Source organism: Syngnathoides biaculeatus, chromosome 10 (assembly GCF_019802595.1).
Source record: "Syngnathoides biaculeatus isolate LvHL_M chromosome 10, ASM1980259v1, whole genome shotgun sequence".
Taxonomy (NCBI): domain Eukaryota; kingdom Metazoa; phylum Chordata; class Actinopteri; order Syngnathiformes; family Syngnathidae; genus Syngnathoides; species Syngnathoides biaculeatus.
The window spans coordinates 29,125,308-29,389,050 of record NC_084649.1 but is presented as its reverse complement, the minus strand read 5'-3'; the positions used below and the strand labels follow the sequence as shown (position 1 = coordinate 29,389,050).

Sequence of the window (263,743 nt, the reverse complement as noted above, 5' to 3'; positions counted from 1 at the left end):
GCCAACAGAGCCAGGGGCAAAGCTTGTAGCCACGTCATCTTTGTCTGGGCCATGATTTTAGCCAATTTTTCCTTTAGATTCCTGTTAACCCTCTCTACTTTACCCTGGCTCTGAGGGTGGTACACACATCTAAAACGATGCTTGAGGCCCAAGAGAGTCTCCACCTTCGCCAGCGCCCTGTTGTTAAAATGTGTACCATTGTGTCAGACCTGATCAAAGCAGGGAAACCATGAGTCGGAATGTAATGGGTTACCAAGGCTTTAATTACTGACGTGGTATCTTCTTTTGCACACGGATATGCCTCTGGCCAACGTGAATAAGAATCCACGATGACCAAGAGGAACCACTTCTCATTGACCCTGTCAATCATGTCCGTAAAGTCAAGTACAATTTCCGCTCCAGGCCATGCCACTGGAGAGAATGCCCCCGGCTTGGGCTTTAAAGTTGGCTTCGCATTAAATGTTTGACATAGGTTACAGGCCGCCACAAACTGCCAGACCACGTCCTGCAACCTTGGGTGCCACCACTGACGAAGTTTTGGAAGCATTGCCTGAGGCCTCACGTGTGCCACCGTATGGGCCTCTGACAACACCGAGGTCATGAGTTGTCCCTCAGGTAACACAGGTTGGCACTTGGGACCCACCCAAAGACCGTCCAATCGCCTGACCGCCCCTGAGGCGACCCACATTGATTTCTGTTCCGGCGATGACTCACCCTGCACCTTCATGATGTCATCCAGCGCAATTTCTGGTGCCAACGGCAGGCATGGGGGTTCCCCATCCCCAACATTAGCCGAGGTCGCCAGCATCATTTCGCCCTGGGGCGTGTAGCCCGCCACTTCTGTTGCAAGGGCATCCGCTCTCTCATTACCTTTCGCCACCATGGTGTTGGCCTTCGAATGTCCCGGGACTTTTACAATGGCCAATTCGTGAGGACCCTTAATTGCTTCATACAATCGCTCCATGAGAGCCTTATGGGCAATTTCTTTACCCTTCGCTGTCATTACCAGCCATTATGCAGCCACCCTTTAAGATCAATCAGGGCCGCTGAGGCTGCATATGCCGAATCTGTATACACAGTCAATTGTTGTCCTGGGCATTGCTCCAAAGGCAACACCAGAGCCAACACCTCCGCCGCCTGGGCGGAGGGTTTTATTGTCAACTTCTGAGCTGTTACCGGGAGGAAAAATGATCCTTTCCACTCCACCACTGCTGCTGCCGCATGCAGTGCGCCATCCTTTGCACGCCAACAGCACCCATCCGTGAACATAACCCGTCCACCATCCAATGGTTCCACATACAGGTCCTCACGGACCTTTTGATCCCTCTGTACCTTCCGAGCACACTTATGTGCTCCCTCCAGGAGGTGGTTGCCCATGTTCACACCGTCATGCACGTATGTCACGCTCGGTGCCGTCAAAGTCTTCATCATCCGTGTTTGGCATACGGGTGTCAACGTAAAAGCTGCCGATGCCACAAATGCCGATACCGCGTGGTCCGTCAATACCTGGACTGGATATCCCATAACCACGTGTGCTGTTTTCTGCAAGACTTTGGCCAGGCCCACAGCGTACCTGGCACAGTCTGCCTGCTTCTGTTCAATCCCGTCTAGTGGCACACTACAATACATCAACACTGCCCTATGTGTCGTTGATACAGTGCTGCGTTCACTGTTTTATCGCTGATGGCTACATCTAGATGGAAGACCTTGCTGTAATCTGGTGTGGCCAGGGCTGCTGCAAATGCCAATTCCTGAATTAATTGTACAAACAATGCATCATCCTGCGGGGTCCACTGAGGGTGGCTTTCAAATTCCGGATGCCCTGTTGTTTAACCAGAGCCCGCAGGCCTGCTGTTTTGTCCACATAACATGGGATATAGGCTCTGCTATAGCCACACAGCCCCAAAAATGACACCATGTCCTGCACTGTTTCCGGACGTGGGTGCCGCAATATGGAACTGCGGTGATCTGGGGACATGGCCAAACCGGCTGGTGTGATTACGCGTCCCAAGAAAACCACAGACCTGCGACAACACTGTAACTTTTTCCTCGACACCTTAAAGCCCAGGTCAGCGAGCTTGACCAGCACTGTTCGTGTGGCTTCAATGCACTGTTGAGATGTCTCAGCTGCAATGAGGAGATCATCCACATACTGCAGGAGCACTGAGGCTTGGGGCAACTCACATAAGGACAGCAAGTCCTTCAGGACCTGATTGAAAATTCCTGGTGTGTTTTTGAACCCTTGTGGAAGTCTTTTGTACTGCAATTTCACTCCCTTATAGGTAAATGTGAACACGTGTCGTATTGATTCTGCCAGTGGTAAGCAGAAATACGCATTTGCCAAGTCAATCACTGTGTACCACTGTTTTTGTGGGTCCAAGGATGATAGGATGCGGTGGGGATCGGGAACTGGCAGAACAGGAGTTGCGGTGATGTCATTGACAGGCCTCAAATCATGGGCCATCCTCCACGTCACCCCATCCGCCTTTTGAACTGGCCGTAGGGGTGTGTTCCATGAGGAGGCTGACGTTTCCAACACCCCCGCATCCCACAATCCGGCCACTGTGTTTTCCATACCTTTATCTGCTTCCTGAGGCCATCAATATTGAGGACGGTGGACCGGAATGGAACAATCAACCTCCAAGTGGATCGGCTGAACTGTAATGACACAATCCAACATCAAATGGACGCTGCGACCACAGGGCCTGCAGCATTTGATCCAACATAGCCTGTGCGGACTCATGATCAGTCTGCTCCCGCCCATGATGGCGGTCCAGAAAAACCAACTCGAGGTCTGCCTCGTCCACCATTTTTGCCATAATCCTAAAACTGTTAGCTGAGGCAGAGTACCACACATCTGGAATTTCCGTTATCATCCAATCATGCTGTTGTGTTAATCTTTTCACCATCATCGGGGTCATGGCCTGGCGACACTGCCAGTGTTACATGGGGCAGACCTTCCTCACCCATTTTGAACCATTGTTCTTGCTCTGGCGACAACTGCACATTCGCTGCCACTCCCTCTGGGCCTACAAAGATGCATGGTGACTGTAGTGTCCAATCATCTCCCTCGATTTCTTCAAACGCATCTCTACATACTTCATCCGAATCCCTATCGTAATATAGAGTGCAATGCAATGGGTCCACTGGGGGGTGGTACGGTGCCAAAGCCTGGATCCATGGTTTCCACAGTAGATACGTAGAGTAGACACCTCCTCCTAATGGGGTCTCTGGACTCAGCCGAGCCCAGTATATTCGTGCAGTCTCTGGTACTGTGGAGAGTGGGGCCATCAACCACTGGCCTCTTGTCGTCACTGGTTGGGTACATTCCAAGACCTGTCCGTCAGGAAATGTCACTGTGAGTCCCTGTTTGCCACAAAGATTTTGGGCTCTCAGTGCTGTTAACATGTCTCGACCCATCAAATTAATGGGAGTATCCATTGCATGGACATAGGAATGATACAATTTCTGTCCAGTATTTGTGATTTCCGTTTTCAAAGGCCGGGTGAAAGGAAGAGTCTGAGGACGTCCCGAGAAGCCAACCAACGTTGTAACTCGTTTCGACAACGCTGTGCTTGGCAGTGGCATGTTGATCGAAGAGTGTGTTGCTCCCGTGTCCACCAACATCTGGACTGGAGTACCCGCCACCGTCAACTGAAGCATTGGCTCTGCCTGGCCAGTGCTTCCCGAGCTTCTCACGCCCCCCTATTCATCCGGGCTGTACCATGGGTCAGCCTGGTAATACTGACCCTGTGGGTTTGGCTGCGGCCAAGGGCGGGGCTGTTGTGGCCCTCCCTGGTTCTGTGTCCCCGCTTGCTGATTTCTTTGCTCTGGCCCCGGCGGTGGTGGGTTGTCATGACAGTCCCGAGCCCAATGATCTGGGGATCCACAATTGAAACAGGTCCCCGGGGCAAATCCATTCCGTCCTCGACCTGGGAAGGTACCACGACCACGCCCTCTGTATCTACCACGGAATCCTTGTCCTCGGCCCCGTCCAGCCCCCACTGGAGTCTGATACATTTGCTTTTGTTTTACCTTCTCCTGCTTTGCTTCACCATGCAACTTTGCAAGCTGTAATTTAACCAAACTCGTCGCCAGAGAATCAGTCTCCTTCTGGTCTTTGTTTGCTTTTTCCGCATAAATCCAGCAGTGATGTATCAAATTCCTCTTAAACCGCGGCTACGGGCAGACCAGAATATCTGGATCTGTCCTCTAAATCGTCTGCACCTCGTTTGGGAGCCCATTCAACATCGCCGTCCTAAACATCATCTCGGCCTCCGGATAGCTGCCTGTATGTTTGCCTGTGGTTTCAATCCACAGCTCCATCGCTTGAGCATAATGTTGCTCCGGAGTCACATCCTTTCCGTAATTAAATATTGTAGGAGTCACATCCACTGGAGATGGAAAGGCTGCCCTCAATTCTCTAAACAGGACATCTGACACCTCTGCCAGTGGCATTTCACTTCCCAAATGGCGGGTGGCGGATGCCACCTCAATATTCTGTAATTGAATTAGGGAACATGATCCCAAGATAGCATGTCTAAAATCCCCCAATGCTACTCCCTGTCCTGACATCGCCGCCAAAAATTTAGTAATCCAGGCTCGTGCCCCTTTATGCAGGGGTGGCATTTTATCCACCAACGCAGCCACATCCCGAAGCACCAGGGGCTCATAACGGCGACCCGCGTGTGTTGCCACTAGGGGTGCCATAATTTAGCCCTGTTCCTGCTGTGCCATCATCTTGCCCTTACTGCGAGTATTATAACCTCGCCCCGCCCCCGGCGACTCATCATCCATTTCCTTTTGTCGTTCCCCTTCACTCCTGAGCATGTGCTGCTGTTCTCGCATTACCGCACCTTCTTCCTCCTCAAGCTCAGGTGCACCCTCCCTGCGTTTTAAATCGCCCAGCGTTGCCTGCTCATAATTTGTCATCCCCGTCATCACCTCATCCAACATTCCTCTTTCTTCCCGTTGCACTCTATGTCCTTCAAACAACTTCCAGGATGTCTCTTTCTTCGTCTACTCTGGCGCGCCTTTGCTCCCCTCAGCTGGGGTGCCCCTCCTTTCTACTAGTGCCGCCTCTGGTGTCCTTGTGGGCGATACCACTTGACTATGCTGCTCTCCCCGCATTCTGTGTCTCTCCTTATTCACAGCCTGCTCAATCAAATGAACTGTCCCCGGGGTCATTCTTGACACGTCATCCTCTACGTCCAGTACCATGCGGCCACCCAATGTGACCACTGGGGCCATCACTGGTGCCGTCGGGTACGACGGTGGCTCAAACACATATTTCTGAGCCTGTCTGCTCTCTGGCAACTGGGGATAGATTCCTCTCACCCCCTCTATCGTCTTTCTTCTCTCATCCACTTTCTCAACCGACGCAGGCACTTTCTTCACAACTTCCTCACTCTCCTCCATACTTATCGCCGCCAACGCAGTTGCAATCGTTGCCAACTGGTGTATGCCACGTCTATCTTTCTCCAACTCTTTCACTTCCTTCTCCAACTTAACACACTGTCTCCAACTTGCTTGATCTTTATCTTCCTTCAAGCCTCAAAAATTCGCCAACATTCTACTTTCCTTTTTCTGCAACTGCCTCACCAACTTTGACATATCCCACGTTCTGGGCTCTCCTTGAAACAGCTCGTCTTTCTTTAACTTCAAAAACACCTTCTGGGTACGCTCCCTTTCCTTCTTAATTTTCTTTCCTTCAATTCCACTCATCAACTGAGTCTCCAATTTCGCGTAATGGCCGTTTATCTCCAACCACACATCGTTCCCTTCATATGGCTTCTCACACCCGAGACCACTGTCACAATCCACCCGCGCGCGTCCAGGACACTTTTCACACAGAAAACTTCGATATTCCACTCACACTGCTTCCACACTGATACGTAAATCCCAGATTTTAGACCGTATCTTAACCACGAATAGTTCAAAACTATTCTAGTAGGTAAATCCCCAATTTTATACCCTACTAACCTCCACACTTTTACAATATTGCCCCCTCCGACACTGCTTCCTCTTACAATTTACACACTCCAATATGCAGAATTTAGACATTTTCGTAACAGGTATTCTGCTTACCTTTTCTATGTGGCCACTCGAGGAAGGAAGGTCGGATTCGGGGCTTTCTTATCAGGTCGTCACCTGGTGTGGACGTGTGTCCCAGATCCCGAGTCCCAGACTCTGTGGTTTTCGCTAAGTCCCAGACTTCTTTACCCTTCTTGGATCACGTTGGGGTCACCAAGAATTGTTGGATATTATTTTAGATCAATACAAAAGTCAGTTAATCATCTGACTCCAAATTGTGACCTTACCCGACCACCACTCATCCAACAATTTGCGCGCTCGTTCTGCAAGAGAAAGGACCAGGAAGCCGGCGTTTTCACACGCGAGTGGATTTATTCCTTCAAAACTAGTACAAACAACTGGGTCTCGGGTCCCTCTCAATACAACCCTGTACGTCTCCGTTCCCTCCAGCCGACGTACTCCACATCAGAGTTGCCCAGGACAATTTAAAAGTACAGTCTACGAATTCACTATTGGTTATGTGTCCCCTGCAGTTATCGTTAGTGCTCTCTCATTGGTCTTTCTTTGTCCGCAGGATGGTGGACCGACTCCTCCCGCCTGCGGTTGTTGATGTTTGTTGCTCCCGGCTCCCTCTGGGTCATGCGTCGTCCCACACCTGATTGTGGTCACCATCAACCGTTAAGAACATTCCGTTCGAGCAAGCTATCTGCTGTAATCACTTTCTTGCCACATTCTCACACTGCAACTTTTCATCCACAGACTTTCACACATTGGGCAGTATTGCAAATACATAGCCTTGTTGATTAACTTTTATACATTTCCTTTAGTACTAAGAATGCTCAGATGGTGGTTTTAAGTCCACCGAAGTCGTCGCCAGGAGCGTCCCATGTCGAGTATTCACAACATTTGTTATAACACTGTTGACATGGTTTAATTAAAGCACCAAGTGTCATTTTTGTGAAAAATATTTGTGAAAAAAACATGCAACATTAATTGGACACTCTAAATTACCCCTAGGTGTGATTGTGAGTGCGGCTGTTTGTCTCGATGTGCCATGCGATTTTCCTGGCAAACAGTTCAGGGTGTACAGGGTGTATAATCTAAATTCTCTTACTTGCAAATTTGATTGTATACTTTCTTGGGAAACGTGGTTGTCAAGTTAGCAAACACTGTAACAGTTACCAGCATCATATGGATTTATGTGGGAGAAAACAGTATTTGTAATACTTTGAAATAAATCAGTGAATTAAACTCCTTTGTTACCACAATGTCAAATGGAGATTTTATCGACATATGCTGCTTTAAAAACCTCATCTAAAGTACAAAGCAAGGGCTGATTGAAATGAATTTGTGGTCTCCATGAGATCTGTTTTCAACTTATCAAAAATAATTTGTGCACCATGAAATTGATTGAAATAAACCTGTGCTTTATCAAAATATTTTTTTATTTTATAAAGTTTGAACCTTACTTTTACATATTAATTACAGATGTTGCAGGAAGCATCTTCTGCACAAGAGGCTGATATCAAATCAACAGATGCTGAATCTCCATCTTTGGTACATTCCAAAAATTGGCAGACTGATAATGTGCCTTTCATGAGAAAGGAACACATATCTCTTTCCGAAAGCAGATAGGATACTGCAACATGTATTTCAACCTCAGGTGGTCTCAAAATGATCAAATTGAAAGACCAAATAAGCATTCTGTGCAAATGCTATGAGAGAAACATTTCTACACAATGTACGCATACAGTTAAATAAAAATGCTATTATTTTAGTTCTGTGATGTATATTTATTTCATATACAAACATATACATCAACATTTACACAAAGAACACAAAAATATTCAGGATGTAGACCATTTAAATCCTGTGTACTCTTGGCCATCTGAATTAGGAAAGGTGTCACGAATCTTTGACATAAAGCAGGATGGAAGTGGCACACTGTTATTTCTGCCTGCAATTCCCAAACACAATCTCAAAAGCTGTTTATAGGCAGTATACCTCAAAAACTGAAAATATACTCATAAGACCATTTTCCTGAATGGGACTTTGTTTGAACAAGGATCGATTGGACAAATGCTGCTTTTAGCAGGAACCACAAGTATATATAATATATATAAATAATTATTTATTTTGAATAATCTGATTGTAAATGGAAAAAAGCTTGTCTGATTAGGAGAAAGCATAAATTTTAAAATAGCTCTTACTTGTGTTGTGGAAAATCCAGTCACTGCTGACACTGTTGCCTGAATTGGAGATAGGCAACCTCGAGTACCCATGCGTTCAGACAGCCGGCAATAAGTCTTGGGTGTTCTGTCATGCACAGCAGCGGATGGTCTAGATAATCTGCCATTTTCTGGTGAATATGTTGATCTCATGGCAACAAAAACATTCTTCTGTTTCCATGGGTATGGAGCTTGTACATGCACATCTGTGTATATAATACTTTTTTTTTTTATCTGTTCAATTCACAAACTTCTACATCTCAAAGACCCATATCAGTTCTGTAGACAGAACCATACATCACATTTATATTACTATTTTGAGCACTTAGTGCCCAAACAAAACCACAAACTACCAGTTTTCAGCTTTCCGTATAAAGTTTAGCGGTTTTGCTCATGACATCTTGGGAAAATTGTGACTAAAATGGGGATGGATGGTTCTGGGTACGGTCTGGTTACAGGTGTCAGAAGAAGTCCCCAAGATTTGGCATCAATTTACCACATGAAAATATATTTATGGTGGAGCAAGGTATGACCAGCTATTCCTCTCAAATTCACATGACAACTTTTTAAACATATTTCGTTCCTTAAACTCCTTATTTGTGAATGTATACCAGCTCAAACTCCAGCAACTTGGCCTTAAAATGTTCAGAAAAAATGCACGACCTTTGCAAAATTTTAAAACAAGACCGAAAACTTCAAATATTCATTCATGATAGCTAAGCCATTTCTATTTATCATTTTATGGCCCAAAAAAAAAAAAAAAACTTCACAAATGCTCAGCAGTCAATTTTTCCAACACCAAATATGTTTTCCTCCCTGTGTCTGACTGCTGCCAGTGTTGGATCGGCACCAGCCGCTTTAACCTATAACGCTTTTATATACTTCATATCCTATACCATCTTCATGGGACCCTTCAGCATCACGTTCACTGCTCGAATTATCGGAAAATTCGTCGTCATTCTCAAATTGATTTTGCACTCCTCCATGCTTGTTTTCCTAGGTGTGGCGTCACAAATCTTCTCAGGAATTTCCGGTGTGTGCTTTGGATGTCCCAGGGAATTCATCAATGTGTGATCAATTCTTGCCAATAATCAATACCTACAAATGTTTCCTTCATATTTGTTTTCAGATTTGAATTCAGCACACAAAAAAAACCTGTATAATATAAGCAAAAGGCAATTGGACCACTTTCCATCCTTTTTAAAACTTTGACTGCCCTCCATATGGTGCAGTGTTTGGAACACTGCTATAGTCCATTCCATCGAATGAAGATACAGTCGGAGTCTGCCCAGGGCCTGCTGTCCATAATCACAGTCCATGCACCAGTCCGAAAGACCAACTCCATACACATGGGACTCCAAACAACTCCAGAATGAGTTCTCCTAGAAAAACAAAATATCTACCATTATTTTTCAACGAATCAAACATATCTTGAAAATTTTCCAATGGATATTGAGAAAAAAAACATGGAGGTCCGACATGTCTACAGGTTTGGAACACATTGATGGGGTAGTTGTTCAATAGTATTGGAGTTGCTTGCAGAAATGTTAATTGGCTACACCCCCCTTGCAGAGCTCCCCCTTCTCTGGGACCCAAATGGCTGTAGACATGACACATTTGGGTCTCCCCCAAGGAAGTTAACATCTGTGCATTGAGAAGGACTTTCACCTACAAACAATACACACAATTCCCAGTGGATATGGATCAAGTACAATAGTCTTCTTCTTTTCCTTTCAGCTTGTCCCATTAGGGGTCGCCACAGCATGTCATCTTTTTCCATCTAAGCCTACCTCGTGCATCTTCGTCTCCAACACCCACTGTCCTCATGTCTTCCCTCACAAGATCCATCAACCTTTTCTTTGGTCTTCCTCTCGCTCTTTTGCATGGCAGCTCCATCCTCAGCACCCTTCTACTAATATACTCACTTTCTCGCCTCAGGGCATGTCCAAACCATTGAAGTCTGCTCTCTCGAACTTTGTCTCGAAAAAATTCAACTTTGGCTGTGCCTCTAACTCCGAGTAAGAACCTCAGCATCTTCATTTCTGCTACCTCCAGTTCTGCTTTCTATTGTTTCTTCAGTGCCACCGTCTCTAATCCGTACAACATGGGTGTCCTCACCATCGTTTTATAAACTTTGCCCTTCATCCGAGCAGAGACTCTTCTGTCACATTACAAACCAGACACCTTCCGCCCGCCGTTCCAAACGGCTTGGGCTCATTTTTTTACTTCTTTACCACACCTACAATTGCTCTGGACTGTTGACCTCAAGTATTTGAAGTCATCCACCCTTGTATCTCTTCTCCCTGGAGCCTCACTCTTCCCTCTCCACCCAACTCATTCACACACATAAACAGTGAAGAAATTAAGCATTTAAACACCCTGCTATATTGCAAGTTCTCCCACTTAGAAATCATGGAGCGGTCTGAAATTTTCATCGTAGGTGCTTTTCCACTGTGAGAAAGATAATCTAAAAAGAAAAATCTAGAAATCACAATGTATGATTTTTTTACAATTTATTTGTGTGATACATCTGCAAATAAGTATTTGAAAACCTGAGAAAACCAACGTATTTGGTACAGTAGCCATTGTTTGCAATTACAGAATTCAAACGTTTCCTGTAGTTGTTCACCAGGTTTGCACACATTGCAGGAGGAATTTTGACCAACTCCGCCACACAGATCTTCACTAGATCAGACAGGTTTCTGGGCTGTCGCCAAGAAACACGGAGTTTCAGTTCCCTCCAAAGATTTTCTAGTGGGTTTAGGTCTGGAGACTGGCTAGGCCATGCCAGAACCTTGATATGCTCCTTGGTTTGCCCGGCTGTGTGCTTTAGGTCATTGTTATGTTGAAAGACCCAGCCACGACACATCTTCAATGCTCTGATTGAGGGAAAGAGGTTGTTCCCCCAAATCTCACAATTCATGGCCGCAGTCATCCTCTCCTTAATACAGTGCAGCCCTCCTGTACCATGTGCAGAAAAACACCCCCAAAGCATGATGTTACCACCCCCATGTTTCACAGTAGGGATGCTGTTCTTGGGATGGAACTCATCATTTATCTTCCTCCAAACACTGTTAGTGGAATTATGACCAAAAAGTTCCATTTTGGTCTCATCTGACCACAAAACATTCTACCATAACTCCTCTGTATCATCCAAGTTGCCATTGGGAAACTTCAGACGGGCCTTAACATGTGGTGGTTTAAGCAGGGGAACCTTCCATGCCATGCATGATTTCAAACATGACATAATAGTGTATTACCAAGTTACCTTTGAAACGGTGGTCCCATCTCTTTTCAGGCCATTGACAAAGTCATGTTGTGTTGTCCTGGGCTTATTCCTCACCTTTCTAAGGATCATTGAGACCCCACGAGGTGATCTCTTGCATGGGGCTCCACGCTGATTCAGATTTACTGTCATGTTTAGCTTCTTCCATTTTCTAACGATTGTTCCAACAGTGGACCAGGCTGTTTGGCAATTTCTTCGCAGCCCTTTCCAGCCATGTGGAGTTCTGCAATTTTGTCTCTGGTGTCTTTGAACAGCTCTTTAGTCTTGGCCATGTTACAAGTTTGAGTCTTAATCATTGTATGGGGTGGATAGGTGTCTTTACGCAGCTAACAACCTCACACAGGTGCATCTAATTCAGGATAATACATGGGGTGGAAGTGGACTTTTAAAGGCGGACTAACAGGTCTTTGAGGGTCAGAATTCTAGCTGAGAGACAGGTGCTCAAATACTTATTTGCAGCTGTATCAAACAAATAAATCGTTAAAAAAAAATCATACATTGTGTTTTCTGGATTTTTCGTTTTAGATTATTGCTCTCACAGTGGACATGCACCTACGATGAAAATTTCAGCCCCCTCCATGATTTCTAAGTGGGAGAACTTGCGATATATATATATATATATATATATTATATATATATATATATATATATATATATATATAGTGTTCAAATACTCATTTTCTTCACTCCATTCTGTTTTACTTCAGCTAATCTTCATTCCTCTTCTTTCCAGTGCATCCCTCCATGTTTCTAATTGTTCAGCCACCTCCTCCCTGCTTTCACTGCAAATCACAATGTCATCTGTGAACATCATGGTCTAGGGGGATTCCAGTTTAACGTCATCTGTCAGCCTATGGTTTTGGTGCCAATTAACCGTGAAAAATGAGGGATTACTGTATTATACAGTCTTTTATTTTTTTTTTTATTTGTAGTTTTCTAGTATTGCCAAAAATTGATCGCACGTTGCTGAATTCACTAGAAATACCAGAGCAAAAGTGGAAAATCCCGAGAAGGGACGTGATGTCACGACGTGACATAAACATGGCTGCTCTTCGACTCCAATGTGAGAACGAGGAAGAATTTCCCGGTAATTCAAGCGATGAACATGATTCTGAAAGGTCCCATGAAGACGGTGAAGGATACATGCTTTTTAAGGGCGTTAAATGTTATCAATTTCACCCACTTAGGAAAAAGATGACACACTGTGGCGACCCCTAACGGGACAAGCCGAAAGAAGAAGAATTTCAGCCAGTTAGAATACAATTTTCAAATGCAGACAAAATAGCTAGCGATGAAGGTGTAAGCCAGCAGTCAGACCCAGGGAGGGTTCGTATTTAGTTAGGGTTTACTGTTCGTATACACTATTATCGTGTTTTTCTAGTTGAAATGGTCAAAGGACTTGCTGTAATCAAACATTTTTCGCCAAGAACGACAATCTTCTTTCATTCAACCATGTCAACAGTGTATGAAGTTTTCAGGAAATTAAAGATGATCAACATACTTCCGCACCTTGTCTTTTAAAAAAAAGCTCTTCACAGGTTCCTTTGGGGGGGACTTCCAAGCTTGTCGGACTGTGTCTGGGTTCAGCAGCTGATCCAAGTTCGCGTTTGGGCCCTTTAGAAACATCTATCTGTTCACGTGTCAGAACTGGCTTTGATCGAGGTTTAAACATTTAAAACCCATCACAGACATGAGTCCACCAACAAAAGAGTCTGGGGGGAAATGTTCACTGCATATTAAAGACTGCTGACTGGGTTTGGAAAATTTAGCTCTTGTTTGCACAAGCTTGACAGTCTTCTGAGACTGGAGTCTTTGGAGAAGTAATGTAAACTGTGACCAGAATAATTCAAATTGCGACAAAACTGAACCATACACTTCTTCACCATTGTTACGGATTGATAGCTTATAATCACTGAGAAATTCTCGAAACCAATGTGTTTTTCTTCGGCGTGATTGTGGACTTCAGGAGGAATCCTTCACCACAACCGCTCCTCACGCCGTCCACCTGTACTGTGTCAAACGTCGAGACATTGAAGAATCATAATAAGCTTTAATGCCCAAGTATGTAACAACACACAAGGAATTTGTCTCTGGTAGTCAATGCCACCCTGGTACATTATTCATGTTGATTCAACGGGACAAGTATGATGGTGCAGTGTTTGAACCAGGTTGGCCCTTCACATAAATCTAGGGACCTGTTGAAGATCTTTGTGAAGACAGGAACAAGTTAGTTTTCACAAACTTTGAGGCAGAATGGAGACACAAGCTCTGGGCCCAGCGCTTTGTTGATGTTTCGTTCTTTGAAGAGCTGCCTCATGTCAAACTTTCATGGATGGTAAACGGTGAAGTTGGAGATGTTGAAGTGCGCAGTGGTGCGACCTGGTGGGTGTGTTTAGGGATAGTGTTCTTTTCAAATCTGGAGTAATAGCTGTTCAGGTCATCGAAAAGCCCACTATTGTTGTCTACTGGAGTGGATCGGCACTTAAGTGAACGACTGTAATCCGTGCCAGACTGATATGGAGTCGTGAGCGCTGAGATGTTTTTCCAGTTTTGCTAAATAATTTCTTTTATCAAATGGTTTCTAATGCGATTGTAGAGGCCCCTATTCCCACTAAAATATGTGACCTCTTTAACCTGGCAGAGTTGCATAAGTCTGGCTTTAAACCACGACTTGTTATTGAATGTGCGCAACATTTTTGTTGGTACACACACCTCCCTACAGAAACTGATATAGAGATACAAAGTAACAATATCCATTAATTAAGATAGGCTACTCACAAAATTTTCAAAGACACTCCAGTCTGTGCACTTAAAGCAGTTTTGAAGTTCTAATTATGCCTTGTTGGTCCACTTTTTTACTGATTTTACCAAATGTTTCGCGCAGTACTTGACCGTATGTAGGTATTAAGAAGATTAAGCAGTGACCGGAGGAGGCTAGCGGAGCGTGGGGAATTGCGCAATATGCGTGTTTAAATGTGGTATAGCAGTGGTGTAAAATGTTATTTTCCCTCATTGGACATTTTACGTGCTGCTAATTTTTAGGTAGTTTTCTGGTTACCGGTAAGTTTAGCTGTATTTAAATCTCGAAAAATGAGGAGTGATTCTGGATGTTTTTTCTCGGTGAGCTTTCGCAGTGCAGCATTCATTCTATCAAGTGGTGGATTGTAAACACCTACAAGAATGAAAGAGCCGAACTCATGTGGCGAGTAAAATGGTTTAGAGTTCAAGAACAATCACGGAATTAAGGTAGATGTAGGACTGCATTACAGATCATCTCTGAGTCCCTCCCTGTTTGCAGTGGTGGTGGATAGGGTGACAGACAAGAATCCCTTTGGACTGTGTGATCTGCAGTGACCAGCAGGTGGAGGAACAATTACAAAGGCGGAGGCAGGCACCGGAACGGAGAGGTATAAAGATTAGCCGAAGCAAAACAGAATATATATGAATGAGAGTGGTGGAGGGAGAAGAGATTGCGAGGGTGGATGACTTCTTCATGGGTCAACAATCTAGAGCAATGGTAAGTGTGGTAAGAAAGTAAAGAAACTGATCCAATCAGGTTGGAAAAGCTGGCGGAAGGTGTCAGGTGTGTTTTGTGACAGAAGAGTCACTGCTAGGATGCAGTGCAACATTTATAAACAGTGGGGAGCCCAACCATGATGTACAGATTATAGAAACTGGCACTGAAGAGAGAACAGGAAGAAGACTTGGAGGTAGCAAAAGAGCGTCATTGGCAAGAACGCCATCCCAACCCCCGAGCGTGGGTTTTCTCCGGACAATCCGGTTTCCTCCCACATCTCAAAAACAATTATTAATTGGAAACTCTAAAGTTTACCTAAGTGTGATTGGGAGTCTTAAGGATACTGATGGAAATATGTTGACTGATGCCAGTAGTGAGCTAAGTAGATGGAAAGAGTACTTTGAGAAGTTAATGAATGAAAAAAAAATGGGAGAGAATTTAGAGTAGAAGAGGCAAGCGTGAATGAATGAGAAGTGGCATTGATTAGTCAGGGAGAGGTTAGAAAGGCACTGAACAAGATGAAAAATGGAAAGACAGTTGGTCCTGATGATACCCCAGTGGAGGTATGGAAGCAATTTGGTGAGGTGGCTGTGGAGTTTTTGACCAACTAGAATACTCGCGGGAGAGAAGATGCCAGAGGAATGGAGAAGGAGTGTGCTGGTCCCCATTTTTAAGAACACCACTGATGTTCAGAGCTGTTGAAACTATAGAGGAATAAAGATGATAAGCCACACAATGAAGTTATGGGAAAGAATAGTGGAGGCTAGACTCAGGACAGAAGTAAGTACCTGCGAGCTACAGTATGATTTCATGTCTAGAAAGATTACCACAGATGCATTATTTGCCTTGAGGATGCTTGTGGAATAGTACAGAGAACGTCAGAAGGAGCTACATTGTGTCTTTGTAGACCTAGAGAAAGTCTATGACAGAGTACCAAGAGAGGAACTGTGGTACTGCATGCGCAAGTCTGGTGTGGTGGAGAAATATGTTAGAATAGTACAGGACATGTACAAGGGCAGCAGAACAGCGGTGAGATGTGCAGTAGGTGTGTAAGAAGAATTTGAGGTGGAGGTGGGACTACATCAGGGATCCGATCTGAGCCTCTTCCTGTTTGCGGTAGCAATGGATATGCTGACAGATTATGTTAGACTGGAATCCCCTTGGACTGTGATGTTCGCAGATGATATTGTGGTCTGCAGTGAAAGCATGGAGCAGGCGGAGGAACAATTAGAAAGATGGAGGCACGCAATGCAAAGGAGAGGAATGAAGATTAGCCGAAGTTAAACATAATATATGTGCATGAATGAGAGGGGCGGAAGGGGAAGAGTGAAGCTACAGGGAGAAGAGAGCGGGGTTGGACGACTTCAAATACTTTGGGTCAACAATACAGAACAATGGTGAGTGTGGTAAGGAAATGAAGAAACGGGTCCAAGCAGTGTGGAACTGTTGGCGGAAGGTATCTGGTGTTCGATGAAGGGCAAAGTTTATAAAACAGTGGTGAGGCCAGCCATTGTGTACGGATTAGAGACGGTGGCACCGAAGAAACATCAGGAAGCGGAACTGAAGGTAGTAGAAATGAAGATGCTAAAGTTCTCCCTCGGAGTGAGGAGGTTGAAAGGATTAGAAATGAACTCATTAGAGGGACAGCCAAAGTTGGATGTTTTGGAGACAAGGTTAGAGAGAACAGACTTCGATGGTTTGGACATGTTCAGAGGCGAGAGAGTGAGTATAGTCGTATAAAGGTGCTGAGGATGGATCTCCCAGGCAAAAGACTGAGAGGAAGACCAAAGAAAAGGTTGATGGATGTTGTGAGGGAGTAGGACAGTGGGTGTTAGAGAGGAAGATGCACGAGATAGGCTTAGATGGAAAAAGATGACACCCTGTGGCGACCCCTAGCGGGACAAGACAAAAGAAAAACAAGAAGTGCAGTCGACACACTCCCCTAAGGTTTTAGATCAAGATCAGTCTGTCCCATTTGATCTCTGACTCTGTGGTGTCATTCGTCGGTAGAGGAGCGTGTATTTGTCTCGCTCTGTCATCTATATTCAACCTTCCTTTGTTGTCATGAAGTTTGTCCTGTCTCGTCATCCTCTTTTCATTGATTTTCTTTCCCTCAATTTACTCAGCCCATTTGTTCACCTACTTTTTCTATTTTTTTCATTTTAATCATTTTAATTCTAAGTCTTGCAAGGTTGTTATTTTCTAGCCATTTAACTGACCAGTAAAATTGTGTTTGGATATCGATTTATTGAAAAAAAAGTTTGTGTCAGACCTAATTTTTTTATTTCTTTTCAATCTTTACAATGCAGTGCACCCCTAATTTTTTCCGTACTATTATTTTCCCCAATGTAGTCAATTTGACCCAGTCAAGAACTCCTAGGGAGTTCTAAAGCTGCTTTTGTTCTGTACGACCACACTTTATTTAACCTCCCATTGTGGTCACTTCAACCCTTGCAGGTGGAGAATACTTATCTTTGCTTCCACTGTGATAGGTTGTTTACAATCCTACAGTTTTATATGAGATAGACACCTTCTGGTTTTATCTCCACTCATTCACACAAGCATGATATAACTGATTTTCATGGAACATAAGTACATATAGGACTCCGCCGTCCTTTCACGGAACTTAAGTGTACACAAAACTCCGCCATCCTCTTCTTTTATGAAATTTCTTGGACTCCGCCGTCCTTTCACGGAACTCAAGTATACATACATGCCATTGACTATTTTTCACAAGGTTTTACGTGTCTCATAGATGTTTACCTAGTGGTATTCTTCTCCTTTCAAACAATTCTCTCACCCACAAGGGTTAAGGTGCTTCTGAATTTTTGCTAAGTTATTTACGCGTGGAATTCAAATGCACAGAGAACTCAGCTGTCATTTCTCATGGAATTTATCGGACTCCACTGTCCAGTGTCTCCTACACGTTAAACGTTTGACCTCACTGACCACCACTACCAAGCATCTTTTTGACCAATGCAAGATCCATTAACCACAAAATGGATGAATTGTAATTTCAACAGCCAGAGCAGTTTTGTCCAGAACTGCAGTGTTGCAACATTAACATCATAAATGCTTTAAACGCAGCAAATCTGACCGTGAGCAACCGTGTAAACAAACATGGGCCTTGGCACGCCTTGTACTGAAGAGTGTAAAAACAGATTTTTCCTGTCGCACCTTGGTGACGTCTTCACCGTCTCACCTTTGTGATGTCTTCTTCGTCTCACCGTTGTGATGTCTTCTCCATCTCATGCTGGAACGCACGCAACGTGCCTTTCTTTGTTCCATAATATTGCTCAAGTGTATTAAGCATAGTAACAGAGCATTGAAAGCGAAAAGAGAGGGCAAATATGAGCTAATTTATTTACGATTAATCCACTTAATCCAACAATTGTCCAAACGTTCATCAATTGTTTCAGAATTCACAGTTTGTGTCAAAGCTATTTCCATAAACTTAGTGGCGGTACTCTCATTTATGTACCTTTTCTTAATAGATTTTTTTTTTTTTACTTTTGGAAGAATATAAAATTGAAAAAAAACATAAAAATGGTCAGAAGTAGCCATATCCTTTATGTCAATTGATAGAATTTCAACCTTCTCAGAGATGATCAGGTTTAAGATGTGAATTTGAGTGAGTTGGACTCCTAATGTTGAGAGAGTTTAAATGTGTGTAGTATGGCAAAGAGTTTTGCGGATTTTGCCAAATTCCTGATGTCCATAAGGGTCTCAGTTATTCTGAAAAAGACCCTGCATATATATTAGTCAGATTCACAGAGGAGCTTTTTCATGGGTTTAGGAGGGGCCTTTTGCATCTTAATAGACGTTTGGGGTTCCAATTATTTTCTGTATGATTTAATTTCATACCTTTCAGCGGTGGTGGGGGATGAGCATTCTTGGCCAGGGTTTTTCAATAGTGGCTCAAATCTATTTGTAAGACTAATGTCAGTGTATTGTATTAACTCACATTCTTTTATTCTTGCTCTTTGCTGTAGTGACCATCCATGGCCACTCACTGGGGTTTGAGGGAGCCCTCAACGCAGACCAGGGTGATTCCTCAGCAATGTGCTAGTGTTGTGTCCTCCCTTTTAAATGTTCCACATCTTTGGGCTCTGTTCAAGTGAATTCCAGGGAGGACTGCTACATGATCCGCAATTGTTTCCACAGTCTATGTCTGTCCTTGATGAGGTAAGTGGCTGTCTGGTGGTTTGAGTGAAGACGCTAATTTGCCAGTAGGTGTGAATGTGAGTTCGAATGGTTGTTTTTTTTTTTTTTATATGTACCCTGGGATGGGCTGTCAGGGCGTATCCCGCCTCTCACTTTCACTCCAGCACGCCCACAACCCTAGTGAGGAGAGGCGGTACAAAAAAAAAAAAAAATGTTTTGTCATACTGTACATGCTAAGGGCGGCCCCTCACATCGATGATACATTCTTGCGCACCCTCCAGTAGGTAGATTGAGGGAGGTTAGCTGCTTTGAAAGGTAGATCTTGGGGGATCTTGTGAACCCTGCTCTAGTGTAACGCACGCAGTTTTGAAAATGTGCCGCAGTTCTTCCAAGTCAAGGTGTCGCTACAGCTGGTATCGGCAAGGATGCCACATGGTGGTTTCCTCAGAACATATTCATTTCTGGAAGCAGTTCTCATTTTCCTTTCCAAAATAAGGAACAAAGCATCAATGATGGGGACCGTATAACAGTGTCTGCTCAAAAAAAAAAATGGACCTAAAGGACCAGAACATTTAATTGTGCTCAAAAATCAATCAAGGCGGCAGCAACACAGGTGATATGTGGAGCAGAGAGGTACGGTGAGTATGTCATCAGAGCTTGTGACTAAAACCGACCAATCACAAGACATGTTCTCTGCGGCTTTTGCAACTTCTCCTCATGCCACCTTGGGTTTTCTACAGATACTCCGATTTACTCTTAAAACCCCAAAACATGCATGGTAGGCTGATTGAAGAGTTTAAATTCCATGTAGGTCTGGATCTAAGTGTGAAGGCTCTTTCTTTCTATGTGCCCTCCAATTGGCTGGGAAACAATTCAAGGTGTACACCCCCTCCCGCCCAGAGATAGGTGGGAGGGGGCTCCAGCATGCCCACATCCCTAGCGCACATCACCTGGAAGAAAATGTATGGATACCATGGAAATTTACCATAAATGGTTATTGTTAGCCAGTGCCCCAAATGCCTATCAGTAGACCTCGTGGAGCAAATTGAAAGCTGCTGCAATATCTTTTCTCTTGCGTGGAGTGAAATTACAGAAGACATTAGTTGTTTCCTAGTGTTTATTACAGTAATATTGAAAATATTATCCAGAACATCAATATTGTAAGATTAAACAAAACAAGTGGATCAACAGAAGCAGTGAATGGCCTTTCCTGTGAATTTGAAGTCACCAAGATAATACATACATGTGTATACATGCAACCTATATGTTGTTGTGGGCGATAGATGAGATCTGATATCGCCCTTTTAAGACACTCTTCATAGCGTTCATTTCATTAGTGGACAGTGGTAAAAGGTTGTAGCTGCTCAGCTCAGGCTTTCCTGCAAAAACAAAGAAAACCACCTCAGTCATGGATGCAAGTAAGCGCCTTGTTGCTTTCTCATGAATATAAAACTGCCACTTTGTTGTAGGTGCAGGTGGGTTTTCATGGTGTCAAAAATGCGGCCTGTGGAACACTACTGGTTCTTACGGAGTTCAATCTGGCTCATGGGCATTGTTCTGTCCATCAGGAAAGTTTTACTTCATTTATACATGAAGACTCTTATTATGAAACTCCTGCTCTTATTTTGATGAGAGGGAGAGCGAGAGCCAGAGAGAGAGCTAGAGACAGAGAGAGACATGAAGGCACATGCCTCCAGTCCATTAAATCGTGAGATTTAGTGTGAAGTGATCCCTATATTTGCGTGTTTATATATATACATTGTTTGTTCAATAATTTCATGTGCAAATGTGGACATGTGCAGTTAAAAACAAGTTTATGAAGTTCACTCCAACATGGGTTAAGCATGGATACAAATGGTTGGGTTACGTTGGACAAAAACATCATGCCAGTGACTCAATGCGGCAACGACCACCTGACAGGGGAAAGCTGAAAGTCATTTCTTTTGTGAGATGTCGACAACAAAAATAATTTGAACAGTTTGACCGGGGTTGCTAATTGTTTGTGCTGATTAATGTTAACCTCATATAGAGTCATTGTTTGTGTTTTCAGCTTTTTCTTGCAACCTCGTGGGTTACTATGAAATAAGCAGCTAATTTAACTTTCTATATTGCCCTTACTGTGGATATGTATGTCCATAATAGACATAGAGCTAATAATACATGAACTGCCTAACTGCATACAATTATCCATCCATTTTCTACCGCTTTTCCGGGTCGGGTCACAGGGAAAGTAGCTTCAGTCGGGATACCCAGACTTCCCTTTCCCCAGCCATTTCTTCCAGCTATTCCGGAGGGATCCCGAGTCGTTCCCAAGCCAGCCGAGAGACAGTCTATCCAGCGTGTCCTGCGTCGTCCCCGGGGTCTCTTTCCAGTGGGACATGCACGGAACACCTCACCAAGGAGGCATCCGAATCAGATGCCCCAGCCACCTTGTTTGGCTCCTCTCAATGCGGAGGAGCAGCGGCTCGACAGTGACACTGAGTGTGTATGGCCTCACCGAACTCCTCCAACACCTGGGTTATTACCTCAGTGACCACCGAAGCTGCATTTTGCTTGGCCAGCCGGTATCTATCAGCCGCCTCGGGAGTCCCACAGGCCCCAAATAGCTATGATAGCACTCCTTCTTCAGCTTGACAGCATCCCTCACTGTTGGTGTCCACCAACGTGTTCGTGGGTTGCCGGCACGACAAGGACTGACCACGTTACGACATATGGATGACCCTACCAGGGGCATGGAGCCCCAGACAACTTAGCTCCTCAGATCATCGGGACACAAAACCCCTCCACAACGATAGGGCGACGGCTCGAAGAGGGGTGCATTCAATAATTTTATATTAAAATATATTATATTTACAAGACAAGAGATAACTGCACTTACAAGGTGAAGTTTATAGATTTGATGTGATCTCTACTTTGGATATACAAATGAAAACACTGATTTATAATATTGATGAAATTCTAGAAATTTTTGTTTTGATATCTGAGATTGTCCATATTATTTGAAGCAAGATTTGCAATGAGAGGCCTTTATGCTAATTTTGTATGAGTAACACTGGTGCGACGAACAGCACATGATGTGGTCACACCCTTTTTTGAGGAGGTATAGCATGACCATAGTTTCATACAAGGTAAAATTGAAAGTTGACACCAGCTCGATATATTTGCAAAATACAGTATTTCACTGTGAACCAAAGATTGTAACATGCAATTGCAGACAAAACAGATCATTAAAAAAAAAAAAAAAAAAAGTCTTGACTTTTATTACACCATTTGTTTCACTCACTGGGGCTAGCAGCCAGTTCTTACAGTAAGAGCTCTTAACAAATATTTCCTCAAATGTGTCTGCACAAACACACTAAGCCCCTGAGCGATCCCTTTGACCACTGTGAGCAACATCAGGTGTACGCACTGTGTGGTAAGGTCAGTGTCATCCATTGAAGTCACATGGCTCAAAAGATTCAGATTATACCATTCCCATCAGAACACTTAAGAACAATTTGTTCATGCAAAGTTACAATAAAAATGTTAAACTTGTGTTCTTTTAACTACATAAAAAATACATTGCTAACTAAACCAAGCCAACTGTAAAGTATGAATTATCTATAAATAAATTTGAAACTCCGTTTCCATCTTTATTTAATTTGTTTTTTTTAAACTCACAATATCCCTGTCTTTTTTTCTTAGTGTAAAACTGAATTATTGATTGCATTATCTTGGACAGTGCATGCTGACAGCGGAATAATGGTCCCAAACAGTTTTATGGTGAAGGTAATTTTTCTCCCTGTATTTAAAATACAGAACAAATTTTTTGTGCAAAGTATTGTCTGTGCTTTCATCCTTCAGTGGTGGAATTTTACCATTACACACTGTATCCTCCAGCACTATTTGATTGAATTAAAAAAAAATTCAAAGGCATAACTTTTCCTACGTCAGCTTTCTGGTATACTAAGGTACTTTCCCATGTGATTGTAAATTTGTTGCACTGACAGCAGAGATGCTGTCTGTTGATGGCTATGAGAATATTGTCAATGAGAATTTCACTTGCTCTGGGTTTAACTTGTTCACTACTGTCATGTCGTTTCTTTTCTCTCAGTCTTTGGTGCTCTTCTTCTTTTCTTTTCCTTTCGGCTTGTCATGTTAGGGGTCGCCACAGTGTGTCATCTTTTTCCATCTAAGCCTATCTCCTCTCTAACACCCACTGTCCTCATGTCCTCCCTCACTACATCCATCAACCTTTTCTTTGGTCTTCCTCTCCCTCTTTTGCCTGGCAGCTCCATCCTCAGCACCCTTCTACTAATACACTAACTCTCTCGTCTCTGAACATGTCCAAACCATCTTAGTCTGCTCTCTCTAACCTTGTCTCCAAAACATCCAACTTTGGCTGTTCCTCTAATGAGCTCATTTCTAATCCTATCCAACCTGCTCACTCCAAGCGAGAACCTCAGCATCTTCATTTCTGCTACCTCCAGTTCTGCTTCCTGTTGTTTCTTCAGTGCCACCGTCTCTAATCCGTACATCATGGCCGGCCTCACCACTGTTTTATAAAGTTTTCCCTTCATTCTAGCCGAGACTCTTCTGTCACAAAGAACACCAGACACCTTCCACCAACTGTTCTACACCACTTTTGGACCTGTTTCTTCACTTCTTTGCCATGTTGACCCCAAGTATTGCTTTCCCCCAATAAAATACCGATCCCATTTCCCATCTTAAATCTGCACACAATTCTAACTGCTTTCAAATAACTTATGCTGAATATGATGCTTGTGGTAGTACAGCTTCCATTCTGTCTAAGTTTCCTTCCGAAAACTCGCTTTCTACTTTGGCTTCGCAACATTTTTCAGACCAGACCTTTCTCATTAAAAAAAAAAAAAAAAAGAAAATAGGATGCAGTTTCATGCTTTTTCTTGTATTTGTACATACTCTATTGCATCTTAAATTAACAGCATTTCTTCGCTCTACGTTCTTCCAACCGCTTTCCTAAATAAACACCAGTGGCGAATTAGGACATTGTCATTGTCAAGTACATATGTGAATTGTGCCATTGGACGTAGCAGCCAGTCACCCGTCACTCATTGAATCACAAGTGGGACACGATCGTGAAGTAGAATGAAATTTATTGGAGATTTTAAACTTTTTTTAACAAATAAAAACCTGAAAAGTGGGGCGTGCAATATTATTCGGGCCCTTTACTTTCAGTGCAGCAAATTCACTCCAGAAGTTCGGTGAGGATATCTGAATGATCCAATGTTGACTGATGATAAATAGAATCGACCTGTGTGGAATCAAGTCTCCATATAAATGCACCTGTTCTGTGACAGTGTCAGGGTTCTGTTTGAAGTGCAGAGCGCATCATGAAGACCAAGGAACACACCAGGCATGTCTGAGATATTGTTGTGGAGATGTTTAAAGCCGGATTTGGATACAAAAAGATTTTCCAAGCTATAAATATCTCAAGGAGCACCGTGCAAGTAATCATATTGAATTGGAATCAGAATCAGAATCACATTTAATGGCCAAGTGTGTAGAACACAAGGAATATTTCTCCAGCAGTCGGTACTGCCCTGATACGACATACAGAACAGAAAACAGAGAACAAGGAACAACATAGCAACAACAACAAAGAACAAGAGCCATTTCTGTTTGTGGGAATTATTCCTTTATAAGAAGTGATGAATCGTGCGGTCTGGAAAATAAAGTCAAATAAATATTTATGTATATAGTTCCCCTACCCAATTATCTATCTATTTATTTATTTACTTTCTTTTTGTTTTTTTACTCGTACTGATTGGACCAGAAGGGTGTGAGTGAGTGTCCTAACATGGCACAAAGCAGAAAAATAATGGGTTCACTGATCAAGAATTTATTGACTTAATTGCCAGAGGGAAAAAACTGTTCAAATGCCTGGTATTTTTGACTTTGATTGATCTGTATCGCTTTCCCGACGGAAGGAGCTGGAAGAGCAGGTGGCCAGGATGTGGAGGGTCCGAGGATCCTGTCTGCTTTGGACCTGGTTTGCATTGTCCAACTGCCTTGTGTCAACCGTCGAGACCTTTAATTTCTTGGGAATTACAGTCTCAGAGGACTTGAAGTGGGTGACAAACATCACCTCCATCCTCAAAAAAGGCCAGCAAAGGATGTACCGCTTGCTTCTGAGGAAGCACGGCCTGTCACAAGAGCTGATGAGACAGTTCTTCACAGCGATTATCCAATCAGTACTGTGTAGTTCCATCACAGTCTGGTTTGCCCGTCACAAAAAAGGACAAACTCAGTCTACAACCGACATCAGACCAATGCAAATCTACCAAGACCCGGCCGTCCCTCTAAATTTTCACCTCAAACAAAGAGAAAACTGATGAGAGATGCAGTCAAGAGGGCCATGATCACTGAACTGCAGAGATCTACAGCTGAGGTGGGAGAGTCTGTCCATAGGACAACAATCAACAAAGAAGAAAGACATTTCTCAAAGATATCCATAAAAAGTCTGTTTAAAATTTGCCACAAGCCACCTAGGAGACACACCAAACGTGGAAGAAGGTGCTTCGGTCAAATCAAACCAAAATAAAACTTTTTGGCCACAATGAAAAACGATATGTTTGTCGTAAAAGCAACACAGTTCATGACCCTGAACACACCATCCCCACTGTCAAACATGGTGGTGGCAGCCTCATGGCTTACTTCTTCCACAGGGAGAGGCTAAGATGGTTAAAACTGATGGGAAGATGAATGGCCCCAAATACAGGACCATTCTGGAAGAAAACCTGTTGGAGTCTGCAAAACACCTGAGACTGGGGGCGGATATTTATCTTCCAACAGGACAATGATCCAAAACATAAAGCCAAATCTACAATGGAATGGTTCACGAATAAACATATCCAGGTGTTAGAATGGCCAAGTCAAAGTCCACACCTGAATCCAATCGAGAATCTGTGGGCAGAGCTGAGGACTGCTGTTCACAACCGCTCTCCATCCAACCTCAATGAGCTCGAGCTGTTTTGCAAGAAAGAATGGGCAAGAATTTCAGTCTCTCAATGTGCAAAACTGATACATACCCCAAGCAATTTGCAGCCGTAATTGCAGCAAAAGGTGGCGCTACAAAGTATTAATGCTTATCAGGTTTTTAATTGTTAAAAAAAAGTTTAAAATATCCAATAAATTCCACTTCATGATTGTGTCCCACTTGTTGATTCCTGACAAAAAATTATCAATTTATATCTTTATGTTTGAAGCCTGAAATGTGGAGAAAGGTTGAAAAGTTCAAGGGGGCCGAATACTTTCACAAGGCACTGTATGCTGGAGCAGACAGCCAATCATATTGCAGCAGATCCTTATTAACTCCAATTGTATTATTAACAATCGTAACTGTGCGCTGAAAGGTCACTTTCAACCATTAAAATGTGAACTCGTGCAAGTGTAACAAATTTGATCAGTCTCTTGTCCTGATAAAGATTATAATCAATAAATGTACATTTATTTTCCATATGAAGTTGCAATTATGTGCACCCAAAAAAATGCTAAAACATTGAATTATTGTTCTTCATAGCATATAAGGCCATGGATTTTCTGGTCCGGCCTACTTGAGATCACTTCGGGTGAATGTGACCTGCAGACAATAAATGAGTTGATGATACCCATGCTGTATTTCATCAGGAAAGTATAGTTGGGCATATGAGTGTTCGATGAAAAATCGGATGAGCTTTTCTTACCTTGTGTCTCGTTTAGATGATTGACATTTGATTTTAGTCGCTTGTGAAGTTCATTCAGTTTGCTGTCCAGCTGTTGCTGGTCTAGACATCAGCAATTACATCTCAGTGACAAATGTAAACCAAATCAATTCATATTAGGGACAATTAGTTTAATGCAGTATGGCAATGATGAATAGTTTAAAACATCTTACCTCTCTGAATCATTTTTCTTGCCTTGGACTTGGGGAGTTTGACGAATATATGACCAAAACAAACCTTCACCTTTTCTAGAATCGATGGTAACAAATGAGTCAGTAAATCAGATTACATATGTAAGGCAATCAAATCATCATGAAATCATGATGTCACTAACCTGAACACATACCATTCTTCAGTGCACACAGTGCTTCTCTGTTCCTGTTTCTTTTTATGTCCAGGTCAACGATCTTTGATGCAAACACACATTATGCAGCAGAAAAAAATAAACTATTTAGATTAACAAACAAAGATGACCTGGATGAGGGGGTAATAAAGGGCAAATGAAGGAACTATTAAGGCTGTTTTTTTTTTAAGCCATCCTGTTCAGCTATATTCCTTTGCAGAATGGTGGATCGGTATGCTTTTTGCTCTGCAAAAGGGGAGTTTGATATAATCCCTCGGTGTATTTTTTAATTATTCTGTTCATTGTAAATCCCCAAGGAACATTTACATGGAACAAGCACTGAATCCAAAATTACTGATACAAGAGAGCTTTCTGAAAGTAACAAGTCACTATGTCTGCGATTGGAAGCCAATCAGTTCACTGTATCCTGCGTTGGACCAGAGTCAGCTGGGATAAGATCCATCTTGCCCTTTTTTTTTTTTTTTTTTTTTTTTAAAGAGACCCCCCCCCCCCCCCACACACACACACACATTTAACGTCAAGTGTGAGAGTGCTAATTCCATAAAATCTTTTCCAGGTTTATTATTTGGACTTTTCGGTGGGTTGTGTTGATCCCTTGATATTATTAAAGGGCCACTGACACGTAAACATCATTTTTAGTATGTTGTTCATAAAAAAAAAATTAAAAATAATAATCAGCTGGGATGGACCCATCCGTTTGTTCACAGCACGTAAGAATGTTGCCGTATATCGATTTTTGCATCTCCCGCCATGAAAAACCTCTCAAGGCATTTGTGTTGGAGAAGACACAGGAAGTGATGATTTTTGCAGACGCACAAACTGGCGGGTTCATGCGTTTATACCCGGTTTACCAGTGAGAAAGCAGTTTTTTCCAAGTGTTAGCCACAATGCCGGATCGTTGTATTGCTGAAGGCTGGATTCACTCTTCACACATTTCCAAAAGACCTGGTTCGTCGTGAAAAATGGATTGCACAGGTGCATAGGACAAGAGCTTTGTGTGTTCCAAAGGACAGGTAGGTGTATACAGAGCTATTAAAAAAATAATAGTTGGGGGGCACTAATTTGTCTCACAGTTTATAGCATATGTTACGTGATACTTTAGAATAAATCCCCTTGGTCAAAAAGGCAAAATATAACAAAGCAATTGCATTGCGTTTAAGACAAATTAATCACACACGATACAAGACAATAAAATAGAAGTACAAAGACAGTTTAGTAGCGTGTAACACGAGCTAACTAGTAAAACTACGTATAGTCACCAAACTCGAAGAAATGTTATTTCTAGCGAATGTTCCAGGAAGGCAGTGTGGCCGTTAGCCGGCGGCCCGCCTTTAGCCGCCGCCGCGGCTTGCCATTTGCCACCACAGCAGCCCGCCGTCCGTTCGCCTCCGCGGCAGCCCGTGGGTCGGCGAGGAGGTGGGCGACCGCGTGCGGGGAGGAGAAAGGAAATCTCCCCACCATCGGCCACCGGTGTCTGGGCACCGCTGACATACTTACTTCGCCCGGCATGGGTTGTCTTGAGTATACTATATATTCTAGACTTGTAAAAGAGTTAGGAAATCGAACAGAACAGACTTGTCATTTTGAATATTTCATCAGGTTCTTCGTCCGTCTGTCAGGGAGTCTGTTGTTAGTGAGAATTGATCCGCATATCATCCAAATATGGCTCGAAAAGATCGGGTAATATGGCCCAGGTCACTTCACTCGATTCCGAGATTTTCTCTTCTTCGAAAAGAGCTTCAGTCTCAGAAGTAGCGTCAGAAAAATCTGAAAATCTGTCTTGTTCATCTCCCTTTGCAGGTGGAAAAGCGTGTTTTCAATGGCGACTGTCCCAGTGTGACATCTGCAAATGATGTCGAAGGCAATATGGCCGCCACTGGGATGTCGAGTGTGACTTCCGCAACTTTGTGCATGAATGACTATCTCTCTCGGCTCATTTTTTTTTTCGTATTGTCATTGAAGTGAATAATATTATATGTAGTTTTCACAACAATATCTATGTTAAAATGTACATTTGGGTATCAGTGGCCTCATGAGATCAGACAAGGTCACGCTCGGTCATCCCTGGACAATGTGGTGTGTGGTATATTAACGGATCTTGTAAAAAAATAAAAATATCATGCTTGATAAAATCTGGCATGTTAAAAGGTCATGCAGGGTCACCGTTGAATAGGAAACGGTGTGTGCAATAAAATTGTCTTTAGTAAAACTGAAAATATCATTAAGGAGCTCTTGTGAGGCCAGACGGGGTCACACAGGGTCATCCCTGAACATTCAGGGCATGCCAGAAAACATGACACGTTCATTTATGGCGGCAGTGTCCTCCAAAATGGCGGCGCATGCATACGCAGCGGTTGCTCTCTGCCCAAAACAAATGGTGTTCTACACAGCAGTCATCCAATCAGTTCTGTATACCGCCATCCCAGTCTGGTTTGGGGCCGCCACAAAAAAGGACAAACTCCGACTGCAATGGACAATCAAACGTCTTCTAACTATTCTAACATATTTCTCCACCACACCAGAATTATGCATGCAGTACCACAGTTCCTCCCTAGGTACTCTGTAATAGGCTCTCTCTAGATCCATAAAGAGACAATGTAACTCCTTCTGACCTTTTCTGTTACTTTACCACGAGCATCCTCAAGGCAAATAATGCATATACGGTACTCTTTCTTGGCATGAAACCATACTGTTGCTTGCAGATACTTACTTCTGTCCTGAGTCTAGCCTCCACCACTCTTTCCCATCACTTCATTGTGTGGCTCATCAACTTTATTCCTCTATAGTTCCCACAGCTCTGCACGTTGCCTTTGTTTTTAAAAATGGGAACTAGTACACATTTCCTCCATTCTTCAAGCATCTTCTCCCTCGCTAGTATTCTGTTGAATAAGTTGGTCGAAAACTCCACAGGCAACTCTCCAAATTGCTTCCATACCTCCACAGGTATGTCATTGGGACCAACTACCTTTCCATTTTTATCCTCTTTAGTGCCCTTATAACTTCCCCTTTACTAATCAATCTATTCCTCCGTCTGGCCAATTTGTAGTGATACATTTTTTCCTTCTTTTGTGTTATACATCTGGTATACACGTCATCATTCGCCTTTTGTTTAGCCTTCGCCGCCTCTAACTTTTCCCTATGTCGCACGTCAATGTATTCCTTTCACCTCTCCTCAGTCGTCTCAGTGTCCCACTTCTTCTTTGCTCATCTCTTTCCTTGTATGACTTACTGTATTTTGGGGTTCCACCACCAAGTCTCCTTCTCCTGCTTCCTGACAGAAGACACACCAAGTACTCTACTGCCGGTCTCTCTGATCACCTTGGCTGTCGTAGTCCAGGTTTCTGGTAGATCCGCCTGTCCATTGAGAGCCTGTCTCACCTCTTTCTCAAAGGCCACTCAACAACACATTAAAATAATGCCTACTCCATTTACGAAACACCCTCAATTTCAAATTTTAGTCTCATCACTCGATCTGATACTCTTTCCACCTCCAAGACATTCTTAGCCAGCTCTTCCTTTAAAATAACCCCTACTCCATTTGTCTTCCCATCTACTCCATGGTAAAATAATCTAAGACCTTGCTCCTAAACTTCTAGTTTTACTACTTTTCCACCTGCTCTCCAGTTATGCACAATATATCAACCTTTCTCCTAATCATTGTGTCAACCAACTCCTGAGCTTTTCCTGTCATAGTCTCAACATTCAAAGTCCCTACCCTCAGTTGTAGGCTCTGAGCATTTGTCTTTTTCTTCTTCCGATGAATCCACTTTCCTCCTCTTCTTTGTCTTCGACCCACAGACACCCTGCAGGTTAACGGTGCGGGGGTGTTGTTAACCTGGGCCACGACCGATCCGGTATGGTATTCTTTAGATGAACACTCATTTTTGTTTGGCAGTTTTACACCAGATGCCCTTCCTGACACAACCCTCTGCATTTATTCGGGCTTGGGTCCGGCCTACAGATTGCACTGGCTTGTGCCCCCATAGGGCTGCATTTTACCAATCCGTTGAATCACTAAACTAATATTTAGTTGTGTGACCACATTATTATTATTATTATTTTTTTTTTTAATGCTTCACATCTGTGTACAATGGAGTCAACCAACTTGTGGCACAATTCCACTTATTCCACTTCAAGACTCTTGAACGACATTCCACAATTCATTTCCATTTCCTGGTTTTGGATCAGAAACCTCATTTTTTCATGTCACCCCACGTCATGGGGATTGGGCTGGCCATTCCATGACATTAACTTTGTTGTAGTGATTGAGGTCATTGTCTTGTTGAAACACCCATTTCAAGGGCATGTCCTCTTCAGCATAACGCAGCATGACCTCTTAAAGTATTTTTAAATATGCGAACCGATCCATGATGCCTGGTATGCAATAGATAGGCCTAACACCATAGTAGGAGATGATGCCTGCGCCACCATGTTTCACTGTCTTCACTGTGTACGGTGCCTTGAATTCAGGTTTTGGGGTCGTCTCCCAACTGTCTGCAGCCCCTGGATCTAAAAAGAACAATTTTACTCATCACTCCAAAAAATATTCCTTTAGGCCAGTTGGTGTTCTTTGGCAAACTGTAGCTTCTTCTGCATATGCCCCCACCCCCACCCCCCCAGAGGGATTTTGCGCAGGATTCATGTCAATATATTAGGTTCACACAGATCTCTTCTCACTGTCACAGTACTTACAGGTAACTCCAGACTGTCTTTAATCATCCTGGAGCTCATCATTGGCTGAGCCTTTGGCATTCTGGTTATTCTGCCATTTTGATGGGTGTCTCCTTTTTAAGGCATGAGAGACCATTTTAACTGAACAGCCTATTAATCTTTTCCACCTCTTTATAAGTTTTCCCCTCTCCAATCAAACTTTTTATCAATGTATATATGTGTTTCATCGACAATTATGAATTTTCAGGGGCGCTGCCATTTTGGCGAGTCACATGACCTGCGTGTGCGGATGTGACGTGTACTTTGCCACAATAAAGGCTCGATTACATGGGACACCATTTATGCCCAGCGCTGATTTCTCTAATTCATCCTCGTCTGATGAAGAAATAGCAGTATTGGTTGATCGGGAAGATGGAGGACTACTTCCATACACAGACGTGAGCGGCTCTGCCGCTCGGCTGCTTGGTTGATCAGGAAGACGGAGGAATACTTCCATACACAGCCGTGAGCGGCACAGCTCTGAGCGGCTGGCCGCTCGATTGATGGGGAAGACGGAGGAATACTTCCATACACAGCCCTGAGCAACATTGAAAGATCAAAAAGTGACGTCCCTATGAACACTTGGCCGCCACAACCAGTTATTCCTGTGGTAACCTTTCTGACACCCCCCGCTTAAAACCCACACCCGCACTTCCTCCGTCCCAGGTGTGAAGGCTCGGGCTCGCGGTGCCAGTGGAGAGTTCAATCCCGCAGCGCGCCGTCCTGCAGCTGCTGCCGCGCTGGGTCGTGGTTAGTTTCGATAACGAACGAGACTCCGGCAGGCGAACTAGTTACGCGGCACGAGGCGGCGTGAGCAGCACCGCACACGGGTGTGTATGGAAGTATTACTCCGTCTTCCCTATCAACCGATACTGCTATTTCTTCGTCAGATGAGGATAAATCCGAAAAATCAGCACTGGGCATAAATGGTGTCCCATGTAATCGAGCCTTTGTTGCAGCATACAACACGTCACATCCGCGCACGTCGGTCATGTGACTCGTGAAAATGGCAGCGCCCCTGAAAATTCGTAATTGTCGATAAAAATCTTCTCAAAACACTATTATATGAGAGAGGATTTAACATCACATTGTCAGTACATATTACATGACCCATTGGATAGATTGTTAATGCAAAACCAGTGGATTTCCCCTTTAAATAGGGGCCACCTGATTCACCTGTTTTTTACAAAAGTCATCTCACTGATTGAATGCGACACTGCTATTTTTTTTAACACATCCCTTTCAACAAATTGCCCAATCAAACAGCCTTAAGAGTGTTTACAGTGAAGAAAATATGTATTTGAACACACTGCTTTATTGCAAGTACTCCTACTTATAAATCATGGAGGGGTCTGACATTTTCACCGTAGGTGCATGTCCACTGTGAGAGAGATGATCTAAAAAGAAAAATCCAGAAATCACGATGTATGATTTTTTAAGGATATATTTGTGTGATACAGCTGCAAATAAGTATTTGAACACCTGAGAAAGCCAAGTTAATATGTCATACATTAGCCTTTGTTTGCAATTACAGAGGTCAAACGACTCCTGTAGTTGTTCACCAGGTTTGAACACACTGCAGGAGGGATTTTGTCCCACTCCTCCAGACAGATCTTCTCAAGGTCAGACTTTCAAGCTCTCTCCAAAGATTTTCGATTAAGTTTAGCTCTGGAAACTGGGTAGGCCATGCCAGAACCTTAATATGATTCTTATGGAGCCACTCCTTGGTTCTCCTGGCTGTGTGCTTCAGGTCATTGTCATGTTGAAAGACCCAGCCACGGCCCATCTTCAATGCTCTGACTGAGGGAAAGAGGTTGTTCCCCAAAATCCCACAATACATGGCCGCAGTCATCCTCTTCTGAATACAGTCCAGTCATCCTGTCACATGTGCAGAAAAACACCCCCAAAGCATGATGGTACCACTCCCATGCTTCACAGTAGGGATGGTTTTCTTGAGATGGAACTCATCATTCGTCTTCCTCCAAACACGGTAAGGGGAATTATGACCAAAAAAAGTCTTCCTCATAACAAGTTCCATTTTTATCTCATCTGACCATAAAACCTTCTCTCATGACTCCTCTGTATGATCCAAATGGTCATTGGCAAACTCAAGATGGGCCTTGACATGTGCTGGTTTAAGAAGGGGAACTTTCCGTGCCATGCATGATTCCAAACCATGATGTCTTAGTCTATTACCAACAGTCACTTTGGAAATGGTGGTCCAGGTCTTTTCAGGTCATTGACCAAGTCCCGTTGTGTAGTCCTGGGCTGATTCCTCACCTTTCTAAGGATCACTGAGACTCCATGAGGTGATATCTTGCATGGGGCTCCACTCTGATTGAGATTGACCGTCATGTTTAGCTTCTTTCATTTTCTAATGATTGCTCCAACAGTGGACCTTTTTTCACCAAGCTGCTTGGCAATTTCTCCCTAGCCCTTTGCAGCCATGAGGAGTTGTACAATTTTGTCTCTGGTGTCTTTGGACACCTCTTTGGTTTTGGCCATGTTACAAATTTGAGTCTTACTGATTGTATGGGGTGGACAGGTGTCTTTATGCAGCTAACGACCTCACACAGTGCATCTGATTCAGTATAATACCTTGAGTGAAGGTGGACTTTTAAAAAGCGGACTAACAGGTCTTTGAGGGTCGGAATTCGAGCTCATAGGTGTTCAAATACTTATTTGCAGCTGTATCACACATTGTGATTTCTGGATTTTTTTTTTTTTTTTTTAGATTATCTCTCTCACGCTTTTACTTCCAGTCCCCAATCTGGTCGCCCTTTAAACAGGAGGCTCTGGTCAGCCCGAGCGTAATTCAATAAATCCTACTGAATTTGGACCGAATATTGTTAATATTGGACATGGGACGCTCAGGGTGATGACTTCAGTGGACTAAAATCATGTAAAACCTGTGCAATCTTCGTACCCAAATTGGAGACATATCATTCGTGTTGAAGCTGCTCAGCCTAAATTAGCCTGGCCAAGATCGCAACAAACAACAACAACAACAACAACAAACGCGTCTGTATTCTAATATTTAACTGAGCTGAAATAATATTTAACATCAAAGGTTAGTATTTACACGACCGGCAAAACCTACCTTTCTTTTACAACGAGGACCGTGAGTACTTAGTAGGAAGTTGGGTAAGTAGAAACGTCAACTTAAACTTTCTTATAGGCCCAGACCACCTTAAGATAAGCTGGCTAAGAGACTTCATAACTTTTATGACGAGGACCGTGAAGACTTATAGGAAACTTAACAAGTCTTAATTTAGTACATCTTAGTACCCAAATTGGTGCCGTATCGTTCGCGTTAAAGCTGCTCGGCCTAAGTTAACCTAGGGCGCTAACAACATGACCTACGTAGAGAATACAACGTTGACCAAACATCGAACTTGGACTCAACCTTTAACTAACTAACTAGAGTGAGGGTCATTGTGGTTTGAATGCCTTCCATCCACATATCCTTTAAATCGCCTTATCCTTTATATTTTCACACAAGTAGTATGTGAATTGTCTATCTCATGTGCGGACTTTATTTGATTGCTTGTTTTGACTATCTGCAGCCCGAAGAGGGGCACAATTCCTGTGCATTTCCTGTAGGCTGGTCCCAAGCCCGGAAAAATGCAGAGGGTTGCATCAGGAAGGGCATCAGCGTAAAACTGTGCCAGACATATATAAGCGATCATCAAACAAATGATCAGAATGGATAGGTCGTGGCCCGGGCTAACTACGCCCGCCCCCGCCCCTGTTAATCTGCAAGGCATAGGTAGAAATTCAGATAATGTAGGTCGAAGACAAAAAAAGAAGAGGAAAGCGGCTTAGTCGGCAGAAGAAAAAGAGGCATGCACAGACCCTACAACTGTGTGTAGGGATTTTGAATGTTGGGACTATGACAGGAAAAGCTCAGGAGTTAGTTGACATGATGATTCGGAGGGAGGTTGATCTATTGTGCATCCAATAGAGCAACTGGAAAGGAAGTAAGGCTAGAAGATTAGATGCAGGGTTTAAATTTATTTTATCATGGAGTAGATGGGAAGCGAAATGGAGTAGGGCTTATTTTAAAGGAAGAGCTGGTGAAGAATGTCTTGGAACTGAAAAGAGTATCAGTTCAAGTGATGAGGCTGAAATTTGAAATTGAGGGTATTGTGTATAATGTGATTCGCGGCTCTGCCCAACAGGTAGGATGTGACCTTGAATAGAAAGAAAAATTCTGGAAGGAACTAGATGAAGTAGTCTTGAGCATCTCAGAGAGAGAGTGGTGATTGGTGGAGATTTCAATGAATGTTCATTGGCAAAGGAAACAGGGGTGATGAAGAAGTGATGGGTAAGTTCGGCATTCAGCAAAGGAACTTTGAGGGTCAGATGGTGGGGGACTTTGCAAAAAGAATGGAATTGGCAGTGGTGAACACATATTTCCACAAGAGTCAGGAACATGGAGTGACCCACAAGAGCGGAGCCAGAAGCACGCAGGTGGATTATATTTTGTGCAGACGATGTAATCTGACGTAAGTTACTGATTGTAAGGTAGTGGTGGGGGAGGGCGTAGCTCGACAGCATAGGATGGTGGTGTGTAGGATGACTCTGGTAGTGAGTAGGAGGATTAAGAAGAGCAGAGAATCAGGTGGTGGAAGTTGAGAAAGGAAGAATTTTGTGTGGCCTTTCGGAAAGAGATGAGACAGGGAGAGCTCCCGGAAGACTGGAATACTACTGCCAAGGTACTCAGAGAGGCAGGCAGGAGAGTACTTGGGGTGCCTTCTGGCAGGAAAGGGGAAAAGGAGACTTGGTGGTGGAACCCCAAAATACAGGAAGTCATCCAAGGAAAGAGATTAGCAAAGAAGAAGTGGGACATGGAGAGGACTGAGGAGAGGCGCAAGGAATACATTGAGATGCGACAAAGGGTAAAGGTAAAGGTGACGAAGGCTAAACAAGAGGCATATGACGACATGTACACCAGGTTGGACACGAAAGAGAGAGAAAAGGATCTCTACAGGTTGGCCAGACAGAGGAATAGAGATGGAAAGCATGTGCAGCAAGTAAAGGTGATTAAGGATAGTGATGGAAATATGTTGACTGGAACCAATAGTGTGCTAAGTAGATGGAAAAAGTATTTTGAGAAGTTAATGAATGAAGAAAATGGGAGAGAAGGTAGAGTACAAGAGGCAAGCATGAATGACCACAAAGTGGCAATGATTAGTAAGGGCGAAATTAGAAAGGCACTGAACAGAATGAAAAATAGAAAGACAGTTGGTCCTGATGACATACCAGTGGAGGTATGGAAGCAATTTGGAGGGGTAGCTGTGGAGTTTTTGACCAACTTATTCAATAGAATACCAGCAGGGCAACATATTCAATAGAATACTAGCAGGGGAGAAGATGCCAGAAGAATGGAGTAAAAGTGTGCTTGTCCCCATTTTTAAGATCAAAGACAATGTTCAGAACGGTGGAAACTACGAAGAATAAATATGATGAGCCACACAATGAAGTTACGGGAAAGAGCCGCGGAGGCTAGACTCAGGACAAAGGTCAGTATCTGTGAGCAACAGTATGGTTACATGCCTAGAAAGAGTACCACAGAAGCATTATTTGCCTTGAGGATGCTCGTGAAAAAGAAAAAGGTCATTAGGAGCTACATTGTGTCTTTGTAGACCTAGAGGAAGCCTATGACAGAGTACCAAGAGAGGAACTGTGGTACTGTATACGGAAGTCTGGTGTGGTGGAGAAATATGTTAGAATAGTACAGGACATATATGAGGGGAGCAGAACAGTGGTGAGATGTGCCATAGGTGTGCCAGAAGAATTTAAGGGGAAGGTGGGACTGCATCAAGGATCAGCGCTGAGCCCCTTCTGTTTGTGGTTTTAATGGATAGGTTGAAGGATGAGGTTAGACTGGAATCCCTTTGGACTATGATGTTAGCAGATGATATTGTGATCTGCAGTAAAAGCAGGGAGTAGGCAGAGGAACAATCACAAACATGCACGCACTGGAAACGAGAGGAATGAATTAGCTGAAGTAAAACAGAATATATGTGCATGAATGTGAGGGGCAGAAGAGGAAGAGTGAAGCTCCAAGGAGAAGAGATGGCGAGGGTGGACAACTTCAAATACTTGGGGTCAACAAAACAGAGCAATGGAGACTGGTAAGGAAGTGAAGACACGAGTCCAAGCGGGGTGAACAGTTGGCAGAAGGTGTCTGGTGTTCTGTGAGACAGAAAAGTCTCTGGTAAAATGAAGGGCAGTTTATAAAACAGTAGTGAGGCCAGCCATGATGTACGGATTAGAGACGGTGGCACTGAAGACACAACAGGAAGCAAACCTGGAGGTAGCAGAAATGAAGATGCTGAGGTTCTTGCTTAGAGTGAACAGGTTGGATAGGATTAGAAATGAGCTCATTAGAGGGACAGCCAAAGTTGGATGTTTTGAAGACAAGGTTAGAGAGAGCAGATTTAAATGGTTTGGACATGTTCAGAGGCAAGAGAGTTGGCATATTGGTAGAAGGGTGCTGAGGATGGAGCTGGCACGCAAAAGAGCAAGAGGAAGACCAAAGAAAAGGTTGATGGATGTTGTGAGGGAGGACATGAGGAGAGTGGGTGTTAGAGAGGAAGATGCACGAGATAGGCTTAGATGGAAAAAGATGACATGCTGTGGCGATGCCTAACGGACAAGTCAAAAGGAAAAGAAGAAAATTATCTCTCTCACAGTGGACATGCAACTGCGATGAAAATTTCAGACCCTTCCATGATTTCTAAGTGGGAGAACTTGCAATATAGCAGGGTGTTCAAATACTTATTTTCTTCACTATAAGTGTTCAATGCAGCCATTTCTTTCCTTTTTGCAAAGCTGACCACCATCTGTCCCTCCACATTCTTTTTCTGGATGCCATACTTACCAACTACTTCTTCACCACCTCTGTTTCCTTCATCAACATGTCCATTAGAATCTCCATCAATCATGACTCTCTCTTTCTAGGATGCTCAGAACTACTTCATCTCGTCCCTTCCAGAATTTCTCTTTTAACACTAGGTCACATCCTACCTGTGGGGCATAGCTGCTAATCACGTTATACATAACACCCTCAATTTCAGGTTTCAGCCTCATCACTCAATCTTATACTCTTTTCACCTCCAAAACATTCCTAGTCAACTTTAATTTCTCCTTCTATCCACACCATGATAAAGTAATTTAAATCCTTCCCCTAAACATCTACCGTTAGTGCCTTTCCACCTGGACATACAATATATCAACCTTTCTCCTAATCATCATGTCAACCAACTCCCGAGATATACCTGTCAAGGTCCCAACATTAAAAGTCCCCAAATTCAATTCTAAGATCTGTGCTTTCCTCTTCTCCATCTGCCCAAGAACTTGCTTTCCACTTCACTTTTGTCTTCAACTGACAGAAGCTGGATTTCCACCAACATTTTGCAGGTTAATAATGCCGGTGTTGGATGTTGTTAACTCGGGCTCGGACGAATCCCAAATGGAATTCTTTAGATAAATGCACATATTAGTTTGGGAGAGTTTTAAACCAGATTATATAATATTTGGGAAATTCACGTCAAACTTACCTTTGTGTTTCCTGGTTTGGATATGCTCCTGGATATATTTTGCCCCTATCGGAACACAGAATGCACAGAACTTTGCCGGGAGCGTCCACTTTTTGTATGTTGTTTGGTTCGACATGTTGATACAATTTTCGTCCCTATCTGCATGGTTACACTTTTTTCAAGCAATGCCCATCTGAAACTGTTTTTTTTACTCTGTAGTTTTTATCAATTTCCCTGGCACGATCATCTTTTTTGCTCCAAGACTTTCACCATACTGGAAAACGTGCAGACTGCTTGATAAAATATGCGTACGTATGTTAATGTCTACTACGGCGTATAACTATGCCGTAGTAAACAGAATGCTTCTCTATTTAATGTTAACATCAGAGTGAAAATCCCAGTGAAATACTGCCAAAATGCTGCCGGAAATCGGAATGTTGTCGTTTTCTAAACACCAAATTTGAAATTGAATTTAATTTAATGCAAACAGATAGCAATGCCGTGAACAGATAGCAATCCCGTAAACAGACAACAATGCCGTTTTCTGCTATAACAGCTGTGACTAACTTCACGACGAGCATTGCCGACAGATGGTGGCCGGTCTTGATCACAGCCTCGCTCCGCATCAAGCCGTACTCCACCAAAAAAAAAAAAAAAAAAAAAAAAAAAATTCAACGGATTTACACATTTCACAAAAATGACAATTTCGGATGAAAAGACTCAGAATTCCGTGAATCCGCGGAAAATTCTCATCCCTGAGTAGTAGTAATCCGTATGGTGCTTCTGGTCACTTGCAGGATTATGATTTCTCCTTATCTTTGTTGTGTGATTTAAAAGTTATAGCTCTTCCAAATAAACAATCAATAATTGTAATACTCGATATCCTCCTGCCTTGGTAAGGCCCTGCTTCTGTGCCCAGTTCTGGTCATTGGGCTTTGGTCAGTTTGGGGGGTAGGGGTGGAATGGACCTTTCCGATGGTGGTCTTAAGCTCTACCCCCTTAGCTATGTCCCACAAGCTTAAAAAATGGCGGATGAGCAGAACATATTTGAAGTCAATTCTCTATCAAGTATTCCAGATAATATTAGGGTACGTTTTTTCCCCAAATGCGTCAGACTTGTCTAAGAGAGTTCTACAGAGAGGTCTCATCTATTTCATGCAAAGATATGTACACAGAATTAAGATTTTGGATGGAGCAGGACCCAATGGCACAGTTACAGCGAAACGTTGATCGATGCAAGAACGTTTTACGCCTCACAAACTTCATATTGAAATCCAACAGGATAAAATAGTGTAATTGTACTGCACATGTAAAGCAGGGTGAGTACTTTTTACTTGGAAAGATCACGAGTAATATCATTGTCGTCTTTATAAGTGAGTGAGTGTACTTATTTGACTTGGCTCACAATCGAAACCAGTGCTCTGCCTCAAGTCTGATGCGATACAAATAGACATTTCTCTTGCATGACATTGCGCATTTACATATCCCTAACCTGGCAGGAAAAACGCAGCGTTGCCAGTCACGCCGCCGGTCTACCTCCCAGCGCACTCAGCCTGCTGACCAAGCATCCCCTATCCGAGTGGGCTCTGTCTTTTTGTCCTGTCCTAACTTGTCACCTGCACCACCCATGTGTTATGATCACCACCATATGTCTTATTAGACTCTGATTTTTCTGACGTTGAAGAGGACCTGGACTTATATGACCACCTGCCCAATTCTGACTGATATAGATTTTGGTCCCAGTCATTTTTGTGTCACCTCCCGCCGTTTCCAGCCCCCATGTGCCTCAGTCCAAGTCCTCTCCCTCCGACCTTTTCTGAGACACCTGTTTGGCTATTCATCTGGGAACACTCCAGGGTGGCACACAGAGGCATCCAAGCAGAGCACAACTTTATGCCTCCCGCTTAACTCTGCCCAAGCCACACAAAGCAAAATCCGCCAATAAGTCAACTCGTTCTATAATCACTCATGTTTCCCAGTTCACATTCCTGAGTCGGTGTCCACTCTTCCACTCCCGTATCCACTCCTACCAAGCCTTGATGGCAGCAGGCTGAGGAGGCACCTGCTGACCCCAAGCCACCTCGGGTTCATGTCTTGGTGGCGCCTGACCCCAAGCCGCGTCTTGCTCATGTCTCGGCAGCGCCTGACCCAAGCCACCTCTTGCTCTTGTTGCGGCTGTGCCTGACCCCTAGCAACCTCTTGCTCATGTCGCAGCTGTGCCAGACCCCAGCCCCCTCTGGCTCATGTTGTGGCGCCGCCGGACCCCCAGTCAACTCCTGCACAAGTCTCAGCAGCGCTAGACCCCCAGCAGGTTATTGCTCATGTCACGGCGCCGTCAGGTCCTCAGCCACCTCTCAATCCTGTGTCAGTGGGGCCCGAAACCCAGCCCCCTCCCATTCATGACTCAGCGATGCCTGAGCCCCAGCAGCCTCTTGCTCGTGCCTCGGCAGTCCCCGAGCCCTAGCCGCTTCTTGTTCGTGCCTTGACAGAGCCTGAGCTTAACCCGTCTCTTGCCCGCACCTCGGCAGAACCCGAGTCCATGCCTCACCAGACCCCAAGCCGCTGGTCGAGAGCCGCCAAGGCGTGGTCGAGAGGCAGCGGCAGCTGGTCGAGCGCCACCGAGGCATGATAGAGAGGCAGCGGCCGCTGGTCGAGTGCTGCCGGGGCATGGTCGAGAGGCAGCACCTGCTTGTCGAGTGCCGCCGGTGCATGGTCGAGAGGCAGCGGCTGCTGGTTGAACGCCACCAAACCGTGGGCAAGAGACAGCAGCTCCGCACCTGCGCCTCATTGACGCTAATCAGGTCATGCATATAAGCCTTGTGTGTTCTATTGTCAGTTGCCAGTTCGTCGTGTTTGAGACTGCATCATTTTTTCCCCCCCAGAGATTCTTGGTGATAGTATTAGTAGATGTCCAATTTGGGAGAGCTTCTGTCCTGTTGAAGACTATCCATTTGTAATTTATTAGTCTGACAGTGTATGATTGGAGGTGGAATCATTCAGAATAGTCTGACAACCCTCCCCAGATGAACAGACTTTCAATAAAATCTTTTTCACGACTTCGGCTATCTGGTTACCACTTTGTTCTTGGCTTTGTTTATTTGTATGAGACGTCAGATGGTTTGGTTACTTTCATCGGTATATTAATTAGTGAAGGCCAAACCCCTTCCGAAAGATGTCTTAATTCATTGGTCTGCTTGAATATGCACCCAAATGTTTAGTCTGTTTTTGACTTGCTGGATTTAACCAATGCAGCTGGGGTTTAAATACAATACCTATGCACACATACAATTTTGTGGAGATCAAAACACATTTGTTGGATTAAATCATTGAAATTCACATATTTTTGTGTGTGTCATTTAAAAGATATACTTTATAAATTGGGATTTGGATGTATGTTTAACAAGGTTAGTTTACAAAACAAGTGATCATATTAAGAGGGTTCACATAATTTCAAGCAGCACTGTATAAAGAATAAACATTTCTAATATTCAGACAAAAAAATGTGATAACTTGTTTTAATGTCTGTTTCCAAAATACACATGGGTGTGTGTCTGTGCGCACATGCATTCCGAATTGGGAAACAGGTAAACACCAAAACAACCATGTACTTTTAATGTAATGATTATAAATAAACAGTAATTATTACTAATAAACACAAAATTGGGAGCCTCCGCCATACAAACAACATTTGATTGGTGAAAGAACAAAACTTAACTGATAAGAGACAAAATTGTACCATGGGATATATAGACTGCTGGGGAAAAAAAACTGAGAAATAGAAATAGTAGTATAAGAAGTCAAAGAAAAGAATAAATAGTGACAGCCATTGCCGCTAAGGGAGCTGGCAGTCTGGCCTCGGTAGAAGCGCTACATTTTTGGTTCACAAAATACTTGTTCTTTTACGGCATCTGATATGAAATCGCACTTTGAATGATCGGAGACCTGGCACAACGCATTGTGGAGAACCTAAACGCCATGTGTATTCCAGTTTGGAGAGAATGTGACAAAAATAATGCATTTTTAATGCGAAGTGAAAGTTTGAAGATTGTTTTTTTCATGATTTTCAGTGTGAAACAGGCATATACGGTTAGTATTTGATGAATTATGATGTTATCTTTCATAATAACTATCTTAGTAATCTGTTACGTTTTTGGACCGTGTGAGGAGAATAAATAATACCCTGCATGCAGCGCCACCAGTCCCGAAAAAGAACAGGGCTGCTCGAGGTGGTCCTGAACGAAGATGAGCGATAAAGAGGAAATGTTATAAATTGCACCCAGGCTTTTTACTGGTTCATTCTACTTAAGATTTCTGCACATGGCCCTAAAAAAAGCATGTAAATTATATTGACTTCTGGATCAATTGTGATACAGTGATCTTTCTTAACTTGTCACTGTCTGGACTTGATAAAATGTAACACCGTTGGGCAACAATTGGGGATGTTTATGTATGCTTCTTGTTGCCAGGTTGATTTCAGATATGTTGAATGGTGCTGTGTTGTCAGTATGTTGAGTGTTTAAGGTGCAAGTACTGCTAAAGATCCATTGCCAGTGATCAAGAAGGTGTCACTATACCAGCTAAAGTTCCATGCTTAGTTTTGTTTTTAATCTGAGCATTTTTTCTCAACATCATACACTTGCCCAATGATTGGCAATTGAGTTTTATGCGTTTGATTATGCATATTTTGAATACATTACACCACTGGGGCCTCAACTCCCTGAGAAGGGTTGCGTCAGGAAGGGCATCCGGGGTAAAAATTGTGCCAAACATATATGTGCTTTCATCTGAGATGACACGTTGTGGCGACCCCAAAAGGGACAAGCCGAAAGAAACTTACTTTTACAGACTCCTTTGTTGTTCATTAAGGCTTTTTTCAGAAACTTGTTTGGTAAAATCTAGGTTCATGTAAATCCAATTAATTATTCAATGAACTAAAATTTGCCATGTCATTTGTAAGCGTTTTGTAACATTAATGCAATGTATTTACATGATAAATGTACACACTAATATGAACAAAAGAAATTAAACGACTTGGTATGACTCAATTGACTTTTTTTTTTTTTTTTTTTTTTTAAAAGGATACAGCTCCAGATCGAGTTACCAGTGACAAATTAAGTCAGAGGATGGCCCGGGACCGGGATGTTTTATTATTGGCGGGGGTTTATTCCATCCGACACAATGTGTAAAAGCCATTTTGAAATGACTGAGCAGTGACAGTAGTGACATTTGGACAAACAGTTGGTGACTTTCATCGAGTGGCCAACAGTCAGCTGAGGACTTCCGTTGAAATTAAGGACTAAAGCAAGTTGTGAAGTTCCCAATAAGGTTGTAGACTTTCCCTCAGTTTAAGACACCTTTGATGTTAGTCTTCGTAGTCACAGGAACTTTCAAAGCTTAAGGAACTCCATCCTTCCATTTTCTTCACCGCTTATCCTCACAAGGGTGGCGGGGAGTGCTGGAGCTTATCCCAGCTGTCAACGGGCAGGAGGCAGGGTACACACTGAACTGGTTGCCAGCCAATTGCAGGGCACATTGAGACAAACAACTGCACTCACAATCACACTTAGGGGTAATTTTGGTGTCCAATTAACGTTGCATGTTTTTGGAATGTGGGAGGAAACCAGAGTGCACGGAGGAAACCCACGCAGGCACGGGGAGAACATGCAAACTCAACACAGGCAAGTCCGGGATTGAACCCGGGACCTCAGAACTGTGAGGCCAACTTCACCACCTGAGTTACCGTGCCACCTTGAGGAACTCCACTTTTTGCTTAATTTTCATAGGCAAATTTAAAGGAAAATTACATGTAACCCATTTCTTGAGGGATTTTTATTAATATTTCATCAAAATATGGGACAATTGATCATATAATGTATTAATGTATGACCTGAATGAAAAGTTAAAACACAAAAACTGACATAATACTCATTTTATAGCATACTCACTTTATAGCATTAAACAAGCTTGGACCATTTTTTTGCTTTTAAAAAAGCATTCACTTTTTACATGGTTTTCTTGTTTTTTGTATGTAGGCCAAGAATATTAATAGGTAATCAAAACAAAATGCTATTTTCTCATTGCCCACAGTCCAAGGGATGATTTGGTACCTAAAATACATTATTTGAAACATCTTTTAGAAATCCTTGGCGGAACCACAAATAAATTGTGTTGGCCAGACACATAAGGACTCACAATTGCAAATATGGAGCCTATTGAACACTTACGATTGTTGCCTAAACTTAACGTGAGCAACAGCCTCTTCTATTATCTACAGATCTTCTTCTTTTCCTTTCGGCTTGTCCCGTGAGGCGTTGCCACAGCGTGTCATCTTTTGCCATCTTAGCCTATCTCCTGCATCTTCCTCTCTAACACCAACTGCCCTCATGTCTTCCCTCACCACATCCATAAACCTTCTCTTTGGTCTTCCTCTCGCCTTTTGCCTGGAAGCTCCATTCTCAGCACCCTTCCACCAATATACTCACTCTCTCGCCTCTGAACACGTCCAAACCACCGAAGTCTGTTCTCTCGAACCTAGTCAGCAAAACATCCAACTTTGGCTGTCCCTCTAATGAGCTCATTTCTAATTTTATCCATCCTGCTCACTCCGAGCGAGAACCTCAACATCTTCATTTCTGCTACCTCCAGTTCTGCTTCCTGTTGTTTCTTCAGTGCCACCGTCTCTAATCCGTACATCATGGCCGGCCTCACCACTGTTTTATAAATTTTGCCCTTTATCCTGGCGGATACTCTTCTGTCACATAGAACATCAGACACCTTCTGCCAACTTTCCCACCCCGCTTGGACTCGTTTCTTCACTTCCTTACCACACTCACCATTGCTCTGGATTGTTGACCCTAAACATTTGAAGTCCTCCACCCTCGCTATCTCTTCTCCCTGTAGCCTCACTCTTCCCCCTCAACCTCTCTCATTCACGCACATATCTGTTTTACTTCGGCTAATCTTCATTCCTCTCCTTTCCAGTGCATGTCTCCATCTTTCTAATTGTTCCTCTGCATGCTCCCTGCTTTCAATGCATAACACAATATCATCTGCAAACATCACGGTCCAAGGGTAATCTAGTCTAACCTTGTCTGTCAGCCTATCCATTACCACTGCAAACAGGAAAGGGCTCAGAGCTGATCCCTGGTGCAGTCCCACCTCCACCTTAAATTCTTCTGTCACACCTTTCTCCAGATCCACAAAGACACAATGTAGCTCCTTCTGACTTTCTCTGTACTTTTCCACTAGCATCCTCAAGGCAAATAATGCATCTGTGGTACTCTTTCTAGGCATGAAACCATACTGTTGCTCGCAGATACTTACTTCTGTCCTGAGTCTAGCCTCCACTTCTCTTTCCCATAACTTCATTGTTTGGCTCATCAACTTTTTCCTCTATAATTCCCACAGCTCTGAACATCGCCTTTGTTCTTAAAAATGGGAACTAGAACACTTTTCCTCCATTCTTCAGGCATCTTTTCGCCCGCTAGTATTCTGTTGAATAAGTTGGTCAAAAACTCCACAGCCATCTCTCCAAATTGCTTCCATACCTCTACCGGTATGTCATCAGGACCAACTGCCTTTCCATTTTTCATCCTTTGTAGTGGCTTTCTGACTTCCCCCTTAGTAATCATTTCCACTTCCTGGTCCTTGCCTCTTCAACTCTTCCTTCTCTCTCATATTCTTCATTCATCAACTTCTCAAATTATTCTTTCCATCTATTTAGTACATTACTGGGACCAGTCAACACATTTCCATCTCTATTCTTAATCACCCTTACCTGCTGCACATCCTTCCCATCTCTATCCCTCTGTCTGGCCAACCTGTAGAGATCCTTTTCTCCTTCTTTCGTGTCCAACCTGGTGTACATGTCTTCATATGCCTCTTGTTTAGCCTTTGCCACCTCTACCTTTGCCCTACGTCGCATCTCAATGTACTTGCATCTGTGGTACTCCTTCGAGGCATGAAGCCATACTGTTGAACGCAGATACTTCTGTCCTGAGTCTAGCCTCCACTAATCTTTCCCATAACTTCATTGTGTGGCTCATCTTTATTCCTCTGTAGTTTCCACAGTTCTGAACATCACCTTTGTTCTTAAAAATGGGGCCTAGCACACTTTTCCTCCATTCTTCTGGCATCTTCTCTCCCGCTCTTATTCTATTGAATAAGTTGGTCAAAAACATCACAGCCACCTCAGCAATCTGCTTCCATACCTCCACTGGTATGTCATCGGGACCAACTGTTTTTCCATTCTGTTGAGTGGCTTTCTAACTTCTCCCTTTCTAATCAAAGCCACTTGCCGGTCATTCAAGCTTGCCTCTTCTACTCTACCTTCTCTCCCATTTTCTTCATTCATTAACTTCTCAAAGTACTCTATCTACTTAGTACACTGCTGGCACCAGTCAACATATTTCCATCGCTATCCTTAATCACCTTTATTTGCTGCACATCCTTCTCATCTCTAGCCCTCTGTCTGGCCAACCTGTAGAGCTCCTTTTCTCCTTCTTTCGTATCCAACCTGGAATACATGTCGTCATATCCCTCTTGTTTAGCCTTCGCCACGCGATGCATCTCAATGTATTCTTTACGCCTCTCCTCAGTCCTCTCCGTGTCCCACTTCTTCTTCGGTAATCTCTTTCCTTGTGGGACTCCCTGTATTTTGGGGTTCCACCACCAAGTCTCCTTCACCCCTTTCCTACCAAAAGACACACCAAGTACTCTCCTGCCTGTCTCTCTGATTACCTTGGCTGTCGTAGTCCAGTCTTACGGGAGCTTCTGCTGTCCATCGAGAGCCTGTCTCACCTCTTTCCGAAAGGCCGCACAACATTCTCCCTTTCTCAGCTTCCACCACCTGGTTCTCTGCTCTACCTTTGTCTTCTTAATCTTCCTACCCACCACCAGAGTCATCCTACACACTACCATCCAATGCTGTCGAGCTACACTCTCCCCTACCACTACTTTACAGTCAGTAACCTCCTTCAGATTACATCGTCTGCACAAAATATAATCCACCTGCGTGCTTCTACCTCCGCTCTAGTAGGTCACTATATGTTCCTCCGTCTTCTGGAAATAAGTGTTCACTACAGCCATCTCCATCCTTTTTGCAAAGTCCACCACCATCTGTCCCTCAAAGTTCCTTTCCTGGATGCCGTACTTACCCATCACTTCTTCATCGCCCCTGTTTCCTTTATCAATATGTCCATTACAATCTGCACCAATCACAACTCTCTCGCTGTCTGGGATGCTCAGAACTACCTCATCTAGTTCCTTCCAGAATTTCTCTTTCAACTCGAGGTCACATCCTACCTGTGGGGCATAGCCGCTTACCACATTATACATAAGACCCTCAATTTCAAATTTTAGTCTTATCACTCGATCTGATACTCTTTCCACCTCCAAGACATTCTTAGCCAGCTCTTCCTTTCAAATAACCCCTACTCCATTTCTCTTCCCATCTACTCCGTGGTAGAATAATTTAAACCCTGCTCCTAAACTTCTAGCCTTACTACCTTTCCACCTCCTCTCTTGGATGCACAGTACATCAACCTTTCTTCTAATCATCATGTCAACCAACTCCTGGGCTTTTCCTGTCATAGTCCCAACATTCAAAGTCCCTACACTCAGTTGAAGGCTCTGTGCATTCCTCTTTTTCTTCTGACGATGGATCCGGTTTCCTCCTCTTCTTTGTCTTCGACCCACAGTAGCTGAATTTCCACCGACGCTCTGCAGGTTAGCAATGCCGGGGCCGGGCATTGTTAACCCGGGCCACGACCGATCCAGTATGGGATTCTTTAGATGAACGCTCATATTTGTTTGGCACAGTTTTTACGCCGGATGCCCTTCCTCACGCAACCCTCTGCATTTATCCGGGCTTGGGACCGGCCTCCAGATTGCACTGGTTTGTGCCCCCATAGGGCTGCATTAACGTGAGCAACAGCCATTGAAACGAATTTACCTGGCGTGCGCCCACAGATGAGTTCTAACAAGTTTACCTGTTGTTTGGTTGTTAAGACATCTTCAGCTGCTTCTTCAACCTCTCTCATAAACTCCACAACACCGTGACTTTTGGAATCCATGGCTATTATCCCAATGTGACATCAATATCCGGGAGTAGCACTTTCCGCGACACAAATGCAATGGGGCATGCGCATTACGTCACCATTTTGGATCACTACGGCATCCCAGTCGGTCAAATTGTACGATTTGGGTACATTTGTAGGGACGTAAAATGTTTCTGTTGTACCGTGACTTAAAGACCTCAATCAACAAAATTTACTGATGTATTGCTAATTTTAGTGAACGTGAACTCAACTTTGTTTATTTCTGACTGATCAACGTAATTGAACGCACTATTTTTTTTTGTGTCGATGAACGTTTCTGAATGACTGTTGGTTATTTTTAAGGGTTCCAGGTTATGTGCGTTTTCCAATATAGAACAAGCCTTAACACAGTAAATACGATCCGTTATACGTCAAAGAAAAACCTCAACGCCATTCATGATTATATTCAACAGACACGTACACAGCAGGTTGTGGTTTAGTGTGCACGATGTGAGTTCATGGACACTCGTAAATTTACTTCCGTAGAGGGACAAAGCATGCTGGGAGCGATACAATACAATGGGCGCTCCCAGCATGCTTTGTGGAACTAAGACTGAAAATAGCATTGAAGTGTACGTTTTGTGGGTAGCACCGTGAATCACCGGAAAGTGTTGGCCTCAGAGTTCTGAGAACCCGGGTTCAATCCCAGCCCTCCCTGTGTGGAGTTTGCATGTTCTCTCCATGCCTGCATGGGTTTCCTCCGGGCACTCTGGTTTCCTCCCACGTTCCAAAAACATGCAACATTAATTGGACACCAAATTACCCCTAAGTGTGATTGTGAGTGCGGTTGTTTGTCTCAATGTGCCCTGCGATTGGCTGGCAACGAGTTCAGTGTGTACCCTGCCTCCTGCCCGTTGACATCTGGGATAAGCTCCGGTACTCCCCCCGACCCTTATGATGATAAGCGCGTTCGTGGGTCCCTTCCCGACTCGTGGTCGACCCCTCACTCATTGGGGACTTCCATGTATTGCATCCTGAGGGTACGTTGGGGGGGGGGGGGGTTGTTACTGTCATGGGTATTTCTGTTCCCGATGCAGTGCGCACCTGCTCCGATGAGCAGATGCGCTCACCTGCGTCTCGTTTTGGTGATTACAGTCCATGTATATATTACCACGCGTGCGGTCTGGTCCTTTCCAGATTGTTGTACTACTATGTCACGTTCCCGCAACCCTTTGCCTATGTTCCTGGTACTCTGTGTACCGAACCCTGCCTCGTTAATGACCCTGCCTTCATGCCTGCTAATTTTGGGACTGCTTCTTCTTTGGATTGGCTGGCTGTGTTTCGACCTTAGAATGAATAAAGATGCTTCCCGAACCGTACCTGGTCTCGTAAGTCGTGCATTATGGGTTCAGCCTCCTGTTCTGGTCATGACACTATAGAGTGGTTGTGTTTTGTCCAATGGACCTCCTAGGACCCCACCGGGGTTGTAGAGCTGGTCCATTTTTCCATGGCCAGGATGAAACCCAAACTGCTCCTCCTGAATCTGAAATTAAATTTTCCGACGGACCTTCCTTTCATGCATCAGTGAATAGACATTACAAGGGAGGCTGAAAAGTGTGATCCCTCTGTACTTGGGACATTTTCAATTTTTAAAAAGGAATTTTGCAATGTAGAGGCACTGTCCCTGAAGTCAATGCGATGTTGCAGAACCAACCAGAACATCTCCACAACAATAAGAGCATTTAGGAACTCCGAGCGAATCTTATCCACCCCTGGGCCTTGCCTCTGAGGAGCTTTTTAACCACCTCGGTGACACCGACTCCAGAGATAGGAGAGCCTGCTTCAGAGACCCCAGACTCTGATTCTTCATGGGAAGCCATGTCGGTGTAATTGAGTTCTTTGTAGTATTCTACCGACTTACTCACAATGTCCCAAGTGAAGGTCAAGAGCAACCCACCCCCAATATACAGTGTTGATGTTGCACTGCTTGATGGTGGACCAGATTTTTCTGAAATTCATCTGGAGGTTAACTTCAATAAAGTCATCAAACTCCCATGTCTGAGATTTGCATCAGCAACCAGCAAAGCTGCATTATGCTTGGCCAGCTGATACCCATCAGCTGTCTCAGGAATCCCACAGGCAAAAAAGCCCGATAGGACTCCTTTTTCAGCTTGAAAGCCTTTATCACCGCTGGTGTCCACCAACCGGTTCAGGCATTGCCGCCACAACCATCGACCACCTTCTGGCCATGTAAATTCTATTGGTAGTTTTTTTAAACAGTGTAGCTATCTACAGTACCCTGACTCCTTGGCTCTCCTCTTTTGAACCACAGCCATCTCTCTGCTGAATCGATGGCACTGTGAATGGGTGTTCCTTTTTGCTCTCCCTTGATGCCTAAAACTGATGAAGGGTATCGCTCAGGAATTGATTGCAAATCCTCTGGAACTACCCTCTACTGAGAAACACCTCATTTTCCAAGCAGCTTGATGCAGTCACTGAACAGTCTTGGAGAGCATCCTCTCATGAACACTAACTTTTGAAATGTGTCAATTCTCGTATTCTCGGATCTCAATGCAGCTTTTGATACAGAATATCATAATATACTGCTGAAAAAGTTGGTAACGTGTAACGTGGAAACATTATTTTGTAACCACTGGAAGTGTTTGATCTCGTCATATGGCAATGACCTTTTGGCTCTCTCAAGGATCAGTTCTTCCACCTCTCTTCTGTATATGCTACCATTGGGTCAAATTCTTCAGAACTCCAATTTTGAGTTGTGTTTTTTAGTTTAAGTTGCACAGACATGATGTTAATCTAAGTCACTGTTTTGATAATATTGTATTTTGTATGCTTTTGGAAAGTACAAGTCATACAATTGTTGATTTAAAGATTACAAGTTGGAATGTCAGGGGGCTTAAAAATCTTAATCATTTGAAACAGGTTATTAATAGAATTAAATTATTGAATTCTAAAATAGTACTCCTTCAGGAGAGTCATTTGACTGATTCAGAAATCAAAAAGGTTAGAAATAGGTGGCCTGGAAATGGACGATATGCATCATACAATAATTATGCACGGGGTGTTTTAATTATTGTTCACAAAACTATACCATTACAAATAACTAATACAATTCATGATCCAGCAGGGCGATATGTGATAATTCAGGGTACTATTTTCTCTCTCGTATGAAATTTGGTATGTTTATATGGTCCAAATGAGGACAATCCTAAGTTTTTTGAAGACCTTTTTTTAACAATTTCTGCTTTACATGGGTCAGTTCTAGTTGGCGATGACTTTAATTGCACATTAAATCCCGTATTGAATCGTACTACAGGGTTAGATCCAAGTAAAGCGAAAACAAGGAACATTTTAAAACAATATAGTTTTGATTTAAATTTAGTTGAAATTTGAAGATATTTTAATCCTTCTAAAATGGAATTTCCATGTTATTCAGGCTCCCAGAAATCTCGATCGCGCATTGATTACTTTTTTGTCTCTCAAAACCTTCTGTCAAAGGTTAAAAACTGCTGGTATGACAGTATTGTGATTAGTGACCATGCACCAATATCTATGAATATTCAAATAGACAAACTTTGTCACTGCCCCTGCAATTGGCGATTTAAATCTATATAGCTACAGAATGAGAACTTTGTTTCCTTCATAAAAAGTAATTTTTTTTTTAAATTAATACAGATCAAACGGGAGCTTGTACAAGATGGGAAGCATTCAAAGCTTACATTCGAGGAGAAATTATTAGTTATACAAATTCTAAATCTAAACACCAAAAGCAGACGTGTGATTTAGAGAAGCAAATAAAGCAGTTAGAAAATAATTTAGATCAGGTAAATGATCCACTTAAACATAAAGAATTGCTATTTTTAAGAAGTAAATATAATAAATTATCTACAGATCTTCTTCTTCTTCTTCTTTTCCTTTCGGCTTGTCCCATTAGGGGTCGCCACAGCGTGTCATCTTTTTCCATCTTAGCCTATCTTCTGCATCTTCCTCTCTAACCCCAACTCCCCTCATGTCTTCCCTCACCACATCCATAAACCTTCTTTTTGGTCATCCTCTGGCTCTTTTGCCTGGCAGCTCCATCCTCAGCACCCTTCCACCAATATACTCACTCTCTCGCCTCTGAACATGTCCAAACCATCGAAGTCTGCTCTTTCGAATCTTATCTCCAAAACATCAACCTCTGAACATGACCATCTAAGTCTGCTCTCTCTAACCTTGTCTCCAAAACATTTAACTTTGGCTGTCCCTCTAATGAGCTCATTTCTAATTTTATCCAACCTGCTCACTCCAAGCGAGAACCTCAACATCTTCATTTCTGCTACCTCCAGTTCTGCCTCCTGTTGTTTCTTCAGTGCCACCGTCTCTAATCCGTACATCATGGCCGGCTTCACCACTGTTTTGTAAACTTTTCCCTTCGTCCTAGCAGAGACTCTTCTGTTCCAACCTGCTTGGACCCGTTTCTTCACATCCTTACCACACTCACCATTGCTCTGGATTGTTGACCCTAAACCTTTGAAGTCCTCCTTCCTCGGTATTCCTTCTCCCTGTAGCCTCACTCTTCCCCCTCAACCTCTCTCATTCACGCACATATCTGTTTTACTTCGGCTAATCTTCATTCCTCTACTTTCCAGTGCATGTCTCCATCTTTCTAATTGTTCCTCTGCATGCTCCCTGCTTTCAATGCATAACACAATATCATCTGCAAACATCACGGTCCAAGGGTAATCTAGTCTAACCTTGTCTGTCAGCCTATCCATTACCACTGCAAACAGGAAAGGGCTCAGAGCTGATCCCTGATGCAGTCCCACCTCCACCTTAAATTCTTCTGTCACACCTAAGGCACACCTCACCGCTGTTCTCCTGCTCTCATACATGTCCCATATTATTCTAACATATTTCTCTGCCACACCAGACTTGCGCCTGCAGTACCACATTTCCTCTCTTGGTACTCTGTCAAAGGCTTTCTTTAGGTCTACAAAGACACAATGTAGCTCCTTCTGACCTTCTCTGTACTTTTCCACGAGCATTCTCAAGGCAAATAATGCATCTATGGTACTCTTTCTAGGCATGAAACCATATTGTTGGTCGCAGATACTTACTTCTGTCCTGAGTCTAGCCTCCACTACTCTTTCCCATAAATTCATTGTGTGGCTCATCAACTTTATTCCTCTATAATTCCCACAGCTCTGAACATCGCCTTTGTTCTTAAAAATAGGAACTAGAACACTTTTCCTCGATTCTTCAGGCACCTTTTCGCCCGCTAGTATTCTGTTGAAGAAGTTGGTCAAAAACTCCACAGCCATCTCTCCAAATTGCTCCCATACCTCCACTGGTATGTCATCAGGACCAACTGCCTTTCCATTTTTCATCCTTTGCAGTGCCTTTCTGACTTCCCCTTTACTAATCATTGCTACTTCCTGGTCCTTCACACTTGCCTCTTCAACTCTTCCTTCTCTCTCATTTTCTTCATTCATCAACTTCTCAAAGTATTCTTTCCATCTATTTAGTACACTACTGGCACCAGTCATTTCCGTCTCTATCCTTAATCACCCTTACCTGCTGCACATCCTTCCCATCTCTATCCCTCTGTCTGGCCAATCTGTAGAGATCCCTTTCTCCTTCATTCGTGTCCAACCTGGTGTACATGTCTTCACATGCCTCTTGTTTAGCCTTTGCCACCTCTACCTTTGCCCTACGTCGCATCTCGATGTACTCCTTTCGCCTCTCCTCAGTCCTCTCAGTGTCCCACTTCTTCTTCGCTAATGTCTTTCCTTGTATGACTCCCTGTATTTTGGGGTTCCACCACTAAGTCTCCTTCTCCCCTTTCCTACCAGAAGACACACCAAATACTCTCCTGCCTGTCTCTCTGATTACCTTGGCTGTCGTAGTCCAGTCTTCCGGGAGCTTCGGCTGTCCATCGAGAGCCTGTCTCACCTCTTTCCGAAAGGCCGCACAACATTCTTCCTTTCTCAACTTCCACCACATGGTTCTCTGCTCTACCTTTCTCTTATTAATCTTCCTACCTACCACCAGAGTCATCCTACACACCACCATCCTATGCTGTTGAGTTACACTCTCCCCAACCACTACTTTTCAGTCAGTAATCTCCTTCAGATTACATCGTCTGCACAAAATATAATCCACCTGCGTGCTTCTACCTCGGCTCTTGTTGGTCACTATATGTTTCTCCGTCTTCTGGAAATAAGTGTTCACTACAGCCATCTCCATCCTTTTTGCAAAGCCCACCACCATCTCTCCCTCAAAGTTTCCTGGATGCCGTACTTACCCATCACTTCTTCATCGCCCCTGTTTCTTTTACCAATATGTCCATTACAATCCGCACCAATCACAACTCTCTCGCTGTCTGGGATGCTCAGAACTACTTCATCTAGTTCCTTCCAGAATTTCTCTTTCAACTCGAGGTCACATCCTACCTGTGGGGCATAGCCGCTAACCACATTATACGAAACACCCTCAATTTCAAATTTTAGTCTCATCACTCGATCTGATACTCTTTCCACCTCCAAGACATTCTTAGCCAGCTCTTCCTTTAAAATAACCCCTACTCCATTTCTCTTCCCATCTACTCCGTGGTAGAATAATTTAAACCCTGCTCCTAAACTTCTAGCCTTACTACCTTTCCACCTGCTCTCTTGGATACACAGTACATCAACCTTTCTCCTAATCATCATGTCAACCAACTCCTGGGCTTTTCCTGTCATAGTCCCAAAATTTAAAGTCCCTACACTCAGTCGTTGGATCTGTGCATTCCTCTTTTTCTTCTGACGACGGATCCGGTTTCCTCCTCTTCTTTGTTTTCGATAATAAATTATCTACAGAAGAAGCGGCAAAAAGTTTATTATGGCTTAAGCAGCGATATTACGATCAAGGTGAAAATGCGGGTAAACTCTTGTCTTGGAGGATTAGGAAATTACAAACAGAACGGACAATTAAGAGCATAAGGACATCCAATGGAGAATTGACTTTTGACCCTCAAGAAATTAATAGTACTTTCAGGGATTTCTATGAACAATTGTATAAATCCGAGATACAACAGACTTCGTTTGAGAGGGATGCATTTCTTGATTCACTTGTATTTCCAGTGCTATCAGAGGAGGCAAAACAAAACTTAGATAACCATCTCACAGAAGAAAAAAATTCTGCTGCAATTCAAAATATTAACACTAATTATGCTCCTGGGCCCGATGGACTGACTAGAGAATTTTATAAAGCATTTCAAAAACAATTATTGACTCCATTGATGGACAGTATATATACTCATATAATAAGGAGACTCTTCCTCCCACATTGTGACTTGCGTTAATTACCCTGATCCTCAAACCTAATAAGCCTTCCACAGAATGTTCCTCGATAGACCAATAAGCTTGATGGAATGCGATACAAGAATACTTTGTAAAGCCCTGGCAATATGATTGGATCAGTATATACCTAGTTTAATACATAATGATCAAAACGGTTTTGTTAAAAAACGTCAAGGATTTCACAATATTCGAAGAGTTTTGAATATATTACATGAAAAGGCAGAGTGTAAAGACAGCACTGCTGTCGTTGGATGCACGTCAGGCCTTTGACAACAGTGAATGGTCATTTTTATTTAATGTTCAACCTCGGTTTGGATTTGGCAATAATTTTCTTAAATGGTTAAAAATTTTATATACAAACCCTACTGCTAGTATTATCACTAACAGTATTTCTTCCAAACCAATTGTTTTGGAAAGATCCACACGCCAGGGCTGTCCTCTTTCCCCAATGTTGTTCATTTTAGCCTTAGAACACCTAGTCATGTCGATTCGTATGGATAGAGGCTTGACGGGCATCCAAATTGGTGATCAAGATCACAGAATCTCTCTTTATGCTGATGACGTCATTCTCTTTTTGACCAAGTTATCCACGAGCCTTCCAAATTTATTGGAGCAAATTAAAAAGTTTGGTAGTTTCTCAGGTTATCTGATTAATGATACAAAGTCATCCATTTTATTTTTAAGTTCTAAAGAAAGACTTAATACTGTGGTTAACACTCCTTTTTTAACACGAGAGATGGATTTACTTATTTGGGGGTCAAAATTTCCCCTGAGGTTAACAACATCGCTCTGGTTAATTATGACCCTTTAATCTTGGAGGTACAACAGTTACTAGACAGGCGGATGATTATACCCATTTCAATGTTGGGACGTATAAACTTAGTTAAAATGAGCTTTTTGCCGAAATTTGTATATATTTTTTCAAACCATACCTCTTTCATTACCTGACATCTTTTTCACTAGACTCAACAGAATGGTCCTGAATTTTATTTGGAATAATAAGAAAGCCAGATTAAGACAACGGTTACTTTATATGCCTTATGAAACTGGAACAACAATTTCCAAACTTTAAATGGTATTACTGGTCTGCTCAACAATGCTCAGCTATGCTTACATTCATTCAAATATGTCAAAAATTCTCTATTCCCAATAAGCATTTTTTCAAATATCTGCAGTTAAAACACTTTATATCAGCACTAATCAAAAACATAATGTATGAACCCCCTTTGTCCAGTTAAGAAGATTTAGTCCAGTCAGGTTTGCATGGATGTAAGCAGATAAATCTCTAGTCTCACATGATACAGAATCAAGTAAAAATAGATTGGAGGCAAGGAAACTAGATATTAAAGAAAATATTGATGTAATTGATTGGGAACATGCATGCCTAAAAGCACAAAAACAAACAAAAAATACTAGAATGAGGCTATTACAATATAAATGGCTGATGAGGACTTATGTGACTCCTGTTAAACTTCATCAGTGGACCCCTGACATTCCAGACACATGTAGTAAGTGCTCCAATGACAATGGTAATTTATATCATTGTTTATGGGATTGTTGGAAAGTCAAAGATTATTGGAAATCTATTGTTCAGACAATTTCTATAATAGTTGGAATTCAGGTTCCTCATTGCGCAACACTGTGTATCTTAAGTATATATCCCAAGGATTTTTCTGTTAATAAAAAGAAGGCAATGCTTATAGATTTTGGTCTCCTGCAGGCCACTGGAAAGACTCACGTATATCATGAGAGGAAGAGCTCAGGAATTTGAGGACATATGCAGATCCTTAGAAGAGTTTTTGAAAAAAATGTCAGTTATTTGTGATTTTTGTGCTTTCTTTTTTTTTAATTAACACTATTATGTCTGTGCATACTGTTTTTTTTTTGTTTTACTGTTATTGTGTTGTTTTTGTAAAATTATATATGAAAAATCAAATAAATACATTGTTTAAAAAAAACTCTAATTTTGACAGCGATGCAGATGACACACCATTATATCTAGCAGTGTCTCCAGATGACCACAGGTCAATTGAAGTGTTATATGACTCTCTAAAACCGAATTAACTGGATGAGTCAAAATGTTCTTTAATTAAACCATAAGAAAAGTGAAGAAAAGTTGTGATTGATGCAGATTTCAATGGACACGTGGGCGAAGGAAACGGGAAACGATGATGAAGTGATGGGTAAGTATGGCATTCAGCAAAGGAACTTTGAGGGGAAGATGGTGGTGGACTTCGCAAAAAGGATGGAGATGGCTGTAGTAAACACTTATTTCCAGAAGACGGAGGAACATATAGTGAACTTCTAGAGCGGAGGTAGAAGCACGCAGGTGGATTATATTTTGTGCAGACGATGTAATCTGAAGGAGGTTACTGACTGTAAAGTTGAAATTGAGGGTATTGTGTATAATGTGATTCGCGGCTCTGCCCAACAGGTAGGATGTGACCTCGAATAGAAAGACAAATTCTGGAAGGAACTAGATGAAGTAGTCTTGAGCATCTCAGAGAGAGAGAGTGGTGATTGGTGCAGATTTCAATGAACATGTTGGCAAAGGAAACGGGTGATGAAGAAGTGATCGGTAAGTTCGGCATTCAGCAAAGGAACTTTGAAGGTCAGATGGTGGAGGACTTTGCAAAAAGAATGGAATTGGCAGTGGTGAACACATATTTCCAGAAGAGTCAGGAACATGGAGTGACCCACAAGAGCGGAGGCAGAAGCACGCAGGTGGATTATATTTTGTGCAGACGATGTAATCTGACGGAAGTTACTGATTGTAAGGTAGTGGTGGGGGAGGGTGTAGCTCGACAGCATAGGATGGTGGTGTGTAGGATGACTCTGGTCGTGGGTAGGAAAACTAAGACGACAAAGGTAGAGCAGAGAATCAGGTGCCGGAAATTGAGAAAGGAAGAATGTTGTGTGGCCTTCTGGAAAGAGGTGAGACAGGCTGTAGATGGACAGGAAGAGCTCCCAGAAAACTGCAATACTACTGTCAACGTATTCAGAGAGGCAGGCAGGAGAGTACTTGGTGTGTCTTCTGGTAGGAAAGGGGAGAAGGAGACTTGGTGGTGGAACCCCAAAATACAAGAAGTTATCCAAGGTAAGAGATTAGCGAAGAAGAAGTGGGACACGGAGAGGACTGAGGAGAGGCGTAAAGAATACATTGAGATGCATCGCGTGGCGAAGGCTAAACAAGAGAGATATGACGACATGTATTCCAGGTTGTACGAAAGAAGGAGAAAAGGAGCTCTACAGGTTGGCCAGACAGAGGGCTAGAGATGAGAAGGATGTGCAGCAAATAAAGGTGATTAAGGATAGCGATGGAAATATGTTGACTGGTGCCAGCAGTGTACTAAGTAGATAGAGTACTTTGAGAAGTTAATGAATGAAGAAAATGGGAGGGAAGGTAGAGTAGAAGAGGCAAGCGTGAATGACCGGCAAGTGGCTTTGATTAGAAAGGGAGAAGTTAGAAAGGCACTCAACAGAATGGAAAAACAGTTGGTCCCGATGACATACCAGTGGAGGTATGGAAGCAAATTGCTGAGGTGGCTGTGATGTTTTTGACCAACTTATTCAATAGAATAAGAGCGGGAGAGAAGATGCCAGAAGAATGGAGGAAAAGTGTGCTAGGCCCCATTTTTAAGAACAAAGGTGATGTTCAGAACTGTGGAAACTACAGAGGAATAAAGATGAGCCACACAATGAAGTTAAGGAAAGATTAGTGGAGGCTAGACTCAGGACAGAAGTATCTGCGTTCAACAGTATGGCTTCATGCCTCGAAGGAGTACCACAGATGCATTATTTGCCAAGAGGATGCTTGTAAAAAAGTGCAGAGAAGGTCAGAAGGAGCTACATTGTATCTTTGTAGACCTAGAGAAAGCCTATGACAAAGTACCAAGAGAGGAACTAAGGTACTGCATACGCAAGTCTGCTGTGGTGGAGAAAAATGTTAGAATAGTATAGGACATGTATGAATGTAGCAGAACAACGGTAAGATGCGCCATTGGTTTGTCAGAAGAATTTAAGGTAGAGGTGGGACTGCATCAGGGTTCCGCGCTGAGTCCCTTCCTGTTTACGATAGTAATGGATAGGCTGACAGACGAGGTTAGACTGGATTCCCCGTGGACCATGATGTTCGCAGATGATATTGTGATCTGCAGTGAAAGCAGAGAACAGGCGGAGGAACAGTTAGAAAGACGGAGGTACACACTGGAAAGGAGAGTAATTTAGATTGCCATAGTAAAACAGAATATATGTGGATGAATGAGAGGGGCGGAGGAGGAAGAGTGAAGCTCCAGGGAGAAGAGATAGCGAGGGTGGACAACTTCAAATACTTGGGGTCAACAATACAGAGCAATGGAGAGTGTGGTAAGGAAGTGAAGAAACGAGTCCAAGCGGGGTGGGAAAGTTGGCAGAAGGTGTCTGATGTTCTATGTGACAGAAGAGTATCCGCCAGGATAAAGGGCAAAATTTATAAAACAGTGGTGAGGCCGGCCATGATGTACGGATTAGAGACGGTGGCCCTGAAGAAACAACAGGAAGCAGAACTGGAGGTAGCAGAAATGAAGATGTTGAGGTTCTCGCTTGGTGTGAACAGGTTGGATAGGATTAGAAATGAGCTCATTAGAGGGATAGCCAAAGTTGGATGTTTTGGAGACAAGGTGAGAGCGAGCAGACTTCGATGGTTTGGACATGTTCAGAGACGAGAGAGTGAGTATGTTGGTAGAAGGGTGCTGAGGATAAATCTGCCAGGCAAAAGAGCAAGGAAGACCAAAGAAAAGGTTGATGGATGTTGTGAAGGAGGACATGAGGACATTGAGTGTTAGAGAACAAGATGCAGGAGATAGGGTTAGATGAAAAAAGCTGACACGCTGTGGTGACCCCTAACGGAACAAGCCGAAAGAAAAAGAAGAAAACTGAGATAATTTTGGGCGAATAAAAAAAAGAATTGTTGTTATAAATACCTGGAGTCACTCTTTAAAAACCAAAGACCAAGTCCAAAACCTTGGTATTCTGATAAATCAGTCAGTAAATCTGCCTTCTACCATCTGAAGAACATATTGAGAATGAGGCCTTGCATGTGTCAAGCAGAACAGGAGAATCTCATCCATGCTTTTAATCTCAAGAGGACCTGACTATCGTAATGGTCTTCTGACTGGACTCCCCAAAATGAGAAACAGAAACGGCTGCAGCTCATTCAGATTGCAGCTTGAGTTCCAACTCGAACAAAAAGAGCTCAGACCATATAGCTCCAATTTTAAAGTCTTGTCACTGTCTTCCAGACAGCTGTAGAATAGATTTTAAAGTTCTGGTGCTGGTTTTTTAATCACAAAACACTTTATCTCCTAAAGACATGAAAGAAACACGAATGGAATATAAACCCAGTCGGGCTCTGAGATCGACAAATACAGGTCAAATAGTGGCGCAGAGTCCAAAGCAAACGTGACGAAGCAGCATTTACCCATTATTCTGGACACAAATGGAATAGGTTGACACCAGAACTGACATCACTCCCAAGTGTGAATGTTTTTAAGTCCTGGTGAAAAACTTTTCTTTTTTTCCCCCATACTTTTCACAGGACTTCCACTTACTATACACTGGGCAGCACGGTGGAACAACTGTAGAGCGTCAGCTTCACAGTTCTGAGGACCGGGGTTCAAAACCCTTTTTGTGAGTTTTTTTTGTTTTTGTTTACGCAAGTTTATTCATCTTTCATCTTCACCATGGGCGCAAAGAGACCTGGAATGCATACATTCATACGTACATTTGCTCTCCACTGTCAAATGTTTGGATCCTCTGTCCCCTATGACGCCTTTAGCTTGTCATTCACCCTTCTCTTCGCATAGTCAACCAACGCCATAGGTAAATGAACATCCATCCATCCATTTTCTTTGCCGCTTCTCCTCACCAGGGTCGCGGGGAGTGTTGGAGCCTATCCCAGCTGTCAAGGGGCAGGAGGCGGGGTACACCCTGAACTCGTTGCCAGCCACTCGCAGGGCACATCGAGACAAACAGCTGCACTCACAATCACACTTAGGGGCAATTTAGAGTGTCCAACTAATGTTGCATGTTTTTGGGTTGTGGGAGGAAACCGGAGTCCCCGGAGGAAACCCACGCAGGCACGGGGAGAACATGCAAACTCCACCCAGGTGGGTCCTGGATTGAACCCGGGATGTCAGAACTGTGAGGCCAATGCTTTACCAGCTGATTCACTGCGCTGCCGTAAATGAACGTCTTTTTAAATTATTCTCAACATGATGTACTTTGAATATACTTACCATTTAGATGTAAGAAGCACGTCAAAAATCACATTACTAAATGACTTCCAGAGCAAATTATATGGCTCCCTCGTTACTTCACGATTCATTTTTTGTGGCTTCAGTGCTTCTGTATTTTTTTTTACCCCTCCACCAAAAAACCTGGCTGGCAACAGGTTCAGAGTGTACTCTGCCTCCTGCCCGATGACAGCTGGGATTGGCTACAGCACTCCCATGACCACTTGTGAGGATACGTGGCTCTGAAAATGGATGGATGGATTGAAGGATGGATTGATGGATGGACTGTTTTAATTGTACTTTTATTTTTTTTCAGTTTCAAATGTTTATAACCATTTTTTTTAATGCTTTTAATCATGTAACACACAGAGTTGCCTCGTGGATTAAATGTGCTATACAAATAAATTTGCTTTGCTTTGCAAAGTTTTCTTACAAGTGGTTTTACCACACCACTCTCATGAGGACAATGTTTGGTTGCAGGGTGGTGACTGAAATTATATATTTTTTTCCATATCATATACCCATCCATCCATCCATCCATCCATCCATCCATCCATCCATCCATCCATCCATCCATCCATCCATTTTGTTAGCCGCTTATCCTTACAAGGGTCGTACGAGTGTTGGTTCCAATCCCAGCCATCATCGGGCAGGAGGCGGGGTACACCCTGAACTGGTTGCCAGCCAATCGCAGGGCACACGGAGACAGACAACAGTCGCACTCACAATCACACTTGGAGGCAATTTAGAGTTCCCAATGAATGCATATTTTTGGGATGTGGAAGGAAAACTGGAGTGCCCAGATAAAACCCACACAGATATGTGTCAACTCCACACAAGGAGATACCGAGATTTGAACAAATGCGAGGCCAACACTTCACAGCTGCTTCACCGTGCCGCCCATCATGAAACTATACACATGTGATTTTTCACATAAAACTTTGTGTTCTTGTAAAAATGGTTATAATCTTTTTTCTTATGATATTACAACTTTAAGAATACAAGCTTGTTTTTTTTTTAATTATTCAATTTTCAGGACTGCTATGCGTCTGTATTTTAATGTTGGCTATTATAGTGTTACTCAGAGTGTCTGTTTCTCTTGGGTGGTACTTGGTGTAAAAAGTTTGAGAACCACTACTGTCATCATTCTTTAAGTGAATCGTGTTTGCATTAATATATTCATGTTGAAAGGTAAGCAAGGTGTTGGACCACTCCGCTTGTGCTGTTCAGGTCGTTCCATTAATTTTTTCCCCCAATTTTCTTTCTTATTTTATTTTTTATCTTCATTTTTGCAGATACTGTGAAAGGAAGTTACATTGAATATTTGGATTGAACATCTGTGCCTCCTTTTGTTTTCTATACAGTGCCACTACAACGTACCCCGTTGAGAGAGGCGGGGAGTATTAGTGTTACAAATTAATCAGCAGGCAGCGTAGTTGTCCAATGAAAACGAAATTGTTCGTTCAAATGAGCCAATAACAGCAGTGAGTTGCCGCGCTTAACCTTTCAATACCCAGTGTTGGTGGGCGGTTATTTTGTACGACCCACCCATCCTGAATGTATGGTTTGGTTGCACACCGTATACAATTTCAGTTTGTTTTAATCAACGTTTTGAAGGCCCGAAGGTTAAAAATAAAATTTTGTTTTGGAGGGCTAGTAGCACTATACTTCTGATTTTGGACGTGGGTTTGTAAGGCTTTTTCCCTCGCTTGGTATTTCACCAGTGCGGAATCTACAGTCGATTTTTGTTTCTCCTGTTTTTTTCTTCTCCCACTGGAAATCAACATTTAAACCTTTAAGGTGTTCTCCCATAATGTCAAGACCAGTAAGGTAGGTCTGTCCTCAAAACGACTTTCGGCAGACGAGGTCGGTAGCTATCGCACTGTAGTTGCACACCTCCGCCATATTGTCTTTAAGGAAGCTGTTGTGTATGCTTTACGTGGAAAAAAAAAATGTAGACATGTATGTGGGCATGCTAGGCGGAGAAGGACCCCAGTGGGTTTGGGATGCACAATTTTTTTTGTTTTTGTTTTAAATGTTATGTCCTCCCACCCCACCACCAGTGATTCTTTTTGCATTGTTGATTTCTATAACGTCCTGGCGGAATATATGCGCCAACATTTGTCTAAACGTTTATTGTAGGCCTGATCATTCCGACATTGCCAATGCTTCCAAGTTCCCATGCAAGGTCTCAGGTGCCCAATTTTTCAAATGCACCTTGAACAGCATGGTTAGCCAGCATTTCATTTTCCAGGCAAATATAACCTAGTCGGGTGTGTGGATGCATGAAAGAATTTACATGACTTCTTAGACTTGTATAAATACGGTGTAGACCATAGATTCGATTACGTGAAATGAACAACATTTTCAGTGAAAGGACAAATAAGATTTTGCTTGATTGGGGCCTTGCTTGAAAGTTCCCCCACCTCCCCCACCATGTCGCTTTGTGTATTTAATACAGTATTAATACTGCATCTTTTAAATGCCCTAGACAATCGAACCTTTTTTTTTTAACTAATAGCTGCAGAAATTTCCAAGATAATCTCAATGCTTTTATTTAAAAGCGCATCGAAATTTACTCAAAAAAGACTCGTTCCACCACTATAAATACAGAGAACTTGTGATCAATGCATTCAAAATGTACTTTTGATAGGGCTTATAGTTACTTAGAAATTCACATGAAATTTTTGCGGGGTTTGAATGGACGGGATTTAAAGCGTGTTCATAAGTAAACTTTTTAGTTATTAAATTCATGTAATGCATTTCTGTTTCCGGTTTAATTTAAACAGTCTTTACAAATGTGCATCATTAGTCATTTTTGTCATGGATTTATTTTTGTATAATGTAGGACCCATGTATGCTGCCTAATCCAGTCAATATTATTTTAATTGAAACCCAGGAAAAAGTCGATTGTTTTAAGGTCTACTATTGTTGTTTTCAACTTAAGCTTTATGATTTTTTTTTAAAGAAAGTACAGCATTGACCGAATAACATGGAATTAATTTCTTTTACTGAGATAACCATCAGCGCACCAGCAACCCAAGTGAGGATAAATGGGAAGGATAACGGATGTCTCAACATATCATGACAACTCAAATTCCCCTGAGACTGAGGGCTTTCTTTGTTTGCATTTGACAACCAGTTTATAATGCCACCTACTGGACAGTATTCTTTATATGGATGTATAGATTTTAAAGCTGTACAAAACTGGCCCCCCCAAGTAGCATGCGAATGGGACAGACTACAGAAAAGAATAATGTTAACAAGCCGAACAAATTTTAATCATCAAAAACTGACAAATACATAAAATCAGGTTTAATGACCTGAGGGTCACCCCTCGGACATTGGGTTTTGGACAAATGTGCCTTAAAAAGAAAAAAATCAAACATACTGCAGTCACTCTTATTTGAAAAATGGATGGGTGTGGTCAGTCATGCTCGCAGATAAAGTTGCTGGTGTGATTAGGGATGAAAGTGTTAGGGTTAGACCAAAAATAACTTACAGGATTAATATAGCATAACTGTAAATTAAAAATAAAACAAACAAATACATAACTAAAATAGAATACAAACATTTCAAACTCAGAAATGATAATTTCCAATTTCAACTGACAGTAGAACATGATTTAAAACAGTATTTAACATTTTTCATCAATAAAAATTCTTGATCTGACAAACTTTATCTGAAGAAAAGTTAAATCCACTGGCTTGTCAAGGAATAAACACGGTCAGTCTATACCCGCAATGTTTTGAAAATACTGAAAGTTTAGTTCAACATAATCGCCGTTAGTGGCAATAACCTTGCAATACATTATAACAAACATCCCTGTCGGCAGTTGTGATGTATTGTAATAATGTATCATAATTTACGGCGGTATCTATGGTCAATCCATTGATGAAGACCGGCAGTAGATGATGTATGTCTTCCTAAAGCATGTAGAGGGGAAAAGCTTTCAACTTCAAGATAATGCGTGCCAGGGGGAAAATGACCGTTAGAATTTAGATCAAGTTAAAGTAAATCACAATCTCATACGTATTACAGTAAGCGGGGTGGGTAGGGGCGAGGGGGGTGCACAGGCGCCGTAAATAGGAGGCCGGCTTGCTAGAATGTGCCTTTATGTGCGTGCGCTTGACGTATAGGTCACACCTGAATCAAGTGACAAGGAAAATGATAGTCTTTTTTTTTTTTTTTTTTGGGCACGCCGTCACACGATCAACCAACCTTTTTCATTCTGCACACGGCCAAACCACCTCTCTGCCCGATCCACCTCTGCATCGTGGCTGCTAACGGCGTTCCCGGCGACGATGAACAACGCCGGCCCGCGCACATCAACACATTTAGCACCCCTGACCCATGTACTTTAAGTTATTATGACTGATCTTTTGTTATGTTCTGAGAGAAGGATTACGTCCCCCCCAACTATTTTTTTTTGTAGCTCTATACACACTTACCTGTCATTTAGAATCCACAAAGCTCTCGTCCTTTGCACCTATGCAATCAATTTTTCACGACCAACCGGGTCTTTTGGAAAAGTGTGACAAGTGAATCCATTTTCCAAAGTGTTCAAGCAAAATTCAGCAATACAACAAGCCGACATTTTGGCTAACACGATGAAAAAAAACAGGCAATTTTTTGCCGATACAATAGGTATAAACCAATATAAACATTTGACCCCGCTACTGCAAAAAAAAGTTACTTCCTGGTTCTTGTCCAACACAAATTCCTCGAGAGGATTTTCATGGCGGGAGATGCAAAAATCCATACACGACAACATCCTGACGAGTGGTGAAAAAATAGATGGCTCCATTCCGGCAGACTTTATTTTATTAAAAAGACTAAAAATTATGCTTCACGTGTCAGTTGACCTTTAAAAAACCTCTTTCTTGGAAATTACGCACCGCAGGGTCAGCTGGTGTTGGGTTGGCTGCCAGAGTTAAATGAGGCAGATTATTATCCATCCATCCATCTTTTACCGCTTATCTGGGGTCAGGTCCTGGGGGCAGTAGCTTTAGTGAAGATGCCCAGACCTCCCTTCCCACTCGTTCATTTTCCGATCCGACTTTTGTAAGCGAGGCGGAAAATTTGATACAAGTCTGTTCTACATTCGATCAATGAAAACACTTGTTGTATATGAGGCACTTTATGGGACCATTTGCAGTCACTGTGATTTGACGGGTGCTATCGCGCGCCATCGCACTTGCAAATCTGCACAGTCGAGCACGAAAAATCACGTGCGTAAAATTTCTTATGAGTAGAAATACATAGATATTGTAAGAGTCGTGGTCTTGTCCAATGCAATTGCGCACTTGTCGTACATTCTCAGTGAACATGAAAACCGATCCAACACAATGAACCACAGCCTGATTTTTTTTTTTTTTTTTTTTTTTTTTTTTTTTAAAAGCACGGAAGTACACGAATGAGCTGGTGCTCAGCCTACTTATACTTCCTAGTTCACCTGACATCACCCCCCTCCGGCTCTTAAAGGGGTGCACTCATAATTACAAACACTATAAATGCTGTAATCTGAATCTTTGAATGAACCACATAGCTTCAATAGATGACACTGATCTGACCACAGTGCATATGTCTGATGTTGCTCATGAGCTTAGCGTGTTTGCTCAGACACAAGGTAGGAGTTCAGAAGCAATTACCTGTGCAGGATGTCGTTATGAGGGCTCTGTGAGCCATATGCAGCCATCATGAATGGTGATCACTTAAATTGCACAAGGTTTCAAGAAAGAAATTAAAAACTTTGACTTAATAATAAGACAAGATACACATTTTTGAGACATATAACATGCACTACAAGTGGACATTTATTTATTTTCCCAAGCCACGGAGAACTGCAACATAAGGATGAAAGAGCCGCATAAGGTCCAGAGCTAAAGGCAACCCCCCCATCGGCTACATATTTTCCATTGTGCAAAACATCAATTTGCAACCAATGAAGAGAGATGCTTAGGAAGCACAGTTTAAACTGCAAGCTATGATATAAGCACAGGAATTGAACTCAGAGCTTTCCATTTATTCTGGGAAGCTTGATGAAAGAACGCCAACCACTGGGCATTGGTGTAAACAGGGCGTTCAAAGTGAAGTTGCCAGTGATGTAGAAGCGATAGGTGACAGATCAGGGTTCGCACGCGGCCCTAAAAGTCCCTAAAAACCCAGAAATTTCTGAGGGTGCATTTAGGGGCCCCTAAAAGTCCTTTAAAATTCACAGAAAACCGGTCGAGCCCTTAAAAAGGCCTTAAATTAAAAAAAAATCAAAGGGAGGACCTCAACCGCCAAAATTCTCCCCAAAAAATTAATCTTATTTAAAAAAAAAAAATAGAGATCCATCTGGCGTTCAAAACAGCCGGAAATTGTCAACGGAAGTCACTCTGTGTTCACAACTAGTCGCCATCTTGTCGTCGATATTCCATTGTTTGTTTCCGTGAGTAGGCATTTCACTTCGTCTTCGTAACGTAGTTCTTTTGATCGATCCAACTTGTATCATGGGGAAGGGCATTTTTCAAGATGCTTGGGTTGAAAGTAAAGAGTTTGGGAGCTGGGTTCGTCGAGGTCCAAAAGATCGGCACATGTTCTACTATCATCTGTGGAAACAGAGTTACCAGCTTGGAAAGATGGTCGTCAACGCACTGGAGTTGCACCGGAAAAACAACTCCCAAAAACCTTGAACATCATGGTGGATCACAGAAGGGTGGAGGAAAGCAATTGCGATAGGATTCTGTTCCACTATTCCAGAGTGAGTGAAAAGATTCAAGAAGATGAGGAGATTAGGGTCGCTTTATCTGATTTCAACATCTCTCAGGACAGGCTGGACAAGCTCTTCCACTCCACTCTGCATCAGCAGGTAAGCCAGCAGTTCCAGGAGCTATGGGGCATCATAAAGCCGCTGCTGCTCCTGTGGAAAAAGGCTTCTCCACAAACAAGGAGGTCACCGAGGACAACCTAAGCAAGGAGTCACTGATTGCTTGGAGGCAAATAGTGGAGGTGGTCCAGCAATATGGAGGGCCTGACATGGTGCCTATCACAAAGGAGCTGTTGGTTGCTGCGTCTTCTGCCAGAAGTATTTACGTCCAGCATCTGGAGGAGGAAAAGAAGGATGCATCAAAACAGGCAGAGAAGAGGAAGGCAGCTAAGGCAGAGATAGACAGCCTCAAAGCCAAAAAAGCCAGAATACAGACTGACATATCTACGCTTATTGAGAAGGCTGACAGGCTTTGTGAGGAGGCAGAAGAAAAGAGGAATCTGAGGTTTATCACCGAGGCCAATGCAATCAGAGGCAGCGTAAAGGACAAGAGAGCCACTTTGGCACCTCTGCAGCAACAAGTAGAGGAGAAACTGGGTAGGCTCAAGGAGCTAGAGTAGGGGTGCTGAGACAGACAGTAGAAGACATTTGTAAATGTGTATATAGCTGCATTTGTGGTTAGAATCTGTTTTTCTGTAGACTGTTATGTGAAGATGTTGACAATGGTCATATCAATGAGAACATGAAGATGACATGATGGATTTATGGATGATGAAATACTATGGTACTGTGCTACCTTATGTTTTAAGATAGTGTTTAACATAATTTGCCATATGGTTGTGAAAATACAGTTGTAAATTCCCATTTTAATCCCTATTCATGTTAAAACATGTACATTCTGTATTTAAATAAAAAAAGCATAAAATTCAAGCAATTTTAAAGTGAATAATTAACCTTTTGGTCGCGGTATGTTTGCATCAGAGAAAAGGGAGGAAATGTGACGCTGAAGTCACCGTGATTTCAGTGGGTAATGCTCCAGCAGCTTCTCCCTTTTTTTTTTTTTTTTAATATAATGCCAGTCACTCCTTTGGCAACACTAGCTGCCTTTTATTACGTTTTTATTCTTTAGGACAGTCGAAATGTTCGACTCGGCAAAATTATGTTACCAAGAGGCGTAACAAACATGCATAACATTTTTGAACTTAGCTATTATGTATCTCCTTTAAATCCACTATGGTACGCTCAACTTTTTTCCCTTTGCTGCTAGTAGCACCACTGTCTTTCGTTGGGCCAGTGGCAAAGAAAATGCTGGAAACCTAAAAAAAAAAAATATATATAAATAAATAAATAAAAAAAAAATCTGAAAGCATACGCGAATGTGTGCACACTGAGCACGTACAGTCGTCGTATGAGAGTAGTTGACTCGAAGTAGGCAGTGGCTCGTCGAAAACGTCTAATAAGTTGTCGTCAATGTCTTGTGAAAATTCTTTCTTCACATAACGACAAGCAGCATTGTTGTCGGCGGAGGAACCCTCGCCATACAGAAGCACGCTTCTAAGGCCATAACTCTTTTGAAATTTTTCAAACCAACCTTTGCTTGCTGAAAAGCCTTGCCCTTGAGGGAGTGAATCTCCTTGCAGCATGAGTGCTGGCCTGAGGTTTTTCTTCAGCCTCTTCATCATCGTCACCGGACCTTTTTTCTGCAATCTGCTATCCACAAAGCTAACTTCGCTTCCTTATTAAAAGGTATTGAAGCGGTTTTACAGATATCGTGTTTGGCTGTTTGCGAGCTAAGAAACTGCTTAGTTCCTCTGCTAGCAAGGCGTGTGTTTCTGGCACATATCTGGTTATTTTTGTTGTAGTTTTTGATGTGTTGTAATCCCTCACACATCTTTTTTTTTTTTTTAAATTATTTTTTATTTTTGGTGAAGCACTCGTTTATGTTCGTTTTGTAGGCTGGCTTGGCCACTTTGATGCCTCTTTAAGTCAGCTCTGGACCGCTGTATTGTACCTTGTCCGCTTGCGGTGTCACAGGAGTACCTTAGTCTCCTGGGTCATCCAGGGTTTTTGTTGGGGAAAAACCTGCATCAGTCTATTGACAGTCACAGTGTCTATGTAGTATTTGATATAAGACAGAACAGTATCTGTGTGTTCTCAGAGGATCTGGTGTTCAAATAATTTCCAGTGTGTCAAAAACAACCCTGCAGCTGAAAGAGTGCATTCACAGGCAATGTTATTGTCTTTGTGGCATTTTGTTTTTTTAGGGAGATGTGCATGGTGTTAAGGATCCAGATAGGGGAGTTGTATGCATGTTTAACGTTGGAGTAAACATGGTCCAGGATTTTGTCTCCTCTGGTGGGACACTTCTCATTTTCTTTTCCTTTCGGTTTATCCGTTTAGGGGTCACGACAGCATGTCATCTTTTTTCATCTAAGCCTATCTCGTGCAGGTTCCTCTCTGACACTCAATGTCCTCATGTCCTCCCGAACAATATCCATCAACCTTTTCTTTGGTCTTCCTCTCGTTTTTTTGCCTGGAAGCTCCATCCTCAGCACCCTTCTACCAGTATACTCACTCTCAACCTCTGAACATGACCATCTAAGTCTGCTCTCTCTAACCTTGTCTCCAAAACATTTAACTTTGGCTGTCCCTCTAATGAGCTCATTTCTAATTTTATCCATCCTACTCACTCCGAGCGAGAACCTCAACATCTTCATTTCTGCTACCTCCAGTTCTGCTTCCTGTTGTTTCTTCAGTGCCACCGTCTCTAATCCGTACATCATGGCCGGCCTCACCACTGTTTTGTAAACTTTGCCCTTCGTCCTAGCAGAGACTCTTCTGTCACATAACACGCCAGCTGTTCCAACCTGCTTGGACCCGTTTCTTCACTTCCTTACCACACTCACCATTGCTCTGGATTGTTGACCCTAAACATTTGAAGTCCTCCACCCTCGCTATCTCTTCTCCCTGTAGCCTCACTCTTCCCCCTCAACCTCTCTCATTCACGCACATATCTGTTTTACTTCGGCTAATCTTCATTCCTCTCCTTTCCAGTGCATGTCTTATCCAACCTGTTCACTCTAAGCGAGAATCTCAGCATCTTCATTTCTGATACCTGCAGTTCTGCTTCGTGTTGTTTCTTCAGTGCCACCGTCTCTAATCCGGACATCATGGCCGGCCTCACCACGGTTTTATAAACTCTGCCCTTCATTCTAGCGGAGACTCTTCTGTCGCATCGACCACCAGAGACCTCCCACCAACTGTTGCTTGGACCCGTTTCTTCACTTCCTTACCACAGTCTCCATTGCTCTGTATTGTTGACCCCAAGTATTGGGAGTCGTCCACCCTCGCTATCTCTTCTCCCTGGAGCTTCCTTCTTGCTTTTCTGCCCCTCACATTCGTGCACATATATTCTGTTTTACTTTGGCTAATCTTCATTCCTCTCTTTTCCAGTGCTTGCCTCCATCTTTGTAATTCTTCCTCTGCCTGCCCCCTGCTTTCACTGCAGATCACAATATCATCTGCGAACATCAATATTCCAAGGGGATTGCAGGCTAACTTCATCTGTCAGCATATTCATTACTACCACAAACAGGAAGGGGCTCAGCGCGGATCCCTGATGCAGTCCCACCTCCATCTTAAATTCTTCTGAGACACCTCGGCACATCTCACCGCTGTTCTCCTGCCCTCATACATGTCCCATATTATTCTAACGGAGGTTAACCCCGTTCTCGCGTTGCATCTCCGAAGCTCAATGGCGGGAGTAGTAATTAAACGGAGCATCGAGTCGCTGTTATAGTCGCTTCATTGGCTCTTAGCACACAACACACATACGCAGTCCGTCTCACCTACACAATACAAACACCCACCTGCACCAAGGCCGTCGTCACAACACCCGCAACAACACTTATTCAGTTGATATAATTTAATAGAGATTATTCTCTATGAATTTGAAATGTAGCCTTTAGTGTACACTTCTACTCATTTATACACACATTGAGATACGTTTGTAACATCATTTATATTCAACAGTGTACAACGTGCGATACATAATAATTGAGATAAACTCTTCTTCTGAAATCTATATCAATGATTATGATGTACAAGAATTGTGATCCAGGGTTCGTACGATTCAGGGAATTTCTGGATTATCATTGGACAAAACATTGCCTTTTCCAAGTCTTGGAATGTCCAGTAAATATAAAATATTTGGCTTGGGTCAGGGAATGTCATGGGATTTTGTTGTTGCAGCTCAAAATATTGTTTATCATCTTTTTTAATTAAAACAATAAACCTGTCAAGCAAAGGGTGCGCATTTCCGGTTTCTCGTAATTTCTCAAAGTGACATCATTTTGTTCCGTTCATCCAAGCGTGGAGGTAGTGCGCACCTGAGCTCGATGAAACAAACGTTCCAGTTATGAATATGCCGGGACAATGGCGATTTAACGACATGTGGTTGGACAATGAGTTATACTGGGGGTGGCTGGCAGTTAGTGACATTCATACAGCGAAATTTTCTGCATGCGGTAAACTCATTAACCTATCTAACATGGGAGAAGGTGCGTTGTGAAGTCATATGAAGTCGGCCAAACACATCACAACAATGTCAACGAAACTGAATGATAAGACGGAGAATTTAACAACTTTCAACCTCTTCCGTGGGAGAGCTGACTCAGGTGAAAATGAATTTCACACGGCGCTACTGCAACAGTTCCCAGTCGGCTGAAAAATTCAAATGAAAAATTCACTGGTAGGTTAGTTTATTTAAATTTTAAGATGCTACATGCTACCATAGACAGAAAAGAGCCATTTTTGAAAATACTAAATTATAGAAATGATGCGTGTGACTTTGCCTTTTCTTTACGATGCCATTTTTGCTAGTCAAACAAAGCTGCTCTGTTGTCTGGGAGTGAGTCGCTGGACCGTAACAGGTTTTCACAATGTTGTGAAACCTGTTGTGCTGTTGGTTGTCACAATAGACAAGACAGTTCTTCAAAGATACAATTCCAGCTAAAAAGATCGATGTATTTCGGCAACTAAACGGAATGGATGGTGCCCAACGGAATAGACGCCAATGTAGTGATCATTTCATTTCAGGTAGGAATTATTCTTCTCAAATTCAAATTATAAAGAAGTATTTATAATGCCAGGTTGACTCAATTTAGAAGACTTCATATTTAAATAATAATAATGATGATAAACCGTCCGTCACAGAGGTTTACGGTCCCTGTCCTAAATTTCATTATTTTTTTCTACAAACGGGATATGGATGATTTTCAAAAACAGTAACATGAGTCTATGAATACTTTTTGCTTCATTACAGGCATCATAAAATCTGAGATTCAAACACTCCAGTTAGATTTGATGTCAGTTTTAAAAAATTATAACTTCTATATCACCAATAACTTAGTCCAAAATCATACCTAGATCTAATGCCCTGATTTATGCAAGTGGGATTACACGATGGTAAACTAAAAATTGATTACAAGATCTAGTATTGTAAGTTGCAACCTACCTTTGCCATCACAAGATGACTTATTTCGTTCAATTCTACAGGACACGACATCGATGACCCATCCAGCAACGAAGTATTTGTATGCGTCCCGACCTTTATATGATTTCAAAGTCTTCTGTGTTAATCTCAACGACTAATTCACCAGATACATCTGTATATTCAGCTGTCCAAGATAGGGAAGCGAATTAAGTCAATTGGAGAAAACATCGACTTCGGCATTAAAAATGTATCCTCTATGCCAAGTGTCACTAATATTTCACAATGCTTTGTTTGACCGGCAGTATGGCGGCGTCAATCAAAATCACATTTTATGACGTAGGTGCATTCCTCCTATTAACGTAATATTTCACAAACATAAACTACGATGTATAAAAGTTACCACCATGGGACAGACTTTATCATTTTAAAAAGGAAAGTGCAGGCTTTTAAGTAAAATATTTTCATCTGATTTTCACTGGAACTTTAAGATGCATACCACCCCAACAGGAACCTCGGAGAACATGATTCTTCAAGTACTTAATTCCCAAATGGAAAGAAAGTTTTAAATATCATGGCACTGAGAAAATATTGACCATGAAAAATTTGACAATTTTCAAATATTGCTATATTTTTTAAAATTTCATATATATACGGAAGTTAGGCTGAAAGTGAATGTTCAGAGCTGCTTCACGTACTGTGAGAGCATTTACGTCGAAAGTCATCAACATAATGAGCAATGTCAAAGGAAATTCAGTTATGCAAGGGCTGCTCCTTGCGTCGATTGCGAGGCAGTGTGACGGCGTAGCCCCCAAAAAAACGTTAGACTATCATCCACCTTGTCGCTTGATTCAGGTATGGGCAATACATCGAGCGCATGCACATAAAGGCGCGTTCTAGCAAGCCGGCCTCCTATTTACAGCACCCCTGCCCCCCTCCTTCAACAATACGTCACAATTGACCCCTCCGTGGATATTGCGCAATCCGCGTCACTGACCAATCAGAGGCCAGAGATCTGCATAGACCAAAGCCGACAGGTATCCTGAAAGGCTAGTTGGTGGAGTTCGATTCGTACCCTTTCCAAAACCGAAGACCCAGTACGAAAAATGCCTTCGATGGATCAAACTTTGTGGAAGACCGCATCATCAACTAAATCCATCGAATATCAACCGGAACACATATGTTTGCACGAAGGTATGCCCTATATTTGATTTTCAATACATGTCTCGTATAAATGAATTCGAAGCTCTTCGCTAGCATAACACTGCTGCGTGTGAACGATTGACACACTTATTCTTTGTTGAGCGATATTTAGCGATGATCGGACTGCACAAACGTATTGATTTCTTGCTGGCTCCCGGCCAGAAGCTTAACCAGACTGTGTTTGCACGAAGATATGCCCTAAATTTGATTTTTAATCCACGTCTCGTATAAATGAATGAGACGTTCATCGCTAGCATAACACTGCTACGTGAGAACGATTGACGCACTTATTCTTTGTTGAGCGATATTTAGCGATGATCGGACTGTACAAACGTATTGATTTCTTGCTGGCTCCCGGCCAGAAGCTTAACCAGACTGTTTGCACGAAGATATGCCCTAAATTTGATTTTTAATCCACGTCTCGTATAAATGAATGAGACGTTCATCGCTAGCATAACACTGCTACGTGTGAACGATTGACACACTTATTCTTTGTTGAGCGATATTTAGCGATGATCGGACTGCACAAACGTATTGATTTCTTGCTGGCTCGCGGCCAGAAGCTTAACCAGACTGTGTTTGCACGAAGATATGCCCTAAATTTGATTTTTAATCCACGTCTCGTATAAATGAATGAGAGCTAGCATAACATTGCTACGTGTTAATGATTGAATGAAATCAGAAGCATGGCGTCTGTCTCAGTTCAGAATGTATTGTATTGCATTTGCCATTTTTACTGTTTGTCTTACATCAGCGCACGTGGCGTGACGTCACTTCAGGAGGCGTGGTTAAGTGCCCTGTACGGAGGGGTCAATTGCCTACAGGAATGTTTGTTCCAATGTATCGCTATTTTGTTGCCACTAACGCCGATTACGTTGAACTAAACTTTCAGCATCTTCAAAACATTGCGGGTATAGACCTTTCATGTTGACAGGCCAGTGCACTATTCTTCAGGTAAAGTGTGCCAGATCAATAATTTTTGATGAAAAATTTCAAATACCGTTTGATATCATGTTCTACTAATATCAGTTGGAATTGGAAATTAACATTTCTCCTAAACAATCAGTCTTCACCTGGAAACAGGAAATGCAAGTTAACTGTACTGAGCATGTCCAGAAGTTAGGCTGAAAGTGCATGTTCAGAACTTCTTCACGTACTGCGAGCGCATTTACGTTTGAAAGTCATCAACATAATGAGCCATGTCGAAAGAAATTCCGTTACACCAGGGGTGCTCAATGCGTCGATCACAACTTTGCGCATTAATGACGCGCTCTCTGCTCATTATTTTATTTTTTTTGTAGACATTGAAGTGAATCACATTATATGTAGTTTTCATAATATATTTTTAAAATGTATATATGGCTGTCAGTTGACCTTTGAACTTTTACGAGAGACAACTTGGCTTGGTGTCTCACTTGGCACTAGTGAATGGGGTAGTGCCATATGTCTAACCTGGGCTTTCTCCTAACATCCCGCTGTTGGCAGGTGCCGTGTTCGGCTGACATTATTTAACCAACGACGGTAAGTTGACTTGTGTGCTTATATTTGTGATTATAGTCCACAATAACCATTTTAGTTTTTAAGATGAGCCTCCTATCATGATTTTACATGATAAAAGCTATAACCTTCTCAGTATCAGTAAAAATTTGACGAGCACAACCACGCTCACAAATCTGCACAGTCGAGCATGAAAAACCACGCGCATAAATTTAAGAGTAAAAAAAAATAGATTTTGAAAGACATCGCTTATTTTGTGCAGTCTTGACATTAATTTAATTTAAAACATTAACTAAACAAGCCTGTTCCTGAACAATCAGTCTTCTACCGGAAACAGGAAATGCAAGTTAACCATAGTATAGTGAGCATGTGCGGAAGTGATGTTCTTCATGTTCTGAGCTGCTTCACGTACTGCGAGCACATTTACATTGAAAGTCATCAACATAATGAGCCATGCCAAAGGAAATTCAGTTACAGCAGCGGTGCTCAATGCGTCGATCGCGAGGCAGTTTTGGTTGATCGTGTGATGGCGTACCCCCCAAAAAATGACGTTCGATTATCAACTATAGGGCAACTGTGTACATGTGCTTTTGCTTGGGCTTACAAGTGCAAGTCTGGTTTGATCTTGGAGGCATACAAACACACACTATTGCTCCCACCACCATAATTTGGAGGTGACGAACAAGAAAAAGGGACAAAATCACGCAACTGTTTAACGGGCAAAGCTCTGGGTGATTGAAGGTTGGGAGAAGCACGCAGGTATAGCCATGCAGACTGTTAAACCAGCATACAGTCTGCTCTACGATGAAGTTGAAAGTTCTGTTTCCAGGATTATCCACTTTGCTTTGCACTTTTAATACAATAGTAAAATTCTAATATCTGTAGATAAAATCTATGACAAAACATACACTTTTTACAGAGGAAAATCTAAATTATAAAAAATGTTCATTACACTTTTTTATTGCACCATCACTTTGCAATGTAGATTCGACAATCAACTTCCGATCCCTTTCTTTACACTATTCATATAGAAATATTTTTTGATCTGCAAAATGCTTGCATATAGTTGAATAGTCCACCTTCAAATCAATAGCATACAGCCATGCTTTTTAGAAAATTGCTATAAACCGACATGTAACTATCATCTGGTTCCTCTGTTGGGGGTAATTATTGCACTATTTCGCTTTTTCCTAAAGTGCCAGAATCAGTGCTGAGCATCCACTGTTGGCATTTCCTATCTTTGGTCCACGTCTAGTGGTTGAAACATTCAGAGCTGAAGCAGAGTAGAAACAGAACAGCCAAAGTCATCTCAATGTGTCACTGGACCTACCAACAGGTGGAACCATTTGGCACTACAGCACAATGTTGTGCAAAGTACAGTAAATCAGACAAGGCCAAATAAATGTATTCATGATTTTGGTATGATTTGGGCAATTCTGTATCAATCCTTGGTGGGCCGATGGGAATGGTCCGTGAGCCGGAGTTTTTCCTTCCCTGGTCGAGTTCATTAAACTACATCAAAATATTCAAATTTTGTGTTCTATTTTTTTATGTTCAAGCTGTGGTTAAAAATCTGAAGTTACTATTTATTTTATTTTCAAGACTACAAACCTTAACTTTTTTTTGTTGCGCCTAGGAACTCTGTGGCCTTTGTAACAATGTGGCAAAAAAAAAGAAAAAAAATGTGTGTGTGTGTGTATGTATGTATGTATGTATGTATATATATATATATATATATATATATATATATATAATCACTAGGGGCTATGAATCAATGATCTGAACTAATGAGCTCATTCAATCTCACAGAAGGGTGACAGTGGATGACATTGAAAGTACTTTGAGCTTATCTTTTGGAACAGCACACGAAATTGTCCATGATGACCATGGCTACTCGAAGGTCAACTTCCGGTGGGTGCCAAAGATGCTGACTGCAGAGCACAACCAGAGGAGGGTCAAGTTGTCCCTGCGGTGTTTATTCTGCTATGAGTAATATGGTGATGAGTTTCTGAAGAGGGTGGTCACATGTGACGAGACATGGGTTTGGCACTGTAAGCCTGAGTCGAAATGGCAGTCCATGGAGTGGAACTCTCCAGTGAAGAAAAAGTCCAAGTCTCAGCAGTCTATGAGGAAAGTGATTCTCACAGTTTTTTGGGCTAGGCAAGGCCCAATCAGCATTTCTTTCCTTGAGAAAGGAAGCACTGTGAACAGTGCCAATTACAGTGAACTGCTGACGCAGGTCAAGACAGACATAAACAACAAACGCAGGGGCATCAGTCAGGAGTCACCTTGCATCATGACAACACAAGAGCTCACACAGGAGCCCAAATGGTGCAGACCATCAACAAGCTGTGTTGGGAACTGCTCCCTCCTCCCCCTTACAGCCCCGACCTTTCATCCGTTTGGTCCCTGGAGAACCTCAACATCTTCATTTCTGCTACCTCCAGTTCTGCTTTCTGTTGTTGTTGTTTCTTGCCACCGTCTCTAATCCGTACATTATGGCCGGCCTTCACCACTGTTTTATAAATTTTGCCCTTCATCCTAGCGGAGACTCTTCTGTCGCATAGAACACCAGAAACCTTCCGCCAACTGTTCCACCCCGCTTGGACCTGTTTCTTCACTTCTTTACCACACTCTCCATTGCTTTGTATTGTTGACCCAAAGTATTTGAAGTCATCCACCCTCGCTATCCCTTCTCCCTGGAGCTTCACTCCTCCTCCTCCGCCGCTTATATTTATGCACATATATTCTGTTTTACTTAGGCTAATCTTCATCCCGCTCCTTTTCAGTGCGTGCCTCCATCTTTCTAATTGTTGTTCTGCCTGCTCCCTGCTTTCACTGCAGATCACAATATCATCTGGGAACATCATGGTGCAGGAGGATTCCAGTCGAACCTCATTTGTCAGCATATCCATAACCACAGCAAAAAGGAAGGGGTTGAGCGCGGACCCCTGATGCAGTCTCACCTTCACCTTAAATTCTTCTGACACACCAGCGGCACACCTCACTGGTGTTCTGCTGCCCTCATACATGTCCGGTCCTATTCTAACATATTTTACCGCCACACCAGACTTGCGCATGCAGTACCGCAGTCCCTCTCTTGGTACTCTGTCATAGGCTTTCTCTAGGTCTACAAAGACACAATGTAGCTCCTTCTGACCTTCTCTGTACTTTTCCACAAGCATCCTCAAGGCAAACAATGCTTCTATGGTACTCTTTCCAGGCATGAAACCATACTGTTGCTCACAGATACTTACTTCTGTCTTGAGTCTAGCCTCCACTACTCTTTCCCGTAACTTCATTGTGTGGCTCATCATCTTTATTCCTCTATAGTTTCCACAGCTCTGAACATCGCCTTTGTTCTTAAAAATGGGGACTAGCACACTTTTCTGCAATTCTTCTGACATCTTCTCTCCTGCTAGTATTCTATTGAATAAGTTGGTCAAAAACTCCAAAGCCACCTCTCCAAATTGCTTCCATACCTCCACTGGTATGTCATCAAGACCAACTGTCTTTCCATTTTTCATTCTGTTCAGTGCCTTTCTAACTTTCCCCCTACTAATCATTGCCACTTGCTGGTCATTCACGCTTGCCTCTTCAACTCAACCTTCTCTCCCATTCTCTTCATTCAGTAACTTCTCAAAGTACTCTTTCCATCTGCTCAGCACACTACTGGCACCAGTTAACATATTTCCCTCCCTGTCCTGAATCATCTTTACTTGCTGCACACCCTTCCCATTTCTATCCCTCTGTCTGGCTAACCTGTAGAGATCCTTTTCTCCCTCTTTCGTGTCCAACCTGGTGTACATGTCGTCATAGGCCTCTTGTTTACCCTTCGCCACCTCTACCTTTGTCCTATGTCTCATTTCAATGTATTCCTTCCGCCTCTCCTCAGTCGTCTCCATGTCCCACTTCTTCGGGAATTTCGTGCCACTTTCCAACATGATACAGGATGTTTACGGTTGGTGGAATTTGGGGGCTGCGAAGAGTAACGCACATTTTTGTCCTTTCTATCCTTGAGACAATATTTTTCCAAAGAGGGATAGCAACCTGAATTTTTCGTTACAAGAGATGTTCGTAAGTCGACACACACACACACACACACACACACACACACACACATACAGGGAGTTCTCTGGTTAAAACAGTCTCAACCTAAAACGTTTCAACTTTACAACACCCGTTTCTTGTCCACCATTTTGGCCCCAGCATCATAGTGTTTCTGCTTAGCTCATGCATTTTACATTTCTGTGTTTGTCCACTGGGACTTTATTTGCCCCTTTTCGCCCACCTTTTTACACATCATGCCTCAAAAGAAGAAAGCTGCTTTTTTTCTTTTTTAATGGTAAGGCTGGTCCAACCAAAACAAAAGCAATGACCATGGAAACGAAGTGTAACATCAGTCACTGTGATTTGACGGGCGCGTACACGCTTGCGCGTTATTGTACTCGCAAATCACAGTTGAGCATGAAAAATCACGCGCGTAAAATTTATTAGTAGAAATACATAGATATTGAAAGATGTCTCTTATTTTGTCGTCTTGACCAATGTTCCCTCTAAGCTGCGCCACTCCATTGCGCACTTGTCGCACACTCAGCATTTATGGAAACCAATCCCGCGCAGTGAGCCACAGCCTAACATCATTTTTTTTCATTTTAAGTACTGAAGTCTGAAGTCTCTAACGAGCTGCTGCTCAGCCGACTTCTACTTCCGAGTTTACCTGACCGACTGGGTTTATATTTCGTTAGTGTTTCTTTCATGTCTTTAGGAGATAAACTGTTTTGTGATTTAAAAACCAGCACCAGAACTTTAAAATCTATTCTACGGCTGTCCGGAAGACAGTGAAAAGACTATAAAATTGGAGCTATACGGTCTGAACTCTTTTTGTTCTAGATGGAACCCAAGCTGCAATCTGAATGAGCTGCCGTCCGTACATCATGGCCGGCCTCACCGCTGTTTTATAAACTTTGCCCTTCCTAGCAGAGACTCTTCTGTCGCATAGAACCAGAACCAGACACCTTCCGCCAACTGTGCCACCCCGCTTGGACCCGTTTCTTCACTTCTTTACCACACTCTCCATTGCTTTGTATTGTTGACCCCAAGTATTTGAAGTCATCCACCCTCGCTATCTCTTCTCCCTGGAGTTTCACCCCCTCCTCATCTGCCCCTCTCATTTATGCACATATATTCTGTTTTACTTAGGCTAATCTTCATTCCTCTCCTTTGCATTGCGTGCCTCCATCTTTCCAATTGTTCCTCCGCCTGCTCCATACTTTCACTGCAGATCGTTTGAAAAGTAGATATTGGGGGAAATAAATCTGGGCACCCCCGAAATACATTGAAAACATTTCTGGGATTTAACACAGGTAAAGTGTCAGTCTCTATCCATAATAAGTATGAGATCCTGATTTACTTTCACTTGGTCTCAGTTCTCATGTTGTTGTAGTCTGTCCATATATCTGAGTGCGAACGGTCATTTTCCCCGTGGTACGCGTTATCTTGAAATTGAGAACTTGTCCCCTCTACATGCTTTAGGAAGATATAAATCTAACAATACATCACGATTGCTGACAAGAATGTTTGTTACAATGTATCGCTAGCTTGTTGCCACTCACGCCGATCATGTTGAACTAAACTTTCAGCTTTTTCAAAACTTTGTGGGTATAGACCATAAGTGTTTATTCATTGACAAGCCAGTGTATAACTTTTATTCAAATAAAGTTTGTCAGTTATTTTTATGTCTTGAGATTCTATCCCTAATCACACCTGTAACTTTTTCTGCGAGCTTGACTGACCACTCCCGTACATTTTTCAAATGAGTGACTGTATATCTTCCTAAAGCATGCAGAGGGGAAAATGACCGTTAGAACTTAGATCAAGTCAAAGTAAATCACAATTGCGTATTTATTATAGTTGATGGGAGGGTGTGGGGGGTTGCACGCACGCATCGCCGCAACTGCCGTAAATAGGAGGCAGGATTGCTTGAATGCGCCTTTATGTGCGTGCGCTCGACTATTGACCACACCTGAATTAAACGACGAGTTGGATGATAGCCTAAGGGAGGGGTGTCAAACATACGGCCCGCGGGCCAGATCCGGCCCGTCTGGTGGTTTGGTACGGCCCGGGGAAGAAAGCTGCGTTGTATTAAAAAAATATGAATTTTCTTTAAAATTTGTAGTTCTTGTATTATCCGCTAGGGGGCGCAGTGTTTTAGTACGTGCAGACAACATGAAAGCAACACTGCGGCGGAACTAGGACCACCTTGACCTGGTAAAATTGAACGTCTGTACAGCGTCTATTGGCGACAATTGCATTATCTACTTTTCCGTTTGCCTCGCACCCTCATCAGCAAAATGTCTTTGTCAAAAAGGAGAAAAGTAGACACAGAGTGTCGGACTTTTCAAGAAAAATGGACATGTTCTTATATGTTCACGGAGGTGAATGGGAAACCCGTGTGCCTGGTGTGCCAGCAGCAAGTTTCGGTGCTTAAAGAATACAATATTTGGCGCCATTACGAAACTCAGCATGGTGAAAAATACAACAGTTTGCATGGAGAATTGAGAAAACAGAAGGTAAATGAAATGATGGCGCGTCTGAAGAAACAGCAATCTGTTTTCACCCGGAGCCGAGAAGCCAGTGATGCTGCGGTGAAAGCCAGCTACCTAATTGCGAGCCAAATAGCAATGGCATCAAAGCCGTACAGTGATGGAGAGTTCATCAAAAACTGCTTGCTGACGGCTGCTGAAATTGTGTGTCCTGAGAAGCGACATGCTTTCGCCAATATAAGCTTGACAAGAAATACCGTGGCAGACAGGATTTCGGAACTCTCTGCAGATTTGGACCACCAACTAAAACGCAAAGTGGGGTCATTTGTGGCATTTTCTGTTGCGATTGATGAGAGTACTGATATCACGGACGTCGGTCAACTGGCCATATTCATTCGTGGAGTTGAGAAGACTTTGAATGTCACAGAGGAGTTTCTCGAGCTGGTGCCGATGATCGACACCACAACAGCTGAGGACATTTTCAGCTCCGTCGTTGGAGCGCTGGACAGAGTCGGAGCGGACTGGTCACGCGCCGTAAGCCTGGCTACTGATGGTGCGCCGTCAATGATCGGTAAAAAGGCAGGTGTTGTGACAAAGTTCAGAGATAAAGTACAAGCCGCAAATGGGGGAGGTAATTTTTGGACATTTCATTGCATTTTGCATCAGGAGGCATTATGCAGCAAATCGCTAAGAATGGATCACGTCATGGAGGTGGTTGTCCGAACTGTTAATTTCATCCGAGCCAGCGGTCTCAATCATCGTCAATTTGACAGCTTTCTCAGTGCCTGTAACATTATCCATGGTGTGCCTTATCACACGAACGTACGATAGTGAAGCAGAGGTGCTGTGCTAAAGCGCTTCTTTTATTTACGTGATGAAATCGGACAATTCATGGAGAAAAAAGGTAAACCTGTTAAGGAATTACAGTGCCATCTGTGGCTGCAGGACCTTGCGTTTATGGTTGACATCACTGAGCACTTGAATATTCTTAACAAAATGTTGCAGGGAGGCAAAAAAAATCGTAACACAGTATTATGACAGCATACGTGCATTCAAGTTAAAGCTCGGGTTATGGGAGACGCAGGTGGCAAGCGGTGACCCTGCTCATTTTCCCTGTTTAAAAAATATGTGCGCAGCAAGCGTTAATTCTGACGTGGAACGGTACAAAGAGAAGATTTCAGGGCTGTTGATGGAGTTTGAGAAAAGATTTCAGGTTTTTAGCGAACTCGAAACAGATTTTGCAGTTTTTCGCTCACCATTCACAGTCAAAGCTTCTGATTTGCCCGTTGCCATGCAACTTGAAATCATTGATTTGCAGTGTGATGTAGAACTGAAGGACAGATTTGCCTCTGTAAGCTTGGACACATTTTACAAGTACCTCCTACCAGGCTATCCCGCATTGACAGCACTAGCTGCTAAAACATTGTCCATGTTTGGGACAACCTACCTTTGTGAGCACGTTTTCTCACTAATGAACATTAATAAAACAAAGCTGCGCTCGAAGCTCACACATAAGCATTTGAATGAGATTCTGAAATTGGCTGCTTCTCAGGACATGATGCTTCATATTGATGCACTTGTGCAGGATAAACGATGTCAAGTTTCAAGGGCAAATTCCAAGCAAGACGAATAATTGCTGTGAAAGTTATTCATTTGTTCAAATTGCTTTCCAGATGTTGAAAAACAGTGTTTTTAAGTTCCACAAGGCCGGTACTAAATGTTTTTGGAACATTGTTACTATTTCTGTGATCAGTTTTATGTACAACACACTTAAATATATGTTTAACTGTGTAAAAGTGTTGTTAAAATTGCACATACTTTATGTTCTTATGTTATTCTCTTGTTCATAATATATTGTTCATAATGTAAAAGGAAAATTCTGTTAATAAACATTTTGATAATTTACTCATTCTTTGCACTAATTATTAGTATTAGTGACTAATACAAAGGAAAAAATTGGGCTTATTGTTAGTTCTATGTAATTTTGCAATGAGTTTACTGGTCCGGCCCGCTTGATCTCAAATTAAGCTGTATTCGGCCCGCAGACCAAAGGGAGTTTGACACCCCTGGCCTAAGGTCTTTTTTTTTTTTTTTTTTTTTTTTTTTTGGCACTCCGTCAAACGTTCAAGCAAAATTGCCTGAAGATCGACACATTGAGCACCCCTGGTGTAACTGAATTTCCTTTGACATGACTCATTATGTTGATGACTTTCAATGTAAATGTGCTCGCAGTATGTGAAGAAGCTCTGAACATAGGCTTTTGACATCACTTCCGGACACATTCAGTACGGTTAACTTGCATTTCCTGTTAAAGTGAGCGTTTTGCTGAAATTTTTATATTTTTTTTCAAACCATACCTCTTCCATTACCTGACATCTTTTTCACTGGACTCAACAGAATGGTCCTGAATTTTATTTGGAATAATAAGAAAGCCAGATTAAGACAACGGTTACTTTATATGCCTTATGAAACTGGAACAACAATTTCCAAACTTTAAATGGTATTACTGGTCTGCTCAACAACGCTCAGCTATGTATTTTTTTTCAACATCACCATCACCCTCTTGGGTAAAAATAGAGCAAGCAACAGTACCACACCTTCTGTTAAAGTATTATTTATATTTTACTGAGAATAGAGTATTAAAACGGCAGACCAAGAATCCATTTTTGTAAAATACTATAGATATCTGGTTTGAATCACACAAACATACACAGGGACACTCCTTAACTTTCACACTTCTCTCCCAAATGGGGTAATGTGACTTTTAAAGCTGGAGGAGCAGATGGGGGTTTTAAATTATGGGCAAATAATGGTATAAAATCAATAGATGACCTTTATGTAAATGGTGAAATGCTTACATTCATTCAAATATGTCAAAAAATTTCTATTCCCAATAAGCATTTTTTCAAATATCTGCAGTTAAAACACTTTGTCAGCACAAATCAAAAACATAATGTATGAGCCCCCTTTGTCCAGTTTAGAAGATATTGTCCAGTCAGGTGTGCATGGATGTAAGAAGATATCTTTGGTCTATAAATCTTTAGTCTCACATGATACAGAATCAAGTAAAAATAGATTGGAGGCATTGAAACTAGATATTAAAGAAAATATTGAAGTAATTGATTGGGAACATGCATAACTTAAAGCACAAAAACAATCAATAAATACTAGAATGAGGCTATTATAATATAAATGGCTAATGAGGACTTATGTGACTCCTGTTAAACTTCATCAGTGGACCCCTGACATTCCAGACACTTGTAGTAAGTGCTCTAATGACAAGGGTACTTTATATCATTGGATATGGGATTGTTGGAAAGTCAAAGATTATTGGAAATCTATTGTTCAGACAATTTCTATAATAGTTGGAATTCAGGTTCCTCATTGCGCAACACTGTGTATCTTAAGTATATATCCCAAGGATTTTGCTGTTAATAAAAAGAAGGCAATGCTTATAGATTTTGGTCTCCTGCAGGCCACTGGAAAGACTCACGTATATCATGAGAGGAAGAGCTCAGGAATTTGAGGACATATGCAGATCCTTAGAAGAGTTTTTGAAAAAAATGTCAGTTATTTGTGATTTGTGTGCTTTTTTTTTAAACACTGTCTGTGCATACTGTTTTGTTTTTGTTTTACTGTTATTGTGTTGTTTTTGTAAAATTATATATGAAAAATCAAATGAATATATTGTTTAAAAAAAAAAAATTCATTTCCTGTTTCCAGGTGAACACTGATTGTTTATGAAGAGGCTTGTTTAGTGAACAACGTTAATGAAATAAACACGTAAATTAATGTCAAGAGTACACAAAATCAGCGATGTCTTTCAATACTCGTAACAAATTTTACGCGTGTGATATTTCATGCTCACTGTGCAGATTTGCGAGCGCTATGGCGCGTGAGTTGGTCGTGCTTCTCAAATGTGAGTGACTGCGTCGAGGCCCGTCTTTAGTTTGCCAATGACCATTTGGATGATACAGAGGAGTCAAGAGAGAAAGTTATGTGGGCAGATGTTAGGTCCAAAGCACGGACTTCTCGCTCAATGTGGACCCAGAGGCTCCGGCACCAGGATAAAATGATGAGACAGAGGCAGAGCTGTTTTTTTTTTTACTAAACTGCAGTTTAGGGAGAGCTCGGGGGAAAAGAACATATTCCCCACGCCCGCATGTAAGACTCTCTCCGAGCCCCTCCAAAACCACACATTTTATAGAGCTTCACACATAGGGTGGGGAAGAGCAGGTTTCACAAGACAAGTAAAGTTGTTTTGCAGAGACAGTTAATCTTCTCAAGGCCGGGTGTCCTCTGATGAGACACAGTTCTTCCTGTTACAAAAACCCACAAGAATGCAGCTATCATAAATTTGCAGTCACTTTGAGCTCTTAAACTTCCCATAGACAAACAGTACACACACGCATCTTTGCACAGTACAGAGTTATTAAAAGAGATTTATGACACATGAGGTGATACATTTCACAGGCCTCTGTGAAATGTGTAAGCTTATCTTACATTTCCCCCCTGTTGTGGATTTTTGGAACATCAATTGAGCTCAGTCCTATAACAGGTTTTAGAGCACAACATCATAATAATGCACAACATAGGTACCCAGTCAGGGGGAGGCGAAAACCCTCTTAATAGGGAAAAATTCCTCCCCTGCCCTCCGCTTGGAGCGACAGCCTCATGGCCTGGCTGAGAAGGGAATCAAATAAAAAATGGCAGAGAACACAGTAAACCTAAATAAAGAGGGAAAGAAAGCGGAGGACAGAGGTTACTAGCACATGTCCTCACCGGTGGGGTTTGGTTCTCAGTACCGCACCCGTAGACAGTAGGAAATCAGTCAGCATTTATACCGGGTCGTCACCATAGTCCGGGTCAGGGAAAAGATCAGGAAAGTGCACATCATCCTTCTGCTGCAGCTGATGATACTGAACCTGGACCACGCCTATCACCGCTCGTTCCACACACCGACGAGCCAGTGGTACGACGCACATACAGAAACAGCAGAACGTGATCAGTATGACGAGGGAGCAGAGCTTTGAGCAACACAGAGGTCCATGATCCGGAGGACAACCATGACCACCAGTCCCAGTTCTCTTGGGCCATGGAGTGCTGGACCTCATCACGTAATTTTGACAATTCGCCCAATTTCTGAACAATGATACCACCGGAACCAGAATTGTCTGGAATGTACGTACAACAGGCTTCACCAATTATAGCACAAACACCACCTTGGGCGGCCAAGGACATGTCCAATACCATTCTATGTTGCACGAGTCTAAGGGCAGTAACTTCCTCATTTGTGGCGTTCTGGATATCAATGGAAGCATTTAAAAATTTAAGGAATGCAAATCGATTGTACGTTATTTCTCTCATATTATAAGCGAGGCCCATGCTGGGGAATAAGGCATAAGCAATCGTGGTGCCTTTACCCCAAATTCTTTGATTGTGTGGCACACCTCTATGAGAGAGGACATCACGACGCTGTCTATACAATTTGGCCACTGGATGGTGATTTAGGGCAGATTCAGGAATAATCATGATTGGCTCGGTATAGGCAATTACCGTACTATAAACCGCCCCAGTTGGGAGGAAGGTTGGCATAGATGTTATCTCCACACAGGAAATAATAGTTAGCCAAAACTCGTGTGCCCAAGTTAGTGGGAGCTATACCAGAACATTTGCAGCTATGCGTTGTGTTACACCAGGTTTCATCCTCTCAATGTTTTGTCCTGGCTGCAGAGAAGAGAGTGGAATTTTGTTGGCAGGTTGTATTAGCGGCCAAAAAGGCAGTTTCATTTTTGTATCTGCAAAAGGTACGACTCTGTAAGCAAGAATGAAAATCCAATTGTCCTACTTTCGTGGAACCATTACCCATGAAACAGTAAGAGAAGTTGTGGGGGTGTGCAACATCCTTTATCACCAATGGTTCTTTGACCTGGGGCCAAGGTAAAACATCACGCACTTGGCTACAGTTAGACCCCACGAGAGGGGATCCTGACCTGTTATAGGGGATGGTGAAGTTGGCATCTAACATCTTTGTACCCGTTCCTGGGTAGGTGGACATTGACAAAAGGCAGCGAGTGAGATTGATGTGGAGGGCGTGGGCTCGGCCTCCATGGTGTGTGGTTGACACTGGCATATGCGAACACACATAGCAGTTAGTCATGTTCTTCTCATGTGCTGTGAAGTTACTGTACCTCCACCATGAGTTCTGTTGGAACATGTGAGTTGGATCGTCAGGTTTGTGGAGAGCCCTCCTCTCCAGGGCCGTCAGGGCCATGGTAGTCTCGTCATGCGATGCTTCGGGGCCTTCCCCACTAAACCAGATCAGTGTCCCTATACTGATCAGGAGGACGGTTGCTACAGCTGCAACTGTAACTCTCACACTGGAACCCATAGTAGCTGCTTTAAGTGACAGGATGGACCTTTTTGGTGTGGGACTGGTGAATCCACGTCTCTCTCTCCGCGATTTTGACAGCTGTGGGTGTGGTCAGGAGCAATGTGAATGGGCCTTCCCACCTCGGGCTGGACCAGCACTTCCTCTTGATGACCTTTATCAGCACCTGGTCTCCTGGAGTCAGCGATTCCTGTGTGGAAGGGAGAGAAGGACCTGCCACATCATTTGCTCTTTTCACATTGTCATTTTGGAAAAGTCTAAGCAGCCAGTCTGTCATGGGGTCAAGTTCCCCTTTTTCCTCCTGTATTCCTGACGCTTCCCATAATGGAAGATGAAAAGGTCTTCCTTTTACTGCTTCAAAAGGTGTGATGCCTGTTACTGTTGGAACTATTCTCATGTATGTTTTGACTAAGGGCAAACACTCTGGCCATGGTTTCCCTGTTTCTTCCATGGTCTTTTTGAGTCTAAGTTTGATAGTGCCATTAGTTCTCTCCACTAGTCCTGCACTCTGTGGATGATAAGCACAGTGATGTTTTGGGCTGATCCCTAGATGTTGGGCTATTTCTCCAATAATTTGGTTAACAAAATGTGACCCATTGTCACTCCAAATAACTCTTGGAATACCGTGATCTGGGATGATGTTTTTACATATAGCTTTTGCTACTGTCAGTGCATCTGGCTTTTTTGCTGGGAAGATTTCTACCCATTTTGAGAATAAGTCCACTATTACTAAGCAGTATTTGTGTGGACCGGATCTGTTCAGTTCTATGAAATCCATGTGGATGATTTCAAATGGGTAAGACCGTTGTGGGCACTTCCCTCTTGTAGGTCTGACATTTCCCTGAGCATTGTGTTTGCAGCATGTGAGGCACGATCTGCAAAAATTTTTAAAATAGGTAATGAGGCCTTTAGTACAGTAGAAGTTATTTTCTACTATCCCCACCATCCCCCCTGTTGAGACATGGCTTGGCCCATGACTCAATTTAGCCACTGCTTGAAAAAGACTCCGAGGGAGGCAGGGTTTGTCCAAAACTCTGTAAATGCCCAGGCCGTCCATTTTTGCTCCTGCTGCAGTCCACTGTTGCTTTTCATTCGGCGGGGCATTGTCCTGCATGTCCTTCAGAACTTGGAGAGGGATGATGTCTTGCTTCTGCGAAGGATGTGTCGTTTGTTCACACTTATCTTCATCTGTGCTGTCTGCTTCTTCTTGAACATGGGTGTGGCTGGTTCCCATCGCTGCTTGTTTTGCTGCTTGGTCAGCTTTAGCATTCCCTTGGGAGACTGGATCTGTGGCTTTCGTGTGGGCTTTGCACTTACAGACAGCAATTCTCCTTGGGAGTAGAACTGCTTGGAGTAAGGCTTTGAGCAGGTCAGCATGCTGGACTGGTTTTCCACTTGATGTTTGCATGCCTCTCCTGGCCCATTGTGCAGCAAAGACGTGGAGCATTGAATAGGCATATTGGCTGTCCGTATCTATCGTGACCTCTTGACCTTGGAAGAGTTTGCATGCTTCTCTGAGTGCCACGATTTCTGCTGCCTGCGCTGACCAGTTGCCAGGGTGCTTTCCCGCTTTGAGTATTGCCTCTTCCGTTACCACTGCATAGCCTGTATTGTTCTTCGTCTGTCATCTGTGTTGCAGTTCTTTCTAGGTCACGGACAACTGAGGTTGGACCAACGTTGTCAAGGTCCAGTGAATAAAATTAATCCGGTGGTCCGTTTCCTTGGCTGACACAGGCGTCCATCTGTTCCATAGTTTTGATTGGTTTGATCCCATCTTCCGTGGCAATCAGGTTTATTCTCAGTGCTGTCAATAGGTCTCTGCCCATTAGATTCACAGGGCAGGTGTTGCTCATAACAAACTTCGTTTCAATTTGTTGGCCATCTTCATCCTCTACCAACACCGGGTGAGACCATAGTTCGCGTTGTGCTAGGCCTCCATCTCCTATCACTATGATTTGTCTTCTGGAAGCTTTTACTCCCTTAACTGGATCTATCAGGACTGAATGGTCTGCTCCAGTGTCACATAAAAATTTTGTTTTTTTTAAATGGCCCAACTTTGAGCCACCGAAATGGTTTGGGTCTTAAGCGGTCTTCCAGATTTAAGATGGAGAGGTCAAAAACTTGGATTGATGATGCTTCCTCCGGGTCTGGTGGTTCTTCTGGCTCATCACCCTCATCTTCTTCTCCCTCTAATAGTCATTGATCATATTGTGGATTGAATGGGGGGTCTCTTGGTGGTTCTCGGTTGCTCCCTCCCTTCCGGCTGTCCAGGAGGGGGCATTCACGTGCAATGTGTCTCTCTTTCTGGCAGTTGAAACACTTCTTGGGACTCCTGCATTCTCTAGTCAGGTGTCCTGGTTTCCCATAGTTGTAGCACTTCAGGCTTGGTCCCCCTTTTTGTTGACCTTGACCTCTTCTTTGACCTCTCCTTTCTCCTCCTCTATGCATAGCATACACCTCAGAGGACTCGTGTGTCTCAGTAGACGTCGCCATTCCTCTTATGGCTGCAGTCAGCGCTGCCATGGCTCTTGTGCTGTCCATTCCCTTCTTTCTTCTATGGTTCTCCACTGCATGACTGGGCCAGTCCATCAATTGGTTGGTGTTCAAAGTTCTGTGAGTCACACAGTGTTTTTGGATGAACCCGCTGATGTGTGGTTGGAAACCATCCATAAGGCATTGTCTTAGCTGGCTGTGGTAGGGACCATTGTCGTTAGCATCTTCAGGCAGCCCACTGTTGGTTTTGAATATTCCTTCCAGTCTGATCTTGAAATCATGGACTGATTCTTCTGGTTTCTGGCGGCACTGTCTGATTTTGCTGTAATCTGGTGGCTTCTGGTAAGCTGTCATTACTCGCTCCAGTACTTCATTCATCCTGGTAGTCAGGAGGGGGTCATCTGGTCGTAGGATTAGTCCATTGTTTCCTCCACGGGGGTTAAAATTTCCTCTCACTCTTCCCCAACGATGTTTCAGCGCTGTCTTGAATGCTGTCTCCACTTCAGTCCCATTAAGGTGAAAAGAGCTTTTTAGTTCTCTGAAATTAGAACACCAGGAAACTGAGTCTGTCTCTGGATCCCCCAGGCCTGCACAGGCTTCAGAACATTCAGTTGCTGTCCATGGCCTTGGCACTAGGATGGTGGGTTCGTTATCTCCATCCATCCCATAATGAGGATTGGCAACAGCATACAGTGGGTACATCTCTACAGCTCCACTTGTAGTTCCACTTGGCCCCGCTGGGTGGCGTTGTGTCCTTGCTGGGGTCTGCTCCTGCCAATCAGATAAGCTGGGGTAGATCTTCACTTTTGTCTCATCAGCCCTCCGGCGTCCCCCTCTGGTGGTGATCGGCGAGAATGCAGGGGCTGCAGGATCTGTTGCTTCTATCCAATCTTCTTTTTCCTCTTCAGCCTCGCCTTCTGCTGGGCTTTGGCCCACTGCTCGGGTGGTTTCACTTCCTCTTGCGCTTGCAGCTTGCTGGTGTGCGTTTCCTGTTGCTGATTTTCTCTGTGGCGCGGTTGTTTCTTCATCTGGCTTGATGCCAAGGGCAGCAATCAACCCCCCTGTTTATCTTTCTCGTCTCTCTTTTTTTTTTCTGTTCTTTTTCTATCTCTCTGCCTTTTAACACACTGGTCTTCCCAAATTTTCAACTTACTTAATTCCATCTCAACTTTCCCTGTCTTCTTTCCCTTTCTCACCTTCTCTTCCCCTCGAGTTTTCATGCATGCTTTTAACCTCTTAATTTCCTCCGGATCTTTAAGATCGGGTCGGAAATCATATTTATTGACCCATTTTCTCAAATACTCACAACTACCCGGATGATGTCTCTGCATAAATTTCACATCAGGAGGTTCAGCCACCTCTTTTGTCTCTGCTTGTCCCAATTTTTTTTTTTTTTTTTTTTGTCCTTTGTTGCTCTTAAGGCGAGATTTTTTTTTTTTTTTTTTTTTTTTTTTAGAAAATTCTGAATTTTGACGGGTGTGGTTGGGGCTCACGAACCTCCTCCTCTTCTGCTCACTTGTGCAGCGTCCTGCAGCGTTTACTCTATTTTAGTTTCACCTAGAAACTTCGCGTATGCAGAAACCTATTCTATTGGTCTCACCTAGAGACTTACACGTATTTTACTCTTTACAGAAACCTATTCTGTCTGTGTCTCACCTAGAGACAAGTTTTAAAAGGCAGGAAGTATCGGAGCGGTCCTCACACACCACTTTTAGTCTCCTATTTTAACGTAATTTTACTACTTGTTAAATCTGGGTTTATTTCCGCTCTATTTTATTTTTAGATGTTAAGTTATACCATATAACCATCCTATGAGACCAAATAAGTTTTATCCTACCTCAGTGCCGTGGCCCTGGTCCGTTGGGACCCGTCACCCGACGGTCCGGTCAGGCGCTGGATCAGCGATGCGACCGATCCTTCAATGGAGGACACTGGTACCAGATTCTTGGTCTCGTTGATCCCGCGTCGTTCCAGGCGTCAAGCTGTTGGGTTCCCGGGTTTCGGCACCGGAGAAATGTCAGGTCCAAAGCACGGACTTCTCGCTCAATGTGGACCCAGAGGCTCCGGCACCAGGATAAAATGATGAGACAGAGGCAGAGTTGTTTTTTTACCAAACTGCAGTTTAGGGAGAGCTCGGGGGAAAAGAACATATTCCCCACGCCCGCACGTAAGACTCTCTCTGAGCCCCTCCAAAACCACACATTTTATTGAGCTTCACACATAGGGTGGTGGAGAGCAGGTTTCACAAGACAAGTAAAGTTGTTTTGCAGAGACAGTTAATCTTCTCAAGGCCGGGTGTCCTCTGATTAGACACAGTTCTTCCTGTTACAAAAACCCACAAGAATGCAGCTATCATAAATTTGCAGTCACTTTGAGCTCTTAAGCTTACAAGAATGCAGCTATCATAAATTTGCAGTCACTTTGAGGTCTTAAACTTCCCATAGACAATCAGTACACACACGCATCTTTGCACAGTAACAGAGTTATTAAAAGAGATTTATGACACATGAGGTGATACATTTCACAGGCCTCTGTGAAATGTGTAAGCTTATCTTACAGCAGATGAGACCAAAAATGAAATTTCTGGTCATAATTCCACTAACCATGTTTGGAGGAAGATGAATGATGAGTTCCATCCCCAGAACACCATCCCTACTGTGAAGCATGGGGGTGGTAGCATCATGCTCTTGGGGTGTTTTTCTGCACATGGGACAGGACGACTGCACTGTATTAAGGAGAGGATGACAGTGGCAATGTATTGTGAGATTTTGGGGAACAACCTCTTTCCCTCAGTCAGAGCATTGAAGATGGGTCGTAGCTGAGTCTTTCTACATGACAATGACCAGAAGCACACAGCCAGGAAAAATAGGGAGTGGCTCCGTAAGAAGCATATTAAGGTTTTGGCGTGGCCTAGCCAGTCTCCAGACCTAAACCCAATAGAAAAGTTTTGGAGGGAGCTGAAACCCCGTGTTTCTTAGCGACGGCCCAGAAACCTGTCTGATCAAGAGAAAATGTATGTGGAGGAGTGGGCCAAAATCCCTCCTGCAGTGTGTGCAAACCTGGTGAACAACTACTACAAACGTTTGACCTCTGTAATTGCAAACAAACGCTACTGTACCAAATATTAACATTGGTTTTCTCGGGTGTTCAACGGAGCTCAGGGATAAGAAATGGCCATCATTCGAGGCAGCACAACGGGTGACGTCACATGTAAACAACCCATAGATACTGCCGTAAATCACGCTAGATTATAACAAACATTATGACGGCCGACAAGAATGTTTGTTACAATGTATCGCTAGTTTGTTCCCACTAATGGCGATTATGTTGAACTAAACTTTCAGCATTTTCAAAACATTACAGGTATAGACTGTTCGTGTTTATTCCTTGACAGGCCAATGCATTTAACTTTTCTTCAGATAGTCTGTAAGAACAAGAATTTTTGATGAAAAATTTTAAATACCGTTTTATATCATGTTCTTCTAATACCAGTTAATATTGGAAATTATGATTTCTGAGTTTGAAATTTTCGTTTTCTATTTTAGTTAATTTTATTTTTTATTTACTATGTTATATTAATCCAGTAAATTATTTTAATGTCTTGAGATTCTATCCCTGATCACACCCGGAACTTTATCTGCAAGCATGACTGACCACACCAGCACATTTTTCAAATATGAGTGACTGATTGACTCATGTGCTTGTTTAAGTAGGGGAACCTTCCGTGCCATGTATGATTTCAAACCATGAGGTCTTAGTGTATTACCAACAGTCACCTCGGAAACTGTGGTCTGAGTTCTGTCATGTAGCCCTCGGCTGATTCCTCACCTTTCTAAGGATTATTGAGACCCCACAAGGTGATATCTTGCTTGGGGCTCCACTCCGATTGAGATTGACCATCATGTTTAGCTTCTTGCGTTTTCCACTGATTCCTCCAACAGTGGACCTTTTTTCACCAAGCTCCTGGGCAAGTTTGCCAAAGCCCTTTCCAGCCGTGCAGAGTTGCACAATTTTTTTTCTATGGTGTCTTTGGACAGGTCTTTGGTCTTGGCCATGTTACAAGTTTGAGTCTTACTGATTGTATGGGGTTGACGGGTATCTTTATGCAGCTAACGACCTCACGCAGGTGCATCTGATTCAGGATAATACAGTGGTGCCTTGGTTCTCGAACACAATCCGTTCCACAAGGCTGGTAGAAAACCAAAACGTTCGAAAACCGAAGCATTTTTTCCCATTATAATGTATGGAAAATAAAATAATCGGTTAGTCGCTCAAAAACGATATTTGTTGTTGTTGTATTTTTAGCTTTTCCTGTTTATAAATAAGCATATTAGAAATACATGTATAGTTTAAATACTTTATACAATCAAATCATTTCAGAAATATATTTATTTTTTTTTTTTGCTTAAAATGTATGCTTTAGCCTAGTAGTGTATGCTAGGCTGGGAGTGCATTGCCGTATCTTTAGTCGCACCCCAGCCTTATAAACCTTTTTTTATTAACAAAAGTGCAGAGTAACTTTAAACAAGCAATAATGAGGGGGGAAAAACTAATCGTTTTTTATTTGTACAGAAAGTATGTAACGTAAAAGAAAATTAACATGCAACTAGAGGGAGGGTTAATGGAGCAAAAGAAAAAAACTGCAAAAAAAGTTTGTTCGGTGGGGTGACTCGTCCCTTTTTCGCAAAGAATGAATCTTTTAAGCACTTTTCTGAATTTGCTCATAATAACATCATTAAAATATTGCAGTGCTCTGCAACATTCACGTTTATTTGGGTGATGAAGTTCTACAAAATTATGGATGTCGTTTTATTTAGCGCAGATAGCTTTGATATCGGCACTTCAGACATCCTTCCTGCCTTCAGCCTCATCAGACATCTCCTCCCTTCCTCACCAAGACTATCCTTAGCTAACTGCTGCTCGTTCACGAAAATAAGAAGCAGCTTTTTGACTTCCTCCAAGATCTGTGACCTCTCCATGGTAACACGGTTGCTCCTTGAGCAAAGTCACTTGCTCTGAGGGCATCCTTTTGTTTCAGAATAGTGCTGATCGTCATTTTCGCCATGCCATACTTCTTAGATAGCTCAGAAACACGCAGACCAGATTCGTGCTCGGCTATCAAATCCTTCTTGAAGTCGACAGTTTTACGCACCACTTTCCTTTTTTCAGCACCAGCAGTTCCACTTGCCTTCTTTGGAACCATGATCATGGTTAATGTTGCTCTATTGGAAGAAATAAAGTCACTACCAGGACACGTCCGCGAGCAGAGTAATGTGTGAGTCAACTGGTTGCGCTGCAGTCTTTTCTGTTTTTTTCGGGGGTGCTTTTGAAAGCACAATAACAAATCGTCGTGGGTCAGCTGGTCGGGGTGTTCAAAAAACGATTTGTACGAAAACCAAGACGTACCACTGTACATGGAGTGGAGTTTGACTTATAAAGGCGGACAAACAGGTCTTTGAGGGTCAGAATTATATCTGATTGATAGGTGTTCAAATACTTATTTGCAGCTGTATCACACAAATTAAAAAAAATCATACACTGCGTTTTTTCTTTTTAGATTATCTCTCTCACATTGGACATGCACCTATGATGAAAATTTCAGATCCCTCCATGATTTCTAAGTGGGAGTGCAATATAGCAGGGTGTTCAATTACCTTTTTTTCTTCACTATGTGTGACTTTCAAAGGTGGTTCAACCTCGATACATTCGTGTTTTCAGTGAAGAAAATGAGGATGGATTAAAAACAATGACTTTTCTGTTATGTTGGAGCAGTTTTACTGCTGTGTTAGTCACTGTTTGGAAACAAGGTATGTAAATAAATGCTTCAGTCTTTCTGTGTGAATATCAAATTTTTACAACGCAATAGTGTGTACGGTATATGTTGCACCAAGTGGTCGCGTCCCGTTAACCGGTGCGCACTGTCATCTGGAAAATACCATATATTTTTTTCAGGAATAGTTGGTCCCCCATCCTTTAAACAAGATGTCTATTGTGAAAAGTGGAGATGAAAGTTAATTGTTGTTCTGACCTTCCTGCAGGAACAGAAAAGTGGTGAACTATTCACAATTCAACGAGTCTGACGATGCAGGTAAGAATTCTCAAGCTATTTATTTATTTTGTCTGTAACTGTATGGACTCTTAATGGATGTGAGCCCAGTTCACTCAAACCGCCTTCTGCTGCAGCACAGCTGTAACAGTTCAGTGTCCTAAATCCCTGAGCCACATTATTTTTTTTAACGGAGAATTTTTTTTACTTGTGGACACCAAGTATTCTATTTTCACGGCTATAAGGCGCACCGTAATAAAAGGCGCAATCTCAGATGCGGGTGCAATTCCAGTATTTAACACGTGCACAAGGCGCACCGTATTATTCAGCGCAGGCAGGGTGGCGGTCAGGGTGGCGGCGAGACAGTGAGGCACAATTGCACCTTCATTTTTGTAAGCAGAAGAACAAGCTTACACTCATGCTCACTCATCAAAACATGCACTTCAAATGTTATTTACATACTTGTTTAGTGCCGCAAAGGAAAAACTATATAGCAAAATTAGCTTAAAGCATACCGGAGCATCCATGCATGCGATTTAAAAAGGAACCGGATACGAAACAAGAGTTCAGTGGTACGTAGTTTACTGATATATTTACCAGTGTAACTCGTGAGTTCAGTTGTACTTTAAGTATTTAACTATGTAGCTATACAGATTAGCTGTATAGAGATACTACCCGAAACCATACGGTAGCGTGTATGCACGCTTTTTAAATACTTCAATAAAGTACAACCAAGTGCACTGTTTACAATGTTAAATACTTAATTTTAGTACAACTGAACTCAAGTTTTCCTCCAGATGCCTTTTTAGATAGCGTGCATGGATGCTACCGCATGCTTTAAGCTAGTTTTGCTATATAGTATAGCTACATTATTAAATAAGTTAATAAAGTACAACCGAACTCACTGTATATATGGTATATCCCACGCCACTCGCAACTTTACTTTGCTTACGCCGTTCACGTCGATGTCCACCGAATGAAGTTGCTTTGTTTTTCTTTCACGGAGATTTTTTTTTTTTTTTTTTTTTTTTTTTTTTTTGTTCTTTGTTAATTAATCCATTGCTCGTGTTGTTCTTCCAATTTGGGCCAGCTCATCTTGTTCCATTTTTTCCAAATTCAGCTTGGTCTTGGTCAATCAGAAATTGTGGCGTAACTCGCCGCCTCTTAATAACGTTGTGTTCGTCATTTGTCATCCATCGCTCCCACATCGCTTGCAACTTCACTTTATTTTATTCACGGCAATGTCCATTGAATGAAGTTGCTTCGTTGTTTTTTCATTTATTTTTTTTCCTTTTCATTTATTTTTTTCCTTTTTCTCACAGCAATACTTTGTTCTTTGTTAATCCATTGCTCGTGTTGTTCTTCCAACTTGAGCCACCTCGCCCTGTTTCTACGGAAACCCAGCCTGGTCTTCTCGAGTTGGCAAACCTCGTTTTCCAACTTCAAGTTAACTGGTTGCCAGCCAATCGAAGGGCACACGGTGACAGATAACCGTTGCACTCACAATCACACTTTAAAGGTCCACTGTCATGAAATGGATGATTTTTGGTATGTTATTAATGGAAAATAAAGAAGCCAGAATGGACCCCGATTCCCCCCCACCACAAAACATGATTTTGATGTATATGGCTTTTTGTAACTCCCGCTATAAAAATTCCCTCAAGGAATTGTTTTTGAGAAGAAGCAGGAAGTGATGTTAACAGCAGCAGCGCACTCAGGCTGGCTCGTCTGTTTATACAAGTCTTACTTCCTCAAGGTAGCTCATTGTTCCTTCGCGTTAGCCAAAATGCCGACTCATTGTATTGCTGGATATTGTTCAAACACTCGGGAGGATGGATTTACTCTTCATACTTTTCAAAAAGACCTGGTTCGTCATGGAAAATGTATTGCACAAAGAAGACTGCCGTGGGTTCCAAATGACAGGTAGGTGTGTATAGAGCTACTAAAATAAACAATATTCGGGGGGGACATCATCCTCTCGTAACGTAACAAAAGAACCGCACACGTAAGTCAGGGGTGCTAAATGTGTTGATGTGCGCGTTGAACGGCTTCCGTACAGCAACTGCGGAAGGACGGCCTCCACACGGCCTTGTGGATCGCCGCCTTGTGGACCAGGCCGAGTTGGCCTTGGTGGATCGCCCGGCGATAGCCCCGACGTGGAGGTAAATTGGGCGAGGAGGTGGTTCCACTCACGACAATGATGTTGAACTAAACTTCAACTTTCAAACTTCATTTTCAAAACATTTTGTGTTCATTCCTTAACAGGCCAGTGCATTTAACTTTTCTTCAGATAAAGTTTGTCAGATCAAGAATTTTTATTGATGGAAAAATTTTAAATGAAAAAATTTGATATATTTTATTTACATAAGTTGAAATTGGAAATTATCATTTGAGTTTGAATTTTTTTTTTTATTTTAGTTGTGTATTTGTTTATCCATCCATCCATCCATCCATTTTCTTTGTAGCTTATCCTCGCAGGAGTGCTGGAGGCAATCCCAGCTGTCAACGAGCAGTAGGCAGGGTACACCCTGAATTGGTTGCCAGCCAATTGCAGGGCACATGGAGACAAACAGCCGCACTCACAATCACACCTAGGGGCGATTGAGAGTGTCGAATTAATGTTGCATGTTTTTGGGGATGTGGGAGGAAACCGGAGTGCCCGGAGAAAACCCACACACGCACTGCGAGAACATGCAAACTCCACACAGGCGGGTTCAGGATGGGACCTCAGAACTGTGAGGCCAACGCTTTACCAGCTGAGCTACCGTCCCGGCTGTATTTGTTCGTTTTATTTTTAAATTACAGTTATGTTATATTATTCTAGTAAGTTATTTTAAAGTCTTGAGATTCCATCCATAATCACACCCGCAACTTTATCTGCGAGCATGACCTACCAAACTCGTACATTTTTCAAATTTGAGTGACTGCATTCATGGCTACAAATTTCCCAATGCTTTGAGTCTCGACAGTATTCTTTATTGCAAAAAAAAAATTGCTGAATCCCCCAAAAGACAACTTCAAAGCTTCCTTCAAAACAAAAACAGTTGCCGTCATTGGTGTTACACCTCATCCTCCCTTTTCAAGACAGTAAAGTAAGTCAACAATCCATACCCCTTATTCCAGGGATGTCAAAACTCATTTTTGACAATTAACACAATAAGTGATATTTAGTCTCAAATGAACAATGTGCGAATGTAATGATTTTTCCAGACTGAATCCATCTGTATTCTGAGCTGGTTATGCTTATAAGGTTTCCGGTAGTGCATGAGCCAATCCCAGCCACCATCGAGTAGGAGGTGGGGTACACCTGAAAGTGATTGGCAGCCAATCACAGGGCATAAAGACAAACAACAGTCACACTCATGACTAGGGGCAATTTGGAATTCCCAATTGATGCATGTTTTTGGGATGTGGGAAGAAATCAGAATGCCCAGAGGAAACCCCCACAAGCGCAGGAAAAACATGCAAACTACACAGAGGCCGGGTTGGGATTTGAACTCCAGACATCAGAACTATGAGGCCAACGCTTTAACTAGTTATGTCAGTGTCGCTTGATCTTACAACAAATCAAGTGTTTCGATGCTAAAAAGGTTGGTGCCTCACAAACCTCATGTTGAAATCCAACAGGATAAAATAGTGGAATCATACTGCAGATGTAAAGCAGGGTGAGTACTTTTTACTTGGAAAGATCACATTTAACATCATTGTAGTCTTTATAAGTGAGTGGGTGTATTCATTTGACTTGGCTCGTAATCGAACCCAGTGCTCTGTCTTAAAAGTCCATGTGATACAAATAGGCAAATAGACATTTCTCTTGCATGACATCGCGCATTTACGTATCACTAACCGACTCGTCGGCATAAAACATTACGTGATTCACCAAGTTAGTGATAGGCTAACAAAGTGAAAGTTGTTCTCCTGCAATGTATAAAGCACTGATACTAATGAATTCAAACTCAGAAGATACTTCTCCCTCACTTACCTTCAAACATACAGCCTTGTGTTTGTTTATATTTTTCACACCGAGTTGTACGTGAGGTCGCAAGCTTTAATTAATTGGAGACACTTCGCCAACTGTTTTTTTAGGCTTTGGAAAATTAATCAACCGGGCTCCTTTTAACCTAGCAGGATATCTTTTCTCAGAATTCCATGTTCCCCATGGCATCTGAGGACCATTTTCTTCCTAACTTTAACTTTTCAAAACGCACGCGACTGACAAACAGTGTTGTTTGTGAGACATGGCTGCGGGAGGGGCAGGACAAGCCAGGGGTTAAGACAATGCAGCTATCTAATTGGCTGTTATTGTATGAGTGATTGACATGTCAGAAAGGTCCATTCAATAACTGGTACAGGCTACAGTGTTGATAAAAGTTGTCTTTAAAAAAAAAACATTACTCTGCCATATAGCACAGATATACTTTTGGTTATCCCAATTATTCTAAACAGGAAAATCAGGTAGTCTGAAATCGTCATCCCATCTTTTTATACAGTGAATGGATTTATCTGCTGTGCCTGTTGTGTGTGTGTGTGTGTGTGTTGGCCTCTTAGGGGGAGTGGAGTGCAATGCACGCATGGAACAAATCATTAACTATAAGCTTTAAATAAAAGTAGAAGAAAGTTGCGGCATTGTTTTCTCAGAGTAGGAAGAATACTAATTTCCACGAGTATTATAGCTACATGTTACTACGGTGGTGTGAGAAATGTTCGGCTACAGAAACTAGCTCTAGGGAGATGGAATGTCACCTCTTTGACAGGGAAGGACCCCGGGCTGGTGTGTGAGGTTGAAAAGTTTCGACAAGATGTAGTCGGACTCTCCTCTACGCACTGCTTGGGCTCTGGTACCAGGACTCTGGAGGTGCCCACAGTGAGAGGTGCCAAGCAGGTGTGGGTATACTTATTCCCCCCCGGCTTGGCACCTGTATGTTGAGGTTCACCCCGGTGCATGACAGGGTAGCCTCCCTCTGTCTTCAGGTGGGGGGGACAGGTCCTGACGGTTTGGCTGTGCACCAAACAGCAGTTCATAGTACCCACCGATTTTGGAGTCTTTAGTGGGAGTGCTGCAGTGCGCTCCCTCTGGGGACTCAATCATTCTGCTTGGGAACTTCAATGCCTACATGGGCAATGTCAGTGAGACTTGGAAGGACATGATTGGGAAGAACAGCCTCCCTGATCAGAACCTGAGTGGTGTTCTGGGCCTGGACATCTGTGCTCATCACAGATTGTCCATAACGAATACCATGTTCAAGCATAAGGGTGTACATGTGAACTTGGCACCTGGACACACCCTAAGTCACAGTTCAATGGGATGTACTTTGTGCTCGTGTCATTGGACTTTCAGCCACATGTCTTGGACAGGCAGGAGAAGAGAGAGGCGGAGCTGTCAACTGAACACCACCTGGCGGTGAGTTGGCTCCGATGGTAGGGGAAGGTGGTGGTCCGACGTGGCAGGTCAAACCATATTGTGAGGCTCTGCCTGGAATTGTTGGCAGATTCCCCTGTCTGAAGGAATTTCAACTCCCACCTCCGAAAGAACTTTGGTCATGTTCAGGGGGAGCCGGGGGACATTGAGTCTGAGTGGACGATGTTTTGCCCCTCCATTGCTGATGCGGCCGACTGGGAATGTGGTCGGTTCCTGTCGTGGCGGAAACCCCCGAACACATTGGTAGACACCAACAGTGTGGAATGCTGTCAAGCTGAAGAAGGAGTCCGATTGGGCATCTTTGGCAGGAGGGGAAAGTAGTGAACCGTCAAATTGTGTTTCGGAAGGATGGGGGAGGGAGAAAATACTTCGAAGACATTCAATTCAAGCAACATGCCTTTAAATGAGGAAGCAGAGTCTGAGTTCTCTAAGGCAGGATCTTCCATCTTTGGGGTTGAGGTCACTAAGGTGGTGAAAAAGCACCTCGGTGGCAGGGCCCTGGGGTGGATGAAATGCGCCTGGAGTTCCTATATTCTCTGGATGTTGTGGGGCTGTCCTGGTTGACCTGCCTCTACAACATTGCATGGACATCAGGGACAGTGCCTCTGAATTGGCAGACTGGGGTGGTGGTTCCCCTTTTTAAGAAGGGGGACTGGAGGGTGTGTTCCAACTACAGGGGGACCACACTCCTAACCCTCCCATGTAAGGTCTATTCAGGGGTGATGAAGAGGAGGATCCACCGGGAAGTCAAATCTCAGATTCTGGAGGAGCAATGTGTATTTTGTCCTCGCCGTGGAACAGTAGACCAACTCTACACCCTCGGGAGGATCCTTGAGGGTGTATTAAAGTTCTCCCAACCAGTCTAGATGTGTTTTGTAGACTTGGAGAAGGCGTTTGACTGTGTCCTGTGGGGGGTTCTTTGAGAGTTTGGGGTATCGATCCTCCCGATACAGGCTGTTTGTTCCCTGTCCAACTGGTGTCAGTGTCTTTACTGCCGGTAATAATTCAGACTCGTTTCCAGTGAGAGTTGGACTCTGCAAAGGCTACCCTCTATCACCGATTTTGTTCAGAAATTTTATGGAAAGAATTTATAGGTGCAGCTGAGGTGTAGAGGATGTCCGATTTGGTGGCCTCAGCATTGCATTTCTGCTCTTTGCAGGTAATGTGGTTCTGTTTGCTTCATTAGGTTGTGATCGCTAATGTCACTGTAGCAGTTCGAAGCAGAGTGTGAAGCAGCTAGGATGAGAATCAGCACCTCCAAATCTGGACCATGGTCCTCAGTCGGAAAATGGTGGCGTACCCTTCATCAAGGATGAAATTCTAACCCAAGTGAAGAAGTTCAGTCTCTTGGGGTCTTGTTCACGAGTGAGGAGAAAAATGGAAGGGATAGTGATCGTCTGTGTGGCGCACATACTGGACTTTTAAGGGCATTATAAACCTGTTATTGCTCCATCCCAGGTGTCTGAGTGCCATTTGTCCCTCTCAAAAAATGATGGCCACTGGTCGTAATTAGTTTTAGCATGCTCCAGTCTTGTTCATCACCCAGGAACAATTCGCTCCACCCTATAAGAATGGCCAATCACCTTCATCCACGAAATCGAGAGAGAGAGAGAGAGAGCTTTCAACCCTTTTCATATTGGGGCCTAGTGAGGTTTCCTGAATTGATTGAAATGCACCCACTGGCTCCACTCCTGGTAGTGCTCTTCTCTTTCCAAACACATTTCTCCTGGAACCCAAAGATTTCTATCCTGGGCAAATGCTGCCCGGTAATTTATGGGAGTAACACTCCCAGATAGCTAGTCAGCATTGTTTATGGTGGGAAATATGATGGTATCTGATCATCTTTGAACCTCTGACTTTCTTTCTTAAAGTGCCACCGACCCCAAAAACATGAAAATTAGTATGTTGTTTACCCCCCCCCCAAAAAAAAAAAATAAATAAAATCGGCCGGAATGGAATCATCAGTTTGTTCACAGCACGTCAGAATGTTGCCGTGTATAGATTTTTTTTCATCTCCTGCCATGAAGAATGTGTGGACAGTTTGGGGTTGAAGAAGAAGCCGGAAGTGACGTATTATGCATACAACTTCAGGTGCAGTCGAATGTACTTACCTCTTGTACAAACGAGAAGTCACTTCACACTTTTCCAAAAAAAAACGACGTGAAAAAATGGATTGGAGAGGTGTAAACAACGAAAGCTTTGTGGGTTCCACATGACAGGGGTGTATAGATCTATTAAAAAAAAAAATGGTTCGGGGGGGACTAATTTGTCTCACAGTTTATAGCATATGTTACATGTGAATTTTGAATCCCATTGGTCAAACCAGCAAAATATAACAAAGCAATTGTATTGCGTTTAGGAATTTAATCACACACAATACAATACAACACAATAACAAACTAACACAAAAGTACAAAGACAGTTTAGTAGTGTGTAACACTCGCTAACTAGCCAAACGACGTATAGTCACCAAAGTCGAATGAATGTTCCAAAAAGGAAAATGTTATTTCCAGCGAATGTTCGAAGTAGCACAAAAGACAATGTGGTGTCCGTGCAATTGTATACTTGTCCAAAAGCAGCAGTGGTAGTAAAGCACCGTGAACAGCCATACTCCTGAACATTCCAGACATCGGCACCCGAAGACGTAATGGAGCCCTTCTCTCAGAACAAAAGATCCTGTCATGATAACTTAATAAAGTACATAAGTCAGGGGTGCTCAATGTGCGCTGCTGCCGTTAATGGAGGTGCGGGGCGCCTTTTCCCCCCGACATGCAGGCGGGTGTGCGCGTGGAGGGGCAGGGACTGAATTTTAGATTTTCTTTGAAGTCAGAAGTTTACAGACACAAAAATATACCATGTCTTTAAAGTGAGCCTGTCATGAAATGGAGGATTTTTGGTATATTATTAATGAAAGACCCACAGGCAATATAGTCCCATGTGTTTTTTCAACTCAAAACATGATTTTGACGTATACAGCTTTCTGTAACTCCCGCCATGAAAATCCTCTCAAGGATTTGTTTTTCGAGAAGAAGCAGGAAATGACGTAAAGGACAGCGGCGCCCCCTCGCGGACTTGTTTGTTTCCATTAGTTTTACCTCCGGGAAGGTAGCTCGTTGTTCCTTCGTGTTAGCCAAATACCGGCTCATTGCATTACTGGACATTGCTTGAACGCTCGGGAGAATGGAAAAACCCTTCGTAAGTTTGAAAGAGACCCTGTTCGTTGTAAAAAAAAAAAATGGATTGAGCGGGTGCAGAGGACGAGAGCTTCGTGGATTCCAAATAACAGGCAGGTGTGTATACAGCTACTAAAAAAAAATAATAGTTTGGGGCGGACCACGTAATCGGTCTCTCTCATAAAGTAGCAAAAGATCCGGGTATCAAATGTGTTGATGTGCGCATACAGCCACTTAAAAAAAAAAAATAGTTTGGGGCGGACCACGTAATCGGTCTCTCTCATAACGTAACAAAAGATCCCCGGATGAAATGTGTCTGTGTGCGTCATCCAGCCAACAATGTCTCACTCAGCCTCGTCTCGATAGTGTTCATCGCGTACTGCGGCAGCTTTGAACATACCCCTAAAAGCAGCATAGCTGCGCTCCACCTCCTCCTTATATACCACGGCGCCGAAAATCAGCCACACCGGCTGAGGCGCCGCATTCGGCGGTCACAGCTTCTGCGAAGGCTGCACGTTGGGCTTTGCGACGGGGGCGACTCTGAAGAACCCAGCCGAGAATGCGTTACTCACTCGCATGCGCGCATAAAGTGCCCTGGCTTGACTGTTGCTCAGTACTGCGGCGTCTGTGAGCACCCCCCTAAAGCAACACGATTTGGCTCTGTTATTCGCCACACCGGCCGGCTGCGATGGATCTCCAACGCGGAAGTGGCTCGGACGGGGATGCAGTTTTGGTGTGATTGCATATCATCTGAATATGGCTCGAAACAATAGTGTAATATTGCCCAGAGGGCTCAAAACAATAGTGTAATATTGCCCCGATAACTTCACTCGGTTATGTGGTGTTGTCCTTTTCGGAAAGAGCTTCGGTGTCAGAAAGGGCGTCGGAAAAATCCGAATATCTCTGTTGTTTGGCTTCCTTAGTAGCAGGCACTGCGTGTTTTCAACGGCGGAAGTGACGATGACGTCAAGGACAGAGGACGCGACTAATAGGTCGAGGACACTCAATTGCGCAACTTTGTGCGTGGATGACGTGCTCTCCGCTCACTTTTTTTTTTTTTTTGTATCGAAATTGAAGTGAATACTGTTATGTATTTTTCATTACAATATCTATTTTAGAATGTTTATAGGGATGACCGTCCCACTTTAAAGAATATCATTAGGCCCAGATGATGAGGTCATGGCATTAGAAGCTCCTGATTAATTTGGCATTTTTAATTTGGTTGATTGACAACATGGAAGTTAATTGACAGTATACCTTGGTATGTATTTAAGTTAAGACCACAAATACTCTGCTTCCTTGTTTGACATCATGAGGAAAATCAAAAGAAATGGGCAGAAAATCAGAGAGCGAACCATGGAGTTCCACAAGTGTGGCTCATCCTTGGGTGGGATTTCCAGTTGGTACCACCCTCAGAACATCATACCAACTGTGAAGCATGGAGGTTGCACCATCATTTTGTGGGACTGTTTTGGTTGAGCAGGAGCCAGAGCTTTTCATGAAATAGACAAATTGTGAAGAAATATCATTACATGGTAATATTAAATCTCAACTGTCGTGCCTAACCCTAACCATTCTAAAATAGATATTGTAATGAAAAATACATATAACATTATTCACTTCAATGTCTATATGAAAAAATAAATATGAGCGGAGAGTGTGTCATCCATGTGCAAAGTTGTGGAAGTCTCATTCAACATCCAAGTGGTCGCCATATTGCCTGCAACGTCATCAGCAGATGTTACACCAGGACATTCGCCATTGAAAACTCATAGTGGCAACTTGCTATGAAACACGGAAGCTGTTTTCAAAGAAGAGAACATCTCACAATCGAGTGAAATAAACTGAGCAATATTACCCCATCATTTTTAGCCATATTCTAATGATACTTGGATCTCTTCTAACTAACAACGGACTTCTCTACACTATGTAGCATACTCAGGAGGACCCATGCCGTGCGCGTGTGGACCTTTCTCCTTGTGTTAGGGCCAACGCGCAAACTGTTGCCGGCCAGCAAGCTGTCGCTGGCGGGCGACCTGTGGCGAGCGAGCTGACGTGCGCGGTGGGGTGCCCAGACACCGGTGGCGGGAGAGCCTCGTCAAACCTCCTCCCCGCCCAGTTCACCTTTAGCCGACACACTTAACACCCCTGACTTACGTACGTGGATCTTTTGTTATGAGAGGATTACACCTCCCACCCAACTTTTTTTTCCTTTTTTTTTTTTTTAAGTATCTATACACACCTGTTATTTGGAACCCACGAAGCTCTCATCTTGTGCACCTGTGCAATCTATTTTTCACGACGAAACGGGTCTTTTTTAAAAGTATGAAGAGTAAATCCATCCCCGAGTGTTCGAACAAGATCCAGCAATTCAACGAGCCGGCCATTTTGGCTAACAAGAAGGAACGAGCTACCTTCCAGCAGGTAAAACTAATATAAACAGATGAGCCAGCCTAAGTGTGCTGATGCTTTTAAGGTCACTTCCTGCTTCTTCGCAAAAATAAATCCCTTGAGCTACCTTCCTGCAGGTAAAACTAATAGAAACAAATGAGTCCGCTTGAGCGAGCTATTGCCTCAAACGTCACTTCCTGCTTCTTGTCGAAAACAAACCTCTCGAGAGGATTTTCATGGTGGGAGTTACAAAAAGCCATATACATCAAAATCATGTTTTGCTTAAAAAAGTAGATGGGTCCATTCTTTATTTTTTCATTAATAACATACTAAAAATCATGCATTTCATGACAGTGGACCTTGAAAGAAACATTTCAACACATCAGCCAGAAAGCTAAAACCTGGGCACAAATGTGTATTCCAAATAGACAATGAGTCTGAGCATCCTGCCAAAATGCTTAAATGAGGATTGAAAAGTCAATATCTTGGAGTGGCCATCACAAAGCCCTGATCTGAATCCCATCGATAATTTGTGGGCAGTTCTGAAAAAGTGTGTGTGAACAAGGCAACCGACAAACCTGACTCAGTTACACCACTTCTGTCGGCTGCAATGGGTCAGGATTTCAGCAGAGTACTGTCAGAAGTTTGTGGAAGGTTACCCAAAATATTTGACCCAAGTCATCCAATCCAAATGAAATGCTACTCTTTGATAAGGAAATATACAGTGAAGAAAATGTATTTGAACACGCTGCTACATTGCAAGTTCTCCCACTTAGAAATCATGGTGGGGGTCTGAAATTTTTGTCGTAGATTCATGTCCACTGTGAGAGAGGTAATCTAAAAAGAAAAATCCAGAAATCACATGTACGATTTTTTTAACTGTTTGTGTGTTACAGCTGCAAATAAGTATTTGAACAACTGAGAAAACCAATGTTAATATTTGGTACAGTAGCCGTTGTTTGCAATTATCAGTCACTCACATCTGAAAAATGTCCGGGTGTGGTAAGTCATGGTTGCAGATGTAGTTACGGGTGTGGCCAACCAGTCGTGCCCGCAGATAAAGTTGTGGGTGTGAACAGGGATGGAATCTCAAGATCTTAAAATAACTTAATGGAATAATATAACATAACTGATAACTAGAATAATTAAAAATAAAATAAACAAATACATAATTAAAAATTATTAAATTAAAACTAAATTTAAAACTCAGAATTGTAATTTGCAATTCCAACAGATATTTGTACAACATATTTAAAATTTTTCATCAATAAAAATCCTTGATCTGGCAAACTTTATCTGAAGGAAAGATAAGTGCACTGGCCTGTCAAGGGATAAACGGTGCATACCCGCAATATTTTGAAGATGCTGAAAGTTTAGTTCAACCTCGCCTTAGTGGCAACAAGATAGTGATACATTGTAACAAACAATCCTGTCGGCAATCGTGATTTATTGTTGCCATGGGGGGGTTAGCATGCATTGTGGAACTGCCGTAAATAGGAGGCCTGCTTGCTAGAATGCGCCTTTGTGTGTGCGCTCGACGTATTGGCCACACCTGAGTCAGGCGACGAGGTGGATGATAATCTAACGTGTTTTTTTTGGGGGGTGGGGCACCGTCACACTGCCTCAGGATCATTGCGTTGAGCACCCCTGGTATAACTGAATTTCCTTTGGCATGGCTCATGATGTTGGTGACTTTTGACGTAAATGCGCTTGCAGCACGTGAAGCAGCTCTGAACATGCGCTTTTGGCCTAACTTCCGTAAATGCTCAGTATGAAAATGCTAACTTGCATTCTGTTTCCGGGTGAATGCTGGTTGTTTTGGAGCAGGCTTGTTTAGTTAACATTTATGAAATAAGCGCGTAAATTGTCAACTACACAAAATAAGCGACGTCTTTCAATATTTATTTTTTCTATTCGTAACAAATTTTACGCGCATAGTTTTTCGTGCTCAACTGTACAGATTTGAGAGTGCATTCGCGCTTGTCAATTGTGAGTGACTGTAAATAAACCAAGCGAACTATGAACTATGAATGTGAAAGGTCTCTTGCAGGTTTGTATAATTTTTTTTTTAACCCACAATATCTTTAGCAATGCATTTTGAAACGAAAATGATGCTCCCAAACAGTTTTAAAGTAAATATTATGTTGCCTCCGATATTTGAAATACAGAATTAGTTTTTTGTGCAATTTATTGTCTGTTCTTTCATCCTCAATCAGACTGTACCAAGGTTGGGATTTTAACTTTAAACACCATCTCATCCTGTACTTTCTACTTTGGCCTCAGACCAGACCTTTTTTACTCAAAGAAAAAATTTTGTCTAGTTTTACCACTTTTCGTTTTCTTATTCACATACCCCGACATTAATTAAAGCAACAGCAATTTTTTTCAATTTTATTTATTTTACTTTTACCATTATCATCGAGAGTAAACACAAGCAGCATGCTCTACTTAGCCCAGACTGTGTTGGTGGACGGTGTTTGTAATTGTGTGTACCTCTTTAAGAGCCGAAGGGGGGCGGAGTCAGGTAAATGAGCAGGAGACCGTGTGATTCTGTTTAAAAAAAAACAAACAAAAAAAAAAAAACAGTAGTCAAGCTGTGTTTCACTGCTTTAGATTGGTTTTCATGTGCGCTGAGAATTTCTATGCATTTCTACTCGTAACAGATTTTACGCGCCTGATTTTTAATGCTCGACTGTGCAGATTTGCGAGTGCGATGGTGCACGAGTGCGGTCGCGCTCGTCAAATGTCAGGGACTGAATTACAGAGATCAAACGTTGCCTGTAGTTGTTCACCAGGTTTGCACACACTGCAGGAAGGATTTTGGCCCACTCCTCCACATACATTTTCTCTGATCACATAGGTTTCTGGGTTGTCGCTGAGAGACACTGAGTTTCAGCTCCCTCTAAAGATTTTCAATTGGGTTTAGTTCTGGAGACTGGCTAGGCCACGCCAGAACCTTAATATGCTCCTTACAGAGAGACTCCCTGGTTTTGCTGGCTGTGTGCTTCGGGACATTGTCATGTTGAAAGACTCAGCCACGACCCATCTTCAATGCTTTGACTGAGGGGAAAGAGGTTGTTCCCCAAATACTCACAATACATTGCCACGGTCATCCTCTCCTTAATACAGTGCAGTCGTCCTGTCCCATGTGCAGAAAAACACCCCCATAAGCATGATGCTACCACCCCCATGCTTCACAGTAGGGATGGTGTTCTTGGGATGGAACTCATCATTTGTCTTCCTCCAAACTCGGTTCGTGGAATTATGACCAAAACGTTTCATTTTGGTCTCATCTGACCACAAAACCTGCTCCTATGACTCCTCTGTATCATCCAAATGGTCATTGGCAAACTTAAGATGGGCCTTGACGTGCTTGTTGAGGCAGGGGAACCTTCCGTGCCATGCATGATTTCAAACCATGACGTCTTAGTGTATTACCAACAGTCACCTTGGAAACGGTGGTTCCAGCTCTTTTCAGGTCACTGACCAATTCCTGTCGTGTAGTACTGGGCTGTTTCCTCACCTTTCTAAGGATCATTGAGACCCCATGAGGTGATATCTTGCATGGGGCTCCACTCCTATTGAGATTGACCGTCATGTTTGGCTTCTTCAATTTTCTAATGATAGCTCCAACAGTGGACCTTTTTTCACCAACCTGCTTGGCAATTTCTCTGTAGCCCTTTCCAGCCAATTTGAGTCTTAGTGATTGTATGAGGTGGACAGGTGCCTTTATGCAGCTAATGACCTCATACAGGTGCATCTGATTCAGGATAGTACATGGAGTGGATGTGGACTTTTAAAAGGCAGACTATCTGGTCATTGAGGGTCAGAATTCTAGCTGATAGACGTGTTCTAATAGTTATTTGCAGCTGTATCACACAAATAGATCATTAAGAAATCATACATTGTGATATCTGGATTTTTCTTTTTGATTATCTCTCTCACAGTGGACATGCACCTACGATGACAATTTCAGACCCCTCCATGAATTGTAAGTGGGAGAACTTGCAATATAGCAGGGTGTTCAAATACTTATTTTCTTCACTGTATGGGAACTTTTGATCTTGATAAAAATGTAAAATTCTCCTAGAAATCCACTATTATTGTGTTCAATAATTTTGGTGATCAAGACTGACCTGAAACAGGAGGGGTTTAGTCTGTTTTGCCTTCAGATATTGAGAGAATAAAATTTTTATCTATTTAAAAATCTGGCTTCAAATGTACCTCTAAGAAGTATTTAGGATAGACCGATAATAGTTCAACTACATCTTTTTCCCAAGAACAATTAACCTTAAATTCTCAAATCTTGAATATTGGCTTTGAATGTAGAACTAGAATAGAATGTAAATTTTTATTTTAATTTTCATTTATTTTGTTTTATTTTAAAAAATAAAACGTGCATAAAATAGAATCTCTTTTGACAAAAAGTTGCACTTAAACATTTGGCACAGAGGAATAGCCATCAACTTAGTAAAATTGCTAAAAAGTTTTTTTTTTAAATTTCATACATCATAGAGAGGATTTTAAAAAGCATGCCAAATTTGAATTAATCAGAAAAAAAATCCCAAAGATCTGAAATCATGAAATGTAAGGGTCCCGCTGCAGGACTGTGTGGGTGTGTATGCTGAAGGTGGTGGAGACCAGCCTACACCTCTCACTCAAATAAATTTGCTCTAGTCAACTGCTGGTTGAAAAACCGTTGCTAATGTTGTTATAGTTAATAAATGGTTGATTTTCACGTGTGTCTTATATGGAGACAAACACGCACAGCACATTGATGCGCTGAGCATATAGACATGGTCGAGTTGCTTTAGCTCCTTAGCTCACGGGCTACCCAATGTAACAATTTTCGCTTTTGTCTCTGTTCTGTAATCTACGCGTGGCACATGGAACAAGTCTGTGAAGTATTTATTGGACTAAGCCTACGCTGGCCGGCCATCATTTCGTGAGTCCAGTAGCTGTCCAACTTTGTCGGCGCTCTGTATGAGCTGCAGGCCGAGTCAACAAAACAATGACAATTTATTGAGTTCAGCATTGAGCGTATCCATTTTATTGATCCATCAATGAGTGGATATAATAATTATCGTGACATGCCTAGGGGCAAATGAGCATTCTCGTGGTGGTTAGATTACGGTGCTATTAGTCCTTTAAATTTTCTCTGAACACCATGCCTCATAGAGTACTTCTAGTAACTATGCGCCAGGAGTTCCCCAGAATTGCAGTATGTAAAGATGCTGAAAATGGTAGGAGTAGTTGCTCCAAACTAAGTATAAAACAGGCAATGCCAGGTTTTTGTAAAATGGGATAATGGGTTCTGGAAGAATTTAGTTTTGCATGTGTGCGTGTGTGTGTTTGAGGCCGTGTTTCCTTTTTGGGAAAGATTTTCATGTAATATTGCTTATAGAATGCCTTGTAAAAATGTTTTCATATTAGAGCAAAACTGCATCCTTTTTTTCCCCCACCTCGTTGTTTTCTCAACCTCTCTGCATTGGCTAACAAATTTCTGCTGAAAAATATCCACCAGTAACCTGGTGCAGGCTGAAATCTCGAGGGTTATTATGTGCCCAGTCAATGACTGGCGACCACTCCAAGATGTATTCTGCCTAGAGATGAGGCATACCAAATGATCATGATTGTTTCATATTGTCCAAGCTCAAATATTATCACAATTATTTCAAAAGAAAAAAAACACGTTAAATAGCCAGTTATAAAATGTCTGTATTGAAAACTAAAACTGGTACAACATTTTACTAACAGCTTTTGATAACAAAACTGTCTATTTTAAACAGTAACTCCATCATATTAGTTTACTGAACAAATAAAGCAAATAAATTGAATGGCAAATATGAGAATTTTTATCCAACAGTGCAACAAATTCTGAATATATTTTGAGGTGCAACATACAAGAAAAACAAGCTGCCCCCCCCCCCCGCGATGATGAATCCTAGGATTTTAAACATTCTCCAGGTGTGATGACACATACCTTGTTAACATTATGTCTCCTTTTAAATCTTTTTACCTCATCTTTAAAGCTCAACTGACATATATATATATATTATATATATATATATTTTTTTTTTAAATAGATATTGTTATGAATGCGGATCTTTTGTTACGTTCTAAGAGAAGGATTACGTTGTCAGACGCGGGCGGAGCTTTTTATTATTGCTTCTTTTGGAGAAGTTGTTCGAGTTTGATGACTATACGTCTAGTCAGCGAGTTAGCTCATGTTACACTCTGCTAAACTGTCTTTGTACTTCTATTTTATTCTTTTGTGTTGTATTGTATTGTGTGTGGGACTAAATTGTCTTAAACGCAATACAAGAGCTTTGTTATATGTTGCTGGTTTGACCAAGGGGATTTATTCTAAATTCACACGTAACGTATGATATAAACTGTGAGGCAAATTAGTCCCCCACAACTATTATTTTTTTTAATAGCTCTATACACACCTGTCATTTAGAACCCACAAAGCTCTCGTCCTTTGCACCTGTGAAATCCCTTTTTCACAACGGACTGACTGTTTTGGAAAATGTGAGGAGGGAATCCATCCCGAATGTTCGAGCAAACCATTCTTGATTGATTGTTGTGCACATTCTGGCCATGTTAGATGAAGGAAATATCCACCTCCGATCACTGAGATTGTCGGGAAATTTATTACCATCTTTGATCATATAATTTCTCACCCCTAATTAAGCCACTCGCCCGAAGTCTGCTGGTATAGGCTTCAGCTCACCCGTGACTAGAGAAAGAATGCACGATATAGAAAATGGATGGATGAATGGTCGGTACCATTTATAAGGATGTTGAGATACGAACACATATGTTGTTTCTCTGTAGATGAGGAGTTTGGTGACTCTAAGCCTAAGAAGATACGCTCTGCACCCCGTGAGCTGAAGCACAAGCGCTCAAAGAATTCACAGGATGAAAGGTAAGAAGGAGTTGGGCTAGTTTTTGAGATGCTTTAAGGCAAGAATACTTTCTAAGATCAGTTTCGTAATTTTAGATTCTTGATACGGTAAAAGGAGCTCATGGATAAGGTTGGGTGTCGAGAATTGTGAACAGATTGGAACCGGGACAAATTTTCAGTTATTCACAGAATCTTTCAAATTTAGAAATTTTGGTTTACCGTTTTGATGCCTCTTCCTCCAGTCCTGAAGAAGTGCTGAAACCAATGAACAACGTTCACAAAGGCTAATAGCGACGAACAAAAGTGTATATTAAGTTTGTTAAAGTTAATGACCAATCACCTCAGTCCAACACTTCGAGTAAGATTATATTGTCCAAATGACTCACAATGTGAAACGTCTGATGCACTCAGTTTCAGACTACACCGGTGGAGATTCAATAAAGTGAACTCTGTCAATTGGGTGAGTGAAACAATAAAATACGTCAATGCCAACTATGAGGCAGCAAACAGGGTAAACGGTTGGTTGTACTTTTGCACGTAATGATTTTAGCATCTATTTTAGTCTTCAAATCATTGATGGGGGGGCTTAACATTGAGCAAACTCTTCACCATAGCAACTTTACATCACAATAATTTGAGACAAAATTCACAAACGTTTCAAAGTATTACAAACAATGTATGTCCTGTTCGGCTGTAGGTCAAGCAGAGTGGAGACTCTGGATCTTTTTTTTTTTTTTTTCTTTTTCCCGGAACGGTTTCAATGTTGAGTTTTGCTTTCTTAGTATTTTAACAGATATTTATTGAGATGCAGTCGATCAGTGAAATAGAACAAGGTTTCTAAAGGGGAGCGCGAACAGAAGGCAACAGACCTGTAAACGAGGAGGAAAGTAAATCATTTACTTAGACCCGGGGTGGCGAACCAGCAGTGCTCGAGCCACTTGTGGCGCTCTTTGCCTGTTTTTATGCGGCTCTGATGAAGGAATGTAGCCACTCTCTCACTTCTGGACAAGTCCAAACCTTCAAAGTCTGCTCCCTCAAACCTTCATGTCTCCAAAACATCTAACTTTGGCTGTCCCTCAAATGAAGTAATTTCTAATCCGAGCCAACCTGCTCACTCTGAGAGAAACCACCAGTATCTTCAGATCTGCTACCTCCAGCTCCTCTTTGTGTTGTCTCTTCAGTGCCACGTCTCTAATCCGTACATCAAGGCTGGCCTTGCCACTATTTTATAAACTTTGCCTTTCATCCGAGCAAAGAGTCTTCTGTCACATAACACACAAGACACCTTCCGCCAGGTGTTCCAACCTTCTTGGATTTGTTTCTTTACTTTCTTGCCACACTCACCATTGCTCTGGATTGTTGACCCCAAGTATTTGAAGTCCTCCACCCTTCCTCTCACTGTAGCCTCACTCCTCCCCCTCCACCCCTCTCATTCACGTACATATATTGTTTTACTTCGGCTCATCTTCATTCCTCTCCTTTCCAGTAGCTCCTTCTTTCTTATTGTTCCTCCACCTGCTTCTTGATTTCACTGCAGATCACAATGTCATCCGCGAACATCATGGTCCAAGGGGATTCCAGTATAACCTCATCTGCAAGCATATCCATTACCAGTACAAACAGGAAGGGGCTCAGGCCTGTTCCCTGATGGAGTCCCATCTCTACCTAAAATTCTTCTGTCACACCTTGAGCACACCTCACCACTGTACTGTTCCCCTCATACATGTCCTGTACTATTCGAACATATTTCTTCTCCAGCACCCCTGGATCGACCTTACCAGGGAGGCTGAGGAGAATGATCCCCCTATAGTTGGAACACACCCTCCGGGTTCCCCTTCTTTTAAAAAGGGGACCACCACCCCAGTCTGCTAATCCAGAACCACTCTCTGCGATATCCACGCGATGTTGCAGAGTTGTCAACTAGGACAGCCCCACAACATCCAGAGACTTTAGTAACTCTGGGCAAATCTCATTCATCCCCCGGGCCCTGCCACCAAAGACGTTTTTAACCACCTCGGTGACCCCAACCCCACAGATAGAAGAGCCCGCCTCAGAGAACCCTGACTCGGCTTCCTCATGGGAAGGCGTGTTGGTGGAATTAAGGTCTTCGAAGTATTCTCCCCACCCACTCACAACATCCCGATTTGAGGCCAGCAGTGCCCTATCCACACTGTACAGTGTTGACGTTACACTGCTTCCCCCTCCTGAAACACCGGGCAGTGGACCAGAATTTTCTCAAAGCAGTCTTGAAGTCGTTCTCCATGGCCTCACCGAACTCCTCCTCCGCCCGGGTTTTTGCCTCAATGACCACTGAAGCTGCATTCCGCTTGACCACCCGGTACCTATCAGCTGCCTCAAGAGTCCCACAGACCAAACATGCCCGATAAGACTCCTTCTTCAACTTGACAGAATCCCTCACTGTTTGTGTCCACTAATGTGTTCACTGCTACGACAGGCACCGACACCTTACGCCCACAGCTCCGGTCGGCTGCCTCAGCAGTGGAGGCATAGAACATCGTCCACTCGGACTCAATGTCCCCCGCCTACCCTGAAACGTGAGCCCTCCTCGCCTCCACGTACTCCCGGTCACGACAATGGACCTCGGTGGTGCGTCTGGTGGCGGTTTTGCTCCCAGTGCTCAGTGAGAGCGTTTGATCCTCAGATCTTCGGTGTATAGCCACTACAAGTGTTCTTTCAGTAGATTGTTCACGAACATCATCGTCGAAATGAAATTGTTCTCCTGCCCCTCCGCTACTCCATGAGTTCTTATATTTTCTGGTCTCGCTATTCCCTCTTGGTCTGATAGTTTATCTTGCAACTTAGCTTGTATCTTTAGCAGCTCCCTCGTAGCTTCCTTAGTTCCCTGCAATCTCTCCTCTGTGTTTGCAATTCTCTGTTCAGCTTTATCCATTGTATAGTTTATATGCTTGTCCTCTCGTATTCAGTGGAGAGTCTCCACACTTTCCCATCGAAACTTTCTCAGTTGTTGTACTATGTTTAGCTGGTTAGCTGTACCCTCGTCTTTTTGTAGCCTTAGCTCTTCTTGGTCTGAATGGCTAGCTCGTCGTCGACTGTTTCTTCCTCGGCTGAAGGGGTCTCTTCTGTCGTTTGTGGGACAACTTTCTTCTTTTGTTTGGGCATATTATTAATGCCTCTTTGTCATATTTAATTCATGAACAAAAAAAACTCCCCAAAGTATATGGCATTTATAAACAACTTTATCAGGACGGGGCAAGATTGGACTCAAGTCCATGAGAGATTTTGCTAACCACCAGAGAGTCTTCTCTGGTCATTTTTTTTTTTTTTTTTTGACAACTCTCGGCAATTGGCTGAATCTTTTTCTGGAGTGACTCGTCGGCGCACTCTTCAGGGCTTCGCTTTGGCAGTGAAGAAGTATGCGAGCCAGGAAACAACTTAAACTGCGGAACAAGGGACATCAACTACCGCTCCTGTCGATTCATCTCGCGAACCTACGCTCCATTGCCAACAAAATGGATGAAGTTCAGCTTCTGATCAAGACCTGCAGACTTTGGATGTTCTGCTGCTCTGTGCTTCATGAAGACTTGGCTTTGTCGACGCATCCTTGACGCCGCCATTACACTCCTGAGCTTTCACCTTCATCATTTGGACCGCGTCTCGGAGCTAAAACTCGAAATGTGGTGGATTACGCTTTTATATAAATGAGAGATGATGTACAGACATTACACAGCTCCCCACACACTGCAGCCCGCTTTTAGAGTCATTGTTTTTTAAATGTAAGCTGTTTTATTTGCCACGTGAGTTCGGATCTTTCATTCTAGTCTGTTTACATTCCGCCTCAAGCTAGCATGAATGCAGCACTGCTAACGCTCGCAGAGCTCGAGAGAAAAAACACACATTAACCGCTCATTATCCTAGGAGATTTTAACACTGCTAAACTTAACCACGGACTCACTAAATATAAGCAGGGTGTGAAATGTCCAACGAGGGCAAATAACACACTCGATTACTGTTATGCTTCCATTAAAAATGCATACTGTGCAATCCCGCGCGCACCCATTGGCTCTTCTGATCACTGCTTGCTGTACTTAATACCTACTTACTGGTAGCACTTAAGTTATGCAAAGCCTTTGGTAAAATCAGTTAAAAAGTGGACCAACGAGGCAAAATTAGAACTTCGAAGCTGCTTTGACGACACACACTGGAGTGGAAATTCAGCGTGCAGCTTAGACGAATTCACATATATTGTTACTGCATATGTCAGTTTCTGTGAGGAGGTGTGTGTACCAACAAAAACGTTTCGTACATTTAATAACAACCTTGGTTTTTCAGGAAGACTTTGGCAACTCAGTAGGCTAAAGAGATCGCATATCGTAGTGGGGCAGGGCCCTCTACAATCGCACTACAAATCAGCTGCCTAAAGAAACTATCATTGCAAAGAGGGACTATGCAGTTAAACTGGGAAAAACAGCTCGCGCTAATGTCTCCAAATCAGTTTGGCACGGATTACAATCGCTCACTAATTACAAGCGACGTTCCCCCCCAGTAGAAAACAAAAGCAGGCTAGCCGACGACCTAAATACCCTTTACTGTAGATTTGAAATAGACAGTGGTGAGAGCATTGGTTTGGTAAACCAGGGGTTGTGGGTTCATATCCCACTGGGGCCTCCACTCCCTGACAAGGGTTGTGTCAGGAAAGGCATCTGGCGTAAAAATTGTGCCAAAACAAATACGTGCGTTCATCTGAGATGACACGCTATGGCGACTCCTAACGGGACAGGGCGAAAGAAACTTACTTTTTACTCCACGCACCCACCAAACAGCACCACCTTCCACTCCACCGTTTAATATCCATGAAAGGGACGTTAGACAGATAAACAAAAGTAAATAAACCGCAAAAGATCAGCAAAGCACTGGACCCAGACCTTGTGTCCCGTCCTGCCTCAAACTCTGCGTAGACCAACTGGCTCCTGTCTTCACAAAAATCTTCAACAGGTCTCTAGAACTTTAGGAAGTACCAACCTGCTTAAAAAAAATAGCAGTCTCGGTTCTTCATGACTACAGACCTGTTGGCTTGACATCTGTGGTCATGAAGTCCTTTGAATGCCGCGTCCTGGACCACCTCAAGAGCGTCACAGGTCCTCAGCTGGACCCATTGCAATTTGTCTATCGAGTTAACAGGTCTGCGGATGGTGCCGTCAACATGGGTCTGCACTTCATCCATGAACATCTTGACAATGAGCGTACCTATGCAAGAATCCTTTTCTTGGACTTGAGCTCTGCATTTAACACCATCATCCCTGAACTCCTCTCCTCCAAACTTCTTCAGCTCAGCATCTCGCCTCCCATCTCCCGGTGGATCGAGAACTTCCTGACGGGCAGGACACAGCAGATGAGGCTGTCCTCTCCTCTCTGCTCTTCTCGCACTCCACAAACGACATGTCGAAGCATCCGACTGTCAATCTCCTGAAGTTCGCAGATGACACCACAGTCATCGGCCTCACCAAAGACTGCGATGAGTCTGCGTATCGACAGGAAGTGGCGAGACAGGAGCTTTGATGTGGTCAACACAACCTGGCGCTGAACAGTAAAGACTGTAAAGATGATTGTGGACTTCAGGAGGCATCCTTCACCACAGTTTCCCCTCACCCTGTCCAATTCTCTTGTCAACTGTCGAGACCTTCAAGTTTTTGGGAATTACATTCTCAAAGGACCTGAAGTGGGAGACAAATATTGACTTCATCCTCAAAAAAGCCCAACAAAGGATGTACTTCTTGCGGCTTCTGAGGAAGCATGGCCAGTCACAAGAGCTGCTGAGACATTTCTAGATAGCGGTCATCAAATCAGTACTGTGTACCTCCATCACAGTCTGGTTTGGGGCTGCCACTATAAAGGACAAACTGCGTGGGACGTTGACGCTCTTATCTCCTACCTGTTCTAAATGAAGAAGCCTTTACATTTTTCTCTATTAAATTTTATGTTTCACCCATGTGCTAAAGTCAAGGAGTGGATCGTTAATTTCTAAATCTGTATTGACAGATCCCCACCACCACTCAATGTCTCCTCGAGAAACAGGTTAAATGGTCAGTAATGAGTATTATGTCTTGGCACCAGCTACTGGAAAGATGACCTAATAATGTTCCACTTCCTGTGATGTAGATACATGTGAAATTTCCTGGTGCCACCTTTTGAGAGAATATGGGTTTCTTTTTTTCTGATATGATGGTGGGAAACACAGAGTCCCCATTGCTACATGTAGAATTTGGATTTGTTTTATTCCCTACCTCTATATTACACTGTTCTTGGATAATTGCAGGTATTATTTGGAAAACATAGCTGGAATTGTTGTATTTGTATGTATACAGGACATCCGCGAAGGTACCACACAAACAGAAAAATCAGGATAACAGATAGCGTTGCCATCCAACACCCAATACCTGATTTCGATCTCCTTGGGATCATTTTGATTGAAATACTCCCACTACTCATTTCGGTGTTTTGTTAATTCTTCACTGACTTTCGCAACTTCCCAGATTCTAAACATCTGAGACCACCCTATTTTCAGACTTTTGCTCACCATCCTTGTCAGACTTTTCAACCCAAATGACCTTTTTATAGTGAGACAAACAAATCCAAGTTGACCTCTCTGCTATTTTTACAGTTATGGGAGTTGTCAACAATACAGTGACGTAAAACAAGTTTTACTGTCAAGCACGACACTAGCCTTGCCAGATTATAGCTAACCCTTCATCCAGGTGGTAGAGTGTAAAGGTCATTTTAGGACCTCAGTTTAGTGAAGCAACATGGAGACAAGATGACACCAATTGCATATTCACTTGGGTGAATGGTAATGATTCTTCACACTTCTCATAAGCACCAGTCTCCCGGTTCACTAGTTTGGCCTCCTTCTGGGAAACAGGAAGATCTTCACCAATTTGCGCTTGTTTTTTTTCCGTTTTTCAAACATTTTTCCTCATATGGTCAGCTCAAGTAGAACCATGCGCTTTGAGGGTGCTAAGCACAATGATTCTTTAGATCGATATGAAACTCACAACTTGGTTAACAAAATGGTTACCGTTCTCACTTTATATTTTTTCAGGTATACCATATCTAGGAATGATATTCTTGCAAAGTTCCTTTGACATAGTTTTTCTCTTTTTTGGTTTGAGTTATATCCATTTGTATGTTCATCTGTAATGTATTTTCCTTCCCTTTGGTCTCTATTCAATAAAGTCCATAATTAGAAACAGATATTGTGGTGTAGGGTAGCGTCCTCCATTTGGTCTCAAATTAGCTTGTGGATTATATCTTGCACATGTCAAACATTCATCCGGCCTCTTAGCCGCTTGTCCTTACAAGGGTCGTGGGAGTGCTGGAGCCCAGCTGTTAACGGGTAGGAGGCGGGCTACACCCTGAACTGGTTGCTAGCCAATTGCAGGGTACATGGAGACAGACAACAGTCGCACTCAGAATCAAACCTAGGGGCAATTTGGAGTGCAGAAGTGTCATTCTACGACATCCAAGTGGTCGCCTTATTCGTTGCATCCTCTGTCCGTAACCTCAACCGGACATTCGCCAATGAAAACACGCGGTGCACCCTACTATGGGAGACGAACATGCCCCTTCTGACACGGAAGCTGTTTTCGAAAAGGAGAACACCACACAACCGAGTGAAGTTACCGGGGCAATATTACACTATTGTTTCGAGCCATATTCAGATGATATGCGATCACGGTCAAACTTCCTCCCCGTCCGATCCATTTCTGTGGTGGAGATAAGCCATCGCAACTCATTGCAGCCGGCCGGTGTGGCTCATTTTGGGCGCCGAGGTGGCTTATCGCGGAGCCGTGCCGGGCTGATTTAGGTGGTTGTTCATCACCGACGCAGTACACGATGAACAACACCGTCAAGCTGGGGCCCTCTACTGCATTGTTGTCACACGCGGCTGAGTGACGCATTTTCGGCTCTGTTCGTCAGAGCCGCCGCAAGCCCGACGCGCAGCCTTTGCCAAAGCAGTGACCGACGAACGCGGCGCCTCATCTGGTGTGGCTCATTTTCGACGGCATGGTGGCTTATCATGGAGCCGAGCCGTGCTGCTTTAGGGGGTTGTTCATAGCCGCCGCAGTACGCGATGAACAACACCGTCGAACCGGGGTGCTTTACAGCGTTGTCGTCGCACGTGGCTGAGTGGAGCATTGTAGCACCGTTGTTCAGTGCCGCCGCCGTCCGCGAGCCTTTGTCAGCCGGGGTGGCTCGTCGTTGGTGGGCCGCGGTGGCTTATATCTGCTGTGGAAGTGGATCGGTCGGGAGGCGGTTTGCCCGCGTCATCGTCGTCGCTCTTAGTTGGCATTGTTTTCATCATCGCTGGGTGGAGGTGGATCGGGCGGGTTTTGACTGTGATCCGCATATCATCTAAATATGGCTCGAAACAATAGGGTATTATTGCCGGTAACTCGGTTGTAAGATGTTCTCTTCTTCGAAAAGAGCTTTCGTGTCAGAAGGGACATGTTCATCTCCCACAGTAGGGTCCACAGCGTGTTTTCAATGGCAAATGTCTGGGTTGACATCATAGACGGGATGCAGCCAATATGGCGACCACTTGGATGTCGAATGACACTTCTGCAACTTTGCACATGGATGACACGCTCTCTGCTCATATTTATTTTTACGTATAGACACTGAAGTGAATTTTCTACTATAGTTCTTCCTCCTGCACTGAGGTTATGTCCTAAATATTTGACTTGTTTACACATTTGTAGTTTATTTTGCTCACTTTGTGCCATTCTTCGGCCAGATGATTAAATAATGCTTCTGTAAACTTTTTTACATGTTTCTGAGTCTGGAGATGCCAGCAATACATCATCTACATAAAGTAAGATTTGATGGCCTCCTGGTGGTTGAAATTTAACTATACTAGCGCTCATGACTTTCACAGTAGCCTTGTGGCGATCTGGTGAAAGCGTATCTTTGTCCTTCAAACGTAAATGCAAACCAAAACTGACTATCCTTATTTATCTATGGGTGTAGAAAATAATGTATTGGTGATGTCTACTACAGTAAAGACTAGTATCTGGCCCAAGTTCATTCAACAAAGTGTAAGGGTCAGACACACACATGGAGCTCTTTGAATTACTGTATTATTTACCGCTTGTGAATCTTGCACCATGTGCCCTCCTACAAATGGTGGCACTTTGCTGGGAATATTGGAGTGTTGTATGGAGAGTCATCACATTTTACTATTACTTCAGTAGCAATCAAGTTTTTTAATTACTAGTTTGATGCCTTCGTATGCATCCATTTTCAATGGATATTGTCTCACATGTGGTCTGTATTCAGTTTTTGGTCTGATTTGTGCTGCTTAGGTTGCTTTTATTAACCTGACATATGTAGGTTGTCTAGATCATAACTTATCCGGCAATTTCTTCAACAGATCGTTCTCATCCTCTGAGCATTAAATCTCATTTTTACTGAGAATGCAAGGGTATCCCTTCCTGTGCCTGAATCGTCCAAAATAGTGCCTTTCTTTCAAATCCCGTTGAGGCACTTATTTCTGTATTGGGTGAAAAGTTAACACAGTCGGTTGCTCCCTCACCTTGTTCAGCTATTTTCGCTAAGGGTTTCCATTTTCTATATTTTTGTACCGAGATGTGCAGTGGAGTCCACATTCTAAACAGTGCTTCCATCTCTTCATTTAATGTCACTCCTGATACCGTTCTGTGTTCTGAAACAGTTTATAAGTAAGTCACAGTGACTGTCTGGTGTTATTTTTGTCAATATTCAGGTGTACCTTTGTAGCAGAGTGTAATATGCAAATCATTCTCTGACATTTTGCCTTGTAATTTGGCGTTCTCCCTTCAGTCATTAATGCTGTTGTTGCTTCATGTTGTCGTTTATTTAGACTGTCAAGGGTGTAATAACAAAAAGGTCGGCCTGTTCCCTTAAGAACATAAACGTGTCCTTTCTGCAAGCTCACTTTTCGTTTTACTGCAGTGTGTCATTTGGCTTTTAGTACTAATGCTAATCCTAGCAAAGGCAGAGCATCTTGATCTAAAAGATTTACTGGGCAATTAGGAAACATTAAGGTGGACTATTGACATGATTCTCCTTCTGGGTCCCTCATTCACACAGGCTTTACTTTACTTTACTTTACTTTAGTCAGTCTTCCACTTGCAGGTTTGACTACAACACAATGCTCGCTTGCTCAGAAGAGATTTATTTCAAGTGGTCCTACATGCACCTGTGTCACATATAAAGTGATACATTTCCCATTTACCAGTAATGTTATTTCAGGTTTTAGCCCATCTAGTGGCAGAAAATCCTGTAAATTTAGAAAGGACCTCTTCTTCCAAAAACTCATCTGTTTCCTGATTAACCTTTAAATCCTGTTTAGGCGCTACCTGTTCGAGTCACAATGAAGGTTGCTTTTCCTCAGGCCAATCTCTGGGTTTGTTGCCTTCCTTACTGGAGCACCAGCAGCCTGATGTTTTTGAGCTACATGTTCCTGTTCCTATTCTCCCTCCTCTTTGTCCTCTGCCTCCCTGTCCTTGGCCTCTAAAACCACCCGTGCCTCTTCCACCTTGGTAGAAAACCTCCTGCCCTTAATCTTGATAAAGGGTATCTGTAGACCTCTGTTTCTTATCGTTATTTTTCCAGCATGGAGGGTGTGATTTACATATTCCTCCAAGGTGCCTGTGGACACGCTCATATAATGTTTGTTGACCCAGCTGCTCATTATGTCTTTTGAACCTGCATGGAGAGCATTCTTCACCTGTTGTTGAAATAGCCCATTTACATCTCCATCTTCCTGCAGGCCGCTGTCAATCTTGAATACAGTCGTCATTCTCTCTGTATTTTTCAAAAGGTTCATCATCTTTTTGTTGCCCTCTTCTTATTTCAGTGTAATTTGCTCTGTGTAAAACGCTGGGTTGCTCTCTGAACTAGTCCCTGGACTTCTGACCCTCAAAGACCTTCTGATCCGCCTTGAAAAGTCTACCTCCACTCTATGTATTATCCTGAATCAGATGCACCTGTGTGAGGTCATTAGCTTCATAAAAACACCTCTCCACCCCGTACAATCAGTAAGACTCAAACTTGTAACATGGCCAAAACCAAAGAGTTGTCCAAAGACACCAGAGACAAAAGTCACTCACATTTGACTGGCGCGATCACGCTTGCGTGCTATCGCACTCGCAAATCTGACCAGTTGAGCACGAAAAATCACGCGCATAAAATTTGTTACCAGTAGAAAAAATAGATATTGAAAGACGTCGCTTATTTTGTGTAGTCTGGACATTAATTTACATGTTTATTTCATAAAAGTTGGTAACAAAACAAGCCTGATCCAAAACAATCCGTATTCACCTGGAAACAGGAAATGGAAGGTAACCGTACTGAGCTTATTCGGAAGTGATGCACATGTTCCGAGCTGCTTCACGTACTGCGAGCCCATTTACGTCGAAAGTCATCAACATAATGAGGCATGTCAAAGGAATTCAGTTATTCCAGGGGTGCTCAATGCGTTGATCGCGAGGCAATTTTGGTTCATTGTGTGACGGCGTGCCCAAAAAAAAAGACAGACTATCATCCACAGTGTCGCTTGTTTCAGGTGTGGCCAATACGTCGAGCGCACGCACTTTAAGGCGTGTTCTAGCAAGTTGGCCTCCCATTTACGGCAGTCGCAGTGATGCACGTGTGCAACTCCCCGCCTCGATCACGAGAGGCTGGCTGATTGAAAGGTAGATCTTGTGGAGGGGGGAAATCTGGGCACCCCTGAGTTACATTGAAAATATTTCTGGGATATAACAGGTTATGTTTCAGTATCTAACTATAAGCATGAGATTGTGATTTACTTTGACAAAGTTCTGACTAGTCTGTCCATATTTAAATGCGAACAGTCATTTTCCCCCACGGTAGCCCGTTATCTTGAAGTTGAAAACTTTTCCCCTCTACATGCTTTCGGAAGATATACTCTACTGCTAGCTTTCATCAAGGGATTGACAATAGAGAGCGCTGTAAATTACGCAACATTACAACAATACCACATGATGAAATAAAATGATTTGATTATATCAATATTTAGTTTTGAAATTGAATGTCTATTGACCTCTTTAAAAATGTTTGTCTCAGTCTGTGCAGTGTCGATAAATTATGATTATGGTATTAGATAACAACTATGTACTCAACTAACAACTCAATAAGTTATTTTGAGGTCTAGAGATTCCATCCCTAATCACACCCGCAACTTTATATCTGCGGGCACGACTGGTGGACCACACCTGTATCTTTATATCTCCGGGTATGACTGGACCATACGTACATATTTCAAATGTGAGTAACTGAGACTCCTTGGTGGCGGGAACAATAATAGTACGAAGGATCGGTTTGTTGCTCAGAAAGCTTTATCAGATCTTTAACCATTCAAAGTGGCCTCTCTTAAACAATACTCCTCTCTGGTCGACCTCGCTAAACTTCTAAACTCTACAACTGCACGCGCTGCGTTTCCACACCCTTGCAGATTCTCTCTCTCTCTCTCTCTCTCGTCGTAGAGGTTATAAGTTCACTCACCTGCAGCATTGCAGAAGTACACTTAGCCATCCTCTTCCAAAAAATACCTTTTTCGTCCATGTTAAAAATGTGCGCCCGCCGTCTCAGAGACTCTTTCTCCATGTCCCGACAAGCAAATCCATTCAGAAGCTGTATAATATATATATATATATATATATTTTTTTTTTCAAACCAGCCTTTGCTGGCCAAAAAGGCTCGTGGGGGAGAATCACAATGCAGGGTCCAACAAAGAGAAACGTGCTCTGTCCGGAGCCCTCGAGGACATCCCAGTAGGTCCCACAGTTCCTGTACCATTTGCTGCACAAAGTAATTGATTCCTCTCTCTGAATATATATATATATATATATATATATATATATATTTATATATAAATATAATCATCGTGGACCACTTACTACACTACTTTTAAATTTCCCCTCTTTTTTCACTTTCCAATTTTTTTTCCAACTCATCTCAAACAAAACTGTGTAGCTTTATAGCCTTGACTTTTTAGTTTTTTAGGATCATATTTTGTTTTATTCATAATTGATTCTTGACACGTAGTTATTTTTTGTGTGTTCAGGTGGCCACCATGATTATATTCAGTTATCCATTTGTTTAAATGTTTAATTTTAATCGGATCCTGTTTTTCAACGAACTTCCAATCTTTACACTGCAGTGTATCTTTGGGTGTTACTATTTCCATTCCCCATTTTAGAGAATTTGGTCCAGTTTGTCACTTAGGGTGTTCTAAAAACTGGTTTCTTATCAGAACAGCAACTAAAATTTTCTGTTGTGGTAATTCTCCCTTCAACCTTTTTAGGTGGAGAATTCTTGCCTTTGCTTCCACACTTGTCTCCTGTTTACAATCCCACTGTTTTATATGATTTAAACACCGAGTGGTATTTTTATATCCATTCATTCACTTCTCATTCAGAGAAGTGTTATATAACAGCGATTTTCATGGAATTTTAGTACTTACAGGATTCCGCCGTCTTTCCACGAAACTTAAAGGAAGACTCTCGCACCCAAATTTGTCCTTGTTTAACCTCCTGTGGGCTCATCCTGACAGGATAAAGCTGTGGCTATCACAGTTGAGGCTCGTTCATCACCTCGGGAAATTTGCACGCATCTAATCATTACTGGTTATTGGCCGCTTAGTTATAGCCTCTCGTGCTGGTACAGTATAAGCAACAACATACTTTATGAGGCAACACGGTGGCGCAGCTGTTCAATCCCGGACCTCCGTGTGTGGAGTTTGCATGTTCAGCCCGTGTCTCCGTGTGTTTAACCTGCCTCCTGCCCGGTTTTTTCCCCGTGTCTGCGTGTGTGTAACCTGCCTCCTGCCCGCTGTTCTCCCCCTGTCTGCGTGTGTGTAACCTGCCTCCTGCCCGTTGACAGCTGGGATAGGCTGCAGCACTCCCGCAACACTCGTCCAGCTAAGCGGCTAAGATAATGGATGGATATATACCTGTAATCACTTTAGGGAAGTCCCAATTTTTTTTTTTTTTTGCATTTTTTATTCCAGATATAAACCATTTCATAGTTCTATGCCGTACTCTGAAAATAAGATTGCATTTTTGATCAACTTTGGACATTCATATAACTCACATAGTATTCACATAGGATTACAAGACTGTTAAAAACATGTACTCACCGATTTTCCACTGGATCTCCAAGTGGTCCTTTCATCAAACTGTCATGGATCATAAGTAAATTGATATGTAACACGTCTTTTTCCAAACAAACAACTTCGTATCTATTATCTTTGTTATGCAGACAAGTTGATCGTGATCCAAGTTCATTCCAGTACGCTCCATTTTTTTTTCGACCTTATCAAACTCACGACAACACTGGCATTCCGCCAAAGTTAGCAGTAGGTCACAAAGAAAACACGAACACCAGAACAGGAAGACCTGCAAGTAAAGCAAACGCTGATTGGCTGTCAGTTTTGCAGCCAGGCTCGTTGGAATGTCTGCGAGAGAGATGAATTTCGATAATACTTTTCCAATTTAGAGATGTTTCTAGGTGAAATCTGTGGATAACTCTGGCATTAAAAGAAACACTGAACCCTCAAATACTAACTTTTAATGTGTGTTCCGATTCCTATTAGTTTGGACAAAGTGTTCCGTTAAGTGTACACAGGACTCTGCCGTCCTTTTCTTTAATTGAATTTCTTGTACTCTGTCATCCTTTAACGGAACCCAAGTGTACACAGGACTCCACTGTCCCTCATTACTTGTCATTAACTCCTATTCACAGGGCTTTAAATGATCAATGATGTCCAATGATTTGGTTTCCCCAAAGGACATTTCAACACACGACTGTTATCTTACCTCCTTCGGAATGCTGTCAACTGTCAGGTCCCAGCTGGCAGACTGAGATCCAGTTCTGGAGAAGGATCTTAGGCTCACTCTAAGGGAGCCTGCCGTGGCCATGGTCTTTCTGGAGTCCACCACACCTGCTGAAATCTTCTGACATTTTGACATCCGGCTTGAAGTACCAAATTAATGTTGCCGTGGAGTGTTTTCAGGCCAGCAAAGCGGCGCAGGCAAAGGAGGGAGAGAAAATATAAGCGGGTCTCTTCCAAGCCTCTACTTTACCGGTCATACGATCTTTTCACACCTTATATTAGAGAGGGGCTATAATTCTACAAAATGCCGGAATTGAACTCAAATTGACCACATACCCATAAAAACTACATTTTTTCAACTTCATTTTTCATTTAGAGTTGGCTTCTCTTGGCTACTGGCATATATGTGAAAACCGCAGATTCGCGCATTTTTGCCTAAATAACACACTGATAGTTTATCATCAATATCATGTAGACCATTATGTGGCCAAACTGAATGCATGCATTGAATTACTCATTTGACTAGTGAAGGTCTACAAGATTTAAAGGAAAACTTGCCACTTGATTGACTTATACTGACTTGACTTGATTGCTACAGAAACCACTGAAAATACAGCAGATGCAATAGCAGTTGACTTTAAGCTTCTAGAAGTTGCATCTGGACATACAGCAGAGGAACTCTACAAAGCTGTAGATGTTCACATGACTGACTCCACTGCTCACAACAAAGGTGTGGCGGCTGCACTGGCAATTAAGTTCAACCAAGATGAAACAGCTGGACAAATCTTTTGCGATAGTCACACAACACTTGGATTTGATTGTGGTATGTCCAAAGTTGTCAACAGTATTGAGGATAAGATGGGAATGCAAAACCCATTCAATGGTTTCCTCTTAGACCTGGATATTGACCAAAGAAAACATAGTCTCCATGACAACTGTCTCCTGGGCACTGAGTCTCTTTGGACCAGTCAACATTCAAAAACCATGGAACTACTATAAGGATTTCAAAGTCTTCATGCAGCACAAACCCAAGCCAACATATCTATTTCTAATGAAGGATGCCCGTTTTGGTGCGCTTTCAAAATCATGTGCTATCATGTGCCATCACTGGGATGATTTCAGGAGCTTCCTGAGTAGCCATGAGTACATTACCAACAAGCTAGCATTCCTTGTTTGAGACGTTAGCTCTTGAATATGTCAAAGTGGTTATTGCTGTTATTGCTGCCTTCGGCTTGCACCTTGTTGCTCCATTTCATGAAGACTATTTCAAGCAAAGCAACACATACAAGCCTTGCAGAATTCTTTGCATCACTCCACAGTGATCAGAACACAGATGTAGATGAAGAATTCTTCTGTTTCCAGCAACCTACTTTCAGTGGAATTTCTCGGATTCTCTTTGATGCAGTCAAGGCAAACTACAAGCTTGATGTAGTCGAATCTGTCAAAGAGATGGCAACTACACATACCAAAGAATGTGTATCTTTGGCAAACAGAATTATTCCCAAAATGTCCTTGACATGCAGAGGGGCAAATATTATGATTTTGGAGGATATTAGAAAGAATATCCAGTGTTTGAACAGGCCCAGAATATCAACAAAGCTCCTGTTCACAACTTGCAGTTGGAAAGGCAGTGTGGAGCTACAGATCAGTGGCTAAAGAAGAAGCCTAGTTTGGACACTTTATCTCGTGGAAATATACTAAAGCTGACTAAAGATTTGCGCCAAAAAGATGCTTCAAGAGATTTCTGTAAAATGGGCCCAGTGGTCAAAATTATGGATAATATTACTTCAGACTGGAATAAATGCCAGCAGGATCTTAGAGCTGCTGGGCTTAGTAAGAAGGAAGCTAATCTACTGCATGTTGAGAACAGACAACTAAATATTTTGGACAGACTGAAGGACCAAGGTGGACCATTCACAGCAGCTGCACATGTTGATGAATACCTTAAGAATACAGCAGATTACCTAAAGACAAAGACCAAGAGAATGAAAGACGAAGTAACTTATGCCAGAGATACCTCAGTGTCATTACCCAGAACAAGCCATGTCTTCAGGATGTTCAACACGGAAGGTCGAAAGTGGAAGATGCTGACTTCTGAACAGTTTGGTGACAATCTCAAGGTTCTGTTAGGCAAGACCAAGGACAGATCTACAGTTACAACTGTCAGACATTTGTTTGGCCATGGAGCAACTTCCCTGACACTATATCCAATAGCTGAATGTGAATAGCGTGACATGTCTCAGACATACAAGAATGCATACTGAATATTTCTCCAAAATAACTATTTCAAGGATATAGTCATGCATTTCATACACATTCACACATGTACTAATTTTTACAGGACTAATAACTTTTACTTTAGTCACATTATTTTGTTGTGTTATTTGGTTTGAATAAAAATGTTAATTTGGGAGAAAAGAATGAACTGTAAACAACGCCTGCATTACGTCCGGTTTAGCACAACTGTAAATTATTAGTTATAAACCAGGCTATTTTATCTAGTGTAGGGGCAATACACCACTTTTTATGCAGATAAAATTTTGGGAAAGTGACGAGAAACCTTTATCACTTGTAATCTGAAGGTTGCAACAATTTCTGAAATTTCGATGAGTTCTAGTTGGCTTCTTTTCTGGTTTCATTCCTCAACCGCGAACACACAACAATGACGACAAATAATGCAGGAAAATAAAACAAAAAGGACAGACAAACATTGGCAAACTTAACTGACTTGGAATGAGTGTTTAGTGCACATTGCTGGCGATTCTTCTTTTCATTAATTTCAACCCGAATATACACTGATCTGTACTTTTAGGAGACCGCAATGTTGGGTTTGCTTGTCTTGAATATGTTTGAACCAGCCCGGTCCCCACACAAAACAGGTGGATTTAGCAGAAAGCAAAAGGAGGAATAAAAAGAAGCACAAAATTTTCACATCTTGATTGATTGATTCTGCACACAAAAATTCAGAGCCCGGGTTTTTCTGTTAGCAAGAAGTTTGGCGCGGATGCCTGGTGCCCGCATCCGTCCCCATGTCTTGTGCTCAGGTCCCCCCAAAAATGGTACCTCAGAGTGCTTGCAGCGGAGATGGTCCCATGTGTCCTCATCAACTTACAGTTAGGTGGGAAAATCTGGCTGGGCATGTCTTCTCCAGGCTGGGGAGATGTGACAAGCTGAAGCGTCAGCGAGAGCTTCTCATTCCCTCCACCACTTCCTTTCTTACCACCTTCAGGGCCAAAAGGAAGCTGTACTGCCTCTGAATGTTACTTCTACATTTTTAAAACTTATTTTGTGGTTTAAAACTAGTCGAATAAAATGATAATTATTGTATTTCAGATAAGACCATTGTTCGGCTTTGCTTTGTCATACGCCCATCCTTTTTAATCCCTGTAACGAATGTTACAAGTGTTTGTTTTGTCGTCAAATACAAAGAAGAGGAAAGTGGATTCATCTGCAGAAGAAGAAGAGGAATGCAAGTAAGCCTACAACTGAGTGTAGGAACTTTGAATGCTGGGACTGTGACAGGAAAAGCTCAGTCGGTTGACATGATGACAGGTTGATACATTGTGCATCCAACAGAGCAGGTGGAAAGGTAGAAAGGCAAGAATATTATGGGCCTGGTTTAAATTATTTTACAATGGAGTAGATGGGAAGAGAAAAAAAGAAATTCTTGGACGTGAAAAGAGTATCAGATTGAGTGATGAGGCTGAAACATGAAATTGAGGGTGTAATCTATAATGTGATTTGTGGCAATGCCCCACAGGTAGGATGTGACCTAGGGTTGAAAGACAATTTCTGGAAGGAACTAGACAAAGTAGTTCTGAGCATCTCAGACGGGTAGAGAGTTGTGATTGGTGCAGATTGTAATGGACATGTTGGTAAAGGAAACAGGGCCGATGAAGCAGTGTGTGAGAAGTAAGTATGGGATCCAGAAAGAAACTTTGAGGGACACATGGTGGTGAATCTTTGGATGGATGGAAATTGCAGTAGTGAACACTTTTTTTGTAGAAGAGGCAGGAACATATAGTGACCCACAGGACCGGAGGTATAAGCACGCAGGTGATTTATATTTTGAGCAGACAATGTAATCTGAAGGAGGTTACTGACTGTAAGGTAGTGGTAAGGGATAGTGTCGCTTTACAGGAAAGATTGGTGGTGTGTAGGAAGATTAAGAGGACAAAGGTAGAGCAGAGAACCATGTGGTGGAAGCTGAGAAAGGAAGAATGTTGTGTGGCCTTTCAGAAATAGGTGAGACAGGCTCTCAATTGACAGGAGGAGCTCCTGAAAGATTGTGCTACTACGGCCAACTTGATCAGAGAGACTGGCAGGAGAGTACTTTGTGTGTCTTTCAGTAGGAAAGGGGAGAAGGTGACTTGGATATGGAACCCCAAAATACAGGAAGTCATACAAGGAAAGAAGTTAGAGAAGAAAAAGTTGGTCACAGAGTACTCAGAAGAGGTGAAAGGAATACATTGAAATGTGATGTAAGGCAAAGGTAGTGGTGGTGAAGGCTAAACAAGAGGCATATGACAACATGTACACTAGGTTGGACACGAAAGAAGGAGAAAAGGATCTCTACAGGTTGGCCAGACAGAGGGAAAGAGATAGGAATGATGTACAGCAGGTAAGGGTGATTAAGGATAGAGATGGAAATGTGTTGACTGGTGCCAGTAGTGTGCTAAATAGATGGAAAGAATGCTTTGAGAAGTTGGCGGAGAAATATGTCAGAATAGGACAGGACATGTATGAGGGCAGCAGAACAGTGGTGATGCGTGCCATATGTGTAACAGAAAAATTTAAGGTGGAAATCAGATTGCATCAGAGATCAGCTCCGAGCCCCTTCATTTTTGACATCCCTCCAGCCAATATGATGTCTGGAAAATGCTCCAGTGGTGGTCAACGGGAGAGCAGTTTTAGCTCTCTGCTTTCAAACCAAGTTGCGGTATAGGATTTTTATGTTCGGTTGAATCCATTGCCATTTTTGTCTTTTCGTAACCTGAATCTTTCATGAGTAGAGACTGTCAATCTCGGGACAGTCTGAAAGGAAAAGGAGAAGATTCACCTATCCAATGAATGATGTCATTGATTGACTCCGCAATAGACATTGAATCTGCGCCACAGTCATGCCCAGTGTACCTGAATCCAAAAGGTAGTTTATTTTTATGTCGTAGTATTTATATAGTTTTGTGTGTTTTTTCCATAGGACTATAAATATTTGACGGCCAATGAAGTTACTCAAAACCCGGCAGCCTGGAAGAGAGAAGATGGCAAGATAAATTTGCTGTTTTACGATTGCACTATCAGACTACTGAAAGAAAATCTTGTACTGTATTCTGACACCACCGTATCCCGTTTTTTTATGATCATTGGACTTCATCTTAAATCTTTATCTTATATACGACCGGATACTTGGAGATGAAAACACAAGTGGATTGCGCCGGTTGGGGGAAAAACTTGTTAGTTGTCACTGGTGCTTAGGACAGGAAAATCACCTTTATGTAATGCTGGCTTCAGGTGTGTTCATGTACTTTTGATACCAAGCAACAAAACGTTATGCAGACCAGCAAGATAGTGCTCACGTGTGTGGTTGTGTGTACACACGCTGCCATTCTGTTCAATACATGATCTCTTATAGCCGGAATTCCGTCTTTTTAAATTCCATAGATAAAAAAAATAAATCAGTTTTTCTGCAATATTCCGACCATAACCCGTGCCAGAATTCACACTCGTTCATTTTCCGATCCGACTTTTGCAAGCAGGTTGGAAAATATGATATGCGTCTGTTGATTGGTCGAATGTGTTTCTCCTGACCGATGAAAACGCTTGTTGTAAACGAGACAGTTTATGGGGCCATTTGCAAGTGAACACGATGGCGGTACTCGAGAGGAAAAATGGCTCTCAAGTGAAAGAATATGATCTTTTTCTTTCGGCTTGTCCCATAAGGGGCTGCCACAGCGTGTCATCTTTTCCCATCCAAGCCTATCTAGTGCATCTTCTTCTCTAACACCCACTGTCCTCATGTTCTAACTCACAATATCCATCAACCTTTTCTTTGGCCTTCCTCTTGCTCTTTTGCCTGGCAGCTCCATCCTCAGCACCCTTCTACCGATATACTCACTCTCTCACCTCTGAATATCTCCAAACCATCGAAGTCTGCTCTCTCGAACCTTGTCTCCAAAACATCCAACTTTGGCTGTGCCTCTAATTAGCTCCTTCCTAATCCTATCCAACCTGCTCACTCCGAGCGAGAACCTCAGCATCTTTATTTCTGCTACCTCAGGCTCTGCTTCCTGCGGTTTCTTCAGAGCCACCGTCTCTAATCCATACATCATGGCCGGCCTCACCACTGTTTTCATAAACTTTCATAAAGATAAACCTTCATCTTAGCAAGGACTCTTCTGTCGCATAACACACCAGACACCTTTCGCCAGCTGTTCCCACCTGCTTGGACCCGTTTCGTCACTTCCTTACCACACTCACCATTGCTCTGGATTGTTGACCCCAAGAATTTGAAGTCGCCCACCCTCGCTATCTATTCTCCCTATACCGTCACTCTTCCCTCTCCACCCCTCTCATTCGTGCACATATATTCTGTTTTACTTCGGTTAATCTTCATTCCTCTCCTTTCCAATGCCTTCCTCCATATTTCTAATTGTTCCTCCACCTGCTCCCCGCTTTCACTGCAGATCACAATATCATCTGCGAACATCATGGTGCAAGGGGAATCCAGTCTAACCTCGTCTGTCAGCCTATCCATAACTACCGCAAACAGGAAGGGGCTCAGAGCGGATCCCTGATGCAGTCCCACCTCCACCTGATACACCTACAGCACATCTCACCGCTGTCCTCATACATGTCCTATCCTGTTCTAACATATTTTTCCACCACACCAGACTTGCGCACGCAGTACCACAGTTCCTCTCTTAGTACTTTGTCATAGGCTTTCTCGAGGTCTACAAAGACACAATGTAGCTCCTTCTGACCTTCTCTGTACAATTCCACAAGCATTCTCAAGGCAAATAATGCATCTGTGGTACTCTTTCTAGGCATGAAACCATAGTGTTGCTCGCATATACTTACTTCTGACCTGAGTTTAGCCTCCACTACTCTTTCCCGTAACATCATTGTGTGGCTCATCATCTTTAGTCTTCTGTAGTTTCCACAGTTCTGAACAGTCTTTGTTCTTAAAAAATTGAATTTTCCTCCATTCTTCTGGCATCTTCTCTCCCACTCTCTCCCTCTAGTATTCTATTGATTTAAGTTGGTCAAAAACTCCACAGCCACCTCTCCAAACTGCTTCCATACCTCCGATGGTATGTCATCAAGACCAACTGTCTTTCCATTTTTCATTCTGTTCAGGGCCTTTCTAACTCCCCCCTTACTAATCATTGCCACTTCCTGGTCATTCACGCTTACCTCTTCTAATCTTCCTTCTCTCCCATTTTTTCATTAACTTCCCAAAGTACTCTGTCCATCTACTTAGCACACTACTGGCACCAGCCAACCATTTCCATTGCTATCCTTAATCACCTTTACTTGCTGCACAACCCTTCCCATTTCTATCCCTCTGTCTTGCTAACCTGTCGAGATCCTTTTCTCCTTCTTTCGTATCCATTCTGCTGTACATATTGTCGTATGCCTCTTGTTTAGCCTTTAGCCTTCACCACCTCTACCTTTGCCCTACGATGCATCTCAATGTATTCCTTTCGCCTCTCCTCAGTCCTCTCCGTTTCCCACTTCTTCTTCGCTAATCTCTTTCCTTGAAAGACTTCTTGTGTTTCGGGGTTCCACCACCAAGTTTCCTTCTCCCTTTTCCTACCAGAAGACACCCCAAGTACTCTCCTCCCTGCCTCTATGAAAGCTTTGGCCGTAGTATTCTAGTCTTCTGGGAGCTGTTCTTGTCTGTCTCACCTCTTTCCAAAAATCCACAACATTCTTCCTTTCTCAACTTCCACCACCTGATTCTCTGCTCTACCTTTGCCTTCTTAATCTTCCCACCCATTACCAGAGTCATCTTACACACCCTAGGCTGTCGAGCTACACTCTCCCTCACCTCGATGGTAGTCCTTACAGTCAGTAACCTCCTAATTACATCGTTTGCACAAAATATAATCCACCTGCATGCTTCTACCTCCACTCTTGTAGGTCACTATGTTTTTGTCTCTTCTGGAAATAAGTGTTCACTGCCAATTCCATCCTTTTTGTGAAGTCCACCACCATCTGACCATCAAAGTGCCTTTGCTGGATACCGTACTTCTCAAACACTGCTTCAACATGTCCATTGAATTCTGCACCAATCACAACTCTCTCTCTCTCTCTCTCTCTCTCTCTCTCTCTCTCTCTCTCCTCTCTCTCTCTCCTCTCTCTCTCTCTCTCTCCTCTCTCTCTCTCTCTCTCTCCTCCTCTCTCTCTCTCTCTCTCTCTTTTCTCATGCTCAGGACTACTTCGTCTAGTTCCTTACAGAGTGTCTCTTTCAACTCGAGGTCACATCCAACATGTGGGGCATAGATGCTAATCCCATTATACACAACACTCTCAATTACAAATTTCATCCTCATCCCTCGATCTGACACTCTTTTTCATTTCCAATACATTCTCATACATATACATTCATACATTCTTGCCAGCTCTTCCTCTGGAAATAACCTCTACTCCATTTCAATTCCCATCTACTCCACGGTAAAATAATTTAAACCCTGCTCCTTAACTTCTACCCTTGCTCCCTTTCCACATGCTCTCTTGGATGCACAATATATCAACCTTTCTCCTAATCATCATTTCATCTAACTCCTGAGCTTTTCCTGTCATAGTCCCAACATTCAAAGTCCCAACACACAGCTGTTGGGTCTGTGCATTTCTCTTCTTCTTTTGCCAACTAAGTTGCTCTCCTCGTTTCTGCCTTCAACCAACATTATCTGAATTTCTACCTACGCCTTGCAGATTAACAGTGCTGGGGGTTTGCGTACTTAGCCCCCGCCACGACCCATCTGTTATCGAATTTGTTTGAACGCTCATTTATGTTTAGCACAGTTTTACGCCGGATGCCATTCCTAACGTAACCCTCTGCATTTATCCGTGCTTGGGAGCGGCCTACAGGTTGCACAATATCGTGTTCCCCAAAGGGCTGCAGATAGTCAAAAAAAGCATTCAAATAAACAAAGTCAACATATAAGATGCATAATTCACATACAACTCAGTCTATGTTAAAGTACAAATAGAAGCAAAGTCAGCACATGAGTAACACAATTTACATTCTACTTAGTCTATGTTAAAGTTACAATGGTATGTGGATAAGAAAGTTGGAGTATTAAAAAATGTAAAGGATATGTAGATTGAAAGGATATGTGATTGAAGGAGATTCAAACCAATGACCCCAGTAGTTGCAGGTTTAGTTGTCCTCACGATCCTCGTTGTACAAGTTGTTGGTTGAACAAGATTATGCAGTTACTCACGTTCGATGCTTCTTCAACGTTAACTGTTTGATCACAAACGCGTCACATTGTAAGCCAACTAAGGAAAGGTAGTCTGGGCCGAGGGGCAAGTTTAAGTCGGCCTTTCAACTTGTCCAACTTCTTCACTACGACTACTCGCGGACCTCGTTGTATATGTTACGAAAGTTTAGCAGGTCACGTAGGAGCGATTGATATTTTCATCCTTAGTATTTGATTACTAATGCGTCTTGCTGTTAGCAAGCGGGACTAGGCTAAGATAGTCTGCGCTGCTTCCAACACGAACGAAATACGGCTCCAATTTGGGTATTATGATTTCACAAAATGATTCTTAGTCCACTGAAGTCGTCACCATGGGCGTCCCACGTCGAGGATTCACAATATTCGGTCCAAATTCAGCAGGATTTATTTATTGTACAATCGAGTTTGCCGTAGCCTCCTCGTTTTCGCTGCCACCAGTTCGGGGACCGGAAGCGGAATCATCAATCAAGATGTGAAGTCGTGGTCATACAACTAAATTAGTTTAGTGATTCAAAAGATTGGTAAATCCTAGAAACAAAATAGTTTTGAGTTACTAACGTCAACAGCAAACTGCCATTTTTTAAACACACCCCTTTCAACAAATTGCGCAATTGCACAGCCTTAAAGGTCGTCATCCCTATAAACATTCTAAAATAGATATTGAAATAAAAAATACGTATAACATTTACTTCAATGTCTATACCAAAAAAATAAATACGAGCGGAGAGATAAGTGTCAGTCGACATCCAAGTGGTCGCCATTTTGACTGTATCTACTGTCCTTGACGTCATCCCGGACATTCACCATTGAAAACACGCTGTGGCCCCTACTATGGGACACGCCCCTTGTGACATGGAAGCTCTTTTCGAAGATTAGAACATCTCACAATTGAGTGAAGTGTCCGGGGCAATATTGCCCTATTGTTTCAAACCATATTTAGATGACATGCGGATCACGGCCAAACCGCCTCCCCGTTCGATCCACTTCTGCGGCAGAGATGAGCCACTGCGACCCGGCGCCGCGAAGAGCCACCCCTGCGGACAAGGCCAGCAGCCAGCTTGGTCTTGTCAACAAGGCCGGTGGCAATTCACAAGGCCTTCGGAGGATGCCCTTCAGTGGCTGCTGCACGGAAGCCTTCCAATGCGCACATCAACACATTTAGCACCTCTGACTTACGGATTACTCCCCAACTGTCCCCCCGAGCTGTATACACACGTACCTGTCATTTGGAACCCACGCAGCTCTCGTCCTTTGCAGTTGTGCAATCAATTTTTCACGTTGAACTGGATCTTTTGGAAAAGTATGAAGAGCGAATCCATCCTCCCGAGTGTTTGAGTAATATCCAGCAATGCAACGAACCGGCATTTTGGCTAACACGAAGCAACAACGAGCTATCTTCCCGAAGGTAAAACAAATATAAAGAAATGAGTCCGCGTGAGCACGCTACTGCCTCCAACGTCACTTCCTGCTTCTTGTCGAAAACAAATCCCATGAGAGGCTTTTCATGGCGGTAGTTACAATAAGCCATATATGTCAAAATCATGTTTTGTGGTGGGAAAAAATGGATTTTTCCATACCGGCTGCCTTTTTTTTTTTCATTAATAACAGTCACTCACATTTGACGAGCGCGCCGTCTCACTCGTAAATCTGCACAGTTGTGCACGAAAAATCGCACGTGTAAAGTTTGTTACGAATGGAAATGCATAGACATTCTCACCGCACATGAAAAACCAACCCAGTGCAACGAAGCACAGCCTGACTCCTTTTTTTTTTTTTTTTTTTTTTTTTTTTTTTTTAACAGCACAGGGTCTCCTGCTAGTTTACCTAACTCTGCCCACCTTCGGCTCTTAAAGGGGGTACACTCATTAGAAACACCGTCCACCCAGACAGTTTTGGCAACGAAGAGCAAAGAGACTTTGACATGTTGCTTGTGTTTACTCTCGATATTAATGGTTAAAGTAGAAAAAAAAATGTGCTGTTGCTGTGAATAATTGACGAAAAAGTGGTGAAACTGGAGGAGATTTTCTCTTTTGAGTAAAAAACAGTCTGGTCTGAAGCCAAAGTAGGAAGTACAGGACGAGATGGTGTCAGTTAATATTCCACCTTGCCACAGCCTGAACAAGGGTGAAAGCACAGACAATAGAGTCCACAAAAAGCTAGTTCTGTATTTTAAATCTAGAAGGCAACATAACATTAACCTTAAAACTGTTTCGAGCATCATTCAGCTTTCAACATGCATGCTAAAGATATTCTGCAAGCAATAATTCAGTTTTACACCAAGAAAAACAGACAGGAATATCATTGTGGGTTGAAAAAAAAAAAATGAAAAAGTTGCAAGCAACTTTGCAAATTTATAGTTCATAGTTGGCTTTGTTTAGTTAGCAATGTGTTTTTTTGTTTGTTGACATTTTCATTTTAAGTTTACAAAAACACATTTGTTCTTAAAAATATTCTGATGGGAATGTAAATGCTGTAATCTGAATCTTTGAATGAGCTATGTAACTTCAATGGATGACACTGACCACAGTTCATACGTCTGATGTTGCTCACAGTGGTCAAAGGGGCGCTCACAGTCTTAGTTTGTTTTCTCAGTACGTAAATGTAAAAAATTAGAGGGAATGTTGGTCTTGACATTAATCTATGTGTTTATTTCATAAACGTCAACAAAACAAGCCTGATCCTAAACAATCAGTATTCACCCAGAAAAAGGAAATGGAAGTTAACCTTACTGAGCATGTTCGAAGTGATGCCAAAAGCACGTTCCGAGCTGCGTCACGTAATGCAAGCGCATTTATTTTCCCAGAATTCCGGATTTTCAATTTTTCATGAAAATTCAGGAAAAATTGCCTAAACTTAATCGGGATATTAGTTGACAACATTGAGCGTAGCCATGTTGAGGTACTAACACAAGTAACAGTAACGCCCTTGCCCTCGCATTCTCTCAAGACGTCGCTTTTTTGTGTAGTCTTGACATTAATTGACGTGTTTATTTCATAAACAAGCCTCCTCCAAAACAACCGCTATTCACCTGGAAGCAGGAAATGCAAGTTAACCGCACTGAGCATGTACGGAAGTTATGCCGAAAGCGCATGTTCAGAGCTGCTTCAAGTCAAAAGTCATCAACGTTATGAGCCATGTCAAAGGAATGTTTGTTTCAATGTATCGCTAGCTTGTTGCCACGAACGCCGATTGTGTTGAACTAAACTTTCAGCATTTTCTAAACATTGCGGGTATAGACCGTTCATGTTTATTTCTTGACAGGCCAGTGCATTTAACTTATTTTCAGATCAAGAATTTTTATTAATGAAAAATTTTAAATACCGTTTTATATCATGTTCTGCTAATATCATTTGAAATTGGAAATTATCATGTCTGAGTTTGAAATTTTAGTTTTCTATTTTAGTTATGTATTTGTTTATTCAATTTTTAATTTACAGTTATGTTATATAAATCCGGTAAATTATTTTAAGGCCATCCCTAATCACACCCACAACTTTAACTGCGAACATGACCCGTCCATTTTTCAAATGTGAGTGACTGTATATATCAAAATATTAAAGGCAACTCATTATACTATTAATATTACTAGATCTATATCCAAGACAGTGAGCAATGTGATCGAGTGTATCAGTACAACGCGACGTAACGAGTTTTAGACTTAAACGTTAATAGAATTATTATAGATCAACTTCTGTAACTTGTTTTGCTGTACGTTGTAGAAATTCTAGAATATATTTTCATGTATATATCTATACTATAATATGTCTTGGCACAATTTTTATGGGGAAAAGGACAATGTTACATGTCTTTTACTGAATAGTTTGCTTAATTCATTTGTCTTGAGATAAGATGGCATATTTTTATTGACAAATGTGATTTTGTGCTATCCAGTGATAGGGGGCAAAAAATGTGGACTTGGCCCTTGGGGAACTTCTGCCCTTTTTTTTTTTTTTTTTTTTAATTGGTCAGGACATAGAAATTTTACTTTCAATTTCTGTCTGAATTTTTGTTCACAGATATCGCCAGAATGCACCACAGCCATCCATTTTTTAAAAAATATCCCAAGGGGGGCGTGCCCCCGGACCCCTCTAGCAGGACTTCTCACCTTCAGTGCTTGCATTTGTACTTTCAGGAATTTTCACGAAAGTCCACTTTCATTTCTGTTTTATAGAGTGGAGATAAGCCAGATGGTTCTTTTGGAGGCTTTGCCGAGTACGTATGTCATGTGTGTATTACCGGTATGTCACCACATGCACAAAGGTTATTATGATAGACAATTGGTTTGAGGATTTGGGTAGCAGCAAATTAGTGGTGACATTTTACATTTTTGTACCAAACTTGTGGCGCCCATTATACTTCAAGTCGCGTTTTATGCAAGAAATTACGCGGTAACTACCGTACTTGCCGAGCTACAAACTCGCACCGGGTGATAAGCTGCGCCCATTCTGTCCAGTGTTTTTTACATACATTAACCGCACCAGACTTTACACTGCGGATATATACAGGGTTCGCACGCGGCCCTAAAAGTCCCTAAAAAACCCTAAATTTTCGAAGGTGCATTTAGGGGATCCTAAAAGTCATTAATATCCGCGAAAATCGGTCAACCTTCTAAAAAGGCCTTAAATTAAAAAAAAAATTAAATGGAGGACCTCTACTGCCAAAAATCTCCCTAAAAAAATTAATCTTTTATTTAAAAAAAAAAAATAGCGATCCGTCTGGTGTCCAAATCAGCCGGAAATTGTCAACTGAAGTCACCGTGTTGACAACTAGTCGCCATCTTGTCGATATTCCATTGTTTGTTTCCGTGAGTAGGAATTTCACTTCGTCTTCGTTACGACGTAGCGTAGTTCTTTCATCGATCCAACTTGTATCACGGGGAAGGGCATTTTTCAAGAAGTTTGGGTTGAAAGTAAGGAGTTTGAGAGCTGGGTTCGTCGAGATCCAAAAGATAGGCACATGTTTTACTGCCATCTGTGCAAGCAGAGTGACCAGCTTGAAAAGATGGGCGTCAAAGCGCTGGAGTCGCACCGGAAAAACAGGAGACACCCTGATTTGGCGAAGACTCTCTCATCTTCCGTTGGTATGAATCTGTTTCTAAAATATCAAGATAGTGAAGCATCAACTTCAGGCAGTGGTACTAGCAGTGCATGCGCACCTACAGTTGTCCAGTCATCGACTTCAACCAGCCGGAAGTCAGGCTTTATGAACGTAGTTCAATTCACGAAGACAGACTCGTTAAAGGCAGAGATCGTGTGGACTTTAAAAGTGATCACGTTTGACATAGCTTAGTCGTCTTCTACAAACCTTGGAGGAAAATTTGTCTTGTACATGGCCTGGAGACATATGCGCATGTCCAAACCAGAGTGTATTACATGAGGGTCATTCAATAAATAAGGTGAATTTTTCGGTATAAGGACTTCCAATACAGATAGCTTACTTTTTTCCCCCAAATTTGTCCCCCAGCACTCTCACACACTTTTTCCATTTGTGCACAAGCTTCCATATTCCCTCAGTGTAAAATTATTATTGTAGTTACAACATCCACAAGGTTAATTTTTAGCGCTGATTTACACAACAGTTCCCTATGTGATACAATGAGTCAATTTTTGTAAATGGTTCATTTCTGTCACTTTTTATCCTGCATTCTCTTCAAAAGTCTGACATTTAGACAATTCTGTCATACCTGCCAGCAGGTCCTATTTCAGTCCTAACTTATCAAACTATGCCGTTACTTCTGTGAACAAGTCACTTCCACTCGTGGTGGCCCCTTTCATTCAACGTATGGCTGCGAGCTCCTTTGTGATTTGAAAGTGAAGGAGGCGCAGTGACCCAAGTCCGGGCAAGAGAAACCTTTATCCATTTATTTAGGATCATTCTGACACACAAACCTCTACACCATGATAAGATGACTCCTCATGGTGGGGGAATTTCATATACATCCCTTCTCAGTCTTTGGATCTGAATTAACACTTTGGCGATCGCCAAGATAAAGATCAGAGATTTTACTTTATTGGAACAACATATTAGATTTAGGCTACGTTCACACGGAATGCCTCCCAGCATGCTTTGTGGCACTAAGGATCGAAATATTTGAAGTGCATGTTTTGTGTCAATTATACCTTCAGTAATGTTTTGTTTTATTATTTGCTAGTTATGTTATTCTGTTTGCTATGACGTGATAATTTTGTTTTCAATACGACACCGTGAGTGTGAGCAACATGGTGACTGAATTGTCTACACTTATCAGTGAGGGGGATTGTAAACTTCTTCTGCGTCCATATCTAAAATTCCAAATGCTCATCACTGTGAGCCCCACCATGTAGTCACATGCTTTCAAACGTACACAAGTTTGCATGTATGCCATTGATGTAACTAGGGTGTTTAGTTGCAGTTAATTGAAATACTCACTTAAAAAACATTTACAGATTTTTGGACCTTGGTGCACACATAAGGCGTGTTGTTATAAGGAACCCCCTTCTTTTTTGAGAAAATTTAAGATTGGAGAAAATGCAAGACTTTTAAGTGTACCTTATGGTCGTGAAAATACATTACATATCATACATAGGAATTTTAAAGCTGCACCAATTTGCGGATTTTCGAGATTCGCGGGGGGAAGGAACATCCCCGCGAATAATGAGGAAACAGTATTTTAATTCACACATTATATCTTGATTGTTTTTTTTCTTTCCCCTGGTTCTTGGTTTCAGTGAAGACTCTGAGGACAAGCTCTCAAAATCCAAAAATGATTCTGCTGGTAAGTGTTCTCATTTTTTTTTTCTTATTTGCAAAGAAGTAAGCAACTGTCACAAGAAGAGCTGTATGTTGACTTGGATGTTTTTTCTAGATGACTTTGGTAGTGATGAAGACAACAACTTTGGTGAGGAAGATGATGAAGATGGAGGAAGTGACTATGAAGAAAAAAAGGACAAAAAAGGAAAGAAACCCAAGATGGAAAACCCCAGCAGAAGGACACCAAAAAGAAAACGAACCACAGGTAATGTAAAGTCTGTCACCATGTAAATTTGTCATCAGGCTTGAATGGGGTAACAGTTACCTTACATTTGTACAGTTACACTTGTTACAATCACATTGCCCAGTCTGTCAAGATACAAACAGCACTACGACTTGATGAAAATTTCCTAAAAGGAGGGAGGGATATAGGGCTGGAGAAGGATCATTTTTAAGCTTTTCTTTCCATTTTCACAGTCTCGACCCCAGCTCCCTGTGAACTATAGAATTTACTTTTCTCATTCAATAAATGTTATGGAATATAAATCCAGTAGGATTCTTTATTCAACAGACTGATTTCAGTGGAGCGTGGAGTCTAGAGTAAACATGGAAATGCAGCCTTTAGCTGTTTTGTACACATTACCAACAAAAATGAAATCAGTCCCAAGTGTCAATGTTTTAATTTCCAGGATGATTTTTTTTCTCATTTATGACTGGATATTTAAAACATTTTTGATTTCTAAAATTTCTCTTGCACTGTTTTGAAATGTTTTTTCTAGATTTGTTGAAATTGTCTTTGCTATTTGTTTTTGTTTAAATACATTGAGTTACCTTGTCTATGAAATGTTGTGTGTGTGTGTGTGTGTGTGTGTGTGTGTGTGTGTGGTGTGTGTGTGTGTACACCAGAAAATTGTAAATATGTCAACAGTACATTATCTATATTTTGCATACTTGAGAGGAAAAAATACAACAGTAAAGTGTCTAGTTAAACAATAAGAAAATGTTTTTATTGTAGTAAGGTAATTAACATTCCTCACTTGGAGAATCTTCTGCTGGAGGCACTGGCAGTGTACAAGTTTTTTACCTTTGAGATTGTTTTTTTCTGTGTATGTGGGTACCAAAATGTTTAAAATATGTCGACAAAACAGTATGCGTTCATACTTTGCATAATTGAGACAAACATTTTCAACAGTACAAGTGTCTAGTTCAATCTTTTATTAAAACCTTGTGCTGCATATTAACATTTTTATTGTAGTACATACGTAATTAACATTCCTCACTCTGAGAATCTTCTGCTGGACGTGTTGATTGTTTAGCAAATATTTATCTTTGAGAAAAACATGTTATGCTCTGCTTCAAAATTCCTCTCTACAAGGACATAACCCCGTCAACACAGTTGCTAAACACGACACATTCTTCCTCCACATAATGACGAGCAGCATCGTTGTTGGCGGAGGAACCCTCACCATACGGAGGCATGCTTCTGAGACCATAACGCTTCTTCAGTTTACAATGTTAAAAGCATTTATTCCTCTCTGCCTTGTGAGCACCATCATATGGTATCTTATGTACACACTAAAATATGGGCTACCATAGATGCTATCAATGTTAGTAGTGTTCAATTGTACTTCATTGGTTGGAAAAATATGGATCATATCATGCATAGGTATATTAATATTACAACCATTATTCGCGGATTTTAGTTATTTGTGGGGGTATAAGAAACGTAACCCCCGCGAATGACGGGGGAGCACTATATATGCTTGGTTTGCAAACATTATTCCTTGGCAATCAACAAAAACATAAACAAACATAACTCCAACTAGAGCTGCAAGCAGTTATAAGAACGGTGCCCTCGCACCATGCCACACTGGGGTACTGGCAGTTTGGAGTCCTGGGGGGTTGGGTATTGACACGTCGAAGTAAGTACCACAAATTGCCCTGGGCTGTAGGTTTCCCACCACACAGTACGACTGCTGTGGTGTGTCCATAAGACTAGAGCAATACACAAAAATAAAAGTAGGCCACACAAAGAAAGGCCATAGAGCCATAGGGTCACATTGAATGGATCCATCTAAACACCCTCTCCCAGAAAGGGTTGAGGGGTGGGCGAGTTAGAATGATGCGTTGAGAAGAATCTTTTTCGAGAATGAACCGAACCACAGGAGTTTATGAAAAACCATTGTTTTTGCCTGTAGGACTCCACTGCTGTTGAACAACAAAATGGCAGGTTTGGATATTGGGATGATTAAGGGCTGCAAAATTCCCATGGTCTGTAGTTTGAACATCGCATTATATGATAGTATTAGGTTTGCAAACTATTTATTGAGAAGAATGGTTATTTTTTTTTGAGAAAGAAAAACTCGGACCAAATCAGTTGATGAAATGGTTAAGGTATTGGGACCCTAAACATTTTTTGCAAACTTGCTTGAAAACAGTTGCAAAAGAGAAAATTAACAACAAATATGTAGTCCAACAAATTGAAGAGTAAAATGCACAGGTTCATGGGGTACTTAAAGGTCAAGTGTCATCCCTATAAACATTCTAAAATAGATCTTGTAATGAAAAATACACATATTATTCACTTCAATGTCTATACGAAAAAATAAATATGAGTGGAGAGCGCGTCATCCATGCGCAAAGTTGCAGAAGTGTCATTCTACGACATCCAAGTGGTCACCATATTGGCTGTATCCTGTCTGTGACGTCAACCAGACAATCGCCAATGAAAACACTCGGTGGAACCTACTATGGTAGACGAACATACCCCTTCTGACACGGAAGATCGAAGAAGAGAACATCACACAACCGTGTGAAGTTACCGGGGGAATATTACCCGATTGTTTCGAGCCATATTCAGATGAAATGCGATCATGGACAAACCGCCTCCCCGTCCGATCCACTTCTGAGGCAGAGATGAGCCATCGTGGCTCATCCCAGCTGGCCGTTATGGCTCATTTTCGGCGCTGAGGTGGCTTATCACGGAGCCGAGCCGGGCTGCTTTAGGGCGTTGTTCATAGCCGCCGCAGTACGCGATGAACAACACTGTCGAGCCAGGGCACTTTACTCGTTCTCATCGCACGCGGCTGAGTGAGGCATTGTCAGCAGTGTTCTTCAGAGCCGCCGCCGTCCGCAAGCCCAACGCGGAGCCTTCGCCGAAGCCGTGACCGGCGAACGTGGCGCCTCAGCCAGTGTGTCTCCTTTTCGGCGCCGAGGTGGCTTATCATGAAGCCAAGCCGGGCTCCTTTACAGCGTCCGCGATGAAGAACACCACCGAGCTGGGGTGCTTTACGGCGTTGTCGTCGCACATGGCTGAGTGAGGCATTGTCAGCAGTGTTCTTCAGAGCCGCCGCCGTCCGCAAGCCCAACGCGGAGCCTTCGCCGAAGTCGTGACCGGCGAACGTGGCGCCTCAGCCAGTGTGTCTCATTTTCGGCGCCGAGGTGGCTTATCATGTAGCCAAGCCGGGCTGCTTTACAGCGTCCGCGATGAAGAACACCACCGAGCTGGGGTGCTTTACGGCGTTGTCGTCGCACATGGCTGAGTGCTGCATTGTAGGCAGCGTTGTTCAGCGCCGCCACTATCCGTGAGCCCGACAAGCAGCCTTCGCTGGCGAGCCCCACGCCGTACGACGCAAACATTGACACATTTAGCACGCCTGCCATACGTACGCAGATCTTTTATGTTATGAGAGACTGATTACGTGGTCCGGCCCAAACTATTATTTTTTTTTAGTAGCTGTAGACACACCTACCTGTCATTTGGAACCCACGAAGCTCTCGTCTTCTGCACCCGTGCAATCCATTTTTCACGACGAACCAGGTCTTTTGCAAACTTATGAAGGGTAAATCCATCCTCCGGAGTGTTCAAGCAATGTCCAGCTATGCAACGAGCCGGCATTTTGGCTAACACGAAGGAACAACGAGCTACCTTCCCGGAGGTAAAACTAATACAAACAAAGGAGTCCGCTTGAGGGCGCTCCCGCCATGTAAGTCATTTCCTGCTTCTTCTCGAAAACAATTCCCTCGAGAGGATTTTCATGGCGGGAGTTACAAAAACCGGTATACGTATACGTTTTGTGGTAAGGAAAAACAACGCGTGGGTCCATGTTAGCTGCCGTTTTTTTATTAATAACATACTAAAAATCATGTATTTCATGACAGTGGCCCTTTAAACACATTTCTATTGTTATTTATTAAACTGGCAAAAAACAGTGCATCAACCAATTATACAATGCAATATTATTTATAAAAACTGTAAATATAGGTATAAGAATGAAGCAGGTGAAAAAGGCCAACTGAGCTCCACATGAACAAACACCAGGCATGGAGGCAAGGAAAAACAAGAAAGGAGTGACTACCTCTTGGTTGCCACGACGAAGCTTTCGCTGGGGCACAACGCAGAGGTGGTATTGTAACTACATAATTTAAAAGAATGTTATCGCTTAAAAAAAAAAAGAAAACATAACATATAGTATATATGCGAGAGAGTCAATATCGTGAAGGAGACAACGCGCACAACAAGAAAATGGGTAGGACACGGAATTTCAGCTCCCGCCAAAGATTTTCTATTGGGTTTAGGTCTGGAGACAGGCGACGCCACGCCAGAACCTTGATATGCTTCTTATGTAACCACTCATTGGTTTTCCTAACTGTGTGCTTAGGGTAATTGTCATCTTGAAAGAGCCAGCCACGACCTATCTTCAATGCTCTGACTGAGGGAAAGAGGTTGTTCCCCAAAATCGCACAATACATGGACACGGTCATCCACTCCTTAATAGAGTTCAGTCATCCTGTCCCATGTGCAGAAGAACACCCCCAAAGCATGATGCTACCACCCCCATGCTTAACAGTATGGATGGTGTTCTTGGGATGGAACTCATCATTCGTCCTCCTCCAAACTCAGTTAGTGGAAGTATGACCAAAAAGTTCAATTTTGGTCTCATCTGACCACAAAACCTTCTCCCATGCCGCCTCTGTATCATCCAAATGGTCATTGGCAAACTTAAGACTGGCCTTGACATGTGCTGGTTTAAGCAGGATCCCCTTCCGTGCCATGCATGATTTCAAACCATGGCGTCTTAGTGTATTACCAACAGTCACATTGGAAACGGTGGACCCAGCTCTTTTCAGATCATTGACCAAGTTCTGTCACGTAGTACTGGGCTGATTCCTCACCTTTCTAAGGATCATTGAGACCCCGCGAGTTGATATCTCGAATGGGGCTTCACTCCGATTGAGATTGGCAGTCATGTTTGGCTTCTTCCATTTTCTAATGATAGCTCCAACAGTGGACCTTTTTTCACCAAGCTGCTTGGCAATTTCTCCGTAGCCTTTTCCAGCTGTGTGGAGTTGTACAATTTGGTCTCTGGTGTCTTTGGACAGCTCTTTGGTCTTGGCCATGTTACAGGTTTTGAATCTTACTGATTGTATGGGGTGGAAAGCTCTCTTTATGCAGCTAATGAGCTCCCACAGGTGCATCTGATTCAGGATACTACATGGAGTGGCGGTGGACTTTTAAAGGTGAACTAACAGCTCTTTGAGGGTCAGACGTCTAGCTGATCGACAGGTGTTCAAATACTTATTTGCAGCTATATCACACAAATCATTAAAAAAAAATCATACATTGTGATTTCTGTATTTTTTTTTAGCTCTCTCTCACAGTGGACATGCATCCACGATGAAAATTTCAGACCCCTCCATGATTTCCAAGTAAGAGAACTTGCAATATAGCAGTGTGTCCAAATACATATTTTCTTCAGTGTAGTTAAAACAGCTTCAAAATAAGGAGGCTGCACTCATCACCAGTTTGCTTGCATGCAAGGAGAACGAAAGAACTGCCCCCTACAATTCTCCACCACACTCTGCGGAGTTCTCCTGACCCCTTATTTTATTTGTATCCACAATTACAACATCCCCAAAGGGGTCAAGGCAGAAGCATTGTTTTCTTGATTTATTGTGTCATATGTCAGACGTGTAAATGAAAAATAACATTCGTAATCATTTTAAAATTACTCAGTATGGCAAAAGTCATTTCGAAGTTATCCTCCAGGTGCGCTCCATCAAACTGGCTCTGTCTGGTCTTCTGCAGCCAGTCACTTCTTCTTTTTGGTGCGGATCTGTTTTCTGCTAAATAGCTAAATAAGCTCTGTAGTTCATTAATTCAGCAAAGTATTTTCTTCATTGCAAAGCAAATGTATGATAACAGAATTTCACAATTTTTCAAACATTTCCCTCCTGTTCATCCCACATTTGATCCAAAAACAACATTAAACGAACCTCCTAGATCGGCTTTATTCATTTGTATCATTAACTTGTCACACAAAGTAGAATTCATTTTCATAAATGTGACTAGGTCCACAGAAAAGATCTGTGAGGGGATTGCATAATCATCATCCTGGTCATCAGGGTTATCAAAGTCATCAAGGGTACTGTTGCGTTGTTCAGCAAGCAATGAGTATATCTCATGGAATTTGGAATTAGTAGTGGCTATAGCATTTGAGATAAACCAGTTGTGCAATGCGCTACTGCAGGGAATGCACCACCACCCAGACAATGTAAGAATAGCTGCAAATAGAGCTTTAGAAACCGGGACAGAAAAACCCAGTTGTTATATTTACTAAATGTTTTGTCCCACCACTCAGACCAGGCAAAGGTGTTCACGCGGGAATGTTCCCTCATCTTGAGATTCAGGGTGCGCAGGCCTTCATTTGCCCTTGTGAGTGACCCATCTGGGGTTTTATTGTTCGGAAGGAAGGTACCGCACAGGTCACAAAACATTGCCCAGATGCCACCCTTCTTGGCCAGGAGCATGTCGACCGCAATGCAGTTCTGGAATGCCATGAGTGATGTAGCAGCCAATTGTTCTTTTATGGCAACAAAGCCTGATTCAGTATAATTTCCCAGTTTCTGCACATTATAGTGGATGTAGTTGATTCAATCTACATTTTTATTAGGCGTAATCCACGCAAAAATAGATTCCCAGCCCGCAGCAATTTGGTCCACCGTCTTATACTCATCTGGTGCGCCATGAGGAACGCCATTCGCATCAATGTAAGTCGGGTTCCCGTCTTTCCAGGAAGCACGCCTCCTTCTGGAAAGAAGGAAGGAAGGGTGGTATGCGGAAGCTGCAAATTTGATGTCCCTTGGTGTTAATGGGAAGATAAACAGGCAAAAGTAGTGACACAAGTGCGCAAACACCAGAATTATTTAGTCGTGTAACTTGTTACCACCACACCACCAACATCACACGTCACTGTGTGGGAGTAGTGGGTCTGTTTGGAGCACAGTTGCCTTGCACCATGTTGAATTAAATGAACACTTTGTCGAAAGTAATACGAATGGGAGCACACATTAGAAGTTAGTAGATGAGGGTTCAGTGTTTTTCAATACCAGTTATTCACAGATTTCACCAAGAAAAATCTCTAGATTGGAAAAGTATTATCGAAATTCCTCTCTCGCTCAGACATTTCAATGAGCATGGCTGGAAAACTGAAAACCAATTAACCTTTGACATGCCTGCAGTGCTTCCTGTTCTGACAACCCCCCCCCCCCCCATTGCTCATTGATATAGTGCATTGTGAAAGTATTCGGCCCCCTTGAACTTTTCAACATTTCACCACATTTCAGGCTTCAAACATAAAGATATAAAATGAAAAAAAAAAAATTCCCAAGACTCAAAAAGTGGGACACAATCGCGAAGTGGAACGAAATTTACTTAATTTTTTAAAGTTTTTTAATAAATAAAAACCTGAAAAGTGGGGTGTGCGATTTTATTCGGCTCCCTTGCATTCATACTTCGTAGTGCCACCTTTTGCTACAATTACAGCTGCAAGTCGCTTGGGGTATGTCTCTATCAGTTTTGCACATCGAGAGACTGAAATTCTTGCCCATTTTTCCTTGCAAAACAGCTTGAGCTTAGTTAGGTTGGATGGAGAGCGTTTGTGAACAGTCTTCAATTCTGCCCACAGATTCTTGATTTGATTCAGGTCTGGACTTTGACTTTGCCATTCTAACACCTCGATACGTTTATTTGTGAACCATTCCATTGTAGATTTGGCTTTGGGTTTTGTATCATTGTCCTGTTGGAAGATAAATCTCTATCCAGGTCTCGGGTATTTTGCCGACTCCAACAGGTTTTCTTCCACAATGGAACTGTATTTGGCTGCATTCATCTTCCCATCAATTTTAACCATCTTCCCTGTTCCTGCTGAAGAAAAGCAAGCCCAAACCATGAGGCTGCCACCACCATGTTTGACAGTTTGGGATAGTATGTTCAGGGTGATGAGCTGTGTTGCTTTTACGCCAAACACATCATTTGGCATTGTGGCGAAAACGTTCAATTTTCGTTTCACATGACCACAGCACCTTCTTCCACGTGTTTGGTGTCTCTCCCAGGTGGCCTGTTCAGATGAGACTTTTTCTGGCTTTCTTCTTGCCACTCTTCCATAAAGGCCAGATTTCTGCAGTGTATAACTGTTGTCCTATGGACAGACTCTCCCACCTCAGCTGTAGATCTCTGCAGTTCATCCAGAGTGATCATGGGCCTCTTGGCTGCATCTCTGATCAGTCTTCTCCTTGTTCGAGGTGAAAGTTTTGAGGGATGGCCGGGTCTTGGTAGATTTGCAAGTGGTCTGATACTCCTTCCATTTCAATATGATTGCTTGCACTGTGCTCCTTGAGATGTTTAAAGCTTGGGACATCATGTATCAAAATCCAGCTTTAAACCTTTCCACAACATCTATCTATCTCGGACCTTCCTGGTGTGTTCCTTGATCTTCATGATGCTCTCTGCACTTTAAAGGGAATGAAAGGACTGCAATGTAACTTTTTGCTATTATACAGTTTTTATCCCAAATACAAATCTTAAATCCGTTATTCAGGAAAAGTTTTTATTTTTCGATTATCTGCAACAAATTATCGTACATTGCTATATGCGTATCTGCCGGAAAAGGATGGAAATGTGTTGGAGAAAGCTGATCAGCGGCGTGACGTAGGACGTTTTCACAACATGGATCCCGTAGAAATACACTGTAAGAAGGCCGATGAATTTTCCGATAATTCAAGCGATGAACAATATTCTGAAGGGTCCCACGAAGACTGTGAAGACTACAAGCTTTATGAAGGCATTAATGGGTATGAGTTTGAGCCAGTTAGACAGCACACACGTTCGAATTCAGACAAAATAGCTGCCGATGAAGAAGGCAACACAACAGTCAGACCCATTGTGGAGGATATGCCTCGTGTTGGAAATATTGACTGGTCAGAGTTTGTGAAGTGCTTGTTTGATTTAGTTCGTCATAAACTGATAAATAGTAACGGCTTCGATATTCTGAATGTGTATACGAAGTTTTTGGTCTTGTTTTGAAATTATGCAAACGCCGTGTATTTAGTGATTTTGTACGCGACAACCACGACAACTACTTTGCATGTAAAATGCTTATTGCACCAAAACACACAGAAGCCGATAACGTAGTCTAAGTTGGTATATTTCATAAATAAATAATAATATAATGATGCTGCGTTCTTTCGGCTTGTCCCGTTAGGGTTCACCACAGCGTGTCATCTCAGATGAACACTCATATTTGTTTGGCACAGTTTTAATAATAATAATAAAATAAAAACAAGAATAAATAATTTTTACGGATTGGTTTTAGATTACAATCGCTGAGGAATTGTCGAAAGAAATGGGGTTTTCTTCAACGTGAATACAAAAGACTCCCACCTTATTGTCCTTCCAAAACAGTCTATCCCATAATTAGTGACGACAGAGGTCCGCCCACGAATTGAGTCGTTTTGCAGGCATGAGAAACTAGGTCAAAGTTTTCGGACTTTAATTAATAAACACTTGTATTTTTTGGGTAAAAACATGGGAAAGGATATGCATTTTATGGAACAGTTGAACATGTATTTTTGTTTGGATAAGATAATTTGCAGTAGAAATTAGACATTCCATTCAGTTTCAACAGAACCCCGAGACAATCACAGAGCAGGTGCATTTATATGGAGACTTGATTACATACAGGTCGATTGTATTTATCGTCATCAGTCAACATTGGATCATTCAGAGATCCTTACTGAACTTCTGGAGTGAGTTTGCTGCAGTGTAAGTATAGGGGGCGAATAATATTGCAGGCCCCACTTTTCAGGTTTTTATTTGTTAAAAAAGTTTAAAATATCCCAAAAATTTTGTTCCATTTCCTGATTGTGTCCCACTTGTTGATTCTTGACCAAAAAAAAAATTAATTTTTTATCTTTATGTTTGACGCCCGAAAAAGGTTGGAAATTTCAAGGAGGGGGAATACTTTCACAAGGTATAGTACGTTTCACCGAACCAAGAACGTCCACAATCTGACATTTTGTGGCCAATTTTTGTGAAAAATAATTACAAACATAACAAAAATAGAATAATGTACAATGTTCAAGCTTATGCGTTTTAGCCAGAATACATACAGGTGGAACTTAACGTGTTGGTGAGGGGGGGTGGCGTTGACGACGAACAATAATCCCATTATATGGACTGTGGAGATTTGTTTGATGCTTTTCTGAGGAGTTGGTTTAGATGTAAAGAATATACAGCTGGGGTGGCCAGTCTTTTTTAACCCCAAACTCTACTTTTCAAGCAGCCAGCCTCTCGCGATCGACCGGCGGCGGGTGGGGTGATGGGCGGGGGGCGGTGCACGTGCACATCGCCCTAAATAGGAGCTGGAAAGTGTTGGGTGCTTAGAGCCAATAAAGCGAGTATAAAAGCGAGTCGATGTTCCGTGTTATTTCTACTCCCTCCATTGAGCAAACAAAACAAAAATAATGTACATTTGAGCCGGAATACATACAGGCAGAACTTGACGTGTTGGAGAGGGGGCATGACTCTGACGGAGGAGCATGACATGGACCTTGGAAATGTTCCAGAGAGGCTTGTTTTGAAACACTGGTGTTCGTGTTCTCTTTGTGACCTAATGCCAACTGTGGCGGAATGCCAGTGTTGTAGTGAGTGTGAAAAGGTTGAACAAAAAATGGAGCGTTTCGGAATTAACTTGGATCACGATCAACATGTGTGCATAACATAGATAATAGATACGAAGTTGTTTGTTTGGACGAAGATGTGTTATATAATTTACTTATGATCCATGACAATTTGATGAAAGAACCACTTGTACATCCAGTGGAAAATAGGTGATTACACATTTTTAACGGTCTTGGAATCCGATGTGAATGCTATGTGAGCTATATGAATGCTATTGGCTATGTCTAAAGTTTATCAAAAATGCGATCTTATTTTCTGAGTGTGGTGTAGGACGATCTAATGGTTTATTTATATCTGGAATATAAAATGCAAAAAAAAATTGGGACTTCCCTAAAGTGGTTTCACGTATATATCGATTCATCCATTTTCTTAACCGGACGAGGGTCGTGGGAGTGCTAGAGCCTATCCCAGCTGTCAACGGGCAGGAGGCAGGTTACACACACGCAGACACGGGGAGAACGATGGGCAGGAGGCAGGTTACACACAGGCAGACACGGGGAGAACAACGGCCAGGAGGCAGGTTACACACAGGCAGAAACTGGGAGAACATGCAAACTCCACAAACAGAGTTCAGGGATTAAACCCTGGTCCTCATAACTGTGAGGCCAACGCTTTATAGCTGCGCCACCGTGCCGCCTCATAAAGTATGTTGTTGCTTATACAGTACGGCCACGAGAGGTTATATCTAAGCAGCTAATAGCCAGTAATGGTTAGATGCGTGCAAATTTCCCCAGCTGATGAACAAGCCTCAATTGTGACAGCCACAGCTTTATCCTGTCAATTTTGCTCTACGGCAGGTTAAACAACAACAAATTTGGGTGCGAGAGTCTTCCTTTAAGTTTCGTGGAAAGACGGCGGAATCCTGTAAGTACTAAAATTCCATGAAAATCGCACGAAACACAGCTATAGTTTGCTGCTTTAGCCAATGGTTACTATGTTGTGTAACACCAGTGACCGTTAAAAATGTGTTTTCAACTGAAAAGTTTCATCAAAATTCCAGATGCGCGGTTTGTAGGAACTTGAACAGCTTCTTTGGTTTCCTTGAGAGCAGATGACATGCAAACAGTGACAGTATGGATAGTTTTTTTGTTTTGTTTTTTTTTAACCGTGGAACCAAAGCTTAACATTATAAATATATAAAGAAAATGGAAAATTAAACGGAGAAGGGATGAACAATGAGTGACATGACTGACGGACATAAATACTTGGGCTTTAGTCTGATGACCATGGCGATTATTATTAAGGACAAAGCCCGTATTTTAGCGCACATGAAGGGTTTTGTCCCTATGAGGGATACAGTGATCACAAAGCAACGTTTTTTGTGAAGAAAAAAGAACAAAGCAACGATTGAAGAACGTTGTTTCGTTCTTTTTCTTCTATCGTTCCCAAGATGGAAAGATTACTTATGTTATTATACGTTCATTATACAGCACTATGGAATCTGCCTGTGCTTGTATGAGAAACTATCTGCAGTATGATGTACTTTACTAATTTGCATGTACGAGACTCGTTTATTATCGCACCAAAACAGAAGATGATAACGTAGTCCACAGTCAAAGTTGGTATATTTTCACAAATAAGGATTTTAATGAACGAAATCCGTTTAAAATGTTAACCACGTTAATTTGAGAGCAATAGCTGGTTATACTGTATCTTGCTTCACCATAAATATAATTTCACGTGGTAAATTGATGCCATACCCAGACAGTACCAGTTGAACAATAGCAGGTCCACCTGTAGTGACGTATGAAGCTCCGCCCCGAAATGAGTTGTTTTTTTACATATGTTAAACTAGGTCAATGTTAGAGTACTTTACGTGGAAGTATTTATGAATTAAAGTCTGCGAACTTTGACGTAGTTTCTCTTACCTGATAAATAACTCATTTCGGGGAGGGGCCTCTGACGTCATTGCAGGGATAAGTATAGCATGGAGCCTCACTGGTTTACACTGGAGAAAAAACACTCTTTCCCCGGTCAGCCTTCTGTCATAGGTAGTGAACATTTCACCCTGGATTCTTTTACTGGTGGACTCATGTCAGATGGATTTTCAATGTTAAAACTCGGATTAGTGCCTACCATACAGGCAGTTGCAACACCTGAGCTGATCGGTGTTGCTAAAGTCACCAAATGCGAACTTGGACACGCTTCAACAAGCTCAACAGACAAGAAGACAAGTTGCAAAGACAGGGTTCGGACGCGGCCCTAAAAGTCCCTAAAAAACCCTAAATTTTCGAAGGTGCATTTAGCGGCTCCTAAAAGTCCTTAAAATCTGTGAAAACCGGTCAAGCCCCTAAAAAGGCCTTAAATTAAAAAAAATCAAAGGGAGGACCTCTACTGCCAAAATTCTCCCCAAAAAAATAAATTAATCTTTTCTTTAAAAAAAAAAAAATAGCGATTCGTCTGGCGTCCAAAACAGCCGGAAATTGTCAATGGAAGTCACCGTGTTGACAACTAGTCGCCATCTTGTCGATATTCCAATGTTTGTTTCCATGAGTAGGCATTTCACTTCGTCTTCGTTACGACGCAGCATAGTTCTTTCATCGATCCCACTTGTATCACGGGGAAGTGCATTTTTCAAGAAGCTTGGGTTGAAAGTAAGGAGTTTGAGAGCTGGGTTCGTCGAGATCCAAAAGATCGGCACATGTTTTACTGCCATCTGTGCAAGCAGAGTTACCAGCTTGAAAAGATGGGCGTCAAAGCGCTGGAGTCGCACCGAAAAAACAGGAGACACGCTGATTTGGCAAAGACTCTCATCTTCCGTTGGTATGAATCTGTTTCTAAAATATCAAGATAGTGAAGCATCAACTTCAGGCAGTGGTACTAGCAGTACATGCGCACAAGGGATCGCAAAAAAAACGCTTACTTTCATAACCGGTTTTAACCGAACAGCTGTAGCAAAAAAACGATTAACCGGTTTTAAAACCGGTACCATTGTAGTGTTTACATAATTCACCCGCGGGACCTTGAGTTGGGGTGCGGGGTTCCGCACTGACTGTTTTTGTTGTTGCTCTTCCGGAGTGACGAGTTCAGAGTTCCCCCCGTTAAGCGAGTAGTGTTTTGATGTCTGCCAATAAAACAAGTTTTGTTCCTGTGTCCGACCCTCCACCTCAGTCTCCGTTTCTCCGGCGCTACACCATTAATCGTTAATTTGCTCTGCAGTAATGGGGTAGTTTGTATATAATATTGACAAACAAGCTTGTTGAATGTGGCTTTCAACAACGCACTTGTGTAAGTTAAATTTTTGTTAATTTTTTTTGGTAAAAATGTTTTAATGTTAACATTCTACTTTCGGACTTTCAGAAAGGGCACGAAAGTATACCGAGCGTTTCCCCGATGCCATGTTTGATTTTTCTTTGATTTAACTGAATGTTCTTTTGAGTCCAACTTTACTCTAACAGCGAAACTTGAAAAAAGTGGAAATGATGTTGAAAAAATAGCACAATGTGGAGTACCGGAACCGGAAAAAATGATTGAAAATTTTAACTGATTTCGAAAGTCCGATTATGGTTTCGGTTTTGAAAAAAAAAAAAAACAGTTGTAACCGGTTATTTGTAACCGGTTGCGATCCCTAATGCGCACCTACAGTTGTCCAGCCAGAAGTCAGGCTTTATGAACGAACTTGTGAAAGGCAGAGATCATGTGGACTTTAAAACTGATCTGCAGCCTTTACAGTTACAAATATTGTGAAAATAATTCTAAAGTGTTTGCAGTCATGTTCCCAGACAGTGACATTGCTAAAAACTACCACTGTGGGGAAAGGAAAACTTCGTACCTGGCTACATTTGGCATCGCTGCCCACTTTTCATCTCTACTGCCTCAAAGCCAAAAAAGCCAGAACAGAGACTGACATATCTACGCTTTCTTCATGGCCAGCTATTTGGTCTGGATTCAAACGTGTATGGTGTCTAACCGGCTCAAACTGATAACCTTTAACGCCTTTATAAAACTCTTATTCTTCACAGTCTTCGTGGGACCCTTCAGAATAGTGTTCATCGGTCGAAATATCGGAAGATTCATCGTCATTCTTACAATACAATGCTCGCCATTGTTTTCACTGGTTCTGATGTCACGTTCCTACTCTGCCATTTCCGGTCCGTTTCTGTCTTTTTCCGGCGAATCCAGCAGTGTGCGCATTTTTTGCAGATAACCGAAAAATAAAGAAGTTTCCTTCATTACGGATTTCAGATTCGAATTCTGCATAAAAACACTGGATCATATTAGCAAAAAGGTGCATTAGGACCTTCCTTATACTTTTAGGGAAAACGCATGGTGTATTTTCCAAACTTTGAAAGAGCAGAAAGGAGAAGACGCCAAGGAGGAATTTACCGCGAGCAACGGCTACCCGGACTTGCTTGCTTAGCAATAGTTGAGGGCAGCCTGACTTCATTCTTCACCATCCCAGCTTCCCTTCCCTATTAGTAAGTGAAGCATCTTGTATTTTTTACTTTCATATACTTGAGTTTTTTTATATGTAGTACCAACACCCATCGATTTCTGAGCCGCTTATCGTCACGAGGGTCATGGGAAGCCAGTCCCAGCGGTCATCGTAAATTTTGACTTTAATGGTGAAATCCGACTTAAGTTAAAATTCGAGTTAAATCGCTACTGTGAGAACAGATCTCAGTCGTATATAGAGTACTCCCTGTTCTAGAAATCTGCACCCACCATATGACAGACTGGTTCATGACTCTTTTGCAATGTATGATGTTTATCCACATTTTTCTTTCTTCAATTTTTACGGCTGTTCGCGTAGTCAGCAACACTTAATAGGGATCTACCCCCTTCGGAGAATGCCAATGCTTCCTTTTATTGCTTCGGATCAGAACCCAGTCTCCCGGGACAACCAGTTCATCCTGTTGAGAAGAAGCACAATTTTCCTCCGGTAATTTTAATTTCTTTTTTCTAGAGTCTTCTGCATGTAATCAGATAAATTAGCCTCATTATCTAATTTCCACTTCCCATGGGCTCACCACCTGTGAGGTGGGCCAAAGGGGTCCGGTGCAATGTCAGCTGGGCGGTGGCCAAAGGCGGGGACCTTGGTGATCCGATCCTCGGCTACAAAAACTAGCTCTAGAGACATGGGATGTCACCCCTTTGGCAGGGAAGGAACTAGAGTTGGTGCGTGAGATCGAGAATTTCTGACTAGTTATAGTCAGACTCGCCTCTGCGCACTGCTTGGTAGAGGGAGTTCTGCTTCGTGCACCCTCTGGGGACTTCAATGACAGTGAGACCTGGAAGGGCATGATCGGGAAGAACGCCCCCCCGATCAGAACTAAAGTGGTGTTCTGTTACTGGACTTCTGTGGTCATCACGGATTGTCCATAACGAATACCATGTTCAGGCATAGGGGTGTCCACATGTGCACCTGGCACCATGACACCCTAGGCCGCAGTTCAAGGATCGGCTGTAATTGTGTCATCAGAGTTGCGACCACATGTCTTTGACATTCGGGTAAAGAGAGGGGCGGAGCTGTCAACTGATCACCACCTGGTAGTGAGTTTGCTCCGATGGTGGGGGAAGATGCTGGTCTGATGATGCAGGCCTAAACGTATTGTGAGGGTCTGCTGGGAACAGTTGGCAAATTCCCCTGTGAGAAGCAATTTCAACTCCCACCTCCGAAAGAACTTTGCTCATGTTCCGGGGCAGGCGGGGGACATTGAGTCCAAGTGGAAGATCTTCCCTGCCAATATGCCTTCCCATGAGGAACCTGAGACTCGGTTATCTGAGGTGGGCTCTTTTATCTATGGGGTTGAAGTTACCGACGTGATTAAAAAGCTTCTTGGTGGCAGAGCGCCAGGAGTGGATGAGATTCGCTTGGAGTTCGTAAAGGTTCTGGATGTTGTGGCGCTGTCCTTGTTGACACGCCTCTGCAGGATTGCATGGACGTCAGGACAGTGCCTCTGGATTGGGAGACTGTAGTGATGGTCCCCCTTTTTAAGAAGGAGGGTGTGTTTCAACTATACGGGAATCACACTCCTCCTACCTGGTAAGGTCTATTCAGGGGTGCTGGAAAGGAGGGTGCCTCAGGAAGTCAAATCTCAGATCCAGGAGGAGTAATGTGGTTTTCGTCCTGGCCGTGGAACAGTGTACCAGCTCTATACCCTCGGCAGGATCCTCGAGGGTGCATGGGAGTTTGCCCAACCAATCTGCATGTGTTTTGTTGACTTAGAGAAGGCGTTCGACCATGTCCCTCTGGGAGTCTTGTGGGGACTTTGTCACCGATTTTGTTCATAACTTTTATGAACAGTATCTAGGCACAGCCAAGGCAAAGAGGGCGTCCGATTTGGTGCCCTCAGCATCGCATCTCTGCTCTTTTCAGATGATGTGGTTCCGTTGTGATGAAGAGGGAGCTAAGTTCAAAGCCGAAGCTCTCAATTTACCAATTGATCTATGTTCCTACCTTCACCTATTGGCTCGAGGTGTGGGAAGTGACCAAAAGAACAAGCTCCCGGATACTAACAGCCGAAATGAGTTTCCTCCGCACGGTGTCCATCGCATCTCTGCTCTTTTCAGATGATGTGGTTCCGTTGTGATGAAGAGGGAGCTAAGTTGAAAGCCGAAGCTCTCAATTTACCAGTTGATCTATGTTCCTACCTTCACCTATTGGCTCGAGTTGTGGGAAGTGACCGAAAGAACAAGCTCCCGGATACTAACAGCCGAAATGAGTTTCCTCCACACGGTGTCCAGGCTCTCCCATAGAGATAGGGTAAGAAGCTCGGTCATCCGGGAGGGGCTCAGTGTCGAGCCGCTGCTCCTCCGCATTGAGAGGAACCACATGAGGTGGCTGGGGCATCTGATCCAGATGCCTACCGGACGGCTCCCTGGTGTGGTGTTCTGGGCATGTCCCACCGGAAAAAGGCCCCGGAGACAACCAAGGACACGCTGGAGAGACTGTCTCTCGTCTGGCATATGTCAGACGACTAAATGAAAAATAACATTCGTAAGCATGTTAGAATTAGTAAGTATGGCAAAAGTCATTTTCGAAGTTTTCCTCTAGGTGCCCTCCATCAGTCTGGCTCTCTTTGGTCTTCTCCAGCCAGCCACTTTCTCTTTTTTCTGTTTCCTGCTGAATTGCTAAATAAGCTCTATAATTCATTCATTTAGCAAAGCATTTTCTTCATTACAAAGCAAATTTAAGATAACTGAACTTTGCAATTTTTCCAACAAATATATACAGTATTACTCACAATATAAACGTAAATATATATTACTATATAGTCACCATTCATCATACAGAGACTTGGGCGCTGGCGATGTATCTTTGAGATCAGGACTTGTGAACGTCGCCTTTGTTCTTAAAAATGGAAACTATTTAAACTTTTCTTACATTCTTCTGGCATCTTCTCTCCCGCCTGTAATCTATTGAATAAGTTGGTCAAAAACTCCACAGCCACTTCTCCAAATTGCTTCCATACCTCTATGGTATGTCATCAGGACCAACTGTCTTTTCGATTTTTCATCCTGTTCAGTGCTTTTGTAACTTACCCCTCACTAATCATTGCCACTTCCTGGTCATTCACAGTTGCCTCTTCTACTCTTAATTCTCTTCCATTTTCTTCATTCATTAACTTCTCAAAGTACTCTCCTGCCTGCCTTTCTGAATACCTTGGCAGTTGTATTTCAGTCTTCTGAGAGCTCTTCCTGTCCATCTAGAGCCTGTCTCAGCTCTTTCTGGAAGGCCACACAACATTCTTCCTTTCTCAACTTCCACTACCTGATTCTCTACTCTACCTTTGCCTTCCTAATCTTCCTACCTGCTACCAGAGTCATCGAACACACCACCATCCTATGCTGTCGAGCGACACTCTCCCCCACTACTACCTTACAGTCAGTAACCTCCTTCAAATTACATTGTCTGCACAAAATATAGTCCATCTGCGTGCTTCCACCGCCCCTCTTGTAGGTCACGCTATGCTCCTGTCTCTTCTGGAAATAAGTGATCCGCACTGCCAATTCCATCCTTTTTGCGATGTCCACCATCATCTGATCCTCAAAGTTCTTTTGCTGGATGCCGTACTTACCTATCACTTCTTCATCACCCCTGTTTCCTTCGCCAACATGTCCATTGAAATCTGCACCAATCAAAACTCTCTCTCTCTGACTGGGATACACAGGACTACTTCGTCTAGTTCCTTCCAGAATTTTTCTTTCTACTCGAGGTCACATCCAACCTGTGGGGCATAGCCACTAATCACATTATACACAATACCATCAATTACAAATTTCATCCTCATCACTCGATATGATACTCTTTTCACCTCCAATACATTATTAGCCAACTCTCCCTTTAGAATAACCCCTACTCCATTTATCTTCCCATCTACTCCATGGTAATATAATTTAAACCCTGCTCCTAAACTTTCTAGCCTTACTACCTTTCCACCTGCTCTCTTGGATGCAAAATATATCAACCTTTCTCCTCATCATATTGTCAACTAACACCTGAGCTTTTCCAGTCATAGTCCCAACATTCAAAGTCCCTACACATAGCTGTATGGTCTGTGCATTTCTCTTCTTCTTCTGCTGACAAAGTCGCTTTCCTCCTCTTTTTAGCCTTCGACCTACATGATCTAAATTTCTACCTACAGTATATCTTGCAGGTTAGCAGTGCCGGGGGCAGGCGTGGTTAGCCCGTGCCTCAACCTATCCATTATGGAGTTTGTTTGATGAACGCTCATATGTTTGGCACAGTTTTATGCCGGATGCCCTTCCTGACGCAACCCTCTGCATTTATCTGGGCTTGGGACCGTTCTACAGGTAGCACAATATTGTTTACCCCAAAGGACTTCAGATAGTCAAACAAGCAATCACATAAACAAAGTGAACACATAAGGCATACAATTCACATACAACTTAATCTATGTTGAAGTACAAATAGAAGCAGTCAAATAAACAAAGTCAACACATGAGTAACACAATTCTCAAACTACCTAGTCTATGTTAAAGTTAAATTTAAAAGGGTATGTGGATAAGCAGGTTTGAGTATAAAAAAATGTAAAGGATATGTACATTTAAAGGATATGGGGATGAAAGAGATTCAAACCAACGGCTCTCACTCCAGTAGTTGCAGATTGTGTGTGATCCTCATTGTAAAAGTTGTGTTGGTTGAACAAGATTGTGCAGTTACACACGTTCGATGCATTTACAACATTAACAGTTTGATCACAAACGCATCTTGTACTAAGCCAACCAATGTCGTCCATTTTTTAGCAAGTGGGCTAGGATCCCAAATGCATCACGTTGTAAGCCAACCAAAAACGTCTAGTTGTTAGCAAGCGGGACTAAGCTAAGCTAGGCCACGGTGCTTCAAACACGAATGAAATACGGCTCCAATTTGGGTACTAAGATTTCACAAAATGATTCTTAGTCCACTGAAGTCGTCACCAGGAGCGTCCCTCGTCGAGTGTTCTCAACATTCGGTCCAAATTCAGCAGGATTTATTTATTGTACGGTCGAATTTGCCGGAGCCTCCTCGATTTCGCTGCCACCAGGTCGGAGACCGGAAGCAGAAAAGTGAAACCTTCCTCCGCAACACTCAAATACTGGTAACTCTGTGGGTACTTTTATCCTTTTAGGGATCCAGCAGGAGGAATCAATCACTTTGTACAGCAAATAGCATGGGTGTGTGGTACCTACTGGGATGTCCTTCAGGGCTCCTGACAGGGCACTTTTCTTCTTGTTGGACCCTGCATTGTGATTCACACCGTGGAGGACGAGGGTTTTGTGCCAGCAAAGGCTCAGTCGAAATTTAAAAAAAAATGATACGGCCTCAGAAACATGCCTCTGTATGGCGCTGCTCGTCATTAGTTGGAGGAAGACTTTCCTTACCTCATCATTGAGGGATTGCGGCAGCAAATTTTTAACATGAATGAAACGGGCCTTTTTTGGAAGAGGACGCTGACGGTTAATTCTTCAACGACCATGTTTACAATCATCATATGGTAATGCTGCAGGTGAGTGAACTTAAAGCTGCGGCCCCATGTGTGGGTGTGTTCCATGTGTGTATGTAAGAGAGAGAGTGAGACAGGACTGTGCAGGGCATGTGGAGCAGTGAAAGTTAGGATTGAAACGCAGCGTGAGCAGTTGCTAGTGTGTAGTTTACAAGTTCAGCGAGGGTGACCGGGAAGAAGTAGTGTTTCAGGACACCTTCATGCTGAGGGGTTGGGTTATAGGGTTAGGGCTAAGCCTAACCCTGGTCAAGAGCTTTGAAACATTGTGTATGAAAATAGAACATAAGTAGAGGACAATTAACCTCCAAATTGACTGACCTCTACAGACAAAGACTTTATCATTTTAACCAGGAATTAGTCAGGGCTTGTCAACAACACTTTTCTGAAATCATCGGTAAGAACTTCAACTGTACTCGTGCTCGGTTTGGTGTGGTTGACAAGCTCAGCAAATAATACATCTGAAGCCACAAAGGGAAATTTCTATTGCCATTCAGAATTTGATATAGTTGACCCCCCCCCCCCCCCAAAAAAAAAAAAACTGGAGAAAATAGTTCAGCAGTTGAAAGTATTAAAAAAAAACCTGTCTTGTCTCATTATCGTCTGACTTTTTCAAAGCTGTTGCTAAGTCAGTGCTAACTGATTTGCCACAAATCAATTCCTCACTTAATCAGGGGAATTTTCTAAAGCTCTTTAAGTGTATGAACCGTCAATTTTCGAGGACAAATGATCTTACCTGTATGAAATTATATGTTCAGCTGTACCATAAAATGCCTATCTTGTTCGATGTTTTTGCTGAAAAATATAAGTATGTATTAATTAAAATCCGCAAATTTTGACCTAGTTTCCCGGACCTGGCAAACGCTGCCTTTCGTGACGTCTACCTCTGACGTCACAACTAGGTGACTTGTGTTTGCGTAATAGCATTTTTGCTTGCAGCACTGCTTGTTGACGCCGAAGAAAAAAAACCCATCTGTATTGAGAATTCCTCAGTAATTCTAAGCTAAAATCAATCCATAACAATGGTGAAGAAGTGTGTGGTTAAGTTTTGTCGCAATTGAAATTATTCTAGTCACAGTTTACATTATTTTCCAAAAGACCCAAGCCTCAGAAGACAGTGGGTCAGGTTTGTGCAAACGAAGAGGGCAAATTTTACCAAACCCAGTCAGCAGTCTGTCATATGCAGTGAATATTTCACCCCGGACTCTTTTACTGGTGGACTCATGTCTGAGATGGGTTTTAAATGTAAAAAAAAATGTTAAACCCTGGATCAGTGCCAGCCAATTCTGACACCTGAAGAGATCAGTGTTGTTAAAGGGAACAAACACGAGCTCGGATCAACTGCAGAACCTGGACAAGGTCCGACAAGCTCAGAATCCCCCAACAGAAACTACCAAAACTGCAAAGAGCTTTTGTTAAAAGACAAGACGCGGAGGTATGTTGGTCATGTTTTGTTTCCTAAAAACTTTGAACACTGTTGACATGGTTGAATGAAAGCGGAATATGTCGTTCTTGGCGAAAAATGTTTTATAAAAGCAAATCGTTTGACCATTCTCCACAAGAAAAACAGGATATTATTGTGTAGAAACCTTATTTAACAATTTAAGGATCGCTATGCAAAATGTAAACAAAAAATACCTGTGACTCCACCCCTAACAAACAGTATCACCACGAAGTACTGTATATCTGGCTATTGACAAGTGCGGGCAAACTTATGTTCTGATGTGTGCAGGGTTTTTAATTTTACAAAATTATCTGTAGTATTAAAACAAGTTTAACCATTACAAAGTAGTCTACCAGGATAATTTCAAACCGTTAATCTAAATAAGCAAAAACTGTGACAGTTACCGGCATCATGTGGATTTATGTGGGAGAAAATACTATTTGTACTTGTATATACTTTGAATTGGATCAGTAAATTAAAATCTTTCCTTTGTTACCAGATTATCATAGAGATTTTATCGACATATGCTGCACCATTTGCGCACCATGCAATTGATTGAAATAAACCTGTGCTTTATCGATACTTTTTTTTTTCTTATTTTAAAAAGTTCGAACACTATTTTTCTATATTAATTCCTGATGTTACAGGAAGCATCTTCTGCACAAGAGGTTGAGATTGAACCAGCAGATGCTGAATCTCCATCTTTGGTACATTCCAAAAATTGCCAAGCTGAAGACGTGCCTGTTCATGAGAAAGGAACTCTTCTGAAGTGCCATACTCATTCAAAAGGTATCAATGTATTCTGCAAACTAGTTGATAAAAGTACCCAAATTGACAGTACCCACACAATCCAATATGATATTGCAATGGACAGGGGAATGCAGATTGATCCTATTGGCTTTTTTCCATTTGGTGAAAATGCTTCTAACGCTCCCCAAAATCAGAACCAGAACACTGTAATGTCATTGTTCAACCCAATTAGGCTGTGTATTGAACTGAGGATACAAACCTTAATGACGTAAAGGCCACAGAATATTAACCTTGGAACATTTCATTACAGGAGGCCCAGAAGGAGGTTATATGGGACCAAACAGAAGCGGGAAAAAGAGAAAAAACAACATCGGACCCTGTCAGTGAAAGGAAGTACATAGTGTTTGAGAAAATTTTGTTGAATCTCTTTGACATATGTCCAATATACTGGCCTAAATCAAGGTCACATCGAAACAAAACCTGACAGTGAGTTTGGAACAATGGGACGCATTAAACAGAACACAAGCTGTTCTTTTTCTAGAACATGGGACAGTCAACCGCTGTTGAACCAAATTCCAGTTGGTAGCCTAATGTTGTCAGCAGTCATCCTGTATTCTGGTTTTCAGATAAGCCCTATTTTACGTATGCTGCAAATAATGAATGTTTCAATTAAGGAAAACATTTCAGCGCCACCAAAATGTTTATATGGCACCCACAATTATCATTGGATGGAGGGGAAAAACAAGCAGAGCTAATTGAGGAAATCAGACAAATCCCTGAAGGAATCCAGCGTGATACTGTAATATGTATTTCAACCTCAGGTGTTTTCAAAGTGCTTATATTGAAATACCATATAAGAATACAGTGCAAATGTTATGAAAACATATTTATACAAAATGTAAAAATGTAAGCATACAGTTCAATAAAAATGCTATGATTCTAGTTCTGTGGTGTATGTTTACTTCATATACAAACATATACATCAATATTTACACAAAGACAAAACAAAAAAAAATGATGTTTACCATTTAAATCCTGTGTACTCTTGGCCATCTGAATTAGGAAAGGTGTCACAAATCTTTGACACACAGCAGGATGGAATTTGAACTTGTTTATTTTTGCCAACAATTCCCAAACAGCATCTCATAAGTTGTCGATAAGCAGTATATCTCATTAAACGAAAATATGTGGATGAAGACAGGATGTTTTTACCAAACAGCAAGAGCTTTTTTTGAGTGCAACGGCAAGCCACTGCCCTTTGTGTCAGACGTCTATCGCATTTGACAGCTTCAAATCTTCACTTCATCTCACTCGTTAACATCGACCTGGACTTTCAAAAAGGGACTAAACTTTGCAGTCTCAATTTAGTCACTTTGAAAAATCACATAGAAAAGCAAATGGAGTTTAAAAATAAAGAAGCATTTAGAGATTTAATGCTTGCATCTTAAGTGGCTTGGAACATTGCATTGGCCCAAAAGCCATACAATGAAGGGTAATGTATTTAAAAAAATGCCTTGGTGATGTCGCTGAAATATTGTCCTGAAAACAAAAATCTTAAGCAAATGGTATCAGACCTTCAACTGTTCCCCCACACTGTGGAAGATAGAAGGACATTAGCATGGCTACTGATTCACAGTTGCATCCAGACCTCTAATCATGTGAGTATTTCAGTGTTGCATTCGATGAGTCGTGACATACAAGGAAAGATTTGGTTGGTCTGGTAGTTTGTCTGTGTGAGAAAGACAGTAGTGTTCAAAAGAATAGCAGAATACAGACTCTTAAGGCTGTATTAAAACTGGCTGTTTTGGAGACCAGCTTCGAGAGAGGAGACTTTAATGGTTTGAACATGTCCAGAGGCGAGATAGTGAGTACATTGGTAGAAAGGTGCTGAAGATGGAGCTGACAGGCAAAAGAGCGAAAGGAAGAGCAAAGAGAAGGTTGATGGTTCTGAAGGAAGACATGATGGCAGTGGGTGTGACAGAGGAAGATGCGGGAGATAATGGAAAAAGATGACACGCTGTGGCGAACCCTAATGGGACAAACCGAAAGGAAAAGAAGAAGGCTGTGTTAAAACAAAGAAAATAATCATGAAGCTTTTGTTTTTAAGTTATAATATATGGCTAGGCAGCACGGTGGTGCAGTTAGACATTACTGTTTGTTAGGTGGCATAGTGGCTCAGCTGGAAAGCGTTGGCTTTACAGTTTTGAGATCCCAGGCTCAAATCCCAGACCCGCCTTTGTGGAGTTTGCATGTTCTCCCCGTGCCTGCGTGGGTTTTCTCCGGGCACTACGGTTTCCTCCCACACCCCCTAAACATGCATTTATTGAAGACTCTTAATTGTCCCTAGGTGTGATTATGAATGCGACTGTTGTCTGTCTCTATGTGCCCTGCAATTGACTGGCAAAACAGTTCAGGGTGTACCCAGCCTCCTGCCCGTTGACAGAACACTCAGGGAACATGTATTTCTCCGGTTGAAGGTATAGCTTGATTGCTAATTCCGGCAAAAGGAAAATTCATCTAGCCCCTCACCTCTGTGGAGCACCATAGTCTTGAGCACCTGTTTATATTTGAGCGCGGAAGCTGAGCTCTTCCTGTCTGTGGTATTTGGGAGCATCCATGTTTTAAGGCCTTGTACACAAGAATTTATTCAAATTTTAAGATGTTTTTATTTGATAGAGACATCAGATATGAAAATTAAAAAAAAAAACAGGCATCAGGAATTCTGTGTGGCATACAGCAGGGTTGTCAAACTCATTTTATCTCAGGGGCCACCGAGGAAAATCTATTATCAAGAAGGCCGTACCCGTAAATTATGACCTATCAATGGGCAGGAAGCTGGGTACACCCTGAACTGGTTGCCAGTCAATCCAAGGACACATAGAGACAGACAACAGGCGCACTCACAATCACACCTAGGGGCAATTAAGAGTCTCCAATGAATGCATGTTTTAGGGATGTGGGAGGAAACCGGAGTCCCCAGAGAAAACCCACGCAGGCACGGGGAGAACATGCAAACTCCACATAGGCAGGTCTGGGATTGAGCCCGGGACCTCAGAACTGTGAAGCCAACACTTTCCACCTGACACACCGTGCTGCCTAATAAACAGTAATGTCTAACAATCGAGTTTAATCACTCTTTGATCACCAATACCTTGAATATTTGTATTTTATGTTATATTATTTACATATATAATCATTGGCACGTTTTGTTTAGTCAGTGACATTGATCCCTTTTTTGTGATTTTTCCAGATTGCAGCGATGATGACAAGGATGTCAGCCGAAAGCGAACAATACGTCAGGCGGCGTCCAAAGCAGTCTCAAAACAAAGGGAGATCCTTCTGGGTGATGGAGGGAGCGAGGATGAAGAGCATGAAGATCAGGAGGAAGCCTACCTTGAGCGTGAGTAGACTGCATTGTGGCCTTGTGCAACAACACATGCATTGAAATTCCGACGAACATTTGGAAGAAATTGGCAGCAAAATGTTTTTAAAGTGGACTACAATCTCTCCCCCCCTTCAGTTGATATGTTATGGAAAATTTACTTCATTTGTAAAAAAATAAAATAAAATTTGGTTTCTGCTCACCCATTAAAAGTGAAATTAAACCATGGGCTCAGTTTGATGCTGCCTATTGACAACATGCTTACCGAAGGAAAATACGTTGCCCACATAACACAAACTTCAGGGAAGATATTTTTTTCAAGTTATGCACATAGTTTAATGGACAGTTGCATGTTATGCAGGTCGAACTGGGAGTTATACATGAACATTTAAGTACAGTTCCACCAATTGTCCACTTTATGGAATAAGTGCGCTTGGAGGTGTATACGCTGCAGCCTTGTGACATCACGGGGCTAGTTTTTAGTCCTGCTCACAAAATCAAGAAAATGAATGTGAAAGATCTAAACCATATCTAAACAAATCAAGTAGTATGTTATTGTTTTGGAAGCTTATAGTACTTCAAACATTTCTTGCATTTTTAGAAATAAAATACAAAAGTATTTCGGTTGGAATTTAATATTCTGTAAATTCCAAAATAATGGTGCGATCATTCTATTTTCAGAGGTCAAAGTGCCCATGAGTATAGGTGTCCACATCAATTTTCATGGTGATTGTAGTTTTGTGATAATGTGCGTTATGAGATTTACGTACGTAATGTCCATAAGGTCTCCACTGACTGACTCCGTGGCGATATGATGTTTTAAAACATTTCTGATACCTCGCTCAGGAGTTCGGTATCAAATTTTAATAGGTTCGTCGGAGATAGGCACTCAGAAATGAAGACAAGACACACTTCTGGCTACCAACAATTGGCACTTTATTGGTCCCACACAGAAATGGTAGCACAAGCACAAATCACGTGGTATGAAGCTAAGTAATATCCAATCAGCTCTTAGAAGAATATCCAGCTCTTACCGTGCGCCAATAGGAGGGAGAGCCAACACTCCAGGTAGAGAGCAGCTTCAATACCGGCTGGGCATCCGTACGCAACCCGCAGCAGACTCTACCGAGAGTATCTAAAGTTCTCCTTTTATACTCTAAGCGTGTGCGGAAGGAGGGGTGAGTGGCCAATTCATCCCGCCTGACGCCACACTATTCTTTGTTACCAACAGATGGCGTTGCACGACATCATATAACACAAAAACATCTTTTTATGACATTGCTGGTTATCCAAACATTCTTTTATGACATTGCTGGTTATTCAAAGCTATTGCTATCGTCTTTTAGGTTATACAAAGCTATTGCGAAACATATACGAAGCTATTGCGAAACATCTTTTAATTATGGAAAAACAACACAATAAAATTATTCTTACTTCATTTGACTAGTCTCCAGGAGACGTCATAAAGACATCTCCGCAACCAGTGGAGACTTATATACTTAATAACTTCAAAAAAGAAACTTCATGGATATTTCCTTTGTTTTAAAACCATCCAAAATTATATGAGCACAACATCAGTATTAATTATCAATTTATTTATTTATTTTTTAAATTCTGAGGAAAAAAGAACACAAACACACAATGCCTCAGTTATTCACATAAGTATATCACAGAACATAAAACAATATCAGGGTGACACTTCTCGGGCTGAAATATATCTAAATATAATCGTGTTCCCTAAACAAGTGCAAGAAGACTTAATACTGTGATAAGACTGCATAACAACTATGTTCGTTCAAGTTATTCAGGTGCTTTGTAACATCCACCATAAAAGCAAGCTCCTGTACCCATTCTGCAGAATTAAATTCTAATGTGAAGTCTTACCATAAACAGTAAAATTTATTTTCATAAATCAAAGTAATTCCTCAGCACAGCACCTCAGCTTAACCTCCTTACCTCAGTATGGTGTGGAAGGCAATAGATGTGATCTTTCTCTCTGAGCAGAACTGACCGTGATTCACACTTCTGGATCAGATGTAATTAACAGTTTTGATGACCACCTTCATGAAGTTATCCATATTTATTGACTTCCAACACAAAGCCTCCTGGTCCAAAATACAGTGAAAAGTCCAAAAATCATGTTGCAGATTGAAATCAGATTGCACTTTCACTCGTAACCTTGTCACAACACCTGCTTTTTTTTTCGCGATCATTGAGGGCACACCATATGTAGCCAGCCTGACAGAGTGGAGGCAGTCCACTTCGACCCTGTCCAGCGCTACGACGAGTGTGGTAATAATATGAGCTACTGCTGTTTTAGGTTTCATTGGCACTATCTCCACAAACTCCCCGGTGACTGTCAATTTGTCAGCAACTCCACGAATAAAAATAGCCAGTTTTCCAACATCTGTAATTTCCGTGCTTTCATCATTTGCAACTGAAGACGCAATAAATGACTTTATTTGATACTCTATCTGGCTGTCCAAATTCACTGTAAGATTGGAAATTCCATCTGCAACCATTTTCTTGTCTGGCTCATAATCGCAAAAGCCTGGTGCCTTTCAGGGCGCACAGTCTCCGCTGCTTTCATTGTGCATGCTTTGACATAAGTCTCCCTATTAAAATGGCTTTAAAGTTACAGGAATTTCATGAGCAATGAGGTAGCTAGCCTTCACAGCAGCATCACTGATGTCTCTGCTGTGAGTAAACAGCTGTCAGACCTGACAAAAGTTCATTCACCTTCCTTGATGTCACCTTTCCTTGAAAGTTGTCATATTTGTCGGCATGGAGACCCAAATAGTAGCGACGGAAGTTATATTCTTTCAGCTCTGCAGCATGCTGCAAACACACCAAACATACAGCTTTCCCATTCATTTCTATGAATAAATTGAGGGATAAACATCTTTCTTGCCACACCCACCACTCTGTCCACATTTCTCTTTTTTGACAGACATATTAGGGCTATGAGGGTGCCTTAACAGTTTTTATATAACTGGGGCTATCAGGGTCTGCCTCTGGAGCGTGTTAATGATAGTCTTCTGCCCAATTTTCAAGGCAGCAGTCTTCCCTATATTGAACCCAACTGAGACAATGGAACAAAACTGAAGCAACCTAATGACGTCTGGGGAAACCTGAGCTGGGGCTTTGAGTTTACTAGATGTAAAAAATTGATGGCCTACAAAATTTGAGGTGATTTCTTCACAATATTCCGAATTTATTTTTAATTCCTTATTTTTTTGTGGGTTCAATGAGCTGGAAGTCCTCTTCTTTTCCTTTCGGCTTGTCCCAATAGGGGTCACCACAGCGCGTCATCTTTTTCCATCTAAGTCTATCTCCTGCATCTTCCTCTCTAACACTAACTGTCCTCATGTCTTCCCTCACAACCTTCATCAATCTTCTCTTTGGTCTTCCTCTTGCTCTTTTGCCTGGCAGCGCCATTCTCAGCACCCTTCTACCAATATACTCACTGTCTCACCTCTGGACATGTCCAATCCATCGAAGTCTGCTCCCTCGAAACTTGTCTCCAAAGCATCCAACTTTGGCTGTCCCTCTAATAAGCTCATTTGTAATCCTATCCCCACCTGCTCACTGTTAGCGAGAACCTCATCATCTTTATTTCTGCCACCTCCAGTTCTGCTTCCTGTTGTCTCTTCAGCACCACTGTCTCTAATCCGTACATCATGGACGGCCTCACCACTGTTCTATAAACTTTGCCCTTCATCCGAGCAGAGACTCTTCTGTCACATAACACACCAGGCACCTTCCGCCAGTTATTCCAACCTGCTTGGACCAGTTTCTTCACTTCTTTATCATACTCAAAACTGCTCTGGATTGTTGACCTGAAGTATTTGAAGTCGGCTACCCTCACTCTTGCCCCTCCACCCATCTCATTCACGCACATATATTCTGTTTTACTTAGGCTAATCTTCATTCCTCTCTGTTCCAGTACTTGCCTCCATCTTTCTAATTGTTTCTCCACCTGCTTTCATGAATATCACAATGTCATCTGCGAACATCATGGTCCAAGGGGATTCCAGTCTAGCCTCATCTGTCAGCCTGTCCATTACCACACCAAAAAGAAAGGGGCTCCAAGCTGATCCCTGATGCAGTCCTACCTCCACCTTAAATTCTTCTGTCACACCTACGGCACGCCCCACCACTGTTCTGCTGCGCTTATACATGTCCTGTACTATTCGAACATATTTCTCTCCCACACCAGACTTACGCATGCAGTACCGCAGTTCCTCTCTTGGTACTCTGTCATTGGCTCTGGCTTTCGAGATCCACAAAGATGATGAAAAATGAGCTGGAAATCCAAATCATGGAAAAACATACAATACTTTAAATTAATTTCTGAATCTATAAAGATCATATCATATGTATGTGTGTATATATATATATATATATATATATGAAAGATGTCCCACACCTCTCCTGCAACTTGGGCAAAGTTCTTTTGTTGGTGGGAGTTGAAATTCCTTCTGACATGGGACTCTGCCAGCCGTTCCCAGCAGACCCTCAAAATACTTTTGTTCCTACGACGTTGGACTGGCATCATCCCCCACCATCGGAGCCAGCTCACAACCAGGTGGTGATCAGTCAACAGCTCCTCCCTGTCTTCACCAGAGTGTCAAAGACATGCGGCCGCAGGTCCGATGACACGACCACAAAGTCGACCATCGAACTGCGACCCAGGGTATCCTGGTCCCAAGTGCACTTGTGGACACCCTTATGCCTGAACATGGTCTTCGTTACGGATAATCCGTGATGAGCACAGAAGTCCAGTAACAGAATGCCACTCGGGTTCCAAGTGGCCGTTCTTCCCAATCACGCCCTTCCAGGTCTCACTCTCATTTCCCACGTGGGCATTGAAGTCCCCCCAGCAGAAGGATGGAGTCCCCAAAGGGAGCGCTCTCCAGTACTCCCCTAAGGACTCCAAAAAGGGTGGGTACTCTGAACTGCTATTTGGCACATAGGCACAGACAACAGTCAGGACCCGTCCCTCTACCCGGAGGCTGAAGGAGGATACCCTCTCCATCCACCGGGATGAACCCTAACGTACAAGTGCCAAGCCGGGGAGCAATAAGCATACCCACACCTGGTCGGCGTCTCTGACCATGGGCAACTCCATAGTGGGACAGAGTCCAACACCTCTTAAGAGGACTGCTTCCAGAGCCCTTACGGTGCATAGAGGAGAGTCCGACTACATCTAGTCGGAAGTTCTCAACCTGACACACCAGCTCGGGCTTCTTCCCTGGCAAAGAGGTGACATTCCATGTCCCAAGAGCTATTTTCTGTGGCCAGGGATCGGATTGCCACGTTCACCACCTTCGAATACCCCCAGTTCACATTGCGCCTTACCCCTATGGCCCCTCTCACAGGTGATAAGCCCATGGGAAGGTATCGCCATGTTACCCTTTCGGGCTGTCCCCAGCAGAGTCCCATGGGTGCAGGTCTAGCTACTAAGTGCTCTCCTTTGATCCCCACCTCCAGGCCTGGCTCCGGGGGACCCAGTGACCTGCATCCGGGCAAGGGAAACCGAGATATATTTGTATTTGTCATTGGGGTTATGGAGTCGTACTTTGTCTGGTCCCTCCACTCTGACCTTTTTGGCATGGGTGACCCTACCAGAGGCGTGACACCCCACACAACTTAGCTCCTAGGGTCATTGGGACACACAAATCCCTCCACTACAATAAGGTGACAGCTCGAGGAGGGGTTTATTACCTTTATATCACACCTTTTCATGATGAAACTGCTTCACATGCATCTCTGCTCCTGGATTATGGACTTTCTCACAAACTGCCCCCAACTGTCAGACTCTGCCTTCATCTCTCTTCGACTATCAATCTCAATACAGGCCTCCCACAGGGCTGTGTGCTGAGCCCTCTTCTATACTGTCTGTACACCTCTGATCGCACACCCAGCCATCCCCCCAAGCACATAATTCAGTTTGCAGACGATACAACTGTGGTGGAACTCATCTCAGGGTAGGATGAGTCACTCTCCTGTGTTTAGGTCCAAAATGTGTTTGTGGTTCTCTGCAAACAACCTTTAAACACAAAACCAAATAACTTATAATGGATTTTAGGAAAAGCAGAGGTGACCCAACCCCCATTTTATTAGATTGACTGTGTGGAATAGTCCACAATTGTAAATTCTTCGGATATACATCACACACACCCTCTCCTGGACGACAAATAATACCACAGCCATTATTAGGAATGCCTAACAATGTATTCACTTCCTCTGAATTTTAACAAGAAACAACCTCTGTAAGAGACTGCTGATAGCCTGGTGTTGAACTGAATTTAACGTACTGCATCCCATCATGGTGTGCAGACTGCTCTGTTACAGGCAAAAAATCACTACGGAGAGTAGCAAGAAGAAAACGTTATTGGCCTCCCTCTTCCACCATTGCAGGACATTTCCAACACCCGCTATCACACTAAAGCCAGGATCATAAGTAGAGACACTTTATCACCGCAGGCATCACTTTTTCACTCATTTGCCCTCAGGGGGTAGGATACACGTCAGTTAGATTGCACACCACTAGATTCACCGTAATTTTTTGGTCAGAAGTATCAGAGGTGTTCCTACAAAAACAGCTAATGCTGTAATAAAATCTGTATTATCACAGGACTGCGAAACAAGAACTGTTGATATAGCGTATAGGGTTAACTGTATTTGTAATCCGTGTTAATAACTTGCAGGGACTTTATGTTTGAGAGCTAGGACTCATTGTTTCCATTTTACACTTGAGACTTTGCATCCCAGGACTAACAGTCTCAAGTATAAGATGGTCTGAGTAATGATTATAGTGTGCAATTGAAAAGTATGCAGCATTATTTTTATCCGATTACATAATATACTGCAATAATTGTCCGACTGTACTTTTCATGACATAATTTTGAAAATATGGTAAATGAGACAAGTTTATTTTTTGAGCTGTCATCTGCAGCAGATGTTTTTTTTCAGCATTTTCTGACCTCGCTAGCTCTTTGCAGTCATCTTGTTAGCGTGAATATGTTAAGGTACTCATCCTATCCCATCACTGTTTTGATGTAGAAAGTGACGTGATCCTTTTTTTTTAACAAGTGACACCCGAAGATATCTCCAAGTTTTTGACCCAACCCTCTTTGTGCAGCTGACGAATCTGGTAGTGATGAGGACTTCATGGTGGAAGATGATGATGACAGTGACTATGGTCACTCCAAAAAGAGAAGCAAGAAGGTTATACGACGAGGCCGGATGGACAAGGAGAAAAAAACTCCCAAACCCAGATTAAAGGCTACAGGTAAAGTAGTTTCAACATAGCTTTGCCTTCATTCTTTTTCAGGGCCACTATCATGAAATGCATGATTTTTAGTATGTTGTTAATAAAAAAAAACGGCAGAAGATATGGACCCATGTGTTTTTTAACCACAAAACATGATTGATTTTGACGTGTATAGCTTTTTGTAACTCCCAGCATGAAAATCCTCTCGAGGGATTTGTTTTCGAGAAGAAGCAGGAGGAAGTGACGTACAGGGCAGGAACGCCCTCAAGTGGACTCGTTTGTTTCTATTAGTTTTACCTCCGTGAAGGTAGATCGTTGTTCCTTCATGTTAGCCCAAATGCCAGCTTGTTGCATTGCTGGACATTGCTCGAACACTCAGGAGGATGGATTTACCCTTTATAAGTTTGCAAGAGACCCGGTTTCTCGTGAAAAATGGATTGAAACGGTGCAAAGGACGAGAGATTCGTGGGTTCCAAATGTCAGGTAGGTGTGTAAATTGTTGGGGGAGGGGGGGTGACCAATTATTCTGTCTCTCATAGCCTAACAAAAGATCTGCATACGTATGAATGGGGTGCTTAATGTGTCCACCGATCACGGCTTCGTCCGAGCTTCCGTGTCACACGAACCACCGCCAAAGCCGTGCCTCGCGGACGAGCCGACGGCCAAGCCATGTGTCCCGCGGACGAGCCGACAGCCAAGCCATGTGTCCCGCGGACGAGCACGGCTTCGGCCGGGCTGGGATACCTACTGTGTGGGAGTCTGTTGTTAGTTAGAAGGAATACGCATATCATCTAAATATGGCTCGAAACAATAGAGTAATATTGCCTTGGTCACTTCACTCAGTTGTAAGATGTTCTCTTCTTCGAAAAGTGCTTCTGTGTCTGAAGCGGCATGTCCCATAGTAGGGGCCACAGCGTGTTTTCTATGGCAAATGTCCGGGGTGACGTCACGGACAGTAAATGCAGCCAATATGGTGACCACTTGGATGTCGAATGGCACTTCAGCAAATTTGCACATGGATGATGCGCTCTCCGCACATATTTATTTTTTCGTATAGACATTGAAGTGAGTAATGTTATATCTATTTTTCATTACAATATCTATTTTACAATGGTTACAGGGATGATACTTGACCTTAAAGTACCAACACGTTTTTTTCGTTACTCTTCATGTTCAAAATGTTTTATGATTATTGTCTTTAAAATTAATTTCACTAAAAATGACCATGTTTAACCTTAATTCATATGAAAGTTGTTTTAAGCATTCTGGATAAAAAGTTTAAAATGGTTTCCATGTCATTTTGCAGTACAAAAGGTACTAAAAATACGAATTGTCGTACTTGGTCTTAGGATAAGACGGTCTTCTTCTTTTCCTTTCGGCTTGTCCCGTTAGGGGTCGCCACAGCGTGTCATCTTTTTCCATCTTAGCCTATCTTCTGCGTCTTCCTCTCTCACCCCAACTGCCCTCATGTCTTCCCTCACCACATCCATAAACCTTCTCTTTGGTCTTCCTCTCGCTCTTTTGCCTGGCAGCTCCATCCTCAGCACCCTTCCACCAATATACTCACTCTCTCGCCTCTGAACATGTCCAAACTATCGAAGTCTGCTCTCTCGAATCTTGTCTCCAAAATATCCCAACTTTGGCTGTCCCTCTAATGAGCTCATTTCTAATCCTATCCAACCTGCTCACTCCGAGCTAGAACCTCAACATCTTCATTTCTGCTACCTCGAGTTCTGCTTCGTGTTGTTTCTTCAGTGCCACGGTCTCTAATCCGTACATCATGGCCGGCCTCACCACTGTTTTGTAAACTTTGCCCTTCATCCTAGCAGAGACTCTTCTGTCACATAATACACCAGACACCTTCCGCCAGCTGTTCCAACCTGCTTGTACCCGTTTCTTCACTTCCTTACCACACTCACCGTTTCTCTGGACTGTTGACCCTAAATATTTGAAGTCCTCCACCCTCGTTATCTCTTCTCCCTGTAGCCTCACTCTTCCCCCTCCACCTTTCTCATTCACGCACATATATTCAGTTTTACTTCGGCTAATCTTCATTCCTCTCCTTTCCAGTGCATGTCTCCATCTTTGTAATTGTTCCTCGGCATGCTCCCTGCTTTCACTGCTTATCAAAATATCATCTGCAAACATCACGGTCCAAGGGTAATCTAGTCTAACCTTGTCTGTCAGCCTATCCATTACTACCGCAAACAGGAAGGGGCTCAGCGTAGAACCCTAATGCAGTCCCACCTCCACCTTAAATCCTTCTGACACACCAACGGCACATTTCACCGCTTTTCTGCTGCCCTCATACATGTCCTGTACTATTCTAACATATTTCTCCGCCACACCAGACATGCGCGTGCAGTACAACAGTTCCTCTCTTGGTACTCTGTCATAGGCTTTCTCTAGGTCTACAAAGACACAATGTAGCTCCTTCTGACCTTCTCTGTACTTTTCCACTAGCATCCTCAAGGCAAATAATGCATCTGTGGTACTCTTTCTAGGCATGAAACCATACTGTTGCTCGCAGATACTTCTGTTCTGAGTCTATCCTCCACTACTCTTTCCCATAACTTCATTGTGTGGCTCATGAACTTTATTCCTCTATAATTCCCATAGCTCTGAACATCGCCTTTGTTCTTAAAAATGGGAACTAAAACACTTTTCCTCCAATCTTCAGGCATCTTTTCGCCCGCTAGTATTCTGTTGAATAAGTTTGTCAAAAATTCCACCGCCATATCTCCAAATTGCTTCGTTCATCAACTTCTCAAAGTATTCTTTCCATCTATTTAGCACACTACTGGCACCAGTCAACACATTTCCATCTCTATCTTTAATCACCCTTACCTACTGCACATCCTTCCCATCTCTATCCCTCTGGCTGCCCAACCTGTAGAGATCCTTTCTCCTTTCTTTCGTGCCCAACCTGGTGTACATGTCTTCATATGCCTCTTGTTTAGCCTTTGCCACCTCTACCTTTGCCCTACGTCACATCTCGATGTACTCCTTTCGCCTCTCCTCAGTCCTCTCAGTGTCCCACTTCTTCACTAATCTCTTTCCTTGTATGACTCCCTGTATTTTGGGGTTCCACCACTAAGTCTCCTTCTCCCCTTTCCTACCAAAAGAGACACCAAGTACTCTCCTGCCTGTCTCTCTGATTACCTTGGCTGTCGTAGTCCAGTCTTCCGGGAGCGTCTGCTGTCCATCGAGAGCCTGTCTCACCTCTGTCCGAATGGCCGCACAACATTCTTCCTTTCTCAGCTTCCACCACATGGTTCTCTGCTCTACCTTTGTCTTCTTAATCTTCCTACCCACCACCAGAGTCATCCTACACACCACCATCCTATGCTGTTGAGCTACACTCTCCCCTACCACTACTTTACAGTCAGTAATCTCCTTCAGATTACATTGTCTGCACAAAATATAATCCACCTGCGTGCTTCTACCTCCGCTCTTGTAGGTCACTATATGTTCCTCCCTCTTCTGGAAATAAGTGTTCACTCCAGCCATCTCCATCATTTTTGCAAAGTCCACCACCGTCTGTCCCTCAAAGTTCCTTTCCTGGATGCCGTACTTACCCATCACTTCTTCATCGCCCCTGTTTCCTTTACCAATATGTCCATTACAATCTGCACCAATCACAACTCTCTCGCTTTCTGGGATGCTCAGAACTACTTCATCTAGTTCCTTCCAGAATTTCTCTTTCAACTTTCGGTCACATCCTCCCTGTGGGGCATAGCCGCTAACCACATTATACATAACACCCTCAATTTCAAATTTTAGTCTCATCACTGGATCTTTTACTCTTTTCACCTCCAAGACATTCTTAGCCAGCTCTTCCTTTAAAATAACCCCTACTCCATTTCTCTTCCCATCTACTCCGTGGTAGAATAATTTAAACCCTGCTCCTAAACTTGTAGCCTTACTACCTTTCCACCTGCTCTCTTGGATCCACAGAATATCAATCTTTCTCCTAATCATGTCGTCAACCAACTCCTGAGCTTTTCCTGTCATAGTCCCAACATTCAAAGTCCCCACACTCAGTTGTAGGCTCTGTGCATTCCTCTTTTTCTTCTGACGATGCATCCGGTTTCCTCCTCTCCTTTGTCTTTGACCCACAGTAGCTGAATTTCCACCGACGCCCTGCAGGTTAGCAGTGCCGGGGGCGGGCGTTGTTAACCCGGGCCACGACCGATCCGGTATGGGATTCTTTAGATGAACGCTCATATTTGTTTGGCACAGTTTTTACGCCGGATGCCATTCCTAACGCAACCCTCTGAATTTATCCGGGCTTGGGACCGGCCTACAGATTGCACTGGTTTGTGCCCCCATAGGGCTGCATTTCTTAGGCGGTGAACCTTGACATAATTTGTTGTGAGGATAAGACTGTGATCCTTAGTCCCCCAAGGTTTGAGAACCCCTGGTCTATAAGTATGGAAGTGATTTGGAAGCAAAAGGTTCATATCTTTTAAATGAAAATTTTGATTCCATCTTTGACTCCAAGTAAAGTTGACATGCAGTCCAAAAAGCATTTTGTTAGCCTTGTGCTCATAAATGCTGAACCGGAGGAAGCTTTCGCATCAGCACAATCCTTCTGCGACATTGTGAATCACGTCATAAAGGCACGTTACAAAAGCGAAGCTTTTGCCGTCTTTGATCATCCAAAAGTTTAAATTTTTCACTGATTGTCATCATCTTCCTCTTCCCCTTGGGCGCCTTGGAGGAAGCTTTGGCGTCAGCACAGCACTTCGGCGGCATTGTGAGCACGAGAGGTTAGCGCGTAGTCAACAGCATAGACGAAAATTGCGGGACGTAAGGACAATGGAAAGGGTTCTCTAATTGGTCGATGTCGCACCGGGTACCAATCATGTGCCTTGTATAAATGCGTCTTCCTGCAATATACCAATGTGGCTGTATTTTTCCAAAGTGAAGCACTGAAGCCACAAAAAGTGAAAAGAGAAGTAGCGAGGGAACCCTGTACAGTGAAGAAAAGTATTTTAACACCGTGCTATATTGCAAGTTCTCGCACTTAGAAATCATGGAAGGGTCTAAAATTTTCATCGTAGGTGCATGTCCACTGTGAGAGATAATCTAAAAATAACTATTTGAACACCTGTCTATCAGCTAGAATACCCTCAAAGACCTGTTAGTCCGCCTTTAAAAGTCCACCTACACTCCATGTATTATCCTGAATCAGATGCACCTGTGTGAGGTCGTTAGGTGCATAAAGACACGTGTCCACCTCATGCAATCAGTAAGACTCAAACTTTTAACGTGGCCAAGACCAAAGAGCTGTCCAAAGACAAAAGTGTACAACTCCACACAGCTGGAAAAGGCTACGGAGAAATTGCCAAGCAGTTGGTGAAAAAAGGTCCACTGTTGGAGCAATCATTAGAATATGGAAGAAGCTAACTATGACGGCCAATTTCAATTGTAGTGGAGTGAGGAATCAGCCCACGACTACACGACAGGACTTGGTCAATGACCTGAAAAGAGCTGGGACCACCGTTTCCAAGGTGGCTGTTGGTAATACACTAAGACGTCTCATGGTTTGAAATCATGCATGGCATGGTAGGTTCCCCTGCTTAAACCAGCACATCTCAAGGCCCGTCTTGAGTTTGCCAATGACCATTTGGATGGTACAGAGGAGTCATGGGAGAAGGGTTTTGTGGTCAGATGAGACCAAAATTGAACTTTTTGGGCATAATTCCACGAACATTGTTTGGAGGAAGACGAATGATAAATTTAATCCCAAGAACACCATCCCTACTGTGAAAAATTGGGGTGGTAGCATCATGCTTTTTTTTTTTTTTTGTGGATGGGACAGGACGACTGCACTGTGTTCAGGAGAGCATGTCCGTGGCCATGTATTGTGAGATATTGAACAACTGCAGGAAACGTTTGACCTCTGTAATTGCAAACAAAGGCTACTGTACCAAATGTTAACATTGGTTTTCTCATGTGTTCAAATACTTATTTGCAGCTGTATCACACTCATAAATCATTAAAAAAAAAACATACGTTGTGATTTCTGGATTTTTCTTTTTGTTTTCCTCTCATAATGGACATGCACCTACAATGAAAATTTCAGATCCCTTCAGGATTTCTAAGGGGGAGAACTTACAATATAGAAGGGTGTTCAAATATTTATTTTCTTCACTTTATTTAGTCATCCACCAATTGTTGAAGATCTGACTGAAATATATGAGAGGCCTCTAATTTTCATCATAGATATACAGTGTTCCCTGTTAATAGCGGAGGCTATGTTCCTTACCCACCACGAATAACAAAAATTAGCAAATAATGGATGCAGTAATGCAATACCTATTTATGATATGTGCCATATTTTTGCAACCAAAAGGCGCAGTTAAAATTCTTACGTTTTCTTCAAATTAGACAGTGTACAACACATGGACAACATGTTCCAAAAGCTGTAAAATGTCATTGTGTGACTAGTCCAATGAAGTACACTTGAACCCACTGGTTACATTGCTAGCATGTGTGCTAGCACATGTTTTATGGAGTTGGGGTTATTTTAAAGGAAGACTGGGCAAAAAATGTGTTAGAGGTGAAAAGAGTATCAGATCCAGTGAGGAGGTTGAAACTTGAAATTGAGGGTTCTATGTGTAATGTCCTTAACAGCTATGCCCCACAGGTAGGATGTGACCTAAAGTCTAAAGAGAAATTCTGGAAAGAACTAGATGAAGTAGTTCTGAGCATCACAGACAGAGTTGTGATTGGTGCAGATTGTAATGGACATGTTGGTAAAGGATACAGGGGCGATGAAGAAAGGATGGGTAAGTACAGCATCCAGGAAAGGAACTTTGAGGGACAGATGGTGGTGGACTTTGCAAAAAGGATGCAAATGGCAGTTGCGAATACTTTTTTTCCAAAAGAGGCAGGAACACAGGGTGACCTACAAGAGCAATGGTAGAAGCGTGCAGGTCGATTACATTTTATGCAGGCAAAGTAATCTGAAGGTTACTGACTATAAGGTAGTGGTAGGGGAGAATGTAGCTCGACAGCATAGGATGGTGGTGGGGAGGAAAATTAAGACAAAGGGAGAGCAGAGAACCATGTAGTGGAAGCTGAGAAAGGAAGAATGTTTGTGGCCTTTTGGAAAGAGTTGAAATAGGATCTCAATAGACAGGAGGAGCTCCCAGAAGACTGGACTACTACAGCCAACGTGGTCAGAGAGACAGGCAGGAGAGTACTTGGTGTATCTTCTATGAGGAAATGGGAGAAGGAAACTTGGTGGTGGAACCCCAAAATACAGGACGTCATACAAGGAAAGAGTTTACCGAAGAAATGGGACAGTGAGAGGACTGAGGAGAAGCAAAAGGAATACATTCAGATGCGACGTAGGGCAAAGGTAGAGGTGGCAAAGGCTACACAAGAAGCATGCTGACACCAGGTTGGACACGAAAGATGGAGAAAAGGATCTCTACAGGTTGGCCAGGCAGGGATAGAAATGGGAAGGGTGTTGAGAAGGTAAGGGTTACTAAGCATAGAGATGAAGTGTTAACTGGTGCCAGTAGTGTACTACGTAGACAGAAAGAATAACAAGAACAAGTTGTTAAATGAAAAAAATGAGAGAGAAGGAAGAGTAGAAGTGGCAAGTGTGATGGACCAAGAAGTGGCAATGATTTGTATGAGGAAAGTTAAAAGGGGTTAGAGGATGAAAAATGCAAAAACAGTTGGTCTTGATGACATACCTGTAGAGATATAGAAGCAATTTGGGGAGTTGGATGTTGAGTTTTTGACCAACATATACCAACAGAATACTAGCGAGTGAAGAGTTCCCTCAGGAACGAAGGAAAAGTATGCTAGTTCCCCCCTCTTTTAGCCGTCACCCTATCATAGCGGAGGGGTATGTGTGTCCCGATGATCCTAGGAGCTAAGTTGTCTGGGGCTTCACGTCCCTGGTAGGCTCACCCGTGGCAAAAGTCCTAGGTGAGGGACCAGATAAAGTACGACTCCAAAACCCCTCCGACGAGTGCAAATGTTGGATCTTGGTTTCCCTTTCTCAGACGTGGGTCACCGGCGCACCCCTCTGAAGCCAAGTTTGGAGCTGGGGCTCGAAGGCGAGTGCCTGGTGGCCGGGGTTGCACCTATGGAGCACGGCCGGGCACAGCCTGAAAGGGTAACATGAGTCCCCCTTCCCATGGCCTCACCACCGGTGAGAAGGGGCATAGGGATCGGGTGCAATGTGACCTGGACTTTGGTCAAAAGCGGGGACCTTGCTAATCTGATCCCCGGCGACAAAAACTAGCCCTAGGGACATGGAATGTGCCCTGTTTGGCAGGAAAGGAGCCCGAGCTGGTGTGTCAGGTCGAGAATTTCCGACTTGATATAGTCGGATTCGCCTCTACGCACCGCTCGAGCTCTGGTACACTCCTCTTGAGAAGGGTTGGACTCTGTTCCACTCTGGAGTTGCCCAAGTTTATGCCGAGCAGGTCTGGGTATACTTATTTCCCCCCAGCTCGAGGCCTGTACATTGGGGTTTATCCCGGTAGATGAGAGGGTAGCCTGACTTCAGGTAGGGGGTTGGGTCCTGACGGTTGTTTGTGCCAATGCACCAAATAGCAGAGTACTCACTCTTTTTGGAATCCTGAGAGGGAGCGCTGGAGAGCGCTCCCCCTGGGGACTCCATCATTCTGCTGGGTGACTTTAATGCCCACATGGGCAATGACAGTAAGACCTGGAAGGACATGATTTGGAAGAAACCCCGCACCCCCGATCAGAACCCGAGTAATGTTCTAACACTGGACTTCTGTGCTCATCACGGATTGTCCATGACGAACACCATGTTCAAGCATCAGGATGTCCACATGTGCACCTGGCACCAGGACACCGTAGGTCGCAGTTCGATGATCGACTTTATCGTGTCATCAGACTTGTGACCGCATATTTTGGACACTCGGGTGAAGAGAGGGGCAGAGCTGTCAACTGATCACCACCTGGTGGGGAGTTGGCTCCAATGGTTGGGGAAGATGCCAGTCTGATGTGGCAGGCCGAAACGTATTGTGACTGTCTGCTGGGAACGGCTGGCAGATTCCCCCGTCAGAAGGAATTTAAACTCCCACCCCCGAAAGAACTTTGCTCACGTTCCAGGGGAGGCAGGGGACATTGAGTTCAAGTGGATGATGTTCCGCACCTGCATTGCTGAGGCTGCCGACCGGAGCTGTGGCCGTAAGGTTTTCGGAGCCTGTCGTGGCGGCAACCCTAAACACGTTGGTGGACTCCAACCGTGAGGGATACTGTCAAGCTGAAGAAGGAGTCCTATTGGGCATTTTTTGCCTGTGGGACTCCTGAGGCAGCTGATAGGTACCGCCTGGCCAAGCGGACTGCAGCTTCGGTGGTCATAGAGGGGAAAACCATGGGCGTGGGAGGAGTTTGGTAAGGCCATGGAGAACGACTTCAAGATGGCTTCAAGGAAATTCTGGTCCACCCTCTGGCATCTCAGGAGGGGGAAGCAGTGCACCGTCAACCCTGTGTGTTGTGGGGATGAGGCACTGCTGACTTCACCTCGGGATGTTGTGAGTCGGTGGTGAGATTACTTCGAATACCTCCTCAATTCCACCAACTCGCCTTCCCATGAGGAAGCTGAGTCTGGGTTCTGAGTCGGGCTCTTCTATCTCTGGGGTTGAGGTCGCCGAGGTGGTTAAAAAGCTCCTTGGTGGCATGGCTCTGGGGGTGGATGAGATTATGCCCGGAGTTCCTTAAGCAGGGGTGTCAAATACACGGCCCACGGGTCTGAGCAAAATGTAGATAACTTTCATCCAGAACCGACAAGTCAGGAAGCAGCGATACTTTGTTAAACGATGCATGATGAAGGCAGCTGAACTTGTATGTCCCGAGAAGCAACAAGCTTTTGCCAATATTAGCCTGAGGAGGAATACCATAGCAGAGAGGATTTCGGACATGTGAATACATGTGAATGACAAAAGTAAATTGCACATTTGTCTCGGGAAATCTGAGGTGTTTCATGAAATGTTTTGTCAAAGGAATGTTTATTAAATTTCAACGTTTTCTGAATGTTCTTGTGCTTCTTTACACCAAAATAAAGGAAAGACATATTTTTGATTATCTATAGCAGAGTATGGTGTAATTTTAATGGTCCGGTCCACTCGACTCCTACCGAGGTTGTATGTGGCCCACAATGTGAAATGAGTTTGACACCCCTGTAAAGGCTCTGAATGTTGTGGGGCTCTTCCTGGTTGACACGCCACTGCAACATCGCATGGACATCGGGGGACAGTGCCTTTGGATTGGCAGACTGGGGTGGTAGTAACCCTTTTTATGAAAGGGGACCGGAGGGTGTGTTCCAACTATAGGGGGATCACACTCTTTGGCCTCCTGGTAAGGTCTATTCAGAGGTGCTGGAGATGAGGGTCCATCAGGAAGTTGAATCTCAGATTCACCAGGAGCAATGATGTTTCTGTCCTGGCTGTGGAACAGTGGCCCAGCTCTACACCCTCGGCAGGATCCTCAAGGGTGCATGGGAGTTTTCCCAACCAGTCTACATGTGTTTTGTGGACTTGGAGAAGGCATTCGACCGTTCACTGCGCTGGATCTGTTTTCCTCTGCGCTGAGAGTGTGCGACAAGTGCGCAAATACGCAGTTGTGCAGCTGAGAGGGAACGTTAGTAGCGTGCCCCCTACAGGTCAAGGATGAGAGGATGAGATCCTGCCCCAAGTTGAGGAATTCAAGTATCTTGGGGTCTTGTTCACGAGTGAGGAAAGAATGGAGCGGGAGATTGACGGATTGGTGCAGTGTTTGCAGTGATGCAGACTTTGTATTGGTCTGTTGTAGTAAAGGGTGTCCGGGCTCTCCCTTAGAGATAGTGTGAGAATGGAAAAAGATGACTCGCTGTGGTGACCCCTAATGGGACAAGCCGAAAGGAAAAGAAGATAAATTATTGTGCCTAACAACTTTTCTGTGATGTCTCTTGTTCTTTTTTCTTGTTACTTTGCTGTTCTTTGTTCTGAATGACGGACGAGGGCAGCACTGACTGCAGGAGAAAAATTCCTTGTTTCACACACTTAGCCAATAAAGTTGATTCTTATTCTGATGTGTGTAAATGTTCTACTTGCATCCACATTTGCGATGCATGTCCAAGAAAAGCCACAAGTTGGCAAATAATTTTTCGCACTACTATGTGCTGCTTATCAGAAATGAATACTAATCTGTCCATCCTACAAAATTTGTGCAACTCTGAAGCGATGATAAACCATCATGTAAAGAACAATTGAACCAGACTTGGGAGACGTTCACACTGCAGGGCATTATGCCCAATTTCAATTTTTTGTTAAATTCAATCTTTTATTGCTCTTCACATTACGAAACAAATGTAGTTTCTACTATGGATGGAACGGGGCTGTGATGTCACACCCACATGCACAAACATGTTGTCATACTGCTCATGGAGCAACCACAAGTCAAAAGCATTGCCAGAAGTAAATATGGCCCCATACGTAGGTCTCATCATGTCCCATTTGTGGCAATTTGAGGGATTTTGTGCAACCAGAGCAAACGTTTTATAAGTTTTAAAGTGTCTTCTTTTTGCCGTTTCGCGGCGTCTGTTTTTTCAAACACTTGTGATGTTTGTCACCTTTTGATGATGTATAGTTCTGATTTGAAACTTTTGAGGGTCCCTACTGCACTTGTCAAATAAATTTCCGATTTTTATCCGCACATGAAATTGGCCTGTGAAAAAAATCAGAACTGTTCACACTGACATGAAAAACTGATTCCTTACATTGGGCGAAAAAATCTTAGTTTTGCTTCGTGAACATACCCTTATTTTTGATTGCTTGTTTACAACGAGATGGGGTCTCTGAACTACCTGCCCACTGATCAAATTTGAAATGTAATTAATTAAAGTTAATCTTTGGTTACCTGCCAGTATCTGAAAGTCCTAATGCAGACGATTATGTTGGAGAAGACTCACAAAATGTCTGTGGCATGAATTACGAGTCTATGGTCCTCCACCTTATGTCAACATGATGTAGGGAATGTAGCAAGGCGATGATTGTGGGCTCATTGTTTCACAAATGTAGCATTTGGATGGTTCACACCGAGACAACTGTATTTTGGTATTTATCCACCTGACAGCCTTTCGGGGGGGAAATTACTTGATTCAAGTTCCTACAACATTGTATTAGTGTAGACGCAAAATCACAATGCAAAATTGCAGATCCGAAAGGCGGTGCTTCTCAAAGAGTGCTACGCATGGGGGGGTGACTCTGGGGGTCATGCTTTTTTTTTTTTTTCTGAACTAGAATAAAGTGTAATTGCCCGTCGACTACAGTAGTTGGCAGTGGCGCTCTCATTGTCAGTGTGCGCAGGGAGTATTAGCTCGATGGTGTAGTTTTTTTTTTTTTTTTTTTTTTTTTATTGCACCGAGCAGGCAATTTGGATTACAGTAAACAAACTCATAAGAGACAGCATTATTTTTTTTTTTAACAGGGATGAAAAGAGAGGCAGGGAGAGACAAAGACAATGAGACAAAAGAAAATCACCCAAAAGCTAAGACAAGGAAAGCGGATGTAGCGCTTGTCTTCATTGTGACTACAGTGGGAGACGTGGAATGACCGGTGTGTTTACTGTGTTTAAAAATGTTAGCAGCGGACAGTATGAAGCCAAATAAATTAAAGCGCCACTTAGACATTACACCCCAGTCATGCTGATTAGCCGCTGGATTTTTTTTGTCCAGCTAAAACATGCTGAATATTGCGAACAATCATTCCACTTTGTGAAAGCCACTTAAACCAGTGAGATTGTTAGCATCATATAAGGTAGCGTACCAAATGGATAGGTCTCCGATTATGTCACCACAGTCCTAGTCCCTTGTCCGCCATTTTGTGTGTCTGAAGCAAGGGAAGGGTCTATGTAAACAAAGCAAGCAAGCCCCTTTCGTCCGATAATACGGGCCACACATAAGGCTGTACTAACCGCGCTGAATCTGGGCGAACAATGAGGTAGTATTTTCATATTCCAAAGGTCGTTGTCAACCAGGGTAGTAATACTAAGCGACGGTCGACAGACAGATGGAACCTATGGTTGTCGAGGATCAACTGAGCTGTATTTCTTCCTGATCCAACAAAGAGACAATATGAAGTTTGCTCGGATAATTTCGTAACAGGTAACGTTTTAAATTAAATACTTGAGGCAACAAGGAATGAATAAATTATGTAAATTATGTACAAAGGTATGAGATAGAATTCTTTAAGAGAAAAAAAATCGACTTAAATTTGTAACTGCAGAGGGCGGTAACCAGTAAGACCTCTCATTTATAACTGTATTGCTATCCTGTAATTTTACTGAAGCCTCAATTGACCCCTCCGTGGATATTGCGCAATCCGCGTCACTGACCAATCAGAGGCCAGAGATCTGCATAGACCAAAGCCCGTTTTTGCTCCCGCCATTTTCTCTGACAACATTGAATGGTCCAGTATAGGTTTAGTTAGCGTTTTATCGCGTATTTGGATTATTTAACAAAAAATATGGTTAAAAGGTGTAGTCACTCACTCTGTAATAGTGACGACAGGTATCCTGAAAGGCTAGTTGGTGGAGTTCGATTCGTACCCTTTCCAAAACCGAAGACCCAGTACGAAAAATGCCTTCGATGGGTCAAACTTTGTGGAAGACCGCATCATCAACTAAATCCATCTAATATCAACCGGAACACGTTTGCATGAAGGTATGCCCGATATTTGATTTTCAATACGTCTCGTATAAATGAATTCGAAGTTCTTCGCTAGCATAACACTGCTGCGTGTGAACGATTGACACACTTATTCTTTGTTGAGCGATATTTAGCGATGGTCGGACTGCACAAACGTATTGATTTCTTGCTGGCTCGCGGCCAGAAGCTTAACCAGACTGTGTTTGCACGAAGATATGCCTTAAATTTGATTTTTAATACACGTCTCGTATAAATGAATGAGACGTTCTCCGCTAGCATAACATTGCTACGTGTGAACGATTGACACACTTATTCTTTGTTGAGCGATATTTAGCGATGATCGGACTGCACAAACGTATTGATTTCTTGCTGGCTCGCGGCCAGAAGCTTAACCAGACTGTGTTTGCACGAAGATATGCCTTAAATTTGATTTTTAATACACGTCTCGTATAAATGAATGAGACGTTCTCCGCTAGCATAATATTGCTACGTGTGAATGATTGAATGAAATCAGAAGCATGGCGTCTCTCTCAGTTAAGAATGTATTGTATTTAGAATCTATAATATATCGTTGATTTGAATGAAATCAGAAGCATGGAGTCTGTCTCAGTTCAGAATGAATTGTATTGTATTTGCCATTTTTACTGTTTGTCTTACGTCAGCGCACGTGGCGTGACGTCACTTCAGGAGGCGTGGTTAAGTGCCCTGTACGGAGGGGTCAATTGCAAAAAGAAGGGCAGCCACGTGTGAACACACTTCTCCAAGACTAGCTATACAGGTACAATGACCGGAGAGAACGCAGCCTTTTATTGGGATATGATCCAGGGACGTAGTAGTGGCTCGGTAGACATCTGAGAATGTCTTACTCGAGCCGCCATTACACACTGATTACCGATCACTTGTTGCCGTTCATCTTGAACCCACCCACTTACAAAGTCATTGTAGGCTTGTAGAGACTTGTAAGCCTTTAGTTCACCAAGGGTATATGTGCTCACAGAATTCACAAGATAATTAACGATATCGGATATGTAATGTCACGATAGCCTTCCACATCGTCACTCCAGTCGCATGCTTGAAATTCATATGGATCTTTGCCGCCGATGTCCTTCAATTTCTCCAAGTATCTGGCTCTGCTTAAAGCATCAAATGTTTTTGTCGAATACGATTGCATTTGCGTTATAACTCTTGCACCAAATGTAAAAATGAACGATAGAAAAAACTTCACGCTTCACCATTCACAAATGTTCTTTAAACTCTAAGACACACAGTATGGCATCCGACGCAAGGCATGATGGGTAATCGGAAACCTATCCATTGCTCAGTGCAACAAAAAAAAACCTCACTGCATAACAGATGTATTCATTTTTTGTTGTTTTATATATTTTGCTCCTGAGTTAATGTTGATGAACTGAATTTGAAGTTATTGATTTTATTTAATTTTATTTTTCACTATCATATGGCGCAATAAGTCAAAGATGTTTACAGTTTAAACAAGGTTTTGTTTTTTATTTCAGGCAATTAATGCGCTTAAAATCTTTTCTATTACAAACTAAAAAACAATGTTATCTGTTGTAACTTGAACTATATTTCTATTTTTTTATGTTAGTCAGAACAAAATGTTATGCAGAGCTGTACTTATAACAATGTCATCGACAAATGATATTTATTGTCGTGTTGGAGGGTGGGGGGAGTGGGAATTTTTGGCTGTGGTGGGATCTTGACAGAAAATAATTGAGAAGCACTGCCATAAGGCAACATGACTTCCAAGTATTTTGACATATGCAAACCGATCCATGATCCCTGGTATGCGATAGATAGACCCAACACCATCGTGGGAAAAACATGCCCTTATCCTGATGCCTGCACCACAATGCTTCACGGTCATCACTGTGTACTGTGGCTTGAATTCAGTTTGGAGTTTGTCTCACAAACTGTCTGTAGCCCCTGAACCCAAAAGAAATATTTTACTCTCATCAGTCCACAATATAGTACCCCATTTCTTTTTAGATCAGTTGTGTTCTTTGCCTAACTGTATCCTCTTCTAGACATGCATTTTTTTTTTTAACAGAGGGACATTGTGGGGGATTTTTCTAAGTTAGTTAGTTCGTTTCACACAGACGTCTTGTCACTGTCATAGTACTTACAGGTAACATCAGAGTGTCTTTGATCATCCTGGGCCTGGCTGAGCCTTTGTTATTCTGGTTTTATTCTGTGATCTATTTTGATGGTTTTCTTCTATTTTCTGTCACAGGTCTCTGGTTTTGCTCTCCTTGTTCAGATATCATTTTTGCTGAACAACCTATAATTTTTTTGCACGTCTTTGTAAGGTTTCCCTTCTCCAATCAACCTTTTAATCAAAGTACGCTGTTCTTCTGAATAATGTGTTGAAAGACCAATTTCCTCAGGCTTTCGAGGAGAAATGCATGTTCATGTGCTGGCTTCATTCTTAAATAGGGCTCACCTGATTCACACCCGTTTTTCACAAAATTTATGTTACTGAATGCCACACTGCTATTTATTTAACACAACCCTTTCAACAAATTGCTCAATTGCACAGCCTTAAGAGTGTGTATATTAAGAATGGTAGGTCTTGTTGGTTTTCTGAGAATTTACTGTACCTACTGGTAATTTGACATTTAGCAATTAAAAAAAATGGACTAACATGGATTAATCTGGTTAGTCACGTTTGACTGGTATTATTTTGAACACTACATTAGAAAAAAACAGTAATAGTACTCACAATCACACCTTGGAGGAATTTTTAGTTTCCAATTATTGCATGTTTTAGGGATATGAGATGAAATCGGAGTGCCCAGAGAAAACCTACGCAGGCATGGGGAGAACATACAAACTCCACAGAGGCGAGGCCAGGATCTGAACCTGGGTACACAGAACTGTGAGGCCAACACTGTAACAAGTCGCCCCACCGTGCCGCCATTTCTTATTATTTTTGGCAATTGTGGATGTTGTGCTCTTCAGCCCAAAAAAGAAAACAACCATATGGACTTCTATGTACACAAAGTTGAAAGCCCGCATCTGTGATGGCATGTGACTGTGAGTGCCAGTGGCATGGGTAACTAACTTACACATCTGAAGGCACCACTTATGCTGAAAGGTACATATGGGCACCCTTCTACCAACATACTCACTCTCTCGCCTCTGATCATGTCCAAACCATCAAAGTCTGCTCTCTCTAATCTTGTTTCCAAAACATCCAAGTTTGGCTGTCCCTCTAATGAGCTCATTTCTAATCCTATCCAACCTGTTCACACCAAGCGAGAACCTCAGCATCTTCATTTCTGCTACCTCCAGTTCTGCTTCCTGTTGTTTCTTCTGAGCCACCGTCTCTAATCCGTACATCATGGTCGGCCTCACCATCATTTTATAAACTTTGCCCTCCATCCTAGTGGATACTCCTCTGTCACATAAAACACCAGACACCTTCCGCCAACTGTTCCACCCCGCTTGAACCCGTTTCTTCACTTCCTTACCACACTTTCCATTGCTCTGTATTGTTGACCCCAAGTATTTGAAGTCATCCACCTTCGCTATCTCTTCTCCCTGGAGCTTCACTCTTCCTCCTCCGCCCCTCTCATTCACGCACATATATTCTGTTTTACTTCGGCTAATCTTCATTCCTCTCCTTTCCAGCGCGTAGCTCCATCTAACTGTTCCTCCGCCTGTTCCTTGCTTTCACTGCAGATTACAATATCATCTGCAAACATCATGGTCCAAGGGTAATCTAGTCTAACCTTGTCTGTCAGCCTATCCATTACTACCGCAAACAGGAAGGGGCTCAGCGTTGAACCCTAATGCAGTCCCACCTCCACCTTAAATCCTTCTGACACACCACCGGCACATTTCACCGCTTTTCTGCTGCCCTCATACATGTCCTGTACTATTCTAACATATTTCTCCGCCACACCAGACTTGCGCGTGCAGTACAACAGTTCCTCTCTTGGTACTCTGTCATAGGCTTTCTCTAGGTCTACAAAGATACAATGTAGCTCCTTCTGACCTTCTCTGTACTTTTCCTCAAGCATCCTCAAGGCAAATAATGCATCTGTGGTACTCTTTCTAGGCATGAAACCATACTGTTAATCACATATACTTCTGTCCTGAGTCTAGTCTCCACTACTCTTTCCCATAACTTCATCGTGTGGCTCATCATCTTCATTCCTCTGTAGTTTCCACACTGAACATCGCCTTTGTTGTAAAAAAATGGGGACTAGCACACATTTCCTCCATTCTTCAGGCATCGTCGCTCTCGCTCGTATTCTATTGAATAACTTGATCAAAAACTCGACAGCCAACTCACCAAATTGCTTCCATACCTCCACTGTTATGTCATTGGGACCAACTGTTTTTCCATTTTTCATTCTGTAAGGGCCTTTATAATTTCTCCCTTACTAATCAATGCCATTTCCCGGTCATTCACACTTGCCTCTTCTACTCTACCTTCTCTCCCATTTTCTTCATTCATTAACTTCTCAAAGTACTCTTTCCATCTACTTAGCACACTACTGGGACCAGTCAACATATTTCCATCGCTATCCTTAATCACCTTTTCTTGCTGCACATCCTTCCCATCTCTATCCCTCTGTCTGGCCAACCTGTAGAACTCCTTTTCTCTTTCTTTCGTATCCAACCTGGAGTACATGTTGTCATATGAGTCTTGTCTTGTCTTCGCCACCTCTACCTTTGCCCTACGACGCATCTCAATGTATTCCTTACGCCTCTCCTCAGTCCTCTCCGGGTCCCACTTCTTCAGTTTCCAAACGTTAATTGAATGTAGTTAAAAGAAAAAGGGATGTAACACGTAAACATGACCATGTCACAGCTTTTTGAAACATGTTGCAGCCATAATATTCCAAGTTAATGATTATTTTCTAAAAACAATAAAGTTTATCAAATTGAACACATCTTATTCTTTGTAGTGTATTCAACACAACGACCCAACTACATTGGCATGTGAGTTTGCAGAAGGCACTGATCTTGTATGTTGTGACAACCATTGTTGTGCTTCTCACGACTGTAGCTCCGCTGGTATTTGGGGAAGATTTTCATGCATCTCAGGAGGAAAACAGACTGTTTGGTTGAAGAAGATTCACAAAAATAAAAGTAAAAGAGGTTGTAAAAGAAAGTTGTTGGTCCATCGTGGTGCACTTCTAGCTTCACTGCCAGTTGAACTTATGGCGGGCCCAATTCTTGTTCTTAGCTATGCGTATGGTACATCCGGTGCAGAATGCCAGCAGTTGGTTGCTGAGCTGTCTTGTCAATGTTTTTGACAAATGTTTGAAAATATGGAAATTCAGATAAATTGTTCTGGAAAGGAAGTTCTCTAGGTTATACAATATAATAATAATGTGGTTAATATGAAGGAAATTAATTTCTGTTGTCCTCCCCTGTACCTTCCCAGTAAACCCCAGCCCTATGAAAGGCAAGGGAAAAGGCATCAATACCAAGGCTATGGAAAAGATTTCACCAGAAGAGGAAGAGGAGGATCCTGAGAGTCCCTTTGAGGAGGAGGAGGAAGCTGAGAAGAAAGATACATCCCATGCTCCCAAGATGACAAAGAAGAGTACTGGAGAGGAGGAGGATGAAGAGGAGGAGGGGGGCTCAGAGGAGGAAGCTCCCTCTGGGGAAGACTAGATCGTACCCCAAAAATGTCCATCTTAATTATTTTATTTTATTTTTTTTTTTTTAGTGGTCTGCTTTGTTCTCTTGGTGGCCTGGCTACATGGTGTGGACTAGATGTGCTTGTCTTTTCTCTACTTACCTTGAGCATGGATCATAGTTTAGCCATCTGATCATCTGATTTCACACTCTGTTTCACCCATTGTTTTGAGCTTCTCACCCCTGACTTCTCCATCTTCAACCAATAGGACAATTTATAAGGCTTTTGAAAAAAGTACTTATATTTGTTTTTGGTTCATTGAAATTCCATCCTGCATAAACATTTTCATTCATGTTCTTCCCTCAAAATTATCAGTCATGCCGTTTTTGTTTCCTTGTATGCGGAAGGCACGAAAGTTACACTGTGACAAGTCACCATACGCAGTAAAGTGATTTACAGAAATTTTACTTTTGAACTTTTAATGTTCATTTATTTTGCCATTGCTACATTAAAATATCACAAATATCTTACTGGATTAAAGCTATGTTTTATTCTTTTTGATTTTGCTGCTTTGTGGGCAGACCAGTAAATGAGAATAAAATTGAAGGTTGTAATTTTGGAAATTATTCATTTAGTTGAATGTAGATCATGGTTCACTGTTAGGTCTGCTGTGTCACCTACATAAGACATTAAAACTTGATAAACCCAAACATGTTAATGAACAAGTTACCATTTAAGGTCCAATTTTTCTCCTGTTTCTTCCATTTATGATTTCTTATGCTTCATAAATTTTGATCGTCCACAATCACTGCATTCTCAATGTAGCCATTTAATCATTTGTACCAGGCAAGAACCACGTAAAAGTTTTTTTGTTTTTTTGGAAGGGGGGGGTGTTACATTTTTTTCTTCCTCAAATATGTGGTTTATCTCTTGTTCATTGTATTACTTCTATATTGAGATTTTTTTTGTAATGTTTGTTTTTTAAGAAACAAAATAAAATGTATCTTGATTTTAAAGAAAAACTGCCCAATCCATTCTGCTCCTTGCCTTTTTTACTTGGAGTATGATAAAGTATACAGTAAATTGTTCACTTTGACTCAGATTACAGAGTAAAAATGCAAACCTCATACAGGCACGGCCAGGATTAGAACCCCGATCCTCAGAAATGTGAGGCCAACGCTCTATAGAGCTCGTGCGCCAATGTCATAAAATCACGTGACATCGCCATATTGCCGGTTTAGCAAAACATTGTTGAAAGTTAATTCAATTGAAACGAAACAATGTCTTATAGCATGACATCCAGAGTTTTGTCCGATACCGTTAAACATTTAGAAAGTGAAAATAAACGAAGGTATGTGGGAAAAATTAGAGACTTGCCATAGAGGACCCACATTTAATGCCGAAGTCCATGTTTTCGCCGATAAGAAGTTGGACTGATAATTCGCTTCCGCTTGTCTTGGACAACTGGATATGCACATGTATCTGGTGAGTAAGTCGTCGAGATTTACACAGAAGTTTGAAAGCGTATAAAAGTCTGGACACATACAAATACAACGTTTCTGGATCTGTTCTCAATATGGAATAAATCCCACATAGTGATGGACCCACTTAGATTGACCACTTGTTTTACACAAACTCGCATTCATGAACTATGATTGAGAAAAAAATTTAGGTCAGGGAGTCATTTTACACAGAACATGTTAATCTCCGTACACGGAAGAGTGTTGTGGCCACACATTAACCTCCATAAACCTCTCTGTGACTGATGTTTTCTTTCTTTTTTTTTTTTAAATATGCGTTGTTCTCAAATGAGTCAACTTGGCATTATAAATACTTCTTGGTAATTTGATATTGAGAAGAATAATTCCTACATGAATGAAGTGATCGGTACAGAGGTATAGTATTTGCGACCTTTTTGTTAAGCCAGTTAAAATCAGCACACTGGTTACAAGTAATACTTGACAAATTTGTTCATATTTTACAGTTTGGATGTTATGGAACTGAAATGGAAAATTCCTGCCTCAACTTTGAAACCAACCCCTACTGGAGTTGGCTAGGATCGTTTTTGTCTAGGGCAGGGACATTCTGAACGATGACACTGCTGCTTGAACATTTCTGTATCCTTGTGATGATGTCACACAGGAAACTAACCTTGTTAAATATACAGTACATCCAAATCCCAATTTATAGAGCATACCTTCTAAATACAAACACAGACACATGCACACACACACAAAGATATTTAATCTAGCATGTACTTAAAGTTCAAATATTGTATGTCCGTTTTCAAAGACGAGGCCTCCCGAATGACCCTCAATGTATTGGCACCCCCTCGACAACTCCAAGCATTCAACATCTTCTTTTAATCCCAAACTAATAATACATATCGTGACAAGTTATTCATAATATTACGTGCAAACTTCTGATCTCCTGCATCTTGCTCTCTAACAGCAACTGGCCTCATCTCTTCCCTCACAACATCAGTCAACTTCTCTTTGGTCTTCCTCTCGCTATTTGCCTGGCATTTCCATCCTCAGCACCCTTCTACCAATATACCCACTCGCTCGCTTCTGGACGTATCCAAACCATCGAAGTCTGCTCTCTCGAACCTTGTCTCCAAACACCACCATCCTATGCTGTCGAGCTACACTCTCCCTTACCACTACCTTACAGTCAGTAATCTTCAGAAGTCATCATCATTCTTTTACGTGAGAGTGACCGGATGGAGATGTTCACACTTATAATTTCCTACCACTTTGAAGCACACTCTGCTGAGTTCTCCCTTTTTACTTCCTGAAGGTGATCCCCAGTTACATAGCTTCTCTAAAGGGAGGGAGAGCACACAGAAAGCAAATATGTCTTTCCTCGGCACTGAGACACCCAACAGCCAAATGCAAAATGCCCCATCCACTCTCTTCTGAGAAGATAAGGGCACAGTTCTGATCTTGGAGCATTTAGCACCCTGGTCATACTCCTTATCACACGCTTGTCTCTTCACAGACAACTTCAACATACATGATTCATACAAGGTTATACTGCTGAATAAATGCTTTGCAATGGTATAAGAGTAAATATGGGATAACACGATGTGCATTAATTCGAACACTATTGAAAAAAAGTATTTTCTTGCATGTTTTTGCGCGTTCTAGCATGTTCCTGCATTTTTCTATAAGCTTCCTCTTTCTACATTTCTGCATGTTTTTATGTCTTTGGTCGCACGCAATAGTAAATTCAGCTACTGTGGGTCGAAAACAAAGAAGAGGAGGAAAGCGGTTGTTTCGGCAGAAGAAGAAGAGGAATGCACAGAACCTAAAAAGGAGTGTAGGGAATTTGACTGTTGGGATTATGACAGGAAAAGCCCAGGGATGACTTGATGTCATGATTATGAGAAAGGTTAAAATATTGTGCACCCAAGAGATTCGGTGGATAGGTAGTAAGGCTAGACGTTAGGGGGAGGGTTCAAATTATTTTATCACGGAGTATGTGGGAAGAGAAATGGAGTAGGGGTTATTTCAAAGGAGGAGCTGGCTAAGAATGTCTTGGAGGTGAAAAGTGTATCAGATTGAGTGTTGAGGCTGAAACTTGAAATTGAGGGTGTTTTGTATTATGTGATTTGCGACTATGCCCCACAGGTTGGATGCGACTTAGAGTTGAAAGAGAAATTCTGGAAGGAACTAGATGAAGTAGTTCTGAGCATCCCAGACAGAGAGAGCTGTGATTGGTGCAGATTGTAATGGACATGTTGGTAAAGGAAACAGGGCCGATGAAGCAGTGTGTGAGAAGTAAGTATGGCATCCAGAAAAAACTTTGAGGGACACATGGTGGTGAATCTTTGGATGGATGGAAATGGCAGTAGTTAACACTTTTTTTGTAGAAGAGGCAGGAACATATAGTGACCCACAGGACCGAAGGTATAAGCACGCAGGTGGATTATATTTTGTACAGATGATGTAATCTGAAGTAGGTTATTGACTGTAAAGTAGTGGTAGGGGAGAGTGTAGCTCGACAGCATAGGATGGTGGAATGTAGGATGACTCTGGTGGTGGGGAGGAATATCAAGAAGACAAAGTTGGAGCAGAGAACCATGTTGTGGAAGCTGAGAAATGAAGACTGTTGTGCAGCTTTTCAGAAAGAGGGGAGAAAGGCTCTCAAAGGTACAGGAGGAGGTCCAAGACTGGACGTCTACAGCCATGATGATCACAGAAACAGGCAGGAGAGTCCTTGGTGTGCCTTCTGCACGGAAGGGGGAGAAGCAGACTTGGTGGTTGGACCCCCAATATATGGGAAGGCATACAGTGAAGAAAATAAGTATTTTTACACCCTGCTATATTGCAAGTTCTCCCACTTGAAAATCATGGAGGGGTCTGATATTTTAATTGTAGGTGTATGTCTACTGTGGGAAACATAATCTAAAAAAAAAAAACAGGTAGCGCAATATTGTGCTGCCCAACGGGCTGAAGATAATCATGTTCACCATGATTATGCTCCCATATCCCATCTCACATCTCACCCTAACCTAACCCTATAATCTAAAAAGAAAAATCCAGAAATCACAATGTATCATTTTTGTAACCATTTATTTGTGTGATACATTAGTATTTGAACGCCTGAGAAAAACAATGTTAAAATTTGGTACAGTAGCCTTTGTTTGCAATTACAGAGGTCAAACGTTCCCTGTAGTTGTTCACTAGGTTTGCACACACTGCAGGAGTGATTTTGGCCCACTCCTCAACACAGATCTTCTCTAGATCAGACAGGTTTCTGGGCTGTTGCTGAGAAACATGGAGTTTCAGCTCCCTCCAAAGATTTTCTATTGGACTTAGGTCTGGAGACTGGCTAGGCCACGACAGAACATTAATATGCTTCTTACGCAGCCACTCCTTGGTTTTCCTGGCTGTGTGCTTCAGGTCATTATCTTTCAACATAGACCCAGCCACGACCCATCTTCAATGCTCTGACTGAGGGAAAGAGGTCGTTCCCCAAAATCTCACAATACATAGCCGCGGTCATGCTCTACATTGCAGTTGTCCTGTCCCATGTGCAGGAAAAACACCACCAAAGCATGATGCTACCACTTCCCATGCTTCACAGTAGGGATGGTGTTCTTGGGATGGAACTCATTTGTCTTCCTCCAAACACAGTTAGAGGAATTATGACCAAAAGTTCCATTTCGGTCTCATCTGACCACAAAACTGTCTCCCATAAAGCCTCTGTATCATCTAAATGGTCATTGGCAAACTTAAGACTGGCCTGGACAAGTGCTGGTTGAAGCAGGGGTACCTTCCATGCCATGCATGATTTCAAACCATGACATCTTTGTGTATTACCAACAGTAATCTTGGAAATGGTGGTCCCAGCTCTTTTCAGGTCATTGACCAGGTCCTGTTGTGCAGTCCTGGGCTGATTCATCACCTTTTTAAGGATCACTGAGACCCCACGAGGTGATATCTTGCATGGGGCTCCACTCCGATTTAGATTGGCATGTTTCGCTTCTTCCATTTTCTAACGATTGCTCTAACAGTGAAGCTTTTTTCACCAAGATGCTTGGCAATTTCTCCTTAGCCCTTTCCAGCTGTGTGGAGTTGTACAATTTTGTCTCCGTCTTTGTACAGCTCTTTGGTCTTGGCCATGTTACAAGTTGAAGTCTGACTGATTGTATGGGGTAGACAGGTGTCTTTATGCAGCTAATGACCTCACACAGCTGCATCTGATTCGGGATAGTACATGGAGTGGAGGTGGACATTTAAAGGCGGACTAACGGGTCTTTTAGGGTGTTCAAATACTTCTTTGAAGCTTTATCATACAAATAAATCATTAAAAAATTTGTGATTTCTGGATTTTTCTTTTTAGATTATCTCTTACAGTGGACATGCATCTACGATGAACATTTCAGACCCCTCAATGATTTCTAAGTGGGAGAACTTGCAATATAGCAGGGTGTTCAAATACTTACGTTCTTCACTGTAGCAGGGTGTTCAAATACTTATTTTCTTCACTTTTTATTGTTATACATTATTTACCTTGAGGATGCTTGTGGAAAAGTAGGGAGAAGGTAAGAAAGAGCTACATTTCGTGTTTGTGGTTCTAGAGAAAGCCTATAATATAGTACCAAGAGAGGAACTATGATACTGTATTCGCAAGTCTGGTGTGGCGGAGAAATATGCTAGAATAGTACAAAACATGTATGAGGGCAGCAGAACAGTGGTGGGGTGTGGCATGGGAGTTTCAAAAGAATTTGAGGTGGAGGTGGGACTAAGAAAGCAGCCACTTGTTGTCCAGAAACTACGATACACTTCTGGAAGAATTGTCAAAAATAAAACCGTCCCAAACCTTGCGGCCAGCCTTCTTTGAAGAGTTGAAGCTGTTATACAGAAGTTCCAAAGGGTATACCGACATCATATTGAACCTTATGCATTAGGAATGGGGTACAGTGAATGACTGGTTAGAGCAGGGATGCTCAATGAGTCAATCGTGAGGCAGTTTTGGGTCGATTGCGACGGGGTGCTGAAAAAAAAAGACAGCCATATTTTTCTGACCTTTAGCTCACCACACATGTGCAAACAACAACACTTAGGACAGGAAAACAGGCTAGTCAGTTAGTTCCCCCCTATTTTAAGCCCCTTGCTTAAGAAATCTCATCAAACAGGAGTATGGATGGTGGTGTAAAGAAGAAAACAAAAACATCACTTTCATACAGAATGGGAGGCGGACTTGTTTTTCACAATGTCATTTTCAAAGTGCATTTGCCTCATCTGCCAGTGGAGTGAAATGTGTGGCTGCATTTTCAAACTGTTTTTGGAAAATACGACGCCGACATTCTGCCGAAAAGCAAGCTGAGAATAACAAAAATGAACAAACTAAAATCCCAATTGGCCGCACAGCAGTCACTTTTCACACAATATAGTTCAACAGCTTCAATGCCCACGTGAGCAATGACAGTGAGACCTGGAGGGTGTGATTGGGAAGAACGATCAAAACTTGAGTGGTGCTCTGTTACTGGACTTCTGTGCTCATCACGGATTGTCCATAACAAACACAATGTTCAAGTATAAGGGTGTTCACATGTCCACTTGTACAACCGCTGTCAGAGTTTGGTCTGCATTGGCGGCAAGAAGTCGGACTCGTTTCCAGTGAGAGTAAGACTCCACCAAGGCTGCCCTTTGTCACCGATTTTGTTCATAACTTTTATGGACAGAATTTCTAGGTGCAGCCAAGGCGTAGAGGGTGTCCGGTTTGGTGGCCTCAGCATCCCATCTTTGTTCTTTGCAGATGATGTGGTTCTATTGGCTTCATCAAGCCGTGATCTTCAGCTCTCACTGGAGTGATTCGCAGCCGAGTGTGAAGCGGCTGGCATGAGAATCAGCACCTCCAAATCCAAGACTATGGTCCTTAGTCGGAAAAGGGTGGTGTGCCCCTCCAGGTCGGGGATGAGATCTTTCCTGAAGCGGAGGAGTTCAAGTATCTTGGGGTCTTATTCACAAGTGAGAGAAGAATGGATCGGGAGATCGACAGACAGATTGGTGCAGCATCTGCAGTGATGCGGACTTTGTATTGGTCCGTTGTAGTGAAGACGGAGCTAAGTTGAAAGGCGAAGCTCTCTATTTACCAGTCAATCTACGTTCCTACCCTCACCTATGGGCATGAGCTGTGGGTCGTGACCGAAAGAACAAGATACCGGATACAAGTGGCCGAAATGAGTTTCCTCCGCAGAGAGAAAGGTTGAGAAGCTCGGTCATCCGGGAGGGGCTCAGTGTCGAGCCGCTACGTCTCCGCATTGAGAGGAGCCAGATGAGGTGGCTGGGGCATCTGATTCAGATGCCTCCTTGATGAGGTGTTCCGGGTATATCCCACTGGAAAGAGACTCCGAGGACGACCCAGGACACGCTGGAGAGACCATGTCTCTCGACTGCCTGTGGAACACCTCGGGATCCCTCCGGAAGAGCTAGAAAAAGTGGCTGGGGAAAGGGAAGTCTGGGTATCGCTGCTGAAACTACTTCCCCTGTGACCCGACCCGGAAAAGCGATAGATAATGGATGGATGGATGGATGGATAGTTCCAACAGCGAAAACTGCCACCGTAGCATCGTTCCAGGTGCGTCACATCATCGTTAATAACAAGAAGTCCTTCCAAGACGGAGATAGGAAAAGAGGCATAGCTGACTTGTTGTTCCAATCTTTTAAAAATAAGGCAGAAATATTATCTTCAATAAAATCTCGGCAACTGTAAAGGAGTACAGTTACACGGCGCTGTGAAACCATGGCTGATGTGTGGAAGGACATCAGAGATTGTGAGTATTTCTCACTGCAGTTGGACCAATCCACAGATGTGAGTGACACACCCAATGTGTGCATTTTCATTCGTATGTTTCGTGATCATCAACATGAACTCAGATAGTTACAAAAAATGTTTATAGTTAAATATGTTGTGTTGTGCAATATTGACTCACGCGGTTATGCAAGGCACACAAACATTTACACATAAAGAACCCTCAATATACTTTAAAATAAATATGTTTTGCATTTTTTGAGTGGGTAGATCTTTATGACCCAAGATCCTTAAGAAGGAGGTCATTCTATTTCATCATTAGTCATTCTTAAAAAAAAAAAAAAGACGTCCCCCCCCATCACCCACCCCACCCAACGTTGATCGCTCGAGGCTGGATGCTTGAAAAGTTGATCTTGTGGTAAAAAAAGTCTGTGCACCCCTGGGTTAGAGTAATTGCATCACAGTTCTGAGGACTGGGGTTCAAATCCCGGCCCTGCTGGTGTGGAATGTGGATGTTTTCCCTGTGTGGGTCTTCTCCTGGCTTTTTGGTTTCTTCCCATATCCCCGAAACATGCATGCGAGCCTATGTGATTGTGAGTGGGAATGGTTGTTTGTTTATATGTGCCCAGCAATTGGCTGGCAACCAGTTCAGAGTGTTCCTACCTATTCCTGCCTAAAGATAGTTGGGAATGGCTCTAGCTTTTTCACGAACCTTGTGAGGATACGCAGTTCAGAAAATCGAAGATGGATAAAAAGAGTTCATTTTTTTGTATTGTGCCTGTAATTTTTTTTGTGTGTCCTGTATCCACTATTGCTACTGAAATTATGCAAATTCCCCCACTGTGTGACTAATAAAGGTTATTGTATCATTATTAAAAAGCAATACTTGTGGGAACATTGAAGTTCAGGAACTGGTCTAAGACAAAACCTGATTCATGGACGAAGCCAATCCTTTTTTTATTTTGAAAGAAACAGTTGGGAATATATCACTAATGAGTAGATCCACAAAATAAACATTGTTCTTTGAGCAAAGTGGTACATGAGGCAGTGAAGCAGGACTGGTGCTCAACCACAACAGGTATTCTGTCATTCATGTTAACACAGTGAAACAAAAACATTCACATACATTATGAACATTCCATTCCAGCTGGGGACAGGCAATCAAGACCATCCAGAGGCATGAGCCAATACCCTTGAGATCTCAAACGTATGATTGGGTGTTATGACAGGTCTAGTAATTTCACACGTACACTATAAGTCCATTAAAATGCCAATGAAGAGTCCTGGGCAAGATGAAAAATGTATTCATCAACATGTCTCTGTCATGCAATCCCTCCAAAGTAATGAAACACATTTTTTTCACAATTAATAAAGTTTAACGTTTATTCAAGAAAAGCAAATTGTAAGATCCTCTTTTTCCATAAACTCAAATATTTTTTAACCCTCAAGAGGGCTTGACTGTCTACACAGAGATAGAAGACTCCCCAAAGTACAGTGGAACCACAGGCAGAATGACCCCAATGTCTTCCAATTTGGAATATGACCAAAGGTTTCATAAAGATATGCCCCTGAAATAACATACACTTTATTATAGGAAACGTGACTTTTACATTGCTTGTGTGGAAATACTTTCAACTCTGTTGTCTGTTGGCTCATCAAGTGTGAAATTACACAACCAAGTACTGTAAATCTTTTATGAGCTCCCCATTTGCAAAAAAATTAAAAAAAAATGTGTCTTGGAACAAGTCCTTCTGAATTTTGCCGTATTGTGATGTGAGCATGGAACTAAGTTCTATCACGGAGATACACCAAGTTCCTCCGGTCCATGACTTCACACCATGCCTGGCAAAGATCCACCACTCTTGGTGAGTTGTACAGTATTTGTTATTGGTGATGTATCATGTGCTAGATGGACAGATCTGCAACACTATTTAAGAAATGTAAATTGCAACTTTAGTTATTAAGTCCTGCCTCCATGAGTGACAACACATTCTATGCTTTTGTTATCTTTATGCTGGCCTTTTCCTTAGCAAATTGAAGATGTTTATTCCTTTCTGTGAGAAGTGCTTTTTAAATAAAATGTATTCACCTACTTACTTGAAAGCACTTCCAAGGATATATTAAGACCTGGGAATTAATTTCAATTGTGAAAAAATGTTTTGTTCAACCAACACAGAATGTTAGTATTGAAAGTACAATTTCACAAGACCTCATTAAATCGCAAGAATGCAGTTCAGAGCATTAGTAAACTCATTAATTCTTAGCATTAACTTTTGTGTATCTTTTTGTTGTGGCCTTTCTGAAACACACTGCTTACCTATTTATACATTGATGTAACATTGTTAAAACATGTTTTAAAAATAAATCTGGGGCCTATGTGATACAAATGCCATCACACCATACCTGCAGGACGGTCTTATCATTTGTTACTGAATACCTAAATAGTGCTGTAACACTAGTGGGAGTCAGAATGTTATATCCTTGAAAATTGGGTGTAGAATTTTTTTTTGTATATGATGCGACTTTGACCACATCTATTAATATTTCCAGTATTTCTGAGCGTAAAAGTAGAGGTGATTTTCAAACCTGGAAAAGACTATCAACCTGAGAGGTTCCATTGTATTGCTCCCTGTTTCTGGTGGGATATAGGATAAACATTTAGTCTGCATTTCAAATCAGAAAATATTGCTTTCTAATATCTCATATTAAACTGAATAAACAACAAAACAGAGTTCATATTCACGAAAAGGGAAATCACAAACCAACATGACACATCACATTTCAAGTTTCAGGACAGGAGGTGCACATGGTGAACTGTGTTTGATAACATTAAATTAATTTGAACTTGTGTATAATGACCCAAAAAAACAGATCAGGTCATATCACTCAAATCAAAATTCAAAAGGGATAAAACTGGTCTAAGAAAATACTAAGAAATCTGACAGACAGAAATATTCTTCTGTCAGAAATATGTGAGTCAAAGGCAACAGGAAGGAGATGAACAGTGGTTGGACAGTTGGAAAAATCGTTGATAAAAAGCTGATCAGTCAGGGAAACTAGTTTCACTCAACAACTCTGCCCTGAATTAGAGAGAAGTAAAAGAAGAATAGAATTAAAAGACAGAAGAGTGGACAAATCTATAAAACTGATGATGAAATGGAAAGTAGTAAGTAAAATTTAATTGAAAAATCAATAATCTTGACAGATGTATTCTAAAATATGTTGCTCTGATTCTAGATATAGAAAAGTAATCCCTGAAAAGGTGAGATTGAAAAGTTTAAACAAACTACATCTGGTAGCACGCTGACATCTCCACTGACTTGACCATTAAATCGGACAGCTCATGCCATATATCATTTGCATTTATGAGTTGTGGCTTTATTTTTCTGGCTTGCGTAAAGAAGAGGAAGAAGTATTTTAAACTCTAGAAAAATATAATTTTTAAGTTTTAAGAATTGTAATTAAAGTAGCGTCAGACAATTATGAATATTACTCAACTCAACTTTATTTATAGAGCATTTTAAAAACAACCACAGTTGCACACAAAGTGCTGCACATAAGATTTGAACATGTAAAAACAGTTTAAATAGGACAAATAAAACAAATTACTAGTGAGGTTAAAAAAACTAGTTAAAACGAGTTAAAAGTCCCCCCCCCAAAAAAAGGATTTGAAGAAGTCTTTTTAAAATGGACAGTGAGAGTTGGAGGGGGGTTGCCTGATAATTTGGGGGAGGGTCTGCTTCACAGTCGCAATGGATGATGACTCGGGACCATATTACTGGAGTACTTATTCATTTTGGAGAACATTTACAAGGAAAACTGTACTGTCAAATTAAAGTCATTCTGACTGCTGGTAACATCGGCTGTGGGGAAGCTAATGTCGCGAGCCAGCAGGTAAATTGAAAGTAAACGTCCACAAACCATTCACTACTTTACTATTTAAACACCCTTTTTCCATTGGTTGGTAAACTACACGATCAAATTTACTTCATTACATTTTCTCATCACATTTTGGCTCAATTGTGCTTATCTTTAACTGGTTTTAATAAAACTTACGTATATCTTTTACTTGAGGGTTTATGTGAAGAAGGAATGAAAACCTTCATAACAATAATCTACAGGCTGTTTGCTACGTTTGTTTATCAATAATTGCTGGCAACTAGTTCATGATGTACCACTTCTCCTGGGATAGGCTCTGGCACTCCTGCGACCCTTGTGAGGTCAGATTTGTCAGATAATGGATGGATGGATTCATGTGCAATCAATTTTTAGACTTTCATTTTTTTTTTTTTTACTTTCATGTCAGGGGCCGTTGCTCCAATCAACTGTGATTAACACAGTGATGTTTGTCTTAAGTTCATCACTCGAACAACAACAAAGTCAACCCTGCACACGTCTTCACAGGACATTCAAATTTTGTTAAGGGCTTTGAACTTCTTTTCATCATTTTCTGATTTGTTTGAACATGTGTATACATACATTGCGTTGCCAGTGTCTGACTCATGCTTTCCTAATAATAATAATTCTAATAATAACATAATAATAATAACAATAATGATAAATAATAATGACAAGAATATTTATAGATGTTCTGACCGATTTAAATGGCCGATATTATCCCTTTTGAAATGATCAAATGTCAGATAAATTTTTGCAGTTTATTTTTTATTTTTCATTTTGTTTCACAAGAAGAGAAATAAGGATAAAAAAGGACTAAAAACATGAAAAACCTACCACGCATATATTTGGGATGTGGAATGAAACCAGAATACCTGAAGAAAACACATGCATGCATGAGTAGGACATGCAAACTCTACACCAGTGGTCAGAACCTATGGCTCGCGAGCCATATCTGGCTCTTTCATATTGCTCGCAGAGCCTACAGAGCCCTCATAACAAATAACAAGTAATATCCCACCGGGGCCTCCACTCCCTGAGAAGGGTTGCGTCAGGAAGGGCATCCGGCGTAAAAATTGTGCCAAACAGATATGTGCGTTCGTTCATCTGAGATGACACGCTGTGGCGACCCCGAAAGGGACAAGCCGAAAGGAGATTATTATTATCCATCCATTTTGTCAGCCGCATATCCTCACAAGGATCCTATCCCAGCTGTCACTGATCAGGTGGCAGGATACACCCTGAACTGGTTGACAGCCAATCACAGGGCACATGGAGACAGACAACAGTCGCACTCACAATCACACCTAGGGGCAATTTAGAGTGTCAAATGAATGTATTAATATTATTATTACTGTTATTATTAGGCGGCACGGTGGCTCAGCTGGTAAAGTGTTGGCCTCACAGTTCTGAGGTCCTGGGTTCAGTCCTGGACCCACCTGTGTGAATTTTACATGTTCCCCCCGTGCCTGCATGGGTTTTCTCCAGGCATTCCGGTTTCCTCCCACATTCCAAAAACATGCAACATTAATTGGACACTCTAAATTGCCCCTAGCTATGATTGTGAGTGCAGCTGTTTGTCTCGATGTGCCCTGCGATTGGCTGGCAACCAGTTCAGGGTGTACCCTGCCTCCTGCCTGTTGACAGCTGGGATAGGCTCCAGCACTCCCCGCAACCCTCGTGAGGATATGTGGTGAAGAAATTGGATGGATGGATGTTATTATTATTATTAGGAATCACAGTGACTCCGTTGTAAAGAGGAAACCGGAGTGCCCAGAGAAAAACTACACGGGCATAGGGAGAACATGCAAACTCCACATAGGCGGGGCCGGGATTGAACCCTGCACCTGAGAACTGTCAGGCCAAAACTTTACAGCTGATACACCGTGCCGTATTATTTTAACAATAATAACATTGATATTGTTTAGACCTTTCAATTGGACCACTCAAATGTTTTAGGGAATTTGGCTTTATTTGTTTACTCATATTTACATCTACCCATTCACTATATGTACTGTAAATAGCAGTCCAGTCAAGAACTATTTCTGCTGAGAACATAGACTCATGCAGTGATCATTTTTGTACAAATAATTGTACACCACACCTTAAAATGTTGATCCAGATTTGTGCCTGGTTAATTGATTTTAAATAAGTGTGAGTAGTTGCCATCTTAATTTGTTATCCATAAGGCTGACTGTGAATGGGGTCTGATTCAATGCTCAGTGTGTTCGATCAGTAATAAAGTACTGCATGGCAAGCAATAGCTAAAGCAGGGGTCTCAAACTCTATTTAACTTTGGGCTGCTGGAAGCTGAATCTGGCTGAGCCTGGGCCGCAGATGTACAGTGAAGAAAATCAGTATTTGAACATCCTGCTATGTTGCAAGTTTTCCCACTTAGAAATCATGGAAGGGTCTGAAATTTTTATCGTAGGTGTATGTCCACTGTGAGAGATAATCTAAAAAGAAAAATCCAGAAATCACAATGTATGATTTCTTAACCATTTCTTTGTGTGATACAGCTGCAAATAAGTATTTGAACACCTGAGAAAACCAATGTTAATATTTGGAACAGTAACCTTTGTTTGCATTTACAGAGGTCAAACATTTGCTGTAGTTGTTCATCAGGCATGTCCCTTCAATTCCTCAAGACTGAACTTCTCTCCTCTTACCACATCCATCCATTATCCAAACCACATATCCTCACAAGGGTCATGGGAGAGCCAGAACCTAGCCAAGATAGCTTCAGGCGAAAGGCTGACTACACCCTGAACTGGTCGACCGGTCAGTCACAGGGCAGATATCAACACCGTCACTCAGTGGGAATCGATCCCACGCTGCCCGCATCAAAGTCAGGCATGTGTACCACTACACCATCAGTGTCTCCTCTTACCTTCCACCTTAAATTTTTCATCAGCACTTTTGACTATAAAGTGGACTAATTTCTTTGCATTCTCTGCTTTGCTTATGTTCACAAATGTCGCAGCCATGCTGGAGGCTATCACAGCTATCTTTGGGCAAGAGGCAGAGTACACCCTGAACTGGTCACCAGCTAATCGCAGGGAACACATAAACAGCCATTCACACTCACGTTCACACCTACTGTAGTCATCAATTTGCCTACCATGCATGTTTTGGGGATCTGGGAGGAAACTGGATTAGCCAGCGAGAGCATAACAACTCCACACTGGCAAAGCCGGATTTAAACCTGAAAATGTGTTAACCAGTTGTTCAGTGTGCCACTCATCAAATAAGGGCTCATTATTCTATGTATTTATTTTAAGCCACTTTGGGATTTAGAAGTTTTTTTTTTAACCATACATTGCTATTGTTTGATTTCATCCATCCATCCAACTATTCATCCATCCATTCATCCATTTTCTGAGCCACTGATCCAATCTAGCATTTTTATTTCGTAAAGGTCATGAGTGTATTAAACTAAGATCAAGTCATGGTTTTGCTTTGATTTTGTTGAACACTAAAAACATCTCAACATGATATATATGATATGTAATATAATATAGATATTCAATCATTAGTTAACCTCTAAATTGTGGCAACACAAGCCACATAGTCACCAGATTAAACTCTTTTCACAATGAAATTTATTCTTATCATAGTTTTCACATTCATATTATATTTTACAGGTAAATATTTGTCAAGTTATTATTCAGTTTGACTATGACATTGTAATAGTGATCTTTACATCTGTATGCGTATAATACTTTGTGATGGGCGGCATAGTCTGAACAAAGATGGGGTGCTGTCTCAGATATTCCCGTGTAAACTATTTGTTTGATGACAAAGGGAGTGGTTTGGGGTTTACACATACTCCCTGGCTGTGGATGGCTGTGACTGGCGATAATACTGCTGGCCCTGCATGTCCTCTTTGGAGCAGGAACAACACAGCAAAAAGCCCCCTAGTACAGTCAGACTTGCTGCTGCCCAGCCCACAAAGAGGGCTGAGCCAAACTCATACCTGCACAGTAAAGAGAGAAACAAACATTTGTACAACAAAACAAAACATTAATTTACAGTTGAACCTCAATTTAGCAGATTAGTAGGAGCTGTGTGTCATTCAATACATCTGATTGTCTGTCATAGTGAAGCACTTTTTTGAGACCATGTGCACCGGTAATACTGTACACTACAAAATTATTTTCTTGTAATTTTCATGTGCTAAAACACCCAGTTTCATCCATCCATCAATTTTAAATGCCTCTTATCTTTGTTTGGGTCGCGCGGCGCAGGAACCTATCCCAGCCGACTTTAGGCAAAAAGGTGAACCAGAACTGGTCGCCAATGAGTCGCAGAGAACATATAAACACTGTCACTGAGTGGGAACTGAACCCATGCTGCCAACACCAAAGTTAGGGGAGTGTACCACTACCCCATTATACAGTACAATCTTTCCAGTTTATAAATTTAAAAAGGTTTAAAATGTTTTAAAAGTTCAATATAACCAAACCACATGATTGCTTTCATGGGTCGCAAGGAATTCGTGTGCTTCCTCGTTCCAAATCCACTGGCATAGAGAAATGGCTTGGAAAAAAAAGTAACTTCTATTAAAAAAAGCACATTACAAACTTCAGAGACTTGTGTCTGATGAAGTTTACACCACCACCATGCTGCTGTCTCTCTGTATACAGCACTATGTGACAAGAGATAGAACTGCCACCATCATGGCCACCACAGCAATGCATGGCCTGGAAATGTTGCTACAATAAACCTGACTGCCCAATGTCAACACGTTGGTTGATGGAATGTCATTCCATTCAACATGGCCATCACATAGGCATGCCTGTTGATTGGATCTAGTCATATTGTATTATTTCTGTGACCCAGAAATATGTATGTCCCAATCTCTACCTGGATTGAACCACAACAATATTAAACAACAACAACTAATTCTGGAACTAACAGACTCAGTGGTAGTGTAAGTGACAACTGGAAACTGTTTTTGGAAACGTGTACTGTCCAGACGATTCATTAAATCAGGGTCAGGTAAATCAAGGTTCCACTGTACGCCATTGAACAGGGGTTTCAGATTGCAACTTGTAACTATAGAGCAAAACACTACCTTAAATGAAAATTCTGGAAGCAAATCAATCTCAGTCAGTCTTGAAATTAATTTTATTTGTGCCCGTTGTACATGGCAGATCCTCCATGCTATGGATCAGGGTTAATTATCCAAAGTTGTGTGTACGTTGTTCAATTTAAGTGGTGACCAAAAGATGACCTCTGGAGATCCAAAGTTACAATAGAATTTTAACTTGTAAATGTAGATATTACCTAACAATGGTTTTCTGAAATGTTCATGACCCTATGTAGCAATATCCTTTGCACAATGTTGACGATTTTGAAAGCAGTGCTGCGTGATTGATCGAAGGTTATAAGCATTCAATGTTGTTTTTTGGCTTTGTCACTTACTGCGACCCATCCTTGCTTGTGAATTACTGAGCCTTTCAATTGCCCCCACATTAAGTACAGTAGTGCTTAAAATAATAGCAGTCCAATGTGACTAACCAGATTAATCCATATTGTCAATATTTTTTATTGCTACATGTCAAAGAAGTTACCAGTAGGTGCAGTAGATTCTCAGAAAACCAACAAGACCCATCGTTCATGATATACACACTCTTAAGAATGTGCAATTGGGCGATTTGTTGAAACGGATCTGGTAAAAAAATATTGAATTAGAGAGGTCATTAAATTTGTGAAAAAGAGGTGTAAATCAGGTGGGACCCTATTAAAGGATGAAGCCAGCACCTGTTGAACATGCATTTCTTCTTGAAAGCCTGAAGAAAATGGGTTGTTCAAACCATTGTTCTGAAGAACAGCATACTTTGATTACAAGTTTGATTGGAGATTGGAAAATTTACAAAGAGGTGCAAAAAATTATAGACTGTTCAGCTCAAATGCTCTCTTCTTCTTTTTTTCTTTTCGGATTGTCCCATCAGTGGGTGCCACAGTGTGTCATCTTTTTCCATCTTAGCCTCTCTCCTGCAGCTTCCTCTCTAACACCAACTGCCCTCATGTCATCCCTTACAACATTCATCAACCTTTTTTTTGGTTTTTCTCTCGCTCTTTTGCCTGGCAGCTTCATCCTCAGCACCCTTCTACCGATATACTCATTCTCTCGCCTCTGGACATGTCCAAACCATCGAAGTCTGCTCTCTCGAACCATGTCTCCAAAACATCCAACTTTGGCTGTGCCTCTCAGTCGCTAATTTCTAATTCTATCCAACCTGCACACTCTGAGCAAGAACCTCAACATCTTCATTCCTACCACCTCCAGTTCCGCTTCCTGTTGTTTCTTCAGTGCCACCGTCTCTAATCCGTACATCATGGCCAGCCTCACCACAGTTTTATAAACTTTGCCCTTCATCCGAGCAGAGACTCTTCTGTCACATAAAACACCAGAGACCTTCTGCCAGCTGTTCCAACCTGCTTGGACCAGTTTCATCCACCTTTGCTATCTTTTCTCCCTGGAGCCTCACTCTTCCCCATCCACCTCTCTCATTCACACACATATATTCTGTTTTACTTTGGCTAATCTTCATTCCTCTCCTTTCCAGTGCATGCCTCCATCTTTGTAACTGTTCCTTCATCTGCTATCTTCTTTCACTGCATATCACAATGTCATCTACAAAAATCATGGTCCAAGGGGATTCCAGTCTAACCTCATCTGTCAGCCTATCCATTACCACAGCAAACAGGAAGGGGCTCAGAGCTGATGCAGTCCCACCTCCACCTTAAATTCTCCTGTCACACCTACGGCACACCTCATCACTGTTCTGCTGCCATCATACAAGCCCTGCACTATTCTGACATATTTCTCCATCACACCAGACTTAGGCATGCAGTACCACAGTTCCTCTCTTGGTATTCTGTGATAGTTTTTTCTAGATCCATAAAGCCAGAATGTAGCTCCTTCTGACCCTCTGTGTACTTTTCCACTAGCATCCGCAAGGCAAATAATGCATGAAACTGCTTCTGGTTCCCAAGATGGTGGTAGCTAAACAAGGAGGCTCCTGCCTGCTTGATCGTACAATAAGTAAATCCTGCTGAATTTGGACCGAATGTTGTGAATAATCGATGTGAGACGCCCAGCTGGCGACTTCAGTGGAGTAAAAATCATCATCTGTGTAAACTTAGTACCCAAATTGGAGCCGTATCGTTTGCGTTGAAGCTGCTCGGCCTAGCTTAGCCTAGCCTAGCTTTCTAACAACAAGACGCTTCTGTAACCAAATATTAGCTGAGGAGGAAAACATCAAACGCTAGTACCGACACGACCTGCAAAACTTACCTATCGTGTACAACGAGGATCGCTACCTTATCTTAGCTGGCTAACAACAAGACGCGTTTGTGATCAAACCGTTGCTAATGAAGAAACATCGGATGTCAGTAACTTCATACTTGTATGACTTACACAACTCGTACGACAAGGACCGTGAGGACTTATAGGAATTTGCAGAAGTGGACTCAACCTTCAACTAGTGGAGTGAGAGCCATTGTGGGATGAATTGCTTTCATCCCCATATCGTTTAAATCTACATATCCTTTATATTTTCATACTCGAATCTCATTTCCCCACATACCCTCTGAACTTTAACTTTAACATAGACTAGATAGTATGTGAATTTTGTTCCTTATGTGCTGACTTTGTTTATTTGATTGCTTTTATTTGACTTTAACTTTAACATAAATTAGTTAGAATTTGAATTGTGTACCTTAAATGCTGACTTTATATATTTGATCGCTTTATTTTTTACTATCTGCAGCTCGATGGGGAGCACAATCTTGTGCAACCTGTAGACCGGTCCCCAAGCCCAGATAAATGCAGGGAGTGGCATCAGGAAGGGCATCCGGCGTAAAACTGTGCCAAACATATATGAGCGTTCATAAAACAGATTCCATAACGGATAGGTCGTGGCCCGGGCTATCTACGCCCGCCCCTGGCACTGTTAATCTGCAAGGCGTCGGTAGAAATTCAGATAATGTAGGTCAAAGACAAAAAAGAGGAGGAAAGCGGCTTAGTCAGCAGAAGAAGAAGAGGAATGCACATACCCTACAGGTGTGTGTAGGGACTTTCAATTTTGGGATTATGACAGGAAAAGATCAGGAGTTACTTGACATTATGATAAGGTTGATATATTGTGCATCCAAGAGGGCAAGTAGAGAGGGAGTAAGGCTAGAAGTTTAGCAGCAGGTTTAAATTATTATATGATGGAGTAGATGGGAAGAGAAATGGAGTAGGGGTTCTTTTAAAGGAAGAGCTGGCTAAGAATGTCTTGGCGGTGAAAAGAGTATCTAATTGAGTGATGACGATGACATTTGAAATTGAGGGTATTATGTATAATGTAAGTAGTGCCTTTGGATATGACCTCTCTGTTGTGCAGTCGATGTAATTTGAAGGAGGTTACTGACCGTAAGGTAGTGGTGGGGAGAGTGTAGCTCGACAACATAGGATGGTGGTGTGTAGGATTACTCTTCTAGCGAGTAGGAAGATTAAGAAGACAAAGTTAAAGCAGAGAATCAGGTGGTGGAAGTTGAGAAAGGAAGAATGTTGTGTGGCCTGTCGGAAACAAGTGGGACAGACTGTAGATGGACAGGAAGTGCTCCCAGAAGACTGGAATAATAATGCCAAGGTATTCAGAGAGGCAGGCAGGAGAATACTTGGGGTGTCTTCTGGTAGGAAAGAAGAGAAGGAGACTTGGTGGTGGAACCCCAAAATATAAGTACAAATACGAAGTGGGACACAGAGGGGACTAAAGAGAGGCGAAAGAAATACAACGAGATGCGACGTAGGGCAAAGGTAGAGGTGGAGAAAGCTAAACAAGAGGCATATGACGACATGTACACCAGGTTGGACACAAAAGAAGGAGAATAGGTTCTCTACAGGTTGGACCGACAGAGGGATAGAGATGGGAAGGATGTGCAGCAAGTCAAGGTGATTAAGGATCTTCTTCTTTTCCTTTTGGCTTGTCCCGTTAGGGGTCGCCACAGCGTGTCATCTTTTTCCATCTTAGCCTATCTCCTGCATCTTCCTCTCTAACCCCAACTGCCCCTCATGTCTTCCCTCACCACATCCATAAACCTTCTCTTTGGTGTTCCTCTCGCTCTTTTGCCTAGCAGCTCCATCCTCAGTACCCTTCCACCAATATACTCACTCTCTCGCCTCTGAACATGTCCAAACCATCGAAGTCTGCTCTCTCGAATCTTATTTCCAAAACGTCCAACTTTGGCTGTCCCTCTAATGAGCTCATTTCTAATCCTATCCAACCTGCTCACTCCGAGCTAGAACCTCAACATCTTCATTTCTGCTACCTCCAGTTCTGCTTCCTGTTGTTTCTTCAGTGCCACGGTCTCTAATCCGTACATCATGGCCGGCCTCACCACTGTTTTGTAAACTTTGCCCTTTGTCCAAGCAGAGACTCTTCTGTCACATAACACACCAGACACCTTCCGCCAGCTGTTCCAAACTGCTTGGACCCATTTCTTCACTTCCTTACAACACTCACCATTGCTCTGGATTGTTGACCCTAAATATTTGAAGTCCTCCACCCTCGCCATCTCTTCTCCCTGTAGCCTCACTCTTCCCTCTCCACTTTTCTCATTCACGCACATATATTCTGTTTTACTTCGGCTAATCTTCATTCCTTTCCTTTCCAGTGCATGTCTCCATCTTTCTAATTGTTCCTCTGCATGCTCCCTGCTTTCACTGCAGATCACAATATCATCTGCGAACATCATGGTGCAAGAGGATTCCAGTCGAACCTCATTTGTCAGCATATCCATAACCACAGCAAACAGGTATGGGCTCAGAGCTGATCCCTGATGCAGACTCACCTCCACCTTAAATTCTTCTGTCACACCTAAGGCACACCTCACCATTGTTCTGCTGCCATCATATATGTCCTGTACTATTTTAACGTACTTCTCTGCCACGCCAGACTTACGCATGCAGTACCACAGTTCCTCTCTTGGTACTCTGTCATAGGCTTTCTCCAGATCCACAAAGACACAATGTAGCTCCTTCTGACCTTCTCTGTACTTTTCCACTAGCATCCTCAAGGCAAATAATGCATCTGTGGTACTCTTTCTAGGCATGAAACCATACTGTTGCTCGCAGATACTTACTTCTGTCCTGAGTCTAGCCTCCACTACTCGTTCTCATAACTTCATTGTGTGGCTCATCAACTTTATTCTTCTATAATTCCCACAGGTCTGAACATCGCCTTTGTTCTTAAAAATGGGAACTAGAACACTTTTCCTCCATTCTTCAGGCATCTTTTCGCCCGCTAGTATTCTGTTGAATAAGTTGGTCAAAAACTCCACAGCCATCTCTCCAAATTGCTTCCATACCTCCACCAGTATGTCATCAGGACCAACTGCCTTTCCATTTTTCATCCTTTGTAGTGCCTTTCTGACTTCCCCCTTACTAACCATGGCCACTTCCTGGTCCTTCACACTTGCCTCTTCAACTCTTCCTTCTCTCTCATTTTCTTCATTCATCAACTTCTCAAAGTATTCTTTCCATCTATTTAGCACACTACTGGCACCAGTCAACACATTTCCATCTCTATCCTTAATCACCCTTACCTGCTGCACATCCTTCCCATCTCTATTCCTCTGTCTGGCCAACCTGTAGAGATCCTTTTCTCCTTCTTTCGTGTCCAACCTGGTGTACATGTCTTCATATGCCTCTTGTTTAGCCTTTGCTACCTCTCCCTTGCCCTACGTCGCATCTCGATGTCCTCCTTTCGCCTCTCCTCAGTCCTCTCAGTGTCCCACTTTTTCTCCGCTAAACTCTTTCCTTGTATGACTCCCTGTATTTTGGGGTTCCACCACCAAGTCTCCTTCTCCCCTTTCCTACCAGAAGACACACCAAGTACTCTCCTGCCTGTCTCTCTGATTACCTTAGCTGTCGTTGTCCAGTCTTCCGGGAGCTTCTGCTGTCCATCGAGAGCCTGTCTCACCTCTTTCCGAAAGGCCGCACAGCATTCTTTCTTTCTCAGCTTCCACCACATGGTTCTCTGCTCTACCGTTGTCTTTTTGATCTTCCTACCCACCACCAGAGTCATCCTCCACACCACCATCCTATGCTGTCGAGCTACACTCTCCCCTACCACTACTTTACACTCAGTAATCTCCTTCAGATTACATCGTCTGCACAAAATATAATCCACCTGCGTGCTTCTACCTCCACTCTTGTAGGTCACTATATGTTCCTCCCTCTTCTGGAAATAAGTGTTCACTCCAGCCATCTCCATCCTTTTTGCAAAGTCCACCACCGTCTGTCCCTCAAGTTCCTTTCCTGGATGCCGTACCTACCCATCACTTCTTCATCGCCCCTGTTTCCTTTACCACTATGTCCATTACAATCTGCACCAATCACAACTCTCTCGCTGTCTGGGATGCTCAGAACTACTTCATCTAGTTCCTTCCAGAATTTCTCTTTCAACTCTAGGTCACATCCTACGTGTGGGGCATAGCTGCTAATCACAATATACATAACACCCTCAATTTCAAATTTTAGTCTTATCACTCGATCTGATACTCTTTCCACCTCCAAGACATTCTTAGCCAGCTCTTCCTTTAAAATAACCCCTACTCCGTTTCTCTTCCCATCTACTCTGTGGTAGAATAATTGAAACCCTGCTCCTAAACTTCTCGCCTTACTACCTTTCCACCTGCTCTCTTGGATGCACAGTACATCAACCTTTCTTCTAATCATCATGTCAACCAACTCCTGGGCTTTTCCTGTCATAGTCCCAACATTCAAAGTCCCTACACTCAGTCGTAGGATCTGTGCATTCCTCTTTTTCTTCTGACAACGGATCCGGTTTCCTCCTCTTCTTTGTCTTCGACCCACAGTAGCTGAATTTCCACCGACGCCCTGCAGGTTAGCAGTGCCGGGGGCGGGTTTTGTTAACCCGGGCCACGATCGATCCGGTATGGGATTCTTTAGATGAACGCTCATATTTGTTTGGCACAGTTTTTACGCCGTATGCCCTTCCTGACGCAACCCTCTGCATTTATCGGGGCTTGGGACCGGCCTACAGATTGCACTGGTTTGTGTCTCCATAGGGCTGCATTTCAAGGTGATTAAGGATAGCGATGGAAATACGTTGACTGGTTTCAGTAGTGTGCTAAGTAGATGGAAAGAGTACTTTGAGAAGTTAATGAATGAAGAAAATGGGAGAAAAGCTAGAGTAGAAAAGGCAAGCGTGAATGACCAGGAAGTGGCAATGATTAGTAAGGGGGAAGTTAGAAAGGCACTGTACAGTATGAAAAATGGAAAGACAGTTGGTCCTGATGATATACCAGTGGAGGTATAGAAGCAATTTGGAGAGCTGGCTGTGGAGTTTTTGACCAAATTATTCAATAGAATAAACTCTTGAAAATGGAAAGTAGCACACTTTTCCTCCATACTTCAGGCATCTTCTCGCCCACTAGTATTCCGTTGAATACTAGTGGGAAAGTGCCTTTCCATATTTCATCCTCTTTAGTTTAGTTTAAGAATTCTATGGCCCATTTGGTATTTTCACAGTTAGCCACCTCAATGGATGACCACCTGGGGTTATCACCAGGGGTTCTGGTTCCAAATCTGCACTCATTTGTTTCTTGCACCCAATTATGCAATGCCCAAAGACGTCCTGGTGCCAGGAAGGGGAAAGGATTCGACATAGGTGATGTGGAGGATGAAAACTCCCCAGCAGGACAGAGGCGGGTGGAATCTTCTGTCCATGCCCGGGGGCGGGTGGGTGTTATGTTTAAAGGAATGGACAAAGGAACAGGGGATGACTTTATGAGGGGGGGGGGGTAAACAAAGGTCACAGATGACCGGACAGATTCCGTGCAGCTGTGACACCCCTTTATGACACAATTCGCCCAAACTTCAATCTCTGAGAGTGCTTCTTCCATTTACTACCTGGACTCAAGGGGAAAATACAATCCATTCCAAACCAGTAATGTTAATGTCATGGAGTGGCCAGCCCAATCCCTCGACCTCAATCCAATTGCGAACTTGTCGGGTGACGTAAAAAAAGCTGTTTCTGCAGCAAAACCAAGAAATGTGAATGAATTGTGGAATGTCGTTAAATAATTCTTGGAGTGGAAAAACTGCTGAAAGTTCCCACAAGTTGGTTGAATCCATGCCACGCAGATCTAAATCAGTTATTAAAAAAAAAAAAAAAAAAACTGTGGTCATACAACAGTTTAGTTTAGTTAGTTTAGTTATTCAAATGATTGGTAAATCTTAGAAACAAAAATGTTTGTCCAAAATAGTTTTGGATTTGTAAAGTCAACGGCAGACCTGTTGTACAATGTATGTACAACATTTTCTGTTGGTCACACCAAAACGATTTTGTTGTGCCATTTTTTCGAGGCAGTACAGCCACATTACCGCACCATAACTTTGACTGTTTATATATCATATGATTATTATAAGTGATATAATAACACTGTTTACACATTTACACCTATTGTATTATATCACTGTATATTTACCATTCATCACTCAGAGAGTTCTGGAGCTGACATGTGGGTACCAGAATGTTTAGTTCATAGTACTGTTAATTGGATATAAAGTTATCTCATATTTGCTTTCTTGGGTTTTTAATGCTTATGTGATGCAATGCAATCGAGAGGCACATTGGGTGCCATGGAAACTTTGCTATGATGTACTTTAACAATGTGATGCAATCAATTTACATTGAGTGACGTGGAAACACCAGACAGTGATGCAGAAGACAACAAAGACTGACGATATCCCGAGGATGGTGAAGACATTGCAAAGACTCACATGGACTATTTTTGTCACTGTTGCTTTGTTTGTCACAATTTGCTTTGTGTGATGCGGACCACACAAAGGAATAAAAAAGTGTAGACGTGGAGATGTGATTAGAACGGGTTGGAGATTGTGAAAGAGACACATCTCACGTTCTCCTCGCGAGCCAGAAGGTCCTCTTGTCTTCCTTCCTTGATAATTTTACTTTAAATGTCCGAGGCTGTTTAAACCTGACATTAAATTGGTCCTTTGAGCCGGATCCCAAGATGGCAGCAGGTGTGTTGAATCCCAGAAAGCCGGTGGCCACGGCAGACTCTTTCTGAGTCTAAAGACCCTTTCCGGGACTGGAGTGCAGCCCGCTGGCTGGTATCCGACGGTTGACGGGATCCAGAGACAACAGGGTGAGTCCAATTTTGGTTTAAAAAGAGTGAAACCGGCTCAAAGAGTAAATGACGGGGAGTCATTAAAGCGTGTAAGGAGACACGATCAAGCCTTGTCGATACTAGTCAATGTCAAGCAGTTTAAGGGTGATAAAACCATGAGGGTGGCGGAGCCCTGTCGCGCACTTAAATTCCGTGTGTAAGTAGCTTTTGCTCCTAAAATTCCCAAAACACCCTGAGCGTGACAGAGCCCTGTTGCGCACTTAAATTCCGTGTGTAAATAGCTTTTGCTCCTCCTCAGCGTGACGGAGCCCTGTCGCGCACTTAAATTCCGTGTGTAAATAGCTTTTGCTCCTAAAATTCCCAAAACGTCCTGAGGGTGGCGGAGCCCTGTCGCGCACTTAAATTCCATGTGTAAATAGCTTCGCAATAAATTCCATAAACACCCCTAATCCCGGTGTAGCCTAAGTTGTCAACTTAACATACCACTACACAAAATAAAGGTAACAATTCTCCACTTGAAAGAGTCATAGAACAAAGCCACTTAGAACTCCATAGGAGTTGTTGGTTCAAATTGACTAAAATGGGGGAAAATATAGTAAGGAAAAACTTAGGGACACACTGCAGTGTAAAAATTGGAAATATGTCAGAAAAATTTGATCCAACACCAAACTAATATTTATATAAATGGATATCAAACACAATTTCACTGGTGAGTTAAATAGCCAGAAAGTAGCGACCTTGCAAGTGTATATAATAAAATAAGTAATAATAATAAGTAGTAATAAAGCGATACATAGAATATTGGATGAAAATAGCATGAGATAGAGATGAGAAAGTTGAGAGAAAGTAATATTAAATAATATTTCAAAGAAGAAATGATGAAGAGACGGGACTGACATCAGTACAACAAAGGAAAGTTTAAAATTAAGAACAGAGAGGTGAGTCCACGCTCCTCTCTACACCCAACTGCCTTTTTCACAATATGACATAACATCATAAAATAATGACCAACTGAGACAGACTGGACTTGGACAAAATTTTTTAAGGGGAGTGTGCCGACTGCACCTCAGGACATAAAAAACAAGACTACCTTGCGTGCCTGACTTTGACACTTTAATTCCCTCAGACCAGATGCAATAATATTCATCGTAATAGATATAAGTAATGCATTTCTTTCAACCGCAGTGGGTAAAGAATGCCAAATTTGGTTTACATTCACATTTGGAGTCAAAATTTCAACTCCATGGTTTATTTAAATATGTAGCAATAGCGTTCCGTGATAAGGAAACGTGAAAGACAGTGGCTCTCTTAAAGCATCTGGCTGAGGACGGGCACAAAGCAAAAAGAAACTCCAAATTTGCCAAAAACAGGTTAAACATTTTACAAACTCGAAAGCCAGAAACAATTCAACAATTTGTGATTTTTGGGACTGCCAAATTAATGCTGAATTTGGGTACCAAATTGACAAAATTAACAACTCCATTACACAAAATGATGCAATAAGGAAGTGATATCATTGTTGAAATAGAGGGCGGAAGCGAAAAAAGCATTTTGCAACATAAAGCAAGCATTGGTGACAAGCGCGGTCTTGATTTTGCAAAATTGTGATAAGATTATGACTTTCAAAGGTCACTTTATGACTTCATAGAAATAAGTGCATTAACAGTTTTGTTTCACCTTGTGCGAAACATGACATTTCTATCAAAATAGAAAGATGTACAACTCTTAATCCAGCAAATGTTGCCATTTCCAGGAGATGGAACAAAACATTGGTAACAAAATTGGTAAAGAATTTTTAAAAAAATAAATAAAGCAGATGTGACATGAAAGACATTGCCAATAGGGAATGCTGTGTTCGTATTTGGGAAAACAAAATCAGAATATGCTGTAAAACAGTACAACTAACTAACTGAGGCATGTAAACTAATGAAAGAAAAATGTAATGATTTATACAGACAACCAATATGCATTTGCAACGGTTCATATTTTTATGCAATACTGAAAAAAAAAATTAAAACGCAGATAATTTCATCCACAGGCAATGTATGCAAAATTGTTAGTTCAATTACGAAATGAAACAACTGCAAAAAACTGTTGTTGTATCCAAATGTGTCACACAGACAAACAAAAAATATGAATTAATTGGGATTGGGATAAAATGATCAAGGAAGCTGCATGGGGAAAAAAAAATCAAATTATGACGTTGATACAACTACAAATCTAGAATTTAATACATTACGAGAAACTCAGCAAAAGAGTCAAAAAATGGAACAGGATGTATGAAAAAAAAAAACAAACCTAAAACAACATCTATTGAGTCATGAGCTAACGCATGTCTCAACAGGAGGGATAATGGGAGGACAAGTAACATTCATATTATTCTCACGAAAATGGGAGGACAGGTAATATTAATATTATACTGACAAATAAAAACAAAAATTAAACTAAACATTCTCCAAATTGTCCACATGAACTTTATTGAATTAAACCAAAGTGCGTGTTTCTTTTGGCTTGTCCCTTTCAGGGTGGCCACAGCGTATCATCTCAGATGAATGCATATATATGTTTGGCATAATTTTTACACCAGATGCCCTTCCTGACACAACCCTTCTCAGGGAGTGGAGGCCCCAGTGGGATACGAACCCACAACCCCTGGTTTACCAAACCAGTGCTCTAACCACTGAGCTACGGGCCTCTGAATTAAACCAAAGTGAGATTTATTAATCAAAATGTATGTTTATCACACATTTGCTGCAATGAAGAGAATGCTTCTGCTTGAAAAGAACACTTTGCTCAACACATACGTCGTTATCGTACATATTTGTTAGTTTACATATCGTAACTTTCCAACAGCATGCAGACACATAGTCACACACGTTTTTGCTCACCCCCACCCTTTAGATTTGTCACCATTGGTAGGGACCTCCTAAATCTAATAAAAAGAGAGGTTTCAAGGAAGATGTCATGATCCTGCTGCTCCAGCCCGGGCTGTGCGGGTGCCCGCGCGGCCGCGCTAATTGGAAGGCACACACCTGCGCCTCATGCAGGCTGATAATCCCCTGTGTCACGACCCATCGGAACGGAGGTAGGACCGAAATGCAGGAGGACACGGAAGATGCAAGGTATTTCGGGGAAAAACGTTTATTATTAGAAGGTAGGGGATCGGGCAGGCAGTTAGGTGCAGCAGCGGTAGTTGGGACGTCGGGCGAAGAGAGCAGGTGAGCGGGCAGGCAGGAGTCGGTACACGGGAGATCAATCAAGGAAGCCAGAAGTGTCAAGGGAGTCAGGCTTACGGGGTCGGTCGGAGAACAGGCGGAGGTCGGTACACATGGGTTGACGATCAGGGATACGGGAGTACTCGAACAGGGCATGAAGCTCAATGATCTGGCCGAGAACCAGTCGTCATCGGGGTCCTATATATATATACACGGGATAATCAGCCCGCATGAGGCGCAGGTGTGTGCCTTCCAATTAGCGCGGAACAGCAGGATCATGACAGAAGACTGCTTTAGAACATTCAAGAATTGTACCTGACTCTTCTTCGTTCTCTTTGAGCTCAAGTAACAGAAAACGGGTATTCTCTCCTTATTACTTCAAATTGAATTTACCTGACACAATATGAAGAAAAAAAAAAGTATTGCTTGGTCATAATAGATGCATTCTCAAACCGGGTAGAACTCTTTCCAACAAAGCATCACGACTTATCGATATCAGCAGGATATCACATTGTTGGAACCAGGAGACTGGATCCTGGTGAGGAACAAAAAGAAGCACTGGTATTTTCCTCAGTGGGAATGTCCATTTCAGGTTTTATTTAACGGTTTTGTTGAACACTCACAGCTGTAAAAATTAGGTCGACTTGGATTCATTTGGCACATTCCAGAAAGGTAATTTCAGTCTAGGATCCGATTGGGGAGGTGAGCCAAAGACTGGTTAACAAGATGGGTGGAGATTTATAGTATCTCAAAATAGCTGACGGCCAGTGAAGAAATTTAAAGATGCTGAACCTACAGGGATACCTAGATGAAATACCTACCCTAAAGTGGTTAGGTCCCGAAAAGGGATGCTGTGGAGTGGTCGTAACCATCGTAACATTTTTCCTGCGTTTGAGATATCTGTGGGGTGTCGTAATGTTGTCATGCCATGCACAAAAAACCTATGGCAATCCAAAACCTAAATGATCCACAATTGGGTTCTCATGCATGTGATGATGATCCAAAATTCATTTTATAATAATCCCATGGTCAAGTCCGACAAATAGAGAAACAAGGAGCAGTGTTTAGTCAAATTAAGTGGTATATGATGAATAATCTGAATGCACACGAGTTGGGACACTTTGGTGACAGATGAAAATAATGAAGGAGCAAATTCATGTTGGGGCTTTTTCCTCTGGGTCTACATCTCTGGTAATCCACGCTGCACTTTGATGCTTTGTGAAAAGTATAGAGGTAATAGCTAGGACCCTTTCTCCTAGAGCAACATTAGAAAAGGTAAGGATGATCCAAAAGCTAAAGGTTGATGAGTGGTTTCATGTAATAACAGTCATTTTTGGGACAAAATAATAATAGTCTTCTTATGGTGGAACAAGCAGCAACAGCTTTATCAAAAGATTGCATCGTTTGCATGGGTCCCAGACCTCTTTTACAGATTATACCAGCGCTATTACCAGATAATTGCACCTTGGAAGTTATGAGTAAAACAGTACCTGATAATGAATGCAAAATTTGAGATTCTGTATATCCATTGACTTTTTTTGAAAAATGAAAAACATTGTTTTCTGATTCTCACCGGGTATTTCAATTGCGTCCATTTGCTAGGAACCAGAAACAAATTGGAAAATTTATCAGCAATGATGTGTAAAATCATTTTGGTGATTGAGAATTCATTGAAGCCATTGTCACATAGTGACATCTAGTAGTGGTAAGGAGATAACGGGCTTTTTTAATAACAGAGTACCAAGAGAGGAACTGTGGTACTCCATGTGTAAGTCTGGTGCAGCAGAGAAATACAGTATGTTGGAATAGTACAGGACATATATGACGGCAGCAGACGAGTGGTGAGGTGTGCTGTAGGTGCAGTGTTGGGAATGTTACTTTGAAAAAGTAGTTGGAGTTACTTTCTCAAAGAAGTAACTAAGTTACTAATTGAGTTACTCCACTGTATCAGTAAGCAAAAGTAACTATTGTGTTATCTCATCCCTCTCACACCATACACACACAAGCCAGAAGTATAGAGCATGGGTAACCCCCTCCACCCCCCACCACACACACACATACACACACAAGCCAGATGCATAGAGCATGGGTTACCTCATCACCTCCCACACACACATACACGCACAAGCCAGATGGATAGAGCAGGACAGCAAAAAACAGTTACCTGCACAGAGGTTTGAATTTATTCCGACTCATGTCGTACATTTAACTGAAAATGTTAATGGGTTTGTTAAATCCAACTCTTATCATGCATGGATTCCTCTCTCCAAACATCCACTCACCCAACCCAGTATTCTCAATATTTTAGCCCTGAAACCAGTGGTTGTATTGTAGGAGAATATGCTTCTCAAACTTGAGCTAATAGAGTCTGTTCCTCTTTGGTGTGAAGACCAGCTTCCCCACACTTGACATGCACATTTTTACCTTTTGCCTCAACACAAAGTGGTGTCTGAATCTCCATTTGGCAAATGCAGTCTTCCCACCGGAGTCTAAGTCCTCCTCACTCGCGATCGCTCACTATTCACGCTCTAAACACCTACCACTATGGAGGCGCTCTCAACACCCACCCACCTAATTTGTCTGATTGGGTGACGACGTAATCTTACTATACCTTCGCCAATCATCATTGCTTAAGCGATTATCTCACCCTCCCCTCCCTTGTCACTCTGCAACAGTCAGCCACACAGTACAAGACACAGGCCCAAGTCCTGTGTCTGTGAGTGTGAACAGCTTTTATGTTTTTTATTGGGCGGCTTCAGTAACGTGCAGTAATAGTGTTGATAATGGTAATGGTGTTATACTGACAGTCAGAGTAATTAGTTAGATAACCCGTTACTGAAAAAGAGTAACAGCGTTAGTCACATTCTTCTCATCGCTGTGTCGGTGTGACAGAAGAATTTAAGGTGGAGGTGGGACTCCATCAGGGATCAGCTCTGAGTCCCTTCGTGTTTGGTCTGGTAATGGATAGGCTGACAGATGAGGTTTGACTGGAATCCCCATGGACCATAATGTTCGCAGATGACATTGTGATCTACAGTGAAAGCAGGGAGCAGGTGGAGGAACAATTAGAAAGATGGAGGCATCCACTGGAAAGAAGAGGAATGAAGATTAGCCAGAGTAAAAGAGAATATATATGCGTGAATGAGAGGGGTGGAGGGGGAAGAGTAAGCCTCCGGGGAGAAGAGATAGCAAGGGTGGACGACTTCAAATACTCGGGGTCAACAATCCAGAGCAATGGTGAGTGTGGTAAGGAAGTGAAGAAATGGGTCCAAGCAGGTTGGAACGGCTGGCGGAAGGGGTCTGGTGTGTTATGTGACAGAAAGGTCTGCTAGGATAGCCCCATCAGAATATACACCACGGATAGATACCGACCAGTTTATTGTGAAATTAGAGGAGAAATTTACAAACATTTACAAAGAAAGACTTTGTAAATGTTTATTTTAGATACCTTGTTTCTAAACAGTGACTATAACAAAGCATTAAAACGGTTCAAACATAACAGAAAAGTCAGCGTTTTTATTTATTCTCCTCCTTTTCACAGAAACCACTTAATCATCATCTTCAGTATCAGAGTTGAAGAGCCTCAGAATGTGTCCATCACACATCATTTTAGTCTCTCTGTCACTCTCATTATCATTTTTATCTCGAATTACTGCTGAAGTTGTGCTGTTCTCACGTCACAGTCCAAAATCAGTTGGTGATGGTAGATTCTATCACACTGTTCCACGCATTTAAAATCCACTGACAGACCTCAGAAAAGTATAATCTCTGCATGCGACCAGTTTTTGTGAAAGATTTCTTGTTGCTGCTAATCCAAACCATCATCTTGGAATGCCGGTTTAAAAACCTGAGTCCCACTGATGTTCAGTGGCTGCAAAAACGCTGTTGTACCACCAGGAATCACAGCTGGAATTGAGTTTGATTGCTTGACTGCTGTTTTTACAGAATCTGTGATATGGGCCCTTATAAAGTCCAAAACAACCAATGCATTTTTTCTGGTGAAAAAAAACGTAACTCGCAATGTCTTCTTCTATGCTGGAGGTAGCTTCATCTTCTTCATCTATGCTTTCCAGGTAGAATCTTCTTGAACACACGGGTGGCATCTGCGTGTGGCCAAACCCTTGCGCATGATAGGAAACGGTTGAGTTTTAACCATAACGTTTTAACAAGTTTTTGTTGTAGGTTTAAATTGATATCCACTCATCAATATATTAAGCGCATTGTTGCATAGGCCACAAGGCTCACAGTGCTGGAAAATGTAACACTTATAGTTTGGAAAATACGGGAAACATAACTGCATTACATTTAGACGAACCGTCAGAAAAAACACAAAACAAATCAACATTGAGTGTGTTAGGAAAATCAGTCTGCGTGTGCTTTCTGTACTCTGGAAGCTTCAGTAACTCAGAGCGTTGTTCGTGTGTGTTAAACTCGATGCAAGCAAAACTGACACATTCAAAATGGCGGATGTACTAAACCAGGGGTGTCAAACTTGTTTTTGTCGCGGGCCACATTGTAGTTCCGGTCTTTCCCTCGGCATGCCATTATGACTGTGAAATCATAAAAATCTTTCACCACCTAATCATGTTTACACATGGAATTTATTAAGTACTTTTGGAATAGGAAACAAGGCTATGAGTTTTTAAACTGTTGTTGATGTTTGGCAACACAAAAATGCTTGCGATATCTCAATGTTATCATTTAGGATATGAAAATTGGAAATTTTGGTCCAGATTTGCACACATGATTTGCCTTCGCGGGCCAAATCTGGCTTTAAGTTTGACACGTGTGGACTAAACGATCCCTAACAATCGCCAACACAACTCATTAGTAATCCATCCATCCATTTTCTTAGCTGGTTATCCTCACAAGTGTTGCTGGGAGTGCTGGAGCCTATCCAGGCTGTCAATGGGCGGGAGGCAGGGTACACCCTGAACTGGTTGGCAGCCAATCGCAGGGCACATAGAGACAAACAGACACACTCACAATCACACCAAGGGGCAATTTAGAATGTCCAATTAATGTTGCATGTTTTTGGGATGCAAGAGGAAACCGGAGTTCCTGAAGAAAACCCACACAGGCACGGGAGAACATGCAAACCCCACACAGGGAGGGCCGGGATTGAACCCTGGACCTCAGAACTGTGAGGTCAACACTTTACAGCTGCGCCACAGTGCCACCACAACTCAGTAGTAAGTGGCGATTGCTCTGTCTCTGGCTGCTGCACTCTCAAGGCACAATGGGAGCATCGGACTGAATTTCGAAACAGACCCCATACAGTGTGGCAAAGCTACGTTTGATATGAGAGTGCATGACGTCACGACGAGAAGTAGTTTTGGCAATAAAAGATGCAGGCTAAATCCTGAACATTATCCTGAACCAAATGTAGGAAAGCCCAGCGCTGAACATTTGCTAACGTTATTGTTCAAATGAATTGTTAAACATTTCATCCTTCCTAGTAATTGAAGTATGACCTCAACCAGAATAAAAGGACTAAGCAATAGAGCTTTGCAAGGTTGCAGGTTATACCAGGACCATGGGTATAGGCAGATATAGAGGTACAATGCCGTGGAGGTGAACTGAGACAGTTGGGATTGGTTCCAGCACTCCTGCGACACTCGTGAGGATAAGCCGCTCTGAAAATTGATAAATGCTTCACTCTCTCTTTGTGTTGTTTAAATTTAAGTGCCGCAAACTTTCAAGAGAAGATTAGGGTAAGTTTTATGATGTCATGGTCCTGCCGGTCCAGTCCTGGCTGTGCGGGTGACCACGTGTTCGCGCTGATTGGGAGGCGCAGACCTGTGCCTCATGCTGGCTGATTGGCCCCAGTGTATATAGGACCATGGGGACGACTGGTCCGGGGCCAGATCGTCGCAACTCATGCCCCGTTCCTGCACTCCCGTATCTCTGATCGACAACCCGTGTGTACCGACCACCACCCGTTCTCCGACCGACCTCGTAAACCTGACTCCCTTGATACTCCTGCCTGCTTTGATCGTTCTCCCGTGTACCGACTCCTGCCTACCCGCTAACCTGCTCACCCGACGTCTCGACTACCGCTGCTGCACCTGACTGCCTACCCGATCCCCGACCTTGGAATAACAAAAGTTTTTCCCGAATTACACCTGCGTCTCCCGACTCCTGCATTTGGGTCCGAGCTCCGTTACGATGGGTCGTGACAGAACGATCTGGCCAAAACAGGACCCAGCAGGAAAGACCCATCGTCAGCGGGACCGACGCAAGGTAGACCGACTGCCAGAGGACCAAGCCTGTCCGGTAAGCTCCATTACGTTCTCCGCTTCCGTGTCACATGCTCCGTCGGCAAGCTATGAATGTGTTCCGAACACGACCCGTCCAGCAAATCACATTCTTTTGGACTCTACGAGGAGGACCGTGATTTATATGACAGGCTGCCTGAGTACGACTCGGATTATTTTGACTATGAATCTCTTCGCCCGATCTTTAATCCCAGTCAGTTCGCTTTACCTCCCAGTCCCGAGCGTCTTTGCCCGGTAGGTCCGAGTCCATCAGTCCGTTTGAGGGAACCTGCTTGGCCATCTACACGGGACCTCCGCGTGGCGGCCAGAGGAGATGCCCAGGACGGGCGCTCTCTTGTGCCTTCCGCTCCGTGGCAACAAAGACACCGTCCTCGTCCATCCACTCCTCACTGGTAACGGTTAAATCGGCAGACCCGCAGCTGGTGGCGAAGTTTCCAGCCCAGAGGCAGGAGGGGCTGCCAAATCACGAGGTGTTCTACCGCGAAATGCGGGCGGAGATAGAGAGGCAGAGCGCCGAACTGGCGGTCCTCACGGCCCAGGTCAAGCAAGGATTAGAGAACCAGCCGAGCTACGCTGATGTCGCGACTGCTACTGACTCGCTCCTGTCTCAGGTTCACGCTGCAGTGGCTACGGATCCGCTACCAAACAAGGCTCACGCTGCAGCGGCAACTGATTCGCTAACAAGTCAAGCGCACGTTGCAGTGGGAACAGATCCGCCACCTCACCATTCCCACGTCGCTGTGGAAACAGATCCGCCTCCTTGCCATGCTCACGTAACGGTTTTGACAGACGCGCTGCTGACCGATTCTCTTGTCACAGCATCCATCGACTCCTCCCCCAACCGAGCCCACGTCGTGGCAGGCAGCAGATTCCCTACCGCAGCCACCTCACGTTCCTATCTAGCAAACGGTGGCAAGGGTTCCCTAGCTGCCTCACGTTCCTGTCCAGCAAACGGCGGCGAGGGCTCCCCAGCCGCCTCACGTTCCTGTGCAGCAGACGGCGGCGAGGGCACCCCAGCCGCCTCACGTTCCTGTCTAGCAGACGGCGGCGAGGGCACCCCAGCTGCCTCACGCCTCCGTCCAGGAGGTGACGGCGGCGATGGCTCCACAGTTGCCTCACGTACCCATCCAGGAGGTGGTGGCTCTGCAGATGGCAGCGAGGGTTCTCCAGCCACCTCACGTTCCTGTCCAGCAGACCGCGGCGAGGGCTCCGCAGCAACCTCACGTTCCTGTCCAGCAGACAATGGCATGTGTTCCCCAGCTGGTGGCTCCGCAGCCACCTTACGTTGCTGTCCAGGAGGTGGCGACGGCTCCGCAGCTGCCTCTCGTTCATGTCCAGGAGTAACCGTGCCTTAGAGGGGGGGTTCTGTTATGGTCCTGCTGGTCCAGCCCTGGCTGTGCAGGTGCCCACACGTTCGCGCTGCTATGTCGACTATCAAAACCAAAGTCAAAAAGATCTGCGATTCTTTTTAAGTTGGATGAGCTGTCGGAGAATGTGTAAATAGAAGAACAAGTGGTGAAACTGGGTGAGATATTTTTTTTTGAGTGAGAAAGGTCTTCTCTGCAAAATATCCATCAAAGCTAAAATTGTGAGCTATTTTTCCGATGGAACAATATGGACTAAATGGAAGCTGGACTACCTCAAGGGACACATTCAGCAGAAAAGTCATTTGAATGCTGTTGGAATTATATTAAGACTCAAGATGGGAAAAGGGATTGGTACATTACATCGGGAGAGCGCAAACGACCGTGAGAAAAAGAACGATCTATCTATCTATCTATCTATCTATCTATCTATATCTATCTATCTATCTATCTATCTATCTATCTATCTATCTATCTATCTATCTATCTATCTATCTATCTATCTATCTATCTATCTATCGTGATAGTAGATGAGAGAACAGACATAACAGTACACAAAATGCTAGTTGTATATATCAAATTCAGGGAGGAAAATTCCCTCAGCTATAAAACTGTGTTTGGTGGCATCATCTAGCTAACAGCAATTCTCTTATGACTAAATCCTTTATGGAAAATGAAAAGAAATGCTAATAAAAGACACTGTATCACAAGCTATAGCACACGTCTTTGTGGAAAAATGTGAATGTTTTAATGTCAACAAAATGTTATGTCTGAAATTGTGTATGTCTCATTTCTTCCAAAGCAAGACACTCACCCAGCCCAAACCTGGACCTACCCGACCTAAGCCAAAGCAGGACTCTCACATCACATGCTACAAATCTCACAAACAATCCTCAATAAATGAGTTTTGTCTTTTTCATTTTAAGTGGGCCAAATGAGTTGTATTAAAAGTAAACTAATGGAAATTGCTGTTGTAATTTGATTCTTTGATAAGCCATGAAACTTTACATGATCCCAGGTGTGTAACCCTACTTGTGTGTGGCCACAGTAAGCACTTCTAATGTTGCTCACAGTGGTCCTCAGTGTGCTCAGGGAATGAAAAAGACGTGAAAAATTTGAGGGAACATTGCCACCAGGGAAAGATGTGGCATTTTCACACCACCTGCAATGCAGATGTCAGGCTCTAAGGCAGGAAAAAAATGCCATAATTCTGTTCACACTTCTGCTCAAGATTTGAGAATTATACATAGGTCAAAATTCAACGAGTTTAAATGTGGCAGCGAACACAAGGAGTGCTTATTGTAGGCCAACAATGATCTCAGAGAAGGAAGCAATTGATCAGCCACCTGCATCCAAAGCAGGAAACAATAGAAGTACTTTGGTGTGGTGGTGCGGGTCTCCGTGACAGTTTGATCAGATTCCCCTACGTTGAGTTATTCACCGTCTAAATTCAGTGTTAAGAAGGAAGGGTTACTTCAGGTCAGAACCCAGCACCCAGCTGACAGACAACGAATTGTAGCCAGTTGAATTTCAGACTGCGAATTGTAGCCAGTTGAATCTCAGAAGACTGAAAATATTGCATTTGAATTTTAAAGGTTGAATTTTTTTATATGAAAAAATTTTTAACATTGGAAAGTTAAACAATGTGAATTTTACAACATAAAACATTCAGTGGCATTTTTAATTAAAATCCTGGTGGCAAATATTTACTTCCATACTCCTCGAGCTGTCACCTGATCATGGTGGAGGGGTTTCTGAGTCGAGGAGCTAAGCTTATAAGGTCACCCATGGCAAAAATGTCCTAGGTGAGTGACCAGACAAATTACGACTCCAAAAGCCCTATGACGAGTACAAATATTGGATCTCTGTTTTCCTTGCCTGGACGTGGGTCTCGAAGTCGAGTCCCTGGTGGCCGGGCCTGCACCCACGGGGCTCGGCTGGGCACAGCCCGAAAGGGTAACATGGGCTCACCACCTCTGAGGCGGGGACCTTGGCGTTCCAATCCCCAGCTATAGAAACTAGCTCGAGGGACATGGAATGTCACCTCTTTGGCAGGGAGCTGTCCGGGAGGCATCCCGATTAGATGCCCCAGCAACCTTATCTGGCTACTCTCAATGGGGAGGGGCAGCAGCTCGACACTGAGGCCCTCCTGGATGACCGAGCTCCTCAAGCTCTCTGGACACCCTGCGGACGAAACACATTTCGGCTGCTTGTATCCAGGATCTTGTTCTTTCGGTCATGAACAACAGCTCGCGATCATAGGTGGGGAGAGGAACGTAGATTGACTGGTATATTAAGAGCTTCGCCTTTTGCCTTAACTCTCTCTTCACCACAACCGACCAATACGAAGTCCGTCCACCAGACGCTGCACTGATTTGCCTGTCGATCTCCCGCTCCATTCTTCCCTCACTCGTGAAAAAGACCTCAAGATACAATGATAGCTCTGCTTACGAAAGTCTCTACTGACGAAAGATTCAGGTTGTGAAAAGCCTCCACGAAAAAGTTTTGTCTCTACTTAAGAAAGAAATTTAGGATATGAAAGGCTAGAAGGGATGTCAATCTTCAGCCATGACGCACATACTGTCTCTTGGTATGTGTGGCACAATCGAGCAGCTTACCCTGGTGGCTAGCCCATAGCATATTCCTGGCATCAGATCCCTTCATTGGCTCGGAGCAACGTCAACCTTTTTTTAGCCTTTTTTTTAACCTTCCTGTATGTACTTCACCGAATCCATTGTCATATGCTGGCGCACACTCGACAACTTCTTCGCAATTTATTCATCATTTTTCGTCATGGCCCCCAACAAATTGAGGAGTGATGAAAAGATGAGAGCTGTTTTTTCCATCAGAAACAAAACAAGAATTCATCGAGAAATATGCAAAAGAAATCCAGAATAAAAGATGTGTTGATGAAATTCCATGAAATTTCCAAATTTATTCAAAAGAATCATCTGGAAAATGTCGGGCTATCGCTCACTTGGAAGTCATTTGCCTTGCACATTTCCATAGGATTATTAAAAGCCATCAAAGGCAAACATTTTTGGAATGGTACCTCATGAAACATTGAAAGTTAATGGTAATGTTTGTTTTGAATTCATAGTTTGTGGAATTTATGAGTTTTAGTGAAATTAAGTTGTGTGCGTGCCTCCACCTCTGAAGACACCACGATGCTTTTTTGCTGCCACACACTCAATGCAGTAGGTAAATGAACATCATTTTATATTTTTCTTTACATTATGTACACTTTGAATGCTTTTTTTTGGGTGGGTGGTGTTGAGGGGCATGGAACAGATTAGGCTATTTACATGTAAAATGCCAAACTACTTACTAAGTTTTCACATTACAAAACGACTTCCAATTTTGAAAGGAGAGGTCCCACTGAACTGCTTGGGCAGGGCCTTATCCCCGACCTGGAGAGGGCACCCTGCCATTTTCCAACTAAAAACTGTGGTTTCAGATTTGGAGGTGCTGCTTCTCATCCCAGCTGCTTCACACTCGCCTGCGAACCGCTCCAGTGAGCATTGGAGATCACAGCTTAATGAACCCAACAGAACCACATGATCTCCAAAGAGCAGAGAAGCAATGCTGAAGCCACCAGACCGGACACACTCTACGCATCAGCTGCACCTCGAAATTCTGTCCATAAAAGTTATGAACATTATTGGTGACAAAGGGCAGCCTTCGCTCTCACTGGAAATGCATCCAAGGTATTGCCGGCAATGTGGACTAAATTTCTGGCTCCAGTTATACAGGGACTGAACAGCCTGTATTAGGGGGCACGGTACCTCATACTCCCGAAAATCCCTCACAGGACTCCCCGAGGGACACGGTCGAACGGTTTCTCCAAGTTCTCAAAATATATGTAGCCTGGCTGAGAAAACTACCATCCACGCTTGAGGATCCTACCAAGGGTGTAGAGCTAGTACACTGTGCCACAGCCAGGACAAGAACCAAAGTGCTCCTCCTGAATCTGAGATTCGACATCCCAACGGAACTTCAGGAGTGTGATCCCCCTGTAGTTGGAACACACCCTGCGGTCCCCCTTCTTAATAAGTGGGACCACCACCTCAGTCTTCCAATCCAGAGGCACTATCATCGATGTCCACACGATGTTGCAGAAGTGTGTCAACCACTCTGCAGTACTCCCTCTAAGACTCCAAAATGGGTGAGTACTCGGAACTGTTGTTTAGTGCATTGGCACAAACAACAGTCAGGGTCCGTCCCCCCACCCAATGGCGAAGGGGGGCTACCCTCTCATCCACAGAGGCAACCCCAATTTGAGCTCGAGGGCAATCAATATTCCCACACCTGCTCGACTAGTGCCAGAGCCCAACTGGTGTGTAGAGGGGAGTTCGACCATATCTAGCCGGAATTTCTCGACCTTACGCACCAACTTGGACTCCCTCCTTGCCATAGAAGGGACATTGCATGTCCGTAGAGCTCGTTTCTGTAGCTGGGGATCAGATTGCCCAGCTGCCTGCATATTCATCCCGTTCTTGTGTGGGTTTTATCCGGGCACTCCGGTTTTATCTCACATCCCAAAAACATGCATTAATTGGAGACTCTAAATTGCCCCTTGGTATGCTTGTGAGTATAATTGTTGTCTGTCACCATGTGCCCTGTGACTGGATGTTAACCAGACTAGGGTGTACCCTACATCCTGGCCAATGACAGACGGGATTTACTCCAGCACTCCTGTGACACCCGTAAGGATAGGTCACAAAATGGATGGATGGATACATAATTAATTAGAAACTCTAAATTGCCCCGAGGTATGATCGTGAGTGTGACTTGTCTGTCTCCATGTACTCTGCGATTGGCTGGCAGCCAGTTCAGGGTCTACTGCCCGATGGCAGCTGGGATTTACTCCAACACTCCCGCAATCCTTGTGAGGATAAACAGCAAATAAAATGGATGGCTGAATGTTTACAATTAGAGTTTTGTCTTTGTCTCCCTCCCCCCTTGAGAAACTATATTCACGTTGACTTGATCGACTCTCAATAAACTTCACTTGAAATATTAAGGAATCACAGAGGAACCTTAAAGGGCCACTGTCATAAAATGCGTGATTTTTTGTATGTTATTAATGAAAAAAACGGCAGCCGACATGGACCCATGTGTTTTTTCACCATAAATGATGTATACAGCTTTTTGTAACTCCCGCCATGAAAATCCTCTTGAGGGATTTGTTTTCGAGAAGAAGCAGGAAGTGACGTTCATGTCAGGACCCCCTTCAAGTGGACTCGTTTGTTTCTATTAGTTTTACCTCCAGGAAGGTAGCCCGTTGTTCCTTCATGTTAGCCAAAATGCCGGCTCATTGCATTGCTGGACATTGCTTGAAAACTCGGGAGGATGGATTTTACCCTTCATAAGTTTGCAAGAGACCCGGTTTGTCGTGAAAAATGGATTGCACAGGTGCAAAGGACGAGAGCTTCGTGGGTTCCAAATGACAGGTAGGTGTGTGTACAGCTACCAAAAAAAATAATAGTTTGGGGCGGACCGCGTAATCAGTCTCATAAAGTAACAAAAGATCCGTGTACATATGACAGGCGTGCTAAATGTGTCGGAGAAGGCTGCTGCGTTTCCTCGCCAGCGAAGGCTGCCGCGTTGGCTCGCAGATGACAGCGGCTATGAATAACGCTCCTGACAATGAGCACTCAGCGGCGTGCGACGACAAGGCTGTAAAGCAGCCCAGCTTGACTCCGTGATAAGCCACCTCGGCGCCGAAAATGAGCCACCCGGCCGAGGCGCCGCGTCCACCGGTCACGGCTTTGGCTAAGCTAACGCCGGCAGCTCTGAACAACGCTGCCGACAATGGCGCACTCAGCCGTGTGCACAGTGGTGCTGTTCAATGCAGACGGGGGCGGCTATGAACAACGGCGTGAAGCAGCCCAGCTCGGCGCCATGGTAAGCGGCGTCGGGCCACGATGGCTCATCTCCGTTGCGGAAGTGGATAGGACAGGCAAGCAGTATAGCCGTTATCGCATATCATCTGAATGTGGCTTGAAACAATAGGGTAATATTGCCCTGGTAACTTCACTCGGTTGTGTGATGTTCTCTTCTTCGAAAAATACTTCTGTGTCAGAAGGGGCGTGTTCGTCTCCCACACTCGGTTCCACCGCATGTTTTCAATGGTGAATGTCCGGGGTGATATCACGGACAGGAGATCCAGCCAATATGGTGACCACTTGGATATCGTCGAATGACACTTCTGTAACTTTGCGCATGGATGACGCGCTCTCCGCTCATATTTATTTTTTCGTATAGACATTGAAGTGAATAATGTCGTATGCATTTTTCATGACAATATCTATTTTAGAATGTTTATAGAGATGACACTTGACCTTTAAAACGCCACTGTGATACAGTAAATCTGTAAAACAAACAAAATAAATAAAGTTGGATTGCATTGGATCCTGTCCCAATCCACTGCTTCCATTGGGATGAATTAAATTATAGAACAAAACTTACATATTTTAGTTTCGTTCTATAAATATCAGATGACTGCTAGAGTATTTGGCCAACAGTTCTTATGAGCAAATATTCAGGGATGGAACATGAGATTTAATGTTGTTCATGTTGGATTTTCCAGTCTCCTAACTTTTATGCCATCTTTTGTCCACCTTTATAGGAATGCTTCATTGGGGCAGGTAGAAATAAAATGTGCCTCCTTTCGAACATAGAAAAGGATGACACCATTTCAAATGACGCAATGTCGTTAGGATCAGGATCATCATTATTTGCAAAGTATGCCAAAAACAATTTCTCTGGTAATTGTCGCCGCTTTAGTACGGTTTGATGGCAAGTATTGCTGAGGTAAAATCTCAAGCTTGTTGACTTTACCGGCAAAATATTTGATCAACAATAAAATAAAACGTCTAGAATGTTAGTTTTTTTTTAACCACAAGATGTCACCACAAAGCAACCACAGATTACAATATAGAGAGTCCTCAGGTTACAATATCCTCGACCTATGACATTTTGACTTCAAGACACCCATGTCTCGTCCGCCATTTTGCCCCTGGCTCCATTGTGTTTCTGCTTAGCTAAAGCATATTGCTTATCTGACATTGCGTGCCCGGGAGTATCTCTTCCTTTTTTGCCCACCTCTTTACACAATATGGCCCAAAAGCTGGGCTTTTTAGCAATTCTGGTCCAGCCAAAAGAAAAGCATTTACCATGGAAACAAAGTGTCATGATCCTGCCACTCCAGCATGAGCTGTGCAGGTGCCTGCACGGGCGCGCAGATTGGGGTGCACACCTGCGTCTCATGCGGCTTGATTATTCTGTGTATTTATATCACCCCGATGACGACTGGTGCTCCGCCAGTTCGTTGAGCTTTATGTCCCGTTCCAGCACTCTCGTATCCCTGATTGAACCTGTGTGTACCGACCTTCGCCTGTTCTCCGACCAACCCTGTAAGCCTGACTCCTTGACACTTCTGCCTGCGTTGATTGTTTCCCCGTGTACCGACTCCTGCCTGTCCGCTCATCTGTTCTCTTCGCCCGACGTCCGAACTACCGCTGCTGCACCGGACTGCCTGCTCGATCCCCGACCTCTGCATACAATAAACATGTCTCTTCTTGAACTACCTTGCGTCTTCCGAGTTCCTGCATTTGGGTCCTACTCTCGTTTCCGATGGGACGCGACAGAACGAACTGGCCATCACAGGACCCAGCAGGAAAGACCCGGCGTCGCCGGGACCGACGCAAGGTAGACCGTCTGCCGGAGGACCAAGCCTGTCCGATCCGGATAGGCTCCCTGATGTCCTCCGATTCCGTGTCTTACGCTCCGCCAGCGAATTACGAATACGTCCCGAACACGACCCATCCGGCTCCTCATATTCTTCTGGACTCTGACTTTTCGGAATATGAGGAGGACCGTGATTTGTATGCCGGGCTGCCTGAGTACGACTCCGACGACTTTGATTTTGAGTCTCTTTGTCCGGCTTTTGATCCCAGTCAGTTTGCCCCGCCGTCCCGCGTTTCCAGCACCCGAGTGACTTCGCCCGGTAGATCCAAGTGCACCTATCGGTACGAGGGAACCCGCTTGGCCATCTACCCGGCACCTCCGCGTGGCGGCCAGCGGAGACGCCCCGGCCGGGCGCTCCCTGTGTCTCTCGCTGCGCGGCAACGAAGACACCGTCCTCCCACTCCTCGCCGGCAACGGTGAGACCGGCAGACCCGCAGCTGGTGGCGAGGCTTCCAGCCCAGAGGGAGGAGGTGCCGTCAAATCACGAGGCGTTCCGCTGCGAACTGCGGGCGGAGATTGAGCGGCAGAGCGCGGAATTGGCGGCTCTCACGGCCCAGGTCCGGCAAGGATTGGCGATCCAGCCGAGCTACGCTGACGTCGCAACGGCGACGGACTCGCTGCTGACTCAGGTTCACGTTGCCGTGGAAACCGACCCGTCCCCTTGTCAAGTGCACGCCACAGTGGGAACAGACTCACCACCTCAAGTGCACGTCGCAGTGTTGGCGGTTCCGAGCAGAGCTCACGCGGCAGTCGGAACTGACCCGCTCCCGAGACACTCCCACGTGTCAGTTTCGACTGACTCTCCGCCTACTCAGGTTCACGTTGCCCTGGAAAGGGATTCGCCACCGCGCCACGCCCACGTTGCCGTTTCAAGGATGCAGTGCAAGCTCACGTGGCAGTGGGGACCGACCCGACGCCGCCTCACGTTGCTGTCCAGGAGGTGGCGACGTCTCCACAGCCGCTTCTCGTCCGTGCTCTGGAGTGGCAGTGGCGACTGGCCCGTGGACGCTCCACACTCCTGCTCTGTCGGCGACCGGCCCGCGGTCGCTCCCCGTTCCTGCTCTGTCGGCGACGGGCACGTCCTCACGTTCCTGTCCAGGAGGCGGCGACGGGGTCGCTGCCTTCTCACGTTCCTGTCCAGGAGGTGGCGACGGGGTCGCTGCCTTCTCACGTTGCTGTCCAGGAGGCGGCGACGGGGGAGGCGGCGACGGGGTCGCTGCCTTCTCAAGTTGCTGTCCAGGAGGGGGCGGTACTGGCACCGCCTTCTCACGCTGCTGTCCAGGAGGGGGCGGTACTGGCGCCGCCTTCTCAAGTTGCTGTCCAGGAGGGGGCGGTACTGGCGCCGCCTTCTCAAGTTGCTGTCCAGGAGGGGGCGGTACTGGCGCCGCCTTCTCAAGTTGCTGTCCAGGAGGGGGCGGTACTGGCGCCGCCTTCTCAAGTTGCTGTCCAGGAGGGGGCGGTACTGGCGCCGCCTTCTCAAGTTGCTGTCCAGGAGGGGGCGGTACTGGCGCCGCCTTCTCAAGTTGCTGTTCAGGAGGGGGCGGTACTGGCGCCGCCTTCTCAAGTTGCTGTCCAGGAGGGGGCGGTACTGGCGCCGCCTTCTCAAGTTGCTGTCCAGGAGGGGGCGGTACTGACGCCGCCGCCTTCTCACGTCCCTGTCCAGCAGGAGCTGGGGAGTTCTGTGGAGCCACCCAGGAGCTGGAGAGACTTCGGGGTGGCGGTCATGGCTCTGGTCCTGCTCTCCATCATCTTCTTCACTCCTGAGTTCGGCCAGCCGCTTCAGGACCTGGCCTCGTTGGCGACCAATCCCTGGTCGTCTTGCAACGACGGCGTGGGAGGTTCTCGTCTGGAGCAGTGGCCTGCCTCGTTCTGGTTCCTGCCTCGCCGTTTGGTTCCTCACAGTGGTCGTCCGCCCGAATCGCCCCGTGGGGACCCTGGTGCTTGGCGTCCGGGTCGTCCTCCTGACCTGTCCGCCCAGACGCCTCGTGTTTGGTGGCCTGGATGGCCACCAGTCTGGGGTTCAGGGGGGGCGTGTCCTCCTCCGGACCCCCTTCCGCCCACCCCTGCCTGTGTTATTGTCTGTTTTTTCGTTTAGGCACGTCTGGGAGCCGTGCCTTTGAGGGGGGGGGGTACTGTCATGATCCTGCCACTCCAGCATGAGCTGTGCAGGTGCCTGCGCGGGCGCGCTGATTGGGGTGCACACCTGCGTCTCATGCGGCTTGATTAGTCTGTGTATTTATATCACCCCGATGACGACTGGTGCTCCGCCAGTTCGTTGAGCTTTATGTCCCGTTCCAGCACTCTCGTATCCCTGATTGAACCTGTGTGTACCGACCTTCGCCTGTTCTCCGACCAACCCTGTAAGCCTGACTCCTTGACACTTCTGCCTGCGTTGATTGTTTCCCCGTGTACCGACTCCTGCCTGTCCGCTCATCTGTTCTCTTCGCCCGACGTCCGAACTACCGCTGCTGCACCGGACTGCCTGCTCGATCCCCGACCTCTGGATACAATAAACGTGTCTCTTCTTGAACTACCTTGCGTCTTCCGAGTTCCTGCATTTGGGTCCTACTCTCGTTTCCGATGGGACGTGACACAAAGCTTAACATGATAAAAAGATCAGAGAATGGACTAACACCGACGAACATTGGTAAAGACTTGGGCTTCAGTCGGTCGACCGTGGCAATCATTATTAAGGACAAACACAGGTGAAGGGTTTCACTCCTATGAGGTATACAGTGATCTCTTAGCAACTTTTTTCGTGAAGGAAAAAAAGGGCTACCTGCACATGCTTCCTTTGCATAGCTAAGCACAGCCTCCTCTCCTTCTTCACCATCCACCTCTCACAATAATGGTCAGTACAGCATCTTATTTATTTAATTTTAATGTATTTTAGTTTTTCATACGAAGTATTTTGAATTTAATGTTGAAATATGACTTTTGCTGAAATTCAGGTGACTGTCACCAGCGTAGGAACGGATCTCGTTGGTAGATCGAGGAGTCCCTGTATTTGATATTTAGGCTTCATTTGTGTTAACATAATTATATCACATCATATTTGCATACATAAATTATATCACTTTCTTTAACTTTAACTAATAAAATGTTTTTAATAATTTACAGATTCTGCCCATATAAAGTCTTTCTATATTTAAAAGAATTAATTAAAATCTTGGGTGTATCGACAGGAATTTTTTTAATGCTTTTTTTCACAAATTGTACATCTGCGAATACGTTTGTATGTTCAGTTTTATGTATAAATATTCATGGAAAAAAAAATCTAGGTTGTTTGCTTATATTTTCTTTCCTTTGTCTTGAAGTTTTATCCCTTCCGCATGCGTCTATATTTTATATACTGAACAAAAATAAAAATGCCCTACTTTAGTTTTTGCTCCAATTTTTTTGTGAGCTGGACTCCAAGATCCAATCCTTTTTCTACATACACAAAAAGACCATTTTAATTCACGCGCAACAGCTCTGGTTGGCTTTTGTTGTGGTCAGTCGAAGGGACCCCTGTGCAACAATCTAATCAGGATCTTAATATGCCACACCTGTGAAGTGGGATATATTATCTTGACAACGGAGAAATGCTCAGTAACAGGTTACTGAGATTTGCTGAGAATATTTGAGGGAAATGGCCTTTTGTGTATATGGAAAAAAAATAGATATTTGAGTCCAGCAAATGAAAAATGGGAGGAAAAACAAGTTTTGCATTATTTTTGTTCAGTGTATTTTGTGTATACAGTTGTTTTTTCTGTATAGATGTTAGTCTGACATTTTATACACACTTACTGTACATCTCAGAATTTTACATTTGCATTGCCATTGTTCACAAAGACCATTTTTGACACATTTGTTTACATATACCATTCTGCACAATTTTTGTATTTTATGAAAATAATTTATTTGCTTTTTTAAGTATTGCATGAAAATTTTTGAGTGTCTTCATGAAGTCTATAATCGTTGATGGACTGTTGCTTTAAATATTTTCACCTGTAAAGGATTGTGCGTAATAAATCACCTTTCTTTTCGAAAAGATTGTTCAGGAGAAACCTATACTGAATGTGGCTTAAAGGTTGCACCGAGTCACATTTCCTAAAATTCGAATGTCCTATCCTCCAAATACATCTGGTTCTTCTTGATGGGATAAGAAAGGAAAGGAAAATTCCAAAGCAAAATCAAGAATCCGAAGAGGGCCAAAGACTCAGACTAAACATGCTAGAATCACCCTGTGCTAACGAAACTTTTTTTCCGCTTTGGGATGTTTTCATTATGTTCAAAATCTCTATTAGGTATCTCAAACATTTTGGTACCACTTGATAATGGATGAACTTTCAAGGGGACATATTTTGCCATAACTTTTTTTTGTATTTGGCATGTAATATTGGCTCTGTGATGCCTCAGAAAATGTATGAATAATGAATTCTAATTGTCTAACTATTCCTGAGTTGCGGATGTTTTTCTATCGAGGCCTAAAATCAGGAAATTCAAATTTCTTTTGCTTAACTACGTCACTAGCGAAGATCTCTGCCTTCGCTTTCCCCTCCTGAGCCAGCGCTGTCTACATAGCAAACACGTGTGCTCACATAACTGGGTCTTCTATACAGAGACAACCAATTAGAGGAATTGTGGCAGTCATAGAAAAAAAATGGGTCAAACAGAAGTAGCTATCAGAGGTGCCTTTTCTGTATACTGGTGTGACAAAACCATGGTGTTTAATTTAAATGAAATTTGCCATTTCATACTGAGTCCATGTTAAAGAGTCACACTATGGATACCTAAATAGGCAAAATTTGGGACTTTTACAGTACAGGGGGATGCAAAATCTTTTAAACATACCTTGCATTGGGTGGAGTATTTGGGTTGAAGAACTGATAAGACACCTGTGTTGCGTACCAGGAAACAGAAACCAATGTACACAAACCTGTAAGAAAACGAAGAATTCGGCAAAATCAATTGCCATACCACTTTATCAGGAATATCCATCCATCCATCTATTTTCTTAGCCGCTTATTCTCACGAGGGTCACAGAGAGTGCTGGAGCCTATCCCAACTGTCAACGGGCAGGACAGGCTACACCCTGAACTGGTTGTCAGCCAATCGCAGGGCACATAGAGACAAACAGACACACTCACAATAATGTTTAAGGGTAATTGAGAGTGTCCAGTTAATGTTGCATGCTTTTGGGATGTGGGACGAAAACAGAGTGCCTGGAGAAAACCCACATAGGCACTGGGAGAACATACAAACTCCATACAGGCGGGTCGGGGATTGAACCCGAGACCTCAGAACTGTGAGGGCAACACTTTACAGCTGCTCCAAAGTGCCAGCCGCCCTATCAGGAATATGAAAATTAATAATAAATGAGTATTTTTAACATCAATTTCATTCTATTTTACACTGTGGTCAGATATATTCTGCATCTTCTTCTACTTTCTGCTTGTCTCGTTTGGGGTCTCCACAGCATCAAGCTTTTCCATGCAAGCCTATCTCCTCTATCCTCCTCACCAAATGCTCTCGTGTCTTACCTCATGACATTCATCAACCTTTTCTCTTGGGTCTTCTTCTAATTGTCTTGCCTAACAGCTCCATCCTCATCACTCTTCTTCCAATGTACTCACTATGACTCTCCTGGATGTGTGAAACATTTAACTCTGCTGTCTCCAACTTTGTCTCCAAACCATCTACACTTGGCTGTCCCTATGAGATCATGTCTAATTTCATCCAACCTTGTCACTCCCAAAGTGAACCTCGACATCTTAATTTCCACGACCTCCATCTCTGCATCCTGGTGTTTCTTCAGTTAGTTCATTGTCTCTAATCCATAGATCCTGGCTGGCCTCACCACTGTTTTATAAACTATACCCTTTAATCTAGGAGAGATTCTTCTTTCACACAACGTACCCGACACCTTCGTCCACCCGTTCCAACCTGCTTTGGCCTATTTCTTCACTTCCTTCCACTCATTATTGCTTCACTTCCTTCCACTCATTATTGCTTTGAACTGTTGACGCCAACAAGCAAGTCCTCCACCCTTGCTATCTCTTCTCCCTCTAGCCTCCCTCTCCCCGTCCTCCCCTCTCATTCATACAAAAATATTCTGTCTGACTGGATAATCTTTATTCTTCTTCCTTCGAATGCATGCTTCAACCTTTCTAACTGTTCCTCCATCTGCTCTCTGCTTTCACAGTGCATATCACATTATCTGCAAACATCATTGTCCACAGGGATAAAACTCCTCCACTTGGGGCAGGATCTTATTCCCGACCTGGAGAGGGCATGCCACCCTTTTTTTGACCGATCTTGGTTTTCCTTGCCTGGACATGGATTACCGGGGCCCCCCTCTGGAGCCAGGCCTAGAGGTAGGGCTTGAAGGCGAGCACCTGGTGGCCGGGCCTGCACCCATGGGGCTCGGCCGAGCACAGCCCGAAAGGGTCACATGTGTCTCCCTTCCCATGGGCTCACCACCTATGAGAGGGGCCATAGGGGTCGGGTGTGATGTGAGCTGGGCAGTAGCCAAAGGCGGGGACCTTAGCGATTCGATCCCCGGCTACAGAAACTAGCCATCATACACATCCTGTATTATTCTAACATACTCCTCTGCAACTCCACACTTACGAATACAGTACCAGAGGTCCTGATAGGCTTTCTCTAGATCTACATACACATAATGTAACTCCTTCTGATCTTCTATGTACTTTTAGGTCAACCTCGTCAAGGCAAATAATGCATTTGTGGTGCACTTTCGCCAGCACTGTGGGCGACCGGTAAGGACAACTGCCTCATATTTCTGACGTCCAGGGTTCAAAACCTGGCCCCGCCTGAATGGAGTGGGTGGAGGTTGCCTGTTCTCCATGTGCTTGTGTGGGTTTTCTCCGGGAACTCTGGTTTCCTACACAGTCCAAAAACATGCCTGGTAGGTTGACTGAAGACTCTAAATTGCCTGTAGGTGTGAATGTGAGTACAAATGGTTGTTTGTTTATATGTGCCTTCGATTGGCTGGCAAGCAGTTCAGAGTGTATCCTGCCACATGCCCAAAGATAGGTCGGATAGGCTCCAGCATCCCTTATGTGGATAAGCGGCTCAGAAAATGGGTGGGTGGATGGTATTCTTTCTTGGCATGAAACCATACTGTTACTCACAAATAAACACTTTTTTCCTGAATCTACTCTATGGTACTCTTTCCCATAACTTTATTGTGTTGCTCATCAACTTAATTCCTCTTTAGTCTCCACAGCTCTGCACATCAGTCTTAAAAATGGGTACCAGCATACATTTCATCCATTCCTCAGGGATCTTCTCATCCAGGAGAATTCTGTTAAAAAAATGGTCAAAAACTTCCCAGCCACCTCTCCAAAATGCATCCATACCTCCACAGGACCAACTGCCTTTCCATGTTTCCTCCTCTTTAATGCCTTTCTAACTTCACTCTGACTAATCATTGCCACTTTTAGCTCCACTACACTCGCCTCATTTACTCTTCCTTCTCTCTCATTTCCCTCATTCATCAACTGCTCAAAGTATTCCTTCCATCTATCTAGCACACTACTGGAAAGAGTCAACACATTTCCATCTCTACTGTTAATGACGCTAACCTGCTACACATCCTACATGTCATGTACATGTCAGCATTTGCCTCTTGTTTGGCCTTTGTCACCTCTATTTTGCCCTATGTCACATTTCAATGTGACATTCTCCTCTCCTCTGTAACTCTCTGTGTCTCACTTATTCGCTCACTTCTTTCCTATGAATTTCTATACTTTGAGGTTCTCCCTCCAAGTCTCATTCTCTCCTTTCCTGCCAGAAGCTCCATCAAGTACTCTCTGTCTGCCTGTCTCTCTGATCACCTTGTTCCAGTCTTCTGGCAGCTGCTCCTGTCCACCAATAGCCTGTCTCACCTCTTCCTGAAAAAACGCACAACAGTTTTCCTTTCTTAGCTTCTACCACATGATTCGCTGCTCTACCTTAGTCTTCTTAATCTTCTTCCTCATTACCAGAGTCATCTTACACACCACCATCCTATGCTGTCTCGCCACACTGTCCCTTGCCTCTACTCTACAGTCATTAACCTCCTTCAGATTCCATCGTCTGCATGAGATGAAATTCACTTCCTTGCTTCTACCTCGCTCTTGTAGGTCACCCTATATTCTTGGCTCTTCTGGGGAAAAAGTGTTTACTACAGTCGTTTTCTCCCACCATCTGTCACTCCAAGTTTCTTTTCTGGATGCTGTACTTACCTGTTTTTTCTTCATCACCCTTGTTTCTTTCACCAACATATCCATTAAAATTTGCACTGATCACAACACTCTCTCTCTCTGTCTGGGATGCTCAGAACTACGTACTTCAGTTAGCTTCTTCCACAATTTCTCTTTCAGCACTTACCTCAGGGGTCTAGCCGTTAATCACATTATAAGTAACACCCTCAATTTCACATTTCAGCCTCATCACTCAATCTGATACTCCTTCCACCTCAAAGACATTCTTAGCTCTCTCTTTTAAAATAACCGATTCCCCATTTCTCATCCCTTCTACACCACGGTAAAACAATTTCAACCTAACCCTTAAACTCCTAGCGTCCTTCTTCTCCATCTGGTCTCCACAATACACAATATATCAGCTTTCTAATCATCCTGTCAACCAGTACCCAATATTTTCATATCCTAGTCCCCACATTCAATGCTAGGCTCTATGCTTTCGTCGTCTCTTTCTGCCTAAGAACTCACTTTCAACCTCTCTGACCCATAGTATGTGAATTTCCACAGGCACCCTTGCAGCTTCACAGTGTTGGAGCAGAGGTTAATCTGGGCCACGACCGATCTGATATGGAATTATTTACAGCACGGGTCAGGAACCTATCCTCACGAGCCATATCGGCTCTTCTGATGGTTTATATGGCTCCCAGAGCCCTTATGACGACATATTGTACATGTCATTTCTGTTGCGTAGGCAACGCAAATTAGACATCCATCCATCTTATCCTCACTAGGTACACAGGCGCGCTGGATCCTATCCCTGCTATCTTTGAGCAAGAATTGAGGTACACCCTGAACTGGCCGCAAGACAACACAGTTCAAGAAAACCACAATACTATTAAATAATTTTGTGTGACTCAAAGAGGAAAGAGGTTTCCTATGTATAGTCATTTAAAGACATTTCTGAGGCAAGTGCATAGTATTTAAAAGTTCGCTCTTCAAATTCCACTGATGAGCAGCAACCAGGTACAGTAGTGGAAGCTGCAAGGGTCTGTTGACAGAATTCAATGATCCTCTTGATACAGCATCACCCAAAGGTGTGCAGTCATGTAAAAATTTCCATTTTTCATCAATATAAAGCTGTGTTCCATTGTGTTTAATAAACTCTTAACTTTCACTGAAGTTTCTCTGTTGTGTGGACTCACACTGGACAAAACCAAGGGAAGTGGTGACTTATTGGAAACACAGACACTAGCTGTTAACAGGGGTCAGGTGTCAACTCATATGCATTAGTCGGTGTGGGTCCACATTACATTGCGGAGTAGTGGTGTAGCATTCTAGCAGGCTATGCGAGTTAGAGGGCCAATCAATGACTGGGTCATCTTGAAGGAAGGCTATCAGTACTTATATAGTAGGGGAAAGCTGAATCATGCGAGAGTGTACTCAGCCTTGGTTTTAGCCATGCCTGAAAAATGTGAACAACTGAAATAATGTAAAAGATTTTAACGCAACTGTTCTCACTCCCAGCACTTGTTTCCAGTACTTCTTCCATCCATCCATCCACACATCCATCCATTTTCTGTACTGCTTATCCTCACAGGGGTTTTGGGCGTGCTGGACCCTATCCCAACTGTATCTTTGAGGGAAAGCCAAGCTTCGCTCTGAACTGGTTGCCAGCCTATAGCAGGTTTTCAACACTTATTTTCAAATATATTTAATATATTAAAAAACAAATCATTGATCTAACTTTACGGGGTGAGAAATTCTAAATTGGGTCAGGCAATTGTGATGATATATACGTATAGGAAGGTAATGGAAAAACTTGTGACAATTGACAGTGACAAATGTGAAAAAAATCATGCTCATTGTAATAGGTTACATTTAGTGTATATTTACATTTCCCTGCCCACTTCATGTATTCTTTGTAGATCCCAATCTTTTCCTAAACAAATGTTTAGTACTTTGTACAATTGTGTATTTCTCAATAACTGGTTGACATTTTCCTCTGGACTCCTGATACCATAAAGTTACTAATTTGTTGAAAGTAAAAATAAAGTAAATATTTTAAAAAAAAGGAAAAATACAATTAATACCTGCAAATAGGAAGAGAGCTCCTCCAGTCACTGCAATACGTGTCTTGACTGTCGGGTTATTATCTCCCACTTTTGTGCACTTCATGCCAATCACACTGATGATGATGCCGAAAAGGCCAAGCAGTACTGACACGACCATTAGGGCACGACATGTCTGGATATGGACTAGAGAGAGGGGGCAGGAGAATGTAAAAGAAAAAAAGATTGATCATAACATCAACTTAAAAACAAGCTAACTGATATTCACTGAAGAGACACAAATGCAAATCAGAGACCACAACTATACAGTGGACTACTGTCATAGAGCCAATGCATGGAAAATACTGGTGGTTTTGCTTTCTCAAAAAATACAAAAAATGTCCTTCAGACAAAGGCCTACGCACACATAACTGTGTGGGGGGAACATATTTTTGCATAATTACACACACACCACACACACACACACACACACACACCACACACACACACAAACCTGAAAGTGAATGAGTATTGAAAGGGAATGGCTAAACAGTATGTAAATATTGAAAGGGAATTTATAAAAGTACAAGAGACCAATCGTTAATGAACCTATTCTAATTTTTTGATGCATCCATTCAACACCTGCCGTAGATCATATGTTGGTTGGATGGTATATCTCTGTCTGGTGAATATTCATATATTATAGTCACCAGTACATTTTGTTTTGACTCAGGATATGCTCCATTCACAACAGTGAATGTGTGTGTCTGTGTGTGCGTTTTAGTTGGTGAATCATTACTGGTGTTTGCCAAAACAAAGCCCATATTCATGTGTTTGTGTTGGTGAATCATCAGTGGTGTTTGCCTAAACACAGCCCATATTCATTTACAAAGACAGTACAATATTCTTCTGAGTGTTCGGTTTTATACAAATTTGAAAAATATTTACTTTATATGTACTGTATTTGTGTGTGTGTGAGTGTATATATATATATATATATATATATATATGTATATATACACACACACGCACACACACAAATACAGTACATATAAAGTAAATATATATATATATATATATATATATGTATACACATTTAAACATTTTAAACAAAACTATATATACACACATTTAAACATAAAAAAACTGAGGCAACTATGGCAATAATGGATGTAATTAATTTAGAAGACACAAGTTAGCGCGACAAATATTTTCCAGTCAAAACTGAGCTCTGTACTCACTGTCAAGAGAAAGCATCGAGTCAAAGATCTTGCATTGGACCTGTCCTGTGCTCTGTGAGGCGCAACTCATCCACAGCCCTTCATACAGACCCACAGCGGTGATAATTGCATCACCCACATATGATGATTGCTTCCACTGGGGCAAAGCTGTGGTGGAAATTATTCCAATCCAGCCACCCAAGGCCAGGAAATAACCTAACAACTGGAGACCCAAGTTTGCCATCCTTTTGTTTCAATCTTCTTCAGTCACTATCTTCAGAACGTGTTTTGTGGATAATCCTGTTTAATTTATATTTTCTATCTGGTGCCTTTGACTGTCTTTAACTCATCAAGATAGAATCATATCAGAACTGTTGCAAAAATGTCTCTCCTGTCAGGGCTCCAATGTCTGTCCTGTCTCTGGGAAAATAGAGGTGAAATTGTTTCAGTTGTCAACTAAGCACTTTATCAAGTATTTTATCTGTATTATTGTTCTTCCCATGGGTCCCTCTTTTTCTTTTTCTTCTGCTGCTCACTTCTTTTCTCTCCCTGTTCTCATCTCCTTCTCCTCCAGGCTCATGTGTCTCATTGAGGGGTAGATGGAAGAAAGAAGTAGGGAATAACATACAAAAAGTCAATAGACATTCAAGAACTAGGTTGTGATTGGACTATTCTCTGACAGTCACGCCTACGAGGAGGGCAGAGACTGGAGAAGGAAGAAGTTGGGGGAAATTGGAAAGTTGGAGGTAAATTGGAATGAAAACTTCGCTAATGAAAAATTGCATTCCAATCCTTAGATGTAACATTTTAACAGACACCTGTGATTGCTCCACATCCTCACATATGCTTGATAGATGTTTTAAAATTTTATTCCATATTTAAGTGTGGACGAGGAGGCTTTCAAGTACAAAAAATGCAGCAATTAACACTGAAACAAAAGTAACTAAAAATCAATGTCACCTGCTGACCCCCTCCTCTATAAAATATGGCCCAGTGGGGCAATTCCCCTCTATCATCATGCTAGCTGAAACAAATAAGAGCAAAATAAGAGTTCAATGAAATGTACCTACCGAAATGCAGACACTTTGTCCTTTTTTTTCACCACAGCCGCACTTTTTTTCTTTTCATTTCAATTTTGTTCTTAAATTTGTATTTTCAGATTAGTTTTGTCATCTTTTGCCTCCAGCTCTGTCAGTTATCTGGTTTTGCAATTGCTATTATTGTTAATTGCCTCCACAATTGTACGATGTAATCTGAAGGAGATTACTAAATGTAAAGTAGTGGTTGGGGAGAGTGTAGCTCGACAGCATAGGATGGTGGTGTGTAGGATGACTCTGGTGGTGGGTAGGAAGATCAAGAAGACAAAGGTAGAGCAGAGAACCATGTGGTGGAAGCTGAGAAAGGAAGAATGTTGTGCGGCCTTTCGGAAAGAGGTGAGACAGGCTCTCGATGGACAGCAGAAGCTCCCGGAAGACTGGACTACGACAGCCAAGGTAATCAGAGAGACAGGCAGGAGAGTACTTGGTGTGTCTTCTGGTAGGAAAGGGGAGAAGGAGACTTGGTTGTGGAACCCCAAAATACAGGGAGTCATACAAGGAAAGAAATTAGCGAAGAAGAAGTGGGATAGTGAGAGGACTGAGGAGAGGCGAAAGGAGTACATCGAGATGCGACGTAGGGCTAAGGTAGAGGTGGCAAAGGCTAAACAAGAGGCATATGAAGACATGTACACCAGGTTGGACACGAAAGAAGGAGAAAAGGATCTCTACAGGTTGGCCAGACAGAGGGATAGAGATGGGAAGGATGTGCAGCAGGTCAGGGTGATTAAGGATAGAGATGGAAATGTGTTGACTGGTGCCGGTAGTGTACTAAATAGATGGAAAGAATACTTTGAGAAGTTGATGAATGAAGAAAATGAGAGAGAAGGAAGAGTTGAAGAGGCAAGTGTGAAGGACCAGGAAGTGGCAATGATTACTAAGGGAGAAGTCAGAAAGGCACTACAAAGGATGAAAAATGGAAAGGCAGTTGGTCCTGATGACATACCGGTAGAGGTATGGAAGCAATTTGGAGAGATGGCTGTGGAGTTTTTGACCAACTTATTCAACAGAATACTAGCGGGCGAAAAGATGCCTGAAGAATGGAGGAAAAGTGTACTAGTTCCCATTTTTAAGAACAAAGGGGATGTTCAGAGCTGTGGCAACTATAGAGGAATAAAGTTGATGAGCCACACAATGAAGTTATGGGAAAGAGTAGTGGAGGCTAGACTCAGGACAGAAGTAAGTATCTGCGAGCAACAGTATGGTTTCATGCCTAGAAAGAGTACCACAGATGCATTATTTGCCTTGAGGATGCTCGTGGAAAAGTACAGAGAAGGTCAGAAGGAGCTACATTGTGTCTTTGTGGATCTAGAGAAAGCCTATGACAGAGTACCAAGAGAGGAACTGTGGTACTGCATGCGTAAGTCTGGTGTGGCAGAGAAGTATGTTAAAATAGTACAGGACATGTATGATGGCAGCAGAACAATGGTGAGGTGTGCCTTAGGTGTGACAGAGGAATTTAAGGTTGAGGTGGGACTGCATCAGGGATCAGCTCTGAGCCCCTTCCTGTTTGCAGTGGTAATGGATAGGCTGACAGATGAGGTTAGACTGGAATCCCCTTGGACCATGATGTTCGCAGATGATATTGTCATATGCAGTGAAAGCAGGGAGCATGCAGAGGAGCAATTGGAAAGATGGAGACATGCACTGGAAAGGAGAGGAATGAAGATTAGCCGAAGTAAAACAGAATATATGTGCGTGAATGACAAAAGTAGAGGGGGAAGAGTGAGGCTACAGGGAGAAGAGATAGCGAGGGTCGACGACTTCAAATACTTGGGGTCAACAATACAGAGCAATGGAGAGTGTGGTCAGGAAGTGAAGAAACGGGTCCAAGCAGGTTGGAACAGCTGGCGAAAGGTGTCTGGTGTGTTATGTGACAGAAGAGTGTCTGCTAGGATGAAGGGCAAAGTTTACAAAACAGTGGTGAGGCCGGCCATGATGTACGGATTAGAGACGGTGGCACTGAAGAAACAACAGGAAGCTGAACTGGAGGTGGCAGAAATGAAGATGTTGAGGTTCTCGCTCGGAGTGACCAGGTTGGATAGGATTAGAAATGAGCTCATTAGAGGGACAGCCAAAGCTGGATGTTTTGGAGACAAGATTCGAGAGAGCAGACTTCGATGGTTTGGACATGTTCAGAGGCGAGAGACTGAGTATATTGGTAGAAGGATGCTGAGGATGGAGCTCCCAGGCAAAAGAGCGAGAGGAAGACCAAAGAGAAGGTTTATGGATGTGGTGAGGGAAGACATGAGGGCAGTTGGGGTTAGAGAGGAAGATGCAGGAGATAGGCTAAGATGGCAAAAGATGACACGCTGTGGCGACCCCTAACGGGACAAGCCGAAAGGAAAAGAAGAAGAAGAAGAAGACAGATGCATTCCAACAAGGTCTCTGGCCAGTCCTTTATCAGCACCAGATGGCAAGATGAGGATGATTGGGTATGGGTCAAGTGCATTGATGCCATCTGAATGGAATTATCACTTGCACAGCACAAAGCTTAAATTCTTGGCATTGAAGTGGGCCATATTTGATTAATTTTGGGTTTTTCTGTTCTATGCACCGCACTTCACTGTCTTTACGGACAATAATAATAATATCAGTCAGTGAGCTGGTGCGAGAGCAAAGGAAGGACCCCACAATTGGGAAAGTTATAAACTTGAAGGAAAGCCATACACCATTGATGTAGGAAAAGAGGGGAAAAGTGGACACCCAGGAAGGTGAGGGGGTACACCATTACTCGTTGTGGACACCAGCAAGAAATCTCAGCCATAAAGTGCCCATTGTTCCTGCAGTCCATAAAATGGAAGAGCAGAGTGAGATCGACCAGAGAGACACAATTCACGAAGCACCTGAACAAGGACGAGGAAGTGTTGGAGACGTAGAGCAGGGGATCTCCATCGAGGATGAACCACATGGGGAGGAGTCAGGAACTGCAGCGGGTCAGGAGGAACGACACACTGTTCAGATAAATGCCCAGATCCCTACTCAGCAACATCAGCAGGTCCCCATGAGACGGTCTACCAGAGAAAAACGGCCCGCTTATGTTCTGACCTATCCCTCTCAAGGCTCGTCCACCTACTAGCCACGGTCTACTGTGAGTGCAGTTGGGAGCCAACCAATAAAATGTAAAGCAAAGCAAAGCAAATGTATTTGTATAGCGGATTTCATATACGAAGTAACTCAATGTCCTTTACAAGATTAAAATCATTTGAAGACAAAGAGATAAAACATTTGAAATGGGATACAAAAAAAATTCAAAATACAGTGAAGAAAATACGTATTTCAACCCCCTGCTATATTGCAAGTTCTCCCACTTAAAAATCATGGAGGGGGCTGAAATTTTCATCATAGGTGGATGTTCACTGTGAGAGAAATAATCTGAAAAGAAACATCCAGAAATCACGATGTATGATTTTTTTTAACGATTTATTTGTGTGATACAGCTGCAAATAAGTATTTGAAGACCTGTCTATCAGCAAGAATCCTGACCCTCAAAGACCTGTTAGTCTGCCCTTAAAATTCCACCTCCACTCCATGTATTATCCTTAATCAGATGGACATGTGTGAGGTTGTTAGCTACAGAAAGACAGCTGTCCACCCCACACAATCAATAAGTAAATTACCAAGCAGCTTGGTGAAAAAAGGTCCACTGTTGGAGCAATCATTAGAAAATGGAAGAAGGTAAACATGACGGTCAATCTCAATCGGCGTGGAGCCCCATGCAAGATATAACCTCATGGGGTCTCAATGATCCTTGGAAAACGTGAGGAAACAGCCCAGGACTACACGACAGGACTTAGTCAATGACCTGAAAAGAGCTGGGACCACCGTTTCCAAGGTAAGACGTCAGCACATGTCAAGGCCCGTCGTCAGTTTGCCAATGACCATCTGGATGATACAGAGGAGTCATGGGAGAAAGTTTTGCGGTCAGATGAGAAAAAAAATGAACTTTTTCATCATAATTCCACAAACGAGGAAGACAAATGATGAGTTCCATCGCAAAAACACCATCCATACTGTGAAGCATAGGGTGGTAGTATCATGCTTTGGGGGTGTTTTTCTGCACATGGGATAGGACAACTATCGATATTAAGGAGAGGATGACCGCGGCCATGCATTGTGAGATTTTGGGGAACAACTTCTTTCTCTCAGTCAGAGCATTGAAGATTGGTCGTGGCTGGGTCTTTCAACATGACAAGGACCCAAATCACCCGGACCAAGGAGTGGCTCTGCAAGAAGCATATCAAGGATCTGGCGTGGCCAAGCCAGTCTGCAGACCTAAACCCAATAGAAAATCTTTGGAGGGAGCTGAAACTCCGTGTTTCCCAGCGACAGCCCAGAAACCTGTCTGATCGAGAGATCTGTGTGGAGGAGTGGGACAAAATCCTTCCTGCAGTGTGTGCAAACCTAGTGAACAACTACAAGAAACGTTTGACCTCTGTAAATGCAAACAAGGGCTACTATACCAAATATTTACATTGATTTTTTTCAGGTGTTCAATACTGATGTGCAGCTGT

At 42.8% G+C, this 263,743-nt stretch overlaps 3 protein-coding genes across 4 annotated transcripts; 1 reads left to right on the top strand and 2 right to left on the bottom strand.

The window, feature by feature from the left end:
• Positions 1–20,331: 20,331 nt before the first annotated feature.
• Positions 20,332–49,969, bottom strand: pdrg1 (p53 and DNA-damage regulated 1). The gene is made up of 5 exons (XM_061832884.1): positions 49,560–49,969; positions 27,284–27,356; positions 27,123–27,197; positions 26,932–27,012; positions 20,332–20,607 (listed from the first exon to the last, which is right to left on the bottom strand). The coding sequence occupies exons 1-5, from the start codon at positions 49,641–49,643 to the stop codon at positions 20,489–20,491; spliced, it is 432 nt and encodes a 143-aa protein (XP_061688868.1). The 5' UTR covers positions 49,644–49,969; the 3' UTR covers positions 20,332–20,488.
• Positions 49,970–64,740: 14,771 nt separating this feature from the next.
• Positions 64,741–202,751, top strand: nucks1a (nuclear casein kinase and cyclin-dependent kinase substrate 1a). 2 transcript variants are annotated; one of them, XM_061832982.1, is made up of 8 exons: positions 64,742–65,049; positions 99,629–99,678; positions 117,460–117,550; positions 148,579–148,625; positions 148,716–148,865; positions 175,012–175,161; positions 182,291–182,440; positions 201,532–202,751. In XM_061832982.1, the coding sequence occupies exons 1-8, from the start codon at positions 65,033–65,035 to the stop codon at positions 201,762–201,764; spliced, it is 888 nt and encodes a 295-aa protein (XP_061688966.1). In that variant the 5' UTR covers positions 64,742–65,032; the 3' UTR covers positions 201,765–202,751. The 2 variants fall into 2 exon arrangements, with proteins under 2 accessions (XP_061688967.1, XP_061688966.1); XM_061832983.1 differs by lacking the exons at positions 99,629–99,678; positions 117,460–117,550 and having other exon boundaries at positions 64,741–65,049.
• A 10,286-nt stretch (positions 202,752–213,037) lies between these two features.
• cldn19 (claudin 19) lies at positions 213,038–258,379 on the bottom strand. Its single transcript, XM_061833523.1, has 5 exons — positions 258,157–258,379; positions 256,958–257,122; positions 251,512–251,596; positions 217,721–217,867; positions 213,038–213,074 (listed from the first exon to the last, which is right to left on the bottom strand). The coding sequence occupies exons 1-5, from the start codon at positions 258,377–258,379 to the stop codon at positions 213,038–213,040; spliced, it is 657 nt and encodes a 218-aa protein (XP_061689507.1).
• Between the last annotated feature and the right edge of the window lie 5,364 nt (positions 258,380–263,743).

Bases quoted from the DNA above. Each gene is read 5' to 3' on its own strand.
- nucks1a (XM_061832982.1), top strand. The intron at 117,551-148,578 runs GTAAGAAGGAGT...TCTTGGTTTCAG, and splicing joins AAGAATTCACAGGATGAAAG to TGAAGACTCTGAGGACAAGC. The intron at 182,441-201,531 runs GTAAAGTAGTTT...GTACCTTCCCAG, and splicing joins ACCCAGATTAAAGGCTACAG to TAAACCCCAGCCCTATGAAA.
- cldn19 (XM_061833523.1), bottom strand. From the start codon at position 258,379: ATGGCAAACTTGGGTCTCCAGTTGTTAGGTTATTTCCTGGCCTTGGGT. The intron at 257,123-258,156 runs GTGAGTACAGAG...CCCTCTCTCTAG, and splicing joins CTCGATGCTTTCTCTTGACA to TCCATATCCAGACATGTCGT. The intron at 251,597-256,957 runs GTATTAATTGTA...GTTTTCTTACAG, and splicing joins AGCTCTCTTCCTATTTGCAG to GTTTGTGTACATTGGTTTCT.
- pdrg1 (XM_061832884.1), bottom strand. From the start codon at position 49,643: ATGGATTCCAAAAGTCACGGTGTTGTGGAGTTTATGAGAGAGGTTGAA. The intron at 27,357-49,559 runs GTAAACTTGTTA...TTTGCATCAAAG, and splicing joins TCTTAACAACCAAACAACAG to ATCGTTGACCTGGACATAAA. The intron at 20,608-26,931 runs GTAAGAAAAGCT...TTGTTTTTGCAG, and splicing joins TCATCTAAACGAGACACAAG to GAAAGCCTGAGCTGAGCAGC.